The sequence below is a fragment of the Harmonia axyridis genome, chromosome 5, assembly GCF_914767665.1.
Source record: "Harmonia axyridis chromosome 5, icHarAxyr1.1, whole genome shotgun sequence".
NCBI lineage: Eukaryota > Metazoa > Arthropoda > Insecta > Coleoptera > Coccinellidae > Harmonia > Harmonia axyridis.
Window position 1 is genome coordinate 42,016,740 of NC_059505.1, and position 243,657 is coordinate 42,260,396.

At 36.5% G+C, this 243,657-nt stretch overlaps 19 protein-coding genes across 25 annotated transcripts; 9 read left to right on the forward strand and 10 right to left on the reverse strand.

Moving 5' to 3' along the window:
* Positions 1 to 18,764: 18,764 nt before the first annotated feature.
* LOC123680966 (testicular acid phosphatase homolog) lies at positions 18,765 to 33,147 on the reverse strand. Its single transcript, XM_045619107.1, has 5 exons — positions 32,976 to 33,147; positions 32,773 to 32,868; positions 32,530 to 32,677; positions 20,055 to 20,443; positions 18,765 to 19,219 (listed from the first exon to the last, which is right to left on the reverse strand). The coding sequence occupies exons 1-5, from the start codon at positions 33,057 to 33,059 to the stop codon at positions 18,791 to 18,793; spliced, it is 1,146 nt and encodes a 381-aa protein (XP_045475063.1). The 5' UTR covers positions 33,060 to 33,147; the 3' UTR covers positions 18,765 to 18,790.
* Positions 33,148 to 36,398: 3,251 nt separating this feature from the next.
* Positions 36,399 to 38,938, reverse strand: LOC123680967 (testicular acid phosphatase homolog). Its single transcript, XM_045619108.1, has 5 exons — positions 38,645 to 38,938; positions 38,490 to 38,585; positions 38,242 to 38,389; positions 37,718 to 38,106; positions 36,399 to 36,853 (listed from the first exon to the last, which is right to left on the reverse strand). The coding sequence occupies exons 1-5, from the start codon at positions 38,723 to 38,725 to the stop codon at positions 36,422 to 36,424; spliced, it is 1,146 nt and encodes a 381-aa protein (XP_045475064.1). The 5' UTR covers positions 38,726 to 38,938; the 3' UTR covers positions 36,399 to 36,421.
* A 121-nt stretch (positions 38,939 to 39,059) lies between these two features.
* Positions 39,060 to 40,142, forward strand: LOC123680968 (39S ribosomal protein L16, mitochondrial). Its single transcript, XM_045619109.1, has 5 exons — positions 39,060 to 39,216; positions 39,269 to 39,334; positions 39,387 to 39,544; positions 39,602 to 39,800; positions 39,861 to 40,142. Exons 1-5 carry the CDS (start codon positions 39,192 to 39,194, stop codon positions 40,118 to 40,120), a joined length of 708 nt encoding a protein of 235 aa, XP_045475065.1. The 5' UTR covers positions 39,060 to 39,191; the 3' UTR covers positions 40,121 to 40,142.
* A 2,089-nt stretch (positions 40,143 to 42,231) lies between these two features.
* On the reverse strand, positions 42,232 to 141,622 carry LOC123680969 (transmembrane protein 132E). Of its 3 annotated transcripts, XR_006747580.1 has the most exons (18): positions 141,302 to 141,622; positions 84,594 to 84,851; positions 68,694 to 69,014; positions 68,052 to 68,337; positions 63,716 to 63,883; positions 61,007 to 61,214; positions 54,700 to 54,843; positions 50,485 to 50,687; positions 49,804 to 50,122; positions 49,457 to 49,648; positions 49,003 to 49,396; positions 48,786 to 48,940; positions 48,281 to 48,693; positions 47,751 to 48,019; positions 46,393 to 46,680; positions 46,121 to 46,293; positions 44,149 to 44,346; positions 42,232 to 43,190 (listed from the first exon to the last, which is right to left on the reverse strand). XR_006747580.1 is itself a non-coding variant. In XM_045619111.1 (17 exons), exons 1-17 carry the CDS (start codon positions 141,351 to 141,353, stop codon positions 44,332 to 44,334), a joined length of 3,858 nt encoding a protein of 1,285 aa, XP_045475067.1. In that variant the 5' UTR covers positions 141,354 to 141,622; the 3' UTR covers positions 43,262 to 44,331. The 3 variants fall into 3 exon arrangements, 2 of the variants coding, with proteins under 2 accessions (XP_045475067.1, XP_045475068.1); XM_045619111.1 differs by lacking the exon at positions 42,232 to 43,190 and having other exon boundaries at positions 43,262 to 44,346; XM_045619112.1 differs by lacking the exons at positions 42,232 to 43,190; positions 44,149 to 44,346 and having other exon boundaries at positions 46,197 to 46,338.
* Positions 57,869 to 59,186, forward strand: LOC123680970 (slit homolog 1 protein-like). Its single transcript, XM_045619113.1, has one exon. It carries the CDS (start codon positions 57,929 to 57,931, stop codon positions 58,901 to 58,903), a length of 975 nt encoding a protein of 324 aa, XP_045475069.1. The 5' UTR covers positions 57,869 to 57,928; the 3' UTR covers positions 58,904 to 59,186.
* A 12,938-nt stretch (positions 141,623 to 154,560) lies between the features above and the next one.
* On the forward strand, positions 154,561 to 160,427 carry LOC123680971 (lipase member H-A). The gene is made up of 7 exons (XM_045619114.1): positions 154,561 to 154,811; positions 157,476 to 157,584; positions 157,643 to 157,791; positions 157,958 to 158,203; positions 158,765 to 158,956; positions 160,088 to 160,259; positions 160,312 to 160,427. Exons 1-7 carry the CDS (start codon positions 154,760 to 154,762, stop codon positions 160,367 to 160,369), a joined length of 978 nt encoding a protein of 325 aa, XP_045475070.1. The 5' UTR covers positions 154,561 to 154,759; the 3' UTR covers positions 160,370 to 160,427.
* Positions 160,428 to 160,493: 66 nt separating this feature from the next.
* Positions 160,494 to 163,673, reverse strand: LOC123680972 (serine/threonine-protein kinase grp-like). 2 transcript variants are annotated; one of them, XM_045619115.1, is made up of 9 exons: positions 163,383 to 163,673; positions 163,034 to 163,138; positions 162,753 to 162,976; positions 162,487 to 162,694; positions 162,320 to 162,429; positions 162,030 to 162,233; positions 161,316 to 161,587; positions 161,120 to 161,254; positions 160,494 to 160,744 (listed from the first exon to the last, which is right to left on the reverse strand). In XM_045619115.1, exons 2-9 carry the CDS (start codon positions 163,135 to 163,137, stop codon positions 160,568 to 160,570), a joined length of 1,434 nt encoding a protein of 477 aa, XP_045475071.1. In that variant the 5' UTR covers position 163,138; positions 163,383 to 163,673; the 3' UTR covers positions 160,494 to 160,567. The 2 variants fall into 2 exon arrangements, with proteins under 2 accessions (XP_045475071.1, XP_045475072.1); XM_045619116.1 differs by having other exon boundaries at positions 163,196 to 163,673.
* Positions 163,674 to 164,051: 378 nt separating this feature from the next.
* LOC123680974 (60S ribosomal protein L18a) lies at positions 164,052 to 164,981 on the forward strand. The gene is made up of 3 exons (XM_045619119.1): positions 164,052 to 164,207; positions 164,360 to 164,716; positions 164,792 to 164,981. The coding sequence occupies exons 1-3, from the start codon at positions 164,190 to 164,192 to the stop codon at positions 164,945 to 164,947; spliced, it is 531 nt and encodes a 176-aa protein (XP_045475075.1). The 5' UTR covers positions 164,052 to 164,189; the 3' UTR covers positions 164,948 to 164,981.
* A 249-nt stretch (positions 164,982 to 165,230) lies between these two features.
* LOC123680973 lies at positions 165,231 to 173,040 on the reverse strand. Its single transcript, XM_045619117.1, has 4 exons — positions 172,806 to 173,040; positions 169,387 to 169,777; positions 165,874 to 166,009; positions 165,231 to 165,816 (listed from the first exon to the last, which is right to left on the reverse strand). The coding sequence occupies exons 2-4, from the start codon at positions 169,772 to 169,774 to the stop codon at positions 165,615 to 165,617; spliced, it is 726 nt and encodes a 241-aa protein (XP_045475073.1). The 5' UTR covers positions 169,775 to 169,777; positions 172,806 to 173,040; the 3' UTR covers positions 165,231 to 165,614.
* A 2,178-nt stretch (positions 173,041 to 175,218) lies between these two features.
* LOC123680975 (transmembrane protein 115) lies at positions 175,219 to 176,749 on the forward strand. Its single transcript, XM_045619120.1, has 3 exons — positions 175,219 to 176,048; positions 176,100 to 176,270; positions 176,340 to 176,749. The coding sequence occupies exons 1-3, from the start codon at positions 175,342 to 175,344 to the stop codon at positions 176,593 to 176,595; spliced, it is 1,134 nt and encodes a 377-aa protein (XP_045475076.1). The 5' UTR covers positions 175,219 to 175,341; the 3' UTR covers positions 176,596 to 176,749.
* Positions 176,750 to 177,126: 377 nt separating this feature from the next.
* LOC123680976 (60S ribosomal protein L19-like) lies at positions 177,127 to 177,940 on the reverse strand. Its single transcript, XM_045619121.1, has one exon. The coding sequence runs from the start codon at positions 177,877 to 177,879 to the stop codon at positions 177,292 to 177,294; it is 588 nt and encodes a 195-aa protein (XP_045475077.1). The 5' UTR covers positions 177,880 to 177,940; the 3' UTR covers positions 177,127 to 177,291.
* An 867-nt stretch (positions 177,941 to 178,807) lies between these two features.
* LOC123680978 lies at positions 178,808 to 179,666 on the forward strand. The gene is made up of 4 exons (XM_045619123.1): positions 178,808 to 178,901; positions 178,952 to 179,113; positions 179,171 to 179,326; positions 179,409 to 179,666. The coding sequence occupies exons 1-4, from the start codon at positions 178,833 to 178,835 to the stop codon at positions 179,580 to 179,582; spliced, it is 561 nt and encodes a 186-aa protein (XP_045475079.1). The 5' UTR covers positions 178,808 to 178,832; the 3' UTR covers positions 179,583 to 179,666.
* Positions 179,667 to 179,760: 94 nt separating this feature from the next.
* Positions 179,761 to 197,696, forward strand: LOC123680977 (eIF-2-alpha kinase activator GCN1). Its single transcript, XM_045619122.1, has 34 exons — positions 179,761 to 179,880; positions 179,969 to 180,071; positions 180,130 to 180,325; positions 180,380 to 180,566; positions 180,625 to 180,780; positions 180,842 to 181,100; positions 181,161 to 181,339; positions 181,700 to 181,903; positions 181,977 to 182,286; positions 182,367 to 182,608; positions 182,984 to 183,274; positions 183,356 to 183,534; positions 183,594 to 183,804; positions 184,270 to 184,557; positions 184,631 to 184,982; positions 185,361 to 185,640; positions 185,715 to 185,919; positions 185,970 to 186,203; positions 186,285 to 186,479; positions 186,549 to 186,795; positions 186,851 to 187,087; positions 187,147 to 187,326; positions 187,520 to 187,809; positions 187,865 to 188,174; positions 188,341 to 188,515; positions 189,599 to 189,891; positions 189,952 to 190,313; positions 190,402 to 190,644; positions 190,703 to 190,972; positions 191,030 to 191,377; positions 194,408 to 194,601; positions 194,713 to 194,930; positions 194,989 to 195,236; positions 197,151 to 197,696. Exons 1-34 carry the CDS (start codon positions 179,866 to 179,868, stop codon positions 197,499 to 197,501), a joined length of 8,052 nt encoding a protein of 2,683 aa, XP_045475078.1. The 5' UTR covers positions 179,761 to 179,865; the 3' UTR covers positions 197,502 to 197,696.
* A 922-nt stretch (positions 197,697 to 198,618) lies between these two features.
* On the reverse strand, positions 198,619 to 200,634 carry LOC123680981. Of its 2 annotated transcripts, XM_045619127.1 has the most exons (6): positions 200,460 to 200,628; positions 200,265 to 200,403; positions 199,822 to 200,113; positions 199,670 to 199,769; positions 199,446 to 199,601; positions 198,619 to 199,343 (listed from the first exon to the last, which is right to left on the reverse strand). In XM_045619127.1, exons 3-6 carry the CDS (start codon positions 199,885 to 199,887, stop codon positions 198,961 to 198,963), a joined length of 705 nt encoding a protein of 234 aa, XP_045475083.1. In that variant the 5' UTR covers positions 199,888 to 200,113; positions 200,265 to 200,403; positions 200,460 to 200,628; the 3' UTR covers positions 198,619 to 198,960. The 2 variants fall into 2 exon arrangements, with proteins under 2 accessions (XP_045475083.1, XP_045475082.1); XM_045619126.1 differs by having other exon boundaries at positions 199,822 to 200,403; positions 200,460 to 200,634.
* Positions 200,635 to 200,925: 291 nt separating this feature from the next.
* LOC123680982 lies at positions 200,926 to 202,640 on the forward strand. Its single transcript, XM_045619128.1, has 6 exons — positions 200,926 to 201,377; positions 201,490 to 201,623; positions 201,740 to 201,868; positions 201,961 to 202,016; positions 202,073 to 202,280; positions 202,331 to 202,640. Exons 1-6 carry the CDS (start codon positions 201,311 to 201,313, stop codon positions 202,526 to 202,528), a joined length of 792 nt encoding a protein of 263 aa, XP_045475084.1. The 5' UTR covers positions 200,926 to 201,310; the 3' UTR covers positions 202,529 to 202,640.
* A 257-nt stretch (positions 202,641 to 202,897) lies between these two features.
* Positions 202,898 to 208,657, reverse strand: LOC123680979 (enolase). Of its 2 annotated transcripts, none has more exons than XM_045619125.1 (6): positions 208,519 to 208,657; positions 205,840 to 205,984; positions 204,811 to 205,184; positions 204,183 to 204,447; positions 203,166 to 203,700; positions 202,898 to 203,089 (listed from the first exon to the last, which is right to left on the reverse strand). In XM_045619125.1, the coding sequence occupies exons 2-6, from the start codon at positions 205,961 to 205,963 to the stop codon at positions 203,059 to 203,061; spliced, it is 1,329 nt and encodes a 442-aa protein (XP_045475081.1). In that variant the 5' UTR covers positions 205,964 to 205,984; positions 208,519 to 208,657; the 3' UTR covers positions 202,898 to 203,058. The 2 variants fall into 2 exon arrangements, with proteins under 2 accessions (XP_045475081.1, XP_045475080.1); XM_045619124.1 differs by lacking the exon at positions 208,519 to 208,657 and adding an exon at positions 206,247 to 206,404.
* Positions 208,658 to 217,624: 8,967 nt separating this feature from the next.
* Positions 217,625 to 227,150, forward strand: LOC123680983. The gene is made up of 3 exons (XM_045619129.1): positions 217,625 to 217,834; positions 224,235 to 224,317; positions 226,407 to 227,150. The coding sequence occupies exons 1-3, from the start codon at positions 217,742 to 217,744 to the stop codon at positions 226,513 to 226,515; spliced, it is 285 nt and encodes a 94-aa protein (XP_045475085.1). The 5' UTR covers positions 217,625 to 217,741; the 3' UTR covers positions 226,516 to 227,150.
* Positions 227,151 to 228,977: 1,827 nt separating this feature from the next.
* On the reverse strand, positions 228,978 to 235,761 carry LOC123680985 (arf-GAP with coiled-coil, ANK repeat and PH domain-containing protein 2). Its single transcript, XM_045619135.1, has 14 exons — positions 235,570 to 235,761; positions 235,393 to 235,509; positions 235,164 to 235,337; positions 234,872 to 235,100; positions 234,416 to 234,511; positions 234,150 to 234,358; positions 233,973 to 234,089; positions 233,550 to 233,753; positions 232,590 to 232,696; positions 232,353 to 232,533; positions 231,607 to 232,004; positions 231,388 to 231,551; positions 229,919 to 230,139; positions 228,978 to 229,841 (listed from the first exon to the last, which is right to left on the reverse strand). The coding sequence occupies exons 1-14, from the start codon at positions 235,620 to 235,622 to the stop codon at positions 229,694 to 229,696; spliced, it is 2,418 nt and encodes an 805-aa protein (XP_045475091.1). The 5' UTR covers positions 235,623 to 235,761; the 3' UTR covers positions 228,978 to 229,693.
* Positions 235,762 to 235,850: 89 nt separating this feature from the next.
* LOC123680986 (polyamine-modulated factor 1-binding protein 1-like) lies at positions 235,851 to 238,114 on the reverse strand. 2 transcript variants are annotated; one of them, XM_045619137.1, is made up of 4 exons: positions 238,002 to 238,114; positions 237,266 to 237,927; positions 237,011 to 237,121; positions 235,851 to 236,530 (listed from the first exon to the last, which is right to left on the reverse strand). In XM_045619137.1, exons 2-4 carry the CDS (start codon positions 237,827 to 237,829, stop codon positions 235,982 to 235,984), a joined length of 1,224 nt encoding a protein of 407 aa, XP_045475093.1. In that variant the 5' UTR covers positions 237,830 to 237,927; positions 238,002 to 238,114; the 3' UTR covers positions 235,851 to 235,981. The 2 variants fall into 2 exon arrangements, with proteins under 2 accessions (XP_045475093.1, XP_045475092.1); XM_045619136.1 differs by having other exon boundaries at positions 237,266 to 237,866; positions 237,928 to 238,054.
* Between the last annotated feature and the right edge of the window lie 5,543 nt (positions 238,115 to 243,657).

A 243,657-nucleotide genomic window follows, 5' to 3' on the forward strand; every position in this document is an offset into this window, starting at 1 on the left:
ATCGGTTGTTTCAAGTCGTTTGGTGTGCTTGAAGTTTGTTTTCTGAATTTCTGATATATTTAGGTATTCATCTCAATATCATTTTGAGTTGATATGAAACGTTGGTTCACTATGGGACATAAGAAGTGCGTTCTTTGTGGAGAAACTCGCGAATTGAGTGAAATATCGTATCACTGATATGTCTTCATTTCAGCGCGCTTAATGTCAAATTTGATCATTCATGTTGGGTACAAAATTTGCTTACTGAAAATGACATATGCTCCCCCTATCTATTATTATTACTCTTAGGTACCCATTCATTTTTATGGACTATGGTTTACCTCTTTTGTAATGATTTTTCGTAGGTTTTGACACGAATATTTCAAAAATATATAAGGGCTTTGTACATTGAACATATCATCAATTCTTTTGCAACAAACAAAAAGTTACCTTCATTTTTTTTTCATTTGCATATTGAAAATATTGTCATTCTACAATGTAGATTATTGATTGAAGAAATTATGTATATATATTCAAAAGATTGCTTCCCAATTCCAAATTTCAACATACCTTTACAAAAAAATTATTGGGAAAATATAAATGAGATGTAATCAGACTGTTTTCCAATTTACCTTCAGATATTCCCCCCAATCCAAAATTTCCATTTGTTGCGCCATCTAGCGTGTCCAATGAGTCAAAGGATTAACTGGCAAACATTGCCCTAATTTAAATTGGGGCTGGGCTGTTCATTTACGATAATTATTCTAAAATGCCACGTCGGCAAATCCTGTTGCTGGTGATGTCGTCCCTTCTGATTAAAAGCTGTTGTTTCGACTACAGAGAAGGCACCAAAATTCGTCTGTTTTGCGTACCTCTATCAACTCCTCAAATTTAGGGATTCCAAAATCAGGGGTCAGTGCTGATTGGCCGAAACACCACGTAATATGTATAGGGTGGGCAAATAAGCGTGGTAAGCGGCTATATCTCAGGATCCACTCATCGTAGAGACTTACGATAAAAAAATTTGACCACTATAGTGTATAAGAAAACACATTGAAAATTGATTAGAAGTTCATACCTCCACCGCTAGGGGGCGTAATAGCTATCGTCGAGTAGAAATATGAATTCAACTCGAAAATGTTTCATATCAATTTGATGAAAATATATCATCACTGAAATCCTTGGAAAATTCTGTATCTTTTTGAATGATCACATTCGAGGCTGTCACCGACGAAAAAATCAAAAAAGTTCACAAAATAATTTTGAATGATGTGAAGTTGATCGAGATAGCAGACATTGTGAAGATATCATCTGAAAATGTACATAATGTCATTCACAAATATTTGTACATGAGAAAGCTGTGTGCAAAATGGGTGCTGCGTGAGCTCACAATCGTTCAAAAGCAACGTGTTAATGATTCTGAGCAGTGTTTGAAGCTGTTTAAGTGCAATAAACCTGAATTTTTGGATCGATATGTGACAATAATTGAAACATAGCTCCATCATTTCACTCCGGAGTCCATTCGACAGTCAGCTGAGTGGACTGCACACGATGAACCGAATCCAAAGAGAGGAAAAACACAACAGTTAGCTGGCAAGGTTATGGCATTAGTATTCTGGGATGGGGTATAATATTCATTGATTACCTTCAAAAGGACCAGACCATCAACAGCGATTATTATATAGCATTATTGGATCGTTTGAAGAATGAAATCGTTAAAAAACGGCTCCATTTGAAGAAAAAAATATGCTGTTCCATCAAACCAATGAAAACAATGGCAAGATTGCATGAATTGGGCTTCGAATTGCTTTTGAATCCACCGTATTCGCCAGATCTGACCCCAGCGACTTTTCCTGTTCTCAGACCTCAAAAGAATGCTAGCTGGAAAGAAATTTAGCGCCAATGAAGAAGTTATCGCCGAAACTGAGGCCTATTTTGAAGCGAAAGACAAATCGTACTACAAAAATGGTATCGAAAAGTTGGAAGATCGCTATAATCGCTATATCGCCCTCGAAAGCAACTATGTTGAATAATAAAATCGAAATTTGCGAAAAAAAAAGTGTTTTACTATGGTAGACCGGGGACTTTTCAATTGGCCTGTTATATTGAACTCAGTGGCGTGCCAAGGAACGAAACGCCTCCGGCAAACATACAAAACCGGCTTCAAATACGAAAAAACCCAGTTCATTACGGCATAACTCCGCTGTACAAAAAAAATGTTCAGCAATTTCTCGAATAGACTCCTCGAAAGTACAACTTGCAAAGGGATCCTTTGAAAACGGCTCCGGATCTCCGACAGGGGGCAATAAGGAAAGCTTTTATCGCGACCTATGTACCTTCCGGTGGCGGATAATTTCCCGGAAATCGAAAGAAATATGAATTCGAGCCAGCCGATATAATGAATTTTTCCGGGAATGATCCGGACAAAAGGCCTGGAAACGAATATAAAATACCAATTGCCGTCCTCATAAAAAGAATCAGAATCAAATTAGCCGCCTTTTGATATTTCAAATTTTAATCCGAAAGGAGGTCTGCCGTTGAAAAACGGAACGCGCCCCCCCACTCCTCTCTCTCTACGTTTTTCCTCGCCGACATGGCCGGTCCTTTGAATCGTGCATTCAGCCCAATTAATGAACTGTGACGTCGCCCCAGGGTTGGGGTAGGAGGGGGTGAACGTTTTAGAAACTGAAAAATAGCTTTTCGTTACGAATTTCCGTAGGTAAAAATCTACGAACAAAGCGATGGATCTCGCTACCTACGGCATATTAGATGTTGAGTCTGCTAGGTCGATTTTTGTTTGGTGTTGATCTGCTTCTGGTTTATCTAATTTTGAGCGTTGGTTCGCTGAACCAAATCATTTCGTCGCGATTTTCGATTTTCAATCCGAGTTAACGAATACGTCCGCAAACTCGGTAGTTCTCAATGGAGAAGACCTGTGATGAAGGTCAGAATACACTCTTATATAATTAATAAATCGAAAAATTGATGTTTCAACTCAAGCTCAATCCACTCGTGTATTTGAGATTACTTTTTCTGACTTCTATGTTTGCTGCAAATTACCATCCATGTTTTCTGTTTCATCGAACCTTCGAAATTTCCCACGATGACAAAACTTCCGACCAAATCAGCAGCGTTTGCAATATCCTTAGAAACAATTGTACATAACGAGTGTTTTTCAGATGGATGGAAGTGAGCCCTCTATCTTGTAAACTGAGACAATAGCTGTCTATACTTGCGTCCAAGAGGGTCTCAAAAGAAACCTCAAAGACGCGTACTTACATCACTACGGTCAAGCCACGCTGAGATCTCTGGAATCATATAGCCAGGAGTTTCTACAGGCATGGGAGTGCCTTAATACCATAAAGCAATTGGCCAGAGGGAATAAAGTAACTCTACTGTGGGTACCAGGGCATTATGTTTTTGAAGGAAACGTAAAAGCCGATGAACTTGCAAAAAGGACATCAAGGTTAACACCTGTTGGCCCTGAGCCCTTCTGTGATCTTGGAAAAAACCAAGGGTAACCCAGCAGATGAGATCTGCAGGCTCTGTAGGAAAGAGGTAGACCAGCCGAACACATAGTGTGCAAATGTCAAGAGGTGACTGGCCTAAGAACCACTCACATGAGAAAGTCAGTTCTGGATACTCAGGAAATAATAGACAAGGCTCCTAAGGATGTATTTGGTTTCGTTAACCTTATCGATGGCCCCCTTGGGTTTGTATGAATAAGTAGGGTTAAGAACAAAAAATCAAATTGGTCGCAGTTCCGGGAAGGCTAACAGAGCCGTAACGACCCCGATTTGTGAATAAGGTATAGTATATCCAAAGTCACTTGAACTAGTCCATAAAAACGCTTGGCCATAGATGTCCCTTCGAGGTGGATGCCGCGATCCGCTAAATACCGGGGTTCATTTGAAAATATTGTTAGGCAATAAATGCACTGGCCCCAAAGGACTTTCTGGAAACTTGGAAAATCCTTGTCTAATCGAAATATTCTGACTTCCTCCAAGTGACTTTGGATAAACTTTAGTAAGAATAATCTTCTAGGGATTTAATAATAACAAATTCATTCCAACAATATTTCTGTCATGTATTATTATTCAAGGTTTTTAAACATAAAAAAACATATAGGTAAACATATAGTAAACGCGTAAGGTGGGTCACAAATACACAACAACTCACACGCTGTCCTGAACTTTCGGAACCCATCCTCGAGCACGGTACAATCAATTAGTAAGGAACGTCAACAAACGTCAAACATTAGTATCAACAACCACCACGCCGTTTACTAGAGCAGATGTGCGGCCGCAATAATCATTCCAGGGGGACTCTTAATGGGCCTCCCGGCCCGGAAACCATAAATAATCAAGATGATTGATAAAATAGAAAGTTTCGGGGCCTCCAATTTTCCCCGTATTAGCATACAGATGAAAATCGCGTCAGATATCGCGCCAAGGCCCGCTCTCTCTCACTCGTTTCCGTCGCTTTAACGCCAATAAAACGCTCAAGAGTCCATTAAAATTCAGTTATTAGTTGATCAGCTCCCGAATTGCGTTTTATCCTTTATTAAACGCTCGAAGCGTGCGGTTGAAATATGGACGTGTAAGGGAGGGGGTGGGGGTAAGGGAAGGGTTGGAAAATTGATTTCAATTAGGAAAAATTACGGCAGGTCGTTTTTTACGCCGGTCGTTAATACGGTATTGGTATCTGGGCGTTTGGAGAAAGTCAAGTGGAGATGGATTGTTAGATATTCACGACTGGACTTGATATTCAAGCTACTTGACTTGGCTTGACTTGAAATCAACTCAAGTTCAAGTCAAGTAGTAGTTTTTCAATGTCAAGTCAAGTATTTATTTATCACTTACATGACTTGACATTGGAAAATTATTACTTGACTTGAACTTGAGTTCATGTCAAGTCAAGCCCAAGTTAAGTCGATTGAATATCAAGTCGAGTACCTTGAATATCAACTCAAGTTCAAGTGAAGTGGTAGTTTTTCAATGTCAAGTAAAGTATTTATTTATCGAGTTCTTGACTTGAAATTGGAAAACTACTATTTGACTTGAACTTGAGTTGATTTCAAGTCAAGCTCAAGTCGAATAGCTCGAATAATAAGTCAAGCCTAGATATATCTTGAATCGAGAGTGGAGTTGGTTCAAGCTGTTTAAAGTTTGAGGCTCACATTTAATAGAGCGGAGACTTGTATTGAGACCTCCTGTATATCTACTTCACAAAATTTGCAATTGAGGAATCGTTAGCCTACTGAAATGATTTGTTCTTCTGGTACAGATTCACAGTTCCTTTGTTCATCATAAAAAGTTGTTTGTGAAATCTAAATTGGAAAATTTTCAAAATTTGGAACTATCTTCAAAGTAATAAACATAGATAGAGGAAGCATATGTCATTATCAGTAAGCACATTTTGTCCCCAACATGAACTATCAAATTTGTCATGAAGCGCGCGGAAATGAAAATATATCATTATACATTTCACTCAATTCAAGAGTTTCTCCACAAAGAACGCACTTTATATATCCCATAGTGAATCATTGTTTTATATTGACTATATTTTTCCTAATTGTCGAATTTATAATAAGCAGAATATTTAATATTTTCTGTATCTACCTGCTGAAATTCAAGGTTTGGCAACTTTTGCTCTCCTAGTGTCATCGGTTGTTTCACGTCGTTTGGCGCGCTTGAGTTTGTTTTCTGAATTTCTGATATATTTAGGTATTTATTTCAATATATTTTGAGTTGATATGAAACGTTGATTCACTATGGGACATAAGAAGTGCGTTTTTTGTGAAGAAACTCGCGAATTGAGTGAAATATCGTATCACTGATATGTTTTCATTTCCGCGCGCTTCAAGTCAAATTTGATAGTTCATGTTGGGGACAAAATTTGCTCACTAAAAATGACATATGCTCCCTCTATCTAGATTTATCACTCTGAGATCTAGCCCATGTCGAAACGTCAATCTCACCGCCAAGCCAACATTTCCTCATCCGCGGAAAAGACCTCCAGGAAACGGATCTCCATCGACGTCCCAACCAACTAGATCCTTGTTCCGTATTAACCGCAAATCGGCACCCCCGCGATTGGAAAGTTCAAGTGACAGCAATAAGGAAAGGGGACTCCAATTTGCGCATTAGCATACAGATGAAAACGGGGCCTCAATTTCCGGCTTTCTGGCTGGGAGGGCAGGCCCCGGAGCCCTCTATCCTGCTCATTTTCATCGGTTTCCCCGCCAATAAAATGCTCAAAAGTCCATCTAACACCGGTTATGGGATTATTGAGGGGGCGAGATTACGTTTCGTCTGTTTATAGGTTAGGTGAGGTTAGGGCGGTTGGCGGTGATTTTCAAGACGTTGATTCGTTGCGTTTATAACTGGATTTTCGGTGTAGGAATGAGGAAAAGTGTCAACTTCAGTTTGCACAGGGTGTTTCAAAATGCAGTAAAAAATTTTCTGTTAGTAATGACTTTTTCTGAAAGCATTCTAGAATGACTCCATTCTGCCATATTTATGTAGAATTAAATCGAAAGGGAATATCTCTACTTGTCTACAATCTTTACCATTTGAATATTTATAAAAAAAGCAGCAACTTTCAAAATTTTCCATAAATTCTGGATTGGAGAAGACATCTCAAGGTTATTTTAGGTACATAAGCTGATTCTTCGTTCACAAAAATCAATCAACTGAACATCGACCACATTTGGTATTAACAAGACGGCGCAACCTACCATACATCATGCTTAAATATCAATTTGGTAAATACTAAAGTGATCCTCTTAACTGGTCCCTTCGTTCGTGCGACTTAACACCCCTGGCTTACTTTTTATAAGGCTAAGCTAGTCGACAAGCCAGCAACTCTAGAATCATTGAAAGCCAATATCCAAGCCATCATTGACGCTATGAGGCGAGATTACTTGGAAAACATAGTGAAAAATTGAACTTATGGAATGGAATATGTAGGTAACTTTTTTGCGCGACGGACATATTTTGGCAATTATATCAGAAAATTAACTGCCATGAAATTAACTACTAAATCTATAGGGTGTTTTTTTTCGAGGTATATAACTTTAAGTTGGCATTACTGTTCAAGATGGCCACCAATTCAACAGCTGTCAAATGATTTATTCTCAGTTTGGTTTGGCAATTCATCATGAATAGACTCACGCCTGAACAACGCTTGCAAATAGTGCAATTTTATTTCTAAAATAATGGTTCTGTGCGGAATACGTATCGTGCACTACGTCCATTTTATTTTGTTTAGCGATGAAGCGCACTTCTGTTTGAATGGCTACGTCAACAAACAAAACTGCCGCATTTGGAGTGAAGCTAATCCTCAAGTGTATGTCGAAACACCGTTACATCCAGAAAAACTGACTGTTTGGTGCGTTTTATGGGCTGGTGGAATCATTGGTCCGTACTTCTTCAAAAACGATGATGGCCAGAACGTTACAGTCAATGGTGATTGGTATAGAGCCATGATTACTAACTTTTTCATTCCTGAATAGAACAACCATGATGTCCAGGAGCTGTGGTTCCAACAAGACGGCGCAACATGTCACACAGCTCGTGCCACAATCGATTTATTGAAAGACACGTTTGGTGACCGCCTAATTTCACGTTTTGGACCTGTGAATTGGCCTCCAAGATCTTGTGATTTAACACCGCTAGACTACTTTCTGTGGGGCTATGTAAAGTCATTGGTCTATGCGGATAAGCCACAAACCCTTGACCATTTGGAAGACAACATTCGTCGTGTTATTGCCGATATACGGCCACAAATGTTGGAAAAAGTCATCGAAAATTGAACGTCCAGATTGGACTACATCCGAGCCAGCCGTGGCGGTCATATGCCAGAAATCATATTTAAAATGTAATGCCACAAGATTATCTTGCGGATAAATAAAATTCATGTCAATCGAATAATCCATCGTTGTTTTATTGCAATTTTAAGTTCTATAGATCTAAAAAAACACCCTTTAGTATTATTTGAAGTTCTCAAATGTGGTAAATATGTTAATACATCATTTTCGTTTCCAATAAGTTGTACTCAATCATGTTCATCAAATTTTCGTATCGTTTTTGATCTTCCGAAAGGCTAGTTTTTGAAATTTTCATCAGCTTGGAAAAGGCGAGAACGAACCGATAAAAATTTCATAATCGAAAAACCGCACTTTTATATCGATGAGCGCGAATTGCAGGCCATACTAATCGAGCACCACGAGACCCATCAACGGCAGAGAGAGACCGTCCTGGTCGACAGAATTCAAATACTCTCTTCCATACAGACGCAACGACGTGAAAATCCGTACGATTTTCCGCATCCATTGATTCGAATTTCCATAATCAAAACGCAATCGACTCGGGCTGTAGCTCCAAGAGGCCACGATATATACTCGATAAAGCGCCTCTCGAAACATCAATCGTTGGGCCATTTGAACTTTTCCATCATCAATGCAGTTTCCGGATAATTGATGAATGAAAAAGTCGATTATTTGAAAAGGAAGCCGAGAAACCGTAAAAAAAAGATGGATCCATACCGCATTCACGGTTTTCGACCAACTGGTCCATCTGCAGGGTTCAGGATAGGATGATGCCTAATTGACCTAGCACCTATTTCTGTAGGTTTTTTTTCTAAGGATAACATTCATGTGTATCTTGGTTTGGTGTGAAGAGATTGTGAAAATTAGGAATTGCAGTGCAGGTTAAAGGTAATTTTAGGCTTGAGCGCAGAAGGTCTACGAGCCCCTTGGCACTGGTGGATTATCAATTTTTGAAGGTCTGTATTAGGCCAATTGGAAAGTCCCCGGTCTGATGCACAGATGGCGGTGCTAGTATTTAATCCATATGATTTTTAGTAAGTACCAACCTTCAAACGATACGTGTCAAAATTTGACAGCAGTCCGACCATTAGATTGTCAGATATTGCGTTGTGAGTGTAGCTACTTTTGTTATTTGAAAAAAGATGGAAAAAATAATTTCGTGTGCTGATGAAATATTGCTTTTTGAAGGGAAAAAATACAGTTGAAGCAAAATCTTGAATAGATGAAGAGTTTCCGGGGTCTGCACCAGGAAAACCAACAATCATTGATTGGTATGCTAAGTTTGAATGTGATGAAATGAGCACCGAAGATGGCTAACGCAGTGGACGCCCAAAATAGGCTGTCACCAACGAAAAAATAAAAAAACACAAAATAATTTTGAAAGACCGTAAAGTGAAGTTGATTGAGATAGCAGACATTGTGAAAATACCATCTGAACGTGTACATCATATCATTCACGAATATTTGTACAAGAGAAAACTGTGTGCCAAATGGGTACCGCGCGAGTTCACAATCGATCAAAAGCAACAACGTGTTGATGATTCTGAGTAGTGTTTGAAGCTGTTTAAGTGCAATAAAACTGAATTTTTGCGTGTATATGTGGCAATGGATGAAACGTGGCTCCATCATTTAACTCCTGAGTCCAATTGACAGTCAGCTGAGTGGACTGCACAAGATGAACCGAATCCAAAGCGAGGAAAAACACAACAGTCAGCAGCCAAGGTTATGGCTTCAGTATTCTGGGATGCGCAAGATATAATATTCATTGATTACTTTCAAAAGGGCCAGACCATCAACAGCGATTATTATATAGCGTTATTGGATTGTTTAGAGGATGAAATCGTTAAGAAACGGCCCCATTTGAAGAAAAAAGGCGCTGTTTCATAAAGACAATGCGCCGTGTCACAAATCAATGAAAACAATGCCAAAATTGCATGAATTGGGCTTCAAATTCCTTCTGCATCCATCGTATTCGCTAGATCTGACCCCCAGTGACTTCTTTCTGTTCTCAGACCTCAAAAAAATGCTCGCTGGAAAGAAATTTAGCGCCAATGAAGAAGTAATCGCCGAAACTGAGGCCTATTTTGAAGCTAAAGACAAATCGTACTACAAAAATGGTATTGAAAAGTTGTAAGCTCGTTATAATCGCTGTATCGCCCTCGTTGGCAACTATGTTGAATAATAAAATCGAATTTTGCCGAAAAAAAATGTTTTACTATGGTAGACCGGGGACTTTTCAATTGGCCTGTTAAACATATATTGCTTTCTCTTGAAAAATACTCGTTTTATTTTCGATATCAAAATGAATACTTTGTTTTGGAAACCCACATCAATTTTTCTATTAAAGACCAGGATACATAGAAAACATTTTGGAAATGTCAATGATGAACCATAGAAACCTAAAAACCACGGTATAAAATATCATCTAAAACCACAGAAAACCGACAAAGGTCTAAAAAAACCCGAACGACACGTTGTAAACGTGAGGAAAACCTCTCCTCCCCTAAGAATTCATAATTATCGCGAGTTCTCATCAGCTGGGCGCCCCCCTCGATGAAAATTACCCCCCTCCTAGTGCGGGTTTTTTGTCTGGCTTCCCTTTTGAGAGCGTGCAGCGCGTCGGCGGCGGGGGCCCGCACGAAAAGGGCTACAGAAGAGAAAAAAAAAAGATTAAAGAAACGCGGACGCTTTGAAAAATTTTTCGAGAGGCCTCGCGAATTGAAAAGCCGCGACGGGACAATGCGGAATCCCGTGAAGTAAAACACCTAGCGGAAATCGGCGTCAAAGGGAAATCTCATCCACTTGAGCTCATAGAGAAGATTAGTAATTACTAATTAGTGCGTACTCTGCACTTGCAGACTTCAAAGGAACGCGCCTCCGAGAGCCGACGACTTCTGTGCTTTCGCGTTTCTCTGTGCGTTCGCGACGGAGTTTACGCGCGCTCTTTCGGTAGTTTTTCTTTCGGAGAAATAATCTATCAAAAAATTGACAACTTTGACAGGCCAATTGAATTGAAAAGTCCTCGGTTTACCATAGAGTAAAACACATTTTTTTTTGGCAAAATTCGATTTTATTATTCAACATAGTTGCCTTCGAGGGCGATAAGGCGATTATAGCCATCTTCCAACTTTTCGATACCATTTTTGTAGTACAAATTGTCTTTCGCTTCCAAATAGGCCTCAGTTTCGGCGATTACTTCTTCATTGGCGCTAAATTTCTTTCCAGGGAGCATTCTTTTGAGGTCTGAGAACAGGAAAAAGTCGCTGGAGGCCAGATCTGGCGAATACGGTGGGTGCAGAAGCAATTCGAAGTCCAATTCATGCAATTTCGTCATTGTTTTCATTGGTTTGTGACACGGCGCATTGTCTTGATGAAACAGCATCTTTTTTTCCTCAAATGGGGCCGTTTTTTAACGATTTCATCCTTGAAACGATCCAATAACGCTATATAATAATCACTGTTGATGGTCTGGCCCTTTTGGAGGTAATCAATGAATATTATAACTTGCGCATCCCAGAATACTGTTACCATAACCTTGCCAGCTGACTGTTGTGTGTTTCTTCGCTTTGGATTCCGTTCATCGTGTGCAGTCCACTCAGCTGACTGTCGATTGGACTCCGAAGTGAAATGATGGAGCCATGTCTCATCCATTGTCACATATCCACGCAAATATTCAGGTTTATTGTACTTGAAGAGCTTCAAACACTGCTCGGAATCATCAACACGTTGTTGCTTTTGATCGATTGTGAGCTCGCGCGGCTCCCATTTAGCACACAGCTTTCTCATGCACAAATATTCGTGAATGATATGATGTACACGTTCAGATGATATGTTCACAATCTCTGCTATCTCGATCAAATTCACTTTACGGCCATTCAAAATTATTTTGTGAAATTTTTTGATTTTTTCGTCAGTGACAGATTCTTTTGGACGCACACTGCATTTGCCGTCTTCGGTGCTCGTTTCACCACGTTTAAACTTAGCATACCAATTAATGATTTTTGATTTTCCTGGTGCAGACCCTGGAAAGTCCTCATCAAGCCAAGATTTTGCTTCAACTGCATTTTTCCCTTCCAAAAGCAATATTTTATCAGCACACGAAATTCTTTTTTTTTTATCTTTTTCAGAAAACAAAAGTAGCTACACTCACAACGCAATATCTGACAATCTAATGGTCGGACTGCTGTCAAATTTTGACACGTATCGTTTGAAGGTTGGTTCTAACTAAAAATTATATGGATTTAATACTAGCACCGCCATCTGTGCATCAAAATGGGGACTTTTCAATTGGCCTAATATCTTTTTGATATACATATTTGGTTTATTTTTGTCTTGAAATACAATTCCAATTGTGAAAATGGCAAAATTAATAACCATCCAAACGAAAATTCAAAATAACTGAAACTGTACAAATTAAATAAACGGTTAACAAATTCAATAACTAAATGACATGAAGACAAAATTCAGTAATTCGATTTTTTAACCGTTTATTTAATTTTTACAGTTTTGATTATTTCGAATTTTCATTTGGTTGGTTATTAATTTTGTCACTTTAAGAATTCGAATTGTATTTCGAGAAAGAAATAAATCAAATATATCATAAAGAAATATTATTGTGAAGGGAATGGACAGAAAATTGTAAATTTTTTGATATTTATATTGAATTACTTTCATCAAATAGACTCAATAAACTTTTATCTTTTGGAGATTGTGGTCAGTTTATCGATGTTTCCGATATAAGTCGTAGAACTGGACAATTAACGAAAAAATTACAAATACAGGCTAGTAATATACAGGGCGTTCCTAAATTGGGGGAACAAAAAAATGCCAGACTTCTCGGATCAATTCAAGATACAAGGTTTCAAATTTTTTTTTCAGGTTTTTCCTCATAGCACCTTCCTTTCATAAAATATTCAAAACTTTATTATCATTATTACATAGGCGTACAATTTTGCTTCCACCTTTTCTTCTTAAAATAATCGAAGGAATCTCTCATTTTCCAGTTTTCTGAGATCTGTGAAATTTTGTGGTCTGCATAACATATTAATTATGTATGGCTTCATACAAATTTTTTAGCAAACGGTTTATTGGTTTTAATCGTTGATTTACTTATAATCCTCCTTTCAAGACACCTCGTACATAAAAGAAAACAACAAACCCTAAAACATGCAAATTGGCCCTAAAGTCCAGCCCCCACGACAACATCTTCAAGACGACCCGAAGGGAGTAATCGTCGCCTGGGTGTCCCGCCTTAAGTACCCACCAATTAGTGCGTGCTCTGCACTTCTGCAGCATCAAAGAAAATTCCACGTCGCATAGCGAGGCAATCGGCCTCCCATAGAGTCCCACTCTCCGCCACCATGGCCTTTAATTAGACCCCCAGATATTTTTGTGGAACTTCAAGTGCCTGCAAATTTGCTTACTTCCTAATTCGCGACAAGGGCCTCGGCAGCAACGTTCGAACAACTTTTCGCTTCTTTGTGACGGATTCAGCTGTGCAGGAGCTCCGGAGTTTTCCAAGATGTAATTATAGATGGAAAATTCGACGCTTCTGTGATACGGGTGTTTGTGCCGGGGGATCGGGGCGCTAACGAGATCGTTGCGAATGGGGGAGGGGGGGTTTTGGAGGCCCCTATGGGCGGCTGATTAGGGAGGTTCATGGTCATTTGAAAATCTGTGGTTTTTGAGATTTTGAGGGTGATGTCGTGTGGATAAATGTTGTCGGGTATGGACCCCTTTAGTTGTGGAATTTTGTTCAGGAATGATCAGAGTTTTCGTTCTAATCATAAACATAGATAGAGGGAGTATACGCAATTTTTACATATCCCCCAACATGGTTAGATTACATTGTCGGATTGTGATATATTTTCAAATCCACAATTTTACTAAATCGTTATTAATGTATATTATATTGAATGAAATATATTTATTTGAGTGATTCCCGATTAAATATTCAAATTTGAATATTTGGAATCCGATATTTTTCCTAATTGTCGAATTTACCATAAGAAGAATATTTATTATTTTCTGTATCTAAAAGATGTTGTTTTTAGAGCTATAGAACTTTAAATTGCAATAAAACAACGATGGATTATTCGATTGACATGAATTTTATTTATCCGCAAGATAATCTTGTGGCATTACATTTTAAATATGATTTCTGGCATATGACCGCCACGGCTGGTTCGGATGTAATTCAATCTGGACGTCCAATTTTCGATGACTTTTTCCAACATTTGTGGCCGTATATCGGTAATAACACGGTGAATGTTGTCTTCCAAATGGTCAAGGGTTTGTGGCTTATCCGCATAGACCAATGACTTTACATAGCCCCACAGAAAGTAGTCTAGCGGTGTTAAATCACAAGATCTTGGAGGCCAATTCACAGGTCCAAAATGTGAAATTAGGCGGTCACCAAACGTGTCTTTCAATAAATCGATTGTGGCACGAGCTGTGTGACATGTTGCGCCGTCTTGTTGGAACCACAGCTCCTGGACATCATGGTCGTTCAATTCAGGAATGAAAAAGTTAGTAATCATGGCTCTATACCGATCACCATTGACTGTAACGTTCAGGCCATCATTGTTTTTGAAGAAGTACGGACCAATGATTCCACCAGCCCATAAAGCGCACCAAACAGTCAGTTTTTCTGGATGTAACGGTGTTTCGACATACATTTGAGGATTAGCTTCATTCCAAATGCGGCAGTTCTGTTTGTTGACGTAGCCATTCAACCAGAAGTGCGCTTCATCGCTAAACAAAATAAAATGGACGTAGTGCGCGATACGTATTCCGCACAGAACCATTATTTTCGAAATGACATTGCACTATTTGCAAGCGTTGTTCAGGCGTGAGTCTATTCATGATGAATCGCCAAACCTAACTGAGAATAAATCACTTGACAGCTGTTAAATCGGTCGCCATCTTGAACAGTAATGCCAACATAAAGTTATATACCTCGAAAACTTATGAAAAGACCTACAAAGTTGCCAAGTGTAATCAAACTTCACAATCTATGACACAACGACACACAGGACTTCACGTCGAAACAAAAAGGTTAGATCATAAATGCACCTAATTGCTCCCATTGTCAAACGAAGCCACAGAAGTGTACCTCCCGTCTATGCTCCTAATTGAGGGGTGCGTTCCATTCGTAAGGGGGAAAACTTGATCCCATAACTCCCGATGAAGCCGTTAATGATCGGAATCCTTCCGAATGAGTTTGCACAGTTCCCGTACGCGGTGACAATTCATCCCTGGCCCAGTTGGCCGCTCTCTCGGCACCTAAGGGGTTACAGAACTAATATCCGAAACCGAAAACTCGATTGACACACGTCGCAATGGCGATTGAGGGTCTTCGCTTTCAATTTTCGGGCGACTGGTGTTGAGGGAGACGTAACGGCCTTCTAATTGAGTGTTTTAGATCCCTCAGGGCGTGTCTTTTGGCCGAGCAATCAACTGCTAAATCCACATCAATTTGTCCGAAAATTAGTTTATAGGTTTCGACACCAGCGGGCAAGTTTGCGCTAGTATCGATCGACGGTGTTCGAACTTGGATTATTGCAGAGCAGAGCCTTTGAGCGCTCGTTCTTCTGGACTAGTTTAGTGATGTTGATAATACTATATTTGATATGATAAAATTAAAATAAAGAGCAAAACTGATGAATCAGTGAAAAAATTTTGAAAATCCATCAATAAATGACTGAGAAATGGATTATTTAAATTTACGTATTTTAGCGCGGAACGTCTTTGGTCTGTGACGTCACGGCTCTTGCCTCAGATCGCTACACCATAAATTACGTTTAAATACTTAGCCGCGCCAAGGCTCTCGCGCCGTTTGTAGTTGTACAGTGTAGTTTTAACTCGAGTTTTGTTTTTATGTCACCATAATGGAAGAAGAATTCGTGAAAGGACAAAGTGACAATTTGCCTAAAATAGATATATTTGCAGTGATGGAGTTTTTTTCTTCAAATCCATCTTATGTCAGTGCAGAAATAAAAGGAGTAAAACTTTTCAAGTAAGTATCTACTTTTGAGTTTGCCACATCATGGTTCAACTAATAACGATGATTTATTCAAAAAACGTTTCATAAACAGTTTGTAGTTGAGTACTGGTTGTTGAAGACTATCAATGGCAAAACATATTTATGTGAGGAGTAAAAAGTAAAAAGAGAAAAAAGTAATTTATATGTATGTATATAGTAAGTTATTTCAGCCATCGTGTAACGAACAAAACACGACACGAACGGCACAAGTTATTGTACACCAATGAATTCGTAAGCACTCTGCGAATACCAGTCGTCTAGTGTGTGACGTCACGCCACTTACACGTACTATGAAATTATTCTTCCAAGCGCAACTTCAAAGTCCCATAACTTTTTCATTTCTAGAGATATTTCAATGATTCTTCCACATTTTTGTTTCATTTTACTTAAATTTTTAGAATTAATCCTTAACAAAAAAATGAAAACTAGTCCATTCCATAGCTCGGTATCGCGATCCATTCAACGTAAAAGTAGCAACAGCTTCATTTTCGAATAAATAAGGTACAATCATACCACCAGTCCAAAAACCGCAACAAAGGTTTTTCAACAATCATTCTTGGATTTTTCGAGCCCCGAATGAGACTATTCTGCTTATTGACTGAAATTGATTTTATGGCATTCAGAAATTTTTTCAATTCTGAAAAAAGTACCTCTTCGAGCGGGACTCGAACCCGCAACCTCCGAAATACTAGTCCGATACTTCAGCTCCGCAATGAGGAACCACTAATCCCAGATTTTTGAATTATATTATATGTAAATTCAGTTGATTATTGTCACTTTGACGATTCTATTATATTCTTACACAGGATTGACATCAAAGCCACGAATGACTATTTCAAATTTCTGGATGATTATTTTGTATTTTGAGTAAAAAGTGTGTCTATCGTGCAAAAAACGCAATACTTAAGTATCTAGAACGTTAAGAACAACCGATCTCAAACAATAATTATTGTCTTTGATCGGTAAAATGTCCTTACCGTTCTCGATATTTGATATACTATTTTGATCAATATTGTCATCAAGTCTTTCCGGAAATATGTATACAAAAAATGTTTGTCCAATGTAATCAGTTCAAACAAACGAACAAATTCCCTATAAACTATACATGCAGTATTCTCATGTTGAGATGTTTCCCTTGGGTAATTTTCAAAAAAATTAGGTGCACCTGCTACCGTTAATAATCAAGGAGTAATCAAATTAGGCAAGCCTACGCATACTTGGATGTGTAACCGCAAAAGCCGCACTAGGGACAAAGTCAGGAGGTAGAGCAGAAGACACGTTAATGCATCTGGACCACAAGAGAGGCAGAATCCGGCTTTTGTCTAGCAAGATGACTGGATGAGGGTACATAGGATGATTTCGAAGATTGAGATCGATTCAGGTGAGCATCTTTCGATCAAATATGTATGTTGAACGAGGTTTAGTTTTGTTAGTTGACTGAAGAATACGCTCTATTAGTGTGACGTGACACACCGCCATTTTTGGTTCTCCTGTCAGTGTTCGGAATCCAAACAAATGAATTGTCATTCAAATTAGTACGGTGTCGTTGAAGGAATTGGCTTATTTTCATAAATAAAGGTATTTGAGCAACGATTTCAGTATTAATTGATAGACAGAAGGAACGAGGTTAATACCAGTAAGTTTGAATCCTGTATCATTCCCCAGATTTTGTAAAAAGCCGTGTTTATTAGTTGAACTTCAAGTAAGAACTTACTAGCATTAATCTCGTGCCTTCTGTCTATCAATTAATAGTAAAATCGTTCCTTAAATAATATTATTTATCAAAATGAGCCAATTCCTTCAACGACACCGTACTAATTTGAATGACAATTTATTCATTTATTTATTTTTTTTTTTATTTTAATTTACCGTATTTTAAAATAATAATCTGATAAACAGGGTGAATTACTTTGGAGCAATGACGTCACCGTATTTTTTTTTGAATGGAACACCCCATTTTGTCTTAATTTTCCGATTACTCTAGCTGAGCTGATTCCAAAAATTTATCACATGTTGATTCCTATTGGTACAGGGTGGACAAAAATACAATTTTTTTGTGTGTGCTCATAATGTAATGCGTAACATTCTTAATTAGTTAAATTAAAAATATTATCCAAAATACTTATTGCCTAGCGGCAATTGGTTTGAATGTAACACCCTGTAGTTTGTTACATTTTTAGGTCAATAAAAATGAGCTGTTTTCAAACATGTTTTGTACTTGTGGTCTAGCAGGCAGAGTATGAAAGAAATTATTTCTTATTTTTATACATTTTTATTAATCTAAAAATGTAACAAACTACAGGTTTTTACATTCAAACCAATTGCCGCTAGACAATAAGTATTTTTGATAATATAGTTAATTTAACTGATAAAGAATGTTACTCGTTACTTTATGAGCAAACACAAAACTATTGTATTTTTGTCCACCCTGTACCAATTGGAATCAACATGTGATACATTTTTGGAATCAGCTCATCAGCTAGAGTAATCGGAAAGTTGAGACAAAATGAGGGTGTTCCATTTAAAAAAAAATGAGGGTGACGTCATTACTCGAAAGTAATTCACCCTGTATATTAGATTATTATTTTAAAATACGGTGAATTAAAATCAAAAATCGACGTGTTTCAGGATTATTTCTTAAAATGCTCTGTTTAGCTAAAAATGAATTTGTTCCATACTTTACGGACACAGTGTATAAGGTTGTTACAAATAATGGATATTCTTCCTGGGGGGGGGGTCTTTCCCCCTAATCCTCCTCCTGTGGACACGCCACTGGTTGGACCATAGACTTTATTGTTCAGGAGGTCATATTATACAAAATACGAAAAACTTACCAGTGACAATTTTTCCATTAGGCTGCTGCCTGTTCCTTTTCTAAATTTAAGGACGCAAAATGATAAAATCAGTATAAAAAACAATCTTTATTTTAACATAAACTAGGACATAGGTACATCAGTATCAACCGTGACATTTTTATGGGTAAAACTTTCACATAAAGCTACCCATTCTACACTATCCACCAAATAAGGTGCAATGATCTGCTTGAATTTCTCGTACTTCAGCTTGGCCTTTTCACCTTCAACAGCCACACGCTTCGCTTTGGTACCTTTCAAGCCTGAATGTCGAAAATATATCTTCACGTAGTGAGTACCCATCTCATTCTTCCACAACTCGAATATGTAGAGGGCGCCAAAATCGGGTATACCTATGGACGGAAGTCCCAAGGTATACGTCAGGTTCAACAGCATCCATTCTGTTGCAAAGTAGACCATGTACTTCCGGTAGATCGTTTTGGTGGTGCCGAAATCTACACCGGTTATCGCTCTATCGAATTGGTTTTGTATTCTTCCCAACATTGGTCCCGACTAGAAAGAGATAAGAAAAAATTGAAGTCTGAAGAAAGTAACCAGAAGAGAAGAAACTTGTAAAAAAACGCAGTTAATTTTTTTTCTGATGATTCCAAGAGGTTCCACTCTAACTAGGAATACGCTCTATTAGTGTGACGTCACACACCGCCATTTTTGGTTCTCCTGTCAGTGTTCGGAATCCAAACAAATAAATTGCCATTCAAATTAGTAAGGTGTCGTTGAAGGAATTGGCTTATTTTCATAAATAAGAGTATTTGAGCAAAGATTTCAGTATTAATTGATAGACAGAAGGAACGAGGTTAATACCAGTAAGTTTGAATCCTGTATCATACCCCAGATTTTGTAAAAAGCCGTGTTTATTAGTTGAACTTCAAGTTCGAACTTACTGGCATTAATCTAGTGCCTTCTGTCTATCAATTGATAGTAAAATCGTTCCTTAAATAATCTTATTTATCAAAATAAGCCGATTGCTTCAACGACAACGTACCAATTTGAATGACAATATGTTTGTTTGGATTCCGAACACTGACAGGAGAACTAAAATTGCGGTGTGTGACGTCATCACTAATAGAGCGTATTGATGTGTTAGTGATTAGTTCAGTTAGAAATCTTAAATTTTCTGGGTTTTATATGGTTTCAGGATTCTGGTTTGTTATATGTTGTTGTTATATTTCATTATGATTAATTTTACTGTACAGGGTTTTCGAATAAGATGTTTAATTTTGAATAGCAAGCTATCTGAGCAGCTGTCATCTTTTGACATTTGACAAATGAAAGTTGTCATCTTTTGACATTTGACAAATGAGGGCTATGCCATTAAAGAGTGTCCTACCTGTATCCTTCGCTCTGTGGTGGTCATAGAGTCCATCTTCGAGTACTGTATGGCTAGAGGCGTCAGGTGGGGCCAGACCTTTTGAGCCCAGTCAGGTAAAGTCAAGTTCAGCCTACGTTCGAAGAGGAGGGTATCGAAAAGAGGGTACATCGAAGCGAAATCTATGGGATGACCACTTTTCTCACCGATGTACTTAAAAGTGTCACCATACACAGCCATAATCTGTCTATAGGTCTCGGTTTTTCTTATGAGAGCAGACTCTTTGGGGATTTTGGGACAAGCATTCATGTTGACCACGATATCTTGATGAGCTGGCGAAATGTGAATGGGAGTAGGCCGCCAACGTAGCTGAGGATTCCAGTTTTCAGCAGAAGTGGGTGGATACAGACCTGGAAAGTTTCAAAGATTTGTGAATATTCAAAGAATGAGAACATTATTTTTTTTAAAGATTCTCCTGTCATGATAACCTCTACTCAGCAATATCTATCAGTTATTCTTATTTATAGGATCGAAAACTAACACGATTGTGTTAAAATAAAGAAGTAGGTATATTCTGAACTTTTCTATGTTCTAAGCATTTATCTCTCGGGAAGTGAGGTTATTTAGACCTTATGGTAGATTTATGCACCAGTCCTAAGAACTAAGAATAAACCTAAGAACTAAGACCTAAGAATTGAACGCTAACAAATCAATGAGGGCGTTTATGCACGTTTCCTAAGAACTAAGGACTAACACTAGCAGCAAAGATTAGGGAGAGAAAGATAGGAAACGCCGTACTAACCCTAGTGCTAAATGGCGACCCACTTTTAGGCTCGTAGTTTACAACCAAAGGAACAGGTGGCGCTGAAATCATCTAACGAAAAAGAAATCTATATCTGGCGCGAATTTCAAATCTTCACAGTATTCCACATTCACTAGTAGCTTCTATTTTTTATACCATATTATAATATATTTTTTATACGGGGAGACAGAGTTTTTTATCCTCTTGTATCATACGCTGAAATGTATGATGCCCCGTTACATTTCCTCTGCTAGTACTGAGATTCATCGACACATATTATGCTTAAAAATTTTTTGAGAAATAAAAGTTCTTTCATGGGAATATTGTGTCATTTTATTGATTGATTCGACTATGTAGATTAAGAAAATGCTTGCAGTTGTGCGGTCAGTACATTATTTCATAAATTATAGGCAAAAATATGAAACTTTCAAAGAAAAAATTGATAATTTTCCCGAAGCTGCCACTTCTTCTGGCCATGGGCTACGCACTTGAAACTCCACTATGTTTTAGAGCGGAACTTGAAGTTTGAAAACGTTTTTATTTGAGGGATCTGTGACGAATAATTCAGGAGATATAACGATTTTTAGAGGCAAATTCAATTTTTTCCCAAATTTCGAGTTCAAATTCCCCCAAAACCGGGAGCTCTACGAAGAATCGGTGAGCGATGCCATAATTTACGATCTCTGATTAGCCGAATTTCGATCTCACCTGAAAAATTTTTTGTCCAAAAATTTTCGTAAAATTTTCTATACCTGACCCTTAAAAATTTTTTGAAGAATAAAAGTTCTTTCATGGGAATATTGTGTCATTTTATTGATTGATTCGACTATGTAGATTACGAAAATGCTTGCAGTTGTGCGGTCAGTACATTATTTCATAAATTATAGGCAAAAATATGAAACTTTCAAAGAAAAAATTGATAATTTTCCCGAAGCTGCCACTTCTTCTGGCCATGGGCTACGCACTTGAAACTCCACTATGTTTTAGAGCGGAACTTGAAGTTTGAAAACGTTTTTATTTGAGGGATCTGTGACGAATAATTCAGGAGATATAACGATTTTTAGAGGCAAATTCAATTTTTTCCCAAATTTCGAGTTCAAATTCCCCCAAAACCGGGAGCTCTACGAAGAATCGGTGAGCGATGCCATAATTTACGATCTCTGATTAGCCGAATTTTGATCTCACCTGAAAAATTCTTTGTCCAAAAATTTTCGTAAAATTTTCTATACCTGACTCTTAAAAATTTTTTGAAAAATAAAAGTTCTTTCATGGGAATATTGTGTCATTTTATTGATTGATTCGACTATGTAGATTACGAAAATGCTTGCAGTTGTGCGGTCAGTACATTATTTCATAAATTATAGGCAAAAATATGAAACTTTCAAAGAAAAAATTGATAATTTTCCCGAAGCTGCCACTTCTTCTGGCAATGAGCTACGCACTTGAAACTCCACTATGTTTTAGAGCGGAACTTGAAGTTTGAAAACGTTTTTATTTGAGGGATCTGTGACGAATAATTCAGGAGATATAACGATTTTTAGAGGCAAATTCAATTTTTTCCCAAATTTCGAGTTCAAATTCCCCCAAAACCGGGAGCTCTACGAAGAATCGGTGAGCGATGCCATAATTTACGATCTCTGATTAGCCGAATTTCGATCTCACCTGAAAAATTCTTTGTCCAAAAATATTCGTAAAATTTTCTATACCTGACCCTTAAAAATTTTTTGAAAAATAAAAGTTCTTTCATGGGAATATTGTGTCATTTTATTGATTGATTCGACTATGTAGATTAAGAAAATGCTTGCAGTTGTGCGGTCAGTACATTATTCCATAAATTATAGGCAAAAATATGAAACTTTCAAAGAAAAAATTGATAATTTTCTCGAAGCTGCCACTTCTTCTGGCCATGGGCTACGCACTTGAAACTCCACTATGTTTTAGAGCGGAACTTGAAGTTTGAAAACGTTTTTATTTTAGGGATCTGTGACGAATAATTCAGGAGATATAACGATTTTTAGAGGCAAATTCAATTTTTTCCCAAATTTCGAGTTCAAATTCCCCCAAAACCGGGAGCTCTACGAAGAATCGGTGAGCGACGCCATAATTTACGATCTCTGATTAGCCGAATTTCGATCTCACCTGAAAAATTTTTTGTCCAAAAATTTTCGTAAAATTTTCTATACCTGACCCTTAAAAATTTTTTGAAAAATAAAAGTTCTTTCATGGGAATATTGTGTCATTTTATTGATTGATTCGACTATGTAGATTACGAAAATGCTTGCAGTTGTGCGGTCAGTACATTATTTCATAAATTATAGGCAAAAATATGAAACTTTCAAAGAAAAAATTGCTAATTTTCCCGAAGCTGCCACTTCTTCTGGCAATGAGCTACGCACTTGAAACTCCACTATGTTTTAGAGCGGAACTTGAAGTTTGAAAACGTTTTTATTTGAGGGATCTGTGACGAATAATTCAGGAGATATAACGATTTTTAGAGGCAAATTCAATTTTTTCCCAAATTCAGAGTTCAAATTCCCCCAAAACCGGGAGCTCTACGAAGAATCGGTGAGCGATGCCATAATTTACGATCTCTGATTAGCCGAATTTCGATCTCACCTGAAAAATTCTTTGTCCAAAAATTTTCGTAAAATTTTCTATACCTGACCCTTAAAAATTTTTTGAAAAATAAAAGTTCTTTCATGGGAATATTGTGTCATTTTATTGATTGATTCGACTATGTAGATTACGAAAATGCTTGCAGTTGTGCGGTCAGTACATTATTTCATAAATTATAGGCAAAAATATGAAACTTTCAAAGAAAAAATTGATAATTTTCCCGAAGCTGCCACTTCTTCTGGCAATGAGCTACGCACTTGAAACTCCACTATGTTTTAGAGCGGAACTTGAAGTTTGAAAACGTTTTTATTTGAGGGATCTGTGACGAATAATTCAGGAGATATAACGATTTTTAGAGGCAAATTCAATTTTTTCCCAAATTTCGAGTTCAAATTCCCCCAAAACCGGGAGCTCTACGAAGAATCGGTGAGCGATGCCATAATTTACGATCTCTGATTAGCCGAATTTCGATCTCACCTGAAAAATTCTTTGTCCAAAAATATTCGTAAAATTTTCTATACCTGACCCTTAAAAATTTTTTGAAAAATAAAAGTTCTTTCATGGGAATATTGTGTCATTTTATTGATTGATTCGACTATGTAGATTAAGAAAATGCTTGCAGTTGTGCGGTCAGTACATTATTCCATAAATTATAGGCAAAAATATGAAACTTTCAAAGAAAAAATTGATAATTTTCTCGAAGCTGCCACTTCTTCTGGCCATGGGCTACGCACTTGAAACTCCACTATGTTTTAGAGCGGAACTTGAAGTTTGAAAACGTTTTTATTTTAGGGATCAGTGACGAATAATTCAGGAGATATAACGATTTTTAGAGGCAAATTCAATTTTTTCCCAAATTTCGAGTTCAAATTCCCCCAAAACCGGGAGCTCTACGAAGAATCGGTGAGCGATGCCATAATTTACGATCTCTGATTAGCCGAATTTCGATCTCACCTGAAAAATTTTTTGTCCAAAAATTTTCGTAAAATTTTCTATACCTGACCCTTAAAAATTTTTTGAAAAATAAAAGTTCTTTCATGGGAATATTGTGTCATTTTATTGATTGATTCGACTATGTAGATTACGAAAATGCTTGCAGTTGTGCGGTCAGTACATTATTTCATAAATTATAGGCAAAAATATGAAACTTTCAAAGAAAAAATTGATAATTTTACCGAAGCTGCCACTTCTTCTGGCAATGAGCTACGCACTTGAAACTCCACTATGTTTTAGAGCGGAACTTGAAGTTTGAAAACGTTTTTATTTGAGGGATCTGTGACGAATAATTCAGGAGATATAACGATTTTTAGAGGAAATTCAATTTTTTCCCAAATTTCGAATTCAAATTCCCCCAAAACCGGGAGCTCTACGAAGAATCGGTGAGCGATGCCATAATTTACGATCTCTGATTAGCCGAATTTCGATCTCACCTGAAAATTTTTTGTCCAAAAATTTTCGTAAAATTTTCTATACCTGACCCTTAAAAATTTTTTGAAAAATAAAAGTTCTTTCATGGGAATATTGTGTCATTTTATTGATTGATTCGACTATGTAGATTACGAAAATGCTTGCAGTTGTGCGGTCAGTACATTATTTCATAAATTATAGGCAAAAATATGAAACTTTCAAAGAAAAAATTGATAATTTTCTCGAAGCTGCCACTTCTTCTGGCAATGAGCTACGCACTTGAAACTCCACTATGTTTTAGAGCGGAACTTGAAGTTTGAAAACGTTTTTATTTGAGGGATCTGTGACGAATAATTCAGGAGATATAACGATTTTTAGAGGCAAATTCAATTTTTTCCCAAATTTCGAGTTCAAATTCCCCCAAAACCGGGAGCTCTACGAAGAATCGGTGAGCGATGCCATAATTTACGATCTCTGATTAGCCGAATTTCGATCTCACCTGAAAAATTTTTTGTCCAAAAATTTTCGTAAAATTTTCTATACTTGACCCTTAAAAATTTTTTGAAAAATAAAAGTTCTTTCATGGGAATATTGTGTCATTTTATTGATTGATTCGACTATGTAGATTATGAAAATGTTTGCAGTTGTGCGGTCAGTACATTATTTCATAAATTATAGGCAAAAATATGAAACTTTCAAAGAAAAAATTGATAATTTTCCCGAAACTGCCACTTCTTCTGGCCATGGGCTTCGCACTTGAAACTCCACTATGTTTTAGAGCGGAACTTGAAGTTTGAAAACGTTTTTATTTGAGGGATCTGTGACGAATAATTCAGGAGATATATCGATTTTTAGAGGCAAATTCAATTTTTTCCCAAATTTCGATTCAAATTCCCCCAAAACAGGGAGCTCTACGAAGAATCGGTGAGCGATGCCATAATTTACGATCTCTGATTAGCCGAATTTCGATGTCACCTGAAAAATTTTTTGTCCAAAATTTTCGTAAAATTTTCTATACCTGACCCTTAAAAATTTTTTGAAAAATAAAAGTTCTTTAATGGGAATATTGTGTCATTTTATTGATTGATTCGACTATGTAGATTACGAAAATGCTTGCAGTTGTGCGGTCAGTACATTATTTCATAAATTATAGGCAAAAATATGAAACTTTCAAAGAAAAAATTGATAATTTTCCCGAAGCTGCCACTTCTTCTGGCAATGAGCTACGCACTTGAAACTCCACTATGTTTTAGAGCGGAACTTGAAGTTTGAAAACGTTTTTATTTGAGGGATCTGTGACGAATAATTCAGGAGATATAACGATTTTTAGAGGCAAATTCAATTTTTTCCCAAATTTCGAGTTCAATTTCCCCCAAAACCGGGAGCTCTACGAAGAATCGGTGAGCGATGCCATAATTTACGATCTCTGATTAGCCGAATTTCGATCTCACCTGAAAAATTTTTTGTCCAAAAATTTTCGTAAAATTTTCTATACCTGACCCTTAAAATTTTTTTGAAAAATAAAAGTTCTTTCATGGGAATATTGTGTCATTTTATTGATTGATTCGACTATGTAGATTAAGAAAATGCTTGCAGTTGTGCGGTCAGTACATTATTCCATAAATTATAGGCAAAAATATGAAACTTTCAAAGAAAGCTGCCACTTCTTCTGGCCATGGGCTACGCACTTGAAACTCCACTATGTTTTAGAGCGGAACTTGAAGTTTGAAAACGTTTTTATTTTAGGGATCTGTGACGAATAATTCAGGAGATATAACGATTTTTAGAGGCAAATTCAATTTTTTCCCAAATTTCGAGTTCAAATTCCCCCAAAACCGGGAGCTCTACGAAGAATCGGTGAGCGATGCCATAATTTACGATCTCTGATTAGCCGAATTTCGATCTCACCTGAAAAATTTTTTGTCCAAAAATTTTCGTAAAATTTTCTATACCTGACCCTTAAAAATTTTTTGAAAAATAAAAGTTCTTTCATGGGAATATAGTGTCATTTTATTGATTGATTCGACTATGTAGATTACGAAAATGCTTGCAGTTGTGCGGTCAGTACATTATTTCATAAATTATAGGCAAAAATATGAAACTTTCAAAGAAAAAATTGATAATTTTCCCGAAGCTGCCACTTCTTCTAGCAATGAGCTACGCACTTGAAACTCCACTATGTTTTAGAGCGGAACTTGAAGTTTGAAAACGTTTTTATTTGAGGGATCTGTGACGAATAATTCAGGAGATATAACGATTTTTAGAGGCAAATTCAATTTTTTCCCAAATTTCGAGTTCAAATTCCCCCAAATCCGGGAGCTCTACGAAGAATCGGTGAGCGATGCCATAATTTACGATCTCTGATTAGCCGAATTTCGATCTCACCTGAAAAATTTTTTGTCCAAAAATTTTCGTAAAATTTTCTATACCTGACCCTTAAAAATTTTTTGAAAAATAAAAGTTCTTTCATGGGAATATTGTGTCATTTTATTGATTGATTCGACTATGTAGATTGAGAAAATGCTTGCAGTTGTGCGGTCAGTACATTATTTCATAAATTATAGGCAAAAATATGAAACTTTCAAAGAAAAAATTGATACTTTTCCCGAAGCTGCCACTTCTTCTGGCAATGAGCTACGCACTTGAAACTCCACTATGTTTTAGAGCGGAACTTGAAGTTTGAAAACGTTTTTATTTGAGGGATCTGTGACGAATAATTCAGGAGATATAACGATTTTTAGAGGCAAATTCAATTTTTTCCCTAAATTTCGAGTTCAAATTCCCCCAAAACCGGGAGCTCTACGAAGAATCGGTGAGCGATGCCATAATTTACGATCTCTGATTAGCCGAATTTCGATCTCACCTGAAAAATTCTTTGTCCAAAAATTTTCGTAAAATTTTCTATACCTGACCCTTAAAAATTTTTTGAAAAATAAAAGTTCTTTCATGGGAATATTGTGTCATTTTATTGATTGATTCGACTATGTAGATTAAGAAAATGCTTGCAGTTGTGCGGTCAGTACATTATTCCATAAATTATAGGCAAAAATATGAAACTTTCAAAGAAAAAATTGATACTTTTCCCGAAGCTGCCACTTCTTCTGGCGATGAGCTACGCACTTGAAACTCCACTATGTTTTAGAGCGGAACTTGAAGTTTGAAAACGTTTTTATTTGAGGGATCTGTGACGAATAATTCAGGAGATATAACGATTTTTAGAGGCAAATTCAATTTTTTCCCAAATTTCGAGTTCAAATTCCCCCAAAACCGGGAGCTCTACGAAGAATCGGTGAGCGATGCCATAATTTACGATCTCTGATTAGCCGAATTTCGATCTCACCTGAAAAATTTTTTGTCCAAAAATTTTCGTAAAATTTTCTATACCTGACCCTTAAAAATTTTTTGAAAAATAAAAGTTCTTTAATGGGAATATTGTGTCATTTTATTGATTGATTCGACTAAGTAGATTAAGAAAATGCTTGCAGTTGTGCGGTCAGTACATTATTTCATAAATTATAGGCAAAAATATGAAACTTTCAAAGAAAAAATTGATACTTTTCCCGAAGCTGCCACTTCTTCTGGCGATGAGCTACGCACTTGAAACTCCACTATGTTTCAGAGCGGAACTTGAAGTTTGAAAACGTTTTTATTTGAGGGATCTGTGACGAATAATTCAGGAGATATAACGATTTTTAGAGGCAAATTCAATTTTTTCCCAAATTTCGAGTTCAAATTCCCCCAAAACCGGGAGCTCTACGAAGAATCGGTGAGCGATGCCATAATTTACGATCTCTGATCAGCCGAATTTCGATCTCACCTGAAAAATTTTTTGTCCAAAAATTTTCGTAAAATTTTCTATACCTGACCCTTAAAAATTTTTTGAAAAATAAAAGTTCTTTCATGGGAATATTGTGTCATTTTATTGATTGATTCGACTATGTAGATTACGAAAATGCTTGCAGTTGTGCGGTCAGTACATTATTTCATAAATTATAAGAAAAAATATGAAACTTTCAAAGAAAAAATTGATAATTTTCCCGGAGCTGCCACTTCTTCTGGCGATGAGCTACGCACTTGAAACTCCACTATGTTTTAGAGCGGAACTTGAAGTTTGAAAACGTTTTTATTTGAGGGATCTGTGACGAATAATTCAGGAGATATAACGATTTTTAGAGGCAAATTTAATTTTTTCCCAAATTTCGAGTTCAAATTCCCCCAAAACCGGGAGCTCTACGAAGAATCGGTGAGCGATGCCATAATTTACGATCCCTGATTAGCCGAATTTCGATCTCACCTGAAAAATTTTTTGTCCAAAAATTTTCGTAAAATTTTCTATACCTGACCCTTAAAAATTTTTTGAAAAATAAAAGTTCTTTCATGGGAATATTGTGTCATTTTATTGATTGATTCGACTATGTAGAATAAGAAAATGCTTGCAGTTGTGCGGTCAGTACATTATTTCATAAATTATAGGCAAAAATATGAAACTTTCAAAGAAAAAATTGATACTTTTCCCGAAGCTGCCACTTCTTCTGGCGATGAGCTACGCACTTGAAACTCCACTATGTTTCAGAGCGGAACTTGAAGTTTGAAAACGTTTTTATTTGAGGGATCTGTGACGAATAATTCAGGAGATATAACGATTTTTAGAGGCAAATTCAATTTTTTCCCAAATTTCGAGTTCAAATTCCCCCAAAACCGGGAGCTCTACGAAGAATCGGTGAGCGATGCCATAATTTACGATCTCTGATCAGCCGAATTTCGATCTCACCTGAAAAATTTTTTGTCCAAAAATTTTCGTAAAATTTTCTATACCTGACCCTTAAAAATTTTTTGAAAAATAAAAGTTCTTTCATGGGAATATTGTGTCATTTTATTGATTGATTCGACTATGTAGATTACGAAAATGCTTGCAGTTGTGCGGTCAGTACATTATTTCATAAATTATAAGAAAAAATATGAAACTTTCAAAGAAAAAATTGATAATTTTCCCGGAGCTGCCACTTCTTCTGGCGATGAGCTACGCACTTGAAACTCCACTATGTTTTAGAGCGGAACTTGAAGTTTGAAAACGTTTTTATTTGAGGGATCTGTGACGAATAATTCAGGAGATATAACGATTTTTAGAGGCAAATTTAATTTTTTCCCAAATTTCGAGTTCAAATTCCCCCAAAACCGGGAGCTCTACGAAGAATCGGTGAGCGATGCCATAATTTACGATCTCTGATTAGCCGAATTTCGATCTCACCTGAAAAATTTTTTGTCCAAAAATTTTCGTAAAATTTTCTATACCTGACCCTTAAAAATTTTTTGAAAAATAAAAGTTCTTTCATGGGAATATTGTGTCATTTTATTGATTGATTCGACTATGTAGATTGAGAAAATGCTTGCAGTTGTGCGGTCAGTACATTATTTCATAAATTATAGGCAAAAATATGAAACTTTCAAAGAAAAAATTGATACTTTTCCCGAAGCTGCCACTTCTTCTGGCAATGAGCTACGCACTTGAAACTCCACTATGTTTTAGAGCGGAACTTGAAGTTTGAAAACGTTTTTATTTGAGGGATCTGTGACGAATAATTCAGGAGATATAACGATTTTTAGAGGCAAATTCAATTTTTTCCCAAATTTCGAGTTCAAATTCCCCCAAATCCGGGAGCTCTACGAAGAATCGGTGAGCGATGCCATAATTTACGATCTCTGATTAGCCGAATTTCGATCTCACCTGAAAAATTTTTTGTCCAAAAATTTTCGTAAAATTTTCTATACCTGACCCTTAAAAATTTTTTGAAAAATAAAAGTTCTTTCATGGGAATATTGTGTCATTTTATTGATTGATTCGACTATGTAGATTGAGAAAATGCTTGCAGTTGTGCGGTCAGTACATTATTTCATAAATTATAGGCAAAAATATGAAACTTTCAAAGAAAAAATTGATACTTTTCCCGAAGCTGCCACTTCTTCTGGCAATGAGCTACGCACTTGAAACTCCACTATGTTTTAGAGCGGAACTTGAAGTTTGAAAACGTTTTTATTTGAGGGATCTGTGACGAATAATTCAGGAGATATAACGATTTTTAGAGGCAAATTCAATTTTTTCCCAAATTTCGAGTTCAAATTCCCCCAAAACCGGGAGCTCTACGAAGAATCGGTGAGCGATGCCATAATTTACGATCTCTGATTAGCCGAATTTCGATCTCACCTGAAAAATTCTTTGTCCAAAAATTTTCGTAAAATTTTCTATACCTGACCCTTAAAAATTTTTTGAAAAATAAAAGTTCTTTCATGGGAATATTGTGTCATTTTATTGATTGATTCGACTATGTAGATTAAGAAAATGCTTGCAGTTGTGCGGTCAGTACATTATTCCATAAATTATAGGCAAAAATATGAAACTTTCAAAGAAAAAATTGATACTTTTCCCGAAGCTGCCACTTCTTCTGGCGATGAGCTACGCACTTGAAACTCCACTATGTTTCAGAGCGGAACTTGAAGTTTGAAAACGTTTTTATTTGAGGGATCTGTGACGAATAATTCAGGAGATATAACGATTTTTAGAGGCAAATTCAATTTTTTCCCAAATTTCGAGTTCAAATTCCCCCAAAACCGGGAGCTCTACGAAGAATCGGTGAGCGATGCCATAATTTACGATCTCTGATTAGCCGAATTTCGATCTCACCTGAAAAATTTTTTGTCCAAAAATTTTCGTAAAATTTTCTATACCTGACCCTTAAAAATTTTTTGAAAAATAAAAGTTCTTTAATGGGAATATTGTGTCATTTTATTGATTGATTCGACTAAGTAGATTAAGAAAATGCTTGCAGTTGTGCGGTCAGTACATTATTTCATAAATTATAGGCAAAAATATGAAACTTTCAAAGAAAAAATTGATACTTTTCCCGAAGCTGCCACTTCTTCTGGCAATGAGCTACGCACTTGAAACTCCACTATGTTTTAGAGCGGAACTTGAAGTTTGAAAACGTTTTTATTTGAGGGATCTGTGACGAATAATTCAGGAGATATAACGATTTTTAGAGGCAAATTCAATTTTTTCCCAAATTTCGAGTTCAAATTCCCCCAAAACCGGGAGCTCTACGAAGAATCGGTTAGCGATGCCATAATTTACGATCTCTGATTAGCCGAATTTCGATCTCACCTGAAAAATTTTTTGTCCAAAAATTTTCGTAAAATTTTCGTAAAATTTTTTATACCTAATCTTTGACTAGCAGGCCAACTGTTAACTAAGAACTAAGGGCTCAGGTAAAATATAGAAGTGCACGTGCGCCGCATAGAATTTCAATATTAACGAGTACCAGTTTCTATCATTTTATGTTCTTTATTCGTGTTGATCGATGAAAAGTATTAGGTGTATTTGAAAAAATAAAATTTAATTTTTTCACAATATATATCAACGTCAAACATCAAAGTATAGAACAAATAGAAAATAGTTCGAGCACGTGCGCATGCCTTAACTAAGAACTAACAAGAGAGTGCTTAAACGCCACTGAATTCTTAGGTTTAGTTCTTAGTTCGTAGTTCTTAGGAATGGTGCATAAATCCACCATAAGGAATGTTTGAAGTTTGTTTGATTGATCGGTATTCCCTCCTATTCTATGCACCTTGGTTCCACAAATGTTACCAATGTCACAAAGTGGAATTCCCTAATCCTACCTGCTAAACAAGCTTCACCAGATCTGATGCATCTGTCGTAATCAAGAGCTTGTGCGTACATCTCTTTGGGATCGTATTTTTTCGACAGAAAATCGCTATATTTTCTCCGCAGCCATTTTCCTACATCGTGCATTTCTGCTATGCCTTCCTGAAAGAAAGAAAATCCACTTCATGATTCCGACATTTTCTGGCCAAAAAAATAGGTTTTTCGTGGAAGTCACTTAAAAAAATATATGTTCTTACATTTGTTAGATCTCCTAGTACGAAAGGCCATTTCACTTTAGAATATGGATCAGTTGGATAGAAGTTGTTAGGTATTCTAGCTCCATGTCGCATCAGCTGAAAGTTAAGTTCTCTTAAGTTATACAAGATTCGAATAAAAAAAAAATGAGACGTTTCTATTTTCATTTTTTTTAACGAAAAACACTTTTTTAGAATTTACTTACCGTTGTAACTGCCACAAGTTCATCTTCAGCTTTGCACAACCAGAAAGCGTTAGATAAAACCAACAGAAACTTCAATGAAATCATGATGGGATTCGATATAACACTAAAATGAACTCAAATTTGAGGCAGCAACATTAATTTATCCCTATGACAATTGCAACCACAATGAATGCGGATTTCATATCATTTTAGGATGATTTTCCGGCAGGTGTAACGATAAAATCATTATGAAATGTGGAATATATTTACAGGAAACAGCTGAATTCATTTAATGCTGAAACTGCAGCAAAAAGTACCAGGTAAGATTGGAGAAATTCTATTCATTGATCAGAAAGTATTTTTTTAAGGAATCTCTTACAGAGAGTTCAATGTTTTTTGTTTTATTTTCAATCTCTTCTCTCTTCTGTCATAATTTTGCTGTTTTCCTTTAACTATATCTGTGTTAATTTATTTTTTATAATTATATGCCGAGTCCTATACGTTTTTACCTGGATTCTTTTCAATGAATGAAAAAAGTTCACCTACTCACTTCCTGGGTGCTTTGTCTTTGAGGAAATATCATATTTCCTGTTTAGTTTGGAATGTATGCATTTTTGGAAGTAGGACAGGAAAAGTTTGATTTCAATGAATTTGATAACTAACTTTTTCTTTATCTCAACTTAAACTTTATCTACCACCAGAAAAATACAGAAGGCTATGTAGTGCCGAAAACAAATGTTGTTTTTACTATTCTGGATCGTTTTTCTCTTTTTTTGTAACTCTAAATGAATTGGAAAGTTTGAAATCCTCGTTAAAAAGTATAATTTTGAGGAAATGCTCCAATGTTACAGAACACATTTAATAATAATCTTTTTCCTTCATTTCAGCAGTTTTCTTGACAAAATTATGTCAATAAAATAAAATTTGTGTATATCCTGTTGTATCTTCTTTCTTAGTGTAGGTGTATGTATATACCTTAAACCATAAGCTACGCTTGAATTGCTAAATCATGTTTTTACTTAATCCAACCTAAGATTAACTTGATATAATATGTGAGGTAATTTAGTAATTTTCAAACATCAGAAGATCTATACTCCCTTCAAAAGACAATTGGAATTTTCCCTAGTAAGAAACTATCAGAAATGTGATATAGCAATACATTCTATAAGTTAGGTTGTAATCAGAGCACGCATATATCGATTCTAAGATGGTACCCATTGGGTTCCCGAAAAATACTCAATGAAATAGTCAAGAATAACAAGGTTTGTTTTGTCTGTGAGAATTGAAAGAAATGATGAGGTCAACACACTTGCCAGAAGAGAAGCACAAAGTCCAGAACCTTTCTATGGCATGGGTAAATGCACCTTTTAAAAGGAGAAGGAAAAAGATAAACACTCTGGCAGAATTTTTCTGCCTTGTGGATCATTCAAGAATGTTTCTTCGAAACTTTAATACTGTGAGATCTAAGAAGTATCTGGATCTTAGCAAGAATATGCTACATCTTCTCCCTGGATTCCTAACTGGGCATTTTCGCCACGGGAAGCACCTCATTATAATGAATCTAGCAGAAAACGACAAGGGCAGATTCTGTGGGGAGGAAGAAGAAACTCCCAATCACCTGGTGACGGAATGCCTCGCCATCTCTAGTCAACGCAAAAAATGCTTTGGAGAAGAGTCTTGTAACGGGTGTTTTTTTTTCGAGGTATAAAACTTTAAGTTGGAATTACTGTTCAAGATGGCGACCGATTTAACAGCTTTCAAGTGATTTATTCTCAGTTTGGTTTGGCAATTCATCATGAATAGACTCACGCCTGAACAACGTTTGTAAATAGTGCAATTTTATTTCGAAAATAATGGTTCTGTGCGGAATACGTATCGCGCACTACGTCCATTTTATTTTGTTTAGCGATGAAGCGCACTTCTGGTTGAATGGCTCCGTCAACAAACAAAACTGCCGTATTTGGAGTGAATCTAATCTTCGAGTGTATGTCGAAACACCGTTACATCCAGAAAAACTGAGTGTTTGGTGCGCTTTATGGGCTGGTGGAATCATTGGTCCGTACTTCTTCAAAAACGATGATGGCCAGAACGTTACAGTCAATGGTGATCGGTATAGAGCCATTATTACTAACTTTTTCATTCCTGAATTGACCAACCATGATGTCCAGGAGCTGTGGTTCTAACAAGATGGTGCAACATGCCACACAGCTCGTGCCACAATCGATTTATTGAAAGACACGTTTGGTGACCGCCTAATTTCACATTTTGGATCTGTGAATTGGCCTCCAAGATCTTGTGATTTAACACCGCTGGACTACTTTCTGTGGGGCTATGTAAAGTCATTGGTCTATGCGGATAAGCCACAAACCCTTGACCATTTGGAAGACAACATTCGCCGAGTTATTGCCGATATACGGCCAGAAATGTTGGAAAACGTCATCGAAAATTGGACGTCCAGATTGGACTACATCCGAACCAGCCGTGGCGGTGACATGCCAGAAATCATATTTAAAATGTAATGCCACAAGATAATCTTGCGGATAAATAAAATTCATGTCAATCGAATAATCCATCGCTTTTTTTTGCATTTTAAATTTCTATAGCTCTAAAAAAAAACACCCTTTATATACCTTAAACCATAAGCTCCGCTTGAATTGCTAAATCATATTTTTACTTAATAGAACCTAAGGTTAACTTGATATGATATGTGAAGTTATTTAGTGAATTTCATCAGAAGATCTATGGTCCCTTTAAAAGACAATTGGAAATTTCCCTAGTAAGAAATGTCAGTCAGAAATGTGCTAAGTAATACATTCTATTAAGTTAGGTTGCAATCAGAGCTCGCATATATTCTAAGATTCTAAGATGGTACCTATTGGGTTGCGGAAAAATACTCAATGAAATAGTCAAGAATTACAAGGTTTATTTTGTATGTGAGAATTGAAATAAATGATGAAGTCAACATTCCATTGGTCCAAGACCTTTCTATGGTATAGGTACATGAACCTATTAGAAGGAGAAGGAAAAAACCTTGAGATAAACACTCTGGCAGAATTTTTCTGACTTGGGTGATCATTCAAAAATGTTTCTTCGAAACTTTAATACTGCAAGACCTAAGAAGTATCTGGATCTTAGCAAGAATATGCTACATCTCCTCATTGGATTCCTCACAGGGTACTAACGCCTCAGGAAGTACCTCATGAAAATGAATCTAGCAGAAAATGACAAGAGCAGATTCTGTGGGGAGGAAGAAGAAACTCCGAATCAACTGGTGACAGAATGCCTCGTCATCTCTAGTGAAATAAAAAATGCTTTGGAGAAGAGTCTTGTAGAAGTGAAGAAGTAACCTTCTTGGAGCTATCCCAGATACTGCAGGATCCAAAGGATGAGCAGTAGACTACAAAGAGTTCAGAATTGGATATAAGAAAAACTAGACTAAATAAAACTAATTTATTACAACAACCACATCATTTAGACATAGGAACATCAGTAGCAACACTAACGTTTTGCCCTGTAAAACTTTCGCACAACTTTACCCACTGAGCGCTATCAATAAGATATGGTGCGATGATTTTCCTGAATCTCCCATAATACACTCTGTTTTTCTCTTTCCTAATCGCAACCCGTACGGCCCTGGTACCCTTCTTGGCCGAACTCCTGTACAGTATCCTAACATAGTCAACACCATTTGGTTTCCTCCTCAACTCGATCAGATACAGGGCGCCAAACTCGGGTATGTTGATATCAGGCAGTCCCAACGTATACGTTAGATCGTACAAAATCCACTCCGTGGCGAAGTAGGCCATGAACTTCCTGTAGGTGGTTTTGGTGGTACCGAAATCTACACCGGTTATCGCTCTGTCGAATTGGCTTTGTATTCTGGTCAATAGTGGTCCTACCTATCGGTTTAAATTACTGGTTACTTAGTCAAAGTATGCGGGACTATATGGGGGAGGAGGAGGATGAGATACTTGAAGGAAGGGGTTCCCCAGGGATCCGTCCTGGACCCTCTATTGTAAACAGTGGCACCATGGCCAGCTGTTTCTAAAAATCAGCGTACTTTCTTGGAGAGGGTGTTGTAAGTATCACAGTGAACTTTGATATTTTTTGTCAAAATCGAAGAAATCATTCAAAGACCTTCTAGCTCCAGCAAGTTGGTATTTCAGCCTGCTCAGCTCGAGTTTAATATTGGAGAAATTCTCCAAACCGGGTGATCTCTAACGACTAGCAGTTTCAGTGCCCTTTAAGCTCTCCAGATTCGAGCCTCTGTAATTCCATCTGTGGGATTACTTCCAGTTGTTGTTTTCCACACCATCCAAGGAGGTTGGACGACTTGAAGATGGTAGTAGACGATGAAATCATCCCCAAATAACTAGCACTTCTCGAAAAAGCAACGCGAAGCTCAATATGTGTATTGCCGTAGAGCTCATCATTTGGATGATGAATTTTGGAACGTAGCTTCAAAGGAAATTCATTCTGTACATAATTTTTCTGGCAAATAATTTTTCAAATAACTGTTAGACTCTTTCAAAAACTCTTTAAAATGTGGTAGCTTAGCGTGACCTACCCTATGAATGTAGGTATTCTACGTTTGGATACTTGGAGGAAGGGATGCCCCAGGGATCTATCTTAGACCCTCATATTGATATTCAGGATATACATTAACCAAGGATAGGGTTTTGTCAAAAAAGCAAATACTGGACCTCAACTCAAATATATATACTCGAATCCAGAAAAAAAGACGAGAATAAAAGAAATCCTACCTGTATTCTTCGTTCCGTAAGCGTCAAGGAATCCATCTTAGTATACAGCTCCACCAGTGGTACCATCTGCTCCCAAATCTTCTGCGCCCAATCCGGCAAAGGTAAATCTACCTTTATTTCGCTGAACAACGTATCGAAAAGTGGGTAGATCGTAGCAAAATCCGTCTTTTCTCCACAATTTTCACTGATATACTCAAAATAATCTTTGAACGCCGCCATGATTTTTTTATAAGTTTCTGTCTGCCGTATCACTTCAGATTCTTTCATAATTTTCGGACATGCGTTCATATTCACCACAATATCTTGGTTGATTGGTGATACGTGGATTGGAGTTGGTTGCCATCGTAATTTAGAATTCCAGGTATCATCAGCAAGGGGCGGATACAGACCTGTAAAATTTCAATTAAAACTTGATATGGTTCATAGTTAATTGTCAAATCGATTAGTGTATTTTAAGCACCCTGGATCTAATTAATTATACTACTATTTTATGTCCAGAATCACATTGGTCATTAAGTACCCACCTGCTAATGTAGCTTCTCCTGTCATTATGCACCTGTCGTAATCCAGGGATTGTGCATAAATTTCGTTAGGATCGTATTTTTCGGACAAAAAAGAATTATATTTCCTTTTCAGCCATTTTCCAACATGATACATTTCATCAACTCCTTTCTAGAAGAATGGAAAAAGATTCATTTCTGTGGTTGGATTAAGTGAACAACAAAAATTCGAAATTTCTGAAAAATTTGTATTAAAAAACATAAACACTCACATCTGTCAAATCCCCTAATACAAATGGCCAAGATATATTGGAATATGGATCATTTGGGTAGAATGATTCAGGTATCCTAGATCCATGTCTTATGAGCTAAAAAAAACGAGATCTTTTGATTTTCATTAGGAATAATAAAAGAAGATATAACTTACGGCTGTAACTGCAATTAGTTCATCTTCTGCAATACACAAGTAGAAATTTGCTAAAATTATAAGCAATTTCAATGCAACCATAGTTGTTAAATTCGTACCTATCGAAGAACTATGACTAAATCAAACTCAAGGAAAATATTTACTTTTATATTTAAAAAAGTATTTTTCAACTTTGTACCGTAATCGTTTGTAATTTGTTATCATATCGACAAACGTACCACTAGATGTAGGAATTGATAAAAAAAACTCGTTATCCCTATTGTGGTGAAGGGACATTATTGAGTCTAAGTACTAAGAGGAAATAATTGTATTTGATTATTTCAGGGAATAGGACCATAGACAAACTAATTTATCTATGAATAGGACCTCCTTCAACAGAATAAATTCAATAAACTATTAATTCTGTGAGTGAATCTATTCTCATCTGTGATTTGTCATATTTACATCTGTGGTTAACCTCAAAATAAAAAGAAAATTACATTATATTTTTATTGTATATTTTTGTCATTCCTTGATTGAATAAAATAATAATTATAATATACATAACATGAATTCTAGTCGTCTACTTAGATGTAAGAAAAACAATATAATATATCTCCAATTCATTGACCAATTTCTTTGCAGCAACATGTATAACGCTAATTCAAAGGGCAGGATTCAAATATTTCCCAGCTCCGAAAAATTTCGACCGTAAGAACTATTCGATAATATGGAATGTTCATTGAAACCATATGATTTTTAGATATTGAAATACCGGAGAAAACAAGGTTGAGGTTTATTGAAAAAGTTCCACAATTCACTCAAGGTATAAGGGCCCCAAAAATGCAGAAAAAACTCAGATTCATGCGAGGCCCTGAGGAAGTTCACAATACTCTCATTCATAAACAATATGGAATCATGGTATGGTTGCATATCCTTTGAATTTGAGTTATGAGATTAATCATTATCGAACTCTAGGCGTTAGGTGGTGGACGAATGAAATGGCAGCATTTCGACATGTTACGTCTTTCAACAGGTAGAAAATTGGACAACAATAGAATGTTTGCTGTATGGCGAGTTGATCCACCTTGGCAGCCTGTGACAAAAAAAGGACAAGGACAAAGAATGGGAGGAGGTAAAGGAGCTATCGATCATTATGTCAGTCCTATTAAAGCTGGTACGTTGACAGATTAAAGTTAAAAGAAACAATTAATTAACTGATGTTTTATTTCTTTAGGCAGGATAATTTTTGAGGTTGGAGGAAAATGTGAATATGCAGAAGTGCAAAAATTATTGGAGGACCTAGCTAAGAAGATGCCGTTCAAAGCTATGGCAGTCTCCCAAGAAATTCTGGATAAAATGGCTGCTGATGAAAAGTGGGAACTGGAGAATAACAAGAACAAATTCACAATGAAATATATGATTCAAAATAATATGGGAGGTTGTCACAGGTGGCTATCTCCTTTCGATTTCAAATTTTTAGGAAAGTATCTTTAAGTCAATAAATCCGTTCAGTAAATTTGATTTTTATTGGATATTTTGAGGTTGCTTTGTTTTTAAGCATATTCTATACAAAGTTTGAAAGTTAGTGAGGCCATTATAAAGTCATTTCAAAGCATTTGGGTTTATTTCAATATTATTTCATTAGTCTTGAGAATTGATTTGTATGGCGCACACCTGGCAATTAAAGATACAAGCTGTAAATTAAAAGTTACAAATTCTTTTTGGGTTACCTAACAAACCAGCATCATAAATAAGAGATACCTCCTATGGTCAGCATGTTTAACATACCCCCTATTGAAGTAATATTTGAAATTTGAATGTCCTTGTTAAATTTCTGGTGTATCAACTAATTATATTTTAGTTTGATGACACGAACTCAGGATTGTCGTTACTTCCATTTTCTTCCGTAAGTAGCGCTATTTAAATGTCATATTTCTATGATAACGACAGGGGAAGTCGATGTGAGCGCCATTGAAAACGATGCGGAAATCAAGTGAAGTACCAGCAATCTCTTAATAAATTCAAGAGTACTTGTTTATCAAAATTGGTATTTATATGACTCAAGATGAGTTTGAAGAACTTAAATAATTCTTAGGTTAGGTACTATTCAAAAGTCATATTTCTATGATAACGATAGGGGAATTAGATGTGAGCGCCATTGGAAACGATGCGGACATCAAGTGAAGTACCAACAATCTCTTAAAAAATCCAAGAGTACTCGTTTATCAAAATTGGTATTTATATAAGTCAAGATGTTTTTAAACTGTAAAAGGACTAAGGTTGAAAAGTCTTGTCCCATTGAGAAGAATAAGTAATAAAACGACAATTACAAATAGTTTATTTTCATGGTAACTTACATATTGTACTGTTACAGCTCAGAACTTTCTAAACGAATCGTACCGTTTCAACTTATTATTTCCTCCTCGTTTCTAAAGTTCTAATTTCATCATGAAATAAATACGATAATTCCATACAATTCATAAAAATGAATAGGAGGAAAGCTAAATCAATTTAAGGGTATTGCCACAAGTTCTCGTTTCATTTAAAACATTTATTTTACATTTTATTTGATATGCAGAAATTATAGCATAGATCATTTCGAATAAGATGATAATTTTCTTCTCCACAATGGACTCCTAAATTCCACCATGATATGTCCATTTTATTAAATTTTCCAAAATGAAGTGATTTTTTACTAGTAGCGATAAAAGTGTCATTAACTGAAATAAAGGATTTCTAAAAAGCCACAAAAACGAAAGACATCTATATAAATTTCTAATTCTTCCAATTCGTAGATTCAAACTGAAATTTGGAATGTAAAAGTAAAAGCGGCAAATATATATCTACACTTTTAACACTTAATTTGTAGACAAGCAAGATACTTTCAACATATTTATATTTGTATATATATTAACAGTGTTTTTCTTTTATAATTTATGATTCTGTAATGATAGTGATTCCACGTTTCCATCCACCAATAGCTGAAATAATATTCATTAATCATTTTAAATGAAAAAGAAATGAAGAAATTTATTTTTTTTACCGTACAACTCGATATATGTTTCACGAGATTTTTCGAAAATATATATAAGAATGGTTTGCAGTGATGACGCTAAAAGGGGCTTAGGGGGGATAGAGAGTTGGGCCCCCTAAATTTTTACTGCAAACCCCCCCCCCTGAAATATTGCAAGAGCAGAGAATTGTTTGCAGTGACGACGCTAGGGGGGGGCTAACGGGGGAAGGGGGAGCCGCCCCCCCCCCCCAAATTTTTATTGCCCCCCCTGAAATATTGCAAGAGCAAAAAATAGTTTGCAGTGGCGACGCTAGAGGGGGGCTAAGGAGGGAAGGTGGAGGTGGGCCCCCCCCTAAATTTTTGTTGCCCCCCCAGAAATATCGCAAGAGCCAAAAAATACAACATGAATTTAACGTGAACTGGACCTGGAAATATTGCCCCCCCCCTCGAAAAATCCTGCCCCCCCCTATTCTTGAAAATATAGAATTATTTAATATAATACACCGGAATTGAGTTCTTGTCGGATGAAACAAATTTGGAGTTATATTTTGATAATTTTGGTGATATCCATGGAATTTTCCAAAAGGTTTCTAAAACACCAACTGCATGTTTTACTTGAATCAAATTTGAATTGTCAGTCCATCAGTGAACGGTAGGGATCGACTGGAATAAATATAGGTACATCGCTTTACAAAATGAAAGCATTTTTCAATTTGAAAGCTCACTAACATTCAAGTTCAAGTAATGCTACATTTAATATTTCATACAGATTTTTTTTCAAGACTAGAAAATAATGTTTCCTTAAATATTAATATTCTAAGCAGTCTATCGTTACCGAATAAACAAATATTTTGTCATATTTGTGTGCTTATTTTTATAAATATAGAACAGAAAAATAATCACTGATCCAAGAAGCATCAGTATAGTAATACTTGTTGGGCGCAACCAACATATTATTTCCCTTTTCAAGTATCAGTCAGGGATTTACATCTAGTTTATATACAAGTTTACACAAATTTACATAACTAAAAATAAATATCTCGCAACATATGATGAAGAAATTTTTTCAGAAAATTTTTATGTATTAAATTTTTTTTTTTATGAATTTTGAGTATTGAGTGGTAACTTCGAAACTGTAGATTATTTCGACTATTGTTGATCATTTCTCCATCATATTTGTCATCATAAACAATATCGATTAATTGAAAATCTTTAAATATAGAATTGTTCTTTCGTAATACCAGGAACCATATTTGTGCAAATTTAAACATTTTATATTGGAGGCATCCTTTCGGAATACATTTATTACACTATTATTTTAAAATATAAAGCTTAGTATAAGTTATTGACTAGATATTTTTTTTTTCGATCACTGCAAATATCCATGTATATATAGACACTTCGTTGTATTACCCATTCTTGCGAAGAAAAAGAAAACGTCCATCGAAGAAATGAACAGAAGCGTAAATGAATTAGGAAATCTGTTCATTTTTTGGAATCCGGCAGAATCATATGCCGAATAAATTTTTGGCCATGCGTTCAAATCCAGGTCTGGTGTTCAGCAATGGAGCAATATTTTTTATCCATTAGTGTTAAGTTTCAATATATTTACTTTTGGAAGAGTTTGTATTGTTTAATATTGAGGAGTGTAATGTTATTTGCACTAAGCAGTTTGCACCATTCGTGATAAAAGAGCTAAGAACAATGTTCAATGACTGCCTGAGTTGAAGAAGAAGAAGAAAGCTCAAACTTTGTTGACGTATTGCGTACGAAACTTGACACCAAAAGAACAATCATACGATTTCACTAAGATGCAGAATCCCTAGTGTGTGTACTGATTCGATTTTGTTTCAGATTTTCGGAGATATCCACCTGTTGCTTTGGTGTTCTGCTTCACCAAAGTTCTGTAAGGGGGCGCTCTTCAAAATTGTTCGAATTCCCGCTTTCTGCCTGGCGCCGTTTGAAAATGAAACACTGATTTTAGACTTTACAAACTTCCACAATAAATTACAATTCAGTTCATATCGAATTTTTAATGAAATGAATGGAATATAATGACAGAGCATAGAAGATTGTTATGAGCATAGAATATAAAATATTATTGTTCTATGCTCAAAAGTCATGAGAGCCGGGAATCGAGAGAAATGTCAAATATAAACGATGTAAGCGCCATCTGAAACAGACGCGATCCCTCGAAATCAAGTAGGTATAAATCTGAAAAATCCCCCGTTTTGTCTGAAAGTTTGACAGCTATAAGTAGACATACCAGGTTTTCAATGCATCCTAGATTTCACTCAATTAAGCAAGCCTTCACATCCAATTTTCCATCGATATTACATTCAAATCTTTACCACCAAAACTTCAATCTGTACAAATTTCACTCAACATTGCATCTCAAAGGATGAGACTTTAGTTGAACACAAGATCATAGAGAGAGACCGGCGTCAGTCTTGCAGTATATGGGCAATGATGATACAATACAGTAACACTAGAAGCTCTTTTTACATACGTTGCTCACACAGCTGGCTGGTTAGGCATATGACTCGCTGAGATAGTCGAAGAAGTACTCGAAACTTTCATTCGCGTTTGCGACAATGTCAGGACTGTTTAGGTTCCCGTTTAGGGCGCATGCTCTGTACTGCTCGCTGAATGACAATAGTATGTCACGGATCCTTGCAATGATCGCTTCTACTCAGGCGTTCGATTCCTACAAAAAAAAAATCATGATATTACTTCATTTAACTCAGCGTCAGCAACTGCCAACGACAAACGATCTCCCAAAATAGTTGAAAATGTTATAATTGAGTTATAGGTATTCATCAGAATTTATGAGAAGTTTGGCAACACTATAAAAGTAGGTAATACCCTGCAAGAGATTTGGGGAATCCCCGAGTAGGTAAATTGTTGTGTTTCTCGAGTAAAACACAAGACTTCGTTGCTAGGATAGGAATATTGCAAAATAAGTTGAGTTTGTTTAAGAAAAAATTTTGGCATCGCCATTTCTATTCAAGATACAGGGTGCTGAAAAAAAAATTGTCAAATTCCTTTTGATTTTCTTCTTGTGATTTAGCCTTGGATTAGATCTAATGGGGGATTTTATTGGTCTATTATGTTCCCATCTTCGGGAGTTCCCCAGGGTTCACAACTTGGCCCCATTTTGTTCAAGATTTTAATCATCTGCTTCGAAAAATGTGTTACCCTCTTTTTTTTTCTCAACAGAATAATTTCAGTTGAAGAATGCCTCAATATTCAGGAGAATCATGAAATACTTTCGGTATACTGCTAAAACTGTACTGCTAAACTAGATTTAGGTTAAATTTGAGGGAGGTTTGATTGAACCCCCATATTGTGCCCCCATCAGAGCTGTTCTTGCCTTTAGTCGTTTTAGTCTACAGTTCGCCCTGGAGTTCTAATGAACTCCAGTATCTGGGATGGCTTCAAGGAGGTTTCTTCCTTACTTCTGCAAGTCTCTTGTCCAAAACATTTTTTGCGTTGGCTGGGGATGGCGAGACAACCCGTCACCAGGTGACCCTGAGTTTCTTTCTCCTACCCTCAGAATCTGTACTCTTCGTTTTTTGCTAGACTCATTCTCATGAGGTGCTTGCTGAGGCGGCAACGCCCTGTGAGGTTTCCAGTGAGAAGATGTAGCATATTGTTGCTAAGATACAGATACTTCTTAGATCTCACAGTATTAAAGTTTCGAAGAAAAATTTTGGAATGATCCACAAGCCAGGAAGATTCCACCAGAATGTTTATCTTACAGTTTTTTCCTTCACTTTCTTTTAGGTTCATTCTCCTATACCATAGAAAGGATCCTGGATCAATGGAAGGACTTTGGACTTCTTTCCTGACAAGTTTGTTGATCTCATCATTTCCTTTAATTCTCCCAGACAAAACAAAAATTCTTAGCCCTCGAAGTATTGAAGTTTCGAGGAAGTTTTTTGGAATGATACAACCCAGGAAAATTTCGCCAAAGTGTTTCTCTTTCGGTTTTTGCCTTTTCCTGAGACACAATCTTGTAGGTACATTTACCTATACCACATAAGGATTCTGGGTCATAAAACGAAGTTTATTTTCTGGCCATTGATCTTTGCCTCTTCGTATCCCTTAATTCCCAAGTGATCGGGAATCCACACTAAACAAACCTTACTATTATTGCCTATTCCATTGAGTTTGGTTTCAGAAAATTGTAATTGTTTTTGGTTTGCTCTTTAAGATACTTACAACTATGATGAGGTAATAACATTAGTTTCATATTACCTCATTTTTTTCACATCTAAATATCACTAAAACCTAACACAGTCAGTAAGTGTCGAATCTCACCAACCAAGAGATCCTTTCTGGATTAAAATATGTTATTTTGCAATCCTAGCAACGCGGCCACCTTTTTCTTTAAACACCCTGTACACTCATATACTCAAACATCAATGGGAATGAAAGAGAGCCTCGCAAAGTTGATATCTCAATCAACCAAACCTCACCTTTAAATTCTCAAAATAGTGCATGATCTGATCGTAATCCATGTCCAACTGAAGATCGTCCAATCCTGGGAGGTCAGCCTGCGGTGTTGTCGAATTGGTCTGGTCCTGCTCCTTGTTGCTGAACATCGGATTGCCCACGATCGTTGCCCGCTTTATTTCGGCACTGTTCCTAGCTGTACCAGAAAAATTAAGTGTCAGTTGTTGTGATCATGCGCACTCTGCGAATGTCATCGAGTCAATTGAGATGCCCTGTTCAGGTAGAAGAGTCTTACCGTTTCTGTTCTGGCTGGCTTCTCCAGGGTATTGGACGAACTGCACCTCCTCCTCCTTGTCCGCTGGTTTCGGTCTCATCTTGACCTCTTCAGGAGGGCTGGGGACGTCGCTGGGCTCGTCGTCGAATTCGAAGGCGTTCAAGTTGTTGCCGTTTACGGCGGAGACGAAATCTTGGACTTCGTCTTCGCTTGAACGGTTGCTGGGGGTGAAATCTCTCAAACCGTACTCTCTGTTTACTATGTTGGGGTCTGATGGTCTGTTGTACTCGGTGATGGGTTGGTTGCAGGCTGTGACAAAGAATGGTGTTGATAAATTGAGGTTATACACTGATTTCTGAAAGGACGTCAATGTGACTGTAATTTACAAGCGTGTATATGGGTTCCAAAAGATTGCTACGTTCATTTTCAACAGCTAATCGTTGAATATATTGGATCAGAATTTCCTGAAACACCTATAAAAAGAGTTTCAAAGAAGTGTAGTGAATCTATCGATTCCTTCCGAGAACTGAAGAATTCGATGTACAAACTTAGGATTATCAAAGCCACACCCCTAAGGGATTCGTAGAAAGGCTTTGCTAACGGTCGAATGGAAAACATCCTGAATGCCCATAAAACTCGGCATTTCAGGGCGAATTGAGTTCAGACCAGTCTACAACTACAACATATGTTCAACACTTGCACCGACAACGAAAGATTAAAGATTTTCACATCTGTTCCCGAGACCGACGAAAAAGTACCTACAACAACCCAAGTGACCAGGGACCCTAAAAATCGATTAGACAAATTATCATCTTCTTCAAATTCTTTCAGTGGGTCGGAAATGAATTGAATAAGTATTTTTATCCCGTTCTTTTATTTCCCTAAATTGTCCTTGGCCGTGAACTACTCTAGTCACAGTATAAGGACCACATCCACAGAAGGAAGAAACCGAAACACAAAAATTCTGGCAGAACCTCTCAAAAAGTTCCTTTGGAACTTCGACACTGCAAGATCCAAAAAGTACTGGGATCTCAGCAAGAACATGGTACATTTCCTCATTGGCACTGCTGCTTCAGGTAGTATACCAAGAATGGGATTATTAAAAACTGACAAGTGCTGCTGATGAAGAAACTCCTGAGCACCAGGTCACAAAACCTTTTCATTGCAAGACAATGCAAAAAAATTTTTGAACGATGTAACTTCCACAAGACTGAGTTGCTTGCAACACCATCCTGGTTAATAACTATCTAACCTAGAAGGCACTACTACCAATGACTTTCGCACTCTGACCATCCGGAAGTAAATAACAGCTTTTGTGGTATGGTTTTTTCCATCAAAAAAACAGTAGCATATCAGGGTGGTAGTTCATCTTCACTTACCGTTATCGTTGGCTAGCCTGGGTTGCAGTTTACCCTCACTCGAATTCCTGTTGTGGTGATGGTGACGGTGATGGTGCTTCTTAAGGGGATTTTGATTTTCTATTGGGGGAATGGGTGTTGAGAGATTTCTATGAGGAGGTACAGGTGGTCGGTACTCTTCAGATGTGGAAGCCAGCACTGTTTTGTCGTAAGAAGGTGGTGGTGACACCACTGCAGCTTCCGAAGGTATTCCATGAGGTGGCAGAGGTGGAGGCGCTGTTGGTTTAGTCCTGTAACGAGGAAAATACTATTAGCAATGACCTATTCTAAATTCACGGTATTTTTTTTAGAAAACATACAACAAAGCTAATCAATGTTATCTTTAAACACAGTTAGATAGTAGACTTTCTTTAAACACAAGTAACTTAGTAGACAAATTTGGTCTAGAGGCAAAAGAAATGTACCATTCAGATTACGAGTTCGTTTGTCAAGAAAGAGGAATGAAGAAGAAGATACCGTAAAAAAATTATAAATTATAGACTTATTCTCACCAATTTCGACAATCTTCCTTGGGAGCTCCTGCAGCCAATTTGCTCCTGCTGTAAGTGGTACTATCGACCGTCCTAGAGGCGTTAGCGCTAGGCAGTTCGATGTGGGTGGGATTGCTGAAGCTGTTAGCCAGTGCGTCATCAGGATCGAAGTAGTTGGCGTTCAGCGGGTTGGCAGTTATCCTTATCTCGGTACCAGCGGTACCGTTGTGGACCGTTGAGTTCCTGTTCGAGCTGTCCACGGTAGAACGTCCCAGCCATACCCAATCGTGGGCGTTGGTCACGGTTTCTCTCTTGCGATTGTAGTCTTTTTGCACACCGCTGGGTGATATCGGAGATGCTCTAACGCCTTGGGTTACGCTCTGGTCCAGTTGCTTGTATTTCGACGCGTAGACTACGCAGGATATGACGAAAACCTGAAGAAATAAGGTTTGTGAAGGTTTTATTATCTAGGAAACAAGGATTGAGGTTTTAATAGGTTATGCACGTATTAATCAACGCTACTTACAACAATGGCGCAGCAGAAGGCAGTCAGTAGGACATACATGCTGATCTCCAGAGGGTTCATATCATCATGACGTCTCTTATTACTGTTCTTGGTCGAACTGTACTTACGAGCTTGTACATTCGGTATCTGACCCAAGTCTTCTTTCATGGAGTTTCCTTCAAGGATAAAAAAATGTTAAGAAAAATTGCCACTTAATCCACAAATCACCCAACCGTACCATTCAGAATATCCTGGTGATCTAAAGACAACCCTTTGGTGCCACCAAAAACCCCTCCATCATTCTGCAAGATGTCAGGCCTGTGAGCTAGATCGCTGGAACTGAAGTCGACCACAACATTCGCAGAGGCTTGAGCCAAAGGACCGGCACTCTTAACCTTAGACCTGGAGGACATCCGACATTCTTCAGACAGCAAGAGGGTCACTTGGAGAAGGTCTCCATTTCCCTCACCAACCGCTATCACTCTGGGATGATGGGACGCCACCATTGGTGCAAAGGCAACCACTTCAGGGTCTGTACTGTCTACCAGCAGATGGTAATCGCTGTCCGCTATATCCCTTAAGGGTGTTTTGGTTCCATCTGAAAACTCCAACTCGATGTCTAGCAGGCCTTCCTGCGTTTGATATCGAGAAGTTAGTTTGGGTTATTTGGTGTAGGTTGAGATAGTACCGACCTGGTATTGTGCTGTGAGTTTCCTGGTAACGCTGGTTTCTGCCACGTAGCCATTCTCGATGGAGCTGTCTGGAGATATGTTCAATTGGAGACCTGAAACTACCTCCACTGATAGTTTGGAGATTCCTACTTTGTCGTTGACCACTCGAATCTCTTTGGCGCCTATCACTCTGCCTGTGATCGGCGATAGCACCTGGACAAAAATTTATTTTTCAAATAATCGATATAGAAATTTAAACCAATGGAAAAATTGATTAGAGGCATCTTCAGAGGTTTTAAGGTAGAAGATTTCAACTCAATCAGTTCAGAGTAGTCTAGTAAGATGCCTCTAAAAGCTTCTTCACTCACCTGAACTTCCGTGCGTCCCATGCTCCGACCTTGAAGTATTCTTCCGTGCAGACTTGCTATCCTGAGGTCGCTAACGCGAAGTAAGGGAAGCACCAGGTCCGTAACTCTCAACCAGGTTCTCCTATTGATGAGGTAACTCACCCTTCCAGATTCGTGGTCTACGGCCATGAAGTGAGCGTAAACGTCCACTGGCGTCTGCTGATATCTAAGCCTGCAGAAGGGCTTCTCCACGACGTTCCCCAGGTCCTCACCACCTATACTGCTGCTGCTTGACCAGGAGGTGCCGTAAGATCTCTTCTTTCGCCTAGTCTTGGTGTTGCTGAAAGATGTAAACGACGTGAAGTTTGTCTAACAACATTTGTCTAAAAACACTTAGAAGGATAAAGAAGTGAAAAGACTCGTGCGTTCTTTAGTAAAGTCACCACGCGTCATCAATACTGGTTGAGAATCTCCAGCCAAAGAAGTTTGAACATAACTTGGGTTATCAAGACAAAGGGTTGAATCATTTTAAAGAAGACAACGTTAACAAATGATAAGATTTATGTTACTATCATCAATAATTCCACTTATATGTGGAAATTCGAGAAGTGGGGTTATCTGAACCTAACCTCTACAACAAAAACAACAGAAACAAGAAAAAGAGTATATAACTAGAAATAACTGTGGGTTTTCTACACTTACCTGGGGTGAGTATCTGGAACTCTCCAAGATTTTATCTGTGACAGTCTGAAATCGGCCACCTGGAGGTCTAGAGGAAACTCAGGCATCCAGACGGTAAACCTGGCCAACCCTGTGTATGTTCCATATTTAACAAGAACGGATCCATTGACTGAGCCTCTGGCTTCACTGCCATCTACATAAACCGAGCTACAAGACGAAGATACCTGTAAAATAGAAAATATTGAAGCAAGCTGTGAAGCAATAGCAAGATTATCATGAGATGACATAAGAATTTAGACGGTCTCACGTTTACAGTGAACTCTGACTGGTATATATGAGTTTTTTGCGAACAAAAATCGAAGATTTCGGTGAAGTGCAGCTTCTGGTCCCATCTCAAGATGGGATTTGTTATATGGTTAACCTCAAAACCGACGTTTTCAAAGATCCTCCAAGGACTTTAAAGTTGAATGAGTTAAAGAAGTGAAATGGGACATTAACGTCCCTCATCAAATGATGGAGCATAGACTGTTGACACTGTTCCAATATCAATGCAAAGGTTTACAGAATGTATGTATTTTTTTACAGAAAACCTTAAGAATTCGGTAAGAAATTCTAAAATATTCAGAAAAATTAAATAGATGATGAATGTCCTACTAAATAGTAGGACATTCAAAATTCTGCAAAACAGTGACAAAAATTCTGTAAAGCATTGACTAAAATTCTGTAAAGTATTAACTAAAATTCTGTAAAGCATTGACTAAAATTCTGTGAAACATTGACTAAAATTCTGTAAATCATTGACTAAAATTCTGTAAATCATTGAATAAAATTCTGTAAACCATTTATAAAAGTTTTGTGAAGCATTTATAAAAATTCACTTATGATGACTTTAGAGTGTTACACCCCCATCGCTCCAATTCCCATTATGAAAATTGGTCCTCCGCGTGAGAAAATCGGCTCATTTCCGGGAAAATCGTCCCGAAACACTCCGGCCGATGGAAAACGCTCGCGTAAACGTCTTCCGGCAGAACCGACCTCCATCCGTCGCGCATTTTTCTCCTGGTGCGCGATTTTTCTTCGCGGAAAATTCATTTCCGTCTAATTTCGCGGAGATCATCTGTAACGGCGTCTCAGGGTTTCCCTTATCGCGGAGTCGTTTTGGTAAACGATCTCCGGGCCCGGAGTCTGGAAGACGTATTTCTGCCCCGTATCAGACTTGGAGGATGGCTAATGACCGGAACGGGGGGACGGGGGAAAGAGGCTAGATTAACGCGAGACGGGACGGACACCAAGGCATGCTGCGATCGATAGCTGGCTTGTCTGTTTTTAAAGGTTCGGATTCGTTCGTCTGGACTTCGCTAATCAGCTAGGGAATCTACAGATTTCGGAGTTCACAAGCTAAGAGTAGTGTTAAGAGTCTATGCTCCATCAACTGATCAACTGATGAGGGACGTAAATGTTCCAATAGACTTCTTTATCTCATTCAACTTGTGTTTATTGATTACAGAATTTTTACAGAATTTCTTACCATGAAGAAATTGTATAAGTTTGCATTATGTTTGAATTCAGCAATACTGTATTACAAGTAATGTCTTCTTCTTACTTATGCTCAAGCAAATTTCTTGTTTTTCTATTGTTTCATTGCCTGTATTAGGCCAAAAAGCGGTGCTAGTTTAAATCGATATGATTTTTAGTTGGTACCAACTTGCAAAGAATACCTGTCAAAATTTGACAACGGACCGACCATTTGTTTGTGAGATACCTATTGCGTTTTGAGTGTAATTATTATTATATAGCGTTTTTGTATCGTTTAAATAATGAAATCGTTGAAAAACGTCCCCATTTGAAGAATTTGCTGTTTCATCAAGACAATGCGCCGTGTCATAAATTAATGAAAACAATGGCAAAATTGCATGAATTGGGCTTCGAATTGCTTCTGCGTCCACCGTATTCGCCAGATCTGGCACAAAGCGACTTTTTCCTGTTCTCAGACCCCAAAAGAATGCTCGCTGGAAAGAAATTTAGCGCCAATGAAGAAGTTATCGCCGAACCTGAGGCCTATTTTGAAGCGAAAGACAAATCGTACTAGAAAAATGGTATCGAAAAGTTGGAAGATCGCTATAATCACTGTATCGTCCTCAAAGGCAAATATGTTGAATAATAAAATCGAATTTTCCCAAAAAAAGTGTTTTACTATGGTTACCGGGGACATTTCAATTGGCCTGTTAGGTCTACAAAAAACTAGAGAATGTCTTGAAAACCTACAGAAATTCTGTGAAACTTCGTAAAGTGCAATGAAATTCCTTTCGAATCTAAATAAAAATCTACATCAATAATGAAACGCAAACGTTTGCCAACATTTTTTCTTTGACTTCGAGAAAAGTTAATACCATGGTTGAAGATCTCCTAGATGACTATATATGTGTATTAGAGATTGATGTCTCAAGCTGAAAAAATAGAAATTCTGATATTCCTGCCACTCATTTCTCATTTTTTTTCAATAGGCAGTGGACAATCCAGAATTTTTTCACATCTCAATTATGTTCATTATTCTTTGAATTTCGTTTCGTATCAATTTGATTTGATGTCATTTATCATATCTTCACTTCATTATTAATTCATTTCTTTATTCTGTTCTGTTGTCGAAAAAATGAATTAACAGATGTTGATGAAATAATGGACTAACATATCGGTCAGCTTTACGAGTGGAATAAATAATTGAAGCTAATGTCTATTTCAACTCCATTTGATTCCACCATAAGGATTAAACCGAAATGAAGGGGTTGATAGGTTTATAACCTTCAGATCATTTCCCAAAACGAATGTCATCATCATGAATTTTATATCAGACGTTAACAAAAAAAAAACCCACCAACTCAACTAAATAGTCATTCTCATTATTATTCATAGCGCACGTGTTTTTAAATATACGATCTCATAAATTTCGTACGTCAAAGACCAAAATTCCCCTGAAGTTTCCTCAATTCATCTTAGTTCATCTGCGCGAAGAAAATGTCACCGGAAATAACACGTTTTCAGGATGAAAAATTAGGCCAGTTATGGAAGCGCAACATTCTCATCTTCTCAAACATGAGAGGACCAGGCAGCAGCCTAATGGAAAAATTGTCGAGGGTTAATGTTTCTGAATTTTTCGTATTTCGTAGGATATGACCTCCTGAACAAGAAAGATTATGCGTCCAACGCAATCCTATAACTAGTTTTTGAGATACAGGGTGTCGAAGTTGGAAAATGGCATTTCTTTAAAGTAGGAAAAAAAATCTGGATCTGCATGGTGTTTTCCAAAATTTGCCGGCAAAATTGAATTTCGTTGAGGTGAATAATTATGCGAGTTATATTTTCGCACGTAAACAATTGCCATTGTTCACTAAGTAATGCAACATCGAAGATTTCTTAACAGAATTGACAAACTTGATTTTGTCAGAAACGTACCCATTTGGATAAAAGCAGCCATATCTTTTTTTTTTTGAATAACAAATGATTTGTGTGATACCTCTTTGAAATCACTATAAAATAGACAATATATTCGTGTAATGTGCAGCAGTAGCTCGGTACATTTTTTTCCACTACGATGGGCTAAACTTCATGAACAAAATAATCCACTACCAAAATTTCCAATAAAAATGTTTCTCATAGCCCCCCTTTAACATTTTCGGAGGATGTTTTTGATGTTAACGTTAAAATCATTCTTCAGCAATATTTTAATGAAAAAAATTAACCAGAAAGATGTAAAATTGTACCAACCGTAAGGGCAAAACTATTGAAAGGGGCAAAACTTCATTATTTTCAACAAAAAAAAATATCTCGAAAACGGTGAGATTTTTATTATAGAAATTTCGTCATAGCAGGTGGGTTATCCTTTGATCTACATTCTCCCTCGGTTTGACGTGGTCTTTACGGGACACCCTGTATACCCACGTCAAAAAACATACCGTAGCACATCAATCAAAGTACGCCAGACGACTGCGACGGTTGTAACATGTGGGTATATAGTGTGGTTAAAGGTTCCGATTCGTGATTTCTGTAAGATGTTGCCAACTTTACGAAAACAATGTGAAACCTAAAATATTAGGCAGTTCGGCAAAGTCGCACAGCTCTACCGTAATAAAAATTAGCCAATGACAAAATTTTCCATTAGCCTATACTTGCTGCATTCTCCTTCTCGTTGAGAGGATTTGAATCCTCCCACTCCCGAAAACGGACATCTCAATAACTCACCTTCAGGACGCTGTCGTCCTCCGAGTAGCAGGAAGCCTGGAACGTCACGTCAGCTGCCTTGCCCGCCTGGGAAACTATGAAAATTTTCATGGCCTGGGAAACCTGTCTGCCTGTCAGCACTGCCGTGTTCAGCACCTCCCAGTTCTGGAACACAAGAGAGAAAGGGGGGGATTTAAACAGGCTGAAATTGCGTTTTGTCTTGTCGAGTTGGGATATACGATCCCTGGAAAAATAGAGTAATGGCGGTAGGTATCGATGTTGACGTCTGTGGGGTATGTAAAGGGTGTTTTTTTTTTAAGAGCTATAAAACTTTAAATTGCAATAAAACAACGATGGATTATTAGATTGACATGAATTTTATCTATCCGCAAGATAATCTTGTGGCATTACATTTTAAATATGATTTCTGGCATATGACTGCCACGGCTGGCTCGAATGTAGTACAATCTGGACGTCCAATTTTCGATGACTATTTTCCAACATTTGTAGCCGTATATCGGCAATAACACGGCGAATGTTGTCTTCCAAATGGTCAAGGGTTTGTGGCTTATCCGCATAGACCAATGACTTTACATAGCCCCACAGAAAATAGTCTGGCGGTGTTAAATCACAAGATCTTGGAGGCCAATTCACAGGTCAAACTCTTGAAATTAGGCGGTCACCAAACGTGTCTTTCAATAAATCGATTGTGGCACGAGCTGTGTGACATGTTGCGCCGTCTTGTTGGAACCACAGCTCCTGGATATCATGGTTGTTCAATTCAGGAATGAAAAAGTTAATAGTCATAGCTCTATACCGATCACCATTGACTGTAACGTTCGGGCCATCATCGTTTTTGAAGAAGTACGGACCAATGATTCCACCAGCCCATAAAGCGCACCAAACAGTCAGTTTTTCTGGATGTAAAGGTGTTTCGACATACACTTGAGGGTTAGCTTCACTCCAAATGCGGCAGTTTTGTTTGTTGACGTAGCCATCCAACCAGAAGTGCGCTTCATCGCTAAACAAAATAAAATGGACGTAGTGCGCGATACGTATTCCGCACAGAACCATTATTTTCGAAATAAAATTGCACTATTTGCAAGCGTTGTTCAGGCGTGAGTCTATTCATGATGAATTGCCAAACCAAACTGAGAATAAATCACGTGACAGCTGTTAAATCGGTCGCCATCTTGAACGGTAATGCCAACTTAAAGTTATATACCTCGAAAAAAAACAGCGTGTTGAGCGATACAAATTCATATGTCGGGATATCGTATTGAAACCTGGATCATACCAGGGATTAAGTCGGCCCTTTCGAACGCAAGCCTTTTCGATAACGTGCACGCGACTGTTCCGCCCGCGCGAATAGGGCTTTACGTAACCAGTTTGCGAAGCAATTTCGCGGACGGCTGCCCCCGGAGATTTGCCTACGGACGCCGAGCGCCGGGACGCCACTCGCTAAAGCGTTTTCATAATGCAAGAGGATCCGGCTCGGTCCAGACAGATGCGGGGTTTTTGGGGCCGGCGTTGGGCGGTCGAGTGGGCGCTTATCGGCGTTCGATTTGGAAAATGATGGTTTTTTTTCGTTTTTTTTTTCGAAAGCCGAGGATGATTGGCGGCGGATTTGCTAGATGGAAAATCGGTTAAGCCTGATTAACCCTTATCTCTTTTTGAGGGTTGATTCGTATAATCGCTGGCGCCGTAGGATAATTTTTTATGGTACTCAATGGAATTTTCATTCATCATTATTAGGTACTATAGGGTGTTTTTTTTCGAGGTATATAACTTTAAGTTGGCATTACCGTTCAAGATGGCGACCGATTTAACAGCTGTCACGTGATTTATTCTCAGTTTGGTTTGGCAATTCATCATGAATAGACTCACGCCTGAACAACGCTTGCAAATAGTGCAATTTCATTTCGAAAATAATGGTTCTGTGCGGAATACGTATCGCGCACTACGTCCATTTTATTTTGTTTAACGATGAAGCGCACTTCTGGTTGAATGGCTATGTCAACAAACAAAACTGCCGCATTTGGAGTGAAGCTAATCCTCAAGTGTATGTCGAAATACCGTTACATCCAGAAAAACTTACTGTTTGGTGCGCTTTATGGGACGATGGAATCATTGGTCCGTACTTCTTCAAAAACGATGATGGCCAGAACGTTACAGTCAATGGTGATCGGTATAGAGCCATGATTACTAACTTTTTCATTCCTGAATTGAACAACCATGATGTCCAGGAGCTGTGGTTCCAACAAGACGGCGCAACATGTCACACACCTCGCGCCACAATCGATTTATTGAAAGACACGTTTGGTGACCGCCTAATTTCACGTTTTGGACCTGTGAATTGGCCTCCAAGATCTTGTGATTTAACACCGCTAGACTACTTTCTGTGGGGCTATGTAAAGTCATTGGTCTATGCGGCTAAGCTACAAGCCCTTGACCATTTGGAAGACCACATTCGCCTTGTTATTGCCGATATACGGCCACAAATGTTGAAAAAAGTCATCGAAAATTGGACGTCCAGATTGGACTACATCCGAGCCAGCCGTGGCGGTCATATGCCAGAAATCATATTTTAAATGTAATGCCACAAGATTATCTTGCGGATAAATAAAATTCATGTCAATCTAATAATCCATCGTTGTTTTATTGCAATTTAAAGTTCTATAGTTTTAAAAAATACACCCTTTATATCCGATATTTTTCCAAAAAACTGTCAGATATTTCAAGTTGTCAAACTGTAATTATCATGGATATATACATTTCCATAGCACCTCAACCATTCCAACAATTGCGATTTCTATCAAATTTCGTCTTATTTATCACTACAGGAAAAATAAAAAGATTGTGGGAATTGTAATAATTTGCAAATAAAATATCCTACATTTATCATTAAAAACAATCGAAGAAAATATTAAATGTTTAACTCGGCAGCAAAATAGATTGACTGCCTTGGCTGAATTTCTAACCTCGCTACGCTCGGCTATGAGCTATCAGCCGCTGCAGTCAATTTACTACTTTGCTGACTAGTAAAACGAATAACTATTTTTTACTGCTTAGATCCGGTACTCATCGAGCAAAGTGTTAAATACATACAATCTCGTACCCAATGAACAACCTTGGCACAATTGAATCGTGTTTTTCAGTCCCGATAGATAAGGGGTCAGAATGTCATCGACAACGATCCGAGCAAGGCAGAGTGTAAACAGCAACCCAGTATATCTCTAGCACGTCCGAGATGAAGATCGTCCTCTTCCTCACACTTGCTTCCATCGGCAGCGTCTTCACGGCAGAATGCAACATCTCCACGCTGACCTCGATAGACGCCATCACCGTCGATCTAAAAGGTAGATCTGAAAAACTCCAAAACAGCGACTTCTTCATGATGGACTCCTACAAGGTGATCTTCCTGACCAGAGCCAGCGTCCCCTTACTCTGCGAGGGTATGGTTAAGTTCTTCTCGCACCTGGAGGAGCTTTACATCATCGCAGCGAACGTCAGTGAGATCGAACAACTGGCCTTCCAGGACGTTCCCAAGCTGACCAAACTCTCCTTGGCCGTCAACAAGCTTAGGGTTGTCAGATCCAAATATTTCAACCAGATCAAGTCCCTCGAGGTGCTTTATTTGAGCAGCAACGAGTTGGAGCAGGTAGACGAAGACGCTTTCGATGGTATGTCCAACTTGACCAGGATCTACTTCAACAGGAACAACTTGAGGTTCATAAGCGGCAATTGGTTCAAGGACTGCCCCAGCTTAAAGGTGGTAGATCTGAGCCACAACAAGATAAGTACAGTTCCAGCCAAAGCCTTCCTTAACATCGTACCAGGACAGGATCACCATGCGGTACAGTACAGACTCCGTTTTAACGAGATAGAATCCATCAGTCCTGAGGCGTTGGAGAAGGACAAAGATTTCTTAGACCTGATGCTGGACAACAACAAACTAACGGAACTCCCAGTTGCAGTGTTCAAGAATCTTCAGGTCAACAGTTTGGTATTGAGTTCAAACAGGATCGCCTGTTTAGATATGGAAGTGTTGGAAGGACTCAGAGGCAGTTTCATGTCTTTGCATTTGGAGAGAAACCCTCTGGCTTGTGATTGCGTTGATAAGTTTGAAGAGTTCGCCAATAATACCGAGATTCAAATCTCGTTCTACTACAGTACCACTTTCAATTGTAAGTTGCTCAAGCAGATGCCCGTACTTAGTAATTGAAAGATTTGGTTTCAACCTCCCTAATTTATTTTTATGATGCAAACTTGTTTTTCCACTACCTATCTATAAATAATAAGATGTCATTATATCTCTTGGAGGGCAATGATCTGTAGATATATTTAATGAACAACTCCGTCATGTTTTGAGAATTCGAGATATCGAATTTTTTTTTATGAACTTTCCCTTTTAATTTCTAGATAAGCACCAACTGATATTACTGATTTAATAAGTTGTGTTATTTATTGTTAGATTTTGAATAGAATCTATTGTATTTGTTTTATTATTATTAGTATTTGAGGTATCAGTCTGAAAAAGAAGACTAACTAAGTAAGTAACATGATTCACTTTCACTTAGTTCATTAGTAATTCCTTTTAGAACCTCCTCGTTATAAAGTCTTTGAACAAAACTTGTTGGCCCATATAAATACAAAAAATCCATTAAGTTCTTGCGAGAACTCTGCTTTCCCGTCTGTTTGTCTTAATTTCCCAACTTTGAAGCACTTAACATGTCGTGTTCGCAAGTTCCAAACAACTTTAAAACATAAACGCTGTCCTTGCTTCAGACAAGCTGCGGTTTTGCCATATAACCTTTGCATGATGCAGCGAATTTCGAACAAAGTTGCCATCACCGCATATAATGCTAGTCATAGCTTCTAATGGTGGAAAATTACCAGTTGCCATTAGCCTCAAACAGAAGAAGAGCATATCCACTCGCATTTCACCTAACTGGAACGTATCCGATCAATATTATTCTATGGATAAAAGATTTTGTGACTGCGCCACGGTATAATACCATAGAATTTCTAACCTATTAGGTGTACAACTTTGCTTCCGCCGTTTTGCAATAGATGGCTGTAGCGGTAAGGGGTAGTCGAAATGAATAGATCCAAGATGTCATACAACAATCTTTATTTGTAAAAATGACCCTATCGAAATATTAGTCGATTTGTGCATCATAAAGTTATTCTAGATTGAACATGTCAGCTTATGAGCCAAATTCTCTTCATTTGCGGGTGGTTTTAATTTTCTGCGTTAATATTAAGAAATCTGCGGCTGAGGCTCATCGAATGCTCTTAAATATATATGGTGTGGTCGCTATTAGTGAAAAACCGTGCCGAGAGTGTTTTCAACGCTTCAAGAACGGTACTTTTGACGTCGAAGAGCAGCATGGCAGTGAAAGAGGAAAGGTTTTCGGATATGCAGAATTGAAGGCATTACTTGATCAAGACTCGTGTCAAACGCAACAAGAATTGGCAGAATCATTGGGAGTGACGCAACAAGCCATTTCAAAACGGCTGAGAGTCATGGGAATGATTCAGAAACAAGGAAATTGGTTACCGTACGTGTTGAAGCCGAGAGATGTTGAACGGCGTTAGTTTGCTTGTGAACAGTTGCTTGCAAGGCAAAGACGGAAGGGATAACTGCATCGCATTGTCACTTGAGACGGAAAATGGGTTCATTACGATAATCCCAAGCGCATAAAATCATGGGGATATCCTGGCCATGCTTCCACGTCTACGGCCAAACCGAATATTGACGGTTCCAAGGTCATGCTCAGTATTTGGTGGGACCAGCTCGGACTACCGTATTATGAGTAGTTAAAACCGGCTTAAACAATCATAGGCGATCGTTATCGAGAACAATTAATGCATTTGAGCCGAGAATTGAAAGACAAACGACCGTAATACAACGAGAGACATGATAAAGTGATTTTACAGCATGACAATGCTCGACCCCATGTAGTGAAAGTGGTCAAGACATACTTGGAATCGTTGAATTGGGAAGTCCTACCCCACTCACCGTATTCTCCAGACGTTGCTCCCTCGGACTATCACTTGTTTCGATCAATGGCACGGCCTGGCTGACCAGCACTTCCGGTCTTATGAAGAAGTAAAAAATTGTATCGATTCGTGGATCGCTTCAAAAGATGACCAGTTTTTTCAACGCGGGTTTCGTACACTGCCCGAAAGATAGGAGAAAGTAGTGACCAGCGATGGACATAACTTTGAATCATAAATGTATAAATAGTTTTTTACAATAAAGCCTCGAATTTTGGGGAAAAACGGCGAAAGCAAAGTTGTAAATCAATGAAATTCAACTCACCTTACTGATGGGAACAACGGCTTGTATGTCATCTTTCTGCACTTCGAATCGCGTCGTAGATTTCTTTCCTTCAGTCCTGTGAGTGTCAGCGCCATCTTGATCGTCTTGATGTGGCTCGTAACGAGCTGTCCACACTATCCTTGTCCCTTCGTAAAGTTCTGTTGCATCCTCGCTCACCTCTACCAGCCAAGTGAAAAGTTCCAAAACCCTAAGTTCATAAAAATCACTCTCAAATTGTTATCCAGACAAAACATGGAACGTACCCAAATCTTTATATTCTATGAGCGAACCTTTCTATGTTCGTGACCATAGAAGGAATTATCGTCTATGCTCGCTACATTTTCATGCGAAATAAACGGAAACGAAGCAGATGGTTTGAAACGTTGGCTTTGGATGGGAATTTTCGAGTGCAGTAAAGCACGAACGTGTCGATTGGCTCCGACGTCATCTGCGAAGGCGTTAAGCCCGAAACACACATAAATTTCAATAATTAAGTGGAGCGAGCGTTGACTTTTCCTCGGATTTAATTCCCAAAGCAATCACGATGTCGTATTTTTATCGTCGAATGTTTCGGAGGATGATGACCAATAGGGTTTGCCCTCTTGAAATGGCAAAAATGATTCTGATGACATAAAACTCGGAGGGAGTTCGTTATTTAAGTGGCTATAACGTTGTATTATAGTGGTAATCTGGTTATCAACGATTTCAGTGCCGGAAACGTTGACGGCATAAAACAAAATGGAGATCCATTTCGGTTCTGCACATTTCGTTCGTCTGTTATGAAAATGAGAAGGGTTGGGAAATATTGTGAGCGTTTTTTTGAGTGAAATATAGAAGAAGAAAATACAAGAAGTACAATTTCTAGTATGTAATAATATCATACGATATTAATTATCTACCTGGTTGTATCAGCAAAAATGCCATCAACATAACCATTGTCATACGGAAGACTTCCACGATATTACGTAGGAATCATAATCGAAATTAACCCAAGGAGAATGCATGTCATCAAGGGAGAGTAGCGATATACCGGTTTCGCCCTTATTAGGGATCATCAGTACCGCATAACTCAACCCAAGATGACAAACAAACGAAATAGAAGGCGCCTTATTGCACACTGGCAGGCGCAGAGCCTGCCAATATAGAAGTATGATCAATAGAGGATTTTATTGTGAAAAACTTTAGAAGAAATCTTATGTCAATAAATAATATAAGGTTTTTCCATAGGGTGATAAACAGAGATAGAGGGAGTATGCGCAATTCTTACATGTCCCCAACATGGTTAGATTACGTTGTCGGATTGTGATATATTTTCTAATCCACAATTTTACTATATTGTTATGAATGTATATTATATTCAATGAAATATATTTATTTTACTGATTCCCGATTGAATATGCAAATTTGAATATTTGGAATCCGATTTTTTCCTAATTGTCGAATTTATAATAAGCAGAATATTTATTATTTTCTGTATCTACCTGCTGAAATTCAAGGTTTGGCAACTTTTGCTCTCCTAGTGTCATCGGTTGTTTCACGTCGTTTGGTGCGCTTGAAGTTTGTTTTCTGAATTCCTGATATATTTAGGTATTTATTGCAATATATTTTGCGTTAATATGAAACGTTGATTCACTATGGGACATAAGAAGTGCGTTCTTTGTGGAGAAACTCGCGAATTGAGTGAAATATCGTATCACTGATATGTTTTCATTTCCGCGCGCTTCATGTCAAATTTGATAGTTCGTGTTGGGGACAACATTTGCTTACTGAAAATGACATAATATGCTCCCTCTATCTATGTTTATTACTCTGAGGGTTTTTCCAACAAGAAGTTCCATTCATTTTTATGAAATATTTTGACCAATTCGCACATTGGCATGTCCTCAAATACTTCAAAAATTTCATCTTCAAGGTATTGAATCGATTGTGAAGCATTGACATTATCTCACACGTGGCCCCAAAGAAAAAACTCTAAATGTGTTGAATCTCAAGATCAGGGTGGCCAATTGTTATCACTTCTTCGAGAATTTACACGCTTAGGAAACTTTTCTTGCAAAAATAGCGCTTTTTTCGTTGATTGTGTGGCACGTAGCACCGTCTTTTTGGAAATAAATGTTGGCCACACAAAATCATTAATCAGAGCTGTAGCGCATTCCATTCACCGTAACAGTTTCACCAGCCTTATTTTCGAATAATTAAGGTCCAGTCACACCATCAGCTCGAAAACCCCAACAAACAGTGACACGTTGAGGATGGAGAGGACTTTCAACAATCATTCTTGAATTTTCCAAGCTCCAAATGCGACAATTCTGCTTACTTACGTAGCCTCCGAAGAGCAAATGGACCTCATCAATAAAGATGATTTTTTGAAGAAATTTTCACAAATTTTAACAATTTCAAAGCATCGTTGAAGCTGGGATCTTTCCATTTTTAGCAATGGGGTATTTTTTACTTGTCAAACGTATGAAGATAACACCTTCAATATGGATAGCTGTCCAGATAGCGCGCTATTCAAATTAAAACCTCTCATTAGAAAACCCTGTATAAAACTTGTTTAAATCCCTGTCCCATTTCTTGTAATCCAGTGCAGTAGACTAAGGATTCACGGATTGCGCCCCCAAGGCAAAGATGGTAACCCGCGAACACCTGTTGGTTGTATCGCTGGTGGACTGGTCCACAAATTACGCTCAGGATGATATAAATACTCACTCTCCTCCAGGGGTTCCGGCTACTCCTTCTGCGTCAGGGGGCTCCCTTCTGACGAGGGTCACCGTTGCGCCAGTGTGTCTGGGATTTATGTCGACGGTCAGATTCCAAGCAGCGGCGTCCGATGCGGCCGTGGCCTCCAGTATCTTCAGGCCGCTCTTCACGCGACCCCTGGAACAAAAACGGCAAATTTTGTGAAATTTGCAGATTATTAAAGATGCAAGATGTAGGAATGCTTCTTAATTCACGAGAACCTAATTTTTATGGAAATGGGTGTTTTCGGGAAGATTTCTCGATATGATGAAAAAATGTTACGCCACTGACTTTTTGAACTTTATTCGTTTTCATGTGAAAAAGGGTGATTATGATCGAGTTTGGTAGGGAAATATAGGTTTTCAGGGTCGAGTAATCTGATGGTATTGGAATTGTTGGGCTATCTATCACCGTTTAGATTTTCACAGATTAATTTCAATTTTGACATATTTTAGTTTCTTCGAATGAAGTGGACAAGATGGGTTGATTAACACTGAGTTACAATTATTAAGAATAAGGCGCTTTCGGAAAAACTGCTATATACTTCTCTTTGATGGAAACAGTAGGCAACTTTTAAATGTCTGTCATGTTTCATGAGTTGTGCATCTTATTTCATTATGTCAATCAGTTGAGCTCAATTTCTGTGAATTTTCAAAGAATCTGTGTTAAATTGTTAAACACTTCCCATGCAGCAACAACCAATTCGTTTTTACGAAATAACTTGTGTTACCCCCTTGAAGTTTATCGCAGTTATTCACTAACACTCTGTATAGCTTACAGTGAAGATAAATTCGAAATTTGTCAGAATTTATCCGTTGTTTCAAATAACATAATTCAGCTCAAAACCAGTTTTATTATTGAAGAGACACTTGTTGAATAGAGTTTTGTGAACCATATGGATATATTGAAAATGACAGTAATTAGGTGAATGTGTTTCTATCTTTCAAAGCAACACATGTGTGATACATTTGTCATCATGATATACAGAATCCACTTTATTGAAGGTTGAGAGATTGTGTAATGGGGAATTCTTCTTTGAAAAAAATTAAGTATTTGTAATGGAATATCGTTAAAACATCACATTCCAAACTTTCATTTTTAAAAAGTTTTCAAATACTGAAAAAGGAAAAATAAATATGAGGATCTAAAATTTGAAGCGTTTCGTTTTCATTGCACCATATGGAAACATGGAATGAAGTTTACAGGGATAGAAAAGGACATCAAATCTATCACTTTAAACAGGTAAACACATATAGCTATAATTTTATCAGGGGACCAAGGAAGAGAAAAAGAAGAACACATACTTCATCTGTCATATAATATTTTGCATTCTATATGCTGTATTAGTGTGACGTCACACACCGCCATTTTTGGTTCCCCTGTCAGTGTTCGGAATCCAAACAAACAAATTGTCATTCAAATTAGTACGGTGTCGTTGAAGGAATTGGCTTATTTTCATAAATAAGAGTATTGTAGGAACGATTTCAGTATTAATTGATAGACAGAAGGAACGAGGTTTATACCAGTAAGTTTGAATCCTGTATCATTCCCCAGATTTTGTAAAAAGCCGTGTTTATTAGTTGAACTTCAAGTTCGAACTTACTGGCATTAATCTCGTGCCTTCTGTCTATCAATTAATAGTAAAATCGTTCCTTAAATAATCTTATTTATCGAAATAAGCCAATTTCTTCAACGACAACGTACTAATTTGAATGACAATTTGTTTGTTTGGATTCCGAACACTGACAGGAGAACTAATATGGCGGTGTGAGACGTCATGACTAATAGAGCGTATTGGTTATAAAAGCCAACTACCAGGCGCTGTTGTCACTTTGTGCAGCCGTAACAAAGTGATTTAACAACTTTGAAAACTGAATTCAAATAGTTTCTCTAGTTAATTTGGAAAAATCATGAATGTCTTCCATAAGAATTGAGGAAATTTGCAGTTATAACCTAAATAAATGAGAATTCCCCAATGGTCTGACTACGAGTTAAGAAAACCTTTAAAATCTAGCCATCACACTTCAAAAGAAATATTGTTCGCATAGGATGAAAGCAATTTTCACTTAAAACTGTTAGATCGCCAATTTTCGAAATTTATGATTCATTTTAGTATCAGCCTCATATTCTATTCAGACTTATTTATAGCTCCAATTGGGTGCTTCCAAGACCCTTCAACCCCAAGTAGGACATATCGATATCTGCAAACAACCACCCCTCTCAAAACCACTCTTCAAGTTGCCCTCAACGAAAAAAATCTAAAAATTTTATACAGCATTAGGAGTGGGTGTCATCGATCCACTGTCTGGTCCTGTAGACGTAGATGAAAAATGACCCGGGTCAAATTCAAGATTGATTGAACATCAATAAAAGTTGCCCCAAGTTTTGACAAAGACTCTCCTAATGGACGATGAACATTACGCCGTTCGAGTTCCCGAAACTTCTGGCGGAGTTGGAAAGACTTGAATAAATCTTCCCGAAATTAAAAAAAATCAAAGCTTCTCGGAAGATTTATTGAACGTGAAATGGGCTTTCGAAGTACCTCTACGTTGGCGGTGGATCATGGAACGTAGCCTGAGAGTAATGGGAATGTGGAAATATTCGATATTTTGATGATGTTGGAGATCTGTTGACTTCTCTCTTAAATTCATTCAAAGCATTAATCTGAAATGATTCATTTTGGATAGAAGCCACTAAAAGTAGTAGGTTTCAATTCAATTTTACTATTTTTGGATAATTAAGCTCTCTGCCCATAAAATCAGCATTACTGGCTAATTTCACATTGTATCTAGACCTTTAATGAATATTGTTTTATATTAAAGGGTGTTTTTTTAGAGCTATAGAACTTTAAATTGCAATAAAACAACGATGGATTATTCGATTGACATGAATTTTATTTATCCGCAAGAAAATCTTGTGGCATTACATTTTAAATATGATTTCTGGCATATGACCGCCACGGCTGGCTCGGATGTAGTCCAATCTGGACGACCAATTTTCGATGACTTTTTCCAACATTTGTGGCCGTATATCGGCAATAACACGGCGAATGTTGCCTTCCAAATGGTCAAGGGTTTGTGGCTTATCCGCATAGACCAATGACTTTACATAGCCCCACAGAAAGTAGTCTAGCGGTGTTAAATCTCAAGATCTTGGAGGCCAATTCACAGGTCCAAAACGTGAAATTAGGCGGTCACCAAACGTGTCTTTCAATAAACCGATTGTGGCACGAGCTGTGTGACATGTTGCACCGTCTTGTTGGAACCACAGCTCCTGGACATCATGGTTGTTCAATTCAGGAATAAAAAAACTAGTAATCATGGCTCTATACCGATCACCATTGACTGGCCATCATCGTTTTTGAAGAAGTACGGACCAATGATTCCATCAGCCCATAAAGCACACCAAACAGTCAGTTTTTCTGGATGTAACGGTGTTTCGACATACACTTGAAGATTAGCTTCACTACAAATGCGGCAGTTTTGTTTGTTGACGTAGCCATTCAACCAGAAGTGCGCTTAATCGCTAAACAAAATAAAGTGGACGTAGTGCGCGATACGTATTCCGCACAGAACCATTATTTTCGAAAAAAAAATTGCACTATTTGCAAGCGTTGTTCAGGCGTGAGTCTATTCATGATGAATTGCCAAACCAAACTGAGAATAAATCACTTGACAGCTGTTAAATCGGTCGCCATCTCGAACAGTAATGCCAACTTAAAGTTATATATCTCGAAAAAAACACCCGTTAGAAGTGAGGAAGTAACCTCTTTGAAGCCATCCTTGATACTGGAGTTCATTAGAACTCTAAAACTCAAGAGAGAGCTGTAGGCTACAATGACTAATGGCGCTAACAACTCTGATAGGTTAGCACAACAGACTTTAAGGTGGCGATGAAATGAAAACCCCCTCAAATCGAATCCGAACCTAATGTCAAAATGATTTCTCATTTTGAACATGTTGAAATATAACCTCTGTGGATCAAAGAAACTGATTCATTATGTTAAAATGTTTACGTCCCCTGTCTCCTCAGATTAGCACGCAAAAATGATAGAATTGAAAAATGAATATGAATCCAAATAACAACTAACACAATTAAGTATGGTACAATAAATAATTAATGAAAAAAGACCTAAGTACTAGCAATGATCATTTAGGAATCCTTGAACTCAAATTCAACAAAAAACTCTCCCAGTGCCTGTTCGTTATCAAATAAATGGTGGATGCGTTAATATAATTATAAAATTTCATTACCGCATCCACCAATCATTTATCTCTAGTTTTTAACGTTATGAAATTCCTCTCACCTTATAACTATGGCAGTCATCAATCTAGCTTTCTGCCTGTCCACAAACACTGGCACATGTATCCTGCTCATTGGAAATAATGGCGGATGTGGCACCAACATAGTAATGTCTTCTGTCAACTTCAGTTCCTTGTAGGCCCCTCTAGCTACCACCAGGTGTACCACTCCTATAGGGGTGCTAGGTTGAATCTGTACTTCGGGATGGCAAGCTCCTTGCTCATCAGGCCTCGTCTCCAGAACGGAGTAGGAGACCTGCAGCACCCTTGGAGGAGATTTCGTAGCTTTACCTGCAGAAAAAACAGAATTATATCAACACAATAGAAAATCTAACCTAACTCTTCAATTAGCACACAAAGGAATATCTTCAGAGTGAGCCACACCTTGGACGAATTAGTGCATAGGATCTTAAAGAACGTTTTGAAGTTCCAACCTTACAAGATGTGTATTGTCCAACACCTAAAGCCAAAATACTACCAACAACCACAAGATTTTGCTGTGGATATGCACCACATCTTGAAGGAGGATAAGAGTTATTCCAAAGGGCAGTTTAGCATCATAAATTCATTCTTCCAGAAGAAATAACCGAATACGTCAGGTTCAGGTGGCTCACTCTGCAGTAAAATCTGTTAGTTCTTCTTCTTACCTGGTCTGCCGTTCTTGTCGGGTGACGGCAAGTTGGGCCAATAGGAGAAGGGAACCGTGATCTGGGCCAGACAAACTCCGTCTTCACCGTCTGGACTACAGGCAGCGTGCAACGAAGGTTTCTGGTTCATGGTAGCGTGGAGCACGATGCAGACCTTCTGATGATGCCTGTCCACCAGCACTTGGCGTCTACTGCCCGGATCTGTCCCTGTGTGGAACAAGACCCTGAGGACTGGAGAGTCACGTGGTATCTCTGTTCGTACTATGTGTGCTGAGACGTCTAGATGGTGTGTAGTGAGGTCTTGGAGGTCTATCGTTGGACCTGGTGGAAGAAAGATTGAATTAAGAACTGTTCACGATTCGAAGGGGATTTTAGAGATGGTGAAATGACATTGGAACTATGTTGACTTTTCTTGAATTTGGTAGCGGGATTTCTGATAAGATACTTGCGAGATAAACGTAGCTGGTAAATCCACAGAAATGTCAGATTAATGGATAAATTATAGATTCAAAGGCCCTTAAGTCAAATGAGTTGATAAATTCAAAGAGGAATGTTTATAATATATTCGAAGGGGATTTTAGAGATATTGACTTCTTTTCCGGTAGATTAGATTATAATCATTGGGTTTAAGGGGGTGTCATTGCACTGAGATTTGATGGTCTGTTGTGCCTCCATCAGAGCTTTTCTCGCCATTAGGTGATCTATAGCTCGCCTTCCAGTTCTATTGAACTCCAATATCTGGGATGGCTTAAAGGAGGTGGAGGTTACTTCCTCATTTCTACATGTTTCTTGTGAGGAGATGTAGCATATTCTTGCTAAGATCCAGATACTTCTCAGATTTAGTAGTTTCGAAGAAACTTTTTGGAATGATCCAACCCAGAAAGATTCCGCCAGGGTTCCTCTTTCAGTTCTTTTCTTGTCCTGATACTCTTTCTTGTAGGTACATCTGCCTATACCATAGAAAGGTTCCAGGCCAATGAAAGGAATTTGTCCTACTTTCCTGGCAAGTATTTTGGCCTCTTCATTCCCTTTAATTTCCAAAGGATCGAAAACAAGACTAAAAAGGCCTTGTTGACACATTTTTCTATTGCTAGTATCTCTACCTGAAATACACACTTAGACTGAAGCCTATAACGATAGTGAGTATTTGGTGCCAGTCTCGAACCATCTCTGTACCCTTTACTGGTTCTTTTCTTGAGAACTGATATTGTGAATTCTGTTTCTCCATATTCTTCTCTACTTAGAATAGCAATGAAAGTTTTCTCGATATTAGTTTTCTTTGGAATCTCGTCACTGGGAAGGCTCTCTAATGGTATCTAATTGGTCAGAGAGGACCAGGATTTCTGATTCTTAATTGCCTCACTGCCTGTACCTTCTCAGGGTAGTCTAAGAATGGCCTCAAGGGCTACTCTATCTATCACAAGATGAAGAGTGTTGGTATTAGAGACTTGCAAATAATAAGAGACCTAGTTAACAGATCAACATAGCTGGTACATCCACAGTACCGATAGATAAGTGGAAATTCAAAAGGCCTCTAAGTTAGTAAGTAAAATGAGTAGATAAATCTAAAGCGTGCATTATACTCGTGAACACGAAGCGTATTTCAGAGATTGATACTGAATCTCTGTTAACATCACTTGTAAAGGGTGTTTTTTTTTAGAGCTATAGAACTTAAAATTGCAATGAAACAACGATGGATTATTCGATTGACATGAATTTTATTTATCCGCAAGATAATCTTGTGGCATTACATTTTGAATATCATTTCGGGCATATGACCGTCACGGCTGGCTCGGATGTAGTCCAATCTGGACGTCCAATTTTCGATGATTTTTTCCAACATTTGTGGCTGTATATCGGCAATAACACGGCGAATGTTGTCTTCCAAATGGTCAAGGGTTTGTGGCTTATCCGCATAGACCAATGACTTTAGATAGCCCCACAGAAAGTAGTCTAGCGGTGGTAAATCACAATAAGATCTTGGAGGCCAATTCACAGGTCGAAAACGTGAAATTAGTCGGTCACCAAACGTGTCTTTCAATAAATCGATTGTGGAACGAGTTGTGGGACATGTTTCGCCGTCTTGTTGGAACCACAGGTCCTGGACATCATGGTTGTTTGATTCAGAAATGAAAAAGTTAGAAATCTTGGCTCTATACCGATCACCATTGACTGTAACGTTCTGGCCATCATCGTTTTTGAAGAAGTACGGACCAATGATTCCACCAGCCCATAAAGCGCACCAAACAGCCAGTTTTTCTGGAAGTAACGGTGTTTCGACATACACTTGTGGCAGTTTTGTTTGTTGACGTAGCCATTCAACCAGAAGTGCGCTTCATCGCTAAACAAAATAAAATGGACGTAGTGCGCGATACGTATTCCGCACAGAACCATTATTTTCGAAATAAAATTGCACTATTTGCAAGCGTTGTTCAGGCGTGAGTCTATTTATAATGAATTGCCAAACCAAACTGAGAATAAATCACTTGACAGCTGTTAAATCGGTCGCCATCTTGAACAGTTATGCCAACTTAAAGTTATATACCTCGAAAAAAAACACCCGTTACCTGATACCGCAATGTGGCTTTCCAAAAAATTAGAGCCGATCTACCTTACTGACACATCGAAATAGCTGGTACACACAGAACCCACAGATTACTAGATAAACAACAGATTCAAAGGGCCGATAAGTCAAACGAGTTGATAGATTCACAGAGACTTTTGTTCCACCATATCTATCTATCTATCTATCTATCATATCGACTCGTTCTACGAATCAAAGGTTGGACCCAATCGATCCAAAATCAGCGCCATCTATTCATCTCGAAACCGGATATCCCCCGACAAAGAATTACGTCAACAGCATCCGCTAATTGGACCAGCGAAAACGTGTTTATTTCTGGCTCATCCCCACGCCATACAAATTCCAATGGTTATCTCGTTAGGGTCGGTGAGTGTATAACGGTATGTCGGATAATTAAAACATAGAGCTCCCGGTTGACAGAAATAACAGTTCATTAAATTCCCTCTACGTAATTGACTCCATGATGGACCCGCCGACTAAGCCTAATTATCCCGATGGAACACAGATGTTTGGGCGATATTTAATCGACGCGCTCTGTGGTGTGGTTGACAGATCCGATCGGCGGTCACAGAGTACGATTCGGTATGATTGATAAGGGTGTAGAGGCGACCTTAGCTGTCGAAGATAATTTTATCGATTGACTTAATGATTATTTTCTCTAATTCTGTGGCATAACAGGCCGATTGAAAAGTCCCCGGTCTACTATAGTAAAACACATTTTTTTTCGCAAAATTCGATTTTATTATTCAACATAGTTGCCTTTGAGAGTGATACAGCGTTTAAAGCGATCTTCCAACTTTTCGATACCATTTTTGTACTACGATTTGTCTTTCGCTTCAAAACAGGCCTCAGTTTCAACGATTACTTCTTCATAGGCGCTTAATTTCTTTCCAGCGAGCATTCTTTTGAGGTCTGAGAACAGGAAAAAGTCGCTGGGGGCCAGATCTGGGGAATACGGTGGACGCAGAAGCAACTCAAAGCCCAATTCATGCCATTTTGCCATTGCTTTCATTGACTTGAAACACGGCAAGTTATCTTGATAAACAGCATCTTTTTTCTTCAAATGGGGCCGGTTTTTAACGATTTGTTCCTTCAAATGATCCAATAAAGCTATATCATAATCGATGTTGATGGTCTGCTGCTTTTGGAGGTAATTAATGAATATTATACCTTGCGCATCCCAGAATATTGATGTCATAACCTTGCCAGCTGACTGTTGTGTTTTTCCACGTTTTAGAGTTGGTTCATCGTGTGCAGTCCACTCAGCTGACTGCCGATTGGATTCCGGAGTGAAATGATGGAGCCATGTTTTATCCATTGTCACATATCGACGCAAAATTTCAGGTTTATTGCACTTAAACAGCTTAAAACACTGCTCAGAATCATTAACTCGTTCTTGTTTCTGATCGATTGTGAGCTTGTGCGGCACCCATTTTGCACACAGCTTTCTCATGTACAAATATTCGTGAATGATATGAGATACAAGTTCAGATGTTATCTTCACAATGCTTGCTATCTCGATCAATTTCACTTTACAGTCATTCAAAATTATTTTGTTAACCTTTTTTGTTTTTTTTGTCGGTGACAGCCTCTTTTGGGCGTCCACTGCGTTCGCCGTCTTCGGTGCTCATTTATCCACGTTCAAACTTAGCATACCAATCAATGATTGTTGATTTTCCTGGTGCAGACCCCGGAAACTCTTCATCACGCCAAGATTTTGCTTCAACTGAATTTTTTCCCTTCAAAAAGCAATATTTCATCAGCAAACGAAATTTTTTTGTTTCTACATATTTTTTCAAATAACAAAAGTAGCTACACTCAGAAGCCAATATCTCACGAACTAATGGTCGGACTGCTGTCAAATTTTGACACGTACCTTTTGAAGGTTGGTACTACCTAAAAACCATATGGATTTAATACTAGCGCCGGGATCTGTGCGTCAAACCGGGGACTTCCCAATTGGCCTAATTATTATCTGTCAAACAGATGTGGTACAGAGAACAGTTCTGCCAACCAACATTTTCAAATTCAAAATACCGCTAAACGATATTAATGGAAAAAACTCGCTCTGCTCGCCGAAGGGGCTCCGCCCCTTGGACCCCGTCACTATGCCGGTAGATCCTTCACTGGGTATCCCTCTAGAAAATAAAAGATTTTTTTCGGAAACCTTGTATCGTTAGCTGATTTCAGACGATTCACTCGGTATACTATGCTGATTCTAGGGTGGAATTCTGTATGATTTTTTTTCCTAGAACATACCGTTTGGCCCTTGTTCACATGAAAATATTTGATGCAAATAACTTTCCATGACGACAAATCAAGGGCGGTCCTAGCCTTCAATTTTGAGGGGGTTCGCCGTTATGGGCTTCGAGTATTTCTATGGGACCAAATCCCAGATTATACCGATATCAAGCCTTACCTCTCAAAAATATTTATATTTAGATATTCATATGAATATTAATATAAGGCGTACAACTTTGCGTCCGCCGTTTTGCAATAGATGGCTGTAACGGTAAGTGGTAGTAGAATAGTTATTTATAATACAAGTGCAGAAGGCATTGATATTCTTCCACGAGTTCAAAATTCAAAACCGAGCCACGAAGTGGCGAGTTTTTGAATGAACGAGTGGTAGAATGAGCCTTCTGTTCGAGTATTATATATTATTTTCTCTAATTCATTGCATTCTTATTGAAATTAATGAAATATTTCCATAAATATCATTTAGTGATGTTTGGCTTGAAAAATGTTGGTTGGCAGAACTGATTTTTTTTAAGGCAAATTGATGAATTGGCGGATAAAGCCGTGGCGGAAAGTTCGGAGTACTAACATATAAAAATGAAATAAAACCATGAAAACTGTGCTTTTCTGATATATTCTCGCACGATTTTGTTCCACAAGATGTGGAAGAATGAACGGAGTAACCACAGAATTAGAGAAATAAATATATCGTAGATGTCATACAATAAGTTTAGGTATTTGTGAACATAACGCCATTGACATGTTAGTCGATTTGTGTCTGCATTATAAAGTTATTCACGACTAACCATGTTAGCTCACGAGCCAAATTCTCGTCATTTGCGGGAGGTTTCAATTTTCTACTAAAATATGAAAAAATCCGCGGCTGAGGTTCATCGAATGCTTTCAAATACCTATAGTGAGAACGATATTGGTGGAAGAACGTACCAACGATATTGTTTATGTCTAGGTTTAGTTATTTTCTGGTACATCTGTAAAATGGCTTGTTCCGTTTGATTAAATAAATAAAGAAATAGATGAGTGGTTTCAACGCTTCAAGAATGGTGATTTTGATTTCGAAGACCAGCATCGCGGTGGAAGAGAGAAGTTTTTTGAAGATGCAGAATTGGAGGCAATAATTGATCAAGATTCATGTCAAACGCAACAATAATTGTAGGATCAATAGGAGTGACACTAAAAGCCATTTCAAAACGCCTGAAAGTCATAGGAATGACTCAGAAACAAGGAAATTGGGTGCGGTACGAGTTGAAGCCGCGAGGTGTTTGAACGACGTTTATTTACTTGTGAACAGCTGCTTGCAAGACAAAGACGAAAGGGGTTTCTGCATCGGATTGGGACTGAAGACGAAAAATGGGTTCATTACGATAATCCCAAGCGCATGAAATCATGAGGATATCCTGACAATGCTTCCACATCGACGGCCAAACCGAATATTCACGGTTCTAAGGTCATGCTCAGTATTTGGTGGGACCAGCTCGGCGTAGTATATAATGACTGAAAGAATCACAGGCGATCGTTATCGAACGCAATTAATGCGTTTGTACCGAGCATTGAAAGATAAACCGCCGCAATACAACGAGAGAGAAGATGAATTGATTTTACTGCATGACAATGCTCGACCCCATGTTGCGAAAGTAATCAAGATATACTTGGAAACGTTAAAATGGGAATTCCTACCCCACAACCCTACCCGACGTATTCTCCAGACGTTGCTCCCACGGACTATCACTTGTTTCAATCAATAGCACATGGCCTGGCTGAACAACACTTCCGATCTTATGAAGAAGTAAAAACTTGGATCGATTCGTGGATCGCTTCAAAAGATGACCAGTTTTTTCAATTCGTACGCTGTCCGAAAGATGGGAGAAAGTAGTGACCAGCGATGGGCAATACTTTGAATTATAAATATATAACCAGTTTTTTACAATAGAGCCTCGAATTTCGCAAAAAAAGTTTTACCCTTATGTATTTGTTGTATTATAATACCATTATTTACTTATCAGGGTTTTAACCATTCAGGTAGAAATTAAAAAAAAAATAGATTGTTTAATATGAAAAAAAAAAGACAATTGGCAACTACATCACAAAATCTAATTTGGTCTTCAAAACTTTGAACCCTTTGAGAACCTTGTAATCACAGCGTCCTCGTCAACATCAATGTCCCTATGAATGTTCAGGAGGACAAAATACTCCATAAAAATGGAAGCAAACTACTAAATATGTCGTTTTCCACTGAATCTTATTATTATCCTCTATGATAGAAAAACTTTATTCAAATCAACAGAATTTTCTCACACCAAAATATCACAGCGATATATATCGATATTTTACTCTTACATATTTCGATACATTTCGATAGTGTCAGAAAATATCGATACAATATATAGATATCGATAGTTTTCTGACCTTTGCCCATCCCTAGTGTGGATTTGCCGAACGCAGTCATAACCATAAACAAAGATTTCTCTATGACCATAATTGTCAGTCAAACTCAGACGCATGTCTTAAAATTTTGTTCGAATATGAATCGTATATTGTATTCTTTAATAATGAATAAAAAATAACCGGTATCAACCAAATTCTCAGATCTCATTTTTCCAGAAATGGCAATTTCTTTCTTTGAAGAATTTGGGAGAAATGAATAATCAAAATGTGAGCGTCAGTCTTTCAAGAAAGTTATTCATGCTTATAGGTTTGTAAAAAATTTGTAGAGAATGTTGAATAATAATATAATCCCAACATTAAGATTTTAAATTAGCACATTTCTTCTTTATAGAGACATGTATGATGCATAAGTCCAAATTTAATTGATGATTGGGTGGGAAAAATTGACAAAAAAAGTTTATGTTTGTTAGTTAAGTTGTTATCCTTTTTATGGTCCTTTTTTTTGTTTATTTAATAGTTACAATAGACAATTATTAGCATATTTTTCTCTGAATTTCAACTTTGAAAGAAAATTTGTCATTTTATGTCTTGCCGATGAAAATATTGATATTCTTGTAAGTCAATTCAAAATGAATAATAGATATATTTTAAGGGCTATCATTCCATTGGATATTTACTTGTGAGCCCTAAAATGAAGTTACATTTATTCAATTGACTCATTAATAGAAATACTACCTGAAATAAAGAAATTGCATTCAATGTTTATTTTCAGTTTTGACAAATATTGAATTTACATAATCGTTCGCTAAGATCTATGAAAAGACCTACAGTGAGATTTTTGTTTTAGGAATATTCAGTATAGCTGTAATAAACAAACTGAAAAGAGGCAGAATGAATAATAGATCTACCTTTCCGATACCCATATCTGAGAAATCAGGTTATAAGAAGTCCCTCATTTCCAAGGTTTATCAATACATTTTTCAGTTGAGCAGCAAATTATTCTTCTATTCCATATTTTGTGAGGAAATACAATATAATTGCAACAATTTGAAGGTCCTATTGGAAATTCCTGACGAACTAAGGAGTTTATTAGTATCTGAAGATTGTATTGATGCTATGTTATAGAACGAGACTTGTGGCTCTGGGTTTTACTCAGAAGTGAATTAAACAGGGCAATTTATGTCCTATATAGTAAATAAAATTTTGATAGATATAAGTTTCAAAAGATCAACAACTGATCATAGTATTTACATAAATCAAAAAATAACTGGCTTACTATTGTTGCATTGTACGTGGATGACTTTTTTGTTTTAACTAATGTTAATTCTGAATGAATTTTCTGATAGAAAATTTTATGATAAAGAAATTAGGGGAAGCTAAAAAATGATTAGGGTTGAATATTACTAGAAATTATGGAAAAAGTAGTAACACTATCGATTATATTCTTCAAATATGTATTGCAATAATTCAACATGTCTGATTGTGAACATGTGAAAACTAAATGGAATTTTAATTCAACAAAAGAGAGTTGTAATGATGAACCATATAAGAAATTAATAGGTTTATTAACAACTTTAGCAGTACTAACTACTCCTGATATAGCATACTCTGTTAATTTCTTGAGTCAATTTAATAATTATCTCATTGTTGAACACTAGAAAAGTGCAAAACTCATCTCAAGATACAAAGATCATTGTTCAATTTTTACTTCAGTCAAAAGGAACTGAGTATTTGAAATCGGTACTAAAATTGTATCGGTCAATACTATTGACCCATATTAGTGGGTTCGATATCTGACTTGATTTTTTCAAATGTTAACTTTGGATCTAAATCAATGAATAATTTAATTTCTACCAAAATGAAAAGCAATGAATAAATCAGTAGGATAGCATTTTTGAAATGGCCATATAGCACCTATTTCCATAACGATTAAAAGATTGGAAACTTTAGTGAACAAATAGGTAGGTATCTACATTTTTATACAAATTTGATCATTCATTCATGACATGGAAATTTTCAATAAATAGTCTGCTTTTTAAAGTATTTTATACCTTCATTGAATTGCTGGAAAATTGATACCAATTTCGAAAGTGACTGCCATTTTAAAATTCTTCATATACTGAATGATCCTTCAAGATTTATTTCTGTCGTAACATTTTGACTAGTATTTCAACTGATATATTCCATACGTTATTGAAATCAATATCTTCAAAGTACTATTCAAAAGACTTATAATGGAATTTAGAAGAATATATCTTTCTCAATTTCAAAGTCATATATGATATGATGTATAAGTCCAAATATAATTAATTCACATCTAAAGTGAATGTTATTTTTAGAAATATTCAGTATAGCTATAATAAACCAACTAAAAAGAGACATAATGAATAGACTTGCCTTTCAAATACCCATGGCCTATGTTACCTCATAAGCAATTACCTATAATATCTTATCTTGGTGAAACCTTTTTGAGAAATCAGGTTATAAGTTTGAGAGTCTCTAATTTCCAAGGTTTATTAATACATGTTTCAGTTGAGCGGAAAATAATATAACAGGGTATATATAGTTGAAATTATTAGTATGAAAGATTTGACTTATTCATTATAAATTCAACAGCACTGCACTCAAATTCTTCAAAAACGGAGTGGTCATTTATATTTTTGCACTCCTCTGTCGTAAAAGTGTATATTTTAGATATTCAAAAAACATATGGAAACTTTTGAATGTTATCTGACTAACTTGGCTCTTTTTTTCCAGTAATAAAGCCAATTGTGAATTATCTATAAGGAGTTTTTCTATCTGTTTAATACTGTTTCATAGTAGCACAACTTTTACTCCAATCCAAGACTGAATTGATGAATGAAGCTTCTGTTCTCTTTGGTAGTTCCATCTTCTGTCGCAATAAATTCAAATTTTCACGAAAGGGAATGTAGTTTTATAGTTTGTGGAAAATAAACGAAAAATTCCTGAAATAAAGTAACATTCATCCAATTAATTCCAAATAATACAAACACTTAAAACAAACCTGAATTGAGGAAAATGCATTCGATGATATAAATGTTCATTTCTAAATTTTGACAAATATCTATCGAATTTTCGATTCGCCGAAGACTTTGCATTTTATCTGTCGGCATTTATTTAAATATTGAATAACAATTTTGGAAACTGCAAACTTTTTCAGGAACTTTCATATATCGAAATGGAATATTTATTATTAACATGACACTGACAGCCAAATTGTCCACAGATACCACAGAAATATGGGACTCGAAATGTCAAAATGATCCGAAACACCCCGTATACTCGAAAACCGCGGGGAGAATCGAAGGTTTGGGATTTTTCCCGGGATCTCCAGACGATTTTGAGGGGGGTCTTATTCTTGTCATTTTTGCTCTAGATGGTCCCGTTTGGGCTGTGATTTTACGTTTAAAGTTTGACGTATATGTGCAAGCGGTTTTATATATACTTAGATACAATGATAAAATATAACCATGAAATATATGCGAATTTGTTAATAATTTCGTATAACAGACTATACGTTCGTCCATCATACCCGCCAAATTGGCAACACCGAAATTCGCGCCCCGCACACGTGTATTTCTATGTTCCGCAGTGTTCCCAACGCGCGTCAAACAAGCCGCTTTCGCCATACGTAATTAACGCAGACGTTTGAAGTTGGCCGCCTCGAACGCGGCGATCCTCGCCCAACTTCCGGCCGGTGTCGGTAGATATTCAAATTTCGGAGGGAATTTGATGAAACCGACGCCCGTCTAATCGTTACTGGATGGAGAATAAAGGCCGAATAAGTTGCGCATTAATTGGACTTTTCGACGCACAGAGAGGACGATCTGCACTGAATAATTTATGCGTGGCCCATTAAAATTGCAAATGAAAGTTGCGCAGAGTTGGCGGTGGACGTGGACTGTTCGGGGAACGGGTTTTCTGCGCTGGATATATTCAGCTCGTTAGGCGTCTCTTCGATGGTAATAAGGGGAAGACGAGTTAAAAACTTGATTAAGGCTGTCTTATTTGGGTCTGGTCGGACGCATCTTTTGGTTGGGAGGTCTGTCAACGTGATCTGGAGCGTCTGAGATCAGATTTTGGGTGAAGGTTTGATATGAGGAGTCTTTACTTTGAAACCAATCAAAAATAAGAGTAGCATCCCTTTTTTCATTTTGAGGGGATAATAAAGGGTGTTTTTTTAGAGCTATAGAACTTTAAATTGCAATAAAACAATGATGGATTATACGATTGACGTGAATTTCATTTATCCGCAAGATAATCTTGTGGCATTACATTTTAAATATGATTTCTGGCTTATGACCGCCACGGCAGGCTCGGATGTAGTCCAATCTGGACGTCCAATTTTCGATGACTTTTTCCAACATTTGTGGCCGTATATCGGCAATAACACGGCGAATGTTGTCTTCCAAATGGTCAAGGGTTTGTGGCTTATCCGCATAGACCAATGACTTTACATAGCCCCACAGAAAGTAGTCTAGCGGTGTTAAATCACAAGATCTTGGAGGCTAATTCACAGGTCCAAAACGTGAAATTAGGCGGTCACCAAACGTGTCTTTCAATAAATCGATTGTGGCACGAGCTGTGTGACATTTTGCGCCGTCTTGTTGGAACCACAGATCCTGGACATCATGGTTGTTCAATTCAAGAATGAGAAAGTTAGTAATCATGGCTCCATACCGATCACCATTGACTGTAACGTTCTGGCCATCATCGTTTTTGCAGAAGTACGGACCAATGATTCCACCAGCCCATAAAGCGCACCAAACAGTCAGTTTTTCTCATGTAACGGTAATTCGACATATACATGAGGATTAGCTTCACTCCAAATGCGGCAGTTTTGTTTGTTGACGTAGCCATTCAAGCAGATGTGCGCTTCATCGCTAAACAAAATAAAATGGACGAGTGCGCGATACTTATTCCGCACAGAACCATTATTTTCGAAATAAAATTGCACTATTTACAAGCGTTGTTCAGGCGTGAGTCTATTCATTATGAATTGACAAACCAAACTGAGAATGAATCATTTGACAGCTGTTAAACCGGTCGCCATATTGAACAGTAATGTGAAAGTTTTCCGATACTAATTTCCTTTATCATCTCATCGCTGGGAAGATTTGCTGATGGTTTGTGATTAGTCAGGGAGGACAAGGCTCTCTGATTACTAATTCCCACACTGCCAGTACCTTGGATACTCGTAGTCTTAGAGTGGTATCATTGGCTACTCTATCTATCAAAAGATGAAGAGGTGTGAAATATTTAATGATCTCCAATGTTCTAGTTGGGCACGAGGGTACGTAACCATGAAATTGAAACCATTAGTAAGTTTCTCACTCGAATAAAGTGGCGAATGAGAGGAAACTAGACAGTTTTGATACAGGATACTGATAGAGAGCTATAATATCTATCAAAAGGCGGAAAATGACCTACTTCGGACACGTGTTAAGGTGTGATCAGTATCAATTGCTCAATTGATCATAGAGGGAAAAACAAGGTCCAGGAATATCACAACATTCCTGGATGAAGAAAATTGGAGACATTGGCAGGGATGAATATCTAAACTCTTAACGTTAGTACAGATTGCACAAAAGAGAGACGAATATTCCATGGTTTTGTCTCATAGAGATGACCATTGTCTTGAAATCCAAGAGTTTCATATCCAGCTCTCTATTCTATCTCTTCTCTGAGATAAGTGGAAGTAATAGACCATTGTGTACAATCGACAATGTTTTTTCATCTACTTGAAGAATCTCTCTCGGAATAAAAGCACTTTGAGTGAAGTTTGCGTCGGTTTTCTCTGTAAGAAGAACCAGAATCCGATTCTGTTGATAACCTCAAACGGAAATCCGCCAAAGCGGTATAATAAGCATTGTTTTTCCGGTCGGCTCACCCGGCCCGTAATTGGATATCGATTCTCTCGAGGTAATAATTATGCGCGCCGTAAGGGTAGATGATTAATCCAATTAGAGCCTTTTGACGAGCGCTACCCCACTACCAGATTAATTATTATGATCTTGACTGCCGCAGATTTGCTCAGAAGCGTTGTTTTCCCGCCCGAATCGATTCGCCAGCTCCAGCGTCTTCCCGAAGGATAATCGAAGATGAAATTTCCATACATAACCCTTAAAAAATAAAAAAAATAATGAAAGTTATTCTATGGGAATATGATACCTTTTTATTGATTGATTCAATCACGAAAATGCTTGCAGTTGAGCGATTAGTCCATTATTTCATGAATTATAGATAACGGGGTTTTTTTTTTTGAAATATATAACTTTAAGTTGGCATAACTGTTCAAGATGGCGACCGATTTAACAGCTGTCAAGTGATTTATTCTCAGTTTGGTATGGCAATTCATTATGAATAGACTCACGCCTGAACAACGCTTGCAAATAGTGCAATTTTATTTCGAAGATAATGGTTCTGTGCGGAATACGTATCGCGCACTTCTGGTTGAATGGCTACGTCAAAAAACCAAACTGCCGAATTTGGAGTGAAGCTAATCCTCAAGTGTATGTCGAACCACCGTTACATCCAGAAAAACTGACTGTTTGGTGCGCTTTATGGGCAGGTGGAATCATTGGTCCGTACTTCTTCAAAAACGATGATGGCCAGAACGTTACAGTCAATGGTGATCGGTAAAGAGCCATGATTACTAACTTTTTCATTCCTGAATTGAACAACCATGATGTCCAGGAGCTGTGGTTCCAACAAGACGGCGCAACATGTCACACAGCTCGTGCCACATTCGATTTATTGAAAGACACGTTTGGTGACCGCCTAATTTCACGTTTTGGACGTGTGAATTGGCCTCCAAGATCTTGTGATTTTACAACGCTAGACTACTTTCTGTGGGGCTATGTAAAGTCATTGGTCTATGCGGATAAGCCACAAACCCTTGACCATTTGGAATACAACATTCGCCGTATTATTGCCGATATACGGCCACAAATGTTGGAAAAAGTCATCGAAAATTGGACGTCCAGATTGGACTACATCCGAGCCAGCCGTGACGGTCATATGCCAGAAATCATATTTTGAAATGTAATGCCACAAGATTATCTTGCGGATGAATAAAATTCATGTCAATCGAATAATCCATCGTTGTTCTATTGCAATTTAAAGTTCTATAGCTCTAAAAAAAACACCCTTCATAAAAATCAAAATAAAAAAAAAAAAATTTGATAATTTTCTCGAAACTGCCACTTCTTCTGATCATTACAACTTGAAACCTCACCCTCTTTAAGATGTCAACTCGATCTGTAAAAACGTTGTCATTTGATGAGTCTGCGACCAATATTTCAGGAGATATAACGATTTTTGTAGTCATTTTCAATTTTTACTGTTTCTTCGAGTTCAAAATTCCTCAAAACTAAGAGTTTTACGAAAAATCGGTGAGCGGTGTCAGAATTAAGGACCCTTGATTAGCTGAATTTGGAAATAACCAGAAATTTTTTATCGAAAAATGATTCATCGAATTAGAGCGTTTTGGTGATCGGCCTTCCCACTCCCAGATTAATTATTATGATCTTGACTGCCGCAAATTTGCTCAGAAGCGTTGTTTTCCCGCCCGAATCGATTCGCCAGCTTCACTTCCCGGCGGATAATCGAAGATGACTCTGGAGCAGGGGTTGCGAGGGGTCGGTTAACCCCCCTTCTGATCTTGATTTTGGGGTATGAGAGGCATTTCTGCGGCCCCTCGACGATCGGCTTCAGCCAGGGGACGCATTTCGTTGTTTTGGAATTATGGATCAGTTGGTGGCGTTGGAAATAAGATATACACTGCGCAAAAGAATTAACGCACATTATGAAAATATCAAATTTATTCTACAACTGAAGGTGTTCTCAATGATAATTATTTTTATCAGAATTATACATGCATATGTTATACACGTTCAACGTTTTTCTTCAATACAGATGTTTTTTCCCAGCTGGAATAAAAAAAGATGAGATTATCAGATTTTGAATGTATTGGCTCCATTCTGAAATCAGTTTTTCTCGATCAATTCTAGTGATCAATAGTTTTTCTTTCGTTTGATTTTCTACACTCGATCGCTATGTAACGCGAAACACGCAATTTGACCCAAGAGGAATGTGCCCAAGCGGTAGTTTTGCGAGAAGAAGGGTGGACATACACAAGAATTGCAGAAAGGCTTGGAGTTTCCCATACAAGTGTGTCCAGAATGTTGCAGCGATTCAGGGAGACATGTATGAATGTCCGAAGACCAGGACAGGGTAGACCACGGGTAACAACTGCCATTCAAGAACGTTACTTAAGAGTTTCTTCGTTGAGACAACGGTTTGCAACCGCTCACCTCCTTCAAAATCAGCTTGAGCAAACTCATGGGGTGCAAATTAGCACTCATACAAAAAAAAATCGCCTCAGAGAATATGATTTAAGGCCTCGTGTCGCGACAAGAGGCCCAGCTCTTACCCCAGCCCATCGATTGGTAGTTCTTCGATGGGAATATTGTAATAAGGATAGTCTCCAATTTATATTTGGATTTATGAATAAGGAATGCTCTATATCGGAATCAAATATATCAAGACGCCCCTATTGACTTAATAATGAATAGGATCAACAAGTCTCCTGGTTTAGAAGCTCATTTCCTCACCTAACCTGTATAGCCCCTTAGAAGATTAGAAATACTCACCCACTGTGTTCACAGGAAGTGGATCCGGCACCACGTACCTTGCAGGTACGGTCTGCTTGGTGCTGAAGGGCCCGTAGGTTGCCCTTATGGATATGGGCTGCGAGCTCTGGAACACCGTGAACCTGTCGATGGACAGCGGCGCCGCAGAGTTGGTGCTCAGGAACGGCGCCTCGGTGGCCATGTGCTGACGGGCAATTTGACGGAGGAAGAAGCCTCCGTCCTTGTTCTCGAAGTGTACGCTGACGCATTGTGCTGAACCTGAAAATAAAAGAGGATATTTAGATTATAATATTAATAATAATAATAGCTTTATTGTCCAACAGTTTAACCCATGTACAGGACAATGTGAATATAAATTACAAAAAATAAAAAAGATAGCATTGAACCCAAAAATAAAAAACTAAAAATTTCACATGATACATTCCCTGAAAAATAATGAATTGCAGACTTGACCAAATTTCCCCTTGATGAGGAGAATATATCTTGGCCCTCACAAGGTGAGATTGAAGGTGTTGAGAAAGTTCTACTTCAAAGTCTTTTTTCTACGGCACAAGGAAGAATATTTTGTGGTTGAATTGTGGAAGGATATCCTTCGTAAGAAAACTTTGTCTTATACTATTTCTTGCAGACTAAATGAAATGACTTAAACAAGTTTTTATGTCCAAAAACATCTGGCAAGGGGCAACAGCAAGGCTTTTCTAAGGCTGCCAGGGTATATATTGAAGACAAAGAACAAGCCGATAAACTTGCAAAAAAAGACCATAACAGCTTCTTCGAAACTGATTCCTTCTGTTAGTAGCGGAAGACTCTATAGGACAACATTCAGCAATGGAAGTGGGGATTAATCAAGCCAAGTAGCTTGATATTTCAACCAACTACTTGACTTGAAAATCAAGCTTGTAAAAATTATATACTTGAGCTTGACTTGACTTGGTTTTAGATATTTATTGCTTGACTTGATATCAAACTACTTGATATTACTTGAGCTTGATATGCACGCGTCGCACGGCATATATTTCTGTAATCTCGTGAGGATTCTTCGAGCGCCGAGAAACTGAAAATTCGCCAGTGGGACTTTATTAGTAGTTTTCTCTCATTTCTATAAAATATATTGGTAGATTTTAGTAGTTATAGAAATATCTTTCCAAACTTGGCCAAAATTGCCAAGGATTTTTTATCAACGCCAGCATTTTCAGCTCCTGTTGAAAGACAATTTTACAGAGCTGCTCTTACAGTATAACAAAAACCCGCAATAGATAAGGCGACAAATCTATAAGATGCTCCATGTGTCTTAGATCCTGGATGAGAAATTATTAAATCAAACAAAGCCTGGAGGTTTCTCAATATTGAGAAACTTTATGTTATTTTATTTTTAATTTTGTTATGATTTATAGTGATTTAATTTATGTTTGTGTTTCCAAAAAGTTGATATTTTCGGATCTCTTATACAATAATTTTAATTAAATGAAAGTGTTTTTGCAAGGTTCCTTCTCATTTCATCATTTTTTCATTGATGTGACATTACACAATAAAACTGCTGAAAATCAAGTAGTGATGTGATTTAAGTACTTGATAAATAAATACGTGACTTGACTTGAGATTGAAAAACTGCTACTTGACAGAACCAGCTGAGCTTTTTAAGTTTTATAAGAGATTTCTCTTTTAATCTGAATAGCTGCAGCAGTCAAATTCTGTATTTCAGAATAACTACCAAAAGGTAAGCAAATGAATTAACCCCATATTTCGTAAGCGTATTAAGCAAATAATGTGTCGAGTCTCTGAATATCCTTTTTTTTTTCATTTCATAACGAAATAATTTTTATTCACACCACCAGAAGAACACAGAAAAAAATGTGTGTGGATTAAACGGTCTACTGAACAACTCCCATCTACAAGGATTACCAACACATCATGTCAATTCGCACTCTGCCAACTTCCGAAATGTGTAGCCACTGTTTCGTTTTTATCCCAAAACACCAAACATTCCGATTAGCCAACTTAATGCCTACGCAAACCCAACAACAGGGGAATTCCATTATTCAGGAAAGGTGGGGATCAACGAACATCATCAAGGGACAGACAGACGGACGAATTGAAAGCTTTAACGTGTTATGGAAATGTTTCTGTCTTGCTGAATTGTTGGAGTGGCAAAGTTTCAAGTTTAATTTTCGACTTGAGTCCTTCTGAATAACAGATCAACTTGTACTGACAACGTGTTAGGAAGAAGAAGAAGAAAAGATTCTATGGTAATGACATTAAACAATGAGTCATCACTTACCTATATAGGGAGTTTTTTTTCGAGGTATATAACTTAAAGATGACATTACTGTTCGAGATGGCGACCGATTTAACAGCTGTCAAGTGATTTATTCTCAAATTGGTTTAGCAATTCATCATGAATAGACTCACGCCTGAACAATGCTTGTAAATAGTGCAATTTTATTTCGAAAATAATGGTTCTGTGCGGAATACCTTCTGGTTGAATGGCTACGTCAACAAACAAAACTGCCGCATTTGGAGTGAAGCTAATCCTCAAATGTATGTCGAAACCCCGTTACATCCAGAAAAACTGACTGTTTGGTGCGCTTTATGGGCTGGTGGAATCATTGGTCCGTACTTCTTCAAAAACGATGATGGCCAGAACGTTACAGTCAATGGTGATCGGTATAGAGCCTACTAACTTTTTCATTCCTGAATTGAACAACTATGATGTCCAGGAGCTGTGGTTCCAACAAGATGGCGCAACATGTCACACAGCTCGTGCCACAATCGATTTATTGAAAGACACGTCTGGTGACCGCCTAATTTTACGTTTTGGACCTGTGAATTGGCCTCCAAGATCTTGTGATTTGACACCGCTAGACTACTTTCTGTGGGGCTATGTAAAGTCATTGGTCTATGCGGATAAGCCACAAAGCCTTGACCATTTGGAAGACAACATTCGCCGTGTTATTGCCGATATACGGCCACAAATGTTGAAAAAAGTCATCGAAAATTGGACGTCCAGATTGGACTACATCCGAGCCAGCCGTGGCGGTCATATGCCAGAAATCATATTTAAAATGTAATGGCGCAAGATTATCTTGCGGATAAATAAAATTCATGTCAATCGGATAATCCATCGTTGTTTTATTGCAATTTAAAGTTCTATAGCTCTAAAAAAAACACCCTTCATTAGTCGTAGATGAATTTCATTATATTTGTGATAGATTTCCATTTTGAAAATGTTGTTGGTACGGAAATTACGAACTGAAATTAATGACATCAAACTAATCTAACCTAAAACCTGGATAATCATCTACGCATCGAGCAAAATCAATGTTCTGCCATAGAAACCTTATCGGAAACATCGAAATATAATAGAGGCCTTCGAAATCGATACCCTCCTCCTCTTCTGTAATCAAATAAATGACATATTTCAATCCCTTTACGACGTACTAATGACACAATCTCATTACCTAAATATATCCTGCGGAATCTATTCGCGAGGAGGCGCCACATGCGCCATAATGGGACCTTCGCCGAGAAAGGCGCTTTTGGAAACGTTCCAACTCCAGGTGGGACTTCCGGGATATCAGAAATGCCTCGTAGGCAATAATGGCACCATCGATTGCCGAACCTCCATTTACAGAAACCTGTAAATCATCGGTTCCGCATTTTAAACTGAGCGATTTTGGCCACTGTGCCAAACCCCGCGATCGACCAGAAATTATTGACTTGACATAAAACCGTGTTGTGGTTCGACTGAGGGTCTCTTTCCAACTTTATGCAATGGATATCGAATTGAATTTCATATTTAATGGTATTGATTACAAAAAAAAACTTAGTGAGTTGTGTCGAGAAAATATCTGCCTACTGTTATAGTTGTCTGTCATTAAAATGATTGCGAATCATACATCTTTTCGAGAATGCAAATGCTACTTTTTATTGATATAAAAAAATGGAAGGAGACAATGACTGACCCTTGGGGAAACCTTTGATGCATACCATAGACTAATAAATATAGATAGAGGGATTATACGCAATATTTACATGTCCCCAACATGGTTAGATTACGTTGTCGGATAGTGATATATTTTCAATTTCACATTATACTATATCGTTATAAATGTATATTATATTGAATGAAATATGTTTATTTGAGTGATTCCCGATTAAATATGCAAATTTGAATATTTGGAATCCGATATTTTTCCTAATTGTCGAATTTATAATAAGCAGAATATTTATTATTTTCTGTATCTACCTGCTGAAATCCAAGGTTTGGCAACTATTGCGCGCCTACTGTCATCGGTTGTTTCACGTCATTTGGCGCGCTTGAAGATGGTTTTCTGAATTTCTGATATAGTTAGGTATTTATTTCAATATATTCTGAGATAATATGAAACGTTGATTCACTATGAAACATAAGAAGTGCGTGCTTCGTGGAAAAACTCGCGAATTGAGTGAAATATGGTATCACTGATATGTTTTCATTTCCGCGCGCTTTATGTCAAATTTGATAGTTCATGTTGGAGACAAAATTTGCTTACTGAAAATGACATGAGTTCTCTCTATCTACGTTTATTACCATTAGGTTAAAAGCCTCCTTACTGGATCCATGGTTCTGAACCGATTTCAGTAGCCTCTCGACAGTGTCCACAGAAAATTATTCATGGAGAGAATCACAGAGATATCCATTTCAATCTTGAAGGAAAAGTTGTTTTTTCCCCAGATTGCTAATCCCTAATTCAGACTGGTCGTGTGCTCTCTCGACAGAGACCAGGTGAATAAAACATCAGAAAATAAAGCAATTACAGTGCCGGGGGTCGATGGTGCGCAATTGCGGAAGTCGTTAGACCGGATATATCCCTTGTTATTTATGCTGGAGCAGGACCACCGAAGTCTACTAATCCGGAACTAATTTCAAGTCGGCTCGTTGCTTATTTATAGGTTACGTATTTCGCCACATGGTACGGGATTTCGGGGTGGTAAGATCTCTTCATCCCCCTTAAAACAGACAGGGTCATATTATTGGTGTTAAGGTAGGATCACACTGGCGCAATTTTAAAGCTTGGATAACGGATTCGTTCTCGAGAATTTGATGTTGTTTTTACAATTACATTCTTGTTATTATTCAGATTATTTTTTCAACAAAAAAAGTGCACTTAAAATTTCTATTATATGTATGTTTAATGTATGAACTTGGTATGATAACGGGTGTTTCTTTTCGAGGTATATAACTTTAATTTGGCATTACTGTTCAAGATGGCGACCGATTTAACAGCTGTCAAGTGATTTATCCTCAGTTTGGTTTGGCAATTCATCATGAATAGACTCACGCCTGAACAACGCTTGCAAATAGTGCAATTTTATTTCGAAAATAATGGTTATGTGCGGAATACGTATCGCGCACTACGTCCATTTTATTTTATTTAGCGATGAAGTGCACTTCTGGTTGAATGGCTACGTCAACAAACAAAACTGCCGCATTTGGAAAAAACACCCTTCACATATTTAAGAAACCTGATGCCCAAGACCCTTGTGAAAACGCAACCAGAATCCAACAAATGCAAACACATTTCAGTTGTCAATTGACTAGTTAATCTGTGTTCTAACCTCATATCCTAGAATGTGTCAAAGTGACTAATCTTTCTATGATTCATCAGGGCTGACCAAAACCAATTCTACATCGATTCAAAACCATAGACTCATACATAACTTTTGGGTTCGCCACGATTTGTGAGCGTCATCGAACAAACGACGTGATGAATTCAATCACCTCCCATTTCAACGTTGATTCGAGCCGAATAAATCTTGAAAAACTCGACGCCTGGTTCTAGAAAAGAGATCGACTTGATTTCTATCGCTCCCGACACCGATAATGGGAATGGTCAACATCTAGTCCTCACCCCCAGGGAGTGAGGCGACGATACGTGGAATCGTGGAAAAAGTAATCGACGAGAACTCCTTCTCTCGCCTTTTTGCACCTTCAATAGCGTGTCAGCATCGGTTTCCGCAATTTCCCGGGTGCTTTGGATACTTTTCAGCCGGCCCAAAGTTACACGGTGGCAGGGTAGGGTGAAATACGAGATTCGCTTCCTCTAAGAATGTTTGGGTTGTGTTGATGGTTTTTTTTTTTCCCCAACGAGAAAGGATCGGATTATCCGTTGGGTTATTACGGTTTGGTCCCATTCACCGGGAATTACGGTCCTTTCATCTTGACGGTTTCCTCTATGATTCGATTCGGGATAATCTATGCTAGGACCACAGACTTTTGTTTGGTGATTTTTATGGGATCGTCGCAGGAAACGTTTTGGAATGTGCCGACTCAAAAATCGAATCAACTTTAAGATGTATAAAATTCTAATCATTTATTCTTGATGAAGGTTACTTAATGAAGGATTTTCAAATGAGAGATTTCATTTAGAAGCCTGCTATCTGAACAGCTGTCACTCATTGAAATCGTTAAAATTCACTACAAAAATTGTGAAACTTAACAGGCCAACTCAAAACACATTTTTTTGGCAAAATTCTAATTTATTATTCAACATAGTTGCCTTCGAGGGCGATACAGCGATTATAGCGATCTTCCAACTTTTCGATACCATTTTTGTTGTACGATTTGTCTTTCGCTTCAAAATAGGCCGCAGTTTCGGTGATTACTTCTTCATTGGCGCTAAAATTCTTTCCAGCGAGCATTCTTTCGAGGTCTGAGAACAGGAAAAAGTCGCTGGGGGCCAGATCTGGCGAATACGGTGGATGCAGAAGTAATTCGAAGCCCAATTCATGTATTTTTGCGATTGTTTTCATTGATTTGTGACACGGTGCATTGTCTTGATGAAACAGCACCTTTTTTTTTCTTCAAATGGGGCTGTTTTTAAACGATATCATCATTTAAACCATCCAATAACGCTATATAATGATCGCTGTTGATGGTCTGGCCCTTTTGGAGGTAATCAATGCATATTATACCTTTCGCATCCCAGAATACTGATGCCATAACCTTGCCAGCTGACTGTTGTGTTTTTCCTCGCTTTGGATTCGATTCATCGTGTGCAGTCCACTCAGCTGACTGTCGATTGGACTCAGGAGTGAAATGATGGAGCCATGTTTCATCCATTGTCACATATCGAAGCAAAAATTCAGGTTTATTGCACTTAAACAGCTTCAAACACTGCTCAGAATCATTAACACGTTGTTGATTTTGATCGATTGTGAGCTCGCGTGGCACCCATTTCGCACACAGCCTTCTTATATACAGAAATTCCTGAATGATATGATGTACACGTTCAGATGATATATTCACAATGTCTGCTATCTCGATCAACTTCACTTCACGGTCATTCAAAATTATTTGTGAACTTTTTTGATTTTTTCGTCAGTGACAGCCTTCTTTGGGCGTCCACTGCGTTCGACGTCTCCGGTGCTCATTTCACCACGTTTAAAATTAGCATACCAATCAATGTTGTTTGATTTTCCTGGAGCAGACCTCGAAACTCTTCATCAAGCCAAGATTTTGCTTCAACTGTATTTTTTCCCGTCAAAAAGCAATGTTCATGAGCACACGAAATTCTTTTTATTCCTATCTTCTTTCAAATAACAAAAGTAGCTACACTCACAACGCAATATCTCACAAACTAATGATCGGACTGCTGTCAAATTTTGACACGTATCGTTTGAAGGTTGGTACTAACGAAAAATCATATGGATTCAATACCAGCACTGCCCCATCTGTGCATCAGACCAGGAACTTTTCAATTGACCTAATACTTCTCTAATTCAATCTCCTCCACGTTACTTTTAAGTACGCTCACAATCAATTGAAATATGACTTCATAAATCGAGAGAATAAAGAGATATTCTTCGACTTTCGCATAAAACTTAATAAAGACTGAAACAATTGAACGCGAACAAAAGCCGTCCTACCTCGCCGCCTTCCCCAAATTGTTTTTCCCCAAAACAAAAGCGGAAAGAAACATGCTAACCAGATCGGACCCCGGCACTCGTTAAGGATGACTTAAAGTCGATTAGGCCCAATCAAGCCAAGCGTTCCCCTCGAACAACAAAGGGCATAAAAAAAGCGTGGGTCCTCTAGAGTGGCCTCTAGTGAGATCGAGGGGTCCATTTTTCAGCATCTGCGTACGTAGATCCGGCGAAGCGCCACGGAGATGGTCCACATATACACACACTTCGAAAAGTTAATTGCCTCATGCTGGGGCCAGACGTTGAAGAACAGCTGGAACTCGCCTACTTGAACCCGGTAGGGTCGAGAGAGAGTAGATGGCGTGGAGATTCTTGACGTACCGACGAAGTAGGCATGTAAAAATTGATTGTGACAACGAGAAGGGACGATAAGATCGATATGAGGAGGAAAGATAACTGAATTCGATGGAACGAAAGAGTTTCGGTTTAGTTTAGACCCTACGATTGTTTGTGATCACTTTCGGAAGGAAAAACAGAAAAGGTTTTGTATCCGAACAATTTTGCTTGAATTCAGGTATCTATGCGTTTCTAATTGCAAATTAATATCGCTTAGATTTCATTTCACTATATATTCAACGCTTATACTTAGATAATTCCTCAGAGTATTAAACATAGATTGAGGGAGCATATGTCATTCGATAAGCAAATTTTGTCCCCAACATGAACTATCAAATCTGACATGAAGCGCGCATATCAAAGATATGATATTTCACTCAATTCGCGAGTTTCTCTACAAAGAACGCACTTCTTATGTCCCATAGTGAATCAACGTTTCATATCAACTCAAAATATACTGAAATAAATATCAGAAATTCAGAAAACAAACTTCAAGCGCGTCAAACGACGTGAAACAACAGATGACACTAGGAGAGCAAAAGTTGCCAAACCTTGGATTTCAGCAGGTAGACATAGAAAATAAAAAAATATTCTGCTTATTCTAATTTCGACAATTAGAAAAATTATCGAATTCCAAAAATTCAAATTTGCATATTTAATCGGGAATCACACAAATCAATATATTTCATTCAATATAATATACATTCATAACGATATAGTAAAATTGTGGATTTGAAAATATATCATACTTCGACAACGTAATCTAACCAAGTTGGGGACATGCAAAATTTCATATACTTCCTCTATCTATGTATATTACCCTTTGGGAGAACCTAAGATGATTGAATTTGCTGGTAAAAGGTCATTTGAATTGTCGTATCTTTGCGTTTTTGCTGTGAATTTCTAAAATTTCTACAATCGAATATACATCTTAAGTCTGAAAAGACTGATTCTCTCTATAATAAGGTCATTGATTCAAAGTATTTTATTAAGAGGTTTCATTTTGTATACGAGTTTATTTTGAGATAATTCCAACATTTTAAGATGTTGTTTATTCCATTGGAAACACCTTTAGACTTTTTTCTTTGAGGCTACGTGAAATATAAGTTCTAAGTCAATGCTCCACAATCAATTCAGAACCTTAAAGATGGAATTTTTGAAGTTATCAAGAATGATTGCTGCAAAACAGTCTTCATTTTTAAATATTGAAAAAAAATTAAGAAGAATTCATGGACGAAATTATTCATTTAATCAATTCACTTTTCTTCATATTGTAGACTAACTGTGGTCTAAAATGTCGGCTCAGTACTTGGTACTGATATTCTTGTATCATGTCAAGAATAATGGTTTACAAATTTGTCTACAATACAAAGAATAGTGAATCGATTAACTGAATAATATCGTCCATCATTTTCTTCTTGAGTAGACCGAAACGAGTACTAATTTTGATAAAACAATTTACAGTTTCCAAACGTTGTTGAAGCGTGTATCTTTCCATGGTTGATGTCATAACCTTTCACAGAAATGACGAAAGAAATGTCAAAAAAATAAACAATGAATCGCTTTGAAAATACGAATGATTTCGGAACTCAGCCCATAGATCACAAAACTAAATATTCGAAAATCTAGCCACCTTGGAAATTCACGGTACCGCAAACGCCTCTGACTCAGTGGCGCCCTCTGCCCTTCCTCCCAAATCAGAACAACGATCACGTCAAGCTCCGACCCGTGTATACAATCAGAACGGACATTGTTTTTTTCGCGCGAACGGGTTTGTCAACTCAATTTTCTCTTCAGAGACTGACGTGACGTGTCGCGCCCGTCTAAAAACCGCGTCACGAAATGTAAACTTCCCCGGCCAAGGCACATTTGATGCACTGTGGGGTCGAACATGCAATTTTCATTAGCGTTCCAGGGCTTTGAACCGGCCCGATGTTGACACAATTGCTCATCGCGTTGTGGCCGCGCACAGAGTAGTCGCTGATTGAATTAGGAACTACAGAGAATCCAGATCAAAAAGGACCCTGTTATCATCGCTGAAGTCTATTTCTGTGGTTGGAGTATACCGTGTTTCGGAATTGAGTGTCTGTGCTCTTTGTTCTCCTCTGCGTTCTTTTTTCGATTCTACGTCCGCTCGGTTCTTTATAGAGGGACAATGGGAACTCTTTGCCGCAGAGAATAAATAATTATACCGTGATACACTGGTTGTACTTGGTTGCGGGCATTTTCTGGGAGCAGGTTTATGTAACTTCCCAGAGGTGATAGGAATTCCTGTGGAAACGAATGGCTATTTATAAAAATGAATATGTTTATCAAAGTCTGTAAATACTCCAATTGAATACTTACAAATTAGTTATGTAATTTGCAGTCTTCTTTTCATAATAATAATAATACTTTTTCAATTCATGGTAGTTGAATTGTCTTCTGCGTCAGTAGATATCTCCGAGTCAAAAATATAGATAGAGGAAGCATATGTCATTTTCAATAAGCAAATTTTGTGCCCAACATTTTTTTTTCACGACTTTTAAATCCTATGCGCAGAACAAGAATAAAAACAATAAACCGTCCTAGAAGACGTCAAATTTCAAAATACCCCATCTCTGGTAGATCCACTGAACCAGTAGATCTAAAGATCAATAGGCAATATAATCTTCTCCTCAAAACTGAAAGTATATTGTATAGAATTGTAAATAACAGTCTTAAAGACGTCCAGTGCTAAATAAAATAACCTCATCGCCAGTTTGTAGATCTACCGAACCAGTAGATCCAAAGATCAGTAGGTCAAACGCCTTCCTTCAAGAGACCATCAAAAGTCACAACCCAAAGAACTGCCACCTATTTGAAACATAGAGAAGAGTGCATAAATTCGAATAAGCGGAGCGTGCACAAGGGACAGCTATCATTGCGATTCGAGTCCCACCCTTAAGCCCGTTTTCACCTGTCCAAGGAGGTGCGTCAAATACCCCCGCTAGAATTCCACGACTCGAAGATGCAGAGGAAATGATATATATTCTCCCGAACGGCAGGTTTTACGTCCGTAACAAATGATTTACAATGTTTTCGGGCCTCGTATTCCGTCGACTTCTTCCCGACTGCTTCGTTTTACGGGGACGCACGTATCCTTTATGATTGAATGTATTTTCCTTGGGAGAAATCTAGGTGGCGCGCGGAGAGAGAGAGCGCCGGGCACGTGTGTGTGAGAGCGGAGAATATTTTATGGGAGTTTTGGAATGGGAGCGACGTTCCTGAGTTCGTTTTTCGCCTAGATATGAGGATTTTTCGACTGCATACAAATGTGAGGGAATTTCCTTGTGGCTTTATGGTTGCGGCAATTTTTCTTTTCTTGCGTTGTGTTCATTTTAGGTATGGTATAAAAATGTTGTCGTTGATTACTTCATACATATTGTTTTCGTATTACATCGTTATTGTTATAGTCATAATTCATTTGAAAAGTCATCGGTTATTGAACAAGAATACCTGGCAATGTTACAAGTTATCTGTGAAATAACCATAGAGTATTGAACATAGATAGAGGAAGTATACGCAATTTTTACATGTCCCCAAAATGGTTAGATTACGTTGTCGGATTGTGATATTTTTTCAAATCCACAATTTTACTATATCTCTATGAATGTATATAAGATTGAATTAAAAATATTTATTTGAGTGATTCCTGATGAAATATGCAAATTTGAATATTTGGAATCCGATTTTTGTACTAATATTCGAATTTAGAATAAGCAGAATATTTATTATTTTCTATATCTACCTGCTCAAATCCAAGGTTTGGGAACTTTTGCTCTCCTCGTGTCATCGGTTGTTTCACGTCGCTAGGCGCGCTTGAAGTTTGTTTTCTGAATTTCTGATATATTTAGGTATTTATTTGAATATATTTTGAGTTGATATGAAACGTTGATTCACTATGGGACATAATAAGTGCGTTCTTCGTGGAGAAACTCGCGAATTGAGTGAAATATCGTATCAATGATATATTTTCAATTCAGCGCGCTTCATGTCAAATTTGTTAGTTATGAAAATGACATATGCTTCCTCTATCGATATGTTTATCATTCTGGGGATTCTCCCAATCCAGTTCGTTTCTCGTAATGAAAAGAAATAGAATTATTTGAGTTTAGAGCTATTTTGTCGAATTTGCGTATATTTATCATTATCAAAAAACTAACCTGTGTAGATGTTAAAAAAGGGGACAATATTTTTATACTGTCTGAGAGCGTATTGTGAAATCAATTCGAATATGATACAAAAGAAATAACGTAAACAGACAACAGCACGCAAAAATCGATAGAACACGATCAAAAAATCGAAAAAAAAAACTCATTTGTACTCCCCGATGTTTATCACAACCGACCGCGTCCACAATAAAGAAGAAGAAGAATAGGATTACCGCAGTCGATGTTTCACTATCAACTCATCCCGGTGTAAACAAACAGATTATCCCAAACAATTCAGGTGCAGGGTACTCTGCAGATAAAAGAACGTCACACATCGTTGTGTGGGGTCCGAGGGGCCACTTGTCTTCATAAAACACTGGAACATGAAGCGTTTCGAACGTCAACAAAAGGGGTCCCGCATGTATCGATTCGAGAGCACCGCCGGATACTGCAAATGAATGATGTTCCACCCCATTCAATTCCAGTGGACTTTTTAATACTACTAATGCCATTACGTTCATCTATCATCGGTCCACACAAATATAGGTTATGGGGGATGTCACCATGAGTCACTTCCGAGGATGGGGGTGTGAAATTGTTGCGTCATCCCTTCGATCTGTCGGCGGGAAGAGTCACTGTCCCAGTGTTGCCGGATTCATTTATCTGTTGGCAGAAAAACCACACAGAATATGACTTCTTATGAAATAACTATTGTTTTGTTGCTTGTGTGGTACGTAGCGCAGTCTTGTTTCAAATAAACGTCATCTACAAATAGTATTTTTCAATTAGGGCCATAAAATATCATTAATCTTAGCCCAAATCTCAAGATCGACGAGGAATCAACAGACCCAAGTTTTCGTTAGTTGTTCTTGAGTAGGGATTCAGCAAGCCAAGTTGCTTGACATTTTAACCAACTACTTGACTTGAAAATCAAGCTCGTGAAAAATTAAAGGGTGTTTTTTTAGAGCTATAGAACTTTAAATTGCAATAAAACAACGATGAATTATTTGACATGAATTTTATTTATTCGCAAGATAATCTTGTGGCATTACATTTTCAATATGATTTCTGGCATATGACCGTCACGGCGGGCTCGGATGTAGTCCAATCTGGACGTCCAATTTTCGATGACTTTTTCCAACATTTGTGGCCGTATATCGGCAATAACACGGCGAATGTTGTCTTCCAAATGGTCAAGGATTTGTGGCTTATCCGCATAGACCAATGACTTCACATAGCCCCACAGAAAGTAGTCTAGCGGTGTTAAATCACAAGATCTTGGAGGCCAATTCACAGGTCCAAAACGTGAAATTAGGCGGTCACCAAACGTGTCTTTCAATAAATCGATTGAGGCATGAGCTGTGTGGCATGTTGCGCCGTCTTGTTGGAACCAAAGCTCCTTGACATCATGGTTGATCAATTCAAGAATGAAAAAGTTAGTAATCATGGCTCTATACCGATCACCATTGACTGTAACGTTCTGGCCATCATCGTTTTTGAAGAAGTACGGACCAATGATTCCACCAGCCCATAAAGCGCACCAAACAGTCAGTTTTTCTGGATTTAACGGTGTTTCGACATACACTTGAGGATTAGCTTCTCTCCAAATGCGGCAGTTTTGTTTGATGACATAGCCATTCAACCAGAAGTGCGCTTCATTGCTAAACAAAATGAAATGAACGTAGTGCGCGATACGTATTCCGCACAGAACCATTATTTTCGAAATAAAATTGCACTATTTGCAAGCGTTGTTCAGGCGTGAGTCTATTCATGATGAATTGCCAAACCAAACTGAGAATAAATCACTTGACAGCTGTTAAATCGGTCGCCATCTTGAACAGTAATGCCAACTAAAAGTTATATACCTCGAGAAAAAACACCCGTTAGTAGAGTACAGTCGTAAGAAGTCACAAAACATCTAATTGGAAAACAAATAAATAGTTCTGTTCAGCTAATTGGAAAACAAATAAATTGTTTTTGTCACTTCGAATGTTTGTTATTCTTAAACGGAGATAAACTCAAAAAACATTGTATAATACGAAAACCCCAATCGATAATAAAACTTAATATTCTTCTCCTTCTAAAATACATGTAATAAAATAAGTAATTCAATGTTATGTATTTTCCATAGTTCCGATAACGACCACTACGGCGCCACTCATCTCAAATCCAATCGCTCTTCATATGGAAGCTTTAATAACACAAACTATTTCCATTTCTGCAAACCCATAGAAATGTTTGATAGCTCGACAATAGAATAATCACATTACGAGTAGTATTTCTGTTATTCAAGGCACTTTTCCGCGACCTACATTATTAGGTTACTCGTTTATTGGAAAATGGGATTCAATAGAATCTTGAGCACGTTCGATCCTAGTATTCATACCTTCTGGATCCGACCGAACGATGAAATATGAAACGAAATGTTCATCCTCTTACGGAACCCATAAATCAAGAGGGCTTGGCGTCGGAATGAATGTAAACGAATCGAACCGTGTCGGAAGTTTACCTTATAATTCTATGTTCCGAGCGTATTTTCCACGGTGGAAAATTCTAAGGAGCCCACGGAATTCGCGCTAGCTGGAATGAGAACATAGGAAGTAATATTCGTCGAACACAGAACTTGCATTGGCGAAAATGCATCTGAGGGAGTTCATAGATGCGCTACGTAAAAATCCACTTAGGGTTTGGCTCGAGAATGGAAGCACTACTTGAGTGTTATCTTTTTCTATTCTAGTTTTCTATGAGATTCCGAGGCTTTTTCTATTAGGAAGTTCTAGTCTTTCTAGGATAAATGTATGAGGAAGAATAGCTATTGGTCTGGTTAATGAACTAACGACGTAAATATTCCATGGAAAATCAATTAATATTCATTTCTTAAATTCACTTTGGCGTTGTATACCTTTTTTTTTCTGAACTTTCTTTTTTTTGTCAAAATAGCACCAAAACACCAAATCCAAAGGAACTGAAATGCTAATGGCACAAGTGTTTACTTCTAATTGACGTCATCGTCAGTTCGTCCAATTAGATTCGTTTCTCATCACGTTATAATAACTATGTTTCATTCTAGTTTTTTACAAAATTAATAACGTATGTTCTTGTAACATGACTTTCAGGCATTTTGAAATGGCTTGTTGCGTCACTCCTAATAGTCCTGCCAATTCTAATTGGGTCTGATACGAGTCTTGATCAAGTAATGCCTTCAATTCTGCATCTTCGAAAACCTTCTCTCTTCCAACGCCATGCTGGTATACGACGTCAAAATCACCGTTCTTGAAGCGTTGCAACCATACTCGGCAAGTTCTTTCACCGGCCTTACCATAGGTATTTGAGAGCATTCGATGGGCTTCAGCCGCAGATTTCTTCATGTTAAAGCAGAAAATTAAAAACTCCCGGAAACGACGAGAATTCGGCTCGTTAGCTGACATGCTTATTCGAGAATAACTTTATGATGCAGACACAAATCGACTAATATTTCGTGTTTATGGGACTTTTTTCATTAAAATTATCCAAGTAAACTCCCATTTTCCTTGGTTCAGGCGTTTCCAAAACTCCCATCTTTGAGAAGAACATGACATTATTTTTCATAAATCAAATGACTTATTCGAAGAACCTGTTGTTTTCTGTATAATATTTATAAAGTAATATATTCTGCATGTTTTATTGATACACTTTTATTCAGAACAGTATCACATCCTGAATTTCCAATTACCACCAAAGTAAAAAGAAGAAAACCCATCATAACCCAACTTTCGTGACAAATTACCATAGAAATTCTTCTTCTTCCTGTCACATCCTCGTCCGAAAATTGTGTACACCGTGAGAACTGACGTTATGGCAGGAACGATGGGTTTTCTCGAGCGTAATCTAATTCTCCCGACCTGGAATATAATACGTTCCTGTGCATCGACCAATCTTACCCCACTTTATTGCGCGAGTTCGCTGCTTACTACGGAAAACTTATTTCCGAGAACTTTCGACCTGTAAATTTCCACCGTGCTCGCTCCGCCCGCCATTATTTCCTCTTTATTGTTTGTTTTTCGCGTTTCGGCGAGCGTTTCATATTATCGGAATCGCACGGTAGGTATACGCAGTCCCCGTGAAAATGGGGTTTGTTCTGGGGTGGCTTCGAGAACTTCGTAGAAAGCTTCAAGAGTGTCAAGACGGTAAAACGATTTGTTTAGGCGACACTTCTATGTTCAACCATCGATAAGGGAGGAGAATTTATACCGTGAACGGCCGATTCTTCCATAGAACTTTATGGGAAGTGTTGGGTTCCGAAATATGACTCAAAGTGGTCGACACCAATATTTATGAACCTTTTTTTTTTACTGTAAATGAAATTCACTTTTGTGAATGACGAAACATTTTGCAGGAAAGAATCTACTGATTTGAAACAATCGCAATTTTGCCAGAAAAATTTCTCGAAGGCTTGATCAAAATTGGCAACCGTTATCTTGTGATTTAAAACCTTTAGATTTTTTTCTTTGGGGCCACGAAAAGGACATGGTGCGGTAACCGTTGCCTTGACATCCATTTGACTGATATCGTTTTCCATCATTAAAGGCATGCCTTCTTCCTTTCAATGAAATGAACATTCTTTCAAAATATATCAAGTGCACAACTTTGGAGACATTACTGGATCGAGACTCGTGTCAAATGCATCAAGAATTGGCAGGATCATTGAGAGTGACGCAACAAGCCATTTCAAAATGCCTGAAAGTCATGGAAATGATTCAGAAACAAGGAAATTGGGTGCCGAACGAGTTGAATCCGAGATATGTTGAACGCCATTTGTTTGCTTGTGAACATCTGCTTGAAACGGCAAAGATGGAAAGGATTTCTAAATCGCCTTGTGACTTGAGCCGAAAATGGGTTCATTACGATAAACCCAAGCGCAGAAAATCATGGGGATATCGAATATTATATATAACCGAATATTTACGGTTCCAAGGTCATGCTAAGTATTTGGTGGGACCAGCTCGGCATAGTGTATTATGAGTTGTTAAAACCGACTCACGGACGATCATTATCGAATGCAATTAATGCGTTTGAGGCGAGTATTGAAAAACAAACGACCGCAATACAACGAAAGACATAATAAAGTGATTTTACAGCATGATAATGCTCGACCCCACATAATCCATAGAAAAGCTCAACTCCTTCCAATATTTGCATTCGTACTCGTAATAATAACAGTAAAACTTCTACAATGGCGTGTTCCTAGGCAACACTCATTCGATATTTCCCATATCCACGTCAATTAGAATTCATATGAGGGGACTGCAAGCAGAATATACGATTTTTCGTTCGCAAAGTTCCCCTACTCGACGTACACGCCTTTCGTTCCAGACAGTGCTAGACGGAATCCTGTCTTTATTTCTTTTTCGACGCCGCTATGTCTGCGTCTGGAACACACCCCGACTTGAAAAACCCCAACCGACACTAAAGCCCAAGGTTATTCAGTGGACTGATGTGGATTTGGCACAAAACATGTGCATTTTTTCAAATAGGGATTACAGTTTTCTTCTCCAAACAAGCTTTCGAGGTTAATCTGACAGAAAGACACGCTTCTCTATGATCTATAAACAGGTCGTGGGCGTGTTCGGAAACGGTTCATCAAGAATTCATAGAACATTGCTAATGGAAGGCAGCCAGTCTGGATTATACCTTTCACGTAAACGTCAAATGGACGTTTATTGATATTTCCGTAATTTCCTGTGCGAAACGAAGTATTTCAGCCCGAACATAACAATCGGTTCGGTAGAAGATCTAATTCTGGAACGTCTGTTTCAATGGACTCATCCAGTTTGATGAATGGCTCTGTTCTGTGTTCCACGCTGAATTCGATAAGCCTACTATGATTGATAGCGGGGCGTAATTATTCCTGAATTTGTGTTATCTGCGTTGAACCTTCGCTGTTAATTGGGAATTAACGAATAATATTCCGTTGTAATTACGTTCAGTTATCGATTTACGGATAAAACGCGATTTCACAATTTCTCCAAATTTATGATTTCATTTAATTAGTTAATGCGTGAATGTGTTAGATCGAAATTTTGTTTTCCTGATAATTTCAAAGCTATAGGGTTTTCCGAAAAGAAGTTTCATTTTGATACATAGGCGTACAACTTTGATTCCTCCATTTTTTAGGGGATTCGAGGCTTTATAGTAAAAAATTGATTATACATTCATGATATACAATTCTTCATAAGACCGGAAGTGCTGTTCAGCCAGGCCGTGTGCCTTTGATCGAAAAAAGTGATAGTGTGAGGGAGCAACGTCAGGAGAATACGGCGCGTGTTATAGGACTCCCCATTTCAACGTTTCCAAGTATGTTGATTCACTATGGGACATTAAGAAGTGCGTTCTTTGTGTAGAAACTAGCGAATTGAGTGAAATATCGTATCACTGACCTGTTTTCATTTCCGCGCGCTCCATGTCAAATTTGATAGTTCATGTTGGGGACCAAATTTGCTTACTGAAAATGACATATGCTCCCTTTATCTATGTTTATTACTCTGAGGGTTATATCAACAATCAGCGACTTTTGACAGTTTATGTCCTCGATAACTTCACCAATTCAATCTTTAAGGTCTTCGAATAATAAATATTGAAGAAATAAGACGACCAGGAAACGTTTTTTGCGAAATTGCGATTGTTTCGTTGCTTGTATGGCACGCCAATAGACCATAAGGTCTCGATGCAATTAAATCTACAATCAGTAGAATTGGTATTCACTGAAACTGAAGTTGCAGAACTATCACTTCGTTATGAACATCACTCAGTACCTATAAACAACTCCCTCACTTATGATCGTCTATGACTAAATGACGTATTTTTTACAATTTCGGCTTAATTAGAAGTCACCACTCTAAAATTGTTGGCTGATTTCTTATCGAACTCATGAACCCTCAAAAACTTTTTCTATCTTCCCTACATTCTCAAATAAATCAAACGAAATCAAAAGAACTGTTTATATCCCAATATGTCGTATCTCCAGATGATGTGGATGCTGAGAGATAAAACTCGAAGAGGTTTCCAGTTTCCGAAGGGGTCGGGGAAAACAACCCCCACACCCCCCCAGCAACTCCAACATTTGCGAAACAGACCCAGTATTTGTTCTGCGTGGATCCCACTCCGGCTCTTTTCACAAGTATCGATTCAACCCAAGAGCAGAGTAGCTCCTTCGGCAAACATAAACCGGAAATCGAGTGTTTCGCCTCACTACGAACTCCTCCATCGGAAAAACGAAAGGAAAATGAAAGAAAAACGACGTTTCTTGTTTAATTCGGTTAAGTGTGTTCGTTCCCGAAGCTCAAATGCCCATATTTTCCGATTGACAGGCCGATTGACGTATTGGATGACGGCTGACAGTTCTCGTTCTCTATGCTCCCGAAGATGAAAGGAATACGGGGGGCGCGTTCCGTTACACACGTATCGGAGCTACTCTTTTAGATTTACGGCCGGCCGCGTTTTGAATTATTGGATTTTCTGGACGGGGAGAATGCGTTGGAACTTTATAATTTCGAATTTTGTGTCGGCGTATTTCCGGGATTCCCACTGGGAGGGCGTGAGCGTCGGGCAATTCCGGGAAAGCGAAAGATGTTTACCGGGTGGGTGCTTCTCACTCCATTACCGAAGTTGCATCTTATAAATTGTATTGCTATGGAAGGAATGCAAGTTTGGAAACGGTTAGGTTAGGGTGATTTCAGACCGTTGGGAATGTTGCAACTAGGTCTGACTTTGATTTATATTTTTCAATGATAAACCACTTGGGAGAGAAAAGTTTATTGAGAATTGAGGACTGTCAGCGTATTTTATCGATCAAACACAATTATTTGGATGATCTAACTAGTGAAGACTCCTCAGAGTGATAAACATAGATATATAGCATAGGCATATACCTCATCTTTACCGTGACCAAAGAAAAAATTCAAACGGTGTTAAATCACAAGATCTCGGTGGCCAATTGTGTCAATTTTTCGATAAATAACACGGCCAGTGGAATTTCCTTGCAAAGAAGCGATTGTTTAGTTTATTGTGAGGCACGTAGAGCCGTCTTATTGAAAATAAATGTCATCCACATCAGTAAAACTCAATTGCGGTCAAAAAAATTCATTAATAATAGGTCGGTAATACGGTTCATTCACCCTAACAGTTGCACCAGACTCATCCTCGAATAGTTAAGGTCCAATCACACCACCAGCCCAAATACCTCACTAAACAGTGGCACGTTGAAGATTGAGAGTCTTTTCAACAATCATTCTTGGATTTTTCGAACCCTAAAAGTGACAATTCTGTTTATTAACGTAGCCTTCAAGGTGAAAATAGACCTCATAACTGAAGATGACTTTTCGATGATGATCCGGGTCATTTTGATCCATGACAAAATCAGCGAAGATACGATGTTGCTGTTAATCGACCAGATTGAGTTCTTGTGTTAACTGAACTTAAAAAGCCTTAAGACCCAAGTCTTTATACAAAATACGGTATAATATCGTTTGTGGAATGCCAAATTTCCAATATGGACAAGGAATCGACAAAACAGGGTTTTCATAAACAGTAGGGGCTACTGCAGCAAAATTCTCAGTTGTTCTTGAGCGACGCACACACAAGGGCGTAGAAATATGGGGGTACTGGGGGTAATTACCCCCAAGATTTCCAAAATATAAAATTTCAGAATTTTCGTAAAGACGAAGAACGACAATTTTTCCATAAAATGAACCAATAATCATATCACTTTCCTTTCAAATCGGCACAACAGTAAAAAATCGTACCTCTTCACGTTTTATGAGTTTATCATCGCTTTCAAGATGTGTACTTTTAGTACACTATGTCCGAGGTTTATTATTTTCCTTCATCTATCCGCTTTGTCAGCCTTTAATTGCCATCTGTGATTTTGCATTCGTCATCGGTATATACCTACCCATTGTTTTCTGTTTTTTGTATCATTCTCGTCACAAAATTTCAATACTGTAGTTATCAAAGAACTGAACCGAGTAATTTGCATCGAAAAATTGTCTGGGCTTTGTTGTACAACTCATTGTGTTTCATTTATTTTGCAATTTATTTGTGAATACATCATTTTTGATTCGACTCTACCTACAGGGTGTTCCTAAATTGAAAAATGAGAATGACATTAGAAATGTCAAAAAATAATACAGTGTTGCCATTACAACCATTTTGAATTGTACCATTCCTATTGGAAAACCCTTTATAAAGATAATTACCTCTCTAAATCGATTAGTTCACAATTTGCATAAAGACCTGCGATGTAGATACCCATCATGAATTATGCAAGATGGTGATCACCATCCCGTTCATATCCCATTTCCCCCCCTTAAGTAAAGAGACAAATCGGGACGCATTTAAAACCGGGCACTGGGAACTGTTGACAGGGGAAACGGGAAGAATAAAACATCGAGGACAGAACGTGCGGTGCGAACGCCATTTAGCTGAGAGATAACTTTAATTCCCTCAGGTAACGAGCGTCCGACGACGTGACCATGCACGCCACTGGGCCCGGAGGGTGAGAAGCCGTCGTAAATTATAACAAACATAAATTCCTGCTGCAACGCGTTGGCAGATATAAATTTGAATTAGGTGGTAATGCCTAGATGACGTGCAGAGTGTTGACCGAAAGAATTGGGATTGCAGTTTGGGTGGCTGAGCTTCAGCTATGCGGAAAATTCTGCAAATTTCACAATATTGTAAAGGGTTTTCCAATATAAGAGGTTTCATTTTGAATAGACCATTTTCTGAACAGCTTTTAGTCCGGGAGCCAGGTGCAAATTTGGTTGATTATTTCCTCTCGAGAGATACTTGGTGAGATGCATTAGATAATAGTAATAAAAAGCCTCGTGAACATCAGCTACCATTCGGTTTGGAGGGAGAGCGGCGGCAGCCCCCCAAACACGAAGAAAAAAAAATACATTCAGTCATTTCCTCCCAACTGAAAATTTGTCAAATTGGAGCTAACCAATCTTGACGAAAAAAATACAATCAGCTGGCTATAGCATGGTGGATTATACGTCAGCTGGTGCCTCAAACATGAAAAAAAAAATTATATTTTCAATGACAGCTCTGTACAGAACCAGATCGATTCCACAATTAACGGGCCTAAATCAAACAAAATTCCTGCCACACCCTGTACATTACACACACAACAATCAGGGCGCGGTTCCTCGTGTTGTATTACACACGAAACGCCGTATCGAAAGGCCAATCAATCTCTTTCTGGTCCTTCGTATCTGGATTATACCGTGTCGGACGAGGCAGATGTGGGCGCCATGTTCTTTTAATTACACCGCTCGGTAAACGGATATAGTGGGCGTCTAGTAGCGGTTTGTTCTATTTCCCCGCCAGGAACGTATGCCCTTAACCCTTTCCCTTCTCCGTGGCTCCCCGGGGAACCCCCAAACGCGACCTTTCTGTGCGGTCAAGTCGCCTGCGAAGAGAGTAAATTATACCGTGGCGTACCGTATTTTTTCGTGTTTACGGCCTCAGCTCCGGAAGAGTGGATGTAATGAAAATGAAGGAGACGGCCTCAAACCACGTCCATGAAGGAGGTTGAAGTTGGAAAAGGGATTGTATAATATATTTCTTTTTTTTTTTTCAATCAGTATATTACGCCATAGCGTTACCGTGCCCTTTTTCGTTTTTCTGGCATTTGCTCGGTCTATATAACATGTCGGCATTCCATTGTTGTTTACAGCAGAAGGAATGGAAATTACCTCAGGCAATCTCAAAGAGAAGCTGTATGGAAAAAATTGGGTGATCGAGACGCCAAATAGGGAGGCGAGGAAATGATTGAGTGTATATGTCTAGACGTGGATGAATACGGGTTCACAAAGAAGAAGAAGAAACAAGAATCTCGAACCATAGAAATTTTTTATGACGTTCTAATAACTAACGGGTGTTTTTTTAATCGAGGTATATAACTTTAAGTTGGCATTACTGTTCAAGATGGCGACCGATTTGAAAGCTGTCAAGTGATTTATTCTGAGTTTGGTTTGGAAATTCATCATGAATAGACTCACGTCTGAACAACGCTTGCAAATAGTGCAATTTTATTTCGAAAATAACGTATCGCGCACTACGTCCATTTTATTTTGTTTAGCGATGAAGCGCACCTCAGGTTAGATGGCTACGTCAACAAACAAAACTGCCGGATTTGGAGTGAAGCTAATCCTCAAGTATATGTCGAAACACCGTTACATCCAGAAAAACTGACTGTTTGGTGCGCTTTATGGGCTGGTGGAATCATTGGTCCGTACTTCTTCAAAAACGATGATGGCCAGAACGTTACAGTCAATGGTGATAGCCGATCGGTATAGAGCCATGATTGCTAACTTTTTCATTCCTGAATTGAGCAACCATGATGTCCAGGAGCTGTGGTTCCAACGAGACGGCGTAACATGTCACACAGCTCGTGCCACAATCGATTTATTGAAAGACACGTTTAGTGACTGCCTAATTTCACGTTTTGGAGCTGTGAATTGGCCTCCAAGATCTTGTGATTTAACACCGCTAGACTACTTTCTGTGGGGCTATGTAAAGTCATTGATCTATGCGGATAAGCCACAAGCCCTTGATCATTTGGAACACAACATTCGCCGTGTTATTGCCGATATATGGAAACAAATGTTGGAAAAAGTCATCGAAAATTGGACGTCCAGATTGGACTACATCCGAGCCAGCCGTGGCAGTCATATGCCAGAAATCATATTCAAAATGTTATGCCACAAGATTATCTTGCGGATTAATAAAATTCATGTCAATCGAATAATCCATCGTTGTTTCATTGCAATTTGAAGTTCTATAGCTCTAAAAAAACACCCTTTACTACGAAAATAGCATGAATATCAAGCCAAGCCGTTAATCCCTAGTTCCGATATATCTGTCATTTTCGTTTTTACCTCCAATTCGGAAACACCCTGTATAGTAGTCGATTTGAATTGCATTTGTGACGATTGCAGGTTCTTCATGTTTTCCAAGTTCAATTGTGCCGAAAAATAAGAAAAATTGAAAAAATACTAATTGAAGATAAATATTTTCCTTTGTACCTCCTATTCAGAATCAAATTTGCCTAAAAATGAAAAAATACAAATAAACGATAAACTTTTATACCGAGAAGCTCGACATGTCTCGAGGCCAACATTCAACAGGACGCAGACACGTACACCCCAGTAGTAGGAATCGTGGAAAGTGTATATATCAATAAAACCAATATATGTGCAGTAAAAGGTAACATAAGTTCCATAATTCTTGTGACGGGACAGGCGACGTTCCAGTTGCTGCAATAAAAATTGATATACGCTTCGAAATTCCATTTCGCTCAGACCCAAAGGCGACAGTCGCAGGAAAAAAAACGTTCGAATTCCGATACAGAGTTCCTGGCTTTTCATTCTAGACCCTCCCACCACGCAGTGAATGTAATAAAGCCATCCGCCATAGAGTTTTCGGTCCACAGAACCGTCCGTGACGCGATTATGTGAAAACATAAGATAATCTATGGCTACGCTTCAAAACTTGAGGAGAGAATTGAATTTTGTACATTTATCTTTTACTACTTCTTTAGAGAATTATATTTTCATAATCAGAACTTGGTCCATAGCCAATATAAAGGTTGGAGATTTGAAAATTATGATCAGTGGAACATTGAAGTCGAAATAATTTAACGTGTTCAAATATTTTATTGTTATAGAGAGAATAATGTATATTACTCGACTCTTGCTTCACACAATTCATGAAAAAAAGAACTCATTTAAACACCAGGTTCATAAATAACAATTTTCCACCACTTTGAAGATTTTTGAACACTTTCTTTGTATTTTGAATACCTTGAAATTATTATTATGCACCCTGAAAAACTAATACATATTTCTTCTGATTTTGACTGTGATATACTCACAAAAAGTATTGGCAGTAAAATAATTACGATAAGAATCAAATCTGGAGTACTTCAAGGCTCTATTCCAAGTCCGCAACTATCCAAATTCTATCCTCGTGCATTCTCGATATTTATAATATGCAAGATAACACAGTTTTCACACGATATAGCGCTTTAAGTGATTATTATCGAGAGAACGAAAACAATCCACGAATAGATATCGATATCAAGTAATTATAGACGCAAAATTTATAACCTTGGCGTGAAGATAATGACTGTATAATATCCTCAAATAGCTAGATTTTGCATTCCATCAGTCAATATTATGAAAACAATTTCTGTGTTTATACTGCCAAAATTGGATGTAAACAATTTGGGTTACCGTGTAATTTCGAAATCATTTCAAGTTCATCTTCAGAAACTGGAGAATCTACAAGTTGTGCAGGGTATTTATGCGAATTCATGTACAAAAAGATGATGGGAAAACCATAAAAAAAGGGCTATAAAATTCGAGTTTCAATCCTGATCAACTACCAAATATGTAGTAACGACTAGATAGAACAGTTCAATATTAGTCAATTTTATATTTTTACTTGGAAATTAACTACATACAATGTGGATTAATTTGTTCATTCAACCCTGATGTATATTTCAAAACGTGAAATTGAATTTTTTTAGAGACCATCTTTTTGAATTGAGGTGTTGGGACAAGTTAGTAATTGATACTCGCTTCGATACAAGAAAAAGAAGCGTTGATGAAGATTCAAGCTCTAATCCCAGGAAGATGGTCGAAAAGATATCAATACTTCGTTGGATGATGCTGAAATCTTTCTCAATTACATGAGCCTAGGATGTGAGCGAGACATTTCGAAAAGTCACTTGGACAAGATGAAACAATTCTTCATCAGAATCCTTCATCATGATTCCATGCTAGACAGCAAAAAAAGTCATGATGAGTATAATTAGGAAAGAAGATCAGAACCAAAACAACAACAACAAAACAACGTGGCTCAGATGGTCGACAAAATGGACCAGCTGAACGACAGATTTTCTTAAGTAACCCAAAACGCGTAAGTGTGGGAGCAGAGACTCATAGAAACCTTGCGTTGTCTCCACAACTACAAGGAATGCTACAGGGTGATATCGAACTGGTTGAGTCAAGCTGAGAGACTGATAGAAGAGAGACATATTGACAATTAAGACACAGTGGAAGACAACAAGAACTTCTTCACGTTCTTCACGAAAAATGGATCCACGAGCTCATCCAGAACTCTCAAGAGTTATGTAACTTTTTTCTGAAGGAACAGCACAAGATGATATTGAATCCAGTCAGTGAGCTGCAGGGAAAATGGAAGAAGGTGCTTCCATTCGCTCCTTTGCATCTTATGGAGCTTGAATTCAGGTTGGATGAGTCAACTTTCATCTACTACATCAAGGAGCTCCAGAGAGACTTCACACAGAACATCTAGCGTTTAGTAAACAGTCAGATGTTACATCGACCATCAACAGAAACACAGAATACTTCTTCAACAAAAGATCTCTGGAGGAGGCAAAACACTGTTTCGAAAAACTTACAAAAACTTATAGCCAGCACATTCCTGATGGGTTGAAAAGGTAGCTGTCTCAGTGTAGACCCTTTCCTTCTACGTTCTTCAATTCTCTTTACTCAACCCTTCTCCACCTTGTTTATGATCGTGAGATGCGAGTTCCAAACTTTCCATCTTGAGGATTTCACTTTGCGTAGTCCCCCTTATCTTGCAAAACACGTTTATTGATTCAGGCCCTGGAGATGTAGTTATTAGAGACCCTGGAATGGTCTGGTCACGCAGATCTTTTGGGTAAACTTCCTCGTCTCTTGGATCCGAGCTGTATTAACATCCCTTCAGCTCGACAGGTCACTGTTCCGTCAGCTTGCAGAACTTGTTAATTAGATTGGGAAATTTAATGGAGTTTAGGAACGTATTTGCTAGGTTGATTATTTCAAGGAATGGCAGTGAGTAAACAAGAGCTATTGGTTAGTCGATTTTACATCTCCGTCCCTTGAAACGTTTGGCAATGTGTAACTAACGGGTGTTTTTTTTTCGAGGTATATAACATTAAGTTGACATTACTGTTCAAGATGGCGACCGATTTACCAGCTGTAAAGTGATTTATTCTCAGTTTGGTTTGGCAATTCATCAAATTCAGCCAAACGATCATCAAGTAAGGCGTAGATTCGTCGAATGGGCCCAAAATGAGATTACCGTTGTTCCCGATTTTCATAAGCGAAATTTGTTTAGCGACGGAGCGCACTTCTGGTTGAATGGCTACGTCAACAAACAAAACTGAAGATCAAAATGTATCCATTCCTCGGCGCGCACAACATTTGGGCCTCTCTCACAGCACGCTTTGGCATATTTTGGATCAGTATTTTCATTTCCATCTTCAGAAGGTTCCGTTAACACAATAACTAGAGCCAGCTGACCATGGAATTCCTAGAATATATGCCGATTGGATGTTTGAACAACAACGTTTGGATGACGATTTTTCGCATCAAATTTTCTTCAGCTGAGAAGCACATTTTTCACACATAAAGTGAAAATCCTCATGTAGCTGCTCAGAGACCATTACATCAACAAAATGATTACCGATTTTTTTTTGGCCTGAGTTAAATGATATGGAATTGGTAGAGATGTGGATCTAGCAAATGAAAATTTGATCAATATTCTCAATGAAACCATGTTTCATTCACCTTCAATTTCAGAACTACAAAATGTACAACCCTTCATAACAGAAATCGAAAAAATTAATTCTGACTAACAACAATCGGTTATTATATTGATTAATCTAAGACATAAGATCAGATCTAAGCTATTTCGAGTCACACGATAATGAAAATGTTAGGTTAGACGTTACTGATAATATATTCCCCAGAACATAAGATACTATCTCGACCATTATTATTTTATAAGGAAAGTTCGTGTTTATCACACTGGATCCATCTGAAAGACTCGAAACGCATAGCTCTACATCCTATTATACATTCTTCGTCTATAAAAAACGATCTTAGTGTCTAAAAATAGAGAAGCACCCACTTAATATCGAACTTCATACGTTTTTTTTTCCATTTCTAGTTTGTGTACATTGACATCGCAGCTTTACCAACCATGTGTAAGGTCTGAATATCATTATTTCAGAAAATAAATTTTTAATTTTGGCCATGCTGTCATATACCGATGGAGCAAGATACGGTTTTGAAATTTCATCATCTTATAGTTTGCTCAGAGTAATAAACATAGATAGAGGTAGCATAATATGTCATTTTTAGTAAGCAAATTTTGTCCTTAACAGAAACTATAAAATTTGACATGAAGATCGCGGAAATGAAAGCATATCAGTAATACGATATTTCACTCAATTCGCGAGTTTCTCCACAAAGAACGCACTTCTTATGTCCCATAGTGAATCAACGTTTCATATTCCTTCAAAATATATTGAAATGAATATCTAAATATATCAGAAATTCATAAAACAAAATTCAAGCGCGCCAAACGAAGTGAAACAACCCATGACACTAGAAGAGCAAAAGTTGCCAAACCTTGGATTTCAGCTGATAGATACAGAAAATAATAAATATTCTGCTTATTATAAATTTGACAATTAGGAAAAATATCGAATTCAATATATTACTTGAATTACAGTTTCAAATATTAAATTTCAGTGCTTTTCCCACTAATTCAAGCCAAAATTCCTCACCAAACCTTTCAACAACCTCACTACCTTAGCTTATGAATAATTGCGAAGGTTCAAGAGGTTGAAAGTTGAGCCATCGAAAACAAGTTTAATTGTCGGTTATTGCCAATGATAATCTGAAGACTTATTAAGACGTTCTGAATTATTTTCCTCCAAGAAGACGTTAACGAGGAGAACGTGATCTTTTATTCATTTTCGCTCCGTTTGAATCGAGAATGCAACGAGCTGATTTGACAGCTGACAGTTGATGTCACGTTGACTAACCGGTGAAATCGTTATGGTTGAGTTTGGTGCCATTTAATTTTCAGAGATAACTCCAAGTGCAATTTAAGTCGAGTTTTGCTTCATTTTATTCTCAGATTTAGTATTCAATGAAGTTTCAGCTTCATTTTCCGCGTTTATTTCAATGAAAAGATTCTACTGAGTTGTCCAAATCGTAGTCCGGATTTCATAGCCCTGTTTCAATGACATATGTCAAACAGAACTATCATCCTAAGCGTCATAGGTTTTGTTGAAGGTTAGCCATTTAAAAACACAGATTTATCTACTGCTGAAAGTGTGAAAATAATGCTTCTGTTATAAGTACGTTTCGTTCATTGCGGGCAGATTATGGTCATCCATCAGAGCGTAATTGTTGAGACAGTGAAAAAATTCTAAAAGACTGGATCTGTTACTGATGTCTTCAGGCGCAAACATCATCAAAATGCATGCTCGACCGAAAATATTGCTGCTATAAGTGGAAGTGTTGAAGAAGATCGAAATTTATCCATTCCTCGACGCGCACAACATCTGGGCCTCTCTTACGGCACGCTATGGCGTTTTTAGCATCTAAATTTGCATCTCCATCCTTCTAAGGTTCAATTGGCACAAGAACTAAAGCCAGCTGACCATGGAATGTGTAGAACATATGCCGATTGGGTGCTTGAACAATAACGCTTGGTGACCTTTTTTCGCATCGAATTTTCTTCAACGACGAAGCACATTTTTCACTTGGTGGCTATGTAAACAAGTAGAATTGTAGCACTTGGAGCAATCAAAACCCTCATGTAACTGCTGAGAGACTATTACATCCACAAAAAGTCACTGTGTGGTGAGCAAATTGGTCTGGTGGAGTCTGGACCGTATTTCTTTTAAAATGAAGGTGTCATTTGGCAATAGCCAAATGATTACTTTTTTGGCCTGAAATTAATGATATGGAATTGGAAGAGATGTGATTCCAGCAAGATGGTGTAACAAGCCACACAACAAGTCCTGTTTTAGTTTTAATGCAAGAAAAATTCCCAGGACTCGTAATTTTTCGTTTCGGCTATGTGAATCGGCCACCAAGATCTCATGATTTATCGTCTTTGGATTTTTTTGTGAGGTAATGATTCTCAGACTATTGACAATCTGAAAACTAAGATCCCTCGAGTTATTGATGAGATATTGCTCGAAATGTGCCCGTGAGTCATCGTCTGCTAGATCTACCAGTTCCATTACAAAATGCCATCAATTCTCCATGTTGCAACACATTTTTTCTTCATGCGATCGATCTAAAGAATCTGGTCTCTGAAAACCATTTGTTGGAAGCCGCCCAAACAGAAAGGCCCTTATTTCAACAGTAAATTCGTAGTAACCATAAAACTGATTAATAACTATAACTATAATTAATTATCTGGTAATTCATGCGGTCTTCTATCTGAATGGACTATAAATCATTCGAAAATGTGGTAAACAGAGATATAAAATCAATTAAGTAAGATTGCGCATCGTTTGTTCGGTGGTCTCAGCTGTCAAGTGTTCTGGCTTGCGAAATGAGCTCAGATTGATACTGTCTTGAATTTAGTGCAGATCGATATTTCACCAAGGTTGCCTTTCATATTTCGGGAATGGAAAACACTTGGTTCTCAAAATATTATTCATGAAGATTAATACAGTTTTCCATATGTTCGAACCAAGTTATAAAACAATTTTTCCACTCCGAATCGGGTAACTCCAAAACAGGCATTTTGAAGGCAGCAACTGCCTCGTTTGGTGTTGAAAAACGCTCCAAAAATGTTTTGGCGTTAATCCTTGTTTTAAAGGCACGTAAGCCAAGATCCTTACCTAAAATTTTCCACGTTAGTCGAAAGACAAAGGCCAACAAGTTGAAAACGGCGACGTATCGACATTTTGGCGTCTTCCTCAACACTTCGCGCTATACAGCAGCAATATTCTCTTCAGCGTGCACTTTTCTTTGTCTTGTTAATGGCTTTGAATCGAGAAGAGTAAAATTAATGCGAAAAAGATGAATAACTCCACGAATTGCTTGCTCACTAGGCAGTTTATGTTGACTGTAAAATGGACAAAGTGCTCTATGAACTTCGCGAACAGATTTATTTTTATCGAAGTAAATTTTCACAATTTTGAAGCGTTGTTCTGACGTTGAATGATTGACGCTGAACTGCCAAACCTTACTCAACAGCATAGAGGAATAAACATAGATAGAGGTAGTATACGCAATTTTTACATGTCCTCAACATGGTTAGAATACCTTGTCAGATTGTGATATATTTTCAAATCCACAATTTTACTATATCGTTATGAATGTATGTTATATTGAATGAAATTCCCTATTAAATATGCAAATTTGTATATTTGGAATCCGATATTTTTCCTTATTTTCGAATTTATAGAATGCAGAATATTTATTATTTTGTGTATCTACCTGCTGAAATCCAAGGTTTGACAACTTTTGCTCTCCTAGTGTCATCCTTTGTTTCACGTCGTTTGGGACGCTTGCAAATTGTTTTCTGAATATCTGATATATTTAGGTATTTATTTCAACATATTTTGAGTAAATATGGAACGTTGATTCACTATGGGACATAAGAAGTGCGTTCTTTGAGGAGAAACTCGCGAATTGAGTGAAATATCGTATCACTGATATGTTTTCATTTCCGCGCGCTTCATGCCAAATTTGATAAATTATGTTGGGGACAAAATTTGCCTGCTGTAATGACATATGCTCCTTCTATCTATGTATATTACTCTGAGCTTAACAGAGACGTCAACACAGTTTGACATTGTCAACAATGTCAACTGTCAAACCATAGACAACAACCATCGAAACTCCTGATTATCAACAAATTATGGACAAAAATTAGGTGGTCACTTTCAAACACATCAACGTTTCGTGGAACCCAGCGCATTTAAAATCGTATCATTCCCATGAAGAACTCCTCCGGTGCATTTCTCCAAAACGTGTTAAGGCCCACCACACACCTTCACTCCTCTCTCTCTCACTCAACCGGTTTACCCTACAAACACCGGTCCCAAAAGCTGTACCATCACGTCAGCCAATTATCTTCATCTTGGAACGGAACGCACCTGTCCACGAATTCATATTCTATGATCTCGTTACGTCCTCAAATATACGCGGGCCATTCATTAAGTCGCCGCTTTAATAGCGCCAACCATACTTCAACCGGGCCTCGCTGGCTTCACATACGTTTCATACACTCGTGCCCACTCTGAATATATACGAAAACATAAATCACTGGAGTAATTTGCTAGCTTCCCATGGCGGAATGTGTTTATTGCAGGGCACTGTTTTTATCAGCGATTGTGTGCTTGGGAAAGTTTATACAATACAGCTTCTGTTCGAACCTCGGCGAGAGATAAATGGACCTCGCTGTATATAGGACGAGTGGTTTTTTTTTTCTCGTCATAAGCGACTTGTCTGGATTCGTATTGAAAACGAGGTTATTAATCATGTTGGAAGTTTTTACTGGTGGTTAATTGGAAGAAGACGAGGCCGAATCTTTGATATGTGCGTTACAAGGAAACCAACTTGTTTTGTTTGCCAATGATTGATATTGTTGTCTTTTTATTTGTTAGATACTTTTTCGTTCGAGTACTTGATAAGTAGTTGCCTCCACTTAAGGAGATGTTATTCTTTGGAGTTTCATTGAATTTCGATCGAAATATTATGCGGAATTATACCTTATTTGTGAGCTAGTACCTTATTCGTTCTTAAAAATGTTGAGGTTTTTGATGCAGAATTAGGGGCATTACTTGATCAAGACTCGTGTCAAACGCAACAAGAATTGGCAGGATCATTGGGAGTGACCCAACAAGCCAATTCAAAACGCCTGAAAGTCATGGGAATGATTTAGAAACAAGGAAATTGGGTGCCGTACGAGTTGAAGCCGAGAGATGTTGAACGGCGTTTGTTTGCTTGTGAACAGCTGCTTGCGAGGTTAAGACGGAAGGGATTTTTGCATCGCATTGTGACTAGAGACAAAAAATGGATTCATTACGATAACCCCAAGCGTAAAAAATCATGGGGATATCCCGACCATGCTTCCACGTCGACGGTCAAACCAAATATTCACGGTTACAAGGTACTACTCAGTATTTGGTGGGACTAGCTCGGTGTAGTGTATTATGAGTTGTTGAAACCAACTAAATCAATCACAGGCGATCGTTATCGAATGCAATTAATGCGTTTGAGCCGAGTATGGAAAGACAAACGACCTCAATACAATGAGATAAAAGTAATGCATGACAATGCTCGACCCCATGTTGCGAAATTGGTCGTGACATACTTGGAAACGTTGAAATGGGAAGTCCTACCCCACCCGCCGTATTCTCCAGATGAAGAAGTAAAAAATTGGATCGATTAGCAGATCGCTTAAAAAGATTACCAGTATTTCTGTACGCTGCCCGAAAGATGGGAGAAAGTAGTGGCCAGCGATGGAAAATACTTTGAATCATAAATGTATAACTAGTTTTTTCACAATAAGCATCGAATTTCGGAAAAAAAACGGCGGAAACAAAGTTGTAGGCCTATTTCAGAAACTTTCAGACTTTCAGAAGTTCACACATTCAAAAACGTAAACTATGGAAAATTTGTTTCCTCGTCTAATTTCAGTAGTTTATCGAATAGATATGAAAAATCAAAAGTAGAAAACTAAGGTAGGGTTTATAGTTGTCCCATATCAATGTAAATTCAGATGGAAAAGGTGAGTATTGTGTTATCGGAATATCAAAATTCAAATAAGATTAAATTAGATCTCCTCAAAAACATGATTATTATTGTTGCAAAACAAACAGAAAACGTTGTCTAATTAGTCATATCAAATATTCACAAGAGGGAGCCCCGCTCCTAATAAATCTCCCTTGAATTCAGATGAATAAACACCTCGCTATCGAATCCGCACCAAAGCGGCGAGCATCCCTTTGATCTTTACCAGATTAACATCAAAGCAAAAAATGCCGACTCGAAGACCGGACCCTATTTTCCGCGAATATTAACCATTTGACCGACTTAACTCAAGCGCCGCGACGTCTACCAAGTTACGTCCGTCTGGAACCGGCTCGGATCCAAACCCCGTTTCGGATTGATATAATGTCAACATTATCGAGGTTATATCGACGCCGCGCCCGAGGCTGATCGATCGTCGCGAACCCTAACGGGTCGCAGACGATTTTCCGGGAAATTCTCGACCCGGTATATTTTCGCGACAGAGTGCAACCGACGCCGAGTGACGCGTTCACGCCCTGGGAGCGTTAAACGCGTCGGAAAGTGAGGTTTTTGCTCTACGCCGCCGCCTTGATGCGTACGCCTTACAACAATGGGGTCGTAAACGCAAAACGGTGTCGACGTTAAATGACATTTCGTTGTGGAAGTGTCGGATTTGACAGGTTGCTGGTTGGGTAGACACGTGGAGAGAGATTGGGGGGAAGTTTGGAAGTCTGATGCAATCGCAAGATTGTGATAATAATTATACTTCACATGATGACACAAAGCTTCTACACCTGCATGAAGACAACGTCTCTAGAGATTATGGAATAAGTCTAGAGGAACCGTAAAGAAAAGGAGAAGCATCTGCAAGTAGAACGTTTGAACAAGATGAGCTGGAAATAGGGCAACATTCCAACGTCAAACTATTAGTTAATATCGAGCAGAATTAATCCAAGGAGACAACATTTTCCGAGTCATTCAAGAGTAAGCAACTCAATCAGAATCTGCTATTAACGAATCAAAATTCTCAACTATTACTGATGTGATGACGATTCTCACCTTACTGCAAATAAAAATCAGAAAACTATCCTGGAGAACGATTGAAGATAGCAGTCAATTAGCAAGAAAACTGAGACGAGTTTTTATCTGTTGGTCTATAACCTGCTCTACAATTTCCAAGGAGATCCTTGTGAGGATTTAAAGCTGATTTTCCTAGTGATTGTTTTTAGGCTAGCAAGAAATTTTCACAGTATGTGTCCAGATGTTTTCATGTTCAATTTACGTCTGCCGATAGGCCAATGCAGTGTGAAGGTACTCAAACATTGCAGTTGCAAGAGTTTCTTTGATTTTTTTTTTTGGACAAGAAACTCCAAGAATCTTTTCACTTCCATTATTCCAGATGTACTCTCCCAGATGGACTTCTTGTTCCCGAGGTCTAAGATTTAAGTCCAACAGGTGTTGACATTGATGCTCTTCTTGAAAGAGTACATCATGAACTCAATTGGTAACAACATACGACAAAAAGAATGTGTGAAAATTTCAATATATGAAGTCTACGGAACATATACAGACCCAACAGTGGCTTTATGTAGAATTTCATGAGGAACATTTGATCTTTTCACTCTTCTGGCTGACACCAGATGCTCATTATTATCGTTAAGGCGCTATCCAAATGTCTTTCTGGCAAAGATTCTTGTAATCGAAAGGTTTGTGGAAACGAGGCTGGTAATAAACCATCAGAAATGTGATACAGATGATGGCCAGAACGTTACAGTCAATGGTGATCGGTATAGAACCATTATTACTAACTTTTTCATTCCTGAATTGAACAACCATGATGTCCAGGAGCTGTGGTTCCTACAAGACGGCGCAACATGTCACACAGCTCGGGCCACAATCGATTTATTGAAAGACACGTTTGGTGACCGCCTAATTTCACGTTTTGGACCTGTGAATTGGCCTCCAAGATCTTGTGATTTAACACCGCTAGACTATTTTCTGTGGGGCTATGTAAAGTCATTGGTCTTTGCGGATAAGCCACAAACCATTGACCATTTGGAAGACAACATTCGCCGTGTAATTGCCGATATACGGCCACAAATGTTGGAAAAAGTCATCGAAAATTGGACGTCCAGATTGGACTACATCCGAGCCAGCCGTGGCGGTCATATGCCAGAAATCATATTTAAAATGTAATGCCACAAGATTATCTTGCGGATAAATAAAATTCATGTCAATCGAGTAATCGATCGTTGTTTTATTGCAATTTAAAGTTCTATAGCTCAAAAACAAACACCCTTCAGATCTTAGCAAGAATATAGAATATGCCACACCTCCTCACTGCAATCCTTACAGGACATTGCCGCCTCAGAAAGCACCTCATGAGAATGAGTCTAGAAGAAAATGACGAGTGCAAATTCCTCGCATCTAAATCTAATCAGTATAATTGGGCTACCTACAGCTTTTCCAATTGAAAAAAATTACTTTACTATTTTCTTGTTTCATCCTTGTCAAAATTAACAAAAATCGCGTTCTGTTTATTCAAAGTCTCCCCCAACCAAAAATCATCATCGACTGGTCGCAATATGGTCCTTCGAGTCGGATTTGTCGATGAATAATGACGTTTCCCGGTTTGTGGTTTCAGATGCCTGTCATTCGGCTTCCTGTACGTGCCTTGAGACTCCCCGGGAGCCCGGACGGTGACGCTTTATCTTCGACCGCCATTGGTTTTCATCTGTTTAATCCGCGTCGAAGGTTCGACGGCGCGTTAAGCCCCAACAACACGAGACTCGATTAGCGGGGATTATTCGTCCTGACAGCGATAATCTTCGGGGTCTATTTCGTGCCCTTCCAACCGCAGGATCACATTTTCGACTGTTCGGTTAGATTTGTGCGTCTCCATATGGTTTGCATTTTTTTCAATTTCTGTTCGAGGAGAAAATAAGTGGTTTGTGAGGTTTTTATTGTTTAATGAAGGGTTTTCCAAAAAGGGGATTCAATTTGAATAGCACGCTATGTGGACTGCTGTCACTTTTGAAGCTGTGATCTTTTGACATTTGACAAGAAAAAAATACGCCATTAAAAAAAATGAAACGATTGAAATTGTCAAAATTCACTACAAAAATGATGAAAGTTTTGCTCGGACGGCCATAGTGAAACCGGTGGAAAAATTAGAGTTTTTGCGACAAGTTAGCGATGTGAAGAATTGAAACTGTGTGCGTCACTAAAGAACAACTGAAAATATTGCTGTTGTAGCCCAAAGTGTCGACGAAAACTCAGGTTTGTCGGTTTCTCGTTGATCTTGGGAATACGCTCTGTTAGTGATGACGTCACACACCACCATTTTAGTTCTCCTGTCAGTGTTCGGAATCCAAACAAACAAATTGTCATTCAAATTAGTACGTTGTCGTTGAAGAAATTGGCTTATTTTGATAAATAAGATTATTTAAGGAACGATTTTATTATTAATTGATAGACATAAGGCACGAGATCAATGTCAGTGAGTTCGAACTTCAAGTTCAACTAATAAACACGACTTTTTACAAAATCTGGGGAATGATACAGGATTCAAACTTACTGGTATTAACCTCGTTCCTTCTGTATATCAATTAATACTGAAATCGTTCCTCAAATACTCTTATTTATGAAAATAAGCCAATTCCTTCAACGACACCGTACTAATTTGAAAGACAATTTATTTGTTTGGATTCGAACACTGACAGGAGAACCAAACATGGCGGTGTGTGACGTCACACTAATAGAGCGTATTTGGCATTTCACAAACGACATTACACAGTTTTTGCAAAAAGACTTAGATCTTCAGACTTTTATAGTTCAGTTAACAAAAGAACTTAAGCCGGTCGATCACCAGCAACTCCGTATCTTCGCTTATTGAGATCTTGAAATGCATCAAAATGATCTGGATTTTCATCGAAAAATCATCTTCAGTGATGAGGCTCATTTTCATTTTAGAGGCTACGTTAATAAGCAGAATTGTCGCATTTGAAGCTCGTAAAGTCCAAGAATGATTGATGGAAAAGCTCTCCATCCTCAACTTGTCACTGTTTGGAGCGGTTTTTGGCTGCTGGTGTGAGTAGACTTCATTTATTCTCAAATGAGGATGAAGGAACTGTTACGATTAATGAAATGATCGACCGAGCTATGCCCAAAGAATTTTTATGATCAGAATTGGAAAATATTGATGTGGACTACCTTCATTCTCAAGAGGACGACGCTACGATTGAAATTTTGCAAGAGGAGTTTTCTGGTAACTTTAAACTTTTTTTGAGACCACGTAAAAGATGAGGTCGATTCCAATTCTCCACAATCAATTCAATAAATCAAATCAAATTTTATTCATGAAGTTATCGAGGACATACACCCGCAAATGTGCGAAACAAATACTCAATTTTCATTAGAAAGTGAATCCGGCATTATAAATTCTCGAAAAAACCTCCCAAATTTCAGGTTGACCCTTCCCTAAGCATGCAATTCAACTCTGGTCTGGTCCTTCGATCCGGATCCACTCTCCCCACCACGCGAACACGCACACAGAGTCCAACCTGACTCATCCAACCCGCGTGCCATTTCTGTGGAAGAATACCCCGTCTATTTCGCGACTGCGACAGCCAGGTCAACGCCACCTGACCATCTCTCGGAACGTCTCCCGATGTCATAATCGGCATAGGTGGCGCCACCACCACCACCGTCTCTTATCCATCGCCCGTATCTCGGCGTGCCACTTCCGAATTCTTCCTCTGTTTACCTACACGGCTCTCGAAGTACGTGATGCCGCATTGTTGTGTAAACAGCGACAGCCTTGGCTGCTGTCGAACCGTAATGGAACTCGTTAAGCCTGGGTTACAGGGAGCACGGTTATTGTTACGACACGTGTCGTCGATAAGTGGAACAATGAGGCCCACGGGTTGGGTTGAAGACCGCTGGTGCTAGACGAAAGGGTTCGGGTCGGCAAGTGTTTGGTGGTAGGTGCTAATGGGTAGAGATTGACTTGGTGTTTCCTATTTTTCTCAATAATAAAGGGTGCTTTTTTAGAGCTATAGAACTTTAAATTGCAATAAAACAACGATGGATTATTCGATTGACATGAATTTTATTTCCCCGCAAGATAATCTTGTGGCATTACATTTTAAATATGATTTAAGGCATATGACCGCCACGGCTGGCTCGGATGTAGTCCAATCTGGACGTCCAATTTTCGATTACTTTTTCCAACATTTGTGGCCGTATATCGGCAATAACACGGCGAATGTTGTCTTCCAAATGTTCAAGGGTTTGTGGCTTATCCACATAGACCAATGACTTTACATAGCCCCACAGAAAGTAGTCTAGCGGTGTTAAATCACAAGATCTTGGAGGCCAATTCACAGGTCCAAAACGTGAAATTAGGCGGTCACCAAACGTGTCTTTCAATAAATCGATTGTGGCACGAGCTGTGTGACATGTTGCGCCATCTTGTTGGAACCACAGCTCCTGGACATCATGGTTGTTCAATTCAGGAATGAAAAAGTTAGTAATCATGGCTCTATACCGATCACCATTGACTGTAACGTTCTGGCCATCATCGTTTTTGAAGAAGTACGGACCAATGATTCCACCAGCCCATAAAGCGCATCAAAGAGTCAGTTTTTCTGGATGTAACGGTGTTTCGACATACACTTGAGGATTAGCTCCACTCCAAATGCGCTTCATCGCTAAACAAAATAAAATGGACGTAGTGCGCGATACGTATTCCGCACAGAACCATTATTTTCGAAATAATTTTTGTGGAATTGGATGTTTTATTATGGAAACGTCGGTAAAATCACTTACCGACGCCTATGACCTGGCAATCAGTACACAAGAAATCGTAACTAATGCAGAATGCTGTATCATACAAAAAAAATTCTTCTCACAGCGTTATGTTCAATTTCGTATGCACCCTTACGAAAATCATAGAATAATATCTGGGCTGCGTTCCGCAACAACCAACCACAGAAATTCCTCTCTCCATATACGGCAATGAAGCGCAAACGCATCCGACAAAGCAAAGGGAAATATACGGCCGGTCGTTGAAAAGATAAACGCCCTCACTATCGATATAAATGTTCCCATTTATCTCAAATTAATAGCGCACACAGAAGATGATTAATATCGGTGCGTTTGTGTATTTATGAAATCTATTTTCGATCTGTGGCCCACCGGGTTGAGTAAAGAGATAACAATATTATTTGTGGGCTTCCGAGAAATCTGTTGGTTTTGAGTCATGGGAATTTCGTAAGAAGGGTGACGTGTAGAAAAATGTGCGTGGGAAAGAATGAATGGGTTACAACTGCTACAGAAGATGGTTCTGTTTAGTTTTTGTCCCGAAAAAAAAAATTCTCCGAATCATATCCTATTAAAACATACAGAAATTATGCAGTCTCCAAATACATTGAAATTTCTTGAATATTTGAATATTTTGATGTAGCCACAAAATATGATTTCTTTTTCAAGCTCCAAGGCTTTTTTTTCTATCTCGAATCCCTTCGGAAACATAGGCTGTTGAACTTGGATTATTTTTCCATTTTTTTTTAATTCTAAACGAGTTGGAATAATAAACATTTGAATGTTGAGGATATTATTATTGTACTCAGAGGGTTTCCAATATTTTCATGTTTTTGTTGAATTCCCGAACGCCTCAGTGGCGTAGTTTTCGGGGGTATCGCGTCTGGAACTTGCTGGATCGTACCGTTTAGGAGAAAGATGACTCAAATGACACCAATAGTTTCAAAGGAATCATTTCCTATGTTGCAAAAAATAACGAAGATCGAATAAAAATTGTTGATAATTGTGAGCCAAATATTGGTGTCTCGATAACACTATTCTCGAAAACAGTACGTGAGGATCTATTGGGCAGCCGTTATGTGGCCTCCAAGTGGGCAATTGGCGAGTTAATGAACTAGCGCTCACAAGTTTCTGACTTTTCCCATTTTTCAGAAGCAGGAACTACATAGGCGTACAACTTTGCTTCCGCCGTTTTTTTCTGAAATTCGAGGCTTCATTGTAAAAAACTGCTTATGCATTTATGATTCAAAATATTGTCCATCGCTGGCCACTACTTTCCCCTATCTTTCAGGCAGCGTACGAATCCCGCGTTGAAAAAAATTGTCATCCTTTGAAGCGATCCACGAATCGATCCAATTTTTTACTTCTTCATAAGACCGGAAGTGCTGGTCAGCCAGGCCGTATGCCATCGATCGAAACAAGTGATAGTTCGAGGGAGCAACGTCTGGAGAATACGGCGGGTGTGGTAGGACCTTCCATTTCAACGTTTCCAAGTATGTCTTGACCACTTTCGCTACATGGGATCGAGCATTGTCATGATGTTAAATCACTTTATCATGTATCTTATTGTATTGCGGTCGTTTGTCTTTCAATGCTCGGCTCGAACGCATCAATTGCGATCGATAACGACCACCTGTGATTGTTTCAGTCGGTTTTAACACTCATAATACACTACGCCGAGCTGGTCCCATCAAATACTGAGCATGACCTTGGAACCGTGAATATTCGGTTTGGCCGTCAACGTGGAAGCACGTCAAACACCATAGGTATTTGAGAGGATTCGATGAACCTCAGCCGCAGATTTCTTCATATTGAAGCAGAAAATTAAAACCTCCCGAAAATGACCAGAATTTGGCTCGTAAGCTAACATGTTTAATCGAGAATAACTTTATGATACAGACACAAACCGACTAATATTTCGATGGCTTTATGTTTACAAATACCAATGCTTATTGTATGACATCTACGATCTATTCATTTCGACTACCACTTACCGCTACAGCCATTTATTGCAAAACGGCAGAAGCAAAGTTGTCCACCTAATAAAAGTGGCCCAAATCGAACCCCAACATTATGAAGTTACATTTGACATTGAGTGGATATTTGACATTGAGTGGACAATTCTCGATGATTGTGGTGAAGAAATATCGTTAGATACACTTTTTTCCGTTAATCCAACGTCTTAAAAGAAAATCGTCGAAATCAATAAATCTGCTAATACCGCCGACCTCCACTTGACCTTGGCGTCCGCCATCAATCTGAATCAGATTGAGGGGAGACCCCACAGGACCAAATTATCCAAGGAGCTTTATTTACGCCCCAAATTGGTTCGGCAGCAGCAGCACAAGAATCCGGGCAACTCATCAATATTCAACAGGGCTACCGTCCAATCCAACTGGTCCAATGGGGGAAGGCCGGCAACGCTTCTAGAAATTGACCCGACGTACCGAAAAGAGAGCAAGACGAGTTTCGTTTGTTTTTCTATTGAAATTCAGCCGGGCGCTTCAAAGCCATCTATTAAAACTTTCTGGACGGAACGCACCTCTGTTTGTTTTCTATGTATGTGCAGTTTCAAGGAAGACGGCCTCTCTTCTGTGGGACGTGTCGACGCAATTCTATGTTTATTTGTTCGAGGCTTTTCTATGTATATTGAACGGAGAAATTGGGAATCCGGTAGTGGATGATTTTTTGGAGAAATGGGTCATATTGTTTGCTTGTGGGCTTAGAGAACGTTGTGAAATAATCAACATTGAATATTACACAACGTTAGTGGATGGATTGGGTGCTGAAATCAAGAAAAAACGTCCTCAAATGCAAAATAAAATCTCGAGAAAAATATTTTCCACCAAGACAATGCTGTTCGACATAAATCGATGACAACCAAATTGATCGAATTGCGCTTCCAACTACTTGTTCAGCCAGCTTATTCTCCAGATTTGGTCCCCATTCATTTCTGACATTTTGCAGACATTGACACAATGCTCCAGAGAAAGAAATTTGACTCTAATTTCAGAGTAATAAACATATAGGGTGTTTTTTTCGAGGTATATAACTTTAAGTTGGCATTACTGTTCAAGATGGCGACCGATTTAACAGCTGTCAAGTGATTTATTCTCAGTTTGGTTTGGCAATTCATCATAAATAGACTCACGCCTGAACAACGCTTGCAAATAGTGCAATTTTATTTCGAAAATAATGGTTCTGTGCGGAATACGTATCGCGCACTACGTCCATTAGCGATGAAGCGCACTTCTGGTTGAATGGCTACGTCAACAAACAAAACTGCCGCATTTGGAGTGAAGCTAATCCTCGAGTGTATGTCGAAACACCGTTACATCCAGAAAAACTGACTGTTTGGTGCGCTTTATGGGTTGGTGGAATCACTTCTTCAAAAACGATGATGGCCAGAACGTTACAGTCAATGGTGATCGGTATAGAGCCATGATTACCAACTTTTTCATTCCTGAATTGAACAACCATGATGTCCAGGAGCTGTGGTTCCAACAAGACGGCGCAACATATCACACAGCTCGTGCCACAATCGATTTATTGAAAGACACGTTTGGTGACCGCCTAATTTCACGTTTTGGACCTGTGAATTGGCCTCCAAGATCTTGTGATTCAACACCGCTAGACTACTTTCTGTGGGGTTATGTAAAGTCATTGGTCTATGCGGAAAAGCCACAAACCCTTGACCATGTGGAAGACAACATTCGCCGTGTTATTGCCAATATACGGCCACAAATGTTGGTAAAAGTAATCGAAAATTGAACGTCCAGATTGGACTACATTCGAACCAGCCGTGGCGGTCCCAACATAAACTATCAAATTTAACATGAAGCGCGCGGAAATGAAAACATATCAGGGATACGATATTTCACTCAATTCGCGAGTTTCTCCACAAAGAACGCACTTCTTATGTCCCATATTGAATCAACGTTTAATATTAACTCAAAATATATTGAAATGAATATCTAAATATATCAGAAATTCAGAAAACAAACTTCAAGCGCGCCAAACGACGTGAAACAACCGATGACACTAGGAAAGCAAAAGTTGCCAAACCATGGATAACAGAAAATAATAAATATTCTGCTTATTATAAATTCGACAATTAGGAAAAACATCGGATTCCAAATATTCAAATTTGCATATTCAATCGGGAATCACTCAAATAAATATATTTCATTCAATATAATATACATTCATAACGATATGGTAAAATTGTAGATTTGAAAATATATCACAATCTGACAACGTAATCTAACCATGTTGGAGACATGTAAAAATTGTGTATACTCCCTCTATCTATGTTTATTATTCTATGAGAAACATTAAATGACATGTTTTATAACCTAATATCTTGATACAATCCATCAAAATGAAAAATTTGGAATTTTTGATATTTAACAGAAAACTTTTATCGTATGAATCCAACTTTGACAAATTACCCCAAAAAAAAACGATACCCTGATTGTAACTTTCAAGTTCATTCATTCCCTAGTGAGTATTTGCCTTGGACCCTCATCCCAGCATCTGTGTGCATCTCCCCTCGTCAAGTCTACAACGTAAAATGCGTCAGCAGATAAGAACGACGTAATGGAAGCATTAAATCACCGAAAAATTATGAGCCACTCTACTCCATTCTTTCGTTTGCCAGCTGACGCGAACTTTGTCAATAGCGCAGCCCCAGAGATCACAGAAACCGTTGTTTTTCGACTGCGTTCCAGACATCGGAACAAGTGAACGTTCCCAGGTCCCATGCCTACGGGCTTATACTTTATACACGTTTACAATACATTGTATATCGTATAAATTCTCACTGCCCACACTTCGAAAGCACCTGCTTATCTTCGACCTGCAACAAAGAGCGAATCTACCTGGAATCTACCAGAACCCGTGATTTTTTCACCCTACCTTCTTAGCGGAACGCACCTGCTAATTGTTCTGTGATCGTTGTTAGTTTTACGAGAACCCGAATTTTTTCTATGCGAATCTCTCCAATTAAATAAGGTAAATATTGGCAGATCGTATTTTTTTTCTTTGACTGAACATCTAGAAATATGACAAGTGATTTGTATCAATCTCAGAGTAATAAACATAGATAGAGGGAGCATCTGTCATTTTCAGCAAGCAAATTTTGTCCCCAACATGAACTATCAAATTTGACATGAAGCGCGCGGAAATAAAAACATATCAGTGATACGATATTTCACTCAATTCGCGAGTTTCTCCTCAAAGAACGCCCTTCTCATGTCCCATATTGAATCAACGTTTAATATTAACTCAAAATATATTGAAATAAATACCTAAATATATCAGAAATTCAGGAAACAAACTTCAAGCACGCCAAACGACGTGAAACAACCGATGACACTAGGAGAGCAAAAGTTGCCAAACCTTGGATTTCAGCAGATAGATACAGAAAATAATAAATATTCTGCTTATTATAAATTCGACAATTAGGAAAAATATCGGATTCCAAATATTCAAATTTGCATATTTAATCGCGTATCACTCAATAACTATATTTTATTCAATATAATAAACACTCTTAACGATATAGAAAAATTGTGGATTTTAAAATATATCACAATCCGACAAGAGGATTCTAACCATGTTGGGGACATGTAAAAATTGGGTGTACCCCCTCTGTCTATGTTTATTACTTTATGGAATCAAGTGAAATAATAAGGATTTTATTATTTTCCTGAATCAAAGAGCACAACGTCGAAATTTAGTCTAATATCAAAAGTTGATAGCTTCAAATGTGACAGCTTTCCAAATGGAAGCTATTCAGAATGAAACCTCCCATTGGAAAATCTGTCATAACGGTATGGATTAACAATAATTGATGTACAAAGATTCTCTGCATTCAAAAGCCGAATTTGTACAAGAAAAATTTCTCAGTCCACTAATATGTCCAACTTTCATCAATGACAAGGTAAACAAAATTAATCTCCAAATTTCAGTGTGAAAGCGATTTAATGGGTCATTATGAATCACTAATTTTACTATGAAATATTAATCAAAAGCCTCTACCATTATCAACAAATAAATAAGCGGCAACATTACAAAATTTCGTGTTTGACACTCAATTAATAAAGCGAAGAGCCTTTCGATTCTATGGTTTTAGCTCCGAGCATTGTGCATACATTTATTTTGATTATGGCCACAGTATTCATCGATGCGTTTATAGTGAAACGAAAGCCCACACACGCATTCTTTTCCGTGTTACAAAAGCCTATTTAATGATAGAGATAATACGTTTTAATATCTATGATAACACTACTGATAATGATAGGGTTATAAAAACACTATTTGGGTAGGTGTGTCGCCTTAAAAAAAAACATCGTAATTTGATGGTAGGCAGGCTCAAATCAGGTGTTTATTCAAATATTTACAGAGCTATAAAACTAGGTTATTTCCTTATACCGAAAAATAAAGAGACCCAAGATTCAATTTACTGATAACCAACAGGATTTGGGTTTTTCAGTTCAAATTGTGAATTTAAGGACATGGACAACGAATTTGGGACACCCATAGAGTAATAAGCACAGATAGAGGAAGTATGATCAATTTTTACATGTCCCCAACATGGTTAGATTACGTTGTCGGATTGTGATCTATTTTCTAATCCACAATTTTACTATATCGTTATGAATGTATATTATATCGAATGATATATATTTATATGAGTGATTCCCGATTAAATATGCTAATTTGAATATTTGGAATCCGATATGTTTCCTAATTGTCGAATTTATAATAGGCAGAATATTTATTATTTTCTCTATCTACCTGCTGAAATTCAAGGTTTGGCAACTTTTGCTCTCCTAGTGTCATCGGTTGTTTCACGTCGTTTGGCGCGCTTGAAGTTTGTTTTCTCAATTTCTGATATATTTAGGTATTCATTTCAATATATTTTGAGTTTATATGAAACGTTGATTCACTATGTGACTTAAGAAGTGCGTTCTTTGTGGCGAAACTCGCGAATTCAGTGAAATATCGTATCACTAATATGTTTTCATTTCCGCGCGCTTCATGTCAAATTTGATAGTTCATGTTGGGGACAAAATTTGCTTACTGAAAATGACATATGCTCCCTCAATCTATGTTTATTACTCTGAAGGGACACCTACTACATTTTCAACGCCAGAAACAATTATTTGAAACAGTGCAAACTTTCTTAACCTTTTTTCAGACTTTGTACTTTTATCTGTCGGCATTTAAAAATAAAACAATGGATAAACTTTTTGCATTTTTTCAAATCATTGTTTCATTTCATTTTGAAAATTCGATTGTTCAATTCCAAAAATGTTGAGTCTGCAAAAAGTGTAAGAATATTTTCACTTTCTAAAATCATTGCTTCAGTTTTAAACGCTGACAGATAAAAAAATGCATAATCGTCGGCATATCAAAAATAGAATTGTCAGATTTGAAATTGGATATCATATTTGAGGACTCATGATCAAATAGAACCTTATCGTTCATGACCATTCTCGGCTCAAAACTCTCATTATGACAAAATCTGATTATTATTGATCCCAAATTCCCCAAACCCAGAAACAACTCAAAACATCGGCCACCAAAATGTGTGCTACGCTTTACAAAGACCCACTTGGAACATTTGCATAATTAAGCACGTTACATCCACATAGAAGTGTCATAATGGAGGAAGAACACAGCGAGCAAGTAATAGAACGCTTTACTATTCGTTAATCCTCGCATTTTCTGTGTCAACAACGTGAAGTACGCTGCAGTTGGCGTTTCTCTGTACTCTGTGTATGCAGAACGATTTATGTCAATGGAACGTATCCGCGTCATAGAGAAGCAGGTGTTTCTATGGATTTATGAAAGGGCCTCTTTATTCTACGCAAATAAATCGACCAAGTTATGGGTCATGCTAGATGAGCGGGGAAGGATCCCAGAATAGCGCACAATGTCGGTATTTGTGCGGGAAGATAGAGAAGCTGGAGAATCTGTTACGACTCGCTCTATTTAGAGAGTGCATGCCTTGTAAATTAACAATGGCTTTAATGGGTCCTTTAACACTTTTCGTTCGGAGCAGCTATCGATTCAAGTGGCTGTTACCAACCGAGTGAAGTGTGTGTGAAATTCCTCGCTCGGAGAACGGATCGACTGACATCTGTCAGTGTTCATAGTTGCCAACCGGCTGAAATGAATAATATAAAATGTATATACAGGGTGATTTACCGCGATTGCCTAATAAACGTTTATGAAAAGCTAATCATAATTTTGTACTGAAAATTTGTATATTGACGTTTGAGACAATGATCTTTCTCCCTAAAATATTTTCATATCTCTACAACACCCGGTTTTACCGGAAATAGACTACTACTTCCTTATTTCAAATGGCACACCCTGTATATGATTGCATCTTAAGATAGCTTTTTTTATGACAATTTCAGCAACATGCCATACCTTGGGTAAAAACTCAACGGTTCATGAGTTAATGGGATTTTTATGAAAAAAATGATGACGGGGACTCACATTTTTTTGAATATTTCTGCAGAAAAGTTTGTTTTCGAAAAATCCTTTTTCATTTTCGATTCTGCAAATACGTAATATTATAAGACTGTTTGCAGTTTGGATCAAAAATGTACATGGTTTTTATAAGAAGATCATGAACTTGAACAACTCGAGTTAATCGAAACTTAAGATTTTCAAATTAGAACCTATATTTTTTATGATTTCAGTCGATTCTACGTACAAAAATAGTGGGGGTTACTTCAGCAAACCCTATACTTGAAATTAATTCCTTAAGATTTATCAAGAAAGGACTTCAAATGAAGAAAAACCGCAATTTAAAACTGTGTGGATTAGTCTGTGACTTCCGATAAAGACAGAAAAGAACTAAAATTCGATGTTTCCATAACTAAATTTGACATTTCAAAAATTGTAATGAATTATGTATTCGTAATTGAAAATTGTATTGGTTTATGGATTTCTCAACAATCCTAACGAAAAATCGATTATAATCCATGAAATGTAAAATTTAGTTATCCAAACATCGAATTTTAGTTTCTTTCTGTGTTTTCCGGAAGTCACAGACTATTCCATACATTTAGAAATTGCGGTTTTTTGTCATTTAAAGTTCTTCCTCGATAACTCTTAAAGCATTCATTTTAAGTATAGGGTTTGCTTAAGTAACTCCCACTATTTTATACGTAAAATCGACCGAAATTATAAAAAATATAGGTTCTAATTTGAAAATCTTTCGATGAATTCTTGTTGTCCAAGTTCATGATCTTCTTATAAACACCCTGTACATTTTCAGTAAAAACCGCAAACAGTCTCATAATAATACGTATTGGCAGAATATGAAAATTTTTTTTCGAAAAAAGCTTTTTCTCTCGAAATATTCAAAAAAATGTGAGTGTTCATCGCGACCTCTTTTTTGATGAGAATCCCATTAACTCATGAACCGTTGAGTTTTTAACCAAGATATAGCATATTGCTGAAATTGTAATCAAAAAAGCTATTAAATGATGCAATAATATACAGGGTGTGCCATTTGAACTGTGAAGTAGTAGTCTGTTTACGGTATAACCGGAAGTTATAGAGATCTGAAAATATTTTATGGAGAAAGATCATTATCTCAAACCCCAACATGCAAATTTTCAGCACAAAATTGTGATCAGTTTTCCATAACTCCTAATACGCCATCGCGGTGAATCGCCCTATATAAGGAGTCTCAAAATATAGTTTAGGTATATGTAAAGTAGCAATAAAAAAATTAGCTGTTTGTCAAAAAAATGTTTATTGAAAGTGAGGAGCACTTTACAACAGTGCTTTTCTCAAGTAATTCTATAATTTTAGCAAATTTACCGATTCCAAAGTTTTATCATCAGAAATAATTATCCAAATCAGAGAGTGCCTCAACGAATTCCACGAAATGCGATTGTATCTCGTTACTTGCAATCTCGTTTAGTAAGTCAACATTCAGATTCTCTTTCTAGATACCTGGAAGCGTTCCTCGAACAAAACGAATAATCAACAGACCAAGAAAAAAGACGATCTCAAAACGGAATCAGCAATATCAAGATACCATCCTTGATGAGATTCATTACGGTCGTAACTCCTGCAATTTTTCCTGCAGCCCACCTTGATTACCGAGAGCTCCGTCGGGCGGCAGCACTGGAAAATCTAATTTCCTCCGATACTGAATAGGAATCCATTAGAAAACCTCTAATAAATAACACTCTTCTTTTATTCATGCGCCATTCCCTCCTTCTATCTCTCGTACGAGTTAATAATACGCCCGGAAAGGGAATAAACTCAAACGGAACCTATCCATTGCCTTTCTCCAATACGTTCGAATTCTATGGTCCGTAATTGAAAAAGGAAACACGGTGTAAAGAAAGGTAATTAACTGTCAAAACGTTCGATCTCTGTGCTCCGAAGGACGGGCGCTCTGTGAACTGTCGACCCATAGAAATATCTGCTGCGATCGAGTCGCAGAATTCAATGAATCGGAATTCAGATCAGATCTTCTTTGATGCTTTGAAATTAGGTGGGTTTATCGATCTGTCGGTGGATTCTTTATAGGTTGGAATGTTTGCTTTGAATGTCACAATCACAACGAAAAATTCATTATAATTCATGAAATGTAAAATTTAGTTATCCAAACATCGAATTTTAGTTTCTTTCTGTGTTTTCCGGAAGTCACAGACTACTCCACACAGGTCGGAATTACTTTTCTTTCTCATTTAAGGTTCTTTCTCGATAACACCTGAAGTATTCATTTTAGGTATAGGGTTTGCTTAAGTAACCCCCACTATTTTATACGTAAAATCGACTGAAATTATAAAAAGATAGGTTCTAATTTGAAAATCTTGAAATTCGATTAATTCGAGTTGTCCAAGTTCATGATCTTCTTATGAATACTGTCTAAATTTTTGGTCCAAAGCGCAAACAGAAAAAATTTTTGCGAAAAAACCGTTCGAATTCTATGATTCGTGATTGAAAAAGGAAACACGGTGTAAAGAAAGGTAATTAACTGTCAAAACGTTCGATCTCTGTGCTCCGAAGGGCGGACACTCTGTGAACTGTCGACCCATAGAAATATCTGCGATCGAGTCTCAGAATTCAATGAATTCAGATCAGATCTTCTTTGATGCTTTCAAATTACGTGGGTTTATCGAGCTGTCGGTGGATTCTTTATAGGTTGGAATGTTTGCTTTGAATGTCATCGCAAGCGCTGGAATTAGCATCGAGTCATAATCCTGGACGTATCAGTTTACAAATATTGGCAATTACCTAATCAATATGAGTCTGATCAAACGGAATCCACTCAATGCATCCTGATTATACAGAAACAGGTTTGTTATCAACAAACAATGTGGAAATGAAGTGTTGTGAATATTTTAAGAAGGAATTTTTTTTCTTTGAGTGCATGGTGTTTGTTTTTGTAGATATTGATTCTTCAAAATTGATTGGCACATTCTTCGTTGTTTGGGATTTATTGGTCGTGGTTCTTTGGTGGTCTCACTATCAAAAATGTATAATATATGTATGTAAAGGGTGTTTTTTTTAGAGCTATAGAACTTTAAATTGCAATAAAACAACGATGGATTATTCGATTGACATGAATTTTATTTATCCACAAGATAATCATGTGGCATTACATTTTAAATATGATTTCTGGCATATGACCGCCACGGCTGGCTCGGATGTAGTCCAATCTGGACGTCCAATTTTCGATGACTTTTTCCAACATTTGTGGCCGTATATCGGCAATAACACGGCGAATGTTGTCTTCCAAATGGTCAAGGGTTTGTGGCTTATCCGCATAGACCAATGACTTTACATAGCCCCACAGAAAGTAGTCTAGCGGTGTTAAATCACAAGATCTTGGTGGCCAATTCACAGGTCCAAAACGTGAAATTAGGCGGTCAACAAACGTGTCTTTCAATAAATCGATTGTGGCACGAGCTGTGTGACATGTTGCGACGTCTTGTTGGAACCACAGCTCCTGCACATCATGGTTGTTCAATTCAGGAATGAAAAAGTTAGTAATCATGGCTCTATACCGATCACCATTGACTGTAACGTTCTGGCCATCATCGTTTTTGAAGAAGTACGGACCAATGATTCCACCAGCCCATAAAAAGCGCACCAAACAGTCAGTTTTTCTGGATGTAACGATATTTTGACATACACTTGAGGATTAGCTTCACTCCAAATGCGGCAGTTTTGTTTGTTGACATAGCCATTCAACCAGAAGTGCGCTTCATCGCTAAACAAAATAAAATGGACGTAGTGCGCGATACGTATTCCGCACAGAACCATTATTTTCGAAATAAAATTGCACTATTTACAAGCGTTGTTCAGGCGTGAGTCTATTCATGATGAATTGCCAAACCAAACTGAGAATAAATCACTTGACAGCTGTTAAATCGGTCGCCATCTTGAACAGTAATGCCAACTTAAAGTTATATACCTCCAGAAAACAGCCGTTATATGAGTTAATTCTGTTTCGTTATGTACGATTTTTCCTGAATTCTGAAATCTTGGAAAAGGAGGAATAAGACAGAGTTATCTCTTGAACGATTAAAAAAACAGAAAATGTCCGAGCAAATCAAAACCAGCATCTTAATACAATAAGGAAGAATTAATCCTAATCTCTGGGACTGAACGATGAAACTTTAATAAGTTGGGAAAAGTTCTCTTCGAATAATTGCAATCTTGCCACTCGGTTCTAATCTTTCTGGAAAAGCGTGAATTTTCCGGACAAGCCGGAAAAGCGGTCTGATACAGTCCAGCTAAACTCCGGCAGAATTAATTTTCCGAGTAGAGCGCGCCAAATTGAAAATGTGGGCGAAGAGAATGGGCAATATTGCTCTGTTGATGAAGGAATTTCATTCGGTTTCGGACAACGAAAATGACCTCGTTTGGTCGGCTTTCTGGTCTTAGTAATGGTAATGTGATCATCCTGATTTTGCGGGAAATTGGGGCTGTTCTGGGACGAACTGCGGAAAACTGGGTTTTCCATTTTCGCCTTCATTTTTCATTACATTTACCTGCACATCGATATTCGACATGCTTGTTCCATGAAATTTAATTATTTACTCGTTTATCGAAACGCAACAAAACAAAAAAAAATCAGAGAAGTACTAACGTAAAGACAGGAGCTTTTGAAAGCTAGTTCATTCAAGCGTCATATGTGAAACCCACATTTCCTTAGACGAGGAATCTAAGTGAACATGTTTCACTTTTATGACTTCTAGTTGACAATTTAGATTTTCTTTCTATAATAAGTAGTTTAAGTTGGCATTACTGTTCAATATGGCGACCGATTTAACAGCCGTTAAGTGGTTTATTCTAAGTTTGGTGTGGCAATTCATCATGAATAGACTCACGCCTGAACAACGCTTACAAGTAGTGCAATTTTATTTCGAAAATAATGGTTCTGTGCGGAATACGTATCGCGCACTACGTCCATCTTATTTTGTTTAGCGATGAAGCGTCAACAAACAAAACTGCCGCATTTGGAGTGAAGCTAATCCTCAAGTGTATGTCGAAACACCGTTACATCCAGAAAAACATACTGTTTGATGCGCTTTATGGGCTGGTGGAATCATTGGTCCGTACTTCTTCAAAAACGATGATGGCCAGAACGTTACAGTAAATGGTGATCGGTAAAGAGCCATTATTTCTAACTTTTTCATTCCTGTATTGAACAACCATGATGTCCAGGAGCTGTGGTTCCAACAAGACGGCGAAACATGTCACACAGCTCGTGCCACAATCGATTTATTGAAAGACACGTTTGGTGACCGCCTAATTTCACGTTTTGGAGCTTTGAATTGGCCTCCAAGATCTTGTGATTTAACACCGCTAGACTACTTTCTGTGGGGCTATGTAATGTCATTGGTCTATGCGGATAAGCCACAAATCCTTGACCATTTGGAAGACAACATTCGCCGTGTTATTGCCGATAAACGGCCACAAATGTTGGAAAAAGTCATCGAAAATTGGACGTCCAGATTGGACTACATCCGAGCCAGCCGTGGCGGTGATATGCCGGAAATCATATTTAAAATGTAATGCCACAAGATTATCTTGCGGATAAATAAAATTCATGTAAATCGAATAATCCATCGTTGTTTTATTGCAATTTAAAGTTCTATAGCTCTAAAAAAAACACCCTTTACAACCGCAAATGTGCCAATTGGTCACTAAAATTTTCTTGTTGGCGATCAAAATGAGAAAATTACAGGAATTTAGTCAAAATAACAGCTCTCTCTTATAATAAGCCTACAAACAAAAACAAGCTCAACACTTTTTGTCCACTATAAAATTCCGAGATATGGATAAGTCTCTATTTTCCCGACTTATCCTCAATTTCCCGGAACAGACGAGCAGTTCTTCTCATCCCACTCGAGTCTTTTTCTCGGAAAATCCCAGCTTTCTCGAGGATACCGCCTGGATATTCGATCTTCTCGTTAAAGGAAAACTGCTAGAGACTAATTGCATGAAAGGACGGCAAAGAAGCAGAACAAAGCTGGAAAACTGGACTACAGTCCACTCAATACCGTCGGAAAATTCCGAAGACGATTTTCCAGACTTCATAAACGTTGTCGGCAATTATTTTTCCACTTATTGGGAAAATCTCACCCTCGGTCTGTGATTAGATTAAGGGGTCGCTTTTCCGATCTCTCTCTCGTCGGAAAATGCAGTTTATGAAAAATCGTTTTTCACTTCCGAAGCGACTCGAGGACACCGCCGGGAAATCTATGAGGTTTTCCACGAGATGATGAGAAATTATGTGGAAGAGTGGAGCGGTTTTCCTTCATGGTAATAAATGACTTCCTTCGGAATTTTCCATTTTCCTATCATAGTATTATTTCTCACGATAAATCGTGTCTGTTTTTTTTTCTTTTATGGTTTGTTTTTTGCTCCATGACCTACAATATTTTTCGTATTATTGTTTCATCCTAAAGTTTTTTTGTTGCAATTTTTTCCATTTATTTATTTCCCAAGTATTCATTTTCCTTATTTGTGTATAATTCACGTTGAATGCTTGATGTTGATGTGATATTTAAAATCACGAAATTCCAGTACCAAGTTGATTTCCATCTCTCAATCAGTGTTTTCTCCAACCAAATTTGGTTTCTGAGAACGTGGCAGGTATAATTCGGAGAACAGCCAATTTGAATATATACTTCCAATTTTATCTCAATTAGCTGATGGGAAATAAGCAGTTTCTCCACTTTTGTTCAGTGATATAAGCTGGAATTTGAATATTTTATTGAGTCGACATGAAATAGCTCTTCTGGCAGGTATATTTCAACAGATATCAATCAGTAAAAGAAGACCTCAGTCAGAATAATATCTGCTAAAATAATTTAGCATTGTGCAATAGATCATTTCATATCATTTTCATATCTCGTCTAAATAACTCAACTTTCAGAAGTTTCATTTGAAGTAGTTTGAAGTGATTCTTTCATCAAAAGTGATGCTTTCAAGGTTCCCTATTTTCTGGAATACATTCTAAATTAGCATACTACTCTAAAATGTATCAAAAGTAGAACATAGATGTCAGAGTAAAAAGCTTATAGTTGCATAATCTTGGTGTGGCATAATTTTTTGGTATGTAGTTTCACCGAATGCTTTTTTCAATGATATTCTATTGTTACTATCATCTTCAGCTTGTCTAGTATGATTTTCGTACACCTTAAGAATACAACTCGGTACTTAGTGATGGATTAAACTTTGTTCGTCAATTACTTTTTTTGGCTTTTCAATTGGCAAAATTTCCAAGCATTTTGTTCTTTGTAATGGATACAGATGATTGGATGGAATGTTTTATGGTAGCAGGTTGTTTCTACTACATATCTTACTTAGATCTATTGCCACTTAAATGGCTTTATTGTTCTCTTCAATTATGTTTTGACAGCAATAATAAGACAATGTCTTCCTTTTTATGGTTACTACTTTCGCATAGACAGGTACCTACACTTGTCACGTCCTTTCAAAAAATAATAACTCGATATATAATAGCTACAATTGAACCTCACGTGGCACATAAAGAGTTGCTTGAGATATCTTTGTATGTTCGTGCTTCCCTTCCTTCTAGACATCTTTAATATCAATAAATTCAGCTTGGCCCTCTTCGACGTAATTCTTCCATGAAAGGATAAGCAGTTAGTGTGAAACAAACGGTCCAAAAATGAACACACAAGAGAACCATGTAAAGTATGTTGTCTTCATCTGTATGCAAGGAGTATGATGAAGTATCTTGGTACAGAATGGAGGAATCTTGGGCCTGAGATATTGCGTAATAAAACTAAGTAGAGATTTTTTTCAGAAAGGGTGACATCTTAAAAGCAATTTGCTGTATATTCTGGGAGCCGTAACATAGTTGGTTAAAGAGATTTGGTCTTATTGAAGATCTTGAAGATACTTGAAGAGTTGTAGCTAATTTGTACTCATATGAAGAATTCGTTAATGTTATTTGTCAGTTGTAGACTGATGTGTTTTTTGATGTTATTGTTTTCTCTTCTTGAAACCATTCGATTTATTTGTTTTTGCTTGACAATTTTAGGGATTGTAATGAATATAGTAGTTAAATTGTTAGTGTTGTCATTTCTTGACAATTTTAGGTCTTAGATGTATGAATGTGCTACATGATTAGTGTTTCTCTTTGAATTTATGTTTTTGACACTTTCCTTCGAAATGTTAGTACTACGGTAGTTAGTAAATCACAATCTTCAAAGGTACAATAAGTGAGTTATCTTGATTCCAACAAGGCCTCGTTCTGGATACTCACCGATAAAAACGAAAAATAGCCAAAAAGAAACCTGGGAAGACTTTTTCCTCATGCTCGATTCACAGGTTTCCCATTCCACTGGTCTTAGCACCCAATACTCTAACCATCCACATGTTCAGTCACAGAAGATTCGGAACACAGAGTCACTGGACCGTCTATGGTCGTAGTCTTAAGCCGGGGTTTTTGTGGAAAATCGTCCAGAAAAATGGTCCAAGTCACATGTGTCACACAAGAGATCGTATACGAGACGGTATATTGACGCGAGTTACCAAACACACGGGCTACACCAACGTTTCTGACGGCTCTACACTCTCGGTGTGTATCGAGATTCACTCTGCTGGAGTATTGACCGGGACGGTTTGTCTTGCGCCGAAGCCAGGGGCGTGACGCCCTGTAGGGCAGACGGGTAGGCCCTTTGACTCACAAGAAAAATAATGCAAATTTTACGATATGGTTCCATATTTTTCCTCTCAACGTAAAGTAACTCATAATAGTTATTTATGCAACAAGTGCAACAAGTGAATGTTTATTGCACTCGACGTGAAATTGTCCGACGAGGCCGTTAGGCCATGTTGGACAACACGTCAAGTGCAATAAACAATTTTTGCACGAGTTGCATACAACATTTTTTATACGTTCATGCAAAAAACAAGAATGATTCATTGAGGTGCGGCACTAGGTGTAGGAAAATGAAAAGCGCAACTTGAATACTTTATTATTAATATCGATTTGCATTGAAACAGGAACTAATACGTTACGAACAATTTAACTCAAACTTTATTTTACCCTCAATGTTGAAAGTGAATGAACAATTGGTGCAATTTTCAATATGAATATTTCGTAGTGAAAAGTACTTTTTAAATCCACTTCTTGATTTGTTACTGCTGTAAACGTACTAGTACTTGGTAACTGTACAACTGAGTGCAATAAAAACTTTATTGCACTAGTGCAATAAAGAACTTCTTTTTCCACTAAATATCGTTCAATAAAGTTCTGCTTTTTGCATGAATGTAAAAAAAGAAAATTGCATTGAATATCATTTATAAAAAAATTTCAATAAATATTCAGCGCCAGCGGTGGAATTCGATACCGTTTTGAAATTCGTATGGAAATTTCGAAAAAAATGTGTGAAGCACTGTCAGGAGTTTCAGAGCGTTTGTTCATTCAAGCGCTAATTGCACCCTTTACACTGTGTCCGTAAAGTATGGAACAAATTCATTTTTAGCTAAACAGACACCATTTTAAGAAATAATCCTGAAACACGTCGATTTTTTATTTTAATTTACCGTATTTTAAAATAATAATCTAATATACAGGGTGAATTACTTCCGAGTAATGACGTCACCGTCATTTTTTTAATGAAACACTTCCATTTTGTCTCAATTTTCCGATTACTCTAGCTGAGCTGATTCCAAAAATGTATCACATGTTGATTCCAATTGGTACAGGGTGGACAAAAATACAATAGTTTTGTGTGTGCTCATAAAGTAACAAGTAACATTCTTAATTAGTTAAATTAACAATATGATGAAAAATACTTATTGTCTAGCGGCAATTTGTTTGTATGTGACACCCTGTAGTTTGTTACATTTTTAGATTAATAAGAATGTATAAAAATAAGAAAAAATTTCTTTCATATTATGTCTGCTCAACCACAAGTACCAAACATGTTTGGAAACAGCTCATTTTTATCAATATTGAAATGTAACAAACTACAGGGTGTAACATTCGAACCAATTTCCGCTAGACAATAAGTATTTTTAATAATATTGTTAATTTAACTAATAAAGAATATTACGCGTTACTTTATGAGCACACACAAAACTATTGTATTTTTGTCCACCCTGGAGGTACCAATTGGAATCAACATGTGATACATTTTTGGAATCAGTTCAACAAGACAACGCTACGTGCCCCACAAGCAACTAAACAATCACACCGTGTTCTTTCTCGAAGAGGTGATCACAATTGGCTACCGAGATCTTGTGATTTAACACCTTTAGCCTTTTTTCTTTGGGGCCACGTGAATGATAAGTTCTATACCAATGCTCTTTAATCGATTCAAGACTTTGAAGGTGGAATTCGTAAGATTATCGAGAACATATAGTCGCCAATGTGCAAATTGGTAATGAAAAATTTCTTGAGAGGGCTGATATCGTTTTCCATCGTTAATGGCATACCTCTCTCTCCACAATGGAATAAACATCCATTGATTTCTTTCAAAATAAATCTTTTTTTTCATTCCAAAATGAAACATCTAATTGGAAAACACTTTGAAATATTTTGGATCGGTGAGCATTGAACTGATTATTTTTCTATAAACTGTGACTCAAAATAATCAGTGAGCACGCTTATATTTCCGAACATCTAGCGACTGTCCACAATTTGCAAAATTTCAATTGCCACCAATATTCCAACTCCTTTCTATAACTACCTCAATCCCAAATATTTTTCAGCTTTGCGTGACCCGAAAATGAAAGTGTCAATTCCTGCCCATACCCCATTATCAAATCACAACAATCGAAAGCCATTAGCAGCAACATCTACCGCCTGATTCAACCCTGATTAGCCCGAATGCCAATTGTTACAACCCTGTCATCAACGTCATACCTACCCGAATTACAATATCACCAACAACAATACCTGAGAGTAGGTAAAATCGAGGCCGTTCCTAATACGCCCGCCTTGTGCAGGACAGCCAACATAACCAGAGCACAACCCCGAAATAACCATTTTCTTCGTTCACCTCCACTTATCGACCGTTACCTAGGTCACTTCATTCAAAATAAAGCCATGTTGATTCCGCATTCGGAACCCTAGGTGCGCCAATGCCTCCCAACTCCAACCCCTCGCATTACGCAGGGACGTATCGGCGGTTCGGCACTCTCGGGGGCCGACCGCAGAGACGTGCCGGCAGGGTTGCCAATCGAAGAACTCAATGGTCCTAATTTATGATTCAAATATTTAAAAAATCATAGGACTGTTGGAGAAAGCATTGTCGTATTTTATTGGGTTCCGAAAAAGACAATTGAGAATTACTCTTTCTCTCACTCTCTCTCTCTCACACTCTAACTCTCTCTCTCTCTCTGACACAAACTCATTTTTTATTCATCGGTTTTCAGAAGAGGCAATTACAAATGATCTCTCTTTCTTTTACTCTCTCACTTTCTCTCTCCCTCTCTTACAATACCACTTTGTCTCACTCTTGCTTTTGTAATATGACTTTAACTTTTCCTCTTGCGCCAAAACACATATTTTATTGGATTTCAGAATGAAAAATCACTAATTATTTTTCTCTCACTCTATCACTTTTTCTCACTCTATCACTTTCTCTCACTCTCTCACTTTCTCTCACTCTCTCACTTTCTCTCACTCTCTCACTTTCTCCCACTCTCTCACTTTCTCTCACTCTCTCACTCTCTCACTTTCTCTCACTCTCTCACTTTCTCTCACTCTCTCACTTTCTCTCTTTCTCTCACTCTCTCACTTTCTCTCACTCTCCCACTTTCTCTCACTCTCTCACTTTCTCTCACTCTCTCACTTTCTCTCACTCTCTCACTTCCTCTCACTTTCTCTTATTCTCTTACTTTTTCTTACTCTCTAACTTTGTCCAATTTTCTCACCTTCTCTTACTCTCTCAGTTTCTCTTACTCTCTCGCTCACCATACAATCTCACTATCTCCTTCTCACGAACTCATATTTCATTGGGTTTCAAAATAGACAAGTGCAAATTATCTCTCCCTCGCTCTTTCTTTTACTCTTTCACTTTTCCTAGCTTTCTCTTACAATCTCACCCTCCCTATTACAATCTTACTATCTCTTACTCTAACTCTCTCTTTCACATTATTGTTTCAAAATAGACAATTGTGAAATATCTCTATCACTTTCTCTCTCACTTTAACTCTCTGACAAATTCACATTTTATTCGGTTTCAAAATGGACAATTGCGAATTATGTCTTTCACTCTCTCTCACACTCTCACTCCCCACTCTAAGTTTCTCTCACACTTTCACTTTCTCACTTTGAGCCTCTCTTTCACATTCTCATTCTCCCACTCTAAGTATGTCTCTCACACTCTCACACTAAGTCTCTCTTCCAAACTCTTACTCTCCTACTCTAAATCTCCCTCCCTCTCACTTTCAATCTCACAATTTACAACACTTTCTCAAAATTAAATCTCTTTCTGTCAGAAACTCTATATTACTCAGAAGTCAGAATCTCTGTTTCTCCTAATAATTTTTTTTTTGAATTGCTCTCTTTCACGCTCTATTCATGAAAAAATATTTTTTTTATCAAATTACGTTAATTAGAAATTTATACTACAAAATAACAAGAATCGGGTGGAAAAAGAATTTTTGTTAGTAGATTGAAATATTCTATATTTTTCTGCGATGATACTCGAATCAAAATCAGATAATTACCTATCTAAGATAACTTTAAGATTATTATTGCAATGGATACGAATTTAGCTTTTCCAAAAGCGTAAAATTATATTACATCTAAGTAAATTTTTCTCTCAATCAAGTTCTTATGTTGAGTAAAAATCTTGATCACGCAATGGCAATAATATCCAAAAAAAATATTCTCCGATCTCCTGACAAAAACGTAGATGTTGCATCACCGCTTTCTGCCGCGGGCCGTATCCGACGTTTCGAATTTACAGCCGTCATTGGGTCATCTTTCGTGAGATTTATTAGGCCCCGTTCAGAAGACGAATGGCCCGTATTCCACCGTCTCACACCAAAATGGACCATGAATGGATCCCGTAAATTAAGAAAAGAGTGTGAGATTTTGATGCCTGGGGAACGAGCGACGTCTGACCTCTACGTTGGTGATTAATAGTAGCAGTAAAACCTGTCAAAACAAGGATCTACTTATCTCCATTTCCACTCTCAAATCGGACGAAATAAAGTTGGCAATAGGAATAGAAGGACATTTATCAGATCGAGATAAGGAGCGTCTAAAATGGGAATCGATTAAATCCGACCTGATTATGGCAACAATGGGAATCTTATCGTAAATAAGAAACGAAATTTACACTCTAGTAAATAGTAGATAAAGGTCGGTAGGCTTTTGTACGTGGTGCGATCAAGGATTTAAAAGGAGAGATGCTAACTTAGCGAGGATTTTTTAGTAAGTTGGGAACACTGAGGACTAAGTCCATTGGAACGTTACTATGGTGAAAACTCTATGAGTCAGAAGCATAGAGTAATAAACATAGATAGAGGGAGTATACGCAATTTTTACATGTCCCCAACATGGTTAGATTACGTTGTCGTATTGTGATATATTTTCAAATCCACAATTTTACTATATCATTATGAATGTATATTATATTGAATGAAATATATTTATATGCAAATTTGAATATTTGGAATCTGATATTTTTCCTAATTGTCGAATTTATAATAAGCAGAATATATATTATATTCTGTATCTACCTGCTGAAATCCAAGGTTTGGCAACTTTTGCTCTCCTAGTGTCATCGGTTGTGTCACGTCGTTTGGCGCGCTTGAAGTTTGTTTTGCGAATTTCTGATATATTTAGGTATTTATTTCAATATATGTATTTCGAGTTAATATGAAACGTTGATTCACTATTGGACATAAGAAGTGCATTTTTTGTGGAGAAACTCGCGAATTGAGTGAAATATCGTATCACTGATATGTTTTAATTTCCGCGCGCTTCATGTCTAATTTGATAGTTCATGTTGGGGACAAAATTTGCTTACTGAAAATGACATATGCTGCCTCTATCTATATTCATTACTCTGGCACTTCAACCCTTCATCAAAATAGGGCATCAAACGGAAAAATACAACCTTAGTTGCGCAAAAATGAAAGACTCAAGAAGAGTTAATCAGTTATGGAACGCAGCGCTTGGCGCCTCATACATTATTCTATGCTCGTCGTATGAGATCACGCCGCCTGATTTGTCAGATTGACACTTCATTCCGCACCACCGACCACATCCTTACGACCATAGATTGAAAGATCGCCGACAATTAAAAATTTATCGTATTCCGATGTGTTAATAGTTTATCGGTTATTGACAGACACTCGTGGTCGATTGGATATCCTCCCAAGGCTTTGAGAAAGACCCGTGCGTCTCATTTGATCCGCACAAAATGATCAATCCACTACATGAACAGTCATAGAACATTAATATGCGCAAACAAATAACGATACCAACATGACAAATTGAGTTCAATTTATACAGGAATATGCCGGATGAATAATTTTACATGTCCCCAACATAGTAAGATTACGTTGTCGGATTGTGATATATTTTCAAATCCACAATTTTACTATATCGTTATGAATGTATATTGTATTGAATGAAATATATTTATTTGAGGGATTCCCGATTGAATATGCAAATTTGAATATTTGGAATCCGATATTTCTCCTAATTGTCGAATTTTGATATAATAAGCAGAATATTTATTATCTTCTGTATCTACCTGCTGAAATCCAAGGTTTAGCAACTTTTGCCCTCCTAGTGTCATCGGTTGTTTCACGTCGTTTGGCGAGCTTGAAGTTTGTTTTCTGTATTTCTGACATATTTAGGTATTTATTTAAATATATTTTGAGTTATTATGAAACGTTGATTCACAATGAGACATAAGAGGTGCGTTCTTCGTGGAGAAACTCGCGAATTGAGTGAAATATCGCATCACTGATATGTTTTCATTTCCGCGCGCTTCATGTCAAATTTGATAGTTCATGTTGGGGACAAAATTTCCTTACTGAAAATGACATACGTTCCCTCTATCTATGTTAATTACTCTGAGATCCGCACAAAACAATCAATCGACTACATGAACCGTCACAGAACATTTATATGCGCAAACAAATAACGATACCAACATGACAAATTGAGTTCAATTTATACAGGAATATGCCGGATGAATAATGAATCGACGTTCAATAGGGACAAATTGAAGAGCTTCCCCGGCGATGAGTCAGTTTATTTAGCGGGCTGCCTAACAATTAAATGTAAAATGAAATTAAATCCGCGTATTACGCGTGCTACGAATTTATAACATGATCGAAGCAGATCCCTGATGCGGCTCCGATCGGTTTATGCAAATTTAAAATGTTTATTTTCTGTAAAACTAAAATGAGTCAACAATTGATAATAGTATATTAAGCATCACGAGCGGTAAGCATTTTTTACCGATTGAAGGCAATTGTTAGATGGAGGAGTGTAGCAGCAACTGCAATTATTGTCTTAAATCGGTACGTCTCAACGTTCGTGATCCGGATAGTGTTATTTGCACGATCACGTTGTTTTTCCTTGATTTGAATGAATTAATTTCCACTTAATAACATACGATTCAAAAGTAACATTTATATAAAAGTGCTATTTCAGATAAATCAACTAATATCCACGAGGCATATTACAATAAACGATTGTACTAATTATACCTAAGTTTTTATTCAATGTATCTTAGACAATTTGTTAATACATATATCGAAATTTTCTTGTTTTCGGTTCTTAATTCTTGTCAAATTGAATGTACTGTTATGCAGACGATGGAAAGTAGTTTTGGGTTCGTGAAACACAAAATCGTCTTGCCAACTGATTCTGTAAGTAGTTGAGAATCGTAGGGAAAACGGAAAAGTATTTCAGTTACTTTATATAGTATATTCATTTCAGCAATGGCTTGACGTCACTAATGACGTAGATCGGAGATGTCCACTGTATACTCCTTGAAAAGACATACAAAACCCAGTAGTTTGTAAAGTTAGTCTTGTCAACTTTTTGCTATATTCCTGATGTACGTATTCTGCCTAAGCGTTTTATTTCATTCCTAATAAAATAGTGATAGATTTTAGTTGTTTTCATCTGCTTTCCTCATACTTTGATTGTCTAGGCTTCAACCTCGGCAATCATTTCTTAATTTGAGTGGAATTTCTTTCCCAGAAGCATTTTTTTGAGGTCTGCAAAAAGTCAGTAATCACTGGTTGCCAGATCTGGAGAATGAGCTGGCTGAAAGTGCAATTTGATCAATTTGTTTATCGATTTGTTGCGAGGAGATTTGTCTCGGTAAAAGAGAATTTTTTAAAGACGTTTTTTCTTCATTTCTGCATTCAATCGATCCAATAACGTTACGTACTATTCACTGTTGATAGCTAAGCTAGCATCGGTGGTTCCTGGACTACGTTTAAAGTCGTCAACATAGCACATTTTTGACGACGTTATGCCATTGCTTAAATATACAGGGTGTTTCTTGGTGGTCCAAACAAAAATGACAGATTTCATGGATTATTTTAAGCTAAAAAGTTGTATAAACATGATGCCACAAACTCTTTGTTTTCGAGGTACAGGGTGTTGAAGTTTGATTTTTTCCAAGTTTTCTTCTCATAGCTTCTTCCCTCCACAAGATATTTAACTTAAATTTGGCATAGATATTCCAATTTAACGTTTTCATCATGTAGGATTATAATTTTGAATGCAAATCTACAGGGTGATATTTTTTCTGGAACAGTTCCCGTTTATTTCCTCCAGAATTTCTTTTTTTGGTGGACCACTGGTAGTTTGAGGAAATGTCAAAAAGAACTTTGGTCCAGAACTTTGTAGTTTTGTCGTGTCTGCTACCGATTTCCAGGAAAAAATTTCAAACAATTCTCTAGAAATCCTCAGGAAAATCCAAATTATTATGAACATCCATTTACCCAATATGTAGCAAAGATTAATAAAGATTCGATAAACTGCTATAATCATCACAAAAAAGGAGGACTAAAAGAAACACCCTGTATCTCGAATACAAAACGTTAACAGGCCCATGTTCATAGGACTTTCTTTTTAATATTATCTAAGAAATCTCTCATTTTCCTTTGTATCTCAATTTCAGGAACACCCTGTATAATATTAAGGAAATATATAAATTTATCTGCTCCATTTAGAGTTTCACACCGACTTATTCAACGATTATACTCTCTGACATCGAATCGCATCCACCAAAAAAAAACCTTCCAAACCACCATTTCTCACTCTGTGCTTCCACCATAATTCGACCACAGAACCCCATAACTCTTCTTCTTCCTCGCGCAACCGAACATACCTCATTTTTTTGGCCAACCCAACGTAGCGTGCGGAATTTTTCAAGAAAATCACGAACAGGCATCCCTCCCTCAGCGGGCGGTCTTAGCCTATGAATGGTAAATCAGAAAGGCGCAATAAATAGTCCAGTTTTTTTCGCAGAAACGTCCGGGGGTTGAGGAGGCAGAGAGTGTGCCAAATGGAAGGGGTGAGAGGGGGGGGTATTAGAGGGTAGGTATGATGCCAGAATCGATACTCATCTTTCTTTAATCCTTTTTAGATCTAGTGACGGGCTGGGCGGGGTGTTTCCGGGAATTTGCACGGTTCAAAGGATAAATTGTCGCTCTGAGTGGTCCATCAGACGGATGCTGGGACGGAACGTGGCCTTATGGAGATTCCGGGGATTATCCGTGCACAGACGAAACCTGTCACGGAAGCGTATATGCATTATGTCATAGAATGGACTGGGATTCTTTGAAACGCGCAACACTTTGTGACAGTGGTGGCTCATTTATATTTATCATATATAGGTATAGGGTTTTCCAATAAGGGGTTTCATTTTGAATAGCACATAGAGTGATGAACATAGATAGAGGAAGTATACGCAATTTTTACATGTCCCCGGCATGGTAAGATTACATTGTCGGATTGTGATATATTTTCAAATACACAATTTTACTAAAGGGTGTTTTATTTAGAGCTATAGAACTTTAAATTGCAATAAAACAACGATGGATTATTCGATTGACATGAATTTTATTTATCCGCAAGATAATCTTGTGGCATTACATTTTAAATATGATTTCTGGCATATGACCGCCACGGCTGGCTCGGATGTAGTCCAATCTGGACGTCCAATTTTCGATGACTTTTTCCAACATTTGTGGCCGTATATCGGCAATAACACGGCGAATGTTGTCCTCCAAATGGTCAAGGGTTTGTGGCTTATCCGCATAGACCAATGACTTTACATAGCCCCACAGAAATTAGTCTAGCGGTGTTAAATCACAAGATCTTGGAGGCCAATTCACAGGTCCAAAACGTGAAATTAGGCGGTCACCAAACATGTCTTTCAATAAATCGATTGTGGCACGAGCTGTGTGACATGTTGCGCCGTCTTGTTGGAACCACAGCTCCTGGACATCATGGTCGTTCAATTCAAGAATGAAAAAGTTAGTAATCATTGACTGTAACGTTCTAGCCATCATCGTTTTTGAAGAAGTACGGACCAATGATTCCACCAGCCCATAAAGCGCACCAAACAGTCAGTTTTTCTGGATGTAACGGTGTTTCGACATACACTTGAGGATTAGCTTCACTCCAAATGCGGCAGTTTTGTTTGTTGACGTAGCCATTCAACCAGAAGTGCGCTTCGTCGCTAAACAAAATAAAATGGACGTAGTGCGCGATACGTATTCCGCACAGAACCATTATTTTCGAAATGAAATTGCACTATTTGCAAGCGTTGTTCAGGCGTGAGTCTATTCATGATGAATTGCCAAACCAAACTGAGAATAAATCACTTGACAGCTGTTAAATCGGTCGCCATCTTGAACAGTAATGTCAACTTAAAGTTATATACCTCGAAAAAAAACACCCTAATCCTAAAAACACATGTCTACAAAAAGTGTTGCAAAACATTTTTTATTACTGGGTGTTATTTCCAATGTATCTTAAGATTTTTACACATTTTATTGATCAGAAAATAAATAGCATCTTGCTGCCCTGGCACCTTTCTCTATAACCCTTCGACCAATGCAATCAGAATCAGATACATCCCACACATGAACGTATTCGCAGTTTGAAATCCCCTCAAATCCCTCCTCTTCCAAAAAACCCTCACCAAGAATCAAGAATGCCTCTCTTATCCAACACGAACAAGCATTAAGATGGCAGAGTATGATCCAGATGATCTGGCAGGGAGGCCGGTTTCTGCGAATTGGCCCATTATATCCGCTCTGAAGAAGCGACCGGGACCATTAGACACATTGTTTTTATTGCCCGCCAGAGGGCACTGAAGAGATACGGTTTAGAGCTGATTGTTTCGCTGATGAAACTTTGCCATTCTGGAACGCAACTTGGAAAACGGCCATTGCTGGGGAGTGATTCGAACAAAATTCTAGTTTAATATTCGCACGAAATGTCAAACGTATAAAGCCATGTTGGATTAAGAGCAACGAAACTATATCTAAAATTAGGCGGAAAGACCTAGCGTATTTCGAATGATAGCCCAAAATGAGAAACGTACAAGCTTTACGAGGTTTTTCAAATTGGTATTCATGAAATTTTTTCGCTATTTCCCCATGAGCCTTGAAACCTTTAGAATAGAACTCAATTAACCTGATATATACAATGATTACGTGATACATCTATTTATCACTTTTGGAACTATTTGAGGGGCGGCAATTCGGCCTAGTATATTGGCCACCTTTCCTTATTTCTTTCTAGATTCTTAAACACAATATGAGGTTGATCCGCTCTGCTGTCTTTGTCAACATTCCCTGCTATAAAAATCACCATACCGACTTTACAACCAATATAAACAGAATTCCGTATTACTCTCATTGAAAGAGGGACAAAATCATTTTATATTCCACGAAGATGAAATATTTGGAAGCCGAAGTTTACACATTCAACATATAGAAAATTCCTACGAAATCAGTTACTATCAAATGCCAAATGTTTTCAACGGAACATATGTTTGTAATCCCAATTAGTTTTCGAAGCAATACAGAAACTTTGCATGCCTTCACGTAGATAACGAAAATGCTTGCAATGGACTAGTTTTCATTTTTTTGTTAAGGATTAATTCTAAAAATTTAAGTAAAATGAAACAAAAATGTGGTGAATCATTGAAATATCTCTAGAAATGAAAAAGTTATGGGACTTTGAAGTTGCGCTTGGAAGAATAATTTCATAGTCTAGTGTGTGACGTCACGCCACTTACACGAGGCGACTGGTTTTCACAGAGTGCTTACGAATTCATTGGTGTACAATCAATTGTGCCGTTCGTGTCGTGTTTTGTTCGTTACACGATGGCTGAAATTAAAAAAAAATCCTACAAATATTGTATTGTGCCTGTGTGCAAGCACGACAATTAAAAACCCCAATAAATTGTTTTTTCATGTACCAAATGACATGAATCAAAGGAAGAAGTGGTGCAAATTAATGAGGCGTGACTTAATTGGACCTAAAACTACTTCATATGTGTGTGAAGATCATTTTGATGTAAGTACCTTTCAGTACTAGCTGTCTATTTCTGATAATAAAAATACTAAGGTGTAAGTTGGTTTGAAATAAGTTATTGAGTAAAAATAACTTTGTCCTTTCACGAAGCCTTCTTTCATTATGGTGACATAAAAACAAAACTCGAGTTAAAACTACACTGTACAACTACAAACGGCGCGAGAGCCTTGGCGCGGCTAAGTATTTAAACATAATTTATGGTGTAGCGATCACAGGCAAGTGGCGTGACGTCACAGACGAGTCGAAGACCAAAGACGTTCCGCGCTAAAATTCTATTTCTCAGTCATTTATTGATGGATTTTCAAAATTTTTTCACTGATTTATCAGTTTTGCTCTATATTTTAATTCTATCGTGTCAAATATAGTATTATCAACATCACGAAACTAGTCGATTGAGCGATTAGTCCATTATTTCATGAATTATAGGTATAAATCTGAAATTTTGAAGAAAAAATTTGACAATTTTCTCGAAGCTGCCACTTCTTCTGGTCATTTGAAACGCACTTGAAACCTCACTATCTTATAGATCTCTACTCGATCTCTAGAAAACGTTCTTATTTGAGGGGTCTGCGACCAATATTTCAGGAGATATAACGATTTTTGTATGGAAATTCAATTTTTACTGGTTTTTCGATTTCAAATTTGGTAATGGGTTATGAGAGGAGTCATGCTTTTTTTCAGCAGGTGGGCCAAAAGATTTTTTGGTTAGGCACCGACCCTACCCAAATACTTCTCCACCAAACAGAGCTTCCTCAAAAAGCCGGATCACCTCCAGGCTACTCATCTCTAGCCTCCAAACCGATAACCATCGTCTAAAATCTCCACATCTTCATCTCGAATTCTTACGTCCGGTAAAGCGTGACCAAAACGCGCGTTTTCGGTTGGCCCACATAAATCCACCTTTCCCTACAGCCTCTAATAACAGCTTTGTAGACCATGCGGGGCAGAATTATCAGTGACATTGCGGTAAAAACGACGTTTTCGCAGAGAGAAAGACTCAGGTCGGTCAGTTCTTGTGTTCCTAGTTCACGGCTGGCTTAAAGTGGGTCTCTCGGACAGTCTTCTTCTATGTAGCGGTGAGATGAGCAGACGATCTAGGAAAAATCGCGGGTTTTCGGACTTGATCTAGTGACCCGTGAGGTGCTGACCCCGCAGCGTGTGGAGATGTTGCTTTCTTTGTGGCGTTTGGCGCTGGTTTTTGGTTTTTGTGCGAATTGTGAGTATGGATTTTGGTGTTATTTTTGAGGATTATCGTTTAGAATTAGATTTTCAGTTTTCTATCAGATAGGATTTAGTGAAACATTTTTGAATAAAATTGTATAGTTTATGTGAAGCTAAACATAATTTTGAGCTGAAAATTTGAATATTGGGATTTGAGACAATGATCTTTCTTCCCAAAATATTTTCAGATCTCTACAACTTCCGGTTATACCGGAATAGTTATTTATAATACAAGTGCAGAAGGCATTGATATTCTTCCACGAGTTCAAAATTCAAAAACGAGCCACGAAGTGGCGAGTTTTGGAATGAACGAGTGGTAGAATGAGTCTTCTGTACGAGTATTATACATTATTTTCTCTAATTCATTGCATTTTTATTGAAATTAATGAAATATTTCCATAAATATCATTTAGTGATTTTTGCATTGAAAAATGTTGGTTGGCAGAACTGATTTCTTTAAGGCAAATTGATGAATTGAGAGATAAAGCCGTGGCGGAAAGTTCGGAGTACCAACATATAATAATGAAATATAACCATGAAAACTGTGCGTTTCTGATATATTCTCGCACGATTTTGTTCTACAAGATGTGGAAGAATGAACGGAATAACCACAGAATTAGAGAAACAGACTACTAATTCATTATTTCGATTAGCACACCCAGTATATTATTGCATCATTAGATAGCTTTTTCGACGACAATTTCGGCAATATGCCATACCTTGGGTGAAAACTCAACGTTTCCTGAGTTGATGTGATTCTTAAAAAAAATGGTGGCGATGAGGACTCATATTTTTTTTCAATATTTCGGCAGAAAAAGCTATTTTCGAAAAAATTTTGTTCTTTTTCGATTCTGCAAATCCGTAGTATTATAAGACTGTTTGCGGTTTGGATCAAAAATGTACAGGGTGTTCATAAAAAGATCATGAACTTGGACAACTCAAATTCTTTAAAACTCAAGAACCTCCTGAATTTTGTCGCATAAATTTAGGAGCACCCTGTATACGTTGTTTCTTGTAGTCCTACTTTTTTGTTATGATTATACCAGTTGATCGAATCTCCATTAGTCTTCGCTACAGATTGGGTAAATAAGTACCAAAACTCATAATTGATTTATCCATAACAGATTACTAACTGGATCTTTATAATAATATGGATTTTCTTGAGGATACCTAGAGAATTGTTTGAAATTTTTTTCTCGAAATCAGTAACAGATACAACAAAACTACAAGAAACCAAAATTTGTAGTACTAGACCAAAGTTTCTTTTTAAATTGCAGTAAACTATCATTATTCGACTGAAAAAATGTTCTAAAGCAAAGAAGCGGTCACTATTCCAGAAAAATATCACCCTTGTAGATTTGCATTCAAAATTAACATGTCACATAATGGCCACTTCAAATTGTAATATCTATACCATATTTGAGTTCAATATCTTGTGAAGGGTAGGTGCTATGAGAAAAACACTTCAGAAAAGATCAAACTTTAACACCCTGTATCTCGAAAACAAAGAGTTTGCGGCTCCATGTTTATAGGACTTTTTTTTTCTTAAAATGATCCGAGGAATCTGTCATTTCCTTTTGTACATTTGTTATATCTGCACCAAATAATGGAAGAAAAATATTCTGCATTCAAATTTATTTGTTCCGAATTGAATCGATCTTTCTTTCCATCATTTTGAGACTAATTGCAATTTGATCGTATCGGTATTTTCAATTCTTAACAAAAAAAAAATTTCGTATAGTATCGCTCCGGAACGATTGAACATATTTTGACCATTAATGAACTTTCAGAGATATTCACACCCTGCGCAAAAACTACTGAAAATTTCACACAACCATTTATTATTTCTTTTTTTTACTCAAAAAAACTATATACTAAACTTCAACATTCCTATTTCCTATTGACAATTTCTGTATTAAGTAGTGTTTCATAATCCTATCAACGAATCATCTTTCTGCGCAGTCAATTTAGTCAAACAAGCTCCAAGTTAAATAAATCCTGTACTTGTTCCAGATAGACTTGAACTACGCCATCTTGTATTGATGAAAAATGAAATTACCTGCACCATTTTTATAAATTTTCTCTATTTCTGATGAAGAGAATTACATTAACATTTCGAAACTCACCTCTTGATTTTATAGAGCTGACTGTAGATTTTACTGGTAGAATATCATCCAAATTTTTATGATTTCCCCTTTGGAAAACATAAGGGAAGCTGTCCAAGTCCTTTCGTCCGCTGTTTTGATTCTTTCCAGCTTCAAAATCATCATTTTGTCAGTTGTACTGCTGGCTATATTTTAATTTCAAGATGTCTTCCACTCTTGCAATTATATTTTCGATGCGTAGATTTCAGTTCGGTATGATTACACTTGATTGCATCTACAACAATGATTTTACTCAAATAATCGAAATAATGAAAATAATATAATAAATCAACAATTGAATCGAACATACCTGTAACAATGAAATCGAAAATATAAGACAATTCGAACAGGAAATTTATATAATTATGCCTTTATACATAGACCTAATAACAAATGATATTAGGTCTATGCTATGCAGTCATAGATTGCAGTCAAGATGGAAACAAAACATCGATAACAAAATGTAGATATCTGTATGGAGATGTTTTCGTTAATCTGAATATAATATGTTGTAGGTGTCCTGGGAGGAGTGTGGAACATATACGATTTGAAATACTGGAGATGCCTGCTGAAAAAGACCAATGAATGTCCAGATAACGACATAAAATTCTACCTTTACACACAGTAAGTACAATTCACCTTCTTTTCTATGGTTATCAGTTCATCTCCTTATTATTTTCAGTGAAACCGGAAAGACGAAAATAAGGATCGATATAAGAAACCCGTATTCCCTCAAACTTTCTGGATGGGACCCAAACAAAAAAAATGTCATCATCGTCCACGGTTTCAATGGAACAGAGAGTAAAACACCCATGACAATACTCAGAAACGGTGAGTTTCCGATATTTATCTATGCTTCTTGAACTAATCGATTCAGTGGTTGATGCAACATCACAGAGTAAATCTTTGGTAACATTAGAAACTTTCAGCTTTCATTTAAATATCCCGAAATTAACTAAATGAAGGATTATTTATCAACGAAAATCTATTTTTTCAGCGTATCTGTCCAGACATGATTACAACATTTTAACGGTTGATTGGAGGCCTTTGGCTAGATTTCCTTGCTACCTTTCAGCTCTATCGAATACGAGACTGATAGCGCAATGCACAGCAAAACTTTACGCTTTTATGATGGACAACGGGGCTGCTGCTGAAGATACAACCTGCGTAGGTCACTCTTTAGGGGCCCATATTTGTGGTATGATCAGCAATCACCTCAATGTGAAACAGCACAGGATTGTCGGTAAGAAGAATTTTAACCACAGAAAAACGTTTGAACACAGTAGAAAAATCAAGTGAACAGGGCCGTCGCTAGGGGGTAGGCAGGGTAGGCGGTTATTTCATAGTTACAATTAGTTGAAATTATTTAATCTTTTAATTTTCATTGGAATGATCATTAATTGTATGGTCTAGAGAAAATATATTGTAATATAAATAGATGTAGGCACTCAGGCCTGATACAGAACTGGTAACACTCGAATTATCTCAGTTTTTCTGAAAAATATCTAAAATTTAAATCAGTAAGGATGTGCCTTTTGCTGAACTACCAACCAGATATAGAATCCTCTAATGTGAAAATCATTATATCATATTGGCGGATAATTAGATGCAGTTTTTCAAATAGCACTAGGGTATTCTTCTTCAATCCGTCCCTGTATTTTGTAAATGGTTCATAATATTCCCGGAAGAGGACGCTAAATTTCTGGATAGTATCGCCATTCCTTCCTAGAGGGCGCTGATGAACATTCAAATATTCAAACGCCTTTATCCCTATCCAATGATAAGTTTTAATGAATTTTCCCAGGTTTGGATCCTGCAAGGCCCCTAATCGATCGATACGCTGATAATGTATGGATGTTAACAAGAGATGATGCCCACCAAGTACTTGTAATCCACACAAATGCAGGATTTTTAGGAGAAGTGAATCAAATAGGCCACGTCGACTTCTGCGTCAACGGTGGAAGAATGCAACCCGGCTGTAAAGGTCACAGATTAAGTGAGTCCATACTCTATTGATTATCCGTCAATTATTTCAAGGTCAAAATCAATTCTGTCCGGCCGGCTACCGCGTAGATGATAACTCTCGAGCGGAATGTGCTAAAGACTTGAAACTTTCAGGGTAGGATTAGGGTTTGAAAATCTCGCTTGAGTTCGTTAATGGGCAAAATCAGTCCGATGGTTCCGCAGTTATATACAGGGTGTTTCCTAAACATGCGGCAAAAATTCAGGGGGTTGTTCCTTGGACTATTCTAAGAATATTTTGTCCTTTGATGATTTTTGAAAAACCTATTTGTTTCGAAGATATAGGGGAAACAAAATTTCAGATAATAACATTTTATTATGAAAAATTACATGAAAATTTAATGAATTTCCATCAGCAAGTCCATAAATGAAATGCATGTCAGTCATCTCGGTGTTTGTATAGCGATTCATAATAGTCAAAGATAAAATGTTAATTGCTAATACATCACAAAACGAATTCAAATGAAAACCGTGTTTAATCTGTATTCCTTTACCATCTGCACTTATCAATTTTTAGTCAAAAAACTGGCCGTTTTTAGTAATTGGAATGTTGTTAAACAAATTTAAAAATAAATTGTACCTACTTAGTAAACACAGTGCGGTACGCATTTTTATTTAAACTATTATTAATTTTAAAAATATGAAAAATGTTGTTCGCCCTGTATCTTCGAAACAAAGAGGTTTTTCAAAAATCATCCAAGGACAAAACATGCTTAAAATAGTCCAAGGAACAACCCCCTGAATTTTTGCCGCATGTTTAGGAAACACCCTGTATACATGTATATGAAATTTTGTTTTCTCAATAATTGAACAAATTGACATTCAATCGAACTGAAATTGAGAAATCAGCTGGAAAATAGTGGAAGACATGTTCATGTAGAATTTCATGCAGATCGTATTTTAGGAAGACTAAAAAAAAAAATGTTTTTGTGATATTTCAATATTTCAAAAACTATCAGTCAGATTTCAGAAAAAATTGTTCCAAAAATGTGATGAGACATATTCTGTTTAAAATCAAGATTATTGAAGCGGTCTGAAGGTTCATACAAAACTTCGAAAACAATTGAGCAAATATGAATTCGAATTTTTTTCTGTTGAATTTTAGGAAGGGCCCGTTGCAGTCACTTCCAGAGTGCTTGTTATTTCGCTAATACAGTAAGGAAAACGAACTCCTCCATAGCTTATCCTTGCAGCGGACAGTGCCCCAAAATGGATAGAAATCATTGGGGTTTGCTCTCAAGAAATGGAATTCCGATGGGAGAAGATACACCTTACGGGTAATACAAATTTTGTAAAAAGATTCTCTAAATTGACCGTTTTCATTTTCAGCGCCAAAGGAATGTTCTGCATTGACACCCATTCCAACACAGACTGCCCTTTCGACTAAGTTTATATATTTTATTATTTATTTTAGTTTTAAGAGAAATAAACCCTAAATCTATTACCTCTTCTGTAGTTATTTTTGTCACTTGAATCTTTTCCATTCGTATTCAACAAAATAAAAGAATAACTTTTCAATAAACTCTATTTAAACATTTCAGTACAAAACTAGTCTTAACAATAACACACAATTAAGGAACAAAAATTAAACTTTACAAACAATATTACCGAGGCACTCTTTGAGTTTTATGAATTTCTTCTTGAATTCTAGACCGCAACCTTTCGACAGCCTGAAATCTAATAAAATTTTCCCCTCCATCTTGAAAATCGTGACTTTGAACACCAGCTGGTTTTTCATATTATCCACCGTAGAGATGGAAATCTGAAAATATTCAATGGATAAAACAGTGAGGTTATGTTACTACTTGAACAGGTTAGGTTAGGTGAGGTTATGTTGCGAGGAAATAGGTTATTTTTCAATTCCTCCAATTATTTGATATTTTTTTAGGAATAAGAATATTTTTATAACCATTGATATTTTAAATTTGCAAAAGAGTTAAATTCAAATAGAACACCACGCATTTAGGTGGCACCAGTGGCGTCACTTGGAAGTATAAACAATCAAGCGTTTTCATTATTGATTCAACCATTTCCTGCTGTGTAGATCATTTTGATGTAGGTGAATTTTTCCAAATCAAATAGAACAATAATTTTTACACAAGCAAAAAGCTTTTTTTAAATTCTGATTGAAACTTACCGCTCCTGAACCATCAACAGTCCAAGTGTAATGAAGTGCATCTAAAACAGAACACAGAGCTTCGGCAGTCTTTTCTTCAGTCTGCGTGGTGACAAAGAATCTGGTCATCCTCTGTATCAGATCGCTAAAGTTATCCTGAAAAAAAAAATTTCAATTTACCTTGCTGAACCGAAAATTTAAAAACCGAAGTTATTACTTTAGTAATAGGAGTTTGGGTAAACTGCAATTCTGAACTGATGATGAGATCTTCGTTATGAGTTGGCTGCGAGAACCATTTATTATCCCTCCTCTTGTTGGTTTTTTGCTGTTTATCTATAATATGTTCCAGGCAAACAGGTCGCGTTGGAAGATTTGGTTGCGACAGGGTTACATAAGGAGATTCTCTATCCGCAGGGGGCTCCATCATCGAAGCCCTTCTAATAGCATGAAGACCGTTAGAATTGCTATCCGCAGAGCTATCAGCTTCATCTATAAAGGTTGAATTAATTAAAACAGGAAAAGGGTTGCTCATAGATCAAACAAATAAAACTTAAAAACTAAAAAATATAACGAGTTTCTTGAAGAAATTAGACAATTTAAAATGGTCATAATGGCAACGCTGTATTAATTTTTGACATTTCTTATGTCATTTGTGTTCAGTAGGTTATGCCATAATGGAAAGATATAAGCTTCAGAACATTTAGAAATTGTTAAGTTGTATTTTTATACTTACTTTCTTGTTGAAACTGGTACAGAGAGAAGTAAGAGAGAAGTTATTGCTTTGGTAATTTAGCTTTATGTCTTTCGAACCAAATCATACCACCAAAATACCAAAGTAACAACAAACCTACAATACATTTACATCCTTGCAGAAGTGAGCATAAAAATTTCGATATTAAAATACGATAACGAATTTTCGGCTTTTTCTTACCATAAGAAAAGTTGTAAGTCATCCAAGGGTGTTTGAGAATCTTTTCCAGTGAAATTCTTTTCATAGGATCCAGATCTAAAATCCTGGTTACTAAGCTCAGAGGCGTGTTACCAAGTCTATTCCAAGGACTACTTGTTAAATAGTTTCCCTCTTTATATTGGGCAAATTCGGGATAGTCTTCATGTGGGCAATTCCATAAGAGTTCTAAAAATTCAATACTGAATAATCCCTTTCAAAGGAATAAATTTTCAGTGAATATAATTTAATAATTTTTCTTTAGTTGTTCTCACCTCCAGCCAGCATAGCAACTAGAACACATCCACAGCTCCAAACATCAGCTGGAACAGCATGATAGGATCCCACAAGTATTTCAGGCGCTAAATAAGGTTTTGTACCACATCTGTAATGATTCAAATTGACCAAAATGCATTTTACAGAATTGTCAATAATTTTTTACTTTTTATCAAGCATTCTTTCTTTTCCTTTGTGTCTAAATAATGTTGCCATACCAAAATCTGATATTTTTAAGATTCCATTGTGGAGAAGGATATTTTCAGGCTTTATATCACGATGTGTGATACCTTTAGAATGTAAATAAGATACTCCTCTAACCAACTGTTTCATATACATTTGAGCATCACGAGAAGGCATTCCAACTCCAGGTTCTATGGAAGTAATGTAGGAAGTCAATAATTTTTCAATATCTAATGTGAAACTTCTTACCAATTTGCTGAAAAAGTTCACCACCTGGAGCATATTCTAAAAATAAATAAACTCTTGTTGGTTCTTTCCTCAATCCATAATATTTAATTATATTCTCATGATTTAGAACAGAATGTATCCTTATTTCCCTAGTTATTGCTACTTCACTTCCTTTATATTTAGCAAAGTCCATTATTTTACACGCAATTTTTTCTCTGGTTTTTCGGTTTGCTATCAATCTTACTCTATAAGTGGAGTTAATATGACTAAGCACTTTATTTAATTTAAATTTTCAGACTTACTCCCCAAATGCTCCTTCCCCTAATATAGTATCATAAATTAACCAGTCATCAACAAATTTTTTCACACCTTTTTCACTCCCTTCTGAATCTGTTATGGCACTCATCCTGAAAATTCAAAATAATGAAAATTTTCTTTTCCCAGAACTATAAAAATGTTATTACACTCCGAATTCAAATTACTGCAATTCCAATTGATTGATTCGTATTACTTAAAAAATAGTTCAATATCCACTCTCAATAAAATCAAACAGCCTAATAAAATTAGATATGCATATTTGAACTTCAAAACTCGGAAGGTAAGAATTTTTCATAGCCTCCTATTCCTATTTTATCAATATTTATAATTCACCTGAATTCTATATAGCTATAATCTAAGGATGTCTAAAATATCACAGACTTATTTTAATTGAATGATAAAATGCATTGCTGTATGTACAAAAATTTATTATTAAATAGAAATTAATGTTGATGTAACATGATTCAGATCGATTTCACTCGAGTCAAGGATCTATTTGCCGCCTGCCGGGAATTAATTGATCCACAGAATTTTGAATTGGATACCAACATAAGAGATTTTTTGATTATTTAAGAACTGGGTAATTCCATCTTTTTGGAAATTTTGACTGTTGTTCTCATTATTTTTAATTAATTTATAGGTGGAATATTATATGTCTTGAATTTTATACATTCATCATCATCTTCTTCGTTTTTAGTTTCCTTTGGAGGACGTGGTGGCTTGGTCATAAAATAATAAATCAATCCTCCCACAACTGCATAAGTTGCCATTGCCACCTGTAAATATTACCTCATTAATTTTCAATTACTTATTTATAAAATACAAACATGAGCTCTTCCTTTTATTGTTTTTCCATTGAAAATTCTACTAATTCCCTTCAAAGAGGGATCATCCATTTGTTCATCATGAGTCATTTTTAAATTTTATGACACTGGAATATTTATTGTCAAAAAATATCAACCGACCCCAAAAAAGTAGAATTTTTTTCTAGTTTAACTTAAAATAATTCAAGGAAGAAAACGAAAATGACAAGAAGTTTTGGCCATTTTATGTTCAGCCGACCATAGACGCATCCTTCTACTTTGTGATTTAAGGAAGCATAAGTTCTTTTCGTGTTTCGGGTTTGTGAAAAAAGTCATCATGAAGGCTAAAGGAGAGGTTTGTGATAAATTTTCTTTTATTCAAAGTTTTTTATCATTCATTTTTTCATCTCTAATATATAATATTTTTGCAATTATCATTTCTTTGTAGTCCCATAAGATATTCTCGCCTGCACACGTGTTCTAATATTAAGGTTATCTATTTTGCAGTTGAAAGAATATGAAGTCATTGGACGTAAATTGCCTACCGAAAAGGAGAAGGTTACTCCTTTGTATAAAATGAGGATTTTCGCCCCAGATCAGATTGTTGCAAAATCTCGTTTCTGGTATTTCTTGCGTCAATTGAAAAAATTCAAGAAGTCCACTGGTGAAATCGTATCCGTCAAGAGGATAGCTGAGAAAACACCCTTGAAAATCAAAAATTTCGGTATCTGGTTGAGGTACGATTCCCGTTCTGGAACCCACAATATGTACAGGGAATACAGAGACTTGACTGTTTCTGGAGCCGTAACTCAATGTTACAGAGATATGGGAGCCCGTCATAGAGCAAGAGCTCATGCTATTCAGGTATATATATTTTACCACTAGTGTACTTGACTTCTACGTTTATTATAAATGCTTATGGGTTGTTTTTGTTTATAGATCATCAAAGTTGAAGTTGTTGCTGCTTCTGCTACTAGGAGACCTCAAGTAAAACAATTCCACGATTCTAAGATCAGGTTCCCATTGCCCAAACGCATCCAACACAAATCTATGAATAGGTTCTCTGTACGCAAACCTAGGACCTATTTCCTTTAAGTTTTGTAAGTGCTACAATAAATATTAAAACTTATATTTTGTTCTTAATTTTTATAAATTATTTAAAACCCAATCCTTAAATTTTACTCTCTGATATTTTCAATTTTTGCATTGTCATTGAATTTGTTTCTTCTTTTGCTATTCTAGTTTTAAGGAGAGCAGTGTAAGCCATATGCTTGTCAAAATTTGTTCTCATTAATGAAAGAGTTTTTCATATTTTATTCCCACATTGAACTAGGAACTTCAGGGATAAAATGATGGATTTTATAAGAGTCAATGTGTGTTGAAATAAAATCATATGTTGTTTCCATTGCTATATTTACAAATTATGATACTTTTAACAATGATAGTCACATTATTCCAAATTGTACCTTTCATGTTCTTAATATCTACGTGAATAATTTAATTATTTAACTACATGTAGTCAGTACTTGAATGAAATGATTCACCAAGAAATATAGCCTCTTAGTTGCAAAAAAATTTGGAACTTTAGAATCTTCAGTTTTAAGGAAATCATTTCCAAATATATTTTTTCACTCAAGTTAGGCAAATAAATATTTCTTTTTCAAAAAAGCTACTAACTAATGTTAGAAACCACTGAAATACACAAAACAAGCTTTTCACTTGTATCATTGATAATATGATACTTTGAACATGTTCATATTGTTCAACCTACAATATATTTGTTCAAGTTATTCCAGCTATAGGAGTAGTCGATTTTCAAGTGACCGTATTTACTCAAACCAAAATTATCAGGCTTCCTTATACTTTTTGGATCATCATAAATGGGATAATATATATCTTCAGACTGTAACTTCTCTTCGACCTTACTATAAATGCCTTGTTTGTGATAACCATAGGTATCATACCTGAAAAACATAGGAGAGGATAAAATTTGTCTCTTATTATTTTTTTTTATTTCTTACCCATCGCCATAAGCGAAACTCAGACTCCGATCTCTGTTATTGTATCTTCGAGTCATCGGAGGGTTCTTTTTATTTTTGTTCCTGTTGTGGTGGCTGATGGACGAGTTGGTATGGTTGTAGACAGGAACCCTTATTTCTAAAATGAAAATAAGGAATTATTCTCAAAAAGTTTCTCATAGCAGTACATTGGTAGGTAAATCAACTTTATACTCCTTTTTCGAATTGTTCATAAATAGTTTGAAGAAGATTCAACTATACAGGATGTTCCCAAATTGGAGGTCAATAAAAAATGACTCGATTCCTCGGGTCATTTTAAGAAAAAAGTCCTATAAACATGTGCCCGTAAACGCTTTGGTTTGGAGTTACAGGGTGTTAAAGTTTTATGTTTTTTCAAATTTTTTACTCATAGCTTCTTCTCACACAAGATATTTTACTTTAATTTAGCATAGATGTCCCAATTTTTTTAAAGTTTTCATCACGTGATATGCTAATTTTGAATGCCTATCTACAGGGTGATATTTTTTCTGGAACGGTGCCCGAGTACACTATGATGAATAAATTAATTTTAAGTTTTGGTACTTGATTATCCAATTTGTAGCGAAGATTAATGAAGATTCAATAAACTGGTATAATCATTACAAAAAAGTAGGACTAAAAGAAACACTTGTATATCGAACACAAATGCATAATCTTTTTCAATTATCCAAGATAACTATGTTCCTTTGAACCTCCAATTAAGAGACACCTGTATTTTTGCCACATCGATGTAAGTACATAATTCGGATTGACTCGAATAGATGGCGCTGACCTCAACTTGAAGAAATTCAAGTGCATTCTATCTGTTCATCAGAACAGAAATGATTGAAGGAACGTGATCCTGTCCATTTCCTTAACTCATTCTACTTTCGCTAATCTCCAGTTATCTTCCTGATGCTCGGATTTGCATTTTATGCAACAATAATCAACTTTATGTAATCCAGCAATAAAAACAAGTTATCGTTCGATACGCGCATGGAACAATAAAATGAATTATACATTCGTAATTTGCATAATGTAGGTGTAGCATCTTCGCTCCATTTTTAGGCGTTGTTTTCGAATATGTATCTGTCATTGGTACCATCCGTTACTTGTGGCATTGCAACGTTAAAAAAAAATGTAAAAATGACGCGAGTTGAATATTAAGCCGTTCATTCCGAAAAGTTCAACAACTTTACCTAGAGGAAATGGCTCGGTTGATCAGGAAACGGATATTGCATTTTGTTCGTGAATGCTTTAATAATTTTTAGATGGACATCAGGATAAAACCCTGGAATATGAATTGCAAGATCATAATTGCTCTATGATTTTCTTCTTCATGTGTAGAAATAACTCTATGTCTTTTACCTGATGATTTTATTTCCATCTTTCTATGGTCGGATCAAGTTTAACTAGTTTGGACTGAATAAGTAATGAAGATGATGCTTCACCGGTTTTTTCCCATCAAGATCTCTAAGACACTATTTCTTTATTTTACAAGATCATAAACTATTCTTCTATCCAAATAAACCTTGATTATTGGTGTGAAAACCGATAATGTACACAGAAAATAAATGTATTGTGAAATTATATCGCTAATTTGAGTCTACTTGATCGTAAATTGTTGATTAACATCTTTCAAAGTCATGTGTGCATTCTCTACTTAGGTACACGAAAACTGGTTTCAAATTCCTAAAACCAATTGACCCACATACGATTGTCATTGTAGGTATGACCGCGCTCAACTAATTTATCTGCTATTATTTGATTTTTCAAGACGAAAGGCTGGCTCGCCATTATAAGATAGCGAAAAAGCCTTATGAAACTTGGTATTTTTATCAATTTTGATATATGTTAAGAAAATAAATAAAATAGTAAAGTTATAGGTACCCACCTAGAGTTACAAAATAAATTCATTAAGCAACAAACAACGTTTCCTGTGACATTTCAAGAATGCCAACTGGAAAAGTATATGATTAGTTATCGATGGTTTCTGAAGATAACAGTGGATTTTAATTTCAAATTTATTGGCATGGTCAATTTATCATTTCGTATACTGGTTCTTCAACAAATAAATTTCAGAGACTGATGGTCTACTTCCTACGCTTCGCAACAGATTTCGAATAACAAATGTTATTGAATACCAAATTATATCAATCAATTTTATAATTGAAGGATATCTATGTTCCTGATTATTCTGTGATAGGAATCACAGAAATGTAATCCAAAGCATTTATTTATTCTGTGATATGATTACTGAAGTCACAGAAATAGAATCTGAAGTTCTAAACAATTCTGTGATATATGATTCCAGGAACCACAGAAATGCAATTCTATGCATTTATTTATTCTGTGATATGATTGCTGAAGTCGCAGAAATAGAATCATGAAGCTTCTGAGCGTTCTGTGACATTGTAAAAAAATTCAATTCCATCAAACTCCATTCCAGCCTCTCTCTCTCCGTCTGTAAATTGCAATTCCGCTAAATGCGGGAAAGTAAACTTGCAACGTTCTAAAGACGGACAGTCTACTCGTAATCGTTTGATTCCAGTTTCAGTAACTTTTTTAGAATAGTGGTAGGTACGCGACCAACATTGAAAATGAAAGTTAAGTAGGTAAGGTAAATAATCTGGCAATTTTATCGGATGGTTACGAGCTATCTATTACGGAGTTTTACTTCGCAAGGTTTCTTAAATGGGAAGAAGTAAATGCGTACCTACTTGAGCACATCCTCTTCATGAGTCCGTCGACGTGCACTTCAATAAATATACAGATCCACAAGACTTCTTAATTTTACATATTTGAAGCTAAATTACTAATAACAGATAATTTTATTCAATACCGCATTCCATGGTTTCATTTCTATGGTCAGCTAATTGAACGAAATAATTTACTTGTTGAATTACCAGTATTTCACGCTTTTCATCTACAAGCCAGCTTTGAAATTGTACGATTGCGCAGAAACTCAGCCGAAAGTCGAGCTGCTCCTCAATTTCTAAACCTACCAACCGAGAAATTATCAGATAATACAGGCTAAGGTAATGACGTTTCACATCCAACATGAATCTACCATAGATGGCAATCGTCATTGAAAAACCTCCGCGAATTTGAATGGAGCTAAAATTAAAAAGACATCATCTATTGTGACCACCTTATTAGGAGTTAAACATCGGAACTTCGTTACGCCTAGATCAAGATTAGATTCAATTGAGGATATCGATCTATAATTCAATCAATTAAACAGTATTTAACCATTAAACTCTATGTTGGTGTTAATTATCCTGATCTGTGGACAATTTGATGTCCAGCTCATCTCAACATTTATCTATGGTGCATCGCACTTCCACTACCGATAATTTTATACAGCATTCGTTACTTATGCAAATAAGGTCAGGCTCTTCAGTTAATATATGCAAAATATACGCCGCCTCCTACTTCAATCGATCTTGAAGACCTACCCTCGAGCACTCTATAAGTTCATCCAATTCTGTACTCTACCTGAATGTCTTCCATGATGAAAATTCCTCCTCGGTGCTACATCATAGACAGCGTCGCTCTGTGGTCTTGTCCTATCATAAATTAGCTCATCGATGCAGGCGTAGGTTCCTTGATCTGCCATCATGGTCTCATATCGCATAGTAGTCAAAGTATCTGGGTATGTTTTCGAAGTTAACACTGGAACATAGTCGAAAGAGGATTGAGCCTCAACGAAATCTCCTAAACTGGTTGGGTCTGACGGTATGTCAGAATCCAAGTGTTCTTTTAAATAAGCGTAATTTTCCAAGTCCCAGGGGTCCACGTAATGCGAACTGGAAGGATCCAAATGTGGAAGAGATTCGTCGCTATCCACGTCTGTGGACGTGCCATAGATGTTGGACATCGGCATTTTCTATGAATAAACATACGTATTAAATTATGGAAATTTCTATGCATTAAGAATTGTCACACGAAAACATTCTGTGTCCGAAAATTAGAACACAGATTTGATTTTTGATGGATTTTTGTTTCTAATTAGCCTGGTCGAAATTAATTAATAGCTTTCGTGAAAGTTTTAAGAGGTTTTGAAAGGAGTCGATCTCTCTCAAACGCTGTCTACCAGTTTAAACGTTGTATATTTAGCATTTCATCTGTTGTACCTCCGAAACATATAAGACACCTTTGTCAAACAAATAAACAATGCTACTCATAACGCTGTCGGAGAATTCCATCGATAAAATAATCACTCGAAAGTGTGTTAATTACAAACGTAGAAGTATGTGCAGAACCCAATGGTGCAACGAAGTGCCTCAAGAATAAAAACCAACTTAGAAAGTACGATCAGTACAAGCTGTAACTGCATTATTGATGGTTTAATGGCTATAATGATAAATGGAAACGGCAATCAAAGCAATGAAGTGAAACCCTTACGATTTCTGTAGCAATTACATAGTCGTTATTTCCTTGTATTATGTCCGATTGGGCAAGTGCCCCATTTAGAAATTTTCATTATATCCATCTAATTTTTATCAATAATGTAATTCAATTAACATAATCCTTATGTATCTGAACTTCTTCACTAGTAAGAACATTAATCTTACAAAGTCTGTGTAATCTAGAATCACCCAAGGCAGATTTTCGACACACGAATGTATTTTTCACAACATCTTTTTTATTTCCGAAGATACGTTACTCTATGTTATTATTTATTGCCCTAGATCATAGATCGCGAATTGATCAATCAAGTCCAGTTTATTATACACCCATCTCTACATGCACGAACCATAGAACTCATTTTTTTACACCGCGGGGGTCGTTACGAAATTAAGGTTCTATGTGAATCTAATCTAGTTCAAGCGTACTTGATGAATAGTTTCTTCTTAGCTAAGTGCAGGCAGTTCGCACGTTTTCATTGCGTTTCTGCACTCGTGCAACTGTGATGAAACAGCAGATTGTTGTCGTTCATGTCAACACTGCTGCGCTCGTTGATGAACATTGGGAATTTATTATGCAAAATAGGTGTGATGATCGCAGTACGCGCTGCATAATAGTCCAAGGCGCGAGAATCCATAGAAATGAATTGCGCTTAAACATAGGGTGGTGTGATTGATGGATGGATAAATCTTATCTGTGGCGCCGACTATAGAATATTGATGACGGCTTGAAGGGATGCGTTCGAGAAGCAATAAAAAATGATCTTGTAGGAATTATTTTATGGCAGTAGTTTTGTTATAACTATTATAGGCTAGGAAAGATTAGTAGATAATAATACTTGTTTTTCGAAATAAATTCGAACGAAAAAACGTTGAAAACAAAGTTACACACGTATGTGAAGATATGTAATGATACATCGTGCACAGAGTGTTTAAGAACCAGATAGTCATTCTTCATATCCGTTACCTACGTGTTTAAAATTACAAAAACCGACCTCGACGACGTTGTTTTCTTTGCGATATAGTCGCACCAATGAATATTAATGAAAATCTCGCCAACTACGTTGATATCCGAAATCAGAATCTCCTCTTCTTAGAAAATTCAATTCGGAACATTAAAAACAATTCTTAGGACTAGTTTATTTGTCTAGTAAATGTCCGTTTGGGATTATTTATATTTCTGGTTGGTAGAATGCTTAATATTCAGTCAACCTTGGCTTTTGATGGTTGTGTACATATTTAGGAGGATGACACTTGTGTAGCTTTGCTTGATAGATTGCTCAATTTTTACTGTGGATGTCCTTATGATGATTTAGTAACAAGAAGAAGCATTGGATGGGGCAATAACTATGGTACAATTAGCACCTGAAGGAATCTTCGTACGAGAATTGAATTTTGAATAGTGCGCGTTTTGTTTTAGCGTATTGTCAGTTTTCTGCGTCTCTTAAATATTTAATTTGTAGGTATGTTCTTCAAATTTGAGAACGCTTCAAAATTTGTAGTGAAGTTTGAGAAACATTTTCAAAAAATTGTTGATTGTAAATTTTTGGTTTTGAATATTTGAAATAGAAAAGCACTGAACATTATATGCAATAGTTTATTATTTTTCTTTTCCTAAGGAAATTTCTCAACTCCTTAAAAAAATATCGATTTGGCGTGTTTAATGCGATATCATTACGAATTTCAAAAACTTATAACTCCTGAATTTTGAGGTCATTTTGGAGCATCATATCACTTGAAGTTCTCATTTTTATAATTGTTTATTACCTGAGATTTTTAAGAAAATCATAATTCCTAATTTTCAAGCTTCCATTTTCAGGAGGAGCCAAAAAACAAGCCGTTTCTGTTAAAACTTTAATGCGCAAGTTTCTGAAAAAAGTTCTGAACGATTTTTTGGAGATTCCACAAGTTCTAAATTTCGAACTGTTGAAATTTCAGAAAGGTTCAAAAAATATGTTTTCTCAAAAAATTTTAAATGTAGACCATTTAAAATAATATACTACTGCAAATATTATAGGTATTATTTATCAATGCCTCTCTTAACTCAAAATTTGTTCACGTTCAAAATTTATAGAACGTATTTTCGAGCTAGAATGTTCAGTGCGATATAGATACAGGTTTTCGTACCAAATTTCATGTAAATATAGACCTTAATTTTTCCGAAAAAAATCTCTCAACTGAAGGAGTACTGTATTTTTTTCTAAATAATTTTCCAAAACGCAAACTGAGAATTCCAGAAGGTATCTAAATTTTTCTTTGTGAAACAAAAATCAAAGGTCCAGCTTTTTTCAGAGAATTCAATATTTATTCGAATGTAAAAAAAAATTTTATTTTTGTACGAATTTAATAATTTTTTGGATCCTACACTTTTCCAAAAGCAAAATTAAATTAAATTTAAATACACATTATAGAAATTGTTAAAAATTTTTGAACGAATATAGAACTTATCGTTAAAAATAATAAACCTAAAAGAACTTATTAAACGTTAAAAGTAACAAGTTCACTCACATGTAAATTCCTTCAATTTTGGACCCCAAAAATCCTTATCTGAAATACCATCCAGTGAAAAAAAATTGTTGTCACTTTTCCGAATTTTCACTAGCACAGTGACTTGCCGGCAGCTCGAAAAAACACTTGTTCGGTTGGGTACCAGACGAACCAACGGCAACGACAGTGAAAGTGGTAGTAGTAGCCGAAGCTAAAACAACAAACTATCGCGCTGCTCACCGTCCTAACAGAGTTACCTCTGAATTATCATAATTCCATTAGGTTGGAGAAGCGTGGTGTACGCGATGCTTTAAAGGAGTACTTTAGCTGTTAAGTCAGGATATATTCTCTAATATAGGCTAGAAGACAGATTTTTAAATCCTATATCTGCAATAAACTCAAGTTTTAATAGGGATTCAAGGCTTGGCTTGAGCCAAGTAGTCAAGTAGTAGTTTTGCAATCTCAAGTCAAGTATTTATTTATCAAGTACTTGAATCATATCGGGTTACTTGATATTAGCAGTTTTATTGTGTAGTGCCACATCAATAAAGAAATGATGAAATGAGAAGGAACCTTGCAAAAAACACTTACATTTATTTAACTTAATTTATGAAAGAACCGAAAATATCAACTTTTTTAAAATAGAAACATAAATTGAACTACTATAAATCATAACAAAATAAATAATAATAATAAAATAAAGTTTCTTAATATTGAGAAACCTCCAGGCTTTATTTGATTTCATAATTTCCATCCAGGATCTAAGACACATGAGGCATCTTATAGATTTGTCGCCTAACCTATTGCGGGTTTTTGTAACTGTAAGAGTAGCTCTGGAAAATTGTCTGTCAACAGGAGCTGAAGATGCTGGTCTTGATAAAAAAGTTTGGAAAGATATTTCTGAAACTACCAAAATCTACCAATAGCTTAAGAAATGTGAGAAAACTACTAATAAAGTCACACTGGCGAATGCTTCATAGTCTCTCGGCGCTCGAGGAATTTCCTTATTTTAGTCTAAGCGCACACGAGATTGCAGAAATATATGCCGTGCGAAGCGTGCATATCAAGCTCAATTTATATCAAAATCAAGTAGCTTGATATCAAGACAAGCAATAAATATTTAAAATCAAGTCAAGCTCAAATATGTAATTTTTCACGAGCTTGATTTTCAAGTCAAGTAGTTGGTAAAATGTCAAGCTACTTGGCTTGATGCACCCCTAAGTTTTAAGGCAAATTATCAGTATTCCTGATCATTTTGGTTATTCTTAAAAAAAGTACAGGAAGGGCATTTTGAAAGATAAGATAACTTCGAAACGCATTACTATCACAATTCTCAAGTTTTTTTTCTTGCACACCCCGTACATACCGCCCAAGATTATGAAGTAACAAAACGTAACGCCAATTTATTTGGGAGAAAGTAGATAATTGAGAAGTCGGTTCTGTATAAGGTATGAAGAACACTTTCCTACCAAGGCTGGACCGCTGCTATAAACAATACAGAGTGCCATCACATCAAGTTTAAAAAAGACAACGTGCGCGGTTCTATGCACTTAATTGTCAATAATTATTATAGCGATTGCGTAAAATTAGAGAAAGTCAGTGATAAGATCTATTACCAGCAATTTTCATGCTTATTTTTCCGCCTTTGTTTATGGTTTAATGATGTTTAATATAACTTTTCCTCAAACAGCGATGTAACAAAGACTAGCTGCCCTTAAAAAATTTTCATCGAATGACACAAACGGCATAGAATATGTTAATGTAAATTAATTGATGGGTTTTCTGCAAACTTAAATTTTCTGGTAGAAATATAGCACGACTACGCCAAATTGGTTGGAATCCACAGGTGCGTTAGTGTATCAGCGCTGTATTCCGATCACGGACGATTTTATCTGCAGAATTTATTGTAACATTGATCGGACTCAATTCACCCATTGAAATTCTATATGCGGCAGAACTAACCTACAGTCAATGGTCAATAAATTCCTTTTTTGTTCTCAGTGCGTTACATAAAAGTAGCCGTTGCTGGATGGAATAAATTGAACGAGTAGAATTTTTTGTCTAGTCTGAATACAGCCTGAGACTGAAACGTATTATCACTATTATCAGGAACATGTACGAAAAATAAATTATGAAATGGCTATAAAGTGCATAGAGATGTCAATCTCTATCGCCAAGATTCTGTGTTAATTATGCCAAGAGCTGCCCCCTATCTGTCAGTAGGTATATTGTATGAGTTCTAGTAAAGAAAACTGTCTGATTTTTCATCGATGCAAAACTATAAAACTAAATATTTTCGTATTATTTTCCTGAAAAAAACGAGTTTTTTTGTACATCCTCCATATATGAAAATTCCCATAAAAAATTATCACCCTTTTCAAAACAATAATAGAAAAAAGAAGAAAATTTAACCTCATAAAATCCATAGAAATAACAATGAAACATTGTGAAAATAGAGAAATTCTTCCAACCAAATCATGAAAACAATTCTAATCAGCATTATGTGAAGCTGAAAGTATATTTTTTGGGCAGTATTTCAGTTAATTACAGCAATAAAATGTCATTTTTCAGAGCTTTGAGTAGGAATCTGCCCTACATAACACAACAATTTGGAGCTTTACTTGGCAACACCAGTGCATCTGTTAAAACAATATGTGGAATAGTTTTGTTAAGTTACTGCTTATCATTTTCAGATGATGCAGTTCGAGTAATTTCAGTAACACCTGGACTCTTAATGCCACCGGGTTTCTGGCTGTGGACTGCTTTCACCTTTTGTTTTTTAGAAATATATTTTTGGGAAGTTTTAGTTGATATAGTGACAGTGGGGCTGTGCGGTAAACTTATAGAACCGTTATGGGGACAGATGGAAATGCTTTCTTTCTTTGCCATAGTCAATTTTGGTGTGGCAGTTATAACAACGATATTTTATATGGTCCTTTTTGCTTTTACAAGCAATGATGAGTTGCTTTTCGAAGTACACATTCATGGACTGGCCGGATATATTGCCGGTGTATCTGTGGCTGTAAAACAAATTATGCCTGATCTTGTTATTGTCAAAACACCTTTAGGAAAGCTCAGTAACAAAAATATTCCGCTGACTGTATTTTTAATTTCCTTAATTTGTTGGTTGATTGGTTTCTTAGATGGAACTTATCCAGTCATGTTTTTGAGTGGATTGATTGTAAGTTGGGTATACCTCAGATTTTATCAAAAACACAGTAATGGGAGTCGTGGTGATATGGCAGATTGTTTCACGTTTGCAAGGTAAAAAAAATAGTTTTCTTTGAATTAAAATCTAATAAATGCATTCTTTAGCTTTTTGCCAAATGTTATTCAACCTCCAGTGGTGGTGATTAGTAATAGTATTCACAGCATTCTTGTGAAACTTGGAGTATGTCGAAAAGTTGTTAGAAGATTTGATATTGCAAATCCAACTGGAGTTATGATAGTACCTGGCAATGATCAACATGATGCGGAAAGAAGAAGGTAATTGAATTTTCTACTTAAAAAATTATCCTATTCTTAGAAGCGAACTCAAATATGTTTGTTTTTCAGGCAAATCGCATTGAAGGCTCTGAGTGAACGCCTATCAAAACACCAACAAGACAAGCAGCCACTTCTACCAAAGACCACAAGAGATCTTAAGCCCAATGCACTTTCTAAATCTCCAAGCCAGCCCCCAGCTTCATCACATCACTCTGCATCAACATCGCCTCGATCAACCCAACAAACAGAACAGAATACTGAAGAGGTTTCAATCAATGTTGGAGCATCAACTTCATTCACCCCTACGACTTCTACAACTTTGTAAATATTCGTGATTACAAAATAAAAAACCAGAAGAATTGATATTTGTAAATTATTACGGATCACTGATTTATGTATAGAAGCAATGAGCATTATTTATATTATATTTTGTAATATATCATAGGTAACAATTTTATTAAAACTGATGTTAATTTGTATTTTTGTCAGAAAATCAATAAGCCCTCTATTCCCTCAGAAATATAAATTTTGGACCATTATAACAGATGAGAAAATTCAATACTGTTATCTATTCTCAAAAACAAATAGAATTCTAGTATCCAGTATTTAAAGAATTAATAAATTCAGAATAACTTATGATTATGAAGACATTCTTCAGCACATCTGATAAGAGTTAATTTAATTTACTCATTTCAAAGGAACCAAAAGGATTTCAAACTAATTGAATAAAAATTATTCAGAGTTCACAGTGGACTTGGTATTGCACTAATCATGAGTTATGTCAAGTTGAGCTAAAATTCATAGTTAGACGATTTTGTTTGGAAACTTCAGACTAGGGGTAAAATTAAAAAAAATATTTAGGAAGTGTAAAAAATGATATATTGAACAGTTGTATGTTTATACATTTGTACATTTTGTACTGCAAAATATGATGGAAACATTGTATCCTTAAATAAAACTACAGACCTATATATATAATTGAAACAACGGCTCAATTCTCATTCTTTATTGACTTCTCTAATCAAACTTCTTTAGGTTCTTCTTTGTCTTTGATAACAACTGCAGCTTTCTTCAGTTGAATCCTCTCTTCACGTCGTTTACGGGCTTCCTTGACCTTGAGTCTTCGGGCAATACCTTGGTCTTCCAATTGTTTGGCACGGGTCTTCTCTGCCTTCTTTTTGTGGATGTATTCCTTGAGGACTCTCTTGTTCTTGAAAACATTACCCTTAACCTTCATGTACAGAGTGTGGTATAAATGGTTATCGATTTTTTTTTGTTCTCTGTATTTTTTCAAAAATCTTCTCAATACCCTCATCCTTTCGGTCCACAGCTTCTTGACTGGCATTCTAGCATTGGCGGTACCTTTCCTCTTACCAAAACCACAATGTCTGCCTTTAGCACGAGCCAATGCATTTTTGCGTGCACGTGCTCTAGAATGAACTGCAACAGGTTTTTTGATGATGAAACCATCCTTGATCAGGGTCCTTATGTTCTGCCTGGAATTAGCATTCGACAATTCGCTAATTTCGTTGGGGTCCAACCAGACTTTCTTCTTTCCACATCTCAATACTGAGGCGGCTAACCTCTTTTGCAGTTTCAACGAACTCATTTTCAGAGATACACGCACTGAATCACACTCAAGTATGGCAGCCGACGCAAAAGAAAGAGAGGTTGAAATATGTCACTGTGGTCTGTCTTAGTCATAGACTAATATTACATTGCCAACCGAAAGAAGTAAAAGCTCAAAAAAGATTTTAAAAAATTTCTAATTTAATTCCTTTATTAACGCTTTAATTTGATGAATTCATATCTAATAATGAAGATTTACAATTTTTAAATAAAATTGATGATCTAGTATATCCGTTTCAAAGGTGTTTTTCATCTACTTGCACACACACCTTTTTTTATACATTTTTAGGAAACTACATTCTTTTTTGTCAATAACGATTTTTTTTTCACTTGGGCGCAACTGAGAATACAAATTTTTAATTAAAAATTGTAGTATTGAATAATCCCAAAATAGATACTCACCCTAGCGGATAAATTACAAAGTTAGGAAACGAGTAATCTGTTAACTTATGAGTTTTTTAGATACTATTTATGCTGAAATCATCATTTTATATTCAATTGTTGGTGAAATTCGTAATTCTCTCAACGATAGTTGAAACTGCGAATATTCGTGTTTTTTTATTTACAAACAGGGAGCAATAAATTTTTAAGAAAACGACAATGTTCATTTCTATCTTCCAATGATGAAAGGAAAAAAATTCCATTCATAAAACAGTTAATAGCTGGGTTTATATTTGAGTGATATGCTTCATTTTTTTCAGCATTAAATAAGGGATATAATTATGTTCACACAGATAAATTAATGATCATTGAAAACACATCTTTAATTGATCATTATACATGCTTCGTTATCCAACCCAAATTAATTCCTATATCCTATTCGAATGATAAAATCTATACATTCAAACAATACCCTAATATACAAATACATCGAAAAAATTTAATTTTTTATTTTTGTATTCAATCAAGTATCAGTAGTGAAATTACACAATAATGAATATTGCTTTTGTTCTTTCATTCTTGATAATTTCATCATTTTTGGTACAAAATATATGTTCAGAAGTAAGTATGTTGAAGAACGAAGAATATTTTTTTAATAATTTTGTTTTTAGCAAGCATATAGGCTTATGCATGAAAAAGCTGAGCTTGTGTTTTATCAGAAAGATGCAGTGGAAGAAGACATTAAGTTAATTGTGAAAAAAATCAACACTACACAAATATCTGTTACTTTCAGTATTAAAATGGCAATTGATATTGTAGATAGGAAAATTATGGTAGATCCATTTTTTTTCAACTTTCAGGAGATAGAAATTTATAAATTTATATTTTAGTCCAAAGTGAGCGTTGATAGGTTGCATGGAATGGAATACAAACACAGTGGCACATCTCTAACTAGTAACTTATGTGAGAACTGGCAGAAAAATGCATTTGGAATGAAAGATATGATTTCGAAATATGGAAATCTTGATGTATGCACATTGAAAAAGGTAAAGAACAACAAAAGTTATCTCATTTATACAAATATATTCGATTATGCGTATGATCATAATTTTCATTTAAAAATTGCAGGGGGTCACTTATTATGTCAATGATTTCATTGCTGATTCTTCGAATTTTCCGACATTTCTCCCTTATGGAAGCTACAAGATTGTAATAGATATTTATTACCAAAATACAACAATCACATATCCTTTATTTCTTATACACTGGTATGCTAAGGTTGAAAAACTTATGAAATTTTGAATTCAATAAATTTTAAAGGAAATTATAATTAAACCAATGAAGTTATAAATAACTGTATCTTAATCTTGAAATAAACGATTCATCTATTTTGTGTTTGGATAAACCTGCTTCAAAATTTAGTTTTTCCCATGAAAATCTGTTTGTAAAAAATGGCAAAGAGAAAAGAAGCCATTGACAGTAATTTTTGGATCTGTGAACGAGAACTGACAACTGCCAAAAAAATCTCTAACCTTAATAATGCTACCCTGTTTGTTGTGCATGGTGATAAATTTGTAATGAAAATATGGGAGATAAAAGGGTAATTATATATAAATGCCGATGAAATTGGCTCTTCCATATGAAAAGCGGAAATTCTGTAATGTTTAAAAAATTGGGTTTCCTTTCAGCTATCAAAAGCATTGAAGGATCTTCCTTATAGGGTGCAAACTGCAAGTTTAAAAGAACGTAAAGAGGTCGTTGAAGATGTAATTTATGTGCTGCCTATGCCTGGTAATACAATTCCATTTCTTCCATTTGAAATATTGATAACATTTCAAATTTATTTTAGGCGTCAGCGCTAATATAGTAAGAGGAATTTGTAAAGTTATTCAGTTGACTTTACCAAGATACAGGGATAGTTCATCTCAGCAACTTGTAAGAAATTTAATCTTTTCTTTAATTGAACATCATCCAGATAATGCAATTAAGGGATTATGTGGAATATTACTAGATATAGCCAAGCTGCACAAGAATCTAGTAGTAACGTAATAATTATAAATGACTTTGTTTTCCTATCTCTACATTCTTTCCTATTCTAGTTCGAACACATGCCAGACTGGATTGTATGCTCTCCATTGGTCTTGCATATTACTTACACATGGTTGGAAACAGAATGATGTTGTGCTTTTGGAACATATCCCACAAATTGTGGAAATACAGTCTATTTTATATTCTAATGTTGAAGCTGGTAACAATGCGAAGAGATCCACAAAAGCCTTTAATTTGGTGAGAGAATTTAAGTCGACATTCTCCAATTGACCTTTCATAACTTATTTTATTTTAGTTAAACTCTGCGTTCGAAAAAATACCAGACTGTGAAAAACTGTATTTAGAAACCATGAAAAACTTAGAGCAGTCTCCTTCTATCGTAGTTTTCTCGGCTGCTATTGCTAAGAGATTATCCTTAATAAAAAACACTTCTCTTTTTGAAAACTATGTGGTGAGTAATATCATTGCAATTTTCCAGAGTATTAAATAATGTACCTTTTTAAATTTTACAGGAAAATGTTTTGGATTCCTATATTAAGAATTTCATCAGTTGTAAAAATAAACCTTCAGTAGAATTGATATCAGCTTGTAGTCCTATCTTTTTCTCTGTCACTGAAGAACATTTCAAAAAATCTTTACTACCTGCTATTCTGAAAGCTATGTTGAGAAATCCAGAAGTATTAATCGAATGTATGCCGATGATCATAAGAAATGCAAGTGTTAAACTAGACTTGAGTGCTCATGCTATGGGTATTGGAGAAAGCATAATTGGTAAATAACAAGATGAGAAAAAGAATAACAGAAATTTTTGAGAGTGAACTATTTTTTCAGCAAATTTGTATTCCAAAAACGATCAGGCAAGAGACGATGCTGCAAATGCATTACAAGCCCTTGCTCTAGGAATCACACAGGCTAGTGCTATTGAAAGTCTGATTGTGAAGATTTTCTCTGTACTTGACGGCTCACAAGGGAAGTTGACGGTAGTCGATCACAAGATCAGCGTTTTGGAGGTCAGTATATTGAAATAAATCGATAAAATTGATATTTTTGATCACTTGTTCCAAAAGAACAAAGTGTGGCTAAAATTTAAAAGTCAGTTGCGAAATATTAGGAAGTATCTTCATGCAAAATTTTGTTCAATCATTTTTGTTAGGATCGTATCGTTGAGAAATTTGAAAATAATTATTTTGTGAAATTTTAATTTAGCTAATAATAATATAATAAGTTATTCTGATCTGATAACAATATCTTTCGATTTTTAAGTTAATTTAGTAACAAAAATGTGTAAAAAAATTACATGAAAACAAAATTGATAAAGTTCATGTTAATGCTTTATTATTTTGGAAATTTCTATGATATTTTTCTTGCAGGGAGCTGGCAAACTTAGTATTTGCCATACTAAGTTAGACAAAGACACCATGCAAGCGTTAATCCCCAAAGTTATTGACTTATTCATTAAGGTCTTGTCTCTCGAGGTGGCAGAAAAATCTCTTTGTCACTGTTTGGAGATGCTGTCCTTGTGGACCTCAAAATTAGAAGCAGAACTTCCCAAAAAATTGATTGAGACTATCAAGGTAAATTATTTGAAATTTCAATACATCCCAAGTCCAAAATCGTTATTGGATTTTCGTTATTTTATGTTTTTAGAAGGGAATGACTGTCAAAACTGCAACACCCTTAGTAAGAACGAGTTACCTGAAGCTGATATTGAGGAGCAAATTCTTGCCTTCTAAAGAGTTGATTCCCGTAATTCTGAAATCTGTAGAGAACGCTGTCAACCAATCGTCTAATGCACAATCTGTAACCGAAGGATTGTGTGCTGTGTGTGTCCTCTTGAAAGTCGTCAGTCTCAGTAACGATAAGGAGAATGGTTTTCATAACATGTGGCACATTGTTCTCGATATGGATAAGCAGGTCTTCGTGTCTGAGAAATTTTTGTCCAGTGCATCACCAGATGGTAAAATAAATCTTTTTTTGGCATTTATATTCTTCCAAATTTGCTTGATTCGATTTCTCATTTTGATTCTTCAATTGTAGGTTTGGTCCTTGTTATGGAACTCTGCGAAAAACTTTTGCTAAATTATCCGGACAAACTTGGAGCCAAAACTTCACCTTTGTACAAAGCTGTTATATTTTGCGTGACTTCTGGTTCATCCCAAGTGAGAAGAACCTGTTTTCCGATTTTGAAAAGTATGGTTAACGATGACAATAGAGGTTCCTCATTAGCTAGAGCTTTGTTCCATGAATTTACAGTGTTTTTGGACTCTCCAGCAGTTAAAGTAAGTGTTAAAGTGTTTTCCACAGTTTTGAATACATAAAGGGTGTATCAATAAGGGTGCATGAGTGAAAGGTTCCATAACACATGGTTATAACGTAGGTATTTGTGAATGGAGACTTAATTTTCAAACATTTTCTTTCTATATATGGTGGTATAACAGCTCGTATAATATATATATTGGTCTGTCATAATATAACCAAAATGTCACAATGACAGCCATAATGTCACAATGACAGCCATAATGTCACAATGACAGCCATAATGTCACAATGACAGTCAAAATGTCACAATGACAATCAAAATGTCACGCAATTCAAATTTTGCGCTCTTATTGATGCACTTTTAGATTTCCTCTGACATCATATGCGTTTTTTAGAGCACTATAGAAAGGAGACTGAAAGACCAGACTGATTCTACAGATATTTCACCTCATGCCTTAGTCGAATGTATTTCCACCTTATGTTCGTCAACCAAGTTGTCCGTTGAACACAAGGAATTGCTAGCATTGGATGCAATTTTACCTTGTCACCATCCGGTAGTCTCAGCGGCAGCTCCAGGATTATGGTTGAAAATCGTTAAGCATTTAGGAATCCAACCCAAGGATTTGGTTGTTAAATACATTGCACAATTCAAGAGTGATCTCATAGAAAATTATCACACATCTTCTGTAAGTAATTAACCGATAATTTGAATTAGTTCTCTGTTTAGAAAAAGACATCCTTTGATTTTAAATCTTCGTATTTTCAAGGCCAAACAATTTGCTCTTGCGAGTATAGTACAAATCAGTCCGGAAAAGATTTTACCACCTTTAATAGAAACTGTAATAAACAATTTGCAAGATCCGAGAATTTGTCAAATGAGTAAAGATGATTATTTCACTTTTCTCACTCCAGAAGGTGAACTTTACGATAAAAGTGTGATACCAGGGTAAGTAATATCGTCGCTAAGTTCAGGCCCCATTCTTATTCGTTGAAACTTTACTTTAGGGATGATTCCAATAAAGAGATGAATATGAAGAGAGAAAGTAAAGCTTACAGTTATAAAGAGCAGTTGGAAGAGCTACAACTGAGACGTGAACTCGAAGAGAAAAAGAGGAAAGCTGGTAAATTGCAAGCTCCCAAATATACTCAAAAACAATTGGAAGCCATTAATAATCAAAAAGCTAAAGAGCAAGCTATAAGGTCAAGATTATCAGAGGTAATTAGTAAGACCTGTTTCATAATCGAAAGTAAAGTCTCCTTTTCCGTGGAAAGACTCCTTTACAAATGAAACGTGTTCGATGAATCAATTTTAAGGTTAAAGAACGCTTGAAGTGTCCCTTATCATAAAGTCCGAATAGTGACCTCGTTTATACACAGAATATTATACCAATTTTTTTTTGTCAACAAAATTTCAGTTCCTCTCAAATATTATCAAATGCCAGCAATAAATCCCTACTTCTCAGAATAGCCACCCCTAGGAAATTTGACAGTTACAAATAAAAGGAAGCTTTCTCTAAAAGACGGCCTAATTATGTTTATGAAACTGGAGCCACTTAAAAACTCCCCTTAAAGACTACGTTCTGATAAAACGGTTTTCACCAAAAGGAGCCTTTATGCAAAGATTGTGGAGCTAGCCCTTTGCCATCATACAAAATCCAACACTAACATTAATTCTTCCTAGGTAAATGCCATTGTTATTAACTCGGTATCGATGATTAAAGCAGCTTCAATGGGTAATCCCACAGAGGTATCTCTGTACCTCAAAGATCTGTTGCCTGTTCTTATCAAAGGTCTACAGAGCCCTCTGGCAGCCCCTTATTTATCCAAGCTGTTCACAGATCTTCGATGTGTTGTGTTTTCTCAAGCCGACACTTCAGCCGAAATAATCGCTTTCATCACTTTGAGGTTATTGAAGCCGCAGTGTGACCTTGACGCCAACTGGGAAGAAGAAGATCTCAATAAGGCTATGGTTAGTGATTTTTTTCAAAATGAAAACTTATACAACAACGGCAAATCGTGATTTGAAATTATAAATGTTTCAGTTGAGGACTATGAATCTGATCTACGAGAAGACGGTGAAAAGAAGGAGCGAAGACAATAAACTTACTTTATTTAGTGCCCCCGCCTTCTGCTATACATTCCCGTTCTTGAGGAGTAGTTTTCTATCTGATTATGCCAATAAACACGAAGAATTTCTATTTACGGGTATACAGATTATAACGGAACATTCCAAGTTGCGTGGAGGTTTAGGCGATAAAGTTGCGACTGATTATTCCATGCCCAGAGATGCCTCCAACGGTAGTTTGAGTAAGAATAGGCAGTGTTCGAAGGATGTCTATCATCCTAGATATTTGCCCAGTGGTCAAATGTTCGAACTACTCATCCATATTATTAGTGAGTTGTTTTTTCTATTCTATTACCATTGTATTAAAATTACATAGTAGAACGACGTCCCTATATCGATATTATAGAGGTTTGATAAATACATTTGGAAAGATTGGATATTAAATGATATTCCAGAGAAAATTCATGGTCCAGTGAAACAGTGCTACAATCAATACATCTGCGTGATACGATATTGATTAAATGGGTATTCTCTTTCAATGGCAAAGTGGGGATGGTCACAGTATCTCGCTATTTGTTGAATATCCCATCTTTTCAAATCTGTAATGGTCTGGTAGCTTTATATAAATAAACTTTTGGATGAAAGTTGTTGTCCTACTATGTAATCTTTTTATTTGTAGCACAGATTGTTGAATAGGCAAATTTCAGATCAAACTTCCGGGAGAGTCCAATCTCAAGCTGAGGCTTGTCTGCTCGATGTAGCTAAATGTTTAAGTGGCAAAGAAGACTGTTCAGAAGCCTCCAAAGCGGAAATCGACGTTCTCTTAGAAGCCCTGCAAAGACCTGAGCCTGTTGTCAGAGATGCTGCGCTTAGAGCTTTGACAATTCTCATCGACTGTCTACCAACGTTCGAATCAGATTCATCGTATGCTCTTAAATTGAACAAGAGGGTGTGGATCGCCAAATTTGACGAAATGAAGGAAAACTGGTAAATTAATATTATCGTATTTTTCTTTGAATATTGTTTCCTGTTCGACTAAAATTCTTAAAACAAAAATTCAGTGTTTTAGCCGATGAGCTGTGGAACCTTGGAGAAATGAATTTCCCTACTGAGTTATCCGATGAACTTTTAGTCGACGTAGAACTTAGCGTGCAGCCTGTTCAAGCGGCTGCAGCCAAAGCACTTGCGGCTCTCCTAGAAATGAATAGGAGGCAAGTTCAACAAACCCTTACAGCCCTACTCAAAATGTACCAGGACAAATTAGAAGTAATACTTGAAGATTTTTGATGAAAAAGTATTAAGCCGTTTTATTTCAGATGATTCCCCCTATATTAGACGAATTCGGTAGAGAAATCGAACCTGCCATCGATACTTGGCAACCTAGGCGCGGTGTTGCCTTGGCTATAAATGAGATAGCACCTCTTATAACCCCTTTGCAAATAGGAGATATTATTGAGTTCTTCGTTAACTCTTCGCTGAGGGATAGAAACGAAACTGTAAGGATAGAAATGTTGAACGCAGCTCTGAAGTTGGTAGACCTGCATGGAAAGGTAATGAAAATCGTTGTAAACTTGTTGTTGTGGAAGAATATAATGTATTATTCATTTATAAATAACTATTATAACTTGCAGGAAACTGTGGGAACACTGTGGCCAGTTTTTGATAAATTCATGGGCACCTCTTCGAAACAGGCCCATTTCGACGCAGTGAAACAGGCTGTCGTTATATTGATGGGCTCTCTTGCTCGTCATTTAGACGAGGATGACAACAGAATCAAACCTATCGTTACGAGGTTGGTCCAAGCCCTGAACACGCCTTCACAAACTGTGAGTACATTTTCTAACCTAACACGAGAACTAACCTCACCTAACCAAACTTCTCGACGCTTCTGTTAGGTTCAAGAAGCGGTAGCCAAATGTTTGCCCCACCTGTGCTCTTCAGTGAAAGAAGAAGCCCCTGGAATAGTCAACAAACTTCTTCATCAATTGCTGAAAGGTGATAAGTACGGAGAGAGGAAGGGTGCTGCTTACGGTTTGGCCGGCATGATAAAAGGAATGGGCATTTTGGCTTTGAAACAGCAGGATATAATGACCAAACTGACGGACGCTATCCAAGACAAGAAAAATTACAAATTCAGAGAAGGTTGTCCTTTTCAAGATTCCAAGTCGAGCGTTTTATTCACTTATGAAATTTTTAGGTGCCCTGTTCGCTTTCGAGATGCTCTTCCAGATGCTTGGAAAGCTGTTCGAGCCTTACATCGTTCACGTGTTACCCCATTTACTGCAATGTTTCGGGGATTCTAGTCAGCATGTGCGTACAGCTGCAGACGATACGGCCAAAGTTATAATGAGTAAACTTTCCGGTCATGGAGTCAAGCTCATCTTACCTTCTCTTCTAGAAGCACTTAATGAAGATTCTTGGAGGACTAAAACAGGTAAAGTCAACATCTTGTTTTGAATATTCCGTCTTTTAACGTTGGTGTGCCATCATTAGGTTCGGTGGAACTACTAGGAGCTATGGCCTACTGTGCCCCCAAACAGCTGTCATCCTGTTTACCGAGTATAGTACCAAAGTTGATAGAGGTCCTGAGCGATTCGCACATGAAGGTACAAGAGGCAGGAGCTGATGCACTCAAGGTCATCGGTTCCGTTATTCGTAATCCAGAAATTCAAGGTGAGCACTCAACTCTTCATGTTGCAACTCTACTTTTTGCTTCTTTCGGTATTTTTTCGGTAATGTTCAAATGGACACTGAAGGACCTAAGTTTTCTATTTCTAATTTGAAACGATCCTTTCAGTAGCTCTGGTTCAGTGTTTATTCAAAAAAATTTGTTATAAGAAGCAATAAATTCTTGTTTTTATCGCAGCAATTGTACCTGTACTTCTGAAGGCCCTTCAAGACCCTTCGAACAAAACATCGGCATGTCTCCAAACCCTTTTGGACACCCAGTTTGTCCATTTCATCGACGCTCCATCGCTGGCACTCATAATGCCAGTGGTACAAAGGGCCTTCATGGATCGCTCTACTGAAACCCGTAAGATGGCGGCACAGATCATCGGTAACATGTACTCACTTACGGACCAGAAGGATCTCATGCCTTACTTACCTACAATCATACCTGGCTTGAAGACCTCTCTGCTAGACCCTGTACCAGAGGTAAACTGTCTTGGAGGTGTGTGCCTGAGTTGGGTTTATTTTTGGTGCATTTTAGGTTAGGAGCGTGAGCGCCAGAGCTTTGGGAGCCATGGTGAGAGGGATGGGCGAAAGTAGCTTCGAAGATCTCCTGCCCTGGTTGATGCAGACCTTAACATCCGAGTCCAGTTCCGTAGATAGGTCAGGAGCTGCTCAAGGTCTGTCGGAGGTCGTTGGAGGCTTAGGAGTCGAGAAGTTGCATAAGCTCATGCCCGAGATAATAAGCACAGCGGAACGTAGCGATATAGCACCGCATGTTAAGGATGGATACATCATGATGTTCATTTATATGCCAGTTGTGTTCACAAGCGAGTTCACACCTTATATCGGTGAGTAGAAATTTACCATAAGGTCAATCTTGCCTAACCTTACATAACCTGAAAATTTGACGGTTGACAATATTTCTTATAGAATATGTAATATTTTTGATGTTAATTGTGATATAGAGTTTACTTGAACATCTGGAAGTGATAACTAATGATTCGATGTCAATAGGTCAAATCATCACACCGATTTTGAAGGCTTTGGCCGATGAGAATGAATATGTAAGAGAAACAGCACTGAAGGCTGGTCAAAGGATAGTTACCTTATATGCGGATTCGGCCATTTTACTTTTGCTGCCTGAACTGGAGAAAGGATTGTTCGATGAAAATTGGAGAATCCGATACAGGTGAGTTTTTGTTTATACAAGGAGATTTTTTTTTGGCTGAATCTTTTGACAGAAATAATTAATTAAAAAATTACTCATAACAATGTCTTAGGGGTTTGTAAAATGTTCAACAATAGGCTTAAAAATAGCAATTCCTTGGATTCTGTCAAATTTAATCAAATACTTTTATCATGATGTAAAGGGTGGTTTTTTTAGAGCTATAGAACTTTAAATTGCAATAAAACAACGATGGATTATTCGATTGACGTGAATTTTATTTATCCACAAGTTAATCTTGTGGCATTACATTTTAAATAAGATTTCTGGACGTCCAATTTTCGATGACTTTTTTCAACATTTGTGGCCGTATATCGGCAATAACACGGCGAATGTTGTCTTCCAAATGGTCAAGGGTTTGTGGCTTATCCGCATAGACCAATGACTTTACATAGCCCCACAGAAAGTAGTCTAGCGGTGTTAAATCACAAGATCTTGGAGGCCAATTCACAGGTCCAAAACGTGAAATTAGGCGGTCACCAAACGTGTCTTTCAATAAATCGATTGTGGCACGAGCTGCGTGACATGTTGCGCCGTCTTGTTGGAACCACAGCTCCTGGACATCATGGTTGTTCAATTCAGGGATGAAAAAGTTAGTAATCATGGCTCTATACCGATCACCATTGCCTGTAACGTTCTGGCCATCATCGTTTTTGAAGAAGTACGGACCAATGATTCCACCAGCCCATAAAGCGCACCAAACAGTCAGATTTTCTGGATGTAACGGTGTTTCGACATACACTTGAGGATTAGCTTCACTCCAAATGCGGCAGTTTTGTTTGTTGACGTAGCCATTCAACCAGAAGTGCGCTTCATCGCTAAACAAAATTCGCTTATGAAAATCGGGAACAACGGCAATCTCATTTTGCACTATTTGCAAGCGTTGTTCAGGCGTGATGAATTGCCAAACCAAACTGAGAATATATCACTTAACAGCTGTTGAATCGGTCTCCATCTTGAACAGTAATGCCAACTTAAAGTTATATACCTCGAAAAAAAACACCCTATACAATTTCCATGTTGTGTAATAATAATATTTCTATGCAGCTCCGTCCAACTGTTGGGCGATCTCCTCTACCGTATTTCCGGTGTCACCGGAAAGATGAGCACAGAAACAGCTAGCGAAGATGACAATTTCGGAACAGAACAATCGCACTACGCCATCATCAATTCTTTAGGGGAGGAGAGGCGAAACAGAGTGTTAGCTGGTCTTTACATGGGTAGATCAGACGTTGCGCTGATGGTACGCCAGGCGGCGCTGCACGTCTGGAAGGTAGTGGTTACCAACACTCCTAGAACGTTGAGGGAAATACTACCAACCTTGTTCGGTTTATTGTTAGGTAAGATCAAAGTTGATACCTTTGAACGATAAAATATTAACATTAACTTCGTTTCTTCAGGTTGTCTAGCCAGCGATAGCTTTGACAAACGTCAAGTAGCAGCCAGGACGCTCGGTGACTTGGTTAGGAAACTTGGGGAAAGGGTTCTACCAGAGATTATACCCATATTGGAGAGGGGTTTGCAATCGGAACGGCCCGATCAGAGACAGGGTGTCTGTATCGGTTTGTCCGAAATCATGTTTTCCACATCCAGGGATATGGTGTTGACCTTCGTCAACTCTCTGGTGCCAACCGTAAGGAAGGCGCTTTGCGATCCCCTTCCTGAAGTTAGAGAAGCTGCTGCTAGGACGTTTGACTCCCTACATTCTACTGTAGGCACTAGAGCTCTAGACGACATACTTCCGACAATGTTGAACCAACTGGTAAGTTTGGATATTGACGCATCTTTCTAGGTTATGGCAATAAAAGTAAGTCTGGCATTGTTTTACTCCTGTCATTTCTTGTTTTCAGAACGATGATGATCCGGAGGTAGTAGAATGCACCCTGGATGGTTTGAGGCAGGTGATGGCTATCAAATCAAGGGTGGTCTTGCCTTATTTGGTCCCTCAACTGACTGCACCACCCGCAAATACCAAGGCCTTGTCGATTTTGGCCTCAGTAGCGGGAGAGTCCTTGAATAAGTATCTACCCAGGATCCTACCGGCTCTGCAGGTCGCTCTCTCTTCGTCTAAAGGAACTCCTGAGGAAGCTCAGGTACTCTTGGTTTACTTTATCTTGAAATAGTCCTCTTTTACGCTAAATTTTTTTTCAGCAAATGGAATATTGTACTGCGGTCGTTTTGTCCATTGTCGACGAATCCGGAGTGAGAATCGTAATAGACACCATGTTGGAAAATACCAAAAACGAAGACCCCAACAACAGGATAGCTGCAGCTACCTTATTGTGCGCCTTTTGCGCCAATTCTAAGGCTCAATACCAAATGCATGTGCCTCAATTGTTGAGAGGACTGATCCTCCTATGCACCGATAATAATCAAGAAGTACTGAAGATGGCGTTCGAGGCCTTAAGCGCGATCACAAAGGTATAATGTTGGCACAAATGAGAGATCAATAGGCTTAACCTCGTTTTTTTTTTTCAGAACCTCGACTCCAAACAGCTCGCCACCTACGTTCAGGATGTGCGTCTAGCAGTTCGTTACGCTATGTCTGATCTTAAAGGCACGTCGGATGTTCTTCCAGGTTTTTGCCTGGCCAAGGGTATTTCTCCCATCTTGCCCATATTCAGAGAGGCCATTTTGAACGGGGACAACGACGAGAAGGAATTGGCCACCCTGACTTTGGGAGAGGTCATAAGGGTGACCAGCAGCACCGCTCTGCAACAGAATGTGATCGCCATAACCGGACCTCTGATCAGGATTTTGGGAGACCGTTTCACACCCAACATCAAGATTGCTGTGCTCGACACGCTGGCTGTGTTGTTGTCCAAGGTACGTATATCGCAATTTCATGATTTGATGAGATTAAATTTATCTTTTCTCTAATTTTGCGGCAAATCTGTTTATTCTGCCATAACTTGTAGAACATAATCGGCCAGGAACATCTCAGATTCACACAGATTTTATGGTTATATTTTATTATTTTATGTTGGTATTCGGAACTCTCCTGTCACGGATTTATCTTTCATCTGTCAAATTTGTGACGATGAAAAACCAACATTTTGCAATGCAAAAATCACTATATGATGCCCATTAATGTCGATAAAAATTCATTGAATTAAAAAAAAGTATATTAATTGAATAGAAAGCTCATTCTAACACAAGTTTATTCAAAAACTTGCCACTTCGTGACTCGTTTTTGTATTTTGAACTTGTGGAAGAATTTTTTTTTGGGATTTATATTACTTTTTTGTTTGTTTATTCGAATCATAGAATAATAAACATAAATAGAGGAAGTATACACAATTTTTACGTGTCCCCCGACTTGGTTGGATTACGTTGTCGGATTGTGTTATATTTTCAAATCCACAATTTTACTATCTCATTATGAATGTATATTTTTGCTGAGGTTTTTATCTGTTCTCTTGTATCATACGTTGAAATGTATGATGCCCCGTTGCATTTCCTCTGCTAATATTTATTAGAGATAAGCGAGTGATAAAGATATCAAACAGTGCTCTCTGAGGAATTTTCAAGTTCAATATCACATAGTTCAAGGCTGAACTATGGTTTTTAAAGGGTTTATTCTTTCTGAAGTTTATAATTATTGAAGGATTTGAATTTTCAGTGATGATTTCTATCAGCATATTTAAATTTACTTTCTGAATTTGAAATTGGCAGGTCGCATGTTTAGCGGCATCTGCCGGTGTAGTTAAGATTAGGCATTCCATACACTACAAGATTTCAAAAACTGTACTCCTGTGTTTTCGGTTCCTCTGTTTTTGCCTTGGGTGACCTAGACCTTCCTGTCTTTGTTTTAACTAAAGTCTCCCTGTTCGGTCTCAGTGGAGTGAAGCGTGTGTCCCTCGTTTTCTCTTCCCTCAAATATAATAGCGAAATATTTTTATTATTGCTATAAGATTATATGATGACAAACCAAGATATAAAAAAGGTCACTTTGGAACAACTTTTAATAGAAACTAGAGAGGTAAAGAATTGTATATCTGCATCGGAAGTAAGACTTTGATTGAATTTAGAGGATTTGGAGTGTTCCAAGGAACAAAATAAAGTAAATAGTGCACCAGGTACTCCTACAATTAGGAATAGTAATCAAACGCTGGTGGAAACTGGATACAAACCGGTAAATTTGGCTCCTGGACCATCGACCATTAATGAAGGAAAACGTGTGAAAAAAATATTGACACCACATTTGGCAAAACACAAAAATCAATTTTTGACTAAAAAGAAGTCACCCTCAAAAGAAAACGTTGGTGGCATAAAGGAATCATCCCCAAAAGAAAACTTTGGTGGAATGAAACTTCGACATAAGTCAACGACAGACAAATATAAATTCATAGTATTGCCGAAAAAAAAAAATTAAAATAAAAAAAAATAAAAAATTATAATAACAATAGCATAATTCTGATATGAATCTACATCATCTAAAAAGATAAAATTAAATCAATAAATAAAAAAAAATAATTATTATTCGTATGATAAACTTATTATTTAAAAAAAAAACATATATATGTATATGAATAAGTTGAGTACACATTATGAAGTAAAGAAGAAGAAAAGTAAATTTCAGATACTAAAAACAGAAAATTAAAAACTTAACTCAAGTTACGCTTAGTATTTGTAATTGTTGCTATGAATCTGTTTATCAGAGACGAATATATTATTATTATTACATATTTTTGGCCACAAATATGTAAAAAATTCTACAGCCTTAAAGAAACACGAATTAACAACTAACCATGGGTTCGACTTCAACAATTATGAAATCTTACACAAAAAAACCAACAGCAAAATTAGTACTTTTCTGGAAATGATTCACATTCAAAAGGAAAAAAACTCTATAAACGACAGAACCGACCTGAAAAATTTAGCAAAAATTTACCATAACATCCTGCAATAATATAGAGAGACATCTGTGACTACACTTGCAAAACAAAATCAAAATGAAATGAAAACTTCAATAATATATTTATTAATATAGATAGATAAACATAGATGGCAATTCAGGTGATATATTGGAGAACTACGTGGTCAAGAATAAAACAAATCAATTTTTATTTGACATTAAAGTACTTGTAAAGTTTTTATTAAAGGAATATTGCTAGACTAGTAAGTGAGCATAGACATAAGGAAAAAAAATGAATAATAACCAATTTTTATTATATTTTAGATGTTGATGTCCAACTGTAATAATATACAATCTTGAAAAAGGCTTATTTTACGCCGAAACATATGTTGATTTCACTGAATAAAATGTATAGATTTGAATTTTAATGTGCTCTAAACCCAAGAAAATTACACTTTCAATAGATATATTGAATGAAATATATTTATTTGAGTTATTCCCGATTAAATACGCAAATTTCAATATTTGGAATCCGATATTTTTCCTAATTATCGAATTTATAATAAGCAGAATATTTATTATTTTCTGTATCTATCTACTAAAATCCAAGGTTTGGCTACTTTTGCTCTTCTAGTGTCATCGGTTGTTTCATGTCGTTTGGCGCGCTTGAAGTTCGTTTTCTGAATTTCTGATATATTTAGGTATTTATTTCAATATATTTTGAGTCAATATGAAACGTTGATTCTCTATGGCATATAAGAAGTGCGTTCTTTATGGAGAAACTCGCGAATTGAGTGAAATATCGTAACACTGATATGTCTTCATTTCCGCGCGCTTTGTCAAATTTGATAGTTCATGTTGGGGACAAAATTTGCTCACTGAAAATGACATATTCTCCCTCTATCTACGTTTATTACTCCGAGGTTTCAACTAATTTCAACTATTAGAACAATTATAAACGATCAATTATTACAGACTTTGTTCATTTCAATTTCCAGGTGGGAATACTCATGAAACAGTTCTTGCCTCAGTTACAAACCACTTTTATTAAAGCATTAAGTGATTCCACAAGAATGGTCAGGATGAAGGCTTCGGCCGCTTTGAGCCATTTGATCAAGATACATCTCAGACCTGATCCTGTTTTCACCGAAATTCACAACCTTGTTCAGAGAACAGAGGATCCAGCTATAAGGTATGGCATACTTCCTTCTAACTAATGAATAATTTGAGAGAATTCGAAAAATCTGTCAAATGATCGGCAGATACAAAAACGAATCAAACGAATCAATTTTCATCGTTTTAGGGAAACGGCACTGAGTGCAATGAGAGGTGTAATATCCAATGGCGGTGACAAACTGGCCGATCCCATTAAAAAACAAATGTTGGCGACACTGAGGCAACTAGATCATTTTTGGAAGAACGATGAGGTCTCGAGACTATGTGCGGCTGGTTGTCTTGGAGTATTGTGCCAGTGGCTCAACCCCGAAGACCTGAATCAGATATTGACGCAAGAAATTTTATGTAAGTTGAAGATATAAAAGGTCGATACATGATTAATCTTGGAAATTTTTCACTCCAGGTGAGGACAGATCTTCTCCGATCGATGGACACACTGCAGCTTTGGTTTTGTCCGTTATAATCAAGGAATCGGCTGCTAAATTATGGGAGACTTACCAATCTGAAATAATAGCACAGTTACTTTATTGTCTAGTTCATAAAGAGACCCAAGTTGTTATGGTGGCAATAAGAACTTGCGGCTATCTTTTCAAGTATCTAGTACAGAATAATTTGGCTGTGCCGCAGAATCTTCTTTCTGCGTTAGTTAGGGTGAGTACCTTATCGTTGCCGTGGCGGCCGTTTGGCTGATATCTTTGCCATAATTAATAGCACACCTTCCTTTTTGCGATGAAATACACATCCATTGATTTCGCTTTAAATACAGGGTGATTCACGGGGATGGCCTATTAGATGTTATACCGGAAACAGACTACTACTTCCTTATTTCAAATGGCACACCCAGTATATTATTGCATCATTAGATAGTTTTTTTGACGACAATTTCGGCAATATGCCATACCTTGGGTGAAAACTCAACGGTTCATGAGTTAATGGGATTCTTGTGAAAAAATTGTGGCGATAAGTACTCGCATTTTTTTGAATTTTTCGGCAGCAATAGCTTTTTTCAAAATAATTTTTTGCTTTTTCGATTCTGCGAATACGTAGTATTATGAGACTGTTTGCGGTTTGAACCAAACATGTATAGGATGTTCATAAGAAGATCATGAACTTGGACAAATCAAATTCATCAAAACACAAGTTTTTCAAATTAGAACCTATATTTTTCATTATTTCAGTCGATTCTACATACAAAAATAGTGGGGGTTACTTAAGTAAACCCTATACCGGAAAAGAATACTTAAAGAGTTATTGAGGAAGAACTTTAAATGAGGAAAAACCGCAATTCCTCACTGTGTGAAGTAGTCTGTGACTTCCGGAAAATACAGAAAGAAAATAAAATTCGATGTTTGGATAACTAAATTTTGCATTTCATGAATTATAATTAATTTTTCGTTGGGATTGTTAAGAAATCCCTTAACCAATAGTATTTTCAATTACGAATAATTCATTAAAATTCTTGAAATGTCGAATTTAGTTATTTAAACGTTGAATTTTAGTTTCTTTCTTTGTTTTCCGGAAGTCACAGACTACTCCACACAGTTATAAATTGCGGTTTTTCCTCATTTGAAGTTCCTCCTCAATAACTCTGAAAGTACCTGTTCATTTTAGGTTTAGGGTTTGCTTAAGTAACCCCCACTATTTTTGTACGTAGAATCGATTGAAATGATAAAAAATATAGGTTCTAATTTGAAAACCTTGAGTTTTGATGAATTTGAGTTGTCCAAGTTCATGATCTTCTTATAAACACCCTGTACATTTTTGGTCCAAACCGCAAACATAATACTACGTATTTGAATAAATTGTTGAGTTTTTACCCAAAGTATGGCATATTTCCGAAATTGTCATCAAAAAAGCTATCTAATGATGCAATAAAATACTGGGTGTGCCATTTGAAATAAGGAAGTAATAGTCTGTTTCCGGTATAACCGGAAGTTGTGAGGATCTGAAAATATTTTAGGGAGAAAGACCATTGTCTCAAACCACAATATGCAAATTTTCAGCACAAAATTATAATTAGTTTTCCTTAAACGTCTAATAGGCCATCCCGGTGAATCACCCTGTATAGACTTTATTTTTTATATCAAAATAAAACTTCTTATTGGATGGAAAACCATTCATAAGAAGATTAAGGTGTTACCGTTAGCAGTAAATCTAGTTGGGGTAGCACTTTTTGTATTTTTTGTTAGTTAGTATCCTATTTATCTTACAATCTGAGAATGAGAGCATCATTTCAAATTATTTATTTATCCAATGATTATATCAAAGATCCTTTTCACAAAATTATACAAAAAGAAAAATTCCAGTACTAACAAATTTAATAACACAAATACAGCAATATGAAATGAAAAACAGTTTCTTGCAAATATAAGAACACACAAATTTAGCATCAGAAAAATGGATTTTCATTAGAAATAACGATTAACAATCGACCTTAGCTCTTTCTTAAACATTCTCAAATTATTAGTATGTAGCGCAGCTGTGGGAACAACAATTTTGTTCCACTTTCTACTTAACCTAAAAATGGCTGAGCCATAAATATAATTTCTATTTTTCCCGTTTCAGATTACAAATAGGGGTGAAAACGAAGTGAAACAGCATTTCGCCAGAGTTTGCATGTTCCTCGCTAAGAACGTGCCAACTGAAACATGGACGGATGACCTACTCAAACACGTGCTTCCAACTTTGGTGATGGGAACCAAGGAAAAAAATATGTATGTAAAGGCCAATTCCGAGATAGCCCTAATTGCTATTTTGAGACTGAGAGAGGGAACAGGTGTTCAAACGAAGTGCATGAAAGTATTGGACGAGGGTGCAAGAGAGTCGCTGAATGATGTTGTGGTCAGAGTTCTTAAGAAAGTTGCTCTACAGCCCGAAGGAAAGGAAGAGGAACTAGATGAAACACTACTGACTTGATCATTTGGGTACCTTCTTCATATTCAGATGCAAGAACTAATTCATCATATATTCATATTTCCGATGTCGTCTAGTAGAAATCCGTGTTATGATTTGTATTATATGATGTTATATTTAGTTGATATATATCTTGGAATTAATTCTGTTTCTGGATTACATCATTTTATTGTGAGAATAAAGTTTTTGTTACATGTACTTTGAAAATTATTTAATGACATTTTGCTAGTATGGCAAAAAAGTACTGAGATTAAATTGATGAAAATAAATGACAAATAGAATATTTTTCTTTAATTCTTTGTCGAATCAGTTCATTCTGCCATACCCTATAGAAAAAAATTACTGGATTTCACATAGATTTTATGGTTTTATTTCATTTTTATATGTTGGTAGTCCGAACTTTCCGCCACGGCTTTATCTGTCAATTCATCAATTTGCCTTAAAGAAATCAGTTCTGCCAACCAACACTCCTGTCACAGATTTATCTATTATCTGTCTAATACGCTCTATTAGTGTGACGTTACACACCGCCATTTTTGGTTCTCCTGTCAGTATTCGGAATCCAAACAAATAAATTGTCATTCATATTAGTAAGGTGTCGTTGAAGGAATTGGCTTATTTTGATAAATAAGAGTATTTGAGGAACGATTTCAGTATTAATTGATAGACAGAAGGAACGAGGTTAATACCAGTAAGTTTGAATCCTGTATCATTCCCCAGATTTTGTAAAAAGCCGTGTTTATTAGTTGAACTTCAAGTTGGAACTCACTGGCATTAATCTCGTAATTTCTGTCTATCAATTAATAGTAAAATCGTTCCTTAAATAACCTTATTTATCAAAATAAGCCAATTTCTTCAACGACAACGTACTAATTTGAATGACAATTTGTTTGTTTGGATTCCGAACACTGACAGGAGAACTAAAATGGCGGTGTGTGACGTCATCATTAATAGAGCGTATTTATGATACAGAAAACAGTTCTGCCAACATTTTCCAATGCAAAAATTTCTACCCCAAGTCTCTAGGATGAGTGGATCCTGAGATATAGCCGCTTACCTCGCTTATTTGTCCACCCTGTACATTTAAGATCTCACGAAAATTATAAATAACATACAAAAATCAATTTTAACAATTATTTTATTAGAATTATAAAAATAAAATAAAAATCTACAACATTTGCAACTTATATGAGCAGAATTTAAATAGTTATAAATATAATCACATTATATCTTTCAGAATAACAATAACAAATCTCTCAATGATTCAGATTAAAGGTAAATATAAAATTTAAAAAAAAATTAAGATAAGAATTACAGCCAAATTAAATTAGTTGCTATACGGAATGTTAAAGCGTATTCTGTTATTTACAATATAATTAAATTATTAGCTAATATTTTTCTGATTCAAACTGAATTTCTGAAAAAATTCTACTTGAATCAAGTAAAATATGTGGTCATGCAGTTATTTCTGTTCTTTCATGTCATGTTTTTCATCATTGCTTGCAACTATAGCCTTGGATATCTTTTTTGTTGGTATAAATTTAGGTTTTGTTCTGAATTTACAAACTGAAGTCTTTTTTTGTGCGATGGGTCCTGTAACTATAGTAATTGGCCTATCTCGATTATTAGCTATCAACGTTTTTAAATTCTCCCCAGATATGCAATCTTGTTGAGATTGGTTATTTCCTATGTGAGGTTTCTTACTTACTTCAAAGTGAAACAAATGAAAAAGATTGAACTTTGGGTATACATCAAGGGTATAAGAACCAAACATCAGCAATATGATTATCACTAAGACAAAACTGAATATTCCAGCAACAGGTTTCATATACCATGGCATTTCAGCTGAAAAAAATTTGTTTCACTAGGAAATTCATTAATTCATGTAAGCATATATAATTTTTCCCTGCTAAAATTAAGGATTATCAACTTTTTAGCTAAACTCACACATTAGCGACCACATGAAAGATCCAAACCCAGTGCCCAAATGTTTCAGGACATTTATAATAACATCAAACTGGTCACTGATGACACTCAATGGAGTGAAGAAATGAAACGAAGAGCGCTGAGACATAAGATAATCTCTTTTGTTGTCTTTGCAATCTGTAACAACAAGGAAATTAATTAATAATATTCTTATGTATGTATATTTTTAAATCATTAATACTCACATCCTGTGAATTTATCGTATATCCAATCAAACCAGCCTAAATTATCAGGATCACAAACTTTATAGTTTTCAAACTCAATAAATTTGTCTATTTCCACTATCTATAAAATGATCAATAGTAATTTTTGTTTGAATCTAAGGCATCAATCTCACCTCTAGCTTGGCTTTATATCTCAAGACAAAGTCAGAAAAGTACACCAGAGGAAAAAAGAGCTTCATTAATGTTTTCAATTCATAGTTTTGAGGTTGTATTCGCCATAAAATAAAAAGCAAAACTATTAATCCCAACAACAAAAGTGTATTTCCATCATTTAATGCCAAATATAAGTATTCCCCAATTGTAAAAAAGTATGTACTATAAATACTCTTTACAAGTGATTTATCCAGTACTGTGCTCAGTTTGCTCAAAACATGAACATCATGTAGATCGGTAGTTACCAAATTCCTTAAAAAATCATAATCATCTATATTTAATTGAATATCAATAACACCCTTATAAATATCTGAATTCCTATCAAAATGGGTCATACTGGTTATCATAGTTATAAGTTTTTTCAAGTGAGAAGTGCTTTGATCTTTAGAAAATTTGTTATTACAATCACAAAATTTTCGATCCTCGTCATCTGTTTTTAATCTAGATTTAATTTTTATGTTCAAGTCGTGGGGATCTATCCATTCTTCTCTAGCATTGGTAACATCAGTTAGAGTAACGATTATAAAAAAACAGAGGACTACCTGAAAATGGATTTTAAAGATCTGGTTCAACTTTGAATGACGAAAGTTAACATTACCTTCTCGTCCAATTTCATATTCAATTTATAAGTTCATAAAATTCAATATAGATATAAGAATAAAACATTTCCTTAAAAATTCAAAATTTTCCTCTATTTATAATTATTCAATTATTGAGAGATTTGTATTTTGTAATACAAGTTTATGACCTTTCCCGTTGGGTCATAGATAATGTTTTCTTTTTAATACAAACTTCTGAGGAATTGAAAATTCAAAAATAATTCAATTTATTGTGAGTCTGCTAAAAGCGCCAAAAGAAAAATTGAGAAATATTTTAAAAAATAATAAAGTAATGTTATCGTAGAATGTTATCACTAAGTTGTCATCACAATCATTGAAATTATCAATGTGCCATGAAATTTGATATACTCTTCATATTTTGCAATGAAAAAATTAAATAACAAAACTTTTAAAATGAATTTCATGGTATTATCACAGACTAATAATCTGTGGTATTATTTTCGTTTTACGATTATTTTTTCAATATCCTGTCTTAATGATGCAGCAAAGGACTTAAGGAGGAATATTATTGTTTTTCCATAAATAATCCATCTTCAATTTCAATTTTCGAAAGTTCTAAGTCAATATAACCAAAAGTTAATATCGAATTCAACATTCCATGAATAAAGTGCCTATGCACTTTTTTTTTAAAACGAACAAGCTTATTCCTTGAAAACTTAACCTTTCCATACCTAGTTTAGGTAGAAGGTAGAACGGAAAGAAAAACTTATCAGTTATAATACCCCTATCAGCAATTCTAATGATGTGGAACATATAAACTGCACTCGATTGCAAATTGCTTCTGAAAAGCATAAGCTGAATCGACAATTGTGTCGATTCAAGGAACAAAATGTTTTTTTTTACTTCAATTATTGCTTTTACTGTCTTTGGAACCCTAACAGTTTCGAGTGTTCTCGGTAATATATCTAACTAAATATTCATGTCTTTATGAATTAACAATCTTGAATGCTATCCTAGATTTTTTCAATTTTTGTTTATATTGTTACCTTAACCTTCACACTATTTTAGAACCTGAATGGAAAGGCAAAGTATTTCCTGATCCCAATCCAATCGAAGGAAATTCGATTGATGGAAAATACGAGAAAGATCATCATGGAAGAATTCCAATGGGTGTGAAGAATGCTAAATGCGACTGGGGTCAGGTAATATAATATTTCATATTGTAACAGAGATATTTTCAAAGGAATATAAAAATATATTTGAATTAATAAATGAATTTCCGCCTCAACAACTCGTATTAATGGCGTTTAATTTCAAGGACCCAGAAGGATTTGATGGAGATTTAGGGCCCCAAAGCTATACATGTCTAAATGATAGATCGCTTTACCTTCCTAATCCAAAAATGTTTCCAATTTTGAAGAAGGACCACATTCCAAAAGCATTCGTGGTGAGTACCAATAAAAATATTGAATACGAACATCATCTCTATTATTCTCATGGAAAAATAACTATTATTAATAAAATAATATTTTTTTGTAGCCATGGCATCGATGCATGAACGAATCTATAATATATAATCAGATTATTCCTACTTTGTAAGTACATCTGATTATAATTTTTGCTTACCTTTGATTTCTGTTTTAACTTTTAGTGGAGATCATAGACCACTTTGGCCTAAATATGGAGAATATTCATTTTTACCTAAGCAAAGGTGGGTCCACAGTTTAGAACATGGGTCTATTGTAATGCTGTATCATCCATGCGCAGATCACAACGAAGTGAATGTTCTAAAAACGATACTCAAAAGATGTTTGTACCAGTACGTTATAACAGCATTGAACGAGTTGGAACCAGAACATGTAAGTTACTTTTTTTTATAAAGAAGATTTTCAAGATTTGAATATTCTAGCCCTTGGTTTTGGTAGCTTGGGGTGTCCGTTTGGAAATATCCAAGGTAGAACCTGATATTGTACTTGATTTTATTCGACGTCATGCCTTCAAGGCTCCAGAAAAAGTGAATAGAGATGGTCAGTACGAAGAAAATTTGATAGAAGCTGCTTCTACTGATCTTCAAGGAAAGGAAGATAATATTTGTCCAGGTTATTGAAAAATATATTTGTTATAACTTGCAGACTGAAATAATTCAACGATATTCTACATATTTGCTTAATTCTATTTAAATTTGTATTTATGTTAATTTGATTAAACGAAATATATGCGAGATGTTGGTTTTGATTTTTTATGTTATATTATGGTGGATGCGAAGATAGGACTTTCTAAGAATTTTGAGATTGGTTGAATTTGTCAGTATTTATCAAACAAACAGCAAGAATTAAGTTTCTATTATTCTATTCCTTTCATTTAAAATGCAGAACTTATTTGAGGGTTCATAGTTTCATAAAAATGATAAAAAAAATTTTTAAACTTTGGATCACACTGGGAAACATGATTGTATAAAAAATAAATAAAACAATAATCACAGAGAAATAACTTTATTTCCAAAATAACGTGGCATTAAATAAATTAAAATGAGGATTTAAAAATATTAAATTTATTGTATACAACTCATTATATTTTACCAATTCCAAATAAAAACTCTTCTTGTTCATTTGTCATGCAAAATTTGGGTACAATTCCTTATTTGCCACCACATCTACACTCGACCGCTCTGAAAAAGATCAAAAGTACGGTTAGAAACTGAGTGGAATCTAAAAATATAACCGATAGGAGGAAAAGGTTATTACTGGGGTTTCCTGAAGTTCTTTCCGGCAAACTTCGCGCCAGCTCCCAATTCTTCTTCGATACGCAGTATCTGGTTGTATTTGGCCAACCTCTCCGATCTGCAAGGGGCACCTGTTTTGATCTGTCCAGTAGAAAGTCCCACAACCATATCGGCAATGAAGGTGTCTTCAGTCTCTCCGGATCTGTGAGAAACCATGGTGCCCCATCCGTTCCTCTTGGCCAGAAGGTGAGCGTTTATTGACTCGGTAACTGTACCGATCTGGTTCACCTTCAACAACAAGCAATTGCAGGCTTTCTTCTCGATGGCGGTTTGGATCCTGGTTGGATTGGTGACAGTCAAGTCGTCGCCGACGATTTGGATGTTGGTGCCAGCGGTCAAAGCGGCCCAGGCTTCCCAATGGTCCTGGTCGAAGGGATCTTCGATACTTATTACTGGGAAATCCTTGATGAAGTCTTTGTACATGTCGGTCAGCTTCTCGTAGGGCACCCAGTCGTTCTTGTTGGAGTTGGGGTTCTTGAAGTCCAAATCGTAGAGCCCTAGGGAAAAAAAACAAGAATTACGGATTTGCCATAAGTGTCACTCATGTAACAATTCTACAACCAGAGAAACCGAAAGAACTTTGTGCTTCATCAGTAGCATCAATTATAGGTCGTAAATATTGTTGGTTTTAGCTTAGTTGAAGCTATGAATGGAGCCCTTACTCAAATGCTTTGTTCAATATTCTCAGAAATAATTGAATATTACAAAACACATTGAAGCTAAATTGAAAAATGGAGCAATGTAACCAAACAAAATTAAAGTTAGCGTTAAAACTGAAAGTATAGAGTACGATTTCGCAAACTCTCTCACAAAAAGATTTTTTTTTAAATAACAATTAGAGTTTTGCCATAAGTGTCACTAATGTAACCAATTTACAACCAAAGATACCAAATAAAGCTTACACCTAAAAAGTATTGCTGATTTTAGCATATAGGGATTTAACACAATGCGAATATTATTTAAAACTTATTCAACTCACCATCCTTGAAGAATTCGGAGGCGGCGATATCCATACCGATCTCCACTTTTCCGGTGTAACCAGCCTTGGCGATGGCGTCGTTCAGAAGGTTCAAAGCTTCCTTGTTGTTCTGGATGTTGGGTGCGAAACCACCTTCATCTCCTACGGACGTGGCGTCCTGACCGTATTTTTCCTTTATTACCTTGGACAGGTGATGGTACACCTCCGAACCCATCTTCATGGCTTCGGTGAAGTTTGAGGCACCGGTGGGAAGCAACATGAATTCCTGCGGAGTGGGACATAGTGTATATGGAAATTTTCATAATTCTTAAAGTTACCAGGTATTACCGCTACTTTAAAGTGACTTTTTGAATCTCGGAAATAAATTTAAATTATAGAAGATTGTTGTTTCGAAGGTAAAGAGAGCTTTGCAATCACTTTTCGGATAAAATTTATTTTTGGTCCTCAAAAAATGTATTCAAAACACTTTCGAACACTTATGACTTCATGTCTGTCAGTCTGTGTGTCCGCAAATCCTTGTAGCAGCCCCAACTTCTACAATTCTCAACCGATTTTGACGGAATTTGTTATCATTGAGTTTCAAACTCCTGAAAGACGTCTGGTGCATCTAATTCACACAAAACCTTACCTGCATAGCCAACTTATTGCCAGCGTGGGATCCACCGTTGATAACATTGAAAGCGGGCACGGGCAGAACCAAGTTTTTGTTTCCAGCCAGATCGGCTATGTGTTTGTACAGAGGGATGCCTCGTTTGGCTGCTCCCGCTTTGCACACAGCTAGGGAAACTCCCAAGATGGCGTTAGCTCCGAACTTGGACTTGTTGTCTGTACCGTCCAGTTTGATCATGAACTCATCGATCTCCTTTTGCTGGGTGACTTCCAGGTTGGCCTTCACTAGAGCGGGTGAGATGGTTTTGTTGATGTTGTTCACGGCCTTGCTGACACCCTTGCCGTGGTAGTTTTCCTTGTCTCCATCCCTGAGCTCCAAGGCTTCGTGCACACCTGAAAGAATTCATTTTCGGTTAATTTACGGGCTCAACCTGTATGCAATAACAGCTGAATAATAAGGCCTATTATTTCTATCAAATGTTTTCGAATTCAAAACCTTTCAAAGATGTTTCGTAAATTCTATGGGGTGCATATTGGCAACCCTTTTAAATTTGGATGAAAAGTAAGAGAAAACAAATTGCACACACATAAAAACAAAATACTTTGGCAAATAAGAGGAGAAAATTTTCAATAATTGCAGCAGATGAATCCTCGATTGGAGCATAAGTTGCACAAAATTTTATTTAGTTCACTCATCTTTGAAGGGCTGTAACTTTGAAATTGAGGGAGATTTGAAAAATTTCTATTGAAACAAGAGAGCTTAGTTTTAATCAAACACCCCATATATTTTATTAGTTTATAGAGAAAATATTGAATGATTAAGATAAAAACTGATAACATTAGTTCACCCCTGAATTAATTAATTATAATATATGGGTATAAGTTACAAAATATTAGTTAAATTAGATTGTTGTCTGCTAGATCAAAACTGTAGTAACTTATGTAGCAAAATTATTGATGCATACTCAAGTTTTGGTGTGTTGATTTCTGACAAAATATTCTTGTCAATTTTATAATCGATAGTGAAAATATTTCGAGTTACACCAACCTGTACTTGCTCCAGATGGCACAGCAGCTCTGAAAAGCCCCAAATCAGTCACCAAGTCGACCTCAACAGTGGGGTTTCCTCTGGAATCGAAGATTTGTCTCGCGTATATACTCTTGATTGGCATGATTAATCTTCTGCTTAAACGCTGTAAATAATCAAATAATCAATCGTTCAGTAAAGCAATCACAATACTAATGAGAAAATTGTCGCGTAATCCACACTCTCTAAAGTCGTGAAATACTTGGAACAAGGCAACCTATTACGTGTGTTTTATCAGCTCTTCAAATATCCACCCAATATTATCCAAATTGACGCAACTAATCGTTGAGAGTACAGTTGGAAAATCGACGAAAATTGCCCAGGAATTTGTTAACTTATTGAAACAATTGTGGCAAAAAATTACTTACGAAATTAATACTAGTTTTTTGACCGGCACAGTAGGACTAAATCGCTGATAATTTGAATGTCAGAAAATTCGCAACCTTCAAATTCGTAAGAGGTCACGGGGAGGTCGTTGTAAAGTAGGGCGCTGCTTTTGCAGATTCCTATATTTTTGGGGCTCGATCTGAAACAGGATTCTGTTTTATATTTCTGCAGTTAACCTTAGGAATTCTAGATGGCTCTGCGCTTCAAATTTGAAAAATTCGATATAAATTTTAGCAAATTTAACGAAACGCGTTGCTTTCACAGTTTTTATTCTTTTCTGGTGAATTTTTCAGACATCGAGAAGCCAAGTTTAGCCAAATATTGACATTGGTACATTTTCCCTGCCGAATATAAATGGAAAAAACTTCCTCCAAACTTTCCATTGATATTTTTTCGAAAATAACAAAACGCTGATTCCGACAACGCGCGTTCTTTCCAACAAAACAAACGATACGACGAAGGATGACGATTATTTTGACACATTTTCATTACGTTTGATCTCACACTCTGACACAATAGTCGACAATCGTTATTGTTCCATTGATTTATCGATTCTTGGTAGTGTTAAGCGAACAAAACAGGGTCAGAGGTTATGCTTGACGATAGCGAGATGCTTGTCTCGCTGAAGGAATGTTTTCGGACGTATAGGACAGTTTCGATAAGGACAGAGAACGTCGTTCGAATCGACGGAGAAAAAACAATTGTCCTTTGTACTGGGTGCTCCTAAATTGGAGGTACAAACGAAAAGGGATGATCACTTGAATGATATAATTAAAAACCTGCTCATAGAAATTTTTCCTCAAAGTTTGGTTTCGAAATTGAGTTTTTTCTTCATAGGATCTGCAAATCTCAAAGTTTCTAGCTCAAATTCGGTAAAATCTACTTCAAAGTTTATATTATTTGACAGGTCAATTGCATGGTGAAAATCTACTGAGTGTGATTTTCTGGTAGAATGTTCCTTTTTTCCTTCAGAACTTTTTTGTGGTGCGCCACTATAAAAACGAGTGTTTGCTCCATTTAGGAACTTTATGAATCCTTGCAATTTTTTTGTATTTATCACCGTTTTCGAGAAATAACAGTCAAATAATTCTCTTTCGATTACCTATTCCGGAAAGTCAAAATTTTCAAAAAGATTCAGAAGGTTTTGTCTTAGTTGGATGAATTCATAGTTTCAGTATTAGCTGATATTTTAATAATAATGATATTGTAGTTTTTTTTTTGAAACAATATTTTTTATCCACTTCAGGGTTTTCTGAAAACCAAATATCACCATATTTTGCATTAAGACTTTTAAAATTCCGGATTTTCTTCGGAAAATTTAAGAATAATTGTTGAAAAGCTTCTTCATCCTCAATATGTCACTGTTTGGTGCGAAGAGGTGATCACAATTGGCCACCGAGATCTTGTGACTTAAGACCTTTAGACTTTTTTCTTAAGGACCCCGTGAAAGATAAGGTTTATGTCAATTTCATGAAAAGGATATGGTGTTGCAACCATGGCTACCATTTGGCTGATATCATTTTCTATCGTTGATGGCACATCCTCTTTACAATAAAATAACCACCCATTGATAATTCTCTCAAAATATACTCGGTTTTTTCCAAAAATATATTTTTGCGCCTTCAAATTATAGTGCGTAGAGTGTTACCTATTTTGAGAACACCTGTACATACAAATATTATTTAATTTCCGGTGAATTCAGATTGCTTCGAAACCTGTCCCACACACGCAGTAAACAACAAAGCAATTACAAATACGCAACTTTGTTGCGTTCATTGATCTGCCAATAATTGAACTATGAGGTAGCCTTGAATAGATGGGAAGAGCAAAAATTTCTAGCGACACCTTTAACTTCGTACAGAATACCTTCGAGCTTTTTTTGACAGTGTCCAAACATCTCTTGTTTTATGGTATATTATTTGAAGATAACTTCAATAAATAATAATAAAAATGGAAATTATATTTTTACTTCAATTGAATTGATTTTCAACATTTTCTTCTAAGACGTTGGTTCGAGGAATTTAAGTTTTTGGGAAGAATAAACTCACTTGAAGTTATTGAACATCGAACATTACATACTCAATTTATATGCTTGAATTATCTCGCCTTATTTTGAGTTGGAATAGATCTAGACCTACAAGGGGAAATTTTTTCGAAAAGCTCTGGACTTTATCGAAATCAAACTATAAAAAAATGACTTGTATTAAAGACTTACCAGGCAAAATCACTGTAATTAGTACACTGAGAACATACCTGAATTAGGGTGATGAATACGAAAATTTGGAGATATTTTTATACGAAAGTCACTGTGACATCACTAGACCGTTTTGACGTTATGTTATTCTGCAGCCACTTGGACAGTTCATGTATGGCTTTTTCTTTAAAAAACTTGTTTCATTCAGTTATTTCCTCAAAAATTTAAAGGGCAGTTTGAAATTTGGTGGAAAACGCTGTAAATTTCACGCTGATGTTGGTATTCCTAATTCGATCGAAATTTCATAACTCCGAAACCATTGGAAGGAAACGAGTGAAGCAATTCTTAATACACCACAAAAAATGATTTTTGGATAAATCCAAATTGAACGTTTTGGACATATTTTGAATTTCATGGATTTCAGCTCAGCTGGAAATGTCTTTGAAGTACTTGATAGTGCTTTAAATGATAAATTATTGATTTTCCTATCGTTTGGTGTGTCAACGAACGAAATCGAATGAATAGTTCATGTGTAAAATGCGTTCGAGTGGAGTGCAGAAATTTTCAGCGGTCCAGACCTTCTCCAGCCTGGAAAACAGTGAAGCCGGTTTAGGAAACTTTGGAACTTTCAATATGTTGTTGAAGACACAAAATCAACCTTTTGTACCAATTATCAGCTGCACACAATCAATACTGAATGTGAAAACTAGGAATTCATCAAGCCAAGCACATAGCTTGACATTTTAACCAACTACTTGACTTGAAAATCAAGTTCGTGAACAATTAAATACTTGAGCTTGACTTGATTTTAGATATTTATTGCTTGACTTTATGTCAAGCTACTTGTTATTACTTGAGCTTGATATGCACGCGTTGCTCGGCATTTATTTCTGCAATCTCGAGCGCTTAGACCAAATAAGGGGATTCCTCGAGCGCCGAGAGACTGAAGCATTCGCCAGTGTGACTTTATTAGTAGTTTTCTCACATTTCTTTGAAATCTATTGGTAGATTTTGGTAGTTTCAGAAATATCTTTCCAAACTTGGCCATTTTGGCCAAGGGTTTTTATCAACGCCAGCATCTTCAGCTCCTGTTGAAAAACAATTTTCCAGAGCTGCTCTTATAGTTACCAAAATCCGCAATGGTTAGGCGACAAATCTATAAGATGCCTCATGTGTCTTAGATCCTGGAAGGAAAATTATGAAATCAAACAAAGCCTGGAGGTTTCTCAATATTAAGAAACTTTATTTTTTATTATTTTTTATTTTGTTATGATTTATAGTGATTTGATTTATGTTTCTATTTCAAAAGAGTTGATATTTACGGTTCTTTCATACAATAAGTTCAATAAATAAAAGTGTTTTTCTGCAAGGTTCTTTCTCATTTCATCATTTTTTTTATTGATGTGACACTACACAATGAAACTGCTAAAAATCAAGTAGCTTGGCATCATTCAAGTACTTTACAAATAAATACTTGACTTGAGATTGAAAAACTACTACTTGACTTGAGCTTGAATTGATTTAAAGTCAAGCTAAAGCCAAGTAGCTTGAAAATCCAGCCAAGCCATGAATCCCTAGTAAAAATTCAACATTCCTGAGGGTATTTGTTGAAAAAATACTCCCAAAAACAGTATTTAACATATTTGTTCAATAAACTGCTTCCGAATAAAACAAATAATTTTCTGTTCCGTGAATTTCCTTCGTCTGATCCAGTCCACGAATTCAAAACGGCCTGAGGCATTCTTCTACGAGTCCAATCTCACGAAATCAGTGGAGTAGTTGGGTTGAGGCTTGAGGCGTCGATACAGTGATTCATAAGGAAAGAATTCCAATACGGTGTTTTAAGAACACCATGATATCGATCCCTGATAATTGATATGTTTGGCAACTGAAACTGCCAGATGTTCAACACAGTCATTTCCAAGAAACTTTTAATTGGATCCAATTAAACACCAATGCATATTATTTTGAGTTGTAACTTGGTATTTCACTAAACTCGTGTGACTTTACACCCATTACCTACGTCGTTTTCAAACTGGCTACCGTCGTTCTGACGAAATTGACGTTCGTTTTGCAAAAGTTGGACCCTGAAGCCTTCACCCTGATTGCAGATAATTTCTGTGCTTGTAGGTAGAGATACTTCTTTTACACAGCAGTTAACATCATCTTTTCCCAGAGAATCGTTCAAAATATTTCAACATAAGGTGGTGTTCCACAGGGTAGTATTCTAGGACCAATTATATTTATTTTGTACACGTCTCACATGTCAGTGTTAAGGATTATAATATAACATATTATTGTGGATGATGCAACAATTTATTAAGTGATTCCTATCAACAGGAAACCTCAGGTAATCTACGTTATACTACCTTGATCTCCTAGGGAAAATAAAATGGACGAAAAGAATCTTCAGGAAGAGAGTGTTTCCTAACCTTTTAGCTCATTCTTTGGCCCTTATATTGGTTCTCTCTCCCTAGAAAATCGTTCCAAAAATCTCCAACAAAAAAGGGGGTTCCACAGGGTAGTACTCTGGGGCTAATTATATTCCTATTGTACACGTCTGACATGTCAGTGTTAAGGATTATAAAAAGAGGAACTCTTGTGGATGATGCAACAATTCATTCAGCGATTCCTATCAACAGGAAGCCTCAGGTAAGGGTACGTTATACTACTTCGATTTCCTAGGGAAAATGAAAATGAACAAAGAGAATCTTCACGAAGAGAGTGTTTCCTAACCTCTTAGCACATTCTCTGGTCTTTATCTTGGTTCTCTCTCCTTAGAAAATTGTTCGAAAAATCTCCAACAAAAGAGGGTGTTCCACAGGGTAGTACTCTGGGACCAATTATATTTCTATTTTACACGTCTGACATGTCAGTGTTAAGGATTATGAAAAGAGGAACTCTTGTGGATGATGCAACAATTTATTCAGCGATTCCTATCAACAGGAAACCTCAGGTAAGAGTACGTTATACTACTCTAATTTTCTAGGGAAAATGAAAATAAACAAAGAAAATCTTCACAAAGAGGGTGCTTCCTAACTTTTAAAGCACATTCTCAGGTCCTCATCTTGGCAATAAGATAATAATTAGGCCTAACATCAATGAATATGAATATTGAAATGGTTTAAAAGTTTTTCGAGAAATTATATGAATATAGAATAGAACAAGAGCACCAAAGCTCCTGACACACGTTTGAGATTCTTTTAGTTTATTAATTCAATAACTAATTATCTTCGTTTTTCCTCAAAATGAATGTAAGGAATTGTCCAGGACTTCTCATTCATAAGTACAAAATCCCGATTAAGCACAAATCGTCGTTTGTAAACATTCTTACGATTTTCATACTACAAGCAGAATACATGAATGAAATATGCAGCGATAACTTGTTGTTTTCAAGCATCAACACTGATGGTGTTAATAGGTCATCATATTTGACGAGAATCCAGTTGCAAAACAAAGAAAAAATGTTCTACGTTTGTCGATAACAACTTCCTTTCCACAATCGATAAAATATTTATTTACAAATTTCGATCGTAAGCTGGAAAAGTGCGCGGTAAGAAATTCAGGGTATCACAGATGAAGGCAAAGGTCAAGATTTTCTATGGAACTGGAAAAATAGAGGTCTTGTTTTTTTCCAGGATTTCGATATGTTCTTCGAAAAAAAATTAGGTTGGATTTCGTGAATGTTATCACATAACTATCTACTTTCTTATTACTACAAGAAGTAAGGAAAATTTCATTGAAAATCAATGCTTTTATTTAATTGTTGAGTTGGTAAATCTATTGTCAACAACTGACATAAATTCATGACATTCGTCTAGCCAAATTTATTATGAATTACTTTGGCATAGACCTTATTTTTCACGTTGCCCCAAAGAAAAAATCTAAACGTGTTAAATCCCATGATCTCGGTGGCCAATTCAAAAAATAATACGTCCAGGAAACTTTTCTCAATCAAATGAATACACACCAATATTCGTAATGTACGTATCAAAAAAATAAATAAATAAAGTCTTATTTAATTTTGTTCAGTGCATTAGATTTCTTGTTTATCCAGTTGATAGTGTTAAATTGAATTGAATAGCCGCAAAAACATATCTATATCGAAATAATGATGTAATACTACAAAAAAACATCTCAATTGGAATTTGTTTTTGCGATTCAACATTCAATTCTTGGATAAAAATAATAACCCTAACGAAAGATGATTGACTTAGGTCAGTGAGTAATTTTCTAAATTGACAATAGACCATTAGAAAATGATGAGTTTAAATTCAAGCTAATCAACATGGATCGCATGGAATAATTCAAACGTAGTTTGACGTAGATTGGTTTAGGAAAATTTCAGTTTTTCCTCGTAATCTTTTTAGTCCATTACATCCAATAACGAATAATATCAAGAATCATCTGGATCTGTCCTTCTAAAGGGTTTTCCAATAAGGGGTTTTATTTTGAAAAGTAGAAACTACCATAATACTAAAAATGGAACAAAACAGACTTCAACAACGCATTGAAATTGTTGAAATCCACTACAATAATCGTGAACAACTAAGGCACTTTGGGGTAGTCTTGAAGCACCTTCTCGGCTGGTAATAGTGAAACTAGTGGAAAAATTTTAGCTGTTGGGACAGGTTAGTGATGTGAAGAATCAAAACCATATACACCGTTCAAGAACAACTGAGAATATTGCTGCTATAGGACCAGGAAAATCAACCATCATTGATTGGTATGATGAGCAGCGAAGACGGCGAACACAGTGGACGTCCAAAAGAGGCTGTCACCAACAAAAAATCAAAAAAGTTCACAAAATAATTTTGAATGACCGTAAAGTGAAGTTGATCGAAATAGCAGACATTGTGAAAATATCATCTGAACGTGTACATCATATCATTCACAAATATTTGTACATGAAAAAGCTGTGTGCCTAATGAGTACAGCGCGAGCTCACAATCGATCAAAAGCAACAACGTGTTAATGATTCTGAGCACTGTTTGAAGCTGTTTAAGTGCAATAAACCTGAATTTTTGAGTCGCTATGTGATATGGATGAAACATGGCTCCATCATTTCACTCCGGAGTCCAATCGACAGTCAGCTGAGTGGACTGCACACGATGAACCGAACCAAAATCGAAGAAAAACACAACAGTCAGCTGGCAAGGTTATGACATCAGCATTCTGGGTTGCGCAAGGTATAATATTCATCGATTACCTCCAAAAGGGCCAGACCATCAACAGCGATTATTAAATAGCGATATTGAATCGTTTAAAGGATGAAATCGTTAAAAAAACGGCCTCATTTGGAGAAAAAAAAGTGTGTTGTTTCATCAAGAAAATGCGCTATGTCACAAATCAATGAAAACAATGGTAAAATTGCATGAATTGGGCTTCGAATTGATTCTGCATCCACCGTATTCGCCAGATCAGGCCCCCAGTGACTTTTTCCTGTTCTCAGACCTCAAAAGAATGCTCGCTGGAAAGAAATTTAGCGCCAGTGAAGAAGTAATCGCTGAAACTGAGGTCTATTTTGAAGCGAAAGACAAATCGTACTACAAAAAAGTTGGAAGATGGTTATAATCGCTGTATTGCCCTCGAAGTCAACTATGTTGAATAATAAATTCAAATTTTGCCTAAAAAATGTGTTTTACTATGGTAGACCGGGGACTTTTCAATTCGCCTGTCACTTGAAGCGCTTATAATTTTCCAACGGGAAGTTAACGTTCTCGAAAATTTAATGAATACCTATAAGTGTCTGGTAATTGTTTTAGACAGCTAAGACTCGAGCACTGTATCTTTTAATTATTCAGAAGTAGAATGAATAGCAAATTACTGAGCGTTCTATAAAATATCGAATATGTAGATTTGAGAGTAGCCAGCAAATGTGAAAATAATTCTAGACAGATTCCTCATTATGCAGGTTCGAATAATTAAAATAATTATATCTGTTCAAATTGCCATCATCAATAAGTTGTCAGGGAATATATGCAATATGTAATTTAATAATCACTCAAATGCCAGCAGTCTCTGAAACATATCGACTCCCACTGGTATTAAGGCCAATTTAGGGCTCTAGATTTTATTTCAGCCTGTTTAAAATGGATAATTATCGTCCTAGTTGTTTTTATCTGACGGTGTGGAACAACTTTCGGTTTCAAAAGAACCAATTTGTAGGACTCATATTCTACCCTTTTTTAAATGCCAAAGATCGGTCCAGCAAAATTACGTTTTCGGTTCTCTTTTTATTTTGTTTTGCAGTCAGTAAAACAAAGAATGAAGTTTTTTCACAATAAAACTAATCGCTTTGTGTTTCTGTGATTATCTATGGTTACCAGTTTCAAGGTTATATGTCAAAGTGACGTCTCATTTATTCATAGAAAAGGACAAGATAGTCTTTTAATTACTTGTAAATAGAATTTCAAAGAAGAATCTATGTTCATTAATTTCAATTTACAAAAATGAAATCTTGATTTCTATGATTATCTATGTTCATCAAGTTTGAGGTTACATGTCAAAGTTTTTTCATAGAAAAGGACGAAAATTATTCATTACTTGGACATAGAAATCGAATGAAATTTAAGATAATATTTTACTTTCATAAATTCGCAAAATGAATACTATTTATTTTATCTATCGTTTGGGAATTTACACACTTTCAGTACACTTCTACAGAACTTCTAGATTCCTTTCAATTTAAACAGATAATTACAAGTTGCAGTAAAACTAATTTCTGGACCAACACACTATGATTGTTGGTAATTATGTTCGAATGAAGGAAGCTAGAGAAATCCACATAGTGAGAAACAAAAAAAAAATTGCCCTCGTTCTCTTATAGTCGTTGGATTTTCCACTAGAAAAAAGGATGAAAAAAGATAAATGATATTTCTTGGAGAAGATACATATCTGCAGGAATTATTAAGTACCTACGTATAAATTATGACATGCAATTTGATGTGATGCAGTGTTTGAAAAATTTAAATTTCAATCACATGATTCACGTTATTCTTGACCATACCACATTCTGATGTAAATAAAGTGGTGCTTTTTGTTATTGGTTGATCTGATTGGATAAAACGACTTATGCACGACATAATAAAACATGTGATGCAATTAAGTCAAGTGTCTTCCTTTCGAGTTATTTCAAATTTGATCTTTGTGGAACACCCAACAAATTTACACCGGAAAGTGATGCTTATTATTATTATTGGAACTGCATGATTGGGGTAAAAAATCAAATGTAAATTTGATTTAAAAATGTGTAAACACCTGAGAAATAAATTCAAAATAGAAAAAACACAAAAAAGATAAACAAAAATGCCGCACAGAGTATTCTACCTCATTTGAAAAAATGGATGTACAGAAATCTATAACTCTGGAACCATTATAGATTTAGTACTATTTGCTAAAGTGATATTTTATTTCGAATCAACGTACAAACAAATATTTTTAATTTCGAGATTGTAACGGGTGTTTTTTTTCGAGGTAGATAACTTTAAGTCGGCATTACTGTTCAAGATGGCGACCGATTTAATAGCTGTCAGGTGATTTATTCTCAGTTTGGTTTGGCAATTCATCATGAATAGACTCACGCCTGAACAACGCTTGCAAATAATGGTTCTGTGCGGAATACGTATCGCGCACTACGTCCATTTTATTTTGTTTAGCGATGAAGCGCACTTCTGGTTGAATGGCTACGTCAACAAACAAAACTGCCGCATTTGGAGTGAAGCTCATCCTCAAGTGTATGTCGAAACACCGCTACATCCAGAAAAACTGACTGTTTGGTGCGCTTTATGGGCTGGTGGAATCATTGGTCCGTACTTCTTCAAAAACGATGATGGCCAGAACGTTACAGTCAATGGTGATCGGTATAGAGCCATGATTACTAACTTTTTCATTCCTGAATTGAACAACCATGATATCCAGGAGCTGTGGTTCCAACAAGACGGCGTAACATGTCACACAGCTCGTGCCACAATCGATTTACTGGAAGACACGTTTGGTGACCGCCTAATTTCACGTTTTGGACCTGTGAATTGGCCTCCAAGATCTTGTGATTTAACACCGCTAGACTACTTTCTGTTGGGCTATGTAAAGTCATTGGTCTATGCAGATAAGCCACAAACCCTTGACCATTTGGAAGACAACATTCGCCGTGTTATTGCCGATATACGGCCACAAATGTTGGAAAATTGGACGTCCATATTGGACTACATTCGAGCCAGCTGCGGCGGTCATATGCCAAAAATCATATTTAAATTGTAATGCCACAAGATTATCTTGCGGATAAATAAAATTCATGTCAATCGAATAATCCATCGTTGTTTTATTGCAATTTAAAGTTCTATAGCTCTAAAAAAACACCCTTTATATTATAAAGTTTCGGAGTTATGCATATTTTGAAAATATTTCAATTTATCTTTTAAAATGAATAGATCATACAATGGAGGTAGCAGGTTGAATGTTATTTTTGCCAAATTTAATTTTATCTATACTCACATTCCAAAACGTAAAGTATGAATATTTCATTAGAAAATGTATTATTGAGTGATTCCAAAAGTTTCTTATGAAAAAATGAATCAGTAGTTTCAGAACGATATTTTATATCGAATTTTGTATTTTACATCATTTAAAATATGAAAATAAAGTGGAAATTTCGTTTTTCTAAAGATTTCGAAGATTTTTTCATCAGATTCATGGAAACTTATCGAATAAATTCAGTACAGAAATCTTGAACGATTTGATCAATTAATTTTGAAGGCTAAAAAATTGATGTAATTCGAAGTGTTTTGGAATTGTGATTCTGATATAAATTTTCTTCAAATTCATTTGTTTTTTATACTTACCTGTCGGTGTCATGACTCGATAAAACTATTATATTGAACCACAATTCAATAAAATTCAAATGAAGATGTAATATTGTTATTCAAGAAGAATTCGCATAGATTAATCAAATCTCGAAGACTATGAAAACAGATGAATGTCCGAGTCCAACCTCCACAAGATAACAATCGTACCAACCCGAAATGAAGATCCCAGAAAATTCCCAGAATCCCACAGGTCCAAAAACGTGTTCCACAAAGTTCGATCACCAATAACAAATCATCAATTTGATTCTCACACCGCATTTCCCAAGAAAAATCCGGCGAATGTTTTGCGCGCGCGCATTTTCAGTTTGAAACTAAACCACATATATAAATCTTAATAAAAGATCTTGCGCCAGTTGGATAATATACACGTAAGCCGCTGAAGTGTTTTTTCTACCGAAGGCATCTCGCAAAATACAAGATGAACTACGTTAAAGTTTGTTGTTTCGCTTTCTGTTTAGTGCTCCTGTCAATTTTTGTTATAGCCCACGACACAGTTACCACCAACGCAAATGTAAGATTTTTTTTTCGAACTTTTACAATTTTTTTCAATTCTCAATTTTTTTTTTTTTTTGAAGTTGAAGTTTCGATATGAACGTAAGGTGATTTTAAATTTTGAGTCGATATAACTTCGACCAGCTCTTTATTTTTGCTATAATAATTTCCGTAATCGTTTTCTTTTATATAGTATTGTTGCCATATCCTCCTGAAAAATTTTTTTACTCAGGTATCATTTTCCATATAATCTCCAAACAACGCTTCTTCTCAGAAGTCATTGAATTTCAACTTCTTACTTCAATTCCTCATTCAATTGCATCATCCAACAGCAATCCTTCTTGCATTTAACTCTGCAAGAAGAATTGAATTTTCTCCTATCCTAAGATTATTCCCTTCGAATAATTTCGTTCAAGTTCTTCTTTGAAAATATGATTAATGTCTCAGTTTATCTGTTTTCAATCGGCTAATTATGTGTTATTTATAATTTATGAGCCAAACAAACATTTTGGTCACTGAAAAATACGAGCACTCAAAGTTATAAATCATAATTTGGGAATAATTTGAAGTTGTTTTTTTTTCAATATTTTTTATGGGTTAGTATGTAAATATCTTCAATCGTATAAAGCAAAACCATATGCGAGTCTTGATGATAAAAATTGTTTGTGAATTTGAATTCGATTTGCAACGAAATGTGTTCAGATAAAAGAATTCATATTTTTGTGATTTTCAAAAAATGGAAGTAATTTGTTGAAGTTTGAAATTTTTGTTTTCAAAGTTTTTTGCCCATAGAAAAAACTAAACCCTAATCTTGTGGTATTTTTATGTGACCAATTTTGAATGCATTCCATTTTTAGTATTTTTTCACACTCAGAATTATATTATAAGAGAAAGAAAAGTTTTTCAGAAATGTTTATTTTGCCAATCAGGAAGATAAAATATTGTAAAGTTTGTAGTCATGAATACACGGGTATTTGTTTTCAATTTTGAATAAAATATTCCAAATTTCATAATTCTAAAATTTGGAATTTTTAATCTTTGTATCTCTTGGATGAAAATTTTGGGTCTCATCATTTTCAAGGAAATTTTTACTAATTCCATTTTCAGACACTACCAAAACAACTAAAAACCTAAACTTGTCACGCAAAATATTCGAAAGGCTATTTGGAAACCTTAAATCAAAAATCCTTCAGTAAAAATAAAAATTTAGAATGGTAAAGAACGAATAGATTATCCGAAATTTTGTCTAGAATTTAGAGCATTTTTTTTCAGAAAGTTATGTGAAACAACCAATAAAAGTTAACAAACTATTATTCAAAATTAAATCAATGTAAAAGTTTAAACAGTAAGGTTTCATTTCTATTGTTCTATTTGTTATAATTTTGAAATAACAGTTCCAAATTTCATGTTTTTACATTGTGTACTTCACCAGAAACGATTTTTCAAATTTTAAGCCTTCTAAACTAATGATTCGCTTTCTACCACAAGGAGAATGAATTCTGGATAACAACAAATTTTACTAAATAAATAAAAAAAAAAATAATACACGAAAAAAATTTTTGAATTTTTTTCTCGATGACAAAGTGAAGCCAAACCTAAAAGATTGTAGTCAGATAACAAAGATACAAGTTTGGAACGATCATTTCCAGAATGAGCGCGTTGGAAATCGTCTAGAATCCAGTCATAGTCGGTTTCAATGGAACGTTTTGCTCATGCCAACATTATTTGGACGTAGTAATAGTGGCCTTGATCGCTGCTTGTTCCACTTGACTGGCGAAATGTTAATTCATTCATGAATTCAATCCTATATCTTTTTTTCCCATTCATGTTCCACATGCACTGTCAGACTCTATTCCAGCCTTGTCACTTTGAGGATCGACAGGAATTCTGTTTGTTTTTCATTGATTAGGAATGAGAGAAACAATTTATAAGTGTATTGTTTGGTTTGGATTGACTGAACATGCTGATGGATTGTTGAATATAAAATTTCGTGAATATCTGTTTGGAATATGCTAAACCAATATCTGATTTAAATATTGTTCTAAGAAAAAAAAATAAGAAACATTGAGCGCTCATTCATTCAAGCGCCAAACGCAGCCTTGGAAACTACAGAACTATTTATAGGTATAATTCTCAGAGTAATAAACATAGATGCAGGGAGCATATGTCATTTTCAGTAAGCAAATTTTGTCCCCTATATGAACTATCAAATTTGACATGAAGCGCGAGGAAATGACAACATATCAATGATACGATATTTCACTCAATTTGCGAGTTTCTTCACAAAGAACGCACTTCTTATATATCATAGTGAATCAACGTTTCATATTAACTCAAAATATATTTAAATAAATACCTAAATATATCAGAAATTCAGAAAACAAACTTCAAGCGCGCCAAATGATGTGAAACAACCGATGACACTAGGAGAGCAAAAGTTGCCAAACCTTGGATTTCAGCAGGTAGATACAGAAAATAATTAATATTCTGCTTATTATAAATTCGACAATTAGGAAAAATATCGGATTCCAAATATTCAAATTTGCATATTTAATCGGGAATCACTCAAATAAGTATTTTTTATTCAATATGATATACATTCATCACGATATAGTAAAATTGTGGATTTGAAAATATATCACAATCCGACAACGTAATCTAACCATGTTAGGGACATGTAAAAATTAGTTAGTCGGTTTGTTTTCCTGTATTCAAACAAGTATACATTCTCTAGAAAATATTGAATGGACACTGCGAAAAAAAAGCATAATTTTTCTTATTTTACCAGTGGCGTAAAAAAAGGGCAGAAAACGAATCATGATGCCCTTCCTGTACGCCATTGGTGACAACTGCAGAAATGAAGCTCCTATTGAACACAAACATTCTTTCAAATTTGATTGAAAAATTTCGGAAACTGTTGAAGTTTTGAATAATCCATGACCCGCTTACGTGAAACACCCTGTACCATTTCCTACTATTTGGAAAAATGCATATAATTGTACAATATACAGGGTGTCCCGAAAATATGGTGCCAAATTGAAACAGAAGATTCACCTAATAAGATTTTCCTAATATTTCTTTTCACAAATGTCGTTGGTTGCAGAGATACAGGGTGTTGAATATGAAGAATTAAAAGTAATTTCATTCATAACTTCCACAGTTTCCGAAATTTTTCATTTAAATTTGAAAGGATGTTTGTGTTCAATAGGAGCTTTATTTCTGAAAAAGAATCACATGTTCAGTTGTCACCAGTGGCTTACAGGAAGGGCATCATGATTCGTTTTCTACCCTTTTTTTACGCCACTGGTAAAATAAGAAGAATTATTCTTTTTTTCGCAGTGCCAATTCAATTTTTTGTAGAAAATGTATACTTGTTTGAATACAGAAAAACTAACTTTTTTTTGGATAAATGGTTTTTCCCCAATAACTTTCCATGCCTTGCTTCGATAGTTTTTCCGATAATATATTTGGATAGAACATAAAAAATACTATCATTGTGATGGGTCACTTTTTAATATCGCTCAAAGAATAAGCCACAAAATCCAGTGACCCGCTTACGTGAAACACCCTGTACTTTTCCTACCACTTGGAAAAATGCATATAATATAGGGTGTTTTTTTTCGAGGTATATAACTTTAAATTGGCATTACTGTTCAAGATGGCGACCGATTTAACAGATGTCAAGTGATTTATTCTCACTTTGGTTTGGCAATTCATCATGAATAGACTCACGCCTGAACAACGCTTGCAAATAGTGCAATTTTATTTCTAAAATAATGGATCTGTGCGGAATACGTATCGCGCACTACGTCCATTTTATTCTATTTAGCGATGAAGCGCACTTCTGGTTGAATGGCTACGTCAACAAACAAAACTGCCGCATTTGGAGTGAAGCTAATCCTCAAGTGTATGTCGAAACACCGTTACATCCAGAAAAACTTACTGTTTGGTGCGCTTTATGGGCTGGTGGAATCATTGGTCCGTACTTCTTCAAAAACGATGATGGCCAGAACGTTACAGTCAATGGTGATCGGTATAGAGCCATGATTACTAATTTTTTCATTCCTGAATTGAACAACCATGATGTCCAGGAGCTGTGGTTCCAACAAGACGGAGCAAAAATTATTCTTTTTTTTCGCAGTGCCAATTCAATTTTTTGCAGGAAAATTTATACTTGTTTGAATAAAGGAAAACCAACTTTTTTTTTTGATAAATGGTTTTTCCCCAATAACTTTTTATGTCTTGCTTCGATAGTTTTTCCGATAATATATTTGGATAGAACATTTAAATACTATCATTGTGATGGGTCACTTTTCAATATCGCTCAAAGAATAAGCCACAAAATCCAGTGACCCTCTTACGTGAAACACCCTGTACATTAAGTCGACATCTCAATTTCCAATCCCACAAGCCATAATTTCGTTGAAAATTCGCCACGATATTGTCGGCTGTCGAAACCACGACAAAAAAAAACAACAACAAAGTGTTCACCACCGTAACAATTCTTGCTTTATTGTTCGACGGGTTATTTCAAATAGAAATACGAGAAGGTTTCGATTTTACGATATTTTTCGCCTTTGGTAGGTGGCTGTGGCGAATCGGGCATCTTTCGAGAAGTTACGAACCTATTATATTTCATCTTAAGAGCACATACGAATTCTTTATGGCCTTCGCAGAAACGACAATAAAAGAATTCTACAGGAAATTTTATATTTCGCGTTTAGATCGTTAAACCGCCAGAGAGGTATATTCAGCGACGAGGGTTCCGTAGTGTCTATACTTTCACCGACACGTATAGAGCCGAAAAATTTACGCAGACATTTTGGAAAACGTTGCAAAAGCTTTACAGAATGTTTTAACTTCGTGGAAATCTTTTACTCAGTATAAATGGTGTTTTTTTTTAGAGCTATAGAACTTTAAATTGCAATAAAACAACGATGGATTATTCGATTGACATGAATTTTATTTATCCGCAAGATAATCTTGTGGCATTACATTTTAAATATGTTTTCTGGCATATGACCGCCACGGCTGGCTCGGATGTAGTCCAATCTGGACGTCCAATTTTCGATGACTTTTTCCAACATTTGTGGTCGTATATCGGCAATAACACGGCGAATGTTGTCTTCCAAATGGTCAAGAGTTTGTGGCTTATCCGCATAGACCAATGGACTTTACATAGCCCCACAGAAAGTAGTCTAGCGGTGTTAAATCACAAGATCTTGGAGGCCAATTCACAGGTCCAAAACGTGAAATTATACGGTCACCAAACGTGTCTTTCAATAAATCGATTGTGGCACGAAGTGTGTGACATGTTGCGCCGTCTTGTTGGAACCACAGCTCCTGGACATCATGGTTGTTCAATTCAGGAATGAAAAAGTTAGTAATCATGGCTCTATACCGATCACCATTGACTGTAACGTTCTGGCCATCATCGTTTTTGAAGAAGTACGGACCAATGATTCCACCAGCCCATAAAGCGCACCAAACAGTCAGTTTTTCTGGATGTAACGGTGTTTCGACATACACTTGGGGATTAGCTTCACTCCAAATGCGGCAGTTTTGTTTGTTGACGTAGCCATTCAACCAGAATTGCTCTTCATCGATAAACAAAATAAAATGGACGTAGTGCGCGATACGTATTCCGCACAGAACCATCATTTTCGAAATAAAATTGCACTATTTGCAAGCGTTGTTAAGGCGTGAGTCTAATCATGATAAATTGCCAAACCAAACTGAGAATAAATCACTTGACAGCTGTTAAATCGGTCGCCATCTTGAACAGTAATGCCAACTTAAAGTTATATACTTCGAAAAAAAAACACCCGTTATTTCTCAACTGATTTTTTTTACCTATAACTAGAAAAACTCATATTCAGTGGAATGAAATTTAGTTGTGATAGTCTACAAAAAAGTAAGATTACTTTATTAGAATAGTCAGATTTTTTTTTAGAAGTACATTAATTTCATAAAAAGAATCCTAAGAGACCTTAGAAAATCGATTTGCATAAAAGTTCAGCTTAGTAGTTCCTTGATCAGAAAAAAAATTAAATATTTATCGATTTATTATTGGAAATAAAAAAAATCTATCAATATTTTCCAACTAAGATTTTTTTTCCATTCGATCAGAAATTGCAAAATTTTCCTACATTTCAATATTAAAATATATAGTAAAATATTCAAAATGACGTCTGAATATAGGCAAAGTTGTTTCCAAGTCCGATAATCAGTTCTCTTCGCAATTGCATTTCTCGAAAAAAACTGGACAAGTCAGCCATTTTGTTTGCACTCAAGATAAGCTGTGCAATAGTTTCATTTGTTCTTATCTTGCTGGCGTGGCCCAACAAAGGGTCATCGTAATTTTTTTCAAATATAAGATTCTGATTGGTTCAACACTTATCATTGTTTTTTTTTTTCAGGACCCCGATTGTGGAAAGGGACCCTGTGGATGGGCTGTTTATAACAGATTTACTAGAAATATTGATTTCTTTATGGGAAATAAGTGAGTAGAAAAATTAAACTTTTCAAAATATCTATACATTATCATCAATTTTCAATTTTTTTTTGTTCAACTTGAAAATGTACCTTTTGAAATCGGATCTTCGATAATCAAAGACATCTGGTGACCTTGCTCCCAAAAATATACGCGAAATAATGATGAAGTTACTCAAAAATTAAAAAAAAGTACTTCTTTTCATTCGATCTTGATTTTTTTTAATTGATTTTCGAAAAGAAATGAGGAAGCACTGACATTTAGTCTGGGTGTATTTATGCCTCCTTGAAGACCACAGTGCTTTATATAGGTGTATATGCGGTGTCCAAAAGAGTAATTGACGCATAAATGAAAGAGCGCTCAAGAGCTCCTGACTTCAAGTCGATGATTTCCTAATTTTTTTTATCGATATTCTGCTTAACTTTTCTATGGTTCTGATAAAGCTACCAACACAAAATTTCGGATGAAGCCTGATATGATTATTATATACATATAAGGCCAATTGAAAAGTCCCCGGTCAGATGCACAGATGGTGTGCTAGTATTAAATCCATATGCTTTTTAGTTAGTAACACCCTTCAAACGATACGTGTCAAAATTTGACAGCAGTCCGACCATTGGTTTTTGAGATATTGCGTTGTGAGTGTAGCTGCTTTTGTTATTTGAACAAAAAGATGGAAAAAAAGGATTTCGTGTGCTGATAAAATATTGCTTTTTGGAGGGAAAAATACAGTTGAAGCAAAATCTTGGCATGATGAAGAGTTTCCGGGGTCTGCACCTGGAAAATCAACTATCATTGATTGCTATGCTAAGATCAAACGTGGTGAAATGAGCACCGAAGACGGCGAACGCAGTGGACGCCCAAAAGAGGCTGTCACCGACGATAAAATCAAAAAAGTTCACAAAATAATTTTGAATGAGCGTAAAGTGAAGTTGATCGAAATAGCAGACATTGTGAGAATATCATCTGAACGTGTACATCATATCATTCACGAATATTTGTACATGAGAAAGCTGTGTGCAAAATGGGTGCCGCGAGAGCTCACAATTGATCAAAAGCAACAACGTGTAAATGATTCTGAGCAGTGTTTGAAGCTGTTTAAGTGCAATAAACCTGAATTTTTGCGTCGATATGTGACAATTGATGAAACATGGCTCCATGATCTCACTCCGGAGTCTAATCGACAGTCAGCTGAGTGGACTGCACACGATGAACTGAATCCAAAGAGAGGAAAAACACAACAGTCAGCTGGAAAGGTTATGGCATCAGTATTCTGGGATGCGGAAGGTATAATATTCATTGATTACCTCCAAAAGGGCCATATCATCAACACCGATTATTATATAGCGTTATTGGATCGTTTAAAGGATGAAATCGTTAAAGAACGGCCCAATTTGAAGAAAAGAAAGGTGCTGTTTCATCAAGACAATGCGCCGTGTCACAAATCAAAAAATTAATGGCAAAATTGCATGAATTGGGCTTCGAATTGCTTCTGCATCCACTGTATTCGCCAGATCTGGCCCCCTGCGATTTTTTCCTGATCTCAGACCCCAAAAGAATGCTCGTTGGAAAGAAATTTAGCGCCAATGAAGAAGTAATCGCCGAAACTGATTTCTATTTTGAAGCGAAAGACAAATCGTACTACAAAAATGGTATCGAAAAGTTGGAAGATCACTATAATCGCTGTATCGCCCTCGAAGGCAACTATGTTGAATAATAAAATCGAATTTTGCCAAAAAAATGTGTTTTACTATTGTAGACCGGGGACTTTTTAATTGACCTGTTATTTATGCCAAATTTGAGTTGAATATCGTGTGAGGGATGGTGCCATGAGAAAAAAAACTTGAAAAAAAAATCAGACTGTAACACCCTATATCTCGAAAACGAAGCGTTTGCGTTTATAGGACTTTTTTTCTTAAATTTATCCGAGGAATCTGTCATTTTCCAATTTAGAAACACGCTGTATTTTAAATTTTGAAAGTTCATCTCAAAGCAATGCTGAGAAATCGAGCAGTAAAGATAAACGTAACGTTGCCAGTCGCACCAATATCTAAATTACTTGCAGGGATACCAACTTAAATCTCATTTATCCTTTCAGGTGTTCCTGTAAGCCAGAACTGAACTGTACAAGGGACGATGATGACATATCTATAACCGCCTACGTTTACAGATGTAAAGATTTAAGCAAGATACCGACGACTTCATGAGAAAGATCGGCTGTTCCTATTGAGAATGACTTCCCTAGTCTGGACACCATTTCGCAAACAAAAAATCCTAAAAGCTCGACGCTGATCGGGCAGAATTGAAAAATCAGAGTACGACCGGCCCTTAAAAAAAAATTGACGACGTACTTTTAACTAGGGAACTACTGTCGAACAGTATTTGTATAAAATTATGGATGTGCAAGACGACTTAAAAATTACTTTAGACTTCACTTAACTAGTTAAGATTGAGCTAGATGACTACCACTGTAACTCGAACAATTTTCATCTTGTCCAAGTTGGCAACATTGAAATTTCTCCAAGGAATCTTTAAATATTGTACTTATGGTATGAACTCGTAGCAAAATTGATCTTAGCATGTTTTCTAGCCCATTTGAAAATGATTGATTTGTGTTGTTGAATGGGATTTTATTGTATTTTGTGTTGTAATTTTGTTTCACTTTATTTGTTGGTTTCGAGTGGCCTTCATTACAAATATGTTTCGAATTCATCTTATATTATTCACTGTTCATTATTCCATCTTTTATATTCATATTTATTAAAGTGTATGTTAGTGTTATCTTAAAGCAGTATTTTAATGTAAGCTATAAATTAATAAAGGATGAAAAATTTTACAGTTACTTGAGGTTTCATTATTTAAGATATTCATTATCGAAAAACCTAATAATAGTAAATCTGGATTATTTCTTAAAAATCGCATAAAGAAATAAAATCATTTAAAAATATTATTACACATTTTTTAAAACTTAAAATAACGCAAATTTAATACAATCAGATATTCTCGAAACTTATGGAATAATTAAATCATTAATGAGACATTTTCTCTGAAAAACCTATTATTTAAATTTTTAAACCAATATCAAAAAATGAAGTAAAGTTCTACGAGTATAATCACCTGAATTATAAATTTAGAAAATTACAGAAGTGTATTCATTTTTCTTGAGAATATTCCTTTAATCATTTCTTGAAATACACTTTTCACTACTCTGAAAAAATAAATGCTGATACTTTGAAATTTTATTTGATTCAATTAATTATATCTGGCATTTACCTATACATCATGGAATTATTTCAAGATAATTGCTAACAAGCAATTTTAAAGCATTTTCAGATTAATTTCATCAATGAAGAAAAAAAATTATTATTCCATTTCTCCATACCTAATCAATTTCAAAGTTAATTGCAAAACGAAAAAAATTACTTCGATAACCGTTCAACCCGAAAGAGCTCTATTATCTGATACAAAAAAGACTAATCATCTTTAGCAACAATATTCAATTGGGCAAAAAATATGCCCCATAAACATTTATATCCTTTAGCGAATCATCATTCATGGAATGCAATATTGCAAAACCTCGAAAAGAATCATTATCGGCTTAGCTTCTCCGATAACACTGCAACAAGTGGTTGGCCAGTTGAAATCATAAATCAGAAGATTATCAGATCAATAAATCTTTTTTATGCTTTGGAACACGAGAATCTTCCATGTAGATAACTTTGTACAAAACAATTTCCATGAATGCAAGTTATTTTCGATGCGCAACAAAACCGAAGCATTTTGTTGTTTATAAAATTCAAATGAATCTTTACTTGGTAAAAATTAATGAATATTAATATTGAAAATTAGAGAAATTCTGTAAATATGCATAACATTACAATATCAAAAGATATAGGTAACAATAAAATCAAAAAAATAGATTAAAATTGAGGACCCAGAATTTCTGCAACTTTTTTATATTTTATGGTTTCCTTATTCAAACTATAAGGCCATTTAAAACACTTTCAGGATTAAAAATTGATATATTTCATCGTATAATATCAAATATAATACAAATCTACTGGATACAAATAAAAACTATTTTAAGATCAAATATAAAACTAATCTTAAAACACGAAATGAGCTTTTCAATAATAATAATCATCTTAAAAATCACACAATAAAATCAGGTATCAAAATAAAAATGGTAAAATAAACGCGAAAAGATTCGAAATTGCCATATTTTTCGTTGTAAATTTGTTCAAACATTATGAAACGCTATACCCTGTATATAATTTTAAAATTAAACAACTTGAGCCCAAATTCATAGAAAATTTGCTAATCTCAACTTAGTAACATTTATAATCTCTCAAAGAGGAAAAAACATTAATTGAACTTTTTGAAAATATAATTTAGAGTATTCAATAATGTGAAAACGAGATCTTTTCATAATTTGATATAAAGAATTTTTTTCAACATGCAATATGACATGTTTTAATATAATTATCACTTAGCATAAGTTAATAACAATAACTTATACCGAAGCTTACAAAATACTCATAGCTTAAAGATAATTGACAATTGAAGCACTAAAAAAAAGAGGCAATAACAACTTGAATAACAAAGATTTATTTGATTTGACTGGTAATAGTTTAAAATGAGTTTTGTCAGAATGAAATCATTTTTTTCGAAATTTCATCTAAATTTTTTTGGTATTTGACTTGGTGGTTGAGTCAGCGCTTGTTGGAAAGGCACTTGGTAGATTAAAATGAGCATAAATCTATAGATATTTGGAATGAAGAAGAAATAATACTGGTGATGTCATGGAGAAATATAGAGACGAGTAAATTTTTTTATTTCAATTAAAATAAAGATATTTATGCACCTTTCGATATAAGAAAAAAATTAGGAATAAAAAGGAATGCTATGAGTGCTAAAATCACAGTTCCTACCAATCCACCGTAAAAAGTACTCCTAATACAAAATTTCATTCTACTTTACTGGAAACTGCTTGGTTAGGTTAGGTTATGTTAGGTTATCCCAGAAGTGACTAAAATCAAGAATATTATCACAAGTGTTTCAACCATTAGGCAGTTTTGTACCTTTCTACACATCCTCCTGTATACTCAATAGAAAATTTATAAAAAAAAACAACTAATAAATCAATTCAACGGAAAGAGAGTATTTTTTTTATTATTTCTTGATAAAATATCACTTTCAGGACAATCCAACATCTTCAAGATAAGACAAATCAATAATTGACACTTGATTGAGTGCTCTATATATTATTAGCACCTCAATGCTTACTCTATTCGGCATACAGTAAGCACACAATAATTTCTTATATTATATGACTGTTCTGCTAGAGACAAGCAGATTTAAATTTACTGTATGATTCAAATACCTTCAAGCATCATCTCCCGATCTTTGCAGTCTTTCTGGATGGGAACAGGCCATTTGCGAGAAGTCCCTCACCACGTCGTTGAACATTTCGTCTCCCGTAAGGCCAGGTTCGCACTCTTTCATCTCCTCGTTGAACCGAGCTATTCTCAGCCTAAAAAAATTAAAATTCGAAAATAACAGACATTTTGGCCAAATGATATGATATTTTTCTATAAATAAACAACTCACAGGGTTACAATATCGGCATTTTTCTTTTGTTCAGCCATGGCCAATGCCGTTTTACCCTCATCGTCCTCTATGGCTATATTGGCTCTGTGTTTTAGGAACAGGCATACTTGGGCAGTGTGTCCTTTTTGGGTAGCTATATGCAACGCGGTTTTCAGGTTCTGATCTTGGGAGTTCACCCTTGCGTTGTTCAGTATAAGGTAGGCGCAAGGCATTACGGAACCCTGAAATGAGAATTTCAATTCTTCACAAAATTCTGTATCCATGTTTCTACATTTTAAACGTTTTTCTAACCTTCCTAACCTAACAAGTCAAATGTCATAAACTATATGTATACGCTCTATTAGTGATGACGTCACACACCGCCATTTTTTGTTCTCCTGTCAGTGTTCGGAATCCAAACAAACAAATTGTCATTCAAATTAGTACGTTGTCGTGGAAGAAATTGGCTTATTTTGATAAATAAGATTATTTAAGGAACGATTTTACTATTAATTGATAGACAGAAGGCACGAGATTAATGCCAGTAAGTTCGAACTTGAAGTTCAACTAATAAACACGGCTTTTTACAAAATCTGGAGAATGATACAGGATTCAAACTTACTGGTATTAACCTAGTTCCTTCTGTCTATCAATTAATACTGAAATCGTTGCTCAAATACTCTAACTTATGAAAATAAGCCAATTCCTTCAACGATACCGTACTAATTTGAATGACAATTTATTTGTTTGGATTCCGCACACTGACAGGAGAACCAAAAATGGCGGTGTGTGACGTCACACTAATAGAGCGTATAGGGCAGTCAAGCGTCAGCTGTCAAATCACAGAGTGAGTTACAATTATGTTGATTTCAGAAATGAATGTAGTGTCCCAGAGACTCTAGAATGTTCATCATCAAGTACTCAAGTCAATAACCGCAACTGCAAAATAAAGCTACAAAACTATTTTACAAAATCGTTGGTTTTATCCAGATGTCACAATTAGATTAGAATACATGACTGCTCTGTCAACTGTCAAAATAAACTAACAAAAGAAGCATGTATGCCAATTATTATCAACATCAAACTAGAAAATACAAATACTTATCCTTAATGATAGCTATGTTATTACCTCAACTTAATAATAATTTATTATAAAGTGCAGAAGGAATTGATATTCTTCAACTCAAAGTTTTTGAACGAACAAGTGTTAGAATGAGCCTCATGTACAAGTATTATACATTATTTTCTCCAATTCACTGATTTTTTTATTGAAATTAATGAAATATATCCAAAATTATCTTTTAGTGATTTTTGATTTGAAAAATGTTGGCAAAACTGTTCTGTATCAGAAATTTGACAGATAATAGATACTGTGACAGGAGAGTTCAGAGTACCAACATACAATAATGAAATATCACCATAAAATCTCTGTGAAACTAATTTTTTATTCTACAAGGTACAGAATTAGAGGAACAATTTTCTCAACTTACGCTGAGCACTCCCTGATGTAAGGGCGTTCTACCCCTGTCTTCGGGGTTGTTCCAATTGATATCGGCCCCTAGGGCCATAGCCTCACACATCACAGGTAAGTTATGAGCAGCCGAAGCCTTGTACAGGAGCAAGTTCGGGTGTAACTTCGATATATCTTCAGCTTCTGAAGGAGAATATTTCAATATGGTAAAATGAACACTTCCTATACAAAAACGCACCTAAAATATCCTCGTCGTCTTCCCCTGTAGACTCCTGATCGCTGCTCAGATCTATGGCCTCGTTCAAAGGTTGCTTCTCCAGATCGCTACCGAACAGAAGAACGCTCTGCCTCCTCTCGAAATCTGATCCAGAACTCTCCGGACTCTTGTCCCCCTTCTCTATGGCACTGTCTGATTCGTCCTCCGGGATAGGTTCCTTGTTCTTGGACTTGTCCCTCTTCTTCCTGGAATTGTCGCAGCTTCTGGGCCTCCTTCGAATCTTTCTCACCGACCATTTCCTGACCTCCATCAGGCTGGACCTGGACTGCCTCTCGGTGGGCGAAGATGTGAGCTGGGGCAGTTCTTTGACGAATTTCTTGTCTACGTATTTGGCCTTGATCCAGTTCTCTCGAATTTGTCTTCGAGGGATAAGAATATTATTCATAAGAGAAAGAATAGGCCATTCAACAGTATAAAAAAACATTTTGACAATTTCTATTGACATCAAAATGACGAAATAAAAAAGTAATTGGTTGAATCAAACACTAAAACAGTTTGAGTATATGACACTTCAAAGTGACGTCACTGACGCTATGTTAGGTTAGGTCAAATTGCTTTTTGGGACATTTTTTATTTTCTCTTTTTCGATTACAATTTTTTTTTAAATATTTATGCGAATTGAAAAATAGGGATAAATATCCCTTGATAATTTTGAAGGATTGGAAAAATCTGCAAAATAGTCCATTGATTTGTATTTAGAAACTCACCCCGCACAATTAGAAGAAGCTCTAATAAAACTATCTGGAACATTGGCTTCGTACACTTTGTTTACAATCAAATTGCCAAGTTCCGCCATTACTTTTACATTCTCCGGTTCCCAATCGTCCAACGTTAACGATCTCACTTTACTGTAATGAACGCCCAAGCTTCTATGCACTCCCGAACACTCTGAAAGAAATGATTTTATAAGACTATACAACCTACAAAATTCCACCTATTCTCACCGATACACAGTGTTATACCCAAATTTATACTGGCCCACTTCGGATTTGAACTGCCGCAATCGCAGCATACGTTATTTCCAGGTATCTTGACAAGTTGCTCCCACATCCTGCAAAAAAACATTATTCAGTCTAAATATAGCTGTAACTATTCAAATATTCTAAAATGTTAACTAACCCTTTCAGGGGATGTTCAAATAGTAAATTTGAACATCTCCTGAACAATCCAACATTCAGGAGATGTTCAAATTGTCAGCTTGAACACCTCCTGAACAATGATATATTCTGGAGGTGTTCAGATTGACTATTTTCCTACAGAAAATTATGTACTATTGATTTATGAATAAATAATATTCTGTGGAAAAATAGTCAATGTGAACACCTCCTGAACAATTAAACATTCAGGAGGTGTTCAGATTGACTATTTACCCACAGAAAGTTAACTACTATTTATTTATGAATAAATAATATTCTGTAATGAAATAGTCAATCTGAACACCTCCTGAATTTTTGATTGTACGGGAGGTGTTCAAATCGACTATTTGAACATCTCCTGAATGATTGATTGTCCAGGAGGTGTTCAAACTGACTAGTTGAACATCCCCTGAAAGTTTTATTGTAACTGACTATTTGAACATCTCCTGAAAGTTTTATTGTTCAGGAGGTGTTCAAATTGAATATTTTCCTACAGAATATAATTTATTTATTATATTGTTTATTTCATTGTTCAGGAGGTATTCAAATTCACTAATTTCCTACAGGATATTAATTATTATTTATTTATAAATGAATAATGCCTGAGTAAAATCGAAATAAGCACAGAAAGCCTTAAAATAAAGGATTTATTCTGAATTGATTGTGCATAGCAACTAGAAAATAATAATTCAGCCAAAAATTCTGTCATCTTCAGATTGAATAACAATTTTTTACATAATAGTAGCAGAAAAGTTCATGCAATCTTACTTTGTCTTCTTGAATTTTGTGTTGTTTCTCACAGAACCATTCTTTCCTATTTCATTTCTGGAATCCAAATTGAAGGAAGCACTTAAACTATCAGTACCTGAATCGCAGGTACTTATTCTTTGAATTGCCGCTCCAATACCTTTTTGTAAAGCGGCTATCCAAGCATTGTACATTTCCTTAGAATCTGCTTGGAGCATGTGGCTTCTACAAAAAAAAACATACTGAATATCATCAAGATTGGTTGACTATTTCAAAAATTGGAGGCATTTGAAATTTATCAAAGTTTTGGAAAAACAAGTGTTCTGAGGTGGCTTTAAATATCATTTCTCAACTAATACAGCTGTACATTATCCCCACCTGAGCGTTGTATTTTTTTTATTCATCAAATTCATCAAATTTTTAACAAATAAAATTTATCCTTACTTCGATGGAGAGAGAACCTCGAAACAAAATCTTCTTTCTCCTTCCATTACAGGTTTAACAGTGCATATTCTCAAATCATCCTCCATAATAGTTTCTCCCTCTTCCCCAGACCGTTTCCTGAAAAACAACCCAAAAAGTTTTTCTTCCCCGTCTTCGTAGGCTCAAAAATTCAATTACCTATATACGAGTTTGTTCTTGTACAAATGAAACCATCTCCTGTTCCAAGTTTTGAAGGCGTTAGACGTCCTCTTGAACAAATAACCTTCCATTATTATGCCATCCTTGCCGTTCATCTCCTTAGGAACGAAATCTGAATTTGATACAATTGCATGACGGTTTTCTAGTTCTTTACCAATTTTGTAGGTTTCATACTGCATTTCACCGATCTATAAAGATTCAAAGGTTTTTTTCGGTGATTCTTGAGAAATGAATAAAGGAATTACCTCTGTAGAAAGTTTTTTGAAAAATGGCTCCAAATCTGCGCACAATTCTGAACCCTGATGGTAATAAGTACTGCAGGCGTGCATATAAGATAATAACTGGAATAATAATTATTATTTCATTATTTTAGATTAAGTTTCTTCCTTTAATATATTAGTTTGGACTTGAATTTAGACCTATTAAATTGAGAGAAACAATAACTGAAACTTGTTTTCCTTACTTCCCCTTCAACATATGATATTCATAATTATCTTTAAATGACTCAAATGATAATGAATTTTCTGGTACATTCTAATTTCAAAAAGGTTTTGATGAATAGGGTGTAGATAAGGTTCTAACATCATAATAACTCCAACTAGATAACAATCTTTTTGATTACTAAATATAGGCTTCTGAGAGGTCTTTCACAAGCCTATAATTGTTGGAATAAAAACGCTAAAAATAATTCAACTACTCACAGTACTAAGTATTTCATGTCTTTTCTTTGACTGCAAAGTTGTAATGCTATTGATATAATCCAAACCTTGGTGGCAAAAGCATGACCTAACAGCTAAAAGTATATTTTGCACATCTATAACTTCTTGCTGTTTGTTCCTAGGAGTTTGCGAATTTCTTACAAGAACAGTGTCATATTCATTAGAAATTTTCTCAAAATGTTGCTTATAGTCTCTGACATTTTTTATATCACTGCAAGAAATTTGTTGTTAAAGCCTTCATACTTTAGAGAAATAGATCAATGACCTGACTCACTTCTTTACAAATGAGGTGAGATTCTTAAGAATACTTCTGGATGCTTGATCTAAAAGGGTTGTATGGAATTTGTTCATTTCTTGTAAGTTATGAATAAGTTTATTGAGTGAGGAAAGCACCACTGAATCTTCTCGAAAATGGGTGCTCAAATCCCAAAGGCTGTTTGCAAATAAACTAGAAATTAAATCAATCAGTAATCAATTCACAGGACAACCTTCCTTTAAATTACCTTTGTTGAGCAACATATGTTTTTCCACTGTCTACCATTGATCCACATATTTTGAGTATTTTATCTAATTTTTGCTCTAGCTGATCTATACTACCTTCTTCTTCCTCCAAGTAACTCCTGTTGGTAAATAAAGGGTTCAGAGTACAAAGAAACTTCAGTTATTAGTCATTTATTTACCTAAATTTCGGCGAATCCCTAAGACACTCTTCCAGTTCAAGTTTTCCTATCATCGTGGTAAAATTGACTTTTTTTTAATTGCACTTGATATTTCATATGACTTTATATTGAGTCATCTCCTCATTACACTCATGCGAAACTTTCTTATTCCTTTTCCCACGACTACGTCATTGACCATTTATTTAATAAACATTGGGTTGTCAAAATCTGAACAACATGACGTTGACGTTGGTTACGTTCAGTTTGGCCAACAGTTGACAGTTCGTAAAGAAAAAACACCATTATTCAGTTTATTTATTATCAGAATTTATACTGTATACCTAAGTAACCTGTCATCACGTTTAATTACGAATATTACAATAGAGTATTCTTGGAACTTTTTCCCTTCCTAATATACATGAAGACCGCCTTCTCATCTAGAATTTTTATTGGGACCACCTTCCGATTCGTCTATTTCTGCTATAGAAGCTAATTTTACAACACACGGCTTGTGAGAAGGCAATTCCGCCTTCTTATGCTCCACTTTGGAGGGCACATCCTCCATTTTAATACGGGAAGGATGCTTCTTGCAACTCTTCTTGTGTTTTTTATGGTGATGCTTCTTCAAGTTTTCTTCACTCATTATTTCTATGGTCGGCGTGTCTGCCGACTCGCATCGCTCGAATATTTTTATTATTTCGGACTGACACTTCGTGGTTTTGAGGTTCGACTTCAAGTGCTTACTCGGCTTCTCATCCACCATAACAGCTTTGTCCTCGGTGGAAATTCGTACCCTCTTCTTTTCTTTCTTCTCATGCTTGGAGCATGCTTCCTCTTTCAGGGAGTGGATGTACTTTAGCCGGTTGTTGGTTTCGCTCTTCGTGTATTTCAGTTTGATCTTGTCGAACTGGGAGTTGAGACGGTCTACTTCCATTTGCAGACAGAGATTTTCGTGGACCAACGAGCTGTTCTGTCTGACGAGCTAGAAATAAAGAACAAATATGAACAACTTTTATCCCATTCTATGTTAGTAAAACATAGACTAGGTTTAATTTATATTTCTGTGACAAATCTTTTCGAAATTCATAGATAAAAAAATGGCGTACAGTTTCATGATAAAATTCAAGACCGAAAAGTTCAGAAATATTGGTGTATCCAGTATCCACTGATTAAATATTGTTGAAGACAATTAAGAGGATGAAAACTTGAGATTGCCGATAATTTGTTCTACTGCCAAAGCTGGCTCTATAAAATAATAATGAAAAGTTGGAATTTCCACAGATACAGCACCCAAAAAATTCAAGAGGTAGCGCTTCATCATATTTCAATGGAAACGAGTGCTATCTTAAGCCTTTTTAATAATAGGTGAGCACACCCGATTTCTAGACATCTTAAGGAAAACATAATACCGTGATTTCATTTTTAGCTCTTGACCTGTTTGGTTGAAAATGAGAAAATATACCTGGACATATTTCCTGTTACTGGGGGATGTGTAGAGATGAGATCTGTGATCCACGATATCTTCTACTTCTGATGACATAGTCTCTATTTTGGCTTTGAGATCGTTGAAGATCTGGAATAGGATTTGAGATGAAACAACAGCCAACTTTCGTTAAGGTAAGTTCACCTGGTTTTATATTTTTTTGGGGGAACTATCAGAATGAATCAAAACATAATGAGATGATATTTGGTCTTAGGAAAACAAATCAAAACTCACTTTCTCATGTTCAATTTTCATTTTGATCATCTCATTCTTTAGAAACGCCTTGGTGTTCTTTATTCTCAGGAATTTGATGCTCAGATTGTAGTTGGCCTCTAGGGTTTGCTTCAGTTTAAGTTTCGTGTTTTCCAGTTCGTTTTTGAGCTCTTGACTTGGCCTCTCGACGAGTGAGGTGTGAGATTTGCTCATGCTCTTCTTCAGTTCCTTCATCTCCCTCATCTCGTTGCAGTACATCTCCTTTTCCTGAAAGTAAAACTTACGTTCTTCTTCGAGCTGCTTCAGAACGTTGGTGTTTGATCTCTTCTGCTTCATCAGATCCAACGAGATCTTCTCTTTCTCTCTCGCCAACTTGGCTATGCCCTTCTCTTTCTTCTCCACGTCATCTCTCAAATTGGCCACAACGGCTTTGAGGTTCTCGATTTGGTCCTCCAAGGTCTTGGCATCTGTCGATGAAGACGTCGAGCTCGAAGATGGCGTCGATTTTGGCGTTTTATCCTTGTCTTGCACCGTAATCGAGCTTTGGGATTCTTCTAGAATTTCCTTGGTTTCCGGTCCGATCATACTGTTCTCTTTTTTTGAGGATTTAGGCAGGACCCCTCTAAATATTCAAGCTTTTAGTTTGAAATATGTCAGATTTGTATGAATAAGGTTGGTTATACCTGAAAAGTTTAACGAATGGTCTCATTAAAAAAACGAATCAAACCTAAACGCATTATAAAAACTAAAGACTTACATCGAACGTCATAGGCATTGACAAGCTGAATATTCGACAGTCACTTTTTCCATCGATCCCTTGGCACTTTGATAGAGATAAAAGATACAAAGGTACAGGGTGATCCACGGGAGCCTTACGATTTTGGATTCAGTAGTGGGTTAAAGGTGGATAAAGTAGGGTCATTGTCTTCTGGAAGGATTTCCATTTCAGCACCAATGGAACGGCTGGGACGTGAAGAATAGAAACCGTGTGCGTCCCTCAAAAACCATTGATGCTGTAGCTTTTAGTGCTGACGAAAGTTCGGTCTATTCCTCGTCGATCTTGAAATTTAGGTATTCCAAAAACGACATTACCTGGTATTTTGGATAAGGTTTATTTTCAACAAACTAGGTGCTACGTGCCATACAAGCAATGTAATCATCGTAATTTTCCAAGAAATGTTCCTGGAAGTGTTATTTCTCGAAGAAGTGATCACAATTGGCCACCGAGATCTTGTGATTTAACACCTTTAGCCTTTTTTCTTTGGGGCCACGTACATGATAAGGTCTATGCAAATGCTGCTCAATCGATTCAAGATCTTAAAGATGCAATTCGTAAAGTTATCGAGGTCATACAGCTACAAATGTTGGACTTGGTCATAGGAAATTTCATGAAAAGGATATGCTGTTGCAACCGTAGCATTGGCGGCCATCTGGGTGATAGCTTTTTCCATCGTTAACGGCATATCTTCCTCTTCCCATTGAAATAAACGTTCAATGATCTCTCCCGATATATAAAGGGTGTTTTTTTTTAGAGCTATAGAATTTAAATTGCAATAAAACAACGATGGATTATTCGATTGACATGAATTTTATTTATCCGCAAGATAATCTTGTGGCATTACATTTTAAATATGATTTCTGGCATATGACCGCCATGGCTGGCTCGGATGTAGTCCAATCTGGACGTCCAATTTTCGATGACTTTTTCCAACATTTGTGGCCGTATATCGGCAATAACACGGCGAATGTTGTCTTCCAAATGGTCAAGGGTTTGTGGCTTATCCGCATATACCAATGACTTTACATAGCCCCACAGAAAGTAGTCTAGCGGTGTTAAATCACAAGATCTTGGAGGCCAATTCACAGGTCCAAAAGGTGAAATTAGGCGGTCACCAAACGTGTCTACTAATAATACTTCAATAAATCGATTGTGGTACGAGCTGTGTGACATGTTGCGCCGTCTTGTTGGAACCACAGCTCCTGGACATCATGGTTGTTCAATTCAGGAATGAAAAAGTTAGTAATCATGGCTCTATACCGATGACCATTGACTGTAACGTTCTGGCCATCATCGTTTTTGAAGAAGTACGGACCAATGATTCCACCAGCCCATAAAGCGCACCAAACAGTCAGTTTTTCTGGATGTTACGGTGTTTCGACATACACTTGAGGATTAGCTTCACTCCAAATGTGGCAGTTTTGGCCGTCACCTCACGGATATCCAGGACCGGCTTCCCCATTTGAATGGTTCTAAGGCCAGCCAGCTCTGGACACTTGCATACCATGTGTTCGGCGGTTTCTGCTTCCGATCCACAGAGCCTGCAAATCTCATCTGCTGACTTTCCCATACGGTACAAATGATGTTTGTACCGACATTGCCCCGTCAGCAGTCCCACCATCAATCGAAGCTCAGCTCGTGACAGCTTTAAGAGGTGTCTGGCGTAGGTAGGTGAAATCATCACGAATTTCTTGGCTTGAGTAAGTCCAGGAGTGTTTGCCCAGTGGGTTATCCTGTTATTCAACTCCCATTGCTGGAACTTCTATTGGTCTTTTCCTAGTCCACAGAAAGGCTCAAGTCCAGCAGGTGTTAACCTTGATGCACTTTTTGTAGGTTCATCGGCTTAATGACCCTTAGGATAGCCAGACTTGTTACCTTTCCATTTTTTATGGGGCTACCTAAAAGCCTTGTTTACTCCCACAAACTGTAATAGATTTAACGCTGGATAAGGTACGAGTGGAAACTTAGCAACGCTTTTGTGAGAATAAATTCAATTCTTGATAAAAATCAACTTGTAATGAATATTCGAAAAACGTCAGATTGTCGTGGATCACCCTATACATCATTCAATTCGAAACAAATATGTTTTGTCGATCAATTAACGTAATATGCAATAATAACAATAACAACCTCAATCAAAATCGTATCTCTTGCCTACATTCTAGCTCTTACCTCGTTCGCATCCTCTCTCTTCAATCTAGACTACAATCGACGATGTTTAGATGCGTAGATTTTTTATGTTTCATTGTCTATATGACTCATGAGATTCTTTTGATTCGATTCGCGAATTCTTTCGCCTGTTTTCTGTCGGAACTTTTCCACGAATATCGCACGGTTTTTTGTGGATCCTTGAATGAATTACCTGAAACGTAATTATAATTTATGTTCGAAATTCTATCTTCTCCAGAGTTGATGACCATGATGGCGCCAAGTTGGGTTTCCTTCAAAAATGCGAACCACCTTGGCCGGTGTACGATGTGAATGATAGTATGTATATGTTTCAGGAGATTCTCTGGTTGTTTTTGAATAATATGCAAAGTGGGGCTATGAAATTATAGATAGACGCAAATAAAATCTCTGTGAAAAGTCGTAGAATTTATGTTGTTATTTTAAGAAATTTTATATGAGTCATTTAAGATGAATCGTAGAATAACAGGACAATTGAAAAATTTCCGGTCTACCATGGTAAAACACACTTTTTTTGGCAAAATTTGATTATATTATTCAACATAGTTGCCTTATTCGAGGGCGATACAGCGATTATAGCGATCTTCCAACTTTTCGATACCTTTTTTGTATTACGATTTGTCTTTCGCTTCAAAATCGGCCTCAGTTTCGGCGATTACTTCTTCATTGGCGCTAAATTTCTTTCCAGAGAGCATTCTTTTGAGGTCTGAGAACAGGAAAAATTCGCTGGGGGTCAGATATGGCGAATACGGTGGATGCAGAAGCAGTTTGAAGCTCAATTCATGCAATTTTGCCATTTGTGAAACGCCACATTGTCTTGATGAAACAGCACTTTCTTATTCTTCGAATGAGGTCGTTTTTAAACGATTTCATCCTTTAAACTTTAAACTATCCAATAACGCTACATAATAATTGCTGTTGATGGTCTGGCCCTTTTGGAGGTAATCATTGAATATTACACCTTGCGTAGAATTTATGAAGTTTTTTTTAAGAAATTTCATATGAGTCATTTATATTTATGAAGAATCGTAGAATATTTTCAGGTGTATCTTCAGCTTAAGTTTTTTTAACAATCTTTTTATAAAGGAACAGGCACCTGAATGTATGAAAAATGGTTAGGTACCGTTTAATTTCAAACGTTAGTATATTTGTTTTGTAGACCTTTGTATCCTTAATAAGAAAAGCTGATCAAAAGACTTTGGTCAAGGTGGTTCTCAAGTTATATGTAGGTGTTCAAAGTAGACTTAGCGATAAAAGCTACAAATGTAATATCATCATAACCTTTGAACCAGGGAACATACATAGGCGTACAACTTTTCTTCCGCCGTTTTTTGCCCAAATTCGTGGCTTTATTGTAAAAAACTGTTATACATTTATTATTCAAAGTATTGTCCATCGCTGGCCACTACTTTCTTCCATTTTTCGGGCAGCGTAGGAATCCCGCGTGGAAAAAGCGTTAAAAAAACTGGTCATCTTTCAAAGCTATCCACGAATCGATCCAATTTTTAGCTTCTTCATAATACCGGAAGAGCTGGTCAGCCAGGCCGTGTGTCATTGATCCAAACAAGTGATGGTCGGAGGGAGCAAAGTCTGGAGATTACGGCGGGTGGAGTAGGACCTCACATTTCAACGTTTCCAAATATGTCTTTACCACTTTCGCAGCATGGGGTCGAGCATTGTCATGCAGTAAAATCACTTCATCAAGTCTCTTGTTGTAATGTGGCCGTTTGTCTTTCAATGCTCGGCTCAAACACATTAATTGCGTTCGATTACGATCGCCTGTGATTGTTTCAGTCGATTTTAACAACTCATAATACACAACGCCGAGCTGGTCCTACCAAATACTGAGCATGATCTGAGAACCGTGAATATTCAGTTTGGCCGTCGACGTGGAAGCATGGCCGGGATATCCCCATGATGTTCTGCGCTTGGGATTATCGTAATGAACTTATTTTTCGTCTCCAGTCACAATTGCGATGCAGAAATCCCTTCCGTCTTTGCCTTGCAAGCTGTTATTCACAAGCAAAGAATCCCGTTCAACATCTCTCGGCTTCAACTCGTACGGCATCCAATTTCCTTGTATCTGAATCATTTTCATGACAAACAGGTTTTTGAAATGGCTTGTTGCGTCACTCTCAATGATCCTACCAATACTTGATCAAGTAATGCCTCCAATTCTGCATTTTCGACGTCAAAATCACCGTTCTTGAAGCGTTGAAACCACTCTCGGTGCGTTCTTTCATTAATAGCCGCTTCACCATAGGTGTATGAGAGCATTCGATGAGCATCAGCGCCAGATTTCTTCATAATAAAGCAGGAAATTAAAACCTCCCGCAAGACGAGAATTTGGCTCGTAAGCAGACAAGTTTGATCGAGAATAACTTTGTGATGCAGACACAAATCGATGGCATTATGTTTACCAAGACCTAAGCTTTCTGTATGACATCTACGGTCTATTTATTTCGACTACCACTTACCGCTACAGGCGCTACAGCCATCTACTTCAAAACGGCGGAAACAAAGTTGTACATCTAATAGAAAAACTAATAGCTTTCGAGTCCTCCTTCATCATGCGCAATCCCCCTTGGAGACCACATAAATGTATATAGCCATGAACTCTAAAAATTTTAGTACTTATTTCTTTTTTAATAATAATAATAATAATAATAATAATGTTTATTTCCAGAGACAAAGGTACAATAAACCATGCACAACAGGTGCAATAATAAAAAGTAGAATACCAAAACAATATTACAAAAACAATAACATCAATAACAACGTAGATTCTCGTAAAGTAACATCTATATGTAAATATATATATATATATTTATACACAATATAGCAATAACATCATTATGAATTCCACAAAAAAAAAAAAAATCATTTTTGAAATAAACAAATGAACCACTAAGGCTAAAAAGCCAGCGCGTGGTTTTTAAATGAAATCATTGAGTAATAAACATAGATAGAGGAGATATACGCAATTTTTACATGTTCCCAACATGGTTAGGTTACGTTGTCGGATTGTGATATATTTTCAAATCAACAATTTTACTATATCATGAATGTATATTATATTGAATGAAATATGTTTATTTGAGTGATTTCCAATTAAATATGCAAATTTGAATATTTGGAATCCGATATTTTTTCTAATTGTCGAATTTATAATAAGCAGAATATTTATTATTTTCTGTATCTACCTGCTGAAATCTGAGGTTTGGCAACTTTTGATCTTCTAGTGTCATCGGTTGTTTTACGTCGTTTGACGCGCTTGAAGTTTGTTTTCTGAATTTCTGATATACTTATTTAGGTATTTATTTCAATATATTTTGAGTTGATAGGAAACGTTGATTCACTATGGGACATAAGAAATGCGTTCTTTGTGGAGAAACTCGCGAATTGAGAGAAATATTGTATCACTGATATGTTTTCATTTCTACGCGCT

Bases quoted from the DNA above. Each gene is read 5' to 3' on its own strand.
- LOC123680968 (XM_045619109.1), top strand. From the start codon at position 39,192: ATGAATTCTAGTCGTCTACTTAGAT. The intron at 39,217-39,268 runs GTAAGAAAAACA...ATTTCTTTGCAG, and splicing joins TTCTAGTCGTCTACTTAGAT to CAACATGTATAACGCTAATT. The intron at 39,335-39,386 runs GTAAGAACTATT...TATGATTTTTAG, and splicing joins AGCTCCGAAAAATTTCGACC to ATATTGAAATACCGGAGAAA.
- LOC123680973 (XM_045619117.1), bottom strand. From the start codon at position 169,774: ATGCCGATGTCCAACATCTATGGCACGTCCACAGACGTGGATAGCGAC. The intron at 166,010-169,386 runs GTAGAGTACAGA...TTTTCATTTTAG, and splicing joins TCATCATGGAAGACATTCAG to AAATAAGGGTTCCTGTCTAC. The intron at 165,817-165,873 runs GTAAGAAATAAA...TATGTTTTTCAG, and splicing joins AGTTTCGCTTATGGCGATGG to GTATGATACCTATGGTTATC.
- LOC123680976 (XM_045619121.1), bottom strand. From the start codon at position 177,879: ATGAGTTCGTTGAAACTGCAAAAGAGGTTAGCCGCCTCAGTATTGAGA.
- LOC123680972 (XM_045619115.1), bottom strand. From the start codon at position 163,137: ATGAGTGCCATAACAGATTCAGAAGGGAGTGAAAAAGGTGTGAAAAAA. The intron at 161,588-162,029 runs GTAAGAAAAAGC...CAACCTTTATAG, and splicing joins GACTTACAACTTTTCTTATG to ATGAAGCTGATAGCTCTGCG. The intron at 160,745-161,119 runs GTAAGTTTCAAT...GAATATTTTCAG, and splicing joins CTGTTGATGGTTCAGGAGCG to ATTTCCATCTCTACGGTGGA.
- LOC123680982 (XM_045619128.1), top strand. From the start codon at position 201,311: ATGTTTTTTTTTACTTCAATTATTGCTTTTACTGTCTTTGGAACCCTA. The intron at 201,378-201,489 runs GTAATATATCTA...ACACTATTTTAG, and splicing joins AACAGTTTCGAGTGTTCTCG to AACCTGAATGGAAAGGCAAA. The intron at 201,624-201,739 runs GTAATATAATAT...TTTAATTTCAAG, and splicing joins CTAAATGCGACTGGGGTCAG to GACCCAGAAGGATTTGATGG.
- LOC123680970 (XM_045619113.1), top strand. From the start codon at position 57,929: ATGAAGATCGTCCTCTTCCTCACACTTGCTTCCATCGGCAGCGTCTTC.
- LOC123680975 (XM_045619120.1), top strand. From the start codon at position 175,342: ATGTCATTTTTCAGAGCTTTGAGTAGGAATCTGCCCTACATAACACAA. The intron at 176,049-176,099 runs GTAAAAAAAATA...TGCATTCTTTAG, and splicing joins GATTGTTTCACGTTTGCAAG to CTTTTTGCCAAATGTTATTC. The intron at 176,271-176,339 runs GTAATTGAATTT...TTTGTTTTTCAG, and splicing joins CATGATGCGGAAAGAAGAAG to GCAAATCGCATTGAAGGCTC.
- LOC123680985 (XM_045619135.1), bottom strand. From the start codon at position 235,622: ATGATAGGAAAACTTGAACTGGAAGAGTGTCTTAGGGATTCGCCGAAA. The intron at 235,101-235,163 runs GTGAGTCAGGTC...AATTTCTTGCAG, and splicing joins CTCACCTCATTTGTAAAGAA to TGATATAAAAAATGTCAGAG. The intron at 232,005-232,352 runs GTGAGTTTCTAA...TATCCCTCGAAG, and splicing joins GCTTCTTCTAATTGTGCGGG to ACAAATTCGAGAGAACTGGA.
- LOC123680979 (XM_045619125.1), bottom strand. From the start codon at position 205,963: ATGCCAATCAAGAGTATATACGCGAGACAAATCTTCGATTCCAGAGGA. The intron at 204,448-204,810 runs GTAAGGTTTTGT...CCCACTCCGCAG, and splicing joins GCAATAAGTTGGCTATGCAG to GAATTCATGTTGCTTCCCAC. The intron at 203,701-204,182 runs GTGAGTTGAATA...TTTTTTCCCTAG, and splicing joins CTCCGAATTCTTCAAGGATG to GGCTCTACGATTTGGACTTC.
- LOC123680966 (XM_045619107.1), bottom strand. From the start codon at position 33,059: ATGATTTCATTGAAGTTTCTGTTGGTTTTATCTAACGCTTTCTGGTTG. The intron at 20,444-32,529 runs GTAGGATTAGGG...GAAACTTTCCAG, and splicing joins TGGTGAAGCTTGTTTAGCAG to GTCTGTATCCACCCACTTCT. The intron at 19,220-20,054 runs GTAGGACACTCT...ATCTCTTTCTAG, and splicing joins CCACAGAGCGAAGGATACAG to TCGGGACCAATGTTGGGAAG.
- LOC123680986 (XM_045619136.1), bottom strand. From the start codon at position 237,953: ATGAGACCATTCGTTAAACTTTTCAG. The intron at 237,867-237,927 runs GTATAACCAACC...TTGAATATTTAG, and splicing joins CCATTCGTTAAACTTTTCAG to AGGGGTCCTGCCTAAATCCT. The intron at 237,122-237,265 runs GTGAGTTTTGAT...ATCCTATTCCAG, and splicing joins TGAAAATTGAACATGAGAAA to ATCTTCAACGATCTCAAAGC.
- LOC123680974 (XM_045619119.1), top strand. The intron at 164,717-164,791 runs GTATATATATTT...TTTTGTTTATAG, and splicing joins CAAGAGCTCATGCTATTCAG to ATCATCAAAGTTGAAGTTGT.
- LOC123680977 (XM_045619122.1), top strand. The intron at 185,920-185,969 runs GTAATACTTGAA...GTTTTATTTCAG, and splicing joins TGTACCAGGACAAATTAGAA to ATGATTCCCCCTATATTAGA. The intron at 186,204-186,284 runs GTAATGAAAATC...TATAACTTGCAG, and splicing joins TGGTAGACCTGCATGGAAAG to GAAACTGTGGGAACACTGTG.
- LOC123680981 (XM_045619126.1), bottom strand. The intron at 199,770-199,821 runs GTGAGATTGATG...ATCATTTTATAG, and splicing joins GATATAAAGCCAAGCTAGAG to ATAGTGGAAATAGACAAATT. The intron at 199,344-199,445 runs GTGAGTTTAGCT...AATTTTTTTCAG, and splicing joins TTTCATGTGGTCGCTAATGT to CTGAAATGCCATGGTATATG.
- LOC123680971 (XM_045619114.1), top strand. From the start codon at position 154,760: ATGTTGCTTTCTTTGTGGCGTTTGGCGCTGGTTTTTGGTTTTTGTGCG. The intron at 154,812-157,475 runs GTGAGTATGGAT...AATATGTTGTAG, and splicing joins TTTTGGTTTTTGTGCGAATT to GTGTCCTGGGAGGAGTGTGG. The intron at 157,792-157,957 runs GTGAGTTTCCGA...CTATTTTTTCAG, and splicing joins CATGACAATACTCAGAAACG to CGTATCTGTCCAGACATGAT.
- LOC123680969 (XM_045619111.1), bottom strand. From the start codon at position 141,353: ATGAGGAAAAAGTCTTCCCAGGTTTCTTTTTGGCTATTTTTCGTTTTT. The intron at 68,338-68,693 runs GTAAGAAGAAGA...TTTTTTCTGCAG, and splicing joins CGACAAGAACGGCAGACCAG to GTAAAGCTACGAAATCTCCT. The intron at 46,294-46,392 runs GTAAGACTCTTC...TTTCTGGTACAG, and splicing joins AGCCAGCCAGAACAGAAACG to CTAGGAACAGTGCCGAAATA.
- LOC123680978 (XM_045619123.1), top strand. From the start codon at position 178,833: ATGAATATTGCTTTTGTTCTTTCATTCTTGATAATTTCATCATTTTTG. The intron at 178,902-178,951 runs GTAAGTATGTTG...TTTTGTTTTTAG, and splicing joins TACAAAATATATGTTCAGAA to CAAGCATATAGGCTTATGCA. The intron at 179,114-179,170 runs GTAGATCCATTT...TTTATATTTTAG, and splicing joins TTGTAGATAGGAAAATTATG to TCCAAAGTGAGCGTTGATAG.
- LOC123680967 (XM_045619108.1), bottom strand. From the start codon at position 38,725: ATGGTTGCATTGAAATTGCTTATAATTTTAGCAAATTTCTACTTGTGT. The intron at 38,586-38,644 runs GTAAGTTATATC...CGTTTTTTTTAG, and splicing joins AACTAATTGCAGTTACAGCC to CTCATAAGACATGGATCTAG. The intron at 38,107-38,241 runs GTGGGTACTTAA...GAAATTTTACAG, and splicing joins AGGAGAAGCTACATTAGCAG to GTCTGTATCCGCCCCTTGCT.
- LOC123680983 (XM_045619129.1), top strand. From the start codon at position 217,742: ATGAACTACGTTAAAGTTTGTTGTTTCGCTTTCTGTTTAGTGCTCCTG. The intron at 217,835-224,234 runs GTAAGATTTTTT...TTTTTTTTTCAG, and splicing joins CAGTTACCACCAACGCAAAT to GACCCCGATTGTGGAAAGGG. The intron at 224,318-226,406 runs GTGAGTAGAAAA...TTATCCTTTCAG, and splicing joins GATTTCTTTATGGGAAATAA to GTGTTCCTGTAAGCCAGAAC.